We start from the raw sequence: 279,101 nt of genomic DNA, 5'->3' as shown, positions 1-279,101 counted from the left end.
TGTGAGACCTTGGGGAACTCAGTTCACTTTTCCGAGCATCTTTAATTTTTTTTAATGCGTTTTTTAATTTTATGAGTGTGTGTACCACCCATGTGCAGTGCCCTCAGAGGCCAGAAGGGGGCGCTGGATCCCCTGGAGAGTCTGATGTGGGTTTTGGGAACCCAACTCTGGTCATCTGAAGAACAGGAAGCCCTCTTAACCACCGAGCCATCTCTGCAGCCCTGGTCCCCAGTGTATATACAGGTCAGGGTGTCCTGGAAACCAATGTCACTGGCATTCTCAAGAACTCTGTGAAATGGGCTCTTTCACTATACATGTTTTCGGTGGGTTTTTGCTTTGTTTTTCCAGGTGAGGAAAGCTGAACAATGCACAGTGACCTGTCTCAGGACTGAGGCTGGGGTCTCTCTCACCCCTTCACAGCTCCTGATTGTAAGTCTTTATCCCTTGTATAGGCAGACATGATTACTACTCCAATTACATGTGGGAAGGCTGAGGTTTGCAAAGAGAATGAGAAGATTGCCCAAGGTAGCAATGATCGTCCTCCAAATCTCATCCGCAGTGGGTAGGGGTGTGGCTCAGTGAACCAGCACTTGCCTAGACTCCACCAGTCTAAGAGGGCCTGGCTCCATGGGAGAGCCCCTGCCTTACAATCCCCCAGTGAGGGGCTAGGGTGTGACTCAGTGGCAGAGCCCCTGCCTAGAATCCCCAGTGAGGGGCTGGGGTGTGGCTCAGTGGTAGAGCCCCTGCCTAGAATCCCCCAGTGAGGGGCTGGGGTGTGGCTCAGTGGTAGAGCCCCTGCCTAGAATCCCCCAGTGAGGGGCTGGGGTGTGGCTCAGTGGTAGAGCCCCTGCCTAGAATCCCCAGTGAGGGGCTGGGGGTGTGGCTCAGTGGTAGAGCCCCTGCCTAGAATCCCCCAGTGAGGGGCTGGGGGTGTGGCTCAGTGGTAGAGCCCCTGCCTAGAATCCCCCAGTCAGGGGCTGGGGGTATGGCTCAGTGGTAGAGCCCCTGCCTAGAATCCCCCAGAGAGGGGCTGGGGGTGTGGCTCAGTGGTAGAGCACCTGCCTAGCATGCATGCATCAAGCCCTGGGTTCCATCCCCAGAACAACAATATATATTCCGCATTATTCTTTTCGTATTCCCAAGCCCAGCTCTGCCATGTACAGGAGTCTGGCTTTCCTGGTACTCTGACCTCATCTTCTTCAGTCAAGTCCTACCCAGGGCAAGAATAAATTTCTGCCCCCTAGGATGGTCTGGCCCCTATCTATAATGAGGTCCTTTCTTGGAGGTTCCTAATCACCCTCTGGTCAAGCTTGCTTTTACCCTTCCCTCTGCTCCCCTTTCTCACCGACACAGGACATGCGGGTGATGTCCAGGCGGTAGCCATCGAAACAGTCACAGGTAAAGCCTTCGGGAACGCGCACACAGCGGCCATGGGCACAGCCGTCCAGGATCCCGCACTCCTCAGCCTCCAGGCCTTCATAGGGCTCAGCCAAGGCTCCTGCAGGGAACACAGGGAGCTGTGACTGGGGATCTCAGCCTTTGGTCCCTTTGGTCCCTTCCTTCTTTGCCCCTGGCTTCCCGGTCTCCTCCTAACCTGTCCTTCCCGCTCCCAGACTGCAGGGGGCGCTGCACTAAGACCGTTTACCATGCTCAGTTCCCTTAGGTGTTGCTATCCATCCTAGGATGGCCTCAAGCTTGCAGCAATCCTCCTGCCTCAGCCTCTCTCGTGCTGGTATTACAGGCATGAGTCTTTCCATGCCTTTGTATATTTCTGACCCTGACTCTCCTGCCTTCTCTAGGCATTGCCCCCACCTTGTGTTTTTTGTCTGTCTGCTTGGTATCTCTGGCTGCGCTGCTCACCTGTATAGCCTCCGCGCTCAGAGGACTCCTCAGGCTCTGGGAAGGAACCACGGGTGTCTCTGGACCGATATGGCCAGCCAGTGCCTCGGCTGGGTGGAGCAGGAGCCTCCGACTCACCATAGGGGCCACCATCATCCTCGAAGTCCGGCATGTCGAAGGGTGGGGCGCCATAAGGGGCCTCCCGGCGGGCAAAGGGTCCAGGAGGGGGTGGGTAGGGGTCATAGGGTAGTACAGGTGGCGGATACAGGTCTGGCCCGTAAGGGAGACTCTGGTAAGGTGGGCCTATATCTGGGCCATATTCGTAGGGGAGTCCAAAGCCGCCTGGGCGCGGTGGGCCATACGCAGGGGGGCGCAGCACATTGCAAAGTGCCTCGAAATCATCTGTGAACAGGAGCCAAGACATACCACGCTCAGTACCCACTGCTCATGACGAGAAGCACAGGAAGGCTTGGGGAGAGCCTGGGGAGGGGGCTTCACTGGAAAGGCAGGATCAGGGCTTTGGATGGCTCCAGGATGAGTCGGGATTCTGAATCCTGGCATCTAGTGTCCTCAGACTGCAGCTAAGAATCGGAGTCTAAGGTGTTGGGATTTGGGGGACCCATGGGAGCTAGGGCTAGGAGCCTGAAGAAATGAGAGGAAGGTGTTTTATGGCTGGAGAATCAATGGGCTGGCTGAACACCGGGACTTATGGGGATAAAGGGGCCTGGAGGGAGCTTGAATCTCTGGGATCAGGAGGAATCAAGCCTGGGGTTTGGGGCTCATGTTTTTAAGGAGCTAGTAAGAGGAGACCAGAGATCTTTGGGGCTATGTTGGAATCTTGATAACCTGGTGTGTGTGGGGTGGGGGGTGGGGGCGGGGAGCAATGAGTGTTAGCAGCTGTTAGTGCTATGGGCAGAGCAGAGTCTAAAGGGCAGGGTGGTGTCAGTGGGCAACTGCTACGGGATCGAAGGGTCCAGGGGTATCTGGAGGGGTGTGTCACAGGTTGTGTCGGGGGAGAGGGGTGTCTAGAAACTGGAACTTTAAGATGAGAGAGCTCAGAGCTGGTGGGGCTGGACCTATGGGAAGAGCTGCTGATTCAGGCCTTGAGATTTCTGCTGGTGACACTTAGCCATTTTTAGGATTGTGACCAAGATTTCAGGATAGGATGCGACGCATGTAAAGACACCAAGAGGTCCTTTGGGGGCAGTCTAGAGAGATTCAGTACCTGAGTCCTGGGCAGGGCAGAGTGCGCAGTCCATACCCCAGGCTTCGCCATAGAGGCAGCAGCACTCTGTGTAGGTGGCCTGGCGGTCTAGTCGTGGGCGACTGCAAACAAGATCAGGCCCCACTTCCTGCCAGCATACTCCCAGATTGTCATCTATGGGTGATGACGGGATGCATCAGGGCAGACTGGGACTCGGACCCTCCCTCAGAGCCCCAAGTCCAGCCTCCAGAGGGTTCTGTGAAATGGGGGTGGTTGTGTTAATTCCCTGGGGTGTGTGTGTTTGAGATGGTCTCTCTATGTAGCTCAGGCTGGCCCACAACTCTTGTGGTCCTCCTTCATCCATCTCTTGTGTGGCTAGGATCACAGGTGTGCACCATCACACCATGCACCCTGAGCATTGTTTAAAGGAAGCTTCAAAGTTTAGGGATTTTTGTAGGAGCAGAACATTGGAAAAGAGGATTTGGGGCCAAGGACCAAGATAAAGCAGGGGAGACACATGGAGTGTGCAAGAGAAAGAAACTTAAGATAGGTGGACAGAGGCTGAGAGAGAGAGAGAGAGCGATGAGCCAGTGAGAGTGAGAGAGAGAGAGAGAAACCAAAAAGAGCAGGTGTAGTAGAGCAGGCCTGTAACCCCAGTAACTGAGACTGAGGCAAGAGTTCAAGTGAGTTTAGGCTAGCCTGGGCTACATAGTGGGAGTCTGCATGTAAAAAAGGAGAGGAACCTGGGGCCCAAGAAGTGTGTGCGGGTGTGCACAGCAAGAAAATGAAGACCGACACTAAAACCTTCACCTTCAACCCCCAGGCCAGGCTACCTCGAAAGAGAGGTAAGCCCTGTCCTCTCACACCTGTAATTCCAGCAATCAGAAGGCCGAGGCAGGAGGATTTCTGTGTGTTCCAGGTCAGCCCGTACTACAAAATAATAATGATTTGGGGAAAAAAAAACAAAAAGCAAAACAGTGTGGGCCAGAGGCATTGTGGCTCTCGGCTTTAAAAACCCCAGAGCTTTGGAGGCAGAAGTAGGCGGGTATGTATGAGATCCAGGCCAGGGCGAGCCACATAGTGAAATTCAGTCTTGAAAAAACAAGCGACTCTGTGCCCATCCGGGCGCTAGGGGCGTGGCCCTGAGGAAGGCGTGGCCTTTAGCGCACGCTGGAGGCTGGGCCTAGGGATCTGGCGGCCGGGAGCCAGCGGGGGCCTGGGCGGGTCTGTGGGCGGGGTTACCGAGGCTCTGGCTCTCGTTGGAGACGCAGCGGCGCCGGGAGCCGTCCAGCACCAGGGGGGCCTCGCAGGTGCAGTGGTAGGAGCCCACCGTGTTGACGCAGCGGCCGCCTTCACAAGCGGGCTCCTCGTCTGCGCATTCGTCATTATCTGGGAAGGCATGGGGTGGGGGATGGGGCGATTACCAGGATGAACTCACTTTCACATTTCCCCAGCTCACTGACAGAGTGATGGATGCAGTCTAGACTTCGGAAGGACTTCCTGCCGGGATAGCCACATTCCTATTTGGGACTGGCACGGCCAGAGTTGGGGTGGGGGAAGGTGGGGTTTATACCAACGCATTCCAGCCGCTGCGCATGATAGTAGAAGCCGTTGCTGCAGTAGCAAGAGTAGCCTGGGGCCGTGTTCACACACACTCCGCTCTTGCACACCTGGTCCTGGAAGAGCTGGCATTCATCCACATCTGTAGGAAAAGGTGAGGTGAGGGCGGGTTGGGTGTGAGCTGGGGTAAACAGGGGAGCATGGGACACCAGTCACGACAGAGGAGGGCGGCAATGGCACCCAGAAGCGGAGACAAGGACAACTGGAACCAGAGGGGAACCTGGAAGAAGAGGAGACCCTAAAGCGAATCAAAGCAGGAATGGAGCTAGGTGTGTTGAAGCATGCATGTAATCCCAGCAGTCAAGAGGTGGAGTTCAGAAGAACAGAATTCAGGTTAGCCTCTGCTGCATAGCAAATTCTTAGCTAGCCTGGGCTACCTGACACTGTAACCAAAAACACAAATTTAAAAGGAGGAAAGAAAAGAAAGGAGAACTGGGCGGTGGTGGCGCACGCCTTTAATCCCAGAACTCAGGAGGCAGAGGCACGGATCTCTGTGAGTTCGAGGCCAGCCTGATCTACAGAGAGAGTTCCAGAACAGCCAGGGCTACACAGAGAATCCCTGTCTTGAAAAACCCAAAAGAAAAGATGAAGAGGAGGACTAAGAAGAAGAAGGAGGAGAGAGAGAAAGAAAGAGAGAGAGAGAGAGAGAGAGAGAAGCAAGAAATGGAGTGGCTCACAAGTTTGAGGCCAGTGTGGTCTACTAGTGAGACCCACTCCTCAAAAATAAAAAAATAAATACACAAACAGATACATACATAAGAAAGAAAACAGGAAGAAACTGAGGCAGGGTGAGACAGAGCTGGGTCTAGGGGTTGAGAGTGGGTAGGGGTTCAAGTCTGGCCTTACCTCTCCGGGCACTCAGGTCTCCACTGGGCACCAGGTAGCCCCGGCCGTGAGGACATAATGACTGGTACTCAGCTGCACACAAAAGCAAGAATGAACCCAGAAACCCAAGCCCCAGTTCTTGCCCAAGCCCACTGGCTCTTGCCCCCTAGAGTGCTAAAGTCCAGGTCAGTGAGTGCCCACTTCTCAGCTGCACCCCCTGAGGGTGCCACCTGGTGGCTGAGTGCTCACACTTGTCCTGGCAACATCAGCAACTCAACCCTAGACCTAAACATATCCCTTTCCAGGCCCGGTGCCCCAGGATCTCCACCCAGCGCTCAGGCCCTATGCCTCCCCACAGCCCATGCCTACCCGTCTCAGTGCCCGGGCACTGCTGGATACGGCAGCCACTGCCCCAGCCTTCACCCACAGTACAGCAACATTCCTGCCACGTCACATTTCGGGCCAAGATATTGTCACACGCATCTGGAGCCGCTGTGTCGAAGTAGCACTCTCGGCGCCCGCTGCTCACGGGACCCTGCCTGGGGGGGCTGGGTCTCCGAGGTGGGGGTGGGGGTGGAGGCCTGGCTGGAAGATTGGGGCTGGCAGGTGCTTGGGGCTGTGAGCCTGGGAACGTGCCTGAAGGAAGAAATGGCTTTAGTCAGGCATATGTTGTGTCTCCTACATTCCTGTGTCGGCGACGGGGGCGGGGGGGGGGGGGGGGGGACACACACGGACACGTACACAGGCCCTGAGGGTACCAGCCATCAGCAGCAGAACAAGACAGCACATTTAGAGGTTTAGGAGGACAGATGAGGCCTCATATAACTCGGGATGACTTCGAACTCCGGATTCTCCTGCGTCCACCTACCAAGGGCTAGGATTGTAAGTGTGCCCCATTACCATCCAAACCTGGAGCCCTAGAGTCCTATGTATGCTAGGCAAGGACTTTAAAACCTAAATGATAACATATAATTATTATGTGTATTATATTATGCATATGGATTTATTTGTTTGGTTTTCCTCCTTTTGTTTTGTTTTCCAAGACAGGGTTTCTCTGTGTAGCCCTGGCTGTCCTGGATCTCACTCTGTAGACCAGGCTGGCCTCGAACTCACAGAGATCCACCTGCCTCTGCCTCCTGAGTGTCATCACCTGGCCAAATTGTAATTTTGATCAACATCATTTAGTAGGCTAGTCTGGCCAGCAGCTCACGGAGACCCTCCTGCCTCGCCGTCTAAGTGCTGGAATTGCAGGTGTGAGCCACCACACTCAGCTTCGGTTTGGCTACTCGCTGTCCCCCGTCCTTCTGTGTTCTTTGCTTCACAACCTCACCCTTTCCAGGTGACCCCTCAGCTGTAGCACAGGTGGGGGGCGGACCTGTGCTTTCCAGGTGCTTCTCTGGGTCTCCATACCCAGCTGGTCCCGGACTGGATCCAACGCGTTCCCCCACTGGCAGCCTCACAGCCCATCCACATGGCTCTCGGATGTCTCTCCCATCACTGTGTCTCCCATCACTGTGTCTCCCCACTCGGGGCCCCTGTTCCAGTCCAGCCCTGACCTCTCCTGCTCCGACCTTTCCACTCTTCAGCACTTAAATACAGCACCCCAGGGAGATTTCAATCTCTTTCTTGGTTGAAACTGGTCCATGGTGCTATATGCCCTGAGGAAAAGCAACTGCCCAGAACATCGGTGAGTACACCTTCTGGGTATGTCTATGAGGGCATTTCTAGAAAGGACTTCCAGGGGTTGGGGATTTAGCTCAGCGGTAGAGCGCTTGCCTAGCAAGTGCAAGGTCTGGGTTTGGTCCTCAGCTCCAGAAAAAAAAAGAAAGAAAGAAAGAAAGAAAGAAAGAAAGAAAGAAAGAAAGAAAGGAGGGAGGGAGGGAGGGAGGGAGGGAGGGAGGAAGGAAGGAAATAAAGAAAGAAAGAGAGAGAGAGAGAAAGAGAGAAAGAGAGAAAGAGAGAGAAAGAAAGGACTTCCAGAAGACCCATGGCAGTCTCCCGTGGGCTAGGGCCCAGGACTGAATAAAAGGGGGGGGGGAGCCAGCTGAACCCTGAGTTGCCCCTTCTCCGCTTCCTGATCCTCACACAGTGAGCAAGAAGATTCACACTCCTGCCTCCATGTGTCCCCCACAGATGGACTACACTATCAAATCATGAGACAGGACAAACCCCTCCTCCCTTCCATAGTTTGTCAGGTCACAGCTACACAGTACCCCCCACCCACTTCAGCTCCTTGTTTCTGTTCACCCCACTTAACTCAGACACTGACTCCTTCAGAAGCCTCTTCTCAGGCTGGCCTGGGTCTCTCCTTTTCCCTATAGCTTCCTTTGCTCTTCCATCCCAGCCAGCTAGGGATATCCCTATCTCTTCACTGGACTGAACACGGGGCTGTATGCATACCAGGCAAGATCTTTACCGCTGAGCCATGTCTCCAGCCCCTCACTGGGGGATTCTAGGCAGGGGCTCCACCACTGAGCCACGCCCCCAGCCCCTCACTGGGGGATGCTAGGCAGGGGCTCTACTACTGAGCCACACCCCAGCCCCTCATTGGGGGATCCTAGGCAGGGGCTCTACTACTGAGCCATATCCCCAGCCCTTCAGTGGGGGATTCTAGGTAATTTTTCCACTGCTGAGCCGAACCTCAGCCTTTCACTAGTGGGATATAGGCAAGACTCTGCCACTGAACTATATATATATAGGTATATATATATATACCTATCCAACTTTTACTTTTTATCTGAGACAAGGAAGGCCTCACTAAGTTGCCCAGGTTGTCATAAACTCACTTTATAGCCTCGAACTTGCAGTCCCACCTCATCTTGTGGAATAGCCACAGGCCTTACGGCACCCGGCTCAGCTCTCCGTTGGAGACCATCAGGACAGAGATAAAGCCTCTCCACTTACTACTGTGTTCCCAATGAGCACCAAGCATGCTGAGTGGCCTGTGTATACACGCTGGAAGGAGGGATCGAACAGAGTTGAGCCACGATCTCATTCTCTTGACTAAGTCTAATATCACGCCGAAGGCTGGAGCCTGCAGTCAGCGCGCAGCTGTCGCTCACTTGCCTTTGGCCACGTCACCCTGCTCGTTCTAAGGGGGTTGCAGACTTGTTTATTTAAAGCGATAGCACTTAGGATTGAAGCTGAGGTCAGCAGTGGAGTGCTTGCCCAGCATGCACAAAGGCCAGGGTTTGAGTCTCAGCACCACATAAGCCAGGCGTGGGGGCACATTCCCAGCACTTAGATAGTAAAGGCAGGAGGATCAGATGTTCGAAGTCATCTCAGCTACACAGAATTGGTGGCCAGCCTGAGCTACATAAGACCCTACCTGGAAAAAAAAAAATTGAGCTTTCCAAATGACTCACTGGGTAAAGGTGCTTGTCGTGGACGCCTACCAATCTGAGTTCAATCCCAGGGACCCACGTAAAGGTGGAAGGAGAGAACCATCCTCACAAAGTCGTCCTCTGACCTCCACACGCACGTCATGGAACATAACCACGTCAATGTGCACGTACCCATCACATCATACACAAGAATCAAACTTTAACAAATCAACTAAAGGCTGAAGACATGGCTCTTGTGGAGGAATCAGTTATGTTCCCAGCACCCACATGGCCTTCTAGGGCACTCACACACACATGCATGTATATTCCCACTCTCCACACTCACATAAATAAAAAATAAACCTTAAAAAAACTTTAAAAAACTGAAATAAATAATTAAAACCTTCAAAGGAACAGACAAAAAAATTAAAAAAATAAAGTGATAGCATTTGACTGATGAAAGATATCAACACACACACACGGCTGAGCCACATAATTTTCCCACAGGACCAGCAGGCATTTGTTACATAAACACAAGCGTCTTACCGGCAGAAGTCCGTGGAGGAACACAGCGTCCAGTCATGGGGTCAAACTCCTCAGGGCTGGTGGGGCAGACACACAGGAAGGAACCTTCGACATTTTCACACAGTGCAGAGCCACACACACCCTGTAGTGTCTCACACTCGTTCACATCTGTGAGCAGGAAATAGAGCAAGAGGGAGTCCACATTATGAACCTCTGTGGTTTGAGAAGTCCAAGATTTCAACTATAATAGATGGGGCGGAAGAGATGGCCCAGCAATGAAGAGCACTGGCTGCTCTTGCAGAGGACCTGGGCTCAGTTCCCAGCACCCACAAGGTGGCTCACAACCGTCTGTAAATCTAGTTCCAGGGATCTGATGCCCTCTTCTGGCTTCTACAGGCATGGCATGCATGTGGTACAGATAAATACTATAAACATAAAATAAAAAGAATATTCAAATATAACTGATAACCATCAGTCTCTATATAGCTATATGGCTTTTGAGGTAGGATCTCACTGTGTAGCTCTGTATCATTATGTAGACCAGGCTGGCCTTAAACTTGTGGCAATCCTCCTGCCTCTGCCTGAGTATCAGGATTATATATGTATGAGCCAACACTGACAGCATTTTGTTGTCCTTGTTTCATAAAAAACAAAACAAAACCAAAAAAACCAGTCAGGTGGTGGTGGCACACGCCTTTAATTCTAGCATTCAGGAGGCAGAGGCAGGTGGATCTCTGTGAGTCCGAGGCCAGCCTGCTTTATAGAGTTCCAGGGCAACACAGAGAAACATTGTCTTGAAAACAAACAAACAAACAAAACAACAAACAAACAAACAAAAACAAAACAAAAAAACGCGAAAACCAACAACAAAAACCAATTTTACACTTTAACCCAGGATAATTTGGAACTCCCTGTATAGGCCAGGCTGTCCCTAGCCTTGTGGTAATCCTACTTGTCTCTTAGAAGCCTGGCATTAGAAACATGCATCACTACACCTGGTTCACGGTGTAAATTAAAAAAAAAAATGTGTGTGTGTGTGTATGTGTGTGTGTGTGTGTGTGTATGTGAGTGTGTTTGCATATGTCTGTATGTGTGCCATGTGCATGATTCCAGTGGAGACCAGGAGAAGGTGTTGGATCCCTGGGAACTGGATTCTAGATGATTGTGAGCTACCATTGGAGTCCTGAGAATTGAACCCCAGTCCTCTGAAAGACCAGAAAGTGCTCTTAACTGCTGAACCAACTCTCCATCCGCCGGAGTGGACATTTTTTTTAACAGCCTATTGTCTACTTTCCCTCTGGTTAGAAGCCCTAACTTTCCCTTGGGAATTCTCTCAGCTTCCAAGTCCATCCCATGCACCCCGAGTACAGCCAAGTCTCCACTGGGGCAGAACCAATCAGGTTACTGCGATTCTCCGGGTCAGAGGCAGGCAGTGACCTCTTCATGCCAATCAAAGCCAATCTCAGACTTTCTGGGTCACCTCCTTAGCTCTGCAGCTGCCAGGCTGAGGCTGTCAGCCCAGACAGAGCTAGGGCCACCTGCCACTGCCTGCAAACAAACCCAGCAGACGGAGACAGGCCGCTTTCCTGCAGTTCTTGGCTCTGGTTTCATCTCACTCACAGACTTTGCCATTTCAATCCCTCCCTCTCCTCTCAGCTGTTTTTTATTTTATTTTATGTTTTGCATGTCTGCCATGCACATACACACATGCAGTATGTATGTGCATCAGCTGAGTGCCTGGTGCCCTCAGACATCAGAAAGGGGCAGCAGATCTTCTGGAACTGGAGTTACAGTTGTGAGTCACTACGTGGGTACTGGGAACTGAACCCGATTCTTTGCAAGAGCAGCAAGTGGATAATCCCAGTACTCAGGAGGCAGAGGCAGGTGAAGCTCTGAGTTCAAGCCCAGCCTGGTCTACAGAATGAGTTCCAGGACAGCCAGGGCTACACAGAGAAACCCTGTCTCGAAAATAAGTTAATTAATTAAATAAAAAGTATGTATTTGGCTGGGCATAGTGGCACATTGTTTGTTAGACACGGTTTCTCTGTGTAAGAGCCCTCAGTGTCTTGGAATTCACTCTGTAGATCAGGCTGGCCTTGAACTCAGAGAGATCCGCCTGCCTCTGCCTCTCAAGTGCTGGGATTAAAGGTGTGTGCCACCACCACCTGGTTATATATTGCTTTTTTTTTTTTTAAAGATTTATTTATTTATTATGTATATAGCATGTATGACTGCAGGCCAGAAGAGGGCACCAGATCTAATTACAGGTGGCTGTGAGCCACCATGTGGTTGCTGGGAATTGAACTCAGGACCTCTGGAAGAGCAGTCGGTGCTCTTAACCTCTGAGCCATCTCTCCAGCCCTATATATTGCTTTTTAATCAAGCATATATGTGTGTATCTATATGTAGGTAGATATATGTGAGTGCAGGTGTCCTCAGAGGCCAGAGGTGACAGATCTGGAGCTGGAGTTACAAGTGGCTGTGAGTCTCCTGACATGGGTGCTAGGAATCAAGTGTAGGTCCTCTAAGACAGCAATCCGTGCTCCTAACTGCTGGGCCATTTCTCCAGCCCTTCCCATGCCTTCTTAAATCTCTTTCAAGAAGTAAAGGCAGTTGGTGAAGTAGTGCAGTGGTTAGTGCTTAACTAGCATATGGAGGGCCCCAGATTCCACCCCCACCACTGTAAGAAAAGAGAGATAAAGAAAACAAGTAAAGCCACTGAGAACTGTTAGTTCAAGGCCAGTCTGGGCTGCATAGTAAGGCCCTGTCTCATCCCTCATCCCCCCCAGCCAAAAAGAAAAAATAATAAAGTCTGTGTTTGCATTTGTGAAAACATAAAGAATACACAACTCAATCGCATGCACTGCGCTGTATATATATATTGGATCCCTAGGGCCCGTGAGATGGCTCAGAAGGAAATGCTCTCACTTGCTGCCAAGCCTATGACCCAAGTATATCCCCAGGGCCTACATGGTGGAAGGAAATAACAAACTCCTACAGCTTGTCCCCTGCCCTCCACACGCATTGGGCCTCATATGAAATGTCTGTAAAGACACAATGAACTCCAACTAATGATGTGCAGAGTGAAGACTGGCTCATGACTGTAATTCCAGCACCCAGGAGACACATGCAGAAGGATCGGCAAGCTGAAGGCCAACCTGTTCTACATAGTGAGTTCAGGGCCAGCCAAGGCTAGAGTGATATTCTTTTCTCAAAAACAAGCTCTCAAAAAACCCACCAATCTGTCCAAACACCTACAGATGGATATATGAAGGAGCCAGTATACTAAGATAATAGTGATGGTAGTAATAATGACAGAATCCACATGGTGGACATGCCGGGAGCAGCCTATAATTTTCTCTCTTTGCTGTGTGTAGAAATTTCCTGTCCGATCTGGTGGCTCAGAGCTGTAATCCTAGCTACTAGGGAGGTTGAGGCAGGCAGGAGTTTCACAAATTCAAGGCTTGCCTTAGCTGCAGGGTGATTTCGAGGCCAGCCTTGGCAATTTAGTGGTCCTTTTTCTAAATAAAGTGTAAAAATTGGGCTGGAGCCTGATGTGATAGCACACCACTGTTATCTCAGCCCTTCAGAGAGGAGGCAGGAGGATGCCAAATTGGAGGCCATTCTGGTCTATACAGTGAGTTCACAGCATGAAACCTTTTCCCCTGAGAAATACAAAAACAAACAAAATGCCACAAGTATTTGGGATGTAATTTCATTGAGAGAAAAAAAAATTAACGTACACACAAAACTTGAGGGGTTGCAGAGAGAGAGATGGCTGAGACCACGGGCTGCTCCTGCAGATGACCCAGCATTCAATTCCCAGCACCCCCATGTGGCTCACAACCACCTATAATTCCAGTTCCAGGGCATCCAGTGCCCTCTTCTTACCTTTGTGGGCACCAGTCACAAATGTGGTGCACATAAATACATGTAGGAAATCCATAAAATATAAAATGAATAAATGAATATATATGCAAACAAAGGCTTCTGTCACTTGAATCTTTTTGTTTGGAGACAGGGTCATACCCTATTGCCCAGGCTAGCCTGGAACTTGCAATTTAGCTCAGGCTGGCCTCGAACTCACAGCAATCCTCTTGTTTCTACCTCCCAAATGTTAACTTTACAGAAGTTAGGCCCCAAGCTTGGCACGCAGGAGAGTTTTAACTGGTACGTCTCAGACCTTAGATTCCCGGAACTAATTCTGCAACTCTAGAGTTCATATTTCTCCCTCTCTGGTCTCACCCACCCCTGCAGTCCCTTACCCACGCAGTGACGTCCGTCCCGTGCGCCTTCATAGCCTTGGTCACAGACGCACTGGAAGGAGCCAGGTAGGTTCTGGCACACGGCGTGGGCACCGCAAAAGGACCGGTTCCGGCACTCATCCACATCTGTAAGCACCAGCCGGCCATTTCAATAAGGCCATATCTACACCTTGAATCCCCTCCACATCCCAGCTACTACCCCATGGACACCCACCCTGGCACCCGCCCCCTGGTGTGGGCTGATAGCCAGGGTCGCAGGCTGGCGTGCAGCGATAGGAACCAGGGGTGTTCTCACAGCGCTGCGCTCCACAAATTGCAGAGCCGTATTCTTGGCACTCATCCACATCTGCAAGAGAGTGAAGGAGGGGCAGAGGAAGGGAGCCAAACGCCTGAAAGGGGGGGGGGAGGGGGCAGTTGTTCCTAACGCCGCTTCCAGGCACTGAGATTGAGAGGTCCGTGAGCCTGGTGTTTGATGAGTCTGGTAGCTCTTACTGCAGTTTCTGAAACAGCTCGAACAGGGCCCCACCTCAGGGCCTTTGCTCCACGCTGCTTTCTCTGCCAGGTATGTCCCCACAGCTATGTGCACGCCCCCTGCCCCTCATTTCAGTGACATCTCAAAGTCAAGCCTCCCTTCCCCCACTGTCCGGTCACACCTGCCATTTTCCCCCCCCCCCCCTCCCGTGCTCCTTTTTGTTGAGAATTTCACATGAGTACTGTATTTACATCATTTCCATCAATTCTTCTCACTGATCCAATCAATTCCCTGTCCTCCCCACTCCTGACTCCCTTTCAAATCCATGACCTCTACTTCCTTCCTTCCTTGCTTTTTTTTTTTTTTTTTTTTTTAATGGGACAGGGTCTCACTAAGGATCTCTGACTGTCCAGGAACTCACTATGAGGACTGAGATGGCCTTGAACTTACAAAGATCTGCCTGCCTCTGCCTCCCAAGTGTTGGGACTAAAGCCATACACCATCATGCCTGGCTTGTTTTTATTCAGTTTAGAATTTTGTTTTGTTTTAGAGACAAGGTCATGTGTAAAGCAAGTTGGCCTTGAATTCCATGCAGCCAAGGAACAGAGTAAACTCCTCAGGCCTCCACCTTCCAATCACTGGGATTGTAGGATCGGATGCAGTCATACCTATTTATCTCCCTTTTAAAGCTAGCATTGTTTTTTACTTAGGGTCTCGTGTAGCTTAGGCTGGCCTCAGACTTGCTACGTAGCCAAGGATAACCCTGAACTTCTAATCCTCCAACCTCCACCTTCCAAATGCTGGGATCACAGCACTGGGTTTCTGCATTTATCCAGTGTCTGTCTGTCTTGCATTTGAGGCAAGCACCCTATCAGCTGAGGAGCATTCTCAGTCTCAGAGTCTCTTTCTGGGATTTTTTTTTTCAAGACAGGGTTTCTCTGTGCAGTGCTGGCTGTCTTGGAACTCTCTTTATAGATGAGGTTGGTCTTGAACTCCCAAAGATCTGCCTGTCTCTGCCTCCCGAGTACTGGGATTAAACGCATGCGCCACCATGCCAGGTTCATAGCCTCTTTTATTCTTTCTTCTTCTTCTTTTTTAATTTATTTTTATTTCATATGACTGGTGTTTTGCCTGTGCGTATGTCTGTGTGAAGGTGTCAGATCCTCTAGAACTGGGGTTACAGGCAGTTGTGACCTGCTACGTAGGTGCTGGGAATTGAACCAGGGTCCTCTGGAAGAGAAGCCAGTGCTCTTAACTGCTGAGCCACACACTTAACTCCAGCCCCCATAGCCTCTTCCTTAAACCTGACTTGAAGCTGGGCATGGTAGCACATGCTTGCAATTCCAGCCCTTGGGAGACAGAGCCAGGTGTTCTGGTACATGGCTAAAACTCAAGTCCTAGGAAGGCTGAGGCAGGAGGATTGCTGCAAGTTGCAGGCAGATTGGATCCTACAATAGTGACTTTCAAGCTATCCAGAGCTTCACATACCCACACCCATACACATGGGAGGTGGGGGATGGAGGGTGCAGGTTGTCTCAAACCAAAAAACAAGTTGAAGGTCAGCATGGACCACACAGCAAGACACTGTCTGAACAAAACAATCTTGTCACTGTATCTATAAAATTATCAGTGTGCAGACAGGGACCATCCTGCAATGCAATGAAGATTTGTGCCTGTCAAGGCATCAACAGCGCCTGTCATACAGAAAGGACTTCAGAGTTGCCTGTGGGATGGTTCTTGACTTTATTTACATAGTTCCCCCCACATTAGCTCAGAGAGCAGGAGTTTTGTTTGGCTTGTCTCCTGCTGTGACCCCAATGTCTGGCATCCAGCAAGTACTTACTGAAATCTTTGGAATTAATAATTGAGATCTTAGGAAATTCGATTTGCATGAGTCAGAGGATTAGCCACTGGGGAGGGAAATGCAGCCCATAATAGTTTTGTTTCATGGGTCACGGAAAATAGTGATCCACACAGCACCCCTTCCCTCAAAAATATATTAGAGCAGCTCAGTAAGGGGAGAGGGGTCTCGCTTGTCCTGATTCCTGATAAGAGAGCCCCCACCCCATAATTAAACACATGCACACAGCAGTGGCTAATGTCTACCAGAGAACAGCGAGGGAACAAAGGAAGTGTTGTCAGCCTCGGACCTCTCCTGGGTTTTTGAGGCAGGCTAGCTCTCCTCTAGTTCCCAGGGGAGCAGACGCCAATAACCTGTCACAGATTTGGGGGGCTCTGTCTTACCATCGCAGGTGCCCTCAGGGCCAGGGTGGTAACCAGGATCGCAGTCCCGCACACAGCGGTAGGAGCCCGGGGAATTTTCACAGCGCTGAGACCCGCACAGGGCAGGTCCCCGTTCACGACATTCGTCAATGTCTGAGGACAGAAGCCGGGGAGAGAGTCAAGAGGGAGAAGCAGAGAGGTGAGGACAAAAGAGGAAGGGGTGGGAGAAGGGGCAGGAAGTCGGGAGAAGCAGGAGGCAGCGGAGGGGGCCCTCTCACCAAGGCAGGAGGCGAGATCCGGGCCAGCCCGGTGTCCAGGAGGACAGACGCACTCGAAGGAGCCGTCGGTGTTGGTGCAGATGCCGCTCTGACAAAGGTCCTCCTCACTGCACTCGTCCACGTCTGCAGGACAGGGCATCCGAAACCCAGGGCCACACCCCTCCAATTCCCCCATCCCGAGCCTCCAAGCTCCAAAGCCTTAGGGGAAGGCCTCACCCAATCTGCTTTTCTCACAAGCCCCGCCTCCGGTCTGAAGACCTTTCTAATCATCACTACCCAGCTGTCAGACTTCAACCTTTCCTGACACGTCCTACTTCTCCATGGTTGCCACCTCCAGGCCTCTGGAAGGTCCACCCCAGTGAGCCAGGTAGATTCCCCCAAACTGGCAAAAAATTCAGTCCCCTTTCCGCCCTCTTCCTCTTGTCCCTCGTTTTCCTGCTGTAAGTCAACCCTTTCCGTGCTCAGATACAGCCTAGGGACTGACCCAGACAAGAAGCTCCGCGAGGTCCAGGCCGGTAGCCAGGGGCACAGGTACAGGCAAAGGAGCCATCGGTGTTGAGGCACTCTCCGTGGGGGAAGCAGTAGTCGCCTTCCAGACACTCATTTATGTCTAGCGCACACAAGTGTCAGTGTTGGACTGACCGTAATGTAACCCTACCACCCAAGTCGAAACCTTGAAGAGTAAATTATTTTGAAAACCCCTTTCCTAATCGGTTTTACATCTCTAGTGGGCTTCGCCCAAGAACCCAGGCTTTACTCAGGAGAGCTATCTCACCCGCACAAGGCCCAGGTCGACCAGATGGCGCCCGGTAACCTGGAGCGCAGCTGCAGCGGAAGGAACCCTCGGTGTTGGTGCACTGGCCGTGGAGACCACACGGGGTGCCCGAACTGCATTCGTCCACATCTGTGGGAGCGGTTGGGGGGCTCAGAAGGGGTACACTAGAGCAAGGGTTGCTGGAAGTCAGGGGGAAGGGTCTTGAATGGAGGACGGAGGAGTGCCTCAGGGTTAGACATTCTTGGATCTGGGTATCTGAGACTCCCTCCACCGGGATCCTGGGGTCAGGGAAAGGGACTCTAGATTAGCACTGGGGGTCAGAATTTAACTAAGGGAAGGAATGAATTGGGGCATTATGAACTAGGATTATTGGAGAAGATTCTGCTAAATAAATGGGTCAAAGTAAGCTGGAGTCAGGGGTTGCAGCCAGGGTCCAGAATCCTGCCTGATGTCAGGGGTGAGTGCCAGGGTCAAGGATCATGTACCCAAATAAGTTCCCGGGAAGCAATTCTGAGAAGGGGGTATGGATGGAGAGTGAACCAGAATAAAATGGTCAGGATTGTAGGGGTTTGTTTTGTTTTCCATTAGGATCGAATGGCACAGTCAAATTTAGGGTCATGGGCCACATTTAGGGCCAGGAGACAGTGAGGGTTCAGAAAATTATTACTGCTGAGAGTCAAGGTCAGGGGTTGTCAGCAAGGGTCGTGGTTAGCACCAAAATGACCCAGCCGAGTCACATCTTCCTAGGTTACAGTCACAGGGTCAAGAGTGTGGTCAAGTCAGGCACTGCAGGTGAGGGCACATGGAGTCAGAGTCAAACTTGGTTGTCATGATCCATGTAAGGGGACTGAGGTCCAGGGTCAAAAATCTGAGGTTCGGGGCTAAAATCCAGGTCTCAGGTCCCAGCTGGGCCTGATCTCACCAGTACATCTGCCACGGTGCAGGTGGTGGCCAACAGGGCAAGCCCGGCATTGGAAGGAGCCCGGTGAGTTCACACACTCCTGCCCAGGACACGCCAGGTGGTTCTCACACTCGTCCACATCTGAGAAGTGGGGGAGAGAGGTCTTGAGGAAGTGGCTCCATGCCTCCTCACCCTTCCACACCCCTCCCTCCCTCCCCGGCCTCACCCTCGCACTCAGAGCCGGCAGCATTGGCTTGGAAGCCTGTAGGGCAGAGACACTGGAAGCTTCCTTCTGTGTTCTCACAACGGCCATAGGCGCAGGGCGAGGGGCTCCGGGCACACTCATCCACATCTGGGCAGGTGTAGAAGTCAGAGGCCAGTCAAGCTGAGGAAGAGGCCTGGGCTCCTCCCTACTGCCATCAACACCTACCCCAACACTCCGGTTTTTGTTTACCTGAGACAAGATCTCACACTGTAGCCCAGACCTGCCTTAACCTCACACAGGTCCTCCTGCCTCAGCCTCCTGAGCACTGGGCTTGCAGACAGGAAGCACCGTGACGGCCAGCATTCTACCCTTGAACCAGCCTTTCACAGGGTGCACGCAAGCCTGTCTGCTCCTTCCAGGAGCACAGAGTCAAACCCTGTCTTTCTAGTCTTTCTAGCCACTAGGAAGACGAAGGCATTGACTCTCCATGTCCCTGCCACAGCTGTCTCAGCTTTAAGGTTCCCACAATACAAAAATATCGTTCAAACTAGGGTGGCGAGATGGCTCAGCACAAAAGACACTTGCATCAGGTCTGCCAGCAGAGTTGGATCCCTGGGACCCACATGGTGGAGGGAGGTAACTGACTCCAGTAAGTTGCCCCCTCATCTCCACACTCCCACAGTGTCACAGGCCCACCCACCCTCTCACGCCCTCCCCCTGCATAAAATAAATAAATAAATAAATAAATAAATAAATAAATAAATGTGGTTTTTAGACATTTAAATGGGAAGAAGGTCAGGCATTAATTATAGGTGGACAACCTTAATATCAGCACTCAGGAGGCAGAGGCAGGGGGGTCATGAGTTCAAGGTCACTACATGAGGAAGAACAGGAGCTCTCTCAGCGGGAAGAAGGGAAAGAAGAATTCAGGCCAGATCTGCGCAGCTTTCTCAGTACCACCCTCACCTGACCTCTATCTCAGAGCCCATCCTAAGGCCTCTCTACTCCCCAGTAATGTCTCTCTCCACCCCCACAGCAAGCCATGCCGGGGTGCTGCGGGCCTGGGCTCAGCATCCTTACCTTGGCAGGGGGCCCCTGGTCCTCGGGAGCGGAAGCCAGCTGGGCAGGCACAGTGGAATGAGCCCGCAGTGTTGTCGCAGCGGCCTGGCCCACAGGGTGGAGGCTGCTGGGCACACTCGTCCACATCTTCTTCACACGTCGAGCCCCGGAAGCCAGCCGGGCAAACACAGCGGAAAGAGCCGGGCAGATTTTCGCAGGCCCCGCGGCCGCAGAGGCCTGGGCTCTGGGTGCATTCGTCCACATCTGCATGGAGCAAGCAAGCCCCCGGGTCTCCAGCGTGATTCATGTCCCCCCCTCCACACACACACCATGCTACACTCTGTCTGAGCTCTCTCATCTTGTCTTTCCACCCTCCCCTATTCCTCCTTCCTGTCTTCCAACATTCTGACTCTCCATCCTCCACCAATCCTAGCAGAATTGTGTGGTGGGTTCCTGGAACTCTGACTCGCTGGTCCCCACTAATTGAGCTACATTTGTCTTCCATAACTCAGCCACCTTTCCCATTTACTTACATCTCTATCCCTTCTCCATCCTCCATAATCCAGCCCTTCTGTTTTCCATCACTCGGCCTTTCTCTCTGATCCAGGTCACTACATTTGGTTCTCCAACCCTGGTCTGCATCCCCAATCAGTAAGTCACTCTTTACCCCCTTGCTCAATTTCTCCAGCCTCATCGCTACATATGCACCCCTCACCTTACACCCTCTTTCCCTCGGTCCCCTCCCAGACCCTCACCCTGGCAGCTGGCTCCGTGCGGTGCTGCCTGGTACCCGGCGGGACACACACATAGGAAACTGCCTGGCTTGTTCTCGCAGCGCCCGCGGTCACACGGCGGCGGCACGCGCTGGCACTCGTCCACATCTGTGGGCAGAACCCAGAGACTAGTATGGGACAGACACACACAGTCCCTGAGTCCTGAGAGCTGTGAGGCCGAGGGGGCAGGACGGACAAGGAGGGGCGAAGCTAGTCTGGGGCGGAGCTAAGAAGGTAGGCGGAGCTAGAGTGGGTAGGCTTTAAAGCGAAGGCGGAGCTCGATCCTGGAGGTTAGTACAAGCCCTGGTTAGGACCACTGCTGAAAGCAAGATAGTGGGAGGGGACAGATTTGGAGAGGACAGGAACTGGGAAAGGACAAGAACGGGAAAGAAATCTTTGTGGCCCAAAGGAAGAAAAGGAAGGCAGGGACAGGGACAGAGAACGAACGGGCATTTTGGGGTGAGAGCTGGGGGTGGAATCGGGATCCGTAGTCAGGTTAACTGCAGAAATTGTAGAACTGGGACGGGGCCTGGAGGCGGGAGCTAGTCCAGGATACGGAGGGCGGAGCTAGTGAGAACAGAGCTTGGACAGGATTTGGACAAAAGCTGGGCCACAGGCACAGCAAGGGCCAGGTTAGATGCAGAGCAGGGATGGGGCCGAGCTGATCTTGGACCGGTGGCCAGGGCAGGACAGGGTGCTGTAATAGAGCTGGACCGGCGTGGGGAGGCGAAGGAGCAGCCGTGAGCTCTTCTGCAGTGAGAGCCGAGCAAAGACCTAAGAAGGGGTGGAGCCTGGGGCCCCGCCGGGCGGGATTCTCACCCAGGCACTCTGTAGCCCGCGGGCTCGCACGGAAGCCGGTGCCGCAAACGCAGCGAAAGCTGCCTGGTGTGTTCTCGCAGCGCCCAGGAGCACAGGGCATAGGCACGCGGCGACATTCATCTACGTCTGAGGGCACGAAGCAGCTAGTTACGTGGTGGCCAGGCAGAGGACTCTCCACCCCAGGCCCGGCTTCACTGAACGCCCTCTGCCTAGCTTACCTACGCAGCGAGTGCCCTGGGGGCTGAGCCGGAAACCTGGGTCGCACGCACAGGTGTAGCCACTGGGCCGGGGAACGCAGCGTCCAGGACCACAAACCTGGGGATTGCGCTGGCACACTCTGGAGGAAGGACCTGGGGGCGCCAGTCAGCCAGGTTCCCATAACTGAACTTCTTGTCCTTTCCATCCCAGAACAGTGCCCTTAGTTCCTTTAAAGTACCCGATGAGTGTCCCCTCAAGTGTAATCTTGGAGGATCATGTTGCCATTTACTCTGCTAGGGTCTCATCAGATCTGCCTGAACCCACCCACAATGACATTCACGTATCCCGTACTTCAGAGGTGTTTTCTTGAAACCTCTCACGATGCCCATTTTGTGGGATAAGAAATGGTCTCAGAATTTAACAGGCTCTGGTACCTGAGGGAGCCACTACCCAAACCTTCAGATTCTTCCCTCTCCTCATCCTTCCTCACATCTTTCGTCTTTCCCAACACCTTCACCCTGAAGCCTTGCCACACAGAAGTCACAGTATTTTGGCTACCACCCTCAGATTCCTACAGCACCTGATTCAGGACTCTCTGGACCGGTCCACTCAGGGGTGCTGGGCAGGGGAAATTCAGGGCCAGGTCGGGGTTCAGGCCGAGGCTGGGGTTCAGGCCGAGGCTGGGGTTCAGGCCGAGGCTGGGGTTCAGGCTGAGGCTGGGGTTCAGGCCGAGGCTGGGGTTCAGGCCTTGGCCGAGATTCAGGCCGCGGCCGGGGTTCAGGCCTGGGCCGAGTGGGCAGAAAGCCTGGTAAAGAAAGTATGAAGATCTAAATTTAGGAGTTCTTGCTTGCTCCTCCGCTCCGGGTCCTATGGACCTCGGGCAGCACCTGGAAAATGACATCTAGGATTCAGCTCACCTGCGGGTGGCCGAGCAGTGGCTGGTGGAGCACGTGGTTGAGTGAAGTCCACTCGAAGTGGATCCTGGCTCAGGGGTCTGGTGTTGTAGCGGAGGTCAGAGGCTGAATAGTGGTAACCAGGGCCAGCTGGGCAGATCTCCCGAAAACCCTCTGAGAACAAGACAAGGGAAGGTCGGGAGAGGAGACAGATGAGATCTTGTGAGTCGTGAACAGGCCTTCTTGGCTGGGAACAAAGCTTGACCTGAGATAGTGTCAAGAGTCTGGCTTATATGCTGGATGGAGCAGTGTTCGGCTAAAAAACAAAATGTTCTGGAAGCCAATGGTAGAGCCATGAGTGTTTTCCTTATTTGGGATGGTGGCAGAGAGTTCTGGTCAGCCTAACTTTAAGGTTATGTGACCCAGGAGTGGGTGTGACTAAGGAGAGAGGTGAAGCCCGGGGCTGAGTCCAGGACTATGAAGTGGTCAGCGGTTGCGAGTGTGACCAGGGCACTGCCAGGTTTGAAGGCGCTGAGCCTTAGAGACTGAGGCGGGGCCTATACAGAGTCTGTGTGTGTCTGTTCGGGAGGGATGGGTCGAAAGACTAGCTCACCTGAACCATAGGGGGGGCAGAGCTGGCAGCCGCGGCCCCAAGCCTTGCCCACACGGCTACAGCAGCAGATTTGTTTGGTGATATTTCGGAGAATGGGCAGCGAGCATCCGCCATCATGGAGCACTCGGTAGCAGGGCCCCTTCGCCTCCGAGATCACGTGTTGGGCTGGGGGATGGGAGGAAATTCTTCAGGGCGGGTGAGGAGTTCAGGGTTCTGGGAGGGGGATAGGGAAATGGTCCCAGGGAAGATTCAGTGGGTGGGTGCAAGGGACGTCGAGGGAAGCCTGGGGGAGGGATCTGAAAGACAGCTAAGAGTGCCCAGAGCTTGAAGAAGGGCATGAATGAGAACCTAAAATCAGAATCTGAAAGCTGTCTGGAGGCCAAGGGGTTGAGAGAATTTGGAGATATTAAAGGAACTCAAGATTCAGGGAGTCTGAGGGGCTTGGATGTCAAAGGTTTGAGGGCTGGAGGGGGGCGGTGTTCTGAAATCATCTCAGGGATCTGTCTGAAGGTCCAGGATAAATCTGAGGGGGACCTGAAAGTCTAGAAGGGTTTGGGTATCTGATGGGATTAAGGGGCCATGAATACTCTGGGATACGGTTTGGGATCCAGCTGCAGAACGCCCCTCCCGGTGGCTCACAGATACAGCTGCTTCGGGAAGAGTCCAGCAGGAAGCCGTCCGGACACACACACGTGTACCCGCCACGAGTGTTGGCACACTCCCCGTGTTGGCAACGCCCACCCGTGGCGCACTCATCCACATCTGCAAGAATCGAGGAAGTTTTTGGCAAGGAAGGGACTACATCCCTAGCGGCCCCGCCTCCCTCCCCTGCCGGGCCTTACCTACGCAGGACCCATTAACCCTCTCGAAGCCAGTTGGACATGGTCCATTTGGGCCATTCACTGGGTTGGGGTTCCCTGTGGAGAAAGGAGGGGTCGGGGCAGGGAGAGGTTGGCAGGAGACAACCAAGCAGCTTTGAAGAAAGATTAAGTGGGAAGGGCTAAAAGGAGTGAGCTGTGGTTTTAGTACCAAATCAGCCTCCCTTTGGCAGCTTAGGAAGTAACTTCGGAGGATCTAGAAATGCGTGGATGAGACCAAGGCACAGAAGCCGACTGAAAAGTGTGACCAAAATCAGAAAAATGGGGTAAATGGACTCAACGGTATTGAAAAAAAAAATCTAGACTAGACACGACCCCCATAACAAGGTAGGTATAGCTAGAATTTGTGACTGAGGTTTATCTGTGCCCGGAGGAGAGGAGGCGAGGTTTGGGGACGACCTGGGGCTTACCCAGGTGTTCCGAGCACGGCTGACAATCATGAACACCCCAGGCCAAGCCCTCCCCTCGGCAGCATACTTCCTGAGTCCGGAGCCCGGGCAGCGGCGACGCACACTGTTGGAGAAGTGATGCGTGAGCGCGCCCCCGCGCGGTGGTACGCTTTAGGGGGGTCCCCCAGCCCGCGGGCCTGGTCTCACTTCGCTTCCGCGCAATTCCCTGAAACAGTAACCGAAGCCAGAGGCGTCTGAGTAGCCGTCCTCGCGTGGCGCGCTCTGTGCCAGCACTGTGTAGGGCGCCGCCGCCTCGGCCCGGGCTGCCGCTTCAGCCCTGGCTAGGGCTTCAGGGTTCGCCTCTTCCCAGGGGCCCGACACACGTTCCACCTGGTGCACCACTACCGAGGCCTCCTGAGGGTGCTCCACGTGCACGCTCACCATCGATGCCACACCTGAGCAAGATGGACAAAGGGGTATGTCGACACGAGTTCTGCCTTGCTGGGGCTAGATTGGTGAGGTGAGCTGAGGACGGGTACTTGATATTTGGGTAGGTTTCTTGCCGGGGAGGGTGCTGTAATGTAATCAGGCCTGCAATTATCAGTGATTCTCCTGCCTCTGCACCCCGAGAGGTGGGATTACAGGTGGAAGCTTCCAAACCGGGCTTGGGAGGGTAGCAGAGAAGGCAACAGACTTGGCCAGAGAATGGTCAAGTTCCTGAAGTGAGAGTGGGATCAGAGGCTCTTTGGCTAAATTCTCCTCACCATGTTCGTCGTCGCGGTGATTGGCTAGTGGCATGGTGTACACGGAGCGGGTCAGGCCCGGCATGGCTGGGGCCGGGGGCCGGGCCCCCGAGGAATGCAATTGGCAGAATTTGCCAGCGAAATCCGGAGGACAGAGGCAACGGTCAGGCTTCACACACACACCACCGTTGTGACAGATCAAGGGGCATAGGTCTAAGGAGAAAGCAAGGACACACACACACACACACACAAAATCAGTGTTATGCCTGACGGACAGCCCTGCGTCGGGAACCCAAGCTAACACAGTCCCCAGAGCTGTAACTCGAGGCCCTCAAGGTACATTCATCCTACATCTCTCTACCTTAGGTGTCTTTTTTGTTTATTTGCTTTCATGTTTTGAGGTAGGGGCTAATGTAGCCCAGGCTAGCCCCGAAAACCCACTATATAGCCTTGCTTGAACTCCTGATCCTCCGAACTTTTGGGATAACAGCAGGATGCCACCAACACACCAGGCTTTTCTTTTAGCAGTCTTGTGGCCGACTATACAACTACACCGGCTGGGTCAAGTTGCGAAGCTATTACATAGTCTCGCCTACTAAGTGGGCTCACTCCGCCCCCGCCCGCTCTCTTCATTCTCTTTCCCATTTTCTTGGCGGAGTTCGGGCGTTCTAGCCCCGCCCAGACCGTGCTACTCCCGCCCACTGGATTAACTCCGCCCACCATAGCTCTCTTCGCCCAACCCAACACATCCACTCTCTGCCTCCTTCGCCGGAACCCAAGAAGTCCCCGCTTTTCCCTTTGGCCAGGCACTCCTTTCCAGTCCCGCCCACATGGCCTTCTACCTGAGATTGTGAACTCCGCCTGACCAAGGCACCTGGTAGCTTTAGTCCCGCCCACTCACTTTCCTACCTCTGATTTGCCCTAACTCACGCCCCTCCTACTCCTGGACCAGCTAGGAGACTTAGTCCAGCCTACTCCCTCAGACAGTTTGCAGTTTCAGCCTTTCCTCCTTGCCTTCGGTAGCACCGGGCGGGGCAACTAGCGGGGACGCGCCTCTGCTCCCCTCTGCGCGCCCTCTCTGGGCCCCAGGCCACCTCTGGGCGGGGCACTGCCAGCTGTGCGGCGGGTAAACAAAGAAAGGGGTGCAGCGGGGGCAGGGCGTCGTCTCCACATTCCGAACCCTTGGGGAGCCCCGGACTGCTGAGCCAAAGGAGGCCGGACGTGTCTTTCGAGGGCACCCCCCCTCCCTTCCTCCCCTGGGGCTGCCGAAAACAGCTGGAGACAGCTGCGCTCAGGGGAAGGAGGGAGCAGACAGTCCGGGCTGTCCGGGGAGGTGTGTGTGGGATTTTCTGAGCCCCAATTGTACAAAAGGAAGCACGGGATGGGGGTGGGGACGGGAAACCTCAATTTAGACCAGTCAGGGGACAGGCGTCCTCGGAAGCTATGAGCGTGGAGGCAGTACTCTGGGGTTAAAAAACGACCCAAGTTTTCTAGGAGGCAGGGAGAGGCTAGCTCAGAGTAAATCTAGGCTCTCAACTAAGAGTCTTTCAAGTCCTTTCGGAGAGTTGCCTAGAAAACAGGACTTTCTGGAGGCGGGGGTGTGGCCCATGTGAGGGTGCTGAGGATAAGGAGAAACGGAGCCTGGAAGTTTCCAACATATTCAGAGTCCCAAGATGCTGGGACCTTAGGATTCTGTGGAAAGTGCTACCCCTTCCTAGCTAAGGGGCTGGTTGCCCAGAGTTTTGATTAGTGGCTGTCTGTGATAACAGACAGATAACCGTCTCTGGAGTATTCTTGGGAGGATCCGTTGAGACCAATTCTGGGATTCTCTGACGATGGGAGTCCCAAGTTCCTAGGAAGAGGGTGGGACAGAACTTGAAGAGAGGAATCGGGAATCTACATTAGAAATAGAAGAAATTAAGAGACTATGTGGGGAGAGACTTGAGGGGAGGGCTGGAGGGGGAGAGTTATCTCCACTTAAGGCTTGTGCTTGAGGGTTTCTGGGGAAGTGGGAAGCCGTTGGGTGACAATACTAGAGTTCTCCAGGGAGGGGCGCAGCTTGGAGAAGTACCTCCAAAGACGGCCAGGCGCCCCTGGAGTGTGTGACCCGGGGTGAAGAGGGACCTCGGGATCCGGTGATCAGAAACCCGGATCTCCTGGTAGGAGCGTTAACCCTGGACTCCAGGTACCTTAACGAGGTTCTTTAAATGACAGTTCAAGAAGGGCTCAACTGAGAAGCAAGACTGCAAAAATGGCAGTGTCTCTGATAGGTAGAAGCCACCAAGGTTAGGGGCATTTCTTAGTGTCTTAAGTCATTCCGCTGCCTACTCTTGGCTTTGGATGCAGACCCCCCAGCTCAGGGTGCCCATACCAGGGGCTTACTACCAGATGGGCAAAGTTAACCTCATGTCCTAACACTGTTGGAAGAACAGGGAGCTGAGGACATCAGGGTCTTGACGAGGTCAGCCCGCCTTCACATGTCCCTCCTTGTGCCTCCAGGGGCTTGGCACCCGCCTGGGCACGGCGCCTGGCACGGGCGAGTTGGGGCTGGGCCGGGAGGAGTGAAGGAAGGAGGGAGGAAGGGGCGGAGAGAGGGAGTGGTAGCAGGCGGGGGCTCAGGCGGGAGATGAGCTCACGCCGGCCGGGTTGGGCTGGCTGGGGGCCAGCCTGGGCGAGTTCTCGGCGCCAGGGGCCCCACTCCCCATTCCAGAGGGCGTGAGGAGTGGGAGGCAAGTAAAACCCGACCCCCAGAGAACCATTCCACCCCCACACTCTGGGATAGCAGGTGGCGCGCCCTCCCGACCTCACCTGAACCCCAGAGTGCTCCCCTTGTCTAGAGGTGGCTGAAGCGCAAGCTCGTCCCTCCTCCCCCAGGGGGCGCCCTCTCCCCAGGCCTCCTATCTGAATATCTGTCGCACGTGGAACCGCAGTAACTCAGGTCTTGCCCGAAAGACACTGTCTTTTCTGGGCCTCCTGTCTCTTAGCTGTTCATCACAGACAATCCCATGCTGGACTATTCTCCCTCTCCCAAAGACAGACACAGAAACTTGAGACAAGCAGGGTCCCCCATGCGACCCTGAAACAGTCCCTGCTAACTTACTACGCATAATATCTGAATTTGGACCCCTTCCCAAAAGTTCCCAGGTCTCTCAATTCTGAGATCCCCGCCTTGACTGAAAGGGATGAAAGCCGTTCCCAGTCCGTTCATGGGGGACACCACGGGTCCTCGAAAACACTCATTGCTCCTGAAATCGGCGCCCCAGGGACCCACTCCCCAAACCAGGAATTCAGAGCCCCCCTTCCTCAAATACCCTCACACTCCCCAGCACGTCTGTACAAGGAATCTGATCTCCTGATCCCAAGGGCATTGTCTCCGGGGGTCCTCCCTCTGGGCACTCCTCCCTCGGGAGCACCACCCGGCACTCACAGGCGCGGAAGCCGGGTCCCCCCGGGGCCGCCCCGCCGGGCGCGCCGCTGTCCACGCTGGTGGTGTTGCGGGGCGCGCAGGTCGGGGTACAGCGGGAGCCGGTGGGCCCATGGATGCAACGCAGGCCGCACACGGCGGGGGTGAAGCGCACGCGGAGACGCTCTCGGGGTCGGCCCAGCGCGGGCTGCGGCCCCAGGGGCGCCAGCAGCACCAATAGCGACACCCAGAGCAGCCGCGCGCCGCCCGCCATGGCTGCAGCGCCGCGCTCCACCGCGCCGCCGCCCCAGCCCGCCCGAGGGGCCCGGCCGCACCCGCCCGCTCGCCCGCCCGCCCGCCCGCGGGGGAGGGCGGCCGCGCCCCGCTCAGCACCCCCCCCCGCTCCCTCCCGGGCGGCCGCGCGGGGGCGCGTGGGGCTGGGCGCTTAGCCAGAGGCGCGAAGGCTGGGCGCTAGATTCGCAGGGGGAAGGGGAGGGCGCCCCCTCTGCTCCCACCCGCGCTCCAACAAGTGGATGGGGCCCGCAGGGGAGTAGCAAGGAAGGGAACAGGTGGGGGCGGGCGGGTTTGCCCTCAGACAGAGTTGAATCCATACAGAGGAAATCCATCAGAGCAATGGGGGCCGCGTTTGGGGAGCCAACTAAAGGCTGGTCCTTTGACTAGGTACAGGGAAAAGGGATTTCATCCTAGATAGAAGACAAGGATGGCCATGTGGGCAGCGACATGGCACATCTGTGGGTGATGAGAAGGGTTGGTGCACAGGGCACATAAAGGAATTAGAAAAGCTGGATTCTGCAGAGGAGGCTATGAGGGTTACGCCTGAAGATGTTACATCAGGCCAAGACTCTACACCTGGTGGAAGAGGTCGGAATGGATGAAGGCAAGGGATGGGTTCAGGCTGTGGGTGGGGGTCCTCACATCTGGTCTGGGGCTCACATCTGGAAAACTTTAGGAAGGAGGGGATGCATCTGGGCTGAAGGCCACACAGGAGGAGGGGGCTTCTGAGGGTGGATGAGTCTATGGAGTGTTCTAGTCTGGGCTGTAGTAAGAAAAGGGCCAAGGGAGGGTCTGGCTTGTAAGAGGGGAAGGCCTCTGGCCCCCAGCCGTCCCGCAATCTTGGGCATTCTGTGCCCGGGCAGGCGCCAACCCGCACAATCGCTTTTGTTGTCTGGGCTGGTTCAGCCTCGCTTTCTGCTGGGCGACTTGCCCCCCTCTTCAGCCGCAGGAGCCCGGACGCCTGGCTTCCCGGCCCCACCCCGATGGGTCAGCGCCTTTGGCCTGCGTCTACTTCTGTCCCTGGCTCACCTCGTACTGCCGGACGCAGGGGTCCCTAGAGGTGGCCGCGTCCTGGGGAGTGGGGTGGGCTGAGCTACAAAGGGGGACTGGTTGGCGGCGGCAGCACCGTGGGAACCAGACGGCTTTATCTGGCCCGGAACCACCCCCCTCCACCCGCTTCGCGGAGGAAGGGCGGATGTTCTTACCCCGGGCCTGGCCGGCAGGGGCGCGATGTGGGGGCCTCCTTTTCAGCAATGCCCGGGCCCACGGCCCTCGGGGCCGCCTTTGCCTCAGCAGAGCTCGGGCCTCCTGCAAACTGGGTGGAAGGGGACGGAAGAGGCTGTCACCACTATTAAACTGGTCCCCTCACCTCAAGGAAAGGGGCCTCCTAAGCCAGAAGCATTTCTAGGGGTGGCTCTGCCCAACACTGCCCCCAGCCCTTTTATGGGGAGCAAGGCTTGGATGTTCTTTAGAGAAATACTTTCAGAGAAAGAACTGTGGGAGAGGAAAAAATAAAAAAGAGGAATGGAGAGAGAGGAGGAGAATTGAGACTTAGAAACGGAAGGGACATCACAGGGACAGAGAGATGAGGTGGATGGAAAGAAGAAGGGGGTGTGTGCACAGAGACGGAGCAGATGCAGAGGCAAAGACCCAGTGGTGAAGCTAGGCAAGGGAAAGAACACATAGAAACACAGTTACTGAAAGTGAAAGATCAGTGTGTGTGTGTTGTGGGGGGCAACTGTAGATGTCCCTGAGGGGAGATCCGGGAGTGGAAGAATCGTATGCTTACGTCAGCGGCTGCCAGTTGAGGGACACCTGTCTGTTCTCCGCGGGGCTGGGGCTGGGCACTGGAGGTGTTGGGGTCAGGCACCCCTGGAGACCTGTGCACCTGTCAGGTGGGCAGTTCCGGACCCTGCAAGAAGCTTCAGAGACAATCAGGGACTCAGTGGAGAACCAGGGAGGCTGAGCCTCTGTTGAATGCATCATTTCTTCATTTTGGATGAGGCTGGGGACGGAGGCCTCTCATCCCCCACCTATCATATCCCACGTGGAAGAACCCACCTCTGGTGCAGCGGCCCCTCCTAGGTGTCTGGCCTAGGCAGCAGCGACAGGCAGTAACGCTGTAAAGAGGAGAGTGGAAGCTGTTCAGACCCCTAGCGCCCCCAAACAAGAAGGCAGGGGTGGGTCACAGAAAAGAAACCCAGATAAGGCTTGAGGGAACTCCAAGCAGATAAGTTACTTAACTTGAGGCTCTTCTCCGCATGCCGTGAAACCAGAGGAGGCAAACTGGCCTAGACTTTCAGGAAAGGCCACAAAAATTTACATCTCTGTATCTTATGAAATTCACCACCACCATCATCATCATCATTATCATCAATCATCATTATTCGAGAAAGATTCTCATTATGTAGCTCTGGTTGGCCTCGAACTCATTATTATCATTATTTTGAGACAGCTCATGCATGGTAGCCCTGGCTGGTCTAGAATGTACTGTGTAGCCCAGGAAGTCCTCAAATTCACGACAATCCTCTGCTTAATCCCCTCTAATGCTAAGGTTATACACGTAAGCCACTACGCCAGAGTTAACATGATTTTAAGAAACATTCAAAGGAGATTTTTAAGTGCATCATCTCCAAGTCCTGATTGTCTGGGACCTAGAACTCCGCCCACTAATTCGTCGCGAGTCGGGACTCAGCGGTCATCCTGAGCCTGGCCGATAGGTGGCGCCACATACACAGACCTCGGCAGCTTTGCACCGCGGTGTCTCCTTAGACTGCGGGTCCAGCTCAGTGCTGAGGTGGAAGGGGACACCGAAGTCTAGGATTGGGAATCCTGAGGCCCCACTCCTCTCCGGTTCCCGCCTTTTCAGGCTGAACGTCCCGGGACCAGCGTCTCCCGGCCCTTGGGCTTCAGCGTCTGAGGGGAAAGGGTCTTTCCTGGACATGTCTCCGCTCCACAGGGTCTCAGCGGTCGACCCTTCAGCTATACTGCCAAAACGTCCCAACCCAGCCCCCCCCCGACAAGTCCATTATTCCCAAGTTAAAGGGGGGCGAGGAATGAAGGTGCACGTTCAGGCCTAGAGAGAACAACCCTGGAAGATGCTGAGAAAGGGAATCCAATGCCCAAACCCATTCCAGATGAGTGGGGTTCAGTGGGGTAGGAAGCCGCCCCGGGGGAGCCTCCGAGACCCCCCAATCCGGTCGCCATCCCTCCCGCTTTTTCTCCAGGTTAACCCCTTCCCAGTCCCGCCCTCTGCGCGGCTCGGGTTACTAAACGCATTCCCAGAGACCAAGGGAGCGGAGCCCGCGGCCTTTGTAACGGAGCGCGGGGCTGCCAGGCGCAGGGGCTGCCAGGCGCAGGGCCGGGGTTCTAGGCAGACCGTCTCCTCCGATCCTGTCACCCGCAGACGAGATAGGTGCCTGTTACCCCCAAGTTAATAAACTATCCTGGATCTCGCCACCAGATCATTCGTAATTCATTCAATCCGGATGAGCTCTGATCTCAGCAAACCAGAGCATCCGAAAACCTGAGGATCCCCTACATAGGTTCCCCCAGGCCCCCTGCCAGCGGCCCATTCACGTCTTCCTAATCCATTAGAAGAATCCAGAAGTCCTTTCCAATTAATCCAGCGCCCCTAAAACCCAGAACACGGCTATTTTTCTTTAAGATCTCACCACAACCTTCCAGCATCCTATTTTCTTGAGGACTCAAGAAACGTGGGGAGCTCCAGGCTAGTTCAAGGGCCCCACCCATCTCATTCTAAGACAACTCGAAGCCTTACCGTGGTAACAACTGGGTTTCTCTCCCCCAATAAACTTGAGAATTGGCTGGAGCCTTATCCATCCCACCACCCTGGAGGGATCCCCTTCACATTCTCAGCACTTCTCGAATTTTAACGCCAGCAAAATAGGGACTCCTAATAGATCGAAGAGCTTTTTGGCCGTAGCATCCTACCAAAAACATTTGCTTTGTAGTCTCCTAAATCTGAAGGTCTTGCTCCTCTGGGACCACCAGACTTACTGGGTGCAGCATGCACGAGGAAGAAGAGTCTGCAGTGGGCTTACCCAGCCTGGTGGCCCGGGACCACCGTGTCCTCGACGGCCTGGCTAGAGCTGGGGGTGGGGCTGGGGCTGGGGCCGCTAGCAGAGGTGGCGGCTGAGAGCAGCAGCAGCAGGAGGAGGGGGCGGTGGCCACCGAGGCCAGACCGGCGCATCCTGTCGGGTGCAGAGTCCGGCTCCGGGAGGGCAGCGTGTCCAGTGGGTCCGGATCGGCCTGGCCCCAGCCCCGCCCCCTCCCCCGCCCCAGCCGGAGGCCGACTCACTTTCTCCACCGTGCAAGCCTGGGGCTGTGAAACTTCCCGCCAATCAGATCCCTGCGCTGCCAGAGCTCTGAGAGAGGCCAATCGGTTCGCGACAGGGGAGGGGCTACACGGACAGGTGCCGGGCGGGGAGTTCTCCTGGAGGTGGGAGGATTTCAGAAATCAGGTACTGACTGCGGAAGATTCTTGAGCCGGAGGGACAAAAGTGGTTGCCACCGAGATGGATGCGCAGGGCGGTCCAGGTCTTCTAAACTGGGCTTAGACTAGTAGGCCTCACCCCTCACTCAGCGCTGGGGGATTCTGTTAGAATGTAGCTGTCTGGCTAACGGAACTGATAGTTCCCCAGGTACCCACCTACCTAGCAAGAGACCAGACTCTGCTGATGCTCCAAACGTGGTGGCACTCCCCAGGGTGAGGCAGGGAGATCCTGAGTTCCAGGCCAGCCTGAGCTACATACTGAGCCCGCCCTTCCTCCTCGGCCACCCCAAATCTCGAAGAAACAAGAATTTAGTATTGGAGTACCAATCTCACATTCAACCCAGGTGTCCCCTCCGTCACCCACATCAAGCCTTCCAGACAGAGGGCCCTTTCCCAAGGCCCTGTCCCTTGTTCCAGCCTCACCATCTGCAAAGACTTGTCCCTCCCAAGTTCTGCCCTTTTGTGAATCCAGGCTACGCCCTTGACCACACAGCTCCCTGAGGACTCCCAGCTCTACCCCTCCCACACCCCTCTCTGCCTTAGTCCCTAGGAGACACCAGAACCCCTTCTCTGCCTCACTCCTTAGAGTCTCCCCCAAACACCCTCACAAGCCCAGAACAATAGCCTTTGTTTTTGGAGACCTCCAATCCCCTCCTTTCGGGTGAGAAGGAGACAGTAAGCCCACCCACTCACTTTAGTGGGTTCCAGGCCCCCCTTTACAACCTCCAAACTCAGTGGATCTCAAGCCCAGCTTCTCTTCCCTAGGAACGCCACTTCCAGCCTGGCATGGTAGTGTAAGCTCTGAATGCCGGCACTTGGAGAAGCCCCAGGCCAGCCTGGTGTAATAGCGAATTCGAGCCATCTAGAGCCATATAGCAAGAGCCTGTTTCCAAACGAACCAACCTCAAGTTCCCACTCTTAGCCCCATGAACCCCTAGAGCTTCAGTCTGCCCCCCCAAGTTGCCTCTTTTGCTTGAGCTTCAGGGAGAGAGAAAGGGGGTACGGTTTCCCTTGGAATCCCAAACCCCACTCTTCCTGAGTTGCTCCACTTCTGGGTTTGAAGCCTCATCTCTCAACGGTTCCACTGTTTTTCCTCCAATTTGCCTGGAACCGGCCTTGGGTGTCTGCTCCCCCTTAATTGACCTCCCATGTTTGAGGATTGCAGGTGTGGGACTGCCATACACCAGCCAGCTTGTGGAATAAATAAAGCATTAGCCCTGCCCCCCCCAGGGAAATTGGGGTTCCAGCCACAGAAGGTAATCAGGCCTCAGGCCTGGCTGCACCAGCCTCCTCAGACTGAGAACAGGGAATGTTCCAGATTCATGCCATCCTCTATTCCCATTCTTTCAATGGAAGGTACACAGGACACACACCTCACCCCTCCCTGCAATGAGCCACACGGGCTGACTCACACGGCCACCTTCTTATCATTACTGCCACCTACAGCAACGCATGCCTCCATCCCATGCTAACACCTAGACATCAGAGCCCACCCACTGCCCAGGGGCATCCAGGCCCAGGAGCAGTAATGTTGGCAGTCAGGACTCATTCACGGCTATTCGTGGGCTGACCCAGTGCAATGATGGAGTGCCAGCTTTGCCCATTAACTGTGCTCCATGCTTCTGTCATTGTATGCCACCCCCAGGTCCCTGCTCACGTGGCCCTCTGGATCACCATGTCCCTCACCTGTTTTTCCCCTCCCCATATCCTACCCTGTGGCTGGAGCATTTGCTGGGGGCGCTGCCGAAATTTCTCCCTTCTGCCCAGGATCCAGGGCATCGTCAATGCTCGTTGCTAGGCAACAGCCTCTGGCTCACCACTGCAACTTCCGGGGATGGCAGGGATGGTACTGGCTTCCCTTCCCCTCCCCCCCGAATTTGGAGTCTCCAGTTCCCATTTCTTATATTTATATCCTATTTATGTTATTTTTGGGATCCTAGTAGGATCTCAACACTTCAGAAACCCTCTAGAGCTCTGGACCATAGCATTCTAGAAGATTCTCCTCATTGTTCTCTCCTTTGTATACTATTTCATTCCTAGTATTGAAAATACACCTCAATATGACAATATGCTCTGTTTCTTCTAGAATGTGAGCATTCCAGCGATACAAGAGTTTTCCAGCATGGAAAAAAAATGGCCTCAGTGTTCTAGACCTCTGTTCATTACGAAGCACCCTTATATTTTAGATTTTCTGCCATTCTAGTTTCTACATACTCTTTAGAATTCCTACCATTCGCATGTTCCCCAGAACATAGTGTCCTGGCATGTAAAAAAAAAATCCTGAGTTTGGGGGTCTGTGGGTATTCCAGAACATCCTGGTTGTAGAGGCATCCACCTTTTAATACTCCCATTTGTGTCCTGGACGCTCTGGCAATCCAGAGGACTCTATGCCACTTTGGGTTGTTTTTGGAGGGGTAGAGTAAGACAGTGTCTCATGTAATCCAGTCTGGCTTCAAACTCATGTAGTAAAGGATGACCTTGAACTCCTGATCTTCCTGCCTTAGCCTCAGGAGTGCTAGATTCTAGGCATGAGCACTGGGTTGAGCCCTTGACTTCTGCCTAGGTTTTTTGTTTTTTCTTTTTCTTTTCTCTCTTTCTTTTCTTTTCTTTTCTTTTCTTTTTTTTTTTTTAAAGAGTTCTCATACTATGTAACTTTGGCTAGCCTGAAACTTGCCATGTAAACTGGGCTGGCCTTGTACTCAGAGAGATCCACCTGCCTCTGCCTCCTGAGTGCTGAGCCTAAAGGCATACTCCACCTTGTCAGACAGTAATACTCATTTGTGACCCCCTTTCACTTTGCCCACGTGGGACTGACCTTGCTCCCTAGCTTCTGAGGACCCATGGCCCAGGTTAGGACTGGACTGACTACAGGGACTGGTTCAGGAATGGTGCCTGACTCAATTCAAACCCGGGAAAATCAATCCTGTGATTTCTTTTTGTTTGTAACAAAGTTTCTCTGTGGCACCAAGGCTGACCTTTCTCCCTTCCCCCCTTCCCCCTCTCTCTGTGAGTCTTCTCTCTCTCTCTCTCTCTCTCTCTCTATATATATATATATATATATATATATATATATATATATATATATATATAACCCTGGCTGTCCTGAAACTTGCTCTGTAGACCAGGCTGGCCTTGAACTCACAGAGATCCACCTGCCTCTGCCTCCTGAGTGCTGGAATTAAAAGCGTGCACCACCACCGTCCTGCCAGAGTGGACTCATTTTTGTGTTAGTTTCTTGTCTCATGGTATGAAAAAATACCTGGCAAAAACTGCGTACAGGAGGATTTTTTGGCTTGCATCAAGAGTACAGTCCATTGTGGCGGGGAAGTCTCGGTCACATTGTATCTACAATCAAGAGGCAGAGAGCAATGGACGTTGTGCTCAGCTCACCCTCCTTTTCATGCAGTGGGGGACAGCAGCCCATGGAATTCGGGGTGGATCTTCCCATTTTAGTAAACCCAACCTAGACCATCCTTTGGAATGCACAGAGGCTGACCTAAGCTAGAGAATTCCTCTCAAGTGTGAGGTTTGTCTCCTAGGGGATCCCAGATCCTGTCAAGTTGGCAGTATTAACCATCACAATTGAGAACCTCCTGTCTTAGCCTCTAGAGTGCTGGTGTTACAGGCGTGGGTCACCAGTTAGCTCAGTCCTGTGATTTTTTTGGGGAGCGGGCTACCAGAAGGGACACAAGGACAGTAAGGAGTCTTCTGGAATCACCTTGACTGCAGACGAAGTATCACAGAAGGAAAGAGGCAAGAGATAGAAAGCCATTCTAACCCTTTGAACCCCTGGATCCAGCCTGAAGCCAGAGGGTAATGCAATACATTCTTGGTTGTTTTTGTTGTTGTTTGTTTGTTTTTGTTTTTGTTTTTCTAGGCAGGGTCTCTCTACATATCCCTAGCTCTCCTGGAATTCACTATGTAGACCACAATGGCCTCAAACTCAGAGATCTGCTGTGGAAGTATCCTTCTGCACACTGTGAAGATGTGTTGCTCTCATTGTTAATAAAGAACTGACGGGCCAATAGTTAGGCGGGATGTTGGGGGCACAGAGAATGCTGGGAAGAAGGAGGTGGAGTCAGAGGAGTCAAGAGCCGGAGGCAGAAGAAGCAATATGGGAAATTCATAGATGAGGTAAAGGAGCCTCGGGGCAGCACATAAATTGACAGAAATGGGTTAATTTAAATTATAAGAGGTGGCTGGAGGGACTGGGGATTTAGCTCAGTGGTAGAGTGCTTGCCTAGCAAGTGCAAGGCACTGGGTTCGGTCCTCAGTTCTGAAAAAAAAAAAAAAAAAAAAGGTGGCTAGAGACAAGCCTAAGCTATTAGCTGAGCTCTTACAATTAATAAGTCTCTGTGTGGTTATTTAGGGAGTGGCTTCTGGGACGGAGCTGCTTGGTGGTCTAGATGGAAAACTCCACCTACAGAGATCCACCTGCCTCTGCCTCTTCAGTGCTGTGATTAGGGGTGCTCCATCTCACCTGTAGCAATATCTCTGAGTTTAAAAGCTTAGAATGTAATTGGTCCCTACATCTCCATCTCTTCCTGGGGGGGCCCCTTCCCCCCTAAAAAAACCCCCAAGAATACAAACAATGTTGGCAGTAAGGGTTTTATTAGGGAGGTGACTTTGGCTTTTAGGAAAGGAAGGCTAAGGGACCTCAGTGACTCCAAGGAGGCCCTGGCCCTAAGTCCCCCGGGGCCAGTCCACAGGAAGGCACTGTGGCAGTTAGGTTCAAAAGGAAGTTTCGTTAAGAGTGTTCTTAGGAGGTGTCAGGGGAGTCCCAAGACCTGTGGAGGGTCGAGGGGCCGGGGTCGGTGGTCGCCGAGGCTCTGGTGCGCCCCTCACCAGCTCCTGACACCGGTCCACAAAGCTTCCTGCCCCGCGGCGCCGGACCTCTGCCTGCGGTGGGCTGGGGCTCCCTCTATGGCCGGACAGGGAGGTGTTGCTGGAGGCTGAGTGGAGACTGAGAAGGAAGGAAACTCAGTGTCCTCCTGTGTCTCCATGCTGTTTCCATCGCACAGAGAGGGCAGTGGAGTTACAGCTACCTGGTAAGAGAGGCCCTGGGGGAGGGGCTGGGGAAAGCGCCTCGCGAGGAAGCCAAGGGGGCCAGTTCGCACTGCTCCAGCTGGCCCATTAACTCTTCTTCCGTCAAGCCACCTGCTGGGGTGGCAAAGAAGCAGGGCCAGGGGTCAGAGGGGGGCCACAGGCCAAGAGCAACTGGAGGTAGGGGAGAAGAAAGCGGTGTAGAGATGGATGGGCTAGGGTCAGAGGCTGAGAGAGAGAGCGAGAGAGCGGGAAAGCAACGCTAAGAAAGGACCCAAATGGGCTGGCAGTGGGACCAGAGGGCAGGGGCCTGGGAAGGGAACCATGGCGAGGGTGGGGTCTGGGACAGGACTGAAGTGGGGCAGGGAGTACCAGGGGCTTGGCCCAGGCCATCCATGGCAGTAGTCAGGTCCCACATGGCCAGGCTGCCGTTGGCCTGGCCGGTGAGCAGGTAGCGTCGGGGCCTGGAGCCCAGCCGCCTCGAACCCTCACACTCCAGCACGGTGAAGGCAGTTGTGGGTGAGCCATCCACGGAGCGCACGGAACACACCCTGTAGGATGGAAGGGGTCAGGAGTCATCAGCCTGGTCCCTCTCCTTACTGTCTCCACCTCTGAGCATTCAGGTCCTGCCCTGACCCTCCACTGCCTACCCCAATCCTTATCCATTGCCATCATTGTTTGTTTTGAGACAGGGTCTCATGTAGCCCAGGCTGGCCTGCAACTTGCTAGGTAGTTGAGGATGACTTAGAACTTCTGATCCTTCTGCCTCCACTTCCTGAGTGCCCTGTTTATTCAGTGCTGGAGGTCAAACCCAAGACTTCACGCATGCTAGGCACGCACTTCTACTGACCCACTCTACCCACCAGGCTGCATCCCCAGCCCCTTTGATCTGGTTTCGCTCCAGCGTCTCTGATATTCTGCCCCTACCCACAGTCCTGTATCCCTGGGGCCTCAGGACCCTTCCTACATCCCATGCTTACCCCATCAGTTGTATCTGCCCCCTCCCACGGGTCACCACCCAGCATCTCTCAGATCACTGACTCATCCTGTCTCCCACCAGGCACTTGGCCCAATGTCATCCCTGGCTTTTGACCTCTTGTCCATCCCCTTGCACAGGCATAGCTTCCCATGCACTCAGAAAAAGGCCTCGGCTGCCCTACACAGGGACCAGGCCCGTTACCCTGTGTGGCTCTCCCCAGCCTTGGCACATGTTCCGTTCTCAGCAGGCATTTCTCTCCCTTCCTGCTTTCTTCTGTGCATTCCTACTCAGCTTCAGGTTTCTCTGAAGAGGCCACACCCTGAGCAACACTCCCAGGCCTCCTTTTCAGGTCACCTGATATGGACTCCTATAGCCTCCTGTGTACGCAACCCAACCCACAACCCTTTGCCAGCACCCATCCCGTCCCGATCCTCTTTCAGCACCCATCCCGTCCCGATCCTCTGCCGGCACCCATCCCATCTGGATCCTCTGCCCGCACCCAGCCCGTCCCAATCCTCTGCCGGCACCCAGCCCATCTGGATCCTCTGCCCGCACCCAGCCCGTCCCGATCCTCTGCCGGCACCCAGCCCGTCCCGATCCTCTGCCGGCACCCATCCCGTCCCGATCCTCTGCCCGCACCCATCCCGTCCCGATCCTCTGCCCGCACCCATCCCGTCCCGATCCTCTGCCCGCACCCATCCCGTCCCGATCCTCTGCCCGCACCCATCCCGTCCCGATCCTCTGCCGGCACCCATCCCGTCCCGATCCTCTGCCGGCACCCATCCCGTCCCGATCCTCTGCCGGCACCCATCCCGTCCCGATCCTCTGCCGGCACCCATCCCGTCCCGATCCTCTGCCGGCACCCATCCCGTCCGATCCTCTGCCCGCACCCATCCCGTCCCGATCCTCTGCCGGCACCCATCCCGTCCCGATCCTCTGCCGGCACCCATCCCGTCCCGATCCTCTGCCGGCACCCATCCCGTCCCGATCCTCTGCCGGCACCCATCCCACCTTGACACTTTGCCTGCAGCCCCTTCCCACCAGACTGCCTGGGCTGTCTAAGGTCCAACACGGTGACCTGGGGTTTCTCCAGTGTCACTCACACACATAACCCAGAGGCCCACTCACCCTGTGGCCTCTGCCCTTTCAGAACCCTTTGGGACCTTCTCCCTGGTCCTGCCTCATTTGGTGGGGCAGTACTCACCGCTGCCCAGTGGAGGAGAGCCGCACAAAGAGCTGGCTGGCATTTGGCACCACCTTCTGGATGAACACCTGCTGGTCATCCCGCTCACCATAGGGACCTGGGTGGGCAGGGGCGGGGTAAGGGCCACAGGGTCCTCAGGGCCTTCACACCCCACAGCACTAGCCTTTCTTTCTCCATTGCTGAGCCAACTCCCAGACCTAGATCCTGCTCCCAGGCTACTGCAGTAGGCCAGAGGCAGGCAGAACTACGGGCTTGCAAGGATCAACAGCATTCGGGCCGGTCGGGAGATGGTGAGCGGGAATCAATGGCCGGACAGGGTGGGATTGGCTGGGAGTACAGAGGTCAACGGCAGGTCAGGGGGAGACAAAATGAAAGTGAACAAGGGTTAGTTATTAGTGCAGCTGGAGGGCTACAGAGCAGCTAAATGGGCAGGCAGAGGTCTAAGGAGCCACCGGGATCCCGCGCGGCTCAGGCAGGTCTGTGGGAAGGAGTCAAGGGCCGGGGATCAGCAGGCACCAATGTCATTGCCAGCACTGCAGCCTCCGTGACCGTCGGCCGACTCCAGCGCCAGGATCTTGAAGGACGCTAGCGGAGTGGACCCGGGCTGGGTGGAGATCATGCCTCGAAAGCGGGTCACAGACCACGTCCGTACATGGTTGTTGTCGGCACAGACTAAAGAGAGACAGCCGAAGGTCAGGCCTGGCCATGGTACCAGCACAGATCGACCCTCCTGACCCCTCAGCCTGAGCCCTTTTGGAAGTATCAGGGCCCAGCTGCTGAGTACTCCCCCTCCAGGGATTCTCTATGCTGGAGTTCCAGATGCCCAGAGATCCTATCAGCTCTGCCTCGGCAGTGGTTTGAGTCTGACCATGTTACCCTGTCCACAGACCTACCCGGGTCCTTTTACCTGGGTCCCTACAGCCACATCCCACGCTCAGCCAAAGCAAGGATGTCAACACCGGCCACCCCCTCCTCCCACTCTCCCCGCTGGTCCACTGGAACGCTTGTCCCTGGTGATCTGCACCTGTAGCCCTTCATTTCCTCTCTAAGGCCCTTGGCCTCAGACAGGCTTGTCCTGCATCAGCCCTCAATGACCCTCACACACTTGAAAACGAAATGTGAAGGAGAGGTGTGGTGGTACACACCTGTAACCCCAGTGTTTGGAAGGCTGGATCCAAAGGATCCTAAATTCAAGGCTAGCCTGGGCTATGTAGCAAGATCTTATCTCAGCCAAAACTCTAAGGGCTGGGGTGATGGTTCAGTTGGCAAAGTGTTTGCCATGTGAGTATAAGGGTCTGAGTATGGAGAGGTGTGCTTGAGAGGTGCTGGAAAGGTGGTGATGAGCAGTCCCTGGGGCTCTCCAGCCAGCCACCCTGGCATATGTGCAATCCCCAGATCCCGTAAGAGTCTTCAAAAACAAGATGGAGGGGCTGGAGAGATGGCTCAGTGGTTAAGAGCACTGGCTGCTCTTCCAGAGGGCCCGGGGTTCAATACCAGCACCCACACGGAGGCTCACAGCTATCTATAATCCCAGGATCGGACACACTCACACAGGCATACGTGCAGGCAAAACACCAATGCACATAAAATTAAAAACAAAACAAACAAACAAACAACCCAAGATGAAGGGAGTAGAGAGACCAATCAGTGGTTTAGAGCACTTGCTACTCTTGCAGAGGACCTGTCAGCTCCCGGCTCCCATGTTGGGTGACTCACAACCACCTGGAACCCCATCTCCAGAACACTGACACCCTCTTCTACCCTCTGCTGGCACCTGCACACACAGACCCATAATTTTCTAAAATCTCTTTTTTTGGATGTGTTTGTTTTTGTTTTGAGACCAGGGTTTCTCTGTGTAGCCCTGGCTATCCTGGAACTCACTCTGTAGACCAGGCTGGCCTCAAACTCAGAGATCCGCCTGCCTCTGCCTCCCAAGTGCTGGGATTAAAGGTGTGCGACACTACTGCCCGGCATCCACTTCATGACCTTGAATACTACTTGGTGACGGTCTGTTTACTTATTTATTTATCGTGGGATAAGGATTAAACCAGGGGCCTTTCACAGCTCTGCATATGCTCTACCACTGAGCTTTCTGTGAGCTTGTAGACAGATGAGGGTGCATAGGAGGCCAGAAGACAGTGTCAGATCCTCGGGGACTGGAGTTACAGGCTGTGCATCACCGTGTGTGTGCTGGGAGTTGAACCTGGGTCCTCTAGAAGGGTGGTTGGGGATTTGAACTCAGGTTCTCATGCTTGCCCAATGGACTGTTTATTGACTGAGCTCCCAGGTTTTTGGTTTTTTGTTTTGTTTTGTTTTGTGTTTTTGAAAGTCTTGCTAGGTAGCCCAGGCTGGCCTTGATCTCAAGAGCCTGGTGCTTTAGCCTCCCTAGGAGTAGATCACTATATATTTACTTCTCCCAAGACCGGTCCTCTTACTATAAACTTGCTTATTTTCAGTTTTTAAAGATAATCTCATTTATCCCCACGTTGGCCTCAAACTCACTATGTAGCTGAGGATGATCTTGAACTTCTGACCCTCTTGTCTCCACCTCCAGTGTGCTGGGATTCAAACTCAGTGCTTCTTAGTGCATTGCTAAGAGAGCACTTTACCGGTTAAGCTATATTTCCACACAAGGGCTTACTCTGTAGCCCAGGCTGGCCTTGAACTGTAAGTGATTCTTCTGCCTCAGCCTGCTGAGTGCTGGGATTACAGACCTGAGTCACAGTCGCCCTCCATTTCTGGGATTCCCACCCGGGGTCTCCTGTTACCTTCAGCCTCAGGGAGCTGTCTCTCCACACAGCCGACCGCACTGCAAGACCCTCCTCCTGGCTCCCCGCCCCCAAAGCTGTCCCTCCTGCAGGGGACCCACCTGAGATGAGGTGCTTCTCTGACAACATGATCTTGGTGACAGGACTGCGGTGCACACTGAAGGTCTGGAAGAGCTGGGGTCCGGAGCCCACAGTCTCAGGGTGCTGCACGATGACCCGCACGACCCCTGAGCTGGTGCCATAGGCAATCTCAATCCAGTTCCCACTGTCACCTAGGGAGAGGCCAACAACAAAGAAAGTCTGTCGTGGAAACAGAACCAGGGCCGAGAGGGTGAGAGACAGGAAGGGAAGGAAGCAGGTCGGGGAGACACGAGGGGGGAAGAGACAGAAAGAGACAGAGACAGAGAGACACACAGAGAAATATGAGACCAAGAAGGAACACAGGTGGGTCTGGAGAGATGGCTCCATGATTGAGAGTCTTTGCTGCTCTTCCAGAAGACCTGGGTTCAATTCCCAGGACCCACATGGCGGCTCACAGCCACCTGGAACTCCTGTTCCAGATCTAGTCCCTAATGTTGGACTCTTTGGGCACCAAGCATCTATCTACACAGCATACTTACATACATGCAGCAAAACACTCACACCCCCCAAAAAAACTAAATCTTTTTAAAAATTCCAGAATGACATGTAAATAGAGAAGAAGAAGAGCGCCCACCTCCCAGTGTCTAAGGGGCTTCACTGACAACTTTTCATTTTGAGATTCTCAAAACACTTTTCTTTTTTGGTTTTTCGAGACAGGGTTTCTCTGTGTAGTTTTGGAGCCTGTCCTGGAACTAGCTCTGTAGACCAGGCTGGCTTTGAACTCACAGAGATCCACCTGCCTCTGCCTCCCAAATGCTGAGATTAAAGGTGTGTGCCACCACCGCCCGGCGAAACTTTTTCTTTTTTTGAGACAGAGTCTCACTATGTAGCCTTGGAATTCAACATATGTAAATCAGGCTGGCTTAGAACTCACGGAGAATCCCCCTGCCTCTGCCTCCATGAGTGCTGGAGAGATTCTCAGAAACGAAACAGCACCAGAAAGAACCCGGGTAGGTAAAACACAGCGCCAGCATTTTGTCACAGGCAATGTACTTGTAACCCACATAGTAACATGGATAGATATTAAATCTAGGAGACACAGAGAAGAACCGAGGTCTAGCCCATGATTCCAGCACTCAGGAGGCTCAAGCAGAAGGACGGGGTGGTCTAGAGTTAGAGGCTAGCCTGTGCTACAGAGAAAGCTCCTGTCCTCCCCACAAAGGGGGAGGGGGGATGAGGGGAATCAAGGATCCTTGAACATGGATTTATCTACTATCTGGCATGTATCCATTCTCTTGGTTTTATGAATTACGCAAATGTCATGTCCCGATGGGAGATGGGAAAGACACAAAAATTAACTACAGCGGCTTGTCATGGAGAGGCCAGCAGCACCTGAAAGAGGGCTAAACAGAAGCAGAGCAAAAGTACAAGCTGAAGAAATGAAAACCAATGTGCCCCCTTCCTGAGGAAAGCAGGAGGCATGTCGCACAATCAAGGACAGAGGTCCAGGCCAGGTCTGGGGCTGGCCGGTGGCAGCAGCGATGGAGGCTTCCCCATAGCTTACTGGTCTTGGGGGTGAGGTAGACGCTGAGTGCAGTGACCCCATCCTCTGCCGGGTCTCGGTAGAGCTCACTGACGAGGAGGTCGTTGTCCTTCATCCGCAGGGGGAATTTCTGCACATCTAGGTGGTCAGGCAGAGGAGGGGCAGATTTGCTGGAGGCTCCCGCTCCAGCCCACCCCTCAGACTGCAGGAGGACACTGCTCACCTACGTAATAGATGGAGCCAGTGCTGCAGCCCAGAAGGAGGAAGGAGCCGGCTGCATCGTAACTGGTGATAGGCTGGACCTCCTGGACCTGGGGCGGGAAAGAGGCAGTAGTGTGGGACCCTCCTGGCATCCCTGCCTTTCTCCCACAGTGCCCATTTCTGTGTGCCCAGCCTGACCAGGGCCTGAGCCTCTCCCTTCCAGCCTTGCCCGTTGCCCACTGTGTCTACCTGTAACATCATGGCTGTCCCTGTAAGATCACGGCTGTACCTGTAACATCATGGCTGTCCCTGTAAGATCATGGCTGTCCCTGTAACATCATGGCTGTCCCTGTAAGATCACAGCTGTACCTGTAACATCATGGCTGTCTCTGTAAGATCACGGTTCTCCCTGTAACATCACAGCTCTCCCTGTAACATCATGGCTGTCCCTGTAAGATCACGGCTGTCCCTGTAACATCATGGCTGTCCCTGTAAGATCACGGCTGTACCTGTAAGATCATGGCTGTCTCTGTAAGATCACGGTTCTCCCTGTAACATCACAGCTCTCCCTGTAACATCATGGCTGTCCCTGTAAGATCACGGCTGTCCCTGTAACATCATGGCTGTCCCTGTAAGATCACGGCTGTACCTGTAACATCATGGCTGTCCCTGTAAGATCACGGCTGTACCTGTAACATCATGGCTGTCCCTGTAAGATCATGGCTGTACCTGTAAGATCACGGCTGTCCCTGTAAGATCATGGCTGTACCTGTAACATCATGGCTGTCCCTGTAAGATCACGGCTGTACCTGTAAGATCATGGCTGTCCCTGTAAGATCACGGCTGTACCTGTAACATCATGGCTGTCCCTGTAAGATCATGGCTGTCCCTGTAAGATCACGGCTGTACCTGTAACATCATGGCTGTCCCTGTAACATCATGGCTGTACCTGTAACATCATGGCTGTCCCTGTAAGATCACGGTTCTCCCTGTAAGATCACAGCTCTCCCTGTAACATCACAGCTCTCCCTGTAACATCACAGCTCTCCCTGTAACATCATGGCTGTCCCTGTAAGATCATGGCTGTCTCTGTAAGATCACGGTTCTCCCTGTAACATCACGGCTGTCCCTGTAAGATCATGGCTGTCTCTGTAAGATCACGGTTCTCCCTGTAACATCACAGCTCTCCCTGTAACATCATGGCTGTCCCTGTAACATCATGGCTGTACCTGTAACATCATGGCTGTCCCTGTAACATCATGGCTGTCCCTGTAAGATCACGGCTGTCTCTGTAAGATCACGGTTCTCCCTGTAACATCACAGCTGTCCCTGTAAGATCACGGCTCTCCCTGTAACATCACAGCTCTCCCTGTAACTGGCCTTAGCACTTTCTTCTCTATCTTAGACTGTCATTAATTCCTTGACCCTCTTCTCTAGTCTGTTTTTGTTGAGTTTTTAAAAATTATTTTCTAAGATCATGTGTGTGTAACCGTGCATGGGCGTGTACACATGAAGGTGGGGGCCCACAGAGGCCGGAGGATCTAGGTAGGTGCTTTACCACTGAACTGCACGCGCACACCCCCAGCCCCTCACTGGGGATTCTAGGCAAGTACTCAACCACTGAGTCACAACCCAGCCCCTCACTGGGGGGATTCTAGGCAGGGTTTCTCTGTGTAGCCCTGGCTGTCCTGGAACTCGCTTTGTAGACCAGGCTGCCCTCAAACTCACAGAGATCTGTCAGCCTCTACCTCCAAGCGATGGGACTAAAAGCATGTGCCAGCACACCTGGCACTCCATGGCCTTCTATCCCACACCCACTGTAGGGTTCTCTGGCTCTCTCTCTCTCTAGGTAGGGTGAAATAGGAAGGAACCCCCAGGCCTGCACAGTCCAGACACTTGAGAGGAGGGAGGCTGCCCCAAACTTACCTGCCAGTGTTTGGTCACAGCGTTCCACACCCCGATGCGCCCTGTGTGGCTTGTGGCAATGAGCTGGTTCCCAACAAAGAACAAGGCCTCCACTGGTACGCCCAGGTGGAAGACACCTGCAGGGGTGAGGCAGCAAGGAGAGGCTGTAAGACACTTGCAGGGGTGAGGCAGCAAGGAGAGGCTGTAAGACACTTGCAGGGGTGAGGCAGCAAGGAGGGGCTGTAAGACACTTGCAGGGGTGAGGCAGCAAGGAGGGGCTGTAAGACACCTGCAGGGGTGAGGCAGCAAGGAGAGGCTGGAGGGCTCAATGGGAGTCTGGAAGCCCACTGCAGGGGTGGGTGAGGCAGCAAGGAGGGCTCAATGGGAGGCTGGAAGCCCACTGCAGGGGTAGGCCGAGACAGCAAGAACCACAAGAGCCATGGGTTGTGTTGGGAAATGGAATCTCCATGGCAAAGAGGATTCCAGGAACTACACAGGATTTTTGATGGGCGTGGAACTCTAAGGGCAGGTAGAATTCTAACAGGCTGAGGTTTCCAAAAAGGCTAAACTCTCCTATTGGGTAAAGGGCTATGATAACTGAGGGCTGAATTTTGTTATTATTGTTTTGAGTCAGGGTCCCAGGTAGCCCAGGCTAGCCTCCACCTTCTATGTCCTGGATTACGGCTGTGTATCACCATATGCAGTTTATATGGTGCTTGGATTAGATCCAGGATTTCATGCATGCTCCCCTCTATCCAGACACATGGATTAAATATATATAAAGATAAAATATAATCAGCATGATGGCACTTGGTATTGCTGTGGTCCAGAAAACAGGAGTTGAGGACAGGAAGACCTGGAATTCAAGGCTTGGACTATATGGTAAAACCTTGTCTAAGGCAAAACAAAACATTCAGGATTCTGAAGGTCTGGAACATTCTCTCACAGGGTAAAGAGATTGACTAGGGCATAGAATTCTTATTCTTCTCATGTGGGCATCCAGTTTCATGGGTTGGGTTATTTCAAGATTACACAGTTCTACCAGGTTCTAGAAAAGTCTGGAGGGCATACCTATCTCAGAGCCACCACCTTGTGCCTGCAGAGCCCACAGAAGAATCTCGCTGCCGGTGGCTGCAGCCACCATCCTGTCATGTTCCCCCAGAGCACCGCTGAGCACCCGAGCTGAGAGAGCCAGGCGCTCAATGGGCCAGTCCAGACGAGGGCTGGAAAAGGCTAGCTGCCAGCCAGAGGCTTCCTTCAGCCTGTGAGATTGGGGGAGATCAGCAACCCTTACCTCAGAGCCTCCCACAACCCCATCCCCATCCTCAGCACCTGTAACAGACGAGAAAGTGGCTGTAAGCCACGGCAATCCAGTTGTGGTGACCGCAAACCAATCGCACCATCCCTGGCTCTTCCGGTTGGCCTTAGGGGTAAGAGAGGAGACCAGAGCAGAGGGTCACAGGGGCCCACTGGCCCTGACCTCCTAAAGGACAGAAATTTAAGCTACAACTGGTGATGCAGGCCTGTAACCTCAGTTAGTCTGGCTATTGAGACAGAAGGAACACAAGTTCAAGGCCAGTCTGGGCAACTTAGTGAGACCCTGACTCAGAACAGCAAGTTCAGCACATAGCAGCAGTTCTGGCACAAGCCCCACAACCTGGGTTCAATCTCCAAAACACACATGGTTCCCTCTGGACTCCACAAGTGCACTGTGTTATGAGTTCACTCATGTACACAATGATGATAATGAAATATAATCAAATAAAAACGAGGGCTCACAGAGTCCACGCCATGGTTCATATTCTAGCACTCAGGAGGCTAAGGCAGGAGGACTGGGTTGCTTTGAGCTCCAGGCCAGCCTGGGCCAGAGTGAGATCCTGTCTCAAAACAAAACCAAAAAAGAGGCTACACAGTGCCAGAATGTATGCTCTAGGCTCAGTCCGAGCACAACCCACACGCAAAAGTCAGAAACCTACCTGATGGGGATGGAGGTGCTCTCTCATCCAGCATTCGGCCCAGCAGCCCTGCATTGCCCAAGTTGGGGGGCATGGTGTTGCTCCGTCGAACAGGGGCTGGACGTCCCCCTGCTTGCTGGGGCCCCACTAGGCTGTGCCGGTTTCTCCGCTTCACTGGGAATACTATCGTGAGGAGAAACGGCAGTCACCATAATTATAACCATGGTGAGCTGTCAGTCTACGAACACTCAAACTACAACAGGCATGAATTCCTTGTGTGGGGCATACATAGTGTCCTGGGGAAGGTGTTCTGTGGTACCAGGATATGGCATTCAATGACCCAGAAGCCTATTACAGAGAAAGACCAAGTTTGGTGCTGCTATGATAGTGATGCCTTTTCATTATTTGCTAATTTTAGCCAGGCCTGGTAGGCAGGTCTGTAATTGCAACTACTTGGAAATCTGGAGCTGGAAGATTGTAAGTTCAAGGCCAGGCTGGGCAACTTAGTGAGACCCTATCTCAAAAAAAAAAAAAAAAAAAAAAAGTAGAAGCCTAGTGAGGTGTCTCAGTAGGTGGAGGTGCTTGCCACCAAGCCTAACAATCTTGACTTTGATCCTGAGACTCATGTGGTGGAAGGAGAGAAACGATTCTGCAAATTGTCCTCTGATATCCATACATGCCCTCCCCATGTGCCCCAATAAATAAATACATGTAATAACTATTTTTTAAAGTAAAAATAGAGATAGGCTATAGCTCAGCAGTAGAATATATTCCCAGACTTTACGTGGGAAGGGCTGGGGGCTTGATCAGAAGTAGAACACATGTCTAGACTTCCCCAGTCAAGGTTTGGGGGTGTGGCTCCGTGCATAGCACCTGCCGAGCACGCACAAAGCCCTGGGTGCGAACTCTATACTATAACAAATATATAATAAAATAAAGAATATAATTACAGGGGCTACAGAGATGGCTCATGGGTAAAGTACTTGCTATATAAGCATGACTCAGGGTTTGGACCCCCAGAGCTAGGAAAGTGGACAAAGATGGATCCTGACACTTTGCTTGCAAGCCAGCCTAGCCAATCGGTGAATTCCAGGTTCATTGAGACAGGGTCTCAATAATAATAATAATAAGCTATTATTATTTATTATAGCTATTATTATTACTTATTATTATAGACTAAATTAAAATTTTGGTTATCTTCCCTCCTAAAAGAGGGACTCCCCCTTGGGAGACAGAACATTGTTCTGGCTTTTTGCTGTGGTGTGTGTTTTGAAACAGGGTCTCCGAGGACAGCCCTGACTGTCCTGCCATTGGATATGTAAACCAAGCTGCTCTCCAACTCAGAGAGATCCGCCTGCTTCAGTCCCGTGAGTGCTGGTATTAAAGGCATGCACCACCATGCCCAGCTGTTCTGTTCAGGCTTTATTCTCATGATTTCACTGTATTTGTGGTATAAAGTTAGATGATAAAGCTTATATTTTAAATGTTTGTTTTTTGTTTCTTTTTTCTGAAAAACAGGGTGAAACTTAAGAAAACTCAGGCAACACCCCCCATTAGGCTCTAGTACTTGATTCTGAGCTCTTAAGAGAACTGCACCGCTTCATGGAAAATGCTGTTTCCTATTTCCTTTCCAAGCATCTGATAAAGAACTACAAGTCCCAGTGCAGCTCAGGACTGCAAATACAGGCGGTATCTCAGGGTTTGCAGCCCTATGGGAAATGTAGTCTTTAACCCACTCACCTGCATCTATTGGGAGTACCCACCTGGAGGAGGTAGATAACCATTGAAGAGGACATTTCCACAGGAAGATCGATCCAATTCTTCCCTTACCTGCAGGCGGCGAACTGCAAGGGAAGGACCCAACACCTGGTCTTGAGGGATGGATACTAAACTAAGGCAGATCCATGTCCCTCTCCCCATTTGGTTTTCCACAGAACTGCCAACTCCTTCAGAGTCAGACCCAAATCCAGGGCTCTTAGCTCTTTCTGACTGAGGGAGTCAAAGAGGTAAAGAATGCTCAGGAAGGAACCGAGGGTGCTGATGGGGGTGGGGAGGAGCAGATGGGGGTGGGTACTTCCACTTACCCAGTGGAGTGAGCCCATAGAATTGGGCTTCATGGAGGAGGCTGGAACCGTGGATACCCCTAGGTAATAGAAGAGACTCGGGGTCAAAGTCTGGGGTGCAGGGGTGGGCAGCAGTTCCGAGAAGGCTTTTGAAACTGTGCTAGTTTTGACGGGCTTAAGATTCTAGGGAGTTTGAGAGGGTGCACACCTGCCACCCCAGAACAGGGGAGTAGAAGCAAGAGGATCAAAGTTTGAGGCCAGCCTGGTTTGGATTGAGATTTCTAGGCAACCAGGGCTACAGAGCAAGGCCTTGTTTCAAACAAAAAAGCAAACAAACAAATACATAAAATACTTTTTAAAAATCTAGGGAACAAAGATATGAGTGGTACAAATATGTGCATATATTTGGAGGGGGGATGAATAACATGATCAAGCCTGAAAAATGGAACAAATGAACATTCAGAGAAGGCGGGGAGACTTATATGGTGGGGGAACTCACCCCCTTACCCATACCAACCTGGGGTCTAACTCTTTGGTCCGCAGGAAGTTGAGGATGGGGGCAAAGACGGTGGGGTCCCTGTCGATGAAGATCTGCATGGAGGGGGGGGGAGGGGAGGGTATGGCAAAGACCTGGAGTAAGTAGGAGGTCCTGTCCCCCTTCCCACTGGCCGTTCCACTTTTGATCTTGCCCTACTCACAGCTCCGGTCTCATCTTTCAGAGTTGAAATGCGTCCGCTCAAAAGACTAGAGGAAGGGGAAACGGGGAGGTATCACGAGCCGAGTTGCGGAGGTGAGCAAGGGTGGAAATGAGTCTCCCCACACCCTCTCCTTTCATCCCCTCCTACCCTCACCCCTAACCGACTCTCCTAATCACCTGGAGAAGAAGGAGTCTGGGATCCAGGTGAGCGTCTGGCGAGAGGTACTGAACCTGGGCCGTGAGGTAAGGAGAGGAAACGGATGACGGGGAGCTGAGTACCACTGCCTCCTCCCGTGAGATCCACGCACAAAATCTTCCCTCCTTTGGCATTTTTTTTATCCAAGTGCCAAGCCTCCAGCACAGGGCGGAGCAATCCTTGATGGACAGGGTTTACCACCCCCACTCCCAGAAGAGGCGGGCATCCCGCCTGGGTCCCGTAGGATGGGGCCTCAGGGATCTCCCACACTCACCGCTTGCCCCCCACGTTCAGATGAATTACTTCCCCGGGGGCTCCACGACTTGGGACCCCCTCCGTTGCAGTCATCACAACAGCCATGACCCCCCGGCGAGCCTGCCGGCCTGCACCCACTTCCGGGTGTGCACAGACCCCGCCCCTGACGCTTGCTCATTGGTCTAGAGGCTACAGGGTTCTCTGACGATTGGACAGAGCACTCGCTCATCGCAATTACGTTCTCTGACTCTTCAAAGCCGGGCGGTCTTTCCTGGTCTCGACGGGACGCACCTCTGGGCTGCTTTGGGGTAGTTTAATAGCTTCCCCCTATTTCTGGATTCCCTTATTTAGGTATAACATCTAGGCGATTCGTTGAGGAGTACGTGTGCAGATCTTGAAATGAACCTACACCAATGCGTAGGTACATCTAGAGTCTAAGGTCTTCACAGCCTCGGCCCGCACCAGCCCACCCTCCAATCCTCTCGTATACGCGAAGAAACCAACGTAGACCGTCAAAGCCAAAGGGTTTATTATAGGTACATACAGTGTGCGCCTGCCACACCGCCCCGCACCTCTAGCCCTGGCGGCGTCTCCAGGCAGCCACTGGGGCTGCCTGTAACCCTGATACCCCCACTCCCAGGGAGGTGCTCCAGCCAGAAGCATGCAGGGGGGAGGGCTTCCCCACCCCCCTCCCCTCGGGAAGTGGCATTTACAGCTGGATGGGGGAGGAGAGAGGAAGACAGTTTTGAACTTTGACTCCCCTCCTATTAAAAGCCTTCGCGGATGCGGGGCAGGGGACGGAGGGGGAGGTCTACATTTTTGCAAAAATAAACTAAGTCAGGAATTAACCGCATGGCGCTGAGATGGCGGGTGCAGGGGCTAAGGACCCCTTCGCTCCCTCTTCCCAGACAGATCAAGGCAGCATTGGAAGTGAGGTAAAGGCAGGGAGGGAGCGTGTCCCCTCCCCACCCCCTAGCACCCTGGATGGTCCAGGGGACCTCACCAGCGCCCCCGTGTCCATCCTTAGGGCGGAGAGGAGGCCAACGAATACCACCCCCTCCCAGATCCCTCGCCACTCCAGCTTCCCCGGGCAGGATCTGACGATGGGGCAGGGGCTTGGCTCAACTGGCTCCCTGCCGGTCCCCACCAAGCTCAGTTATTGCATAAAAAGAATGGAGCCCCAGCACCTGGGGTGGGGTTGGCGAGCGGGAAGGGACCGAGATATGGCTATAGGGACAGCAATCCCCCACCACCATTTCTTGGAGTGCAGGAGAAGTCCCTTCCATTCCAGGGCCCACCATGACACATCCGCAGTCATTCCTGCCCTTGCGGATAAGAAGGTGTCTTTGTGTCCACAGTGCGGAGAGGAGGGGCGAGGAGACTGGTCAGACTCCAAGGGGGGTGGGTACCTGGAGTCACTTCCGGCGCCCGCTGGCCCTACGCTCCCCGCCCTCACGCTTGGGGTTGCCCTCATCTGTGGATGATGTGGTAGGTAGTGTCTGGCCCCAGCGGGCGATCTCGGCATGTTCTGCCACTGAGCTGGCCACAGCCTCCAGCCAGCCATTCATCTCCTCCTGGCGGAACAAGCGGGACAGGTCCGTATTTGGAGGAGGATCTCAACCACACTTCCCTCCCTGGCTTCTGCTGCTGCTTCTGTTATCTGGGTAACACTGACCGTGAGGATAAGGGGACTTCTCTCTAGGCACTTCTGTGTGTTTATTCACTCAAACAGAAGCAATAGCACCATCTACAAAACACCCTCCCCACACACGGAGACAAACAACCCCAACGAAGGAAGCATTGAGCAGAAGCTTGCAGAGCCCTGACGGTTACCAGGCCCTGTGCTGATTGATTGGCCTCCATGTATCAACTTACTTCACTCTTTATAAAAGCTCTGAGATAAATTATTGGGGGGGGGGGGGCAGAAAGAGAGCTCAGTGGGTAAGGGTACACTGAAGCGGAAGGAGAGGGCTGACTCGGGCGGTCCTCTACCTCCACACGAAAGGCACAGTACATGGGCACCCACACAGATACTCATGAATACACACACACAAATAAAATGTGACCCAGCAGGGTGGTGGGGCACCCCCTTTAATCCCAGCCCTTGGGAGGCAGAGGTAGGAGGATCTCTGTGAGTTTGAGGACAGCCTGGTCTATAGAGAGAGAGTTCCAGGACTACCTGGAGGAACCCTGTCTCAAAAAAGAAAAACAAAAACCAGAACTGGAGAGATGCCCCATGACTAAGAACACTGGCTGCCCTTTTGTAGGACCAGGATTCCATTCCCAGCACCCACCCGGAGGCTCACAAGCGTCTTCGACTCCTATTTCAGGGGATACACCACCCTCTTCTAGCCTTGGTGGAGCACCAGGCAGCCACACAGTACACATATATACATGCAGGCAAACATACAGAAAAAATTAAAAAAAATCTTTTTTTAAAAAATTAAAAAGGATCTTTAAAAAAACAACCTCACCGGGCGGTGGTGGCGCACGCCTTTAATCCCAGCACTCGGGAGGCAGAGCCAGGTGGATCTCTGTGAGTTCGAGGCCAGTCTGGGCTACAGAGTGAGTTCCAGGAAAGGTGCAAAGCTACACAGAGAAACCCTGTCTTGAAAAACCAAAAAAAAAAAAAAAAAAAAAAACAATAACCCTCACTCTTTCATTTGTGTGACCTTTGAGACTGTGTTGGGGGTGGGGGGTTGTGCTGTGTACATGTGTGGAAGCCAGAAGAGGATCCAAGTGCCCTGCTGTATCACTCCCAGCCTAATTCCCTCCAGGCGGGGTCTCCCAGCGAACCTGGAGCTGGGTTCACCAGCTAGTGCCTGTGAATCTCCTGTCTTTCTTTGTCTGCTACAATTATGGGGTTATCTATCAGTCCATGGGCAGCCATGCCTGGCTTTTTTTTTTGGATGCTGGGATCCAAATCATGTCCCCAGGCTTGAACGGAAACCTTGCTCACTGAATCATTTCTCTAGCTCCTATAAGGGGACACTGGCTACACTCACACCAACTCTCTTTAGCTCAAAAAGCTGTCGTACTCCCCACCCCCACCCCAGTGCACTCGGGATAAAATCCTCCCCGATGTCCCCCAGTACCCATCGATCTAGCCCCTGGGAACCTTCCTGGGACCATTTGCCTCACCACCACTGTGCTCCTGCAGCTGGCTGTCATAAGCCTTTGCAAGGCTGCCTTTTGGGTTGTCTCTATGGGGGTCACACATCTTCCCTTCTTTTAGACAAGGTACCCCAGGCTGGCCTCAAGCTCACTCTGTAGCCCAGGATTGCTCCTCCTGCCATTTGCTGAGATAACTGTGATCACTCCCCTTTTTTGGTGGGGAAGGGGGTTCAAGACAAGGTTTTTCTGTGTAGCTTAGCTGCCCTGGAACTCACTCTGTAGACCAGGCTGGTCTCAAACTCAAGAGATCTGCCTGCCTCTGTCTCCTGAGTGCTAGGATTACAGGTACCTGCCACCACACCTGACCTCAGTGTGTGTGTGTGTGTATGTGTGTGTATGGGTGCCCTCGGAGGCCAGAAGAGGGTGTTAGACCCCCTGGAGCTATAGTCACAGGGAGTTGTGAGCTGCCCCACATGTGTTGAGAACCAAACTTGAGTCCTCTGGAAAAGCAGGTCGTGCTCTTCTTAACCACTGAGCCATCTCTCTAGAGCCTTGATGACTCACTTCTAAACTTACTCCTACATCCTTCCAGCCTCCTCAGTGGCCATGGCAAAGAAGGTGGACTTAGCTATTAGTGGCACTGGGCACCTTCCCCGATCCCCATCACCCCGTCTCATGAAGCTCCTCTGGACTCTCACTGCTTTCCCATTACCGCTCTGATAGGTCTGGACTATGTGGTTCCTTCTACAGCCCCAACATTTGGGTTCAGGAACCAGCCAAGAAGCTATACCCCTTAGAGATCAACATATAGGGTGGAAGGACCAGATCTTACCTCATCTTTAGCCTGGAGCAAGAACTCACTGCCATCCTGGGTCCTGCAGGAGACACAGGATTCAGGGATCCTGAGGGGCCCAACCCTCCCTTCCCATCATCCATTGTCCGTCAGGGGAACGAAGAGCCCACTGGGGAAATAAAGCAAAGCAGAGAACCCCTCCCTTCTGCCCCTGGGAAGGACTCACTGGAGCTTGAAGACATGCTTCTTTTTCTTGTAGTCACTAGCCACCTCGCTGGTGGCTTTGTGCAGACTGAGCAGCGGCTCCCCACCATGTGTGCCCCCCGATGCTGGCCCTTTGGCGTCCTTGTAGAAGCCTAGCTCTCCCTTGCTGAGCACACAGTACAGGCTCACCCACGACCTGGGGTGATGAGACGGTGAGTAAGGCAGAGCTACAGAACTCTGCTCGGGAACTGTTCATCATTACCATCACAGAATTGTCTTGCTACCTCTGGACCGTCCTAAGTCTGGCCCTTCGTCCTAGCTACATAGGCCAGGTTGTCCCTGTTCTGGGAGGTGTGGCTAGGGCCCCCAGAACCAAGAGTTTGCCTAGGTTGGCCCATGCTGGACTAAGCCTTGCTTGTCTCATTTCACACTGACTTTCATAAATGCAAGATACAAGCTGTTAGGATAGGGATAAAACCAGCAGTAGGTAGAATCCTTGCCTAGAATCCACTAGTGAGGAGCTGGGGTTATGTCTCAGTGGTAGAACATCCTGAAAAAAATTAAACTGATTCCTTTACAAGTCCTTGTTTTCATTCATTGGTCTCATTTTCCCCACACATCACCTTCAAAACCCCCTGCTTCATTCAATAGTTCTCATTTCCCCACCCTTCGCCAAGTTCCTTCAAGGAAGATGTACTGCTCTATAGTTTGAAACAAGATCTGATCTCCTCAAAGAGCCAAAGTCCCACTCTAGGAAGACATCCCCAGACAGGAAAATAACATTCAACAGGGTGTCCCTGTTCATTTCCACCTTGGTCTAGGGACAAGAGAGAAACAATTAACTACGGTCAGCACCAGCCAAGTCTGATCCTGCCCTGTTCCTGTCTTGGGTCTAGATCTCACTATACCCTTTTTGACTCTACCTGTCCCACATTCTGCATCTCAGTTGGACAACAAAAATATATTTAACAAGCACAAGATGAACTCACTCCAAAAGTAAACACGCACGCACCCGAACATGTATACCCAAACGGGTTAGGGCCTGAAGAGATGGCTTGGAGAATAAGGCACTTGCAGCCAAGCCTTACAGCCTGAGTTTGATCCCAGGGACGCACATGGTGGAAGGAGAGAACCGATTCCCACCAGTTGTCCCCTGACCCTCACACACAACTTCCGCCTCAACACAAATAAATGTAATTTAGACAACTTTTTTAAAAAAAATCCGCTCATCTGGAAAACTGAGATAACTTCCAACACTCCAGCAGGTCCTCAGTTGGGACTCTCTTCCTTTTCAGACCTCCATCGGAAATTTTATGAGTGGAAGTTGTGAGGTATGGGGTGGGGGGGATCCATCCCGCTCACTGATTGGATGCTATCTTGAAGCTCCAATTCACACCCCATGACTGGAATCATCTAGATTAGACTCTGCCTCCAGTTGCTCCTTAGCCATAGTCCACACCTGCGGTGGTCGCTGAGATTGAGTCCCAATTTATTCACGTTAGGGGCACTTCTGTCACGCTCCCATCTCGCTCGATCCACTTAGCTACTGGACACTCTAAAATCCGACCACGCCCCTCCCTTTCACGGGTTGGAGTCTTTGAATTTGAGCCCCGCCCCTCCTCCCGCCCAGCTACTCATTCATGAAACCCCCCGAGCGGGCTCCCAGCCATCCAAAGCCCCGCCCACGCGCTCACCGGTTGGACGACTTGCGGTTAGCGTCGAGCTCGCGCTTGCGCAGAAGGAAGCCCTCGTGCTGCACTGTGTGAGTGGGCGGAGGCGGAGGAGCGGGGGCGGAGCCTCCCTGGGCAGGGGCGGAGCGCGAGCGCCGGCTTCCCCCGCCCTCACCACCCTCTCGTGGCCTTGGCCGCCGGCGCGGCTTGGGCCGGTCCCGTGCCCGCGGCCGATCGGGCCGAGGTGTCCGCTCGGGCGGCTCAAGCCCGTTGGGCAGGCGACCGGGGGGAAGTTCACGAGGCTGAGGCAGCGACGGCTGTGTGAATGAAGGGAGGGGGGAGAGGGGTACTGTCCATGATGACTAGGGGAGCATCCTGCTCCGGGAGCCTTAGGGCCAGGGGTCCCATCGGTCTGCAGGGCCACTTATCTTGGAGGGCAACATGAGAAGACTCTCAGGGCTGAGGGGGGACCCCTTAGGTTTGGGGACTGGGTCATTCGAATTCAGACTGGAATTCTGGAAGCTGGGAGGTAGGGACCGGGTCTAAGGAGGTAGACGGTGCATAGAATTTCTGTGTGAGGAACCTTGGCGTAGTCTTTTGTGTAGCTAATGAGGAATTGGAAAGCCCACAAGGCTGGAGAAATAGGGAATCTAAAGTAGATGGGGGAGAGTTTAGAATCTAATATGTATGTGTGGAGGGAGAAATAAGGTTCCTGGGTCTGTGGCTCCATCTCTCTAAGGGAGACTATGGGGCCTCAGCTGACTGCAAGGTCCAGGGAGGAGGATGGGCCTAGGTCAGGGTTGCCTCTGAGATCCTGGCCACTAAGAGGGCTTCTACCCCCACCGTCCCTGTAGCTCAACTTACCACCCCAGCAGGGAGCCCAGGGCCGGCCTCTTTCTCTTGCAGCTGCTCCACAATGTCAGCTAGGGTGGCCTTCCTGGAGAACAAGGACAGCAGACCCAAATGAGATATAGTACCTTTTTTTTTTTTTAAGATTTATTTTATTTATTATATAAACAGCGTTCTTTCTGCAAGTTTGCCTGTATGCCTGAAGAGGGAATCAGATCTCATTATGGATGGTTGTGAGCCACCACGTGGTTGCTGGAAATTGAACTCAGGACCTCTGGAAGAGCAGTCAGTGCTCTTAACCTCTGAGCCATCTCTCCAGCCCCGAGATATAGTACCTTTTGCTAGGTCCTACTTGGCTGGACAGAGAAGCCTCCATACCATGCTCCTGCCCACAACTCAGCGGTCTCACACTTGTATGTGCCTTGCACACCGTGGGTACAACCAAATCCCTCTCTTCAATTTTTTTTGTTTGACTTTTTTCGTATTTTTATTTTTAATTTTTGTAAGTTTATATATGTGTGTGAATGTTTTGCCTGCATCTATATATGTGTATCACGTGGGTGCCTGCTGCCCTCAGAGGCCAGAGGAAGGCATTGGATCCCCTGGAGCTGGAGTTCCAGGCAGTTGTGAGCTACCCTATGTGGGTATTGGGAACCAAACCCAGGTCCTCTAGAGAGCAGCAAGTGCTCTTAACCACTGAGCCATCTCTTCAGTACTTTATGGATTTTTTTTTTTTTTTTAAATCAGGATCTGACCTCTGGCCTCCCTGAGGATAACCTTGAACTCCTGCTCCTCCTGCCCCAAGGATGGGAGTACAGGCAAGGGCCACCACACTCCAATGACTTGTTGGTTTTAGAGACAGAGTCTCAAATGTAACCCTGGTGCTCAGTATTGCAGAGTTGTTGGTCTGGGACTTGGTTCTCACACCTAAGGGCTGGGATCACACACCTGAGTCACCACACTCGGACATCTTTTGAGGTTTGTTTTCCTGAGACAGGGTCTCTCTGTGTAGCCCTGGCTGTCCTGGAACTCTCTGTAGACCAGGCTGGCCTGGAACTCACGGAGATCCGCCTGTCAATGCTTCCTGGGATGAGAGGCATGCGCCACCACCGCCTGGCTGCCCTTTGAGTTTTAAGCAGAGCCAAAGACAAGCTGGTGTCTTCGAGCTTTTAAACATAATGTTGTCTTCTCTACACATCCCCCTGAGCTTCCAAGCCCCCCTGGACTTTTCCTCCCAGCTCTAAATGTTTTGGGTCTTCACTGTCTGGTGATAAGTCTGTTTCTGTCTCTGATCCTGGGCCTCCTGCCTCGGCCTCGGAAATGCAAGCGCTGCAGGCTGCAACCACCAGGCCTGCTTGAGCAATTCCAAGGCCAGAAGCCCGGCCCTTGGGCCCTCGAGACCACCGCTCTCCCTTCCCCGAATTCCTTGGTTACAGAGGTCCTCACCCTTTGACCAGCTCTCCCCTGGTTGGAGTCTCCTGTTCGCTGGACTCCTGTCGCTCCAACCTCCGCTCCCGCCGCTCCCGCCGCCTCTCCATCTGCTCATAGCGACCCAGAGTAAGGCTGTGTGGTGCCTCGTGGTCCGCGGACTCCTGGCGCTCGGGCCGCCGCCTCCGCGCAGCCTCCTCTGGTTGTTCGGCGGACTCCTGGCGTTCTGACCGTCGTCTCCGGGGCAGCTCCTCCGCACGATCCGCTGACTCCTGGCGCTCCGGCCGGGGCCGGAGCTGCTCTGTCACCACCGGGGTCCCAGGGGTGTCCGTCGTGTCCAACGCTGCGGCTGTTGGGGCCGCGGGTTCTACCCTCCCCGAGGCCTCGGGTAGCCGGTCAATGCGCGGCTGGAGACGCTCGGGCTTGAGCTCCTGGCGCACATACCCAACCCGGGTCCGCACCTCCGCTGACAGCGTGTCCGAGGCCCGGCGAGCCAAGGGCTCCAGGCCCCTCTCATAGCCCCCTGGACGCAGCAAGGGCGCCGCCTTGGCTGCCAGCTCGGTGGGGTCCCCAAAGAACTTGCGCCCCAGCAAGGGGGTGGGTGGCTGCTTGCTCTGTTCTGCCTTGAGTTTCTCGATCTAGGGGTAGAAAGGTCAGGTCAGGTTGGGGTTGGTGTTCGGCGCTCTCCCTCACTGCTTAACTTAGCTCCTCGGTTTTCAGCCACTGCCTGTTCTTGGCCAAGACCAAATTCCTGTTCTTTCCACAAACACCCAACACCCATTAATCTTGTAGGTGTAAAGGTCTCACCTTTCTCCTCTCTCTGTCTCTGTCTCTCTCTCTGTCTCCCCCCCCCCTGCGCTCCCCTCCCCTCCCCTCCCTTCTGCTTGTTTGGTCTTTGTTTTGCGGAGTGTTTTGTGGCAGGGAACTACACGTAAGACAGGGTTTCATGTAGCCCAAGCTGGCTCCAGACTCTGTATTACTGAGGATGACCTTGAGCTAACTTCTAATCCTCCCGCCCCCACCTCCCAAATGGTGGGAATACAGGTGTGAGCCACCACCACATCTGACAGCGAAACAATCACTTTCTCTGGGTGCTTTTCTGACAACCCTCCCCACCCAGGACCTCAAGGTTTTTAATCACAACAGGTCTTTTCATTCACAGTATTCTTCAGGTCTCATAGTGGACTCCTCAAGACCAGACCAAGGGCTTCTGGGCTTCCACAGCCCCCTCAAATTCCCCCACCTCATCTCCCCAGACTCAGCCTATTTTCATCAATCTTGACCCCCCCCCTTTCGCTTGGTTCTTTTTTGTTTGTTTGTTTGTTTGTTTGTTTGAGACAGGGTTTCTCTGCTCTGTGTAGTTTTGCACCTTTCCTGGAACTCTCTCTGTAGACCAGGCTGGCCTCCAACTCACAGAGATCCACCTGCCTCTGCTTCCCAAGTGCTGGGATTAAAGGCGAATGCCACCACCACCCGGCTTCTGGGTTGGTTCTTAGCTGTCAATTACAGGTCTGTCCCTCACTTAAAGCCCAGTAAGGATCTATGTCCAGTTGTGCCCAGTGTGGGGCTGGGCACCCAGAGCAGGTGCATCAGCCTAATTTAGAGGGATGGTGGGTGGGAAACGGGATCTGGGGTCTGACCGTGGTCAAGCGCCGTAGAGAGCTGAACCTCTCCTCCCAGGCTGCCGCTGCTTTTCGGAAGGCCTCGTGTCGCCGGATAAGCTGCTCCACCTCGTCCACACTGCTGCCCAGCTCCCGGCTCTGCAGGAGTGGCTCCTGGGCTGTCAGCCAGGCATCAGCCACCACGGCCTCCTGAGCAAACTGGTGTACCTCCAGCACTGGGGACAGGCACAGGGGCTGAGGCACCAGGAGAGCCTCAGACCTTTCCCTGGGGTGGGAGCTATGATTTTCTGGCCTCCCATACCTTCAGGCTACCCCCAGTCCAGTCTTGAGAGTAATGGAATTGTTATGTATTAAAAAGAATACACTGTATTTATTGTGTGTGTGTATGAGGGTGCACTCTGTGGAGGTCTGAGGACAATTACGTGGGGTCCGGGTCTCTCCTTTTACCAAGGAGGTCCTGGGGATCAAACTCAGGTCACTAGGCTTGCCAGCAAGTGACTTGATTCGCTGAGTCACCTCCCTATTCTGCGGCCTGGGATGTTTGGTTGCTTTGAGACAGGGTGTCATGGGACTACAGGGACGTGCCACCACACTCAGTTTTATGAGGTTCTCGATATTGCACCCAGGGCTTCATGCGTCTAAGCAAACGCTCTACCAGCAGAGCTACACCCCAGTCTCTGGGGCTCCTTCTAAAGGTACCTCTACCTCCCCCACTGATCAGCCATCAGGAGCTCCAAAGTAAGGCAGCCCCCTCCCTCATTTGCCTTCCCAGGCCCACAGGTCTGGTTCTGGAGACCCGAGGGTGGTGTGCAAAGCATGCTCCTGTCACTTGTCACCCTCTGCTCTAGGGCAGCCATGCTGAGGGACGCCCCCGGTGGCCCTGAGGCACCCGTGTCCAGGCCCCCACTCACTCTGCTGCAGCCACTCCCAATGGCGGTCCCACTTCTCAGACACCTCCTCCTTCCGGGTTCCCAGCTTGTCCAGCTGTGCCTGGATCTGGGAGTGGGTGGGTGGGGTGAGAGAGGCATGGGGTATGCAAAAGGGAGGAGCAGAGAGGGGATGCCCCCCATGTCCCCCCCCACCTCATCAGCCATGGCACTCTTGTTGTGTAGTAGGGAGCGCCCCAACTCCTGGCAGGCCGTCAGCTCAGGCACGCGAGCCTCCAGCTCGGTCTTCAGGCCCTGGTGGTAGTTCATAAGCACCTCCACCGATGACACATCCCTGCGGTGGGGAGGGGACAGGATCTAAGCCGCATGCAGCCACCCTTAGATGCAGCTCCCCATGAGCACATTCACACTGCTGTCCACAGAATCCCAGGACATCCTGCTCTGGCCAAGTTCTGAGGGGCCCAGGGTCTTCGCGAATTCAGTGATTTGAAGGTGCCAAGTTTTTGCTTTAGTGCACCTGGAATTCCAAGTTCAATTTTCCTTCCTTCTCCTTCCCTTCTACAGGGTCTCGAGTAGCACATGCTGACCTGGAACTGGCTACATAGCTAAAGAGGACACTGAACCCCTGATGTTCCTGCCTTCACCTCCCAAGTGCTGAGATTATAAGTGTGCACTGCCACTGAGCTTTACTTTGAACTTGTAAAAGAAATATTAATGCCGGGCGGTGGTGGCGCACGCCTTTAATCCCAGCACTCGGGAGGCAGAGCCAGGTGGATCTCTGTGAGTTCGAGGCCAGCCTGGGCTACCAAGTGAGTTCCAGGAAAGGCGCAAAGCTACACAGAGAAACCCTGTCTCGAAAAACAAAAACAAACAAACAAAAAAAAAAGAAATATTAACTTTTTTTCAAATTACTTTTTTTCCATTGGTGTTTTGCCATGAGTGTTGTCCCCTGAAATGGGAGTTACAGTTTTGAGTTGCCATGTGGGTGCTGGGAATTGAACTCAGGACCTCTGGAAGAACAGTCAGTGCTCTTAGCCTCTGAGCCATCTCTCCAGCCCCAGTATTTTATCCTTTTGAAATGGAGTCTCATGTAGCCCAACTGGCCTCAAACAGTATGTAGTTAAGGATACCCTTGATCCCCCGCCTCTACCTTCTCAGTGTTGGGATAACAAGCAAAAGCCCCCAGACATGGCCTATTCTGTGCAACCCAGGGCCTCAGGCATGCCAGGCAAGCGCTCTACCAAGTGAGCTACATCCTCGACTCTTGTGTTTGCTTTTTGTTTTGAGGCAGGGTCTTGCTAAGTTACCCAGGGTAGCCCTGAACTCATTCTCCTGCCTCAGCTTCCTGAGTATCTGGGTTGATAGGCCTGTGCCATTAGGATTAGCTCAGGTTTGACTTCTGATGGACACTGACCCAAAATACCGTGTAAGGATCTAAGCAGTAGGTTACAGCTGCTGCATTTGCTTTAGCTACTGTCTCAAATGGTCTCCCAGCTTTCCATTGCTCCTGGCCAGGCCTTGGCCCATCCCATACTGTGACATGCCCACAGGGAGGCCAGTGTGAGCACCTGGATAGGATCGAGGGCAGAAAGCACACTATGCCAAGCCTAAAAGGGATCCTTACACATCTGAAGCACCGAGAACAGTGCCTGGCACACAGAGGCGCTGTCAGGCTGCTCGCATTTCCTATGTGAAGGGGCTGTTGGAGGTCTGGGCAGCTATTGAAGACCACCAGAGGTAGGCAAAAAGCCCAAGACGAGGTAAGGGGCACCTGGGTTTGTCAGCTGCCCCGATCTGGCCCGCGATGCCGTCCATCCAGGAAAGCAGGTCACGGGCCTGGCTGTGGAAGCGCAGGGCGTCGGCCGTGGAGCTGACGTGCAGACGAGCATCCTCACAGGCTGCCAGCAGCTCCTTCCAGCCCTGCAACACCTCCTGCTCGCGGCTGGCGATGGCCTCGGCGTGCTCGCCCGCATACACCGTCCGCAGCTGGGCAGCCCCCTCCTGCAGCTGCCGTACCTGAGGGGCATGCCAGGTTGCGCACCCGCCCTGCGCTGGCACAGGCCCCGCCCTCCCATTCATCTTACTTGACCCAGCCTCCACCCTTCCCTCCTCCATCACCAGTGGCCCAAGTCCCTTCCTCTGTCCCCTCCCCAGTGGTCCAGGCTCCTCCCTTCCCCTTTTCCCCGCCCCTGTGCTCAGGCTCCTCCCTTTACTCCGCCCCTGTAGCCCCGATCTTCCCTTCTCTCCTTTGAGACCCAGGTCCTTTCGACGGAAGCTCATCCCTCTTCCCCACCCACGTGGCTAAGGCTCCACCCTCTTTCTTCCCTAAGGCTCCCGGACTTCCCCGACTCATTACCACAGCTCCCTCAGGCCGCTGCCTGGTCTTTCACTGACTTACCTGTGTTCTGGCTTTTATCTTTACTGCCAGGCTTCCTTCATTATGCTGCCTCAACTTTTGATCTGATAACTCTATTTCTGCCGTGTCCATTGCCTGCTTTTTCCCACAAGTCCACCTTTCTCTTCTCTCAGAGCCATCTGATTTTCCCAGGCACCTGCTTTCCACCCTGATGCCTATTTGGTATAACCCCCCCCCCCTTTTTTTTTCTGTTCCATTTACATCAGACCTACTAGTTACCTACTAGCAACCCAGTTTCCAAATACTTATTCAATTTTTGTTTTGAGTCAAGGCTAGCCTCAAGTTCAGGATCTTCCTGGGGATTACTCGGGTGCGATGTTATGTCTGGTAGATTACATAAATTGTTTTTTTCTTTTTCTTTTTTTCTAAGACAAGGTCACACACACAGGCTGGCCTTAAACTCTTGACAATCCTCCTGTCCCAGCCTCCCAAGTGCTAAGATTTCAGACATGAGCTACCATTCCCAGCTTAGATCATTCCGTTTCTGATAGAGGCAGGAGGCTCACTGCAAGTTCAAGGCCAGCCTGATCTACATAAGTCTGAAGCCAGTCAGGACTATCTGTCTTTAAAAAAAAAAAAAAATTAAAGTAAGTAATACCTTTCATTCAGCATTTCCACCCCCACCCCCGCATCTCGACTGGATTCCTTGGCACCATGAAAGATATCTGCTTTCTATCTGCCCAGTTTCCTCTTATCCCCAGGCTGCCTTCTCTGTCCACTGCCAGCCTGTGGGCTCCACAGCAGTTGTTCACTGATGCCTACACGCCCAGCCACACTACTCAGGCCCTCCCACTTGGCTCTACGGCTGCCGTCACCCCACCTGGGACACGAGGAGCTGCAGGTCATGCTCAAAGGCTCGCAGGGTCCGCTGCATGGAGCTGGCACTGGGTCTGGGCTCAGGTGGTGCCGTCAAGCGGGGCAGCCGCCTCCGCTTCTCCTCGATCTGCCCTTGGAGCTCTCGGGCATCGCTGAAGAACTTATGGAGCTCCCGAGAGGCAGCGAGCAGCTGGGCCCGAGTGCCCATGAGCTCCAGCAGTTCGGCCCAGGCCTCGTTCAGCCCGTCCTTCCATTCGGCCATGGTGGCCGCCGCTGTGTGGCCGCACTCAATCAGCTCGTCCACCATCTGGTTGACCGCCGCCAGCCGCTCCCGCCCTGCAGTTCCGGTCTCACTGGCGAACTCTGAGAATTTCTCCTGTAGCACCTGGGACGAAGAGTGGGGTGAGAAAAGACGGTTAAATGGGTGACAATGCTCCATACCCCAGCCCCCTCCAACCTGTTACCATGTGACAGATATGAATCATGATACTAAGCATCATTGTAATAAAATCGTATCTGGGCTGGAGAGACGGCTCAGCGGTTAAGAGCACTGGCTGCTCTTCCAGAGGTCCTGAGTTCAATTCCCAGCAACCACATGGTGGCTCACAACCATCTGTAATGAGATCTGGCACACAGACAGAACACTGTATACATAATAAATAAATAAATCTTTAAAAAAAATAAAATAAAATAGTATCTAATAGTTCTTGAACATTTTGTAGCAATAATAGAAATAGTAAATTATAAAAAATATGATATATAATATTAGTAACTAGCACCATGCTGTGCATTGAGTGTACCAGGTGTGGTGTTTTGTGTGTATGTGTGTGGATCTTAGGTAGTCAAGGATCTTAGGTAGTCAAGGCTGGCCTGAAACTTACTATGTAGCAAAATGACCAGAACTCCTGATTCACCTGCTCCCACCCTCTCGGGTGCCACAAGTGCTTCTACACGCGTTACAGTGTATAAATGCCTGTATTTCAGAGGTAATTCGAAAGGAAGCCCAGAGGCCTTCATAGGATACATAGTGGCTGCTAGTATCATTGGTATGTGGTGGTTTGAATAAGAAGGGTCCGCATAGACTCATATGTTCAAATACTTGGTCCCTAGTTGGTGGAACTATTTGGGAAGGATTAGGAAGCATTGCCTTGTTGGAGAAAGTGTGTCACTGGGGGAGGAGGGCTTTGAGGTTTTAAAGGACTTGGACCATTGCCAGTGTGTTCTCTCTGCCTCCTACTTTTGGATGAAGATGTGAACTCCCAGCTGTTCCTGCCACCATACCTTGGCTCTGCCATCACGGACTCTAACCCTCTGAAACGGTAAGCCCAACTGAACGCTTTCTTTTATTAGCTGCCGTGGTATTTTGTCACCACAATAGAAACGTAACTAAGACATGGAATTCATAGGAATCCTCACCGACACATGCTCGAAGTCCTGGCCCAGCTCCGGTGAGCCAGCCACCACCTCCTTCTCAGCGATCCAGTGTTCCAGCTCGTCCACCTGGCGGCTGAGCTGGTACAGCCAGTACTGTTGTTCCAGACTCACCCTGCGTTCTTCCCCCAGCTCCTTGAGCGCCACATACAGGCGATCCACCTGTGACTGTCGCCGGCTGATCTGCTCACTGGTGGTGGAGATAGGGGACAAGAGAGAACCCCCTAAGATTTTTGGGGGCACCTGTAACCTCCCCTCCCAAGGCAGGACTGTTTCCTCCTGAATCTTTGCCACGGTCCTGTCTCTTAAGATCCCCTCTAGGTGGGGCTGTTTTCTGTACGCCTGGCACCGAGCCAGCCTGGTAGTCAGTACTGTAGCGGTAATAGTAAGTGATACTAAAAATATAATAACATAGTATCAATAACTAACATTTTGCTATTGCTAGGCACTTGAGTGCACCATGAATGGTGTTTTTTTGTTTTGTTTTGTTTGTTTTATGGCAGGGGCGCCCATGCTGGCCTCAAATTCTCTATGTAGCCAAGGATGACTGGAATTCCTGGTCTCTCACTGCTGTTTTCATAAGTGAATACACTCACGTCCCCCCCCCCCCAGCCCTACCCAGCATCTTTTATTGGTTTTGTTCATTCATCTAGTTTCTATCTTTGGTCCCTTGTTGCTCCACAATGATGTGTTCAGGGTTCCTAACTCCCTCTCTCAACACCCAGCCAAGAGGTCCACCTTCAGTCTCAATCTCCAGGCTTCTGGACATGGGTCTTGATCTGTGGTCCAAGATCCCAACCCTGAGGCAAGCCTCCTAGAGGCTCAGTGAGGTCACATCACGCAGCTATACCAGGAAGGCTCAGGCCCAGCCCCATTCTGATTTCAGCTCTCTAGGTTTTCCAGTCCTCCTAAAGGCTGTCTAAGATGACTGTCCTGGCTATAAGCCATCTATTTATCTCTCTCTGTCTTTTTCTCTCCAGATAGGATCTATGTGACCCTTTCTGGTCTGGAACTCTATTGACCAGGCTAGTCTCAAATTTGCAGCAATCCTCCTGTTTCAGTGTCCTGAGTACTGGGAATATGTGAGTGCCCCCATCAACCCTGGCTCTGCTACTGTAACTCAGAGCTAGCCCTTTTGGACCCTCCCCTCCGAACTGGCCCCCGGCCCTGCCTGCCCACCTGTCTGGGTGTCCCATCTCCAGGAGCGCCCGGCACTGGCGCGACAGCTGTGCAATGCTTTCCTCGTAGTTCTCCACGCCCTGCTCCAGTTGCAAGTGCTTCTTGAGCAGCTGCAGGGTGCTCTGTTCATCCTAGGGGCACATGGCGCCGGCGATGAGGCGGCAAAGGCCGGGCCCCTGGCTCCAGCGTCCCCGGACCCCCTCACCCCTGCTCTGGGCGCACCTTGCCCTTGTCCTCACTCATCATGAGCAGCTCCTGCTCTCCCAGCCACGCCTCCACCTCCGCCACATCAAAGTAGTACTGTTCCACCTGGAAGGCGGCGTCCAGCGTCTGCTGCCGTCGTTCTGCGGCCTCCCGCAGTCCCGCCCAAGCGCTCTGCAACTGCTCCTGGCCTCGGCGCACAGCCTCGGCCTCGGGGCTGCGCAGCGAGGCCAGCACGCCCGCCCGCTCCAGCACCTCTTCCAAGCGCGGCCCGTGAGCCTGGATCTCCCGCCGCAGGCCCTGTGAATGAGACGTCGAGTGGAGAGGGGGAGATCAAAGACTCCACGACACACCGAGCCCCTCCGTAACTGGCAGGGCCACTGAGCTAGAATGGACACCCTCAAATCTCCTGCCACTTGCCAGGTTCTCACTCACTCATACCCCCATGCTGTAGGTGGGAAAACAAGCCCAGAGGATGGCTCCAAAGACCATACTGTCAAGTTTGGAGATGTAAGACAGGGCCCTTTGGAAGGGCTGCTGTGAGATGCTGTCTTTCTGGACTCACAGCAGCTGTCATTGCCTACCTAAGTCCTGCACATGATTGACCTACTGAGAAGCCCAGCATGATGGGGGAGTGACTCTCGAGGCACCACCCCTAGCTAAGGATGTATTGGCAGTTTACGGCTGGAGGAAGAGAACTCATTTGCAGTGAGATTGAACCTAGGACCTTTGGAAGGCTAAGAAAGCACTCTACCCACCGAGCCACACCCCAGCCCCTCACTGGGGGATTCTAGGCAGGGGCTCCACCACTGAGCCACACCCCAGCCCCTCACTGGGGGTTCTAGGCAGGGGCTCCACCACTGAGCCACACCCCAGCCCCTCACTGGGGGATTCTAGGCAGGGGCTCTACCACTGAGCCATACCCCCAGCCCCTCACTGGGGGATTCTAGGCAGGGGCTCTACCACTGAGCCACACCCCAGCCCCTCACCGGGGGATTCTAGGCAGAGGCTCTACCACTGAGCCACACCCCAGCCCCTCACTGGGGGATTCTAGGCAGGGGTTCTACCACTGAGCCACACCCCAGCCCCTCACTGGGGGATTCTAGGCAGGGGCTCTACCACTGAGCCACACCCCCAGCCCCTCACTGGGGGATTCCAGGCAGGGGCTCTACCACTGAGCCACACCCCAGCCCCTCACTGGGGGATTCTAGGCAGGGGCTCTACCCATCCAGTCACACCCCAGCCCCTTACTGGGCAGATGCTCTACCCACCGAGTCACACCCCAGCCCCTCACTGGGGGATTCTAGGCAGGAGCTCTACCACTGAGCCACACCCCAGCCCCTCACTGGGGGATTCTAGGCAGGGGCTCTACCACTGAGCCACACCCCAGCCCCTCATTGGGGGATTCTAGGCAGGGGCTCTACCACTGAGCCACACCCCAGCCCCTCACCGGGGGATTCTAGGCAGGGGCCCTACCACTGAGCCACACCCCCAGCCCCTCACTGGGGGATTCTAGGCAGGGGCCCTACCACTGAGCCACACCCCCAGCCCTTCCCCTGGGGGATTCTAGGCAGGGGCTCTACCACTGAGTCACACCCCAGCCCCTCACTGGGGGATTCTAGGCAGGGGCTCTACCACTGAGCCACACCCCAGCCCCTCACCGGGGGATTCTAGGCAAGGCTCTACCACTGAGTCACACCCTAGCCCCTCACTGGGGGATTCTAGGCAGGGGCTCTACCACTGAGCCACACCCCGGCCCTCACTGGAGGATTCTAGGCAGGGGCTCTACCACTGAGCCACACCCCCCAGCCCCTCACTGGGAGATTCTAGGCAGGAGCTCTACCACTGAGCCACACCCCAGCCCTTCACTGGGGGATTCTAGGCAAGGGCTCTACCACTGAGTCACACCCTAGCCCCTCACTGGGGGATTCTAGGCAGGGGCTCTACCACTGAGCCACACCCCAGCCTTCACTGGGGGATTCTAGGCCTTTACCCACTGAACCATCCCACTGGTCTCCTTGTGTGAAATTTTTGAGAAGTTCTCTTTGGTCTTGATGGTAATATGTAAACCTGCATCTGTTGGAGGCCATTCCCCACCAATTAAAGAGAAGACTGTGGCCTTACAACAAAGTTAACTCAGAAACAACAACAAAAATGAAGCAGAGACTCATGACAGACTCAGATTCTACCTGCTATCCAGTCTTGTCAAGGACAAGAGACAAGTCATTCTCTTGCTCTCATCTACTTACCTAGTTACTTTTTCATTTTTATTTTTATTTCATGTGCATTTGTGTTTTTGCCTGCGTGTATGTCTATTTGAGGGTGTTGGACTCCCTGGAACTAGAGTTACAGACAGTTGTGAGCTGCCATGTGGGTGCTGAGAATTGAACCCGGGTCCTCTGGAAGGGCAGCCAGTGCTCTTAACCACTGAGCCATCTCCCCAGCCTCCTTATCTAGCTATTTAACTGACCTCTTTCCTAGCACTCACACCCTCCCCTGGCTCAGCTCACCTGGTTCTTTTTGATGTGCTGCTGGACAGCCTGCAAGCCGTTGCCTCGCTCTGTCTGCAGGGCCAGCGGTAGCCGCTCTTGAACCCATGCCTGGGGAGGACACAGGGGAGGATCAGGGAGAGAGTGCGCCCAAGAATCGCTGCCTCCCAACTAGCCTTCAGGCCCCTGGACACGCATCAACACCCTTCCTTGCCTCAGCCCCAGTCTGGACGGCAGCCTCCTGAGTGACACACTCCGTCCTGCTCTCTGAACTTGAGGCAGACACCTGCTTAGCTTTGGCCTCCAACATGCAGGCACTGCGTCCTGGAGTTCCCTTCCCATCCCCCTCACCCCATCTTTCCTCAGTCCAGATATCCTTTGCTGCAAGCCACAGGAAAACGTAATGGAATTCAGCTACTATCACAAAAGCTGCTACTTGGAAAAGTCCTTTTCCAAAGGTTAAGCATCCAAGGCCAAATGATCTCCTGAACTAAGGTAACACCCTTAGGGAAACAACACCTGTCTCCTAGGTCAGGTGGAAAGCTTCATTTCCTGTGTAATTTAAGCAGAGACCCTCTTTTCTTATACAACCTTACTAACACTATAGACTCCTAACTTCTTACCTAACCACTTCTAGGAATGTAGATTGAGCACATTAATCCCCTTTTCTTGATATAGTAATCAATCATTAGCTCTCAGTTAACCTCCTCCTTTTTGGGTTGTAAAAGAAAGCCTGATGGTCACTGCCTGAGGGAAACTCTTGTCTGACTTTATGACCCTGTAAGAATTCAAGCCTGGAGACCTTGCTTTAGCTAGAGCACTGCTATTGCATGGGTATATAACTGTAAACCTCAGAGACTGAGAGAGGATTTGAAGATTTGGACTGGAGAACTAGAGGATGAGATGGAAGATGAGGAAGAACCAGATGGGGAAGGATGAGATGAGAAAGACCAAGATGGGGCAGAATTAAGATGAGAGAATTAAGGTAGAACTTAGAGGGGACAGCAGGTAAATGCAGAGAGAAATCGGGCAAGAAAGGAGCTAGGCAGAAGAACAGAACTGTAGCTGTGTAGATAGGATTTTATCCCAGAGGAATAAAGTAGATGGACAAAGAGCTTGGTGTACTTAGATTCATTTCCCAAAGATTCATTTCCCAAAAATAATTCTTGCTGTTCATAGCTTCTCTTCTGGGTCCCTGGGTAGAATATTATTAAGGCTGGTCTTTAATAATATTTGAGAATCCTTTGCACCAGGAAGTCCCTCACCCTCTGACTTTACCCTCAGAGTCACCATCATGGCCCTCGCCACCCTAGGGGGTCACTGCCTAGGGGCAGGGCTGAGCCTTCTATGTAAAGCAACAGATGACAGTCATGTTAGATACCTGCTGGCCCTTGCATCATACAGTCACAGGGCCTGGCCAAGAATGAGAGAGAGAGAGAGAGAGAGAGAGAGAGAGAGAGAGAGAGAGAGAGAGAGAGAGAGAGAGAACAGAACAGATGAGTGAGTGAGTGGATGAATGATTGCGCGGATGAGTATTCAGATGAGATGATTGCAAATGAATGGAGTCAGGAACAAAGACCAATGAGCGGGGGTGGGGTGGGGGGGGCACAAGTCGGGAGTGCCGCCGGGCGCACTTGTAACCCCAGCCCTTGGGAGGCGGCGGCAGGAGAAGGATTTAGAGTTCAGTCATCCTCAGCTGCATAAGCAGTTCCAAGCCAGCGTGGACCACACGAGACTGTCTCAAACAGCCAAAAGAAAGAAAGAAAAAGAGAGAAGACAAATCGCTTCATGGGCAAATGAAATGAGTAACTAGGGTAAATGAAGTGAAGGAGTGAAGAGCCCATCTAACTCTCACCCGGGACAACCCAGGCTTCATTCACTCCCTGCGCTCCTAGCGTCAATCCTCCGCCTTACATCCCGCCCCATCTTCGAGTCCGCGCCCCCAGTCCCCACGCACCCACGGCCCGCCTCACCAGTTCGTCGTCCAGGTCATGCGCCACCTGATGCAGCTCCTTGGAGGCCAGCAGCAAGCGGCGGCGCTCCTGCAATGGCTCCAGCAGGCGCACCAAGCGCTCGCCCACCGCGCTCTGCCGCTCGCCCACCAGCTCCTTGCTCGCCTGTTCCAGCGGCAGCGCCGCTGTCTGCGCCTGCAGCTCGCCCACCTCACGGCACCACTCCTCCACCTGAGACTCCATGGACTGTGGGTACAGGGGTACGGTCAGCAGTCCTACCCTCCCCCAGGCCCCTTAGTGTGACAAGGCACTCACCTGGACAGGTCATTTCACTCTCCCGCTGTTGAATGCCCCCCAGGAGAACCACCTCCCTCCGCTCGAACCTATGTGGCTCTATACCAGTTCCTACCTCGGGAGGCTTTGCCTAGGTGTGGTGGGTTTGAGGCCTTCTACCAGGTATGTTCTTCCTTGTCAATCAGTTTTCAGCTCAAAGGTTATTTTCTCTAAGAATTTCAAAGGACCACCTCTCCCCACAGCTACAATTGTCCATCCATTCATGCATGGACTTTCTTCAAAGTTGAATGGATCTTGGTTTTACTGTAGGAAACTGAGGCCCAGTGAAGTAATTGGACTAATAATGACTCCATCTTGTCGGCTATGAAACCAAACACAAAGCTACAGTGATTTGGAGGCTGGGGTTGGCATGGTGCTGCTCGGTGTGCAGGACATCCTGTCTTCCATGCCCCAGTACCACAGAAGACCAAGTGTGGTCATCCAAGCCTGTAATCCTAGCACTCGAGAGGTAGAGGGGAAGAATCAGGAGTTAAAGGTCAGCCTGGGATACACAAAGCCTGCCTTCAAAAAAAAAAAAAAAAAAAAAAAAAAAAGCCTAAATACACAGGAAAATTAATATATCTTATAGCATTTGAAATCCCCGAAGATTAATGAATGGGCCCAGGGCCAAACAGCTAGCTGATTTACCTGGACCCTTTCTTTGCTTTTAAACAGCTACAGATGGGCTAAAGCCTTCAAGGGAATGAGTAAACCTGTAAATTAGGAGAAGAAAAGCCACCAAATGTTCTGAGAGTGTTGGGGGCGGGGCTTTCCAAGAATAAAAACCAATAGGGCGGATAATGCTAAATCTGACCACATTAAGGCATGTCTTCTGCACCGGCCCCATGTCACGAACAGCGCACTCGAAGGCAGACGACTAACGGAAGAGACATTTCAAAGGCATTTGAGCAGAAACCTTTTTTCTCCTCTTAATTTTTTTTGCATGTATTTGTTATTTGTGTGTGTGAGTGTGAAGTCATGTGTACATGTGCCATGATGCCCATGGGAAGTCAGAGGACAACTTGAGGGAGTTGATTCATTCCTTCTACTGTGTGGCGTGGGGGGTCAAATCAGGTCATCAGGCTTGGTGGCAAGCGCCCTTACCCGCTGAGACATCACTCTCTTTTCTTAAGATTTATTTATATTTTTATTTATGTGTGTGCATGTTTCTCTGTGTGTATGCCAAATGTGTGCAGGTGCCTGTGGAGGCCAGAAGAGGGTGCTAGATGCCCTGGAGCTGTAGTTACAGGTGGCCGTGAGCTGCCTGATGTGGGTGCTTGGGAACCAAATTTGTATCCTCTAGAAGAGCAGTATGTGATCTTTAATATTTTGCTTTTATGTGTAAATATCTTGCCTGCATGCATGTCTGTACACTATCTATGTGTGTGCCTGGTGCCCTTGTGGGCACAGAACAGGGTACTGAATCCTGTGGAACTGGAGTTACAGACAGTGTGGTGGTTTGAATGAGAATGGCCCCATAGGCTAACCTATTTGAATACTTGGTTCCCAGTTGGTGGTACTGTTTGGGAAGGATTAGGAGGTGTGGCCTTGCAGAGGAGGTGTGTCACTAGGCTTTGAGGTTTCAAAAGCACACCATTCCCAGTTAGCTCTCTCTCCTCTGCCCCATGCTTATGGACCAGTTGTAAGCTCTCAGCGACCGCTCCAGTGCCTTGCCTGCCTGCCAGCTGCTATGCCCCGCCCCCCATGATAGTCATGGACCCTACTACCCTTTGGAACCAGGAGCCCCACATTAAATGCTTTCCTTTATAAGTGGCCTTGGTCATGGTGTCTTATGACAGCAATAATAATAATTTTTAAAAAAAGCAGTAACTAAGAGACAGTGTGAGCCTCCACATGAGTCCTGGGAACTGAGGGATCCTCTGCAAGTGCAGCATCTCCATCCCCTTCCTCTCTCTCTCTTTTTAGACAGAGTCTCAAGTAGCTGAGGCTAGCCTCAAACTCAAACTCACTATATAGGCAAGATGACCTTTAACCCCTGGTCTTTACCTTCACCTCTCAAACTCTGGGGCATCGCCATGACAGGTTAAGACTAGTTTCTTTAAAACACTCAGAGATGTCCCCCCTCAGGCTCCAACCTGCTCCTGCTCCCTTGTCTGTGTAACAGGAACCACCCTTAACAGATAACCACCCTTTAAAGCCGGGATTCTTTTTGGAGATGGTCTTTCTCTGTAGCCCTGACTGGCCAGAAGCTCACGGGGACCCCCTCCCTTACCATCCTGAGTGTGGGCATCATAGTATCACAGCTGCACACTCTGCTATGAATGACTCCCTTCACTCACGTGTTTTCAAATCCCTCCCCTGCTTCTAGAATGCAAGCCTCCTGAGCACAGGGCCAGGCTAGGCCACTGCTCTGTACAAGTGGCTGGAACAGTGTCTGGCACACAGTAGGCCTCCCCTGTGATGTGTGCAATGCACGAAAGAATAGTGTCAGCAAGAGAGGGGAGCTGGCTCAGCAGTTAAGAGCACTAACACTGGCTGCTCCTCCAGAAGACCTGGATTCAATTCCCAGGCCCCACATGGTGGCTCACAACCAGCTGTAACTTCAGGTCATGGAGATCTGACATCCCTTTCCGGCCTCCTCAGGTCCAGTGCAGGACTGTGACAATGCACACATGCACATGCATTTTTTAAAACTAAAAAAAAAAAAAAAAAAATCTAAAGACAAATGATATCAGCAAGGAAAAACTGTCCCAAATAGAAATGGGCAGCAGATGAAAATGGGCAGCAGACAGAAGAAGAAATAAACAAAAAGATGCCCAATCCCACCAATGGTCAGGGAAAACATAAATCAACACATGGCATCCTTTTCTAGCTATCCCATTAGCAAAGTTGTAAAAACTGAATAATGTGCTATGTTGGCAAAGATGCAGGATGGGCACACTCAGCCACCACCAGGGCTGGTGTAAATGGGCAGATCCTTTTAGAAGCCAATTCGGCAGCTTCTACGCAAAGCAAACGGTGCACATGTCCGACCCTGTGCTCGCTCTGCCACGGCCAGGAACAGATCTCAAGAGATACTGGCACCTATACTCAAAGAAGTTTGCCCACAGCTTCCATTGTAGCAGAGTTTACAATGAGAGAAAATTGGAAACAATCTCACAGTCCATTACAAAAGAAATGGTGGAATGACGTGGTGGCACACGTCTTTAATCCCAGCACTCAGAGGCAGAGGCAGGCGGGTCTCTGAGTTCAGGGCCAACCTGGTCTACAAAGCGAGTTCCAGGACAGTCAGGGCTACAAAGAGAAGCCCTGTCTTTTAAAAAGGGGGTGGTGGGGGAGGCTGGAGAGATGACTCAGCAGTTAAGAGCACTGGCTGCTCTTCCAGAGGCCCCGGGTTCAAGTCCCAGCACCCACATGGCAGCTCACAACTGCCTGTAACTCCAGTTCCAGGGGATCCAACACCCTTACACAGACATACAATGTAGGCAAACAGCAATGCCAATAAATAAACCATTAAAAAGAAAAGAAAGAACGAAGTGGTGGGGGCTGGAGAGATGGTTCCGTGGTTAGTTAAGTGCAGGTTCTGATTTTCCAGAGGCCCCGAGTTTGGTTCCCAGCTCCCGTGACATGCAGCTCACAACCCCCTGTCACCCCAGCTCTAGGGGATGTGATACCTCTGTCTGCATGGGCACCCACACTCACTGCACACACCCATCACCGTAATAAAAACAATAACAAATATTCCTCTTTTTAAAAAGAATTTCCATCCTTTAAATGGTACCCCCATGGAAATGGCTAGGTTGGTAAAATGCTTGGCACAAAAAATGGACCTGAGTTTGAACCCTTAGAACCCATGGGCTGGGCACAATAGTGCATATCTGTAAACCCAACACTCTTAAGGAGAGGTGGGAGGTGGAGGCTGGAAGATCTTGGGGAGCTCTCGGACCATCGAGCCTGGTGTACGCAGCAGTAAAGGATAAAGAGCTGTTTGAAACAAGGTGGACAGTAAGAACCAACGCGTCCAGCGGTCCTCTGACCTCCACAGGTGTGCATGCACACACCTGCACCGCCGCACAGGAACACACACACACACACACACACACACACACACACACACACACACAAAATGAAACGGTGGACTGGGTGAGGCGGCACACACCTATCACTCCAGCCTAGAAGAGGTGGAGGCAGGGGGATCAGGCGTTCATTCTCATCTACACAGCAAGTTCGAAGTCACCCTTGGTGACACGAGACTCAGTCTCAAAACTAATAAGAATTCAAGAAAGAAATGGTTAAAGAAATCTGCAAAGGGGTGGAATAAATAGCAAGGATTGACTGAGCAGAGCAAAAAGCAATTTGAGAGCCTCCATATGATACGTATTTGTAGTGAATTGCACATGGATAAAAATTCCCTGGAGTAAACAAGAAATTGACAACAGATGTCACCTACCAGGGATGAGAACTCACAGAATGGAGAGCAGGGCTGGAGGAGATTTTCACATAGGATTTTTTCATATGGTTTTTGATGTCTGAACCATGAAATTTTATTTATTCAAAAATTTAAATTAAGCATGAAAACTAAATAAAATGAAGACACTAGCAAAAACATGTACCCATATGAACACACTTGGAGATGCATAGAGAAGAGTCTAGAAGCATTCATACTAACCAATAATTGAGGTTCCTTTGGGGTATGGGGCTGGGGGTAGGCGGAGGCAAGACTTTACATTTTCCTGACGATTTCTAGGTTAATAAGATATTTCACTAAAGAATGTGCTTGCAGAGTGCTTGTCTGATTCCAACCAGATGAAAGAGGAGAAAACACAGCAATAATAAAATTAAGAGGTAACAGATTAAGGCAAATAACTGGGCAGAAGAACTAACACTTTCCTTTCTCCTTCCTTCTCGTCCTAGCTATCTTTTTCTCTTAAAATATAGTTCGTAAGATGTATGTATTTGTCACACATGTTGGTACATGCCTGCATTCCCAGCACTTGGGAGGCAGAAGCAGGTGTGAGTTCAAGGCCAGCCAGATCTACATAGTAAGACCCTGTCTCAAAATTTTAATTGAATTAACCAATCAATGAATCAATTTCCTGCTACTAGAGCCTTTACTTGGTAAGTTCTTGGCAAACACTTACGGAGCTACACCCCCAGCCCTCTTTTTACTTTTTATTTTCGAGTATGGTCTCAGTAAGCAATTCAAGCTGGCCTTGAACTCACTATGCAGGACTCAAGTTAGACTTGAACTTTTGATTCTCCTGCCTCAGCTTCCTGAGTAACTGGGATTTGATCTATTGACTCCAGGTTTGGCAAGTTCGGGAACGTATTCTGCCTCCCTCCCTCCCGGAACCCTGCTACCCTCCCTCACTCAGGGTACCACGATAACTCAGACTGAAACTCCCAATTCGAATTCTGAGGGCTAGGATTCTAGCAACCTGTCACCAAGGCTGGAGACTGTGACAGACAGTCTGAGGCTGGGGAGAGGGCTCAGTGGGGCAAATGCTTGCTATGTAAGTGAGCAGACCCAGGTTTGAATCCCCTGCGCCCATGAGAAGCCAGGCATGATGTCTACAGCCCCAAGGCTCCTCCAGCAACGTGGAAATGGGATGGAAGAGTCAGGGGAAGCCCAAAGGCCAGCTAGCCTGCTGTTCACAGCAGCAACACACACACACACACACACACACACACACACACACACACACACTCACACACACACTCACACACACACACTCACACACACACACACACACTCACACACTCACACAGTCACACACACACTCACACACACACACACTCACACACTCACACACACACTCACACACACACACACTCACACACACACACTCACACAGTCACACACTCACACACACACACACACACTCACACAGTCACACACTCACACACACACACACACTCACACACACACACACACACACACACACACACACACACACACACACACACACACACACACACACTCACACACACACTCACACACACACACACACACACTCACACACACACACACACACACACACACACACACACACTCACACACACTCACACACACTCACACACACACACACACTCACACACTCACACACACACACTCACACTCACACACACACACTCACACACACTCACACACACACACTCACACAGACACACGCAGACACTCACACACACACACACTCACACACTCACACACTCACACACACACACTCACACTCACACACACACACACTCACACACACTCACACACACACACACTCACACACTCACACGCTCAAGCAAGACAGGCTGGGAGGACTGACACCCAAGGTCGTCCTCTGACCTCCACATGTTCACCATGGGCACAGGTGAATCCACATCACATTCACACAAACAGACGTGTTACACAAAACCACATATATCACACACGCATGCACACAAATATAATATGATAGGAAGTGACTAAGGAAGACACTCAGCTTCAGCCTCAGATCCCTTCCCCCTCACACACACACACACACACACACACACACACACACACACACAGAGGAATTCATGCCGCCACACATGCACACACATACACCAAACACAAGGCAGCCTGAGACGACATGAGTAAACTCCAGCTTCCTGCTACAAGACCCCTGCAGCCAGTGACCCCCAGAGATGAGACAACTCTTCTCTCCTTTTGATGAAAAGGCCACACACACATCCTGAATCCCTAGCCAGGAGGCCCCTTTTGTCCGTGAAGGCCGGTAAATGGTTCCAAGTGCACAATCACTGCCTTGTCTGCTCATTGTTGAGCTGGTGCCTCATGTAGCCCAGGCTGGCCTCAAACTCATTACGTAGCTGAGGATGACTTGAACTCTGACTCTCTCACCTCCATCTCCAGGCATGTACCACCACACCCAGTCATTTTATGCATGCTAGGCAGGAACTCTACCCTGTCCTGAAATTACAAGGATCATTAGACACAAAGTATGATCAGATTCCTTACTCATTAAAAAAAAATTACAAATTAAGCTGGATGTGGGTGGTACACACCTACAATCCCAGCACATGGTGCGGGCAGCCTGGGCTATAGTCTCAAGAATTCAGAGGAAGAGTGGGCCGAGATAGCTCAGCGGGTAAACGGTCTGGGTCTGATTCCCAGGTCCCATGGTGGAAGGAGAACTGGCTTTTGAAGTTGTTCTCTGACCTCCACATGGGTGGCGTACACACATCATAAGGATACATAGATAATAGTAAAGAAAATGAAAAATAAAAAAGAAAGGGTGGAGGGATAGAAGTCTGCATATTATGGTATATAAGTTATATCAGTTTCCAAAAAGTTAAAAATGGGAGGGCTGCAGGCAAGGCTCAGGGTTAAGAGCCCTTGTTGGTTTGCGGAGGACCTGGGTTCAGTTCCCAGCACCCACATCAGGTGGCTCACACCCGGCTGGAAAAGTTCAGCAGTGCTGGCGCACACCGATAATTCCAGCACTCTGGAGGCGGGAGGCCAGTAGATCTCGGTGCGTTCAAGGCCAGCTTGATCTACACACAGATTCAGGCCATCTGAAGCTACATAGTAAGACGCTGTATCAAAAAAAGAAAAGAAAATGGAAGGGATGGAAGGAAGGAGGCAGGGAGGGGGTTTCTTCTAAAAGATCCCCAGTCACATAGCCTGGGGCCACAAGCCCTGGCCCCCAACATCCTCAATCTTACTTGGATCCACCATGCTCCCTTCCCAGCTCCCAGTTTCAGAAACCAAAGCCCAGAGTAAAACCTGCAAGAGGCAGAATTTGAACTCAGCACCACAGGCCCAGAGGCTTCACTACATTTTCCAAATTCTGGCAATGTGACCTTGGTCACATGGTAGCCACATGGTAGCAGAATGGAGATTTGAACCCTGGAGAACATAATGCAGAAACTCGGACTCCTGCCCTCAACCATGCCGTGTTAGTGGAATGGGGTGGAAAGGAAGCAGGGAGTGGAGAAGGAAGGGACGGACAAAGAGCCCTGCACAGGAAGTGGGCTTGGTGAGGGGTCCCTAGGGACCTGGCTGGGCAGCCACAATGCCTACAGTCAACGTCCCGTTTGCCCCCCTGGGGTGGCAGGCAAGCAGGAGCCTACATGGTTGAACTAGACCAGCTGGCCAGGCCCCTGAGGCCGGGCACCCAGGGCTTGTCGCCCTACCATCTGGTCCCTCAACCAGAAAGGACAGCTGGTCAGGAGGCTCAGAGAGAGGACTCTGGGTCATGTGGCCTGGGCCTGGGAGGGGACATCCCTGCTGCAGTGGCTGAAGAGGAGACAAAAAGGCTAAGGTGAGGCCAAAAGAGGGTAACAGATGGAGTTGGTTGTTTGTTTTGTTTTGAGTCTCATTATGTAGCCCAGGCTGGTCTGAAACTCACTAAGTAGCCCAGGCTGGCCTCCAACTCCTGGAAATCCTCCTTCTTCAGTCTCCCACGTGCTAAGACTACAGGTGTGAGCCACCATGCCTGGCAAAGATGGAAAATCCAGAGACAGAGCAGAGCAAAAGTGGAGGGGTGGGGGGACTGGGAAAGAGAAGCGTCCCGGCATGCATGCCAATCTGGATGGCGGCCCTGGCCCTCCCTCCTCCAGACACCCTGTGCTCAGCTCCCGGGCAGCCCCCAGGGAACAGCAGGACCTTGGGAGCAGCCCCCTCCACAACCTCCTGAGGGCCAGCTGGGCTCCATCTGGAGGCCAGAGCCCACCGGGTCACTCCTGTCTCCAGCTCCCCCTGCTGGTGAAAGAGCCCAGGAGTCCTGTTCCAGCCCTTTCCTAGTCTTTACTTTATCCTGGCTTCAAACTTTCCTTGGGAAAGTGGAACTCATGTTTCCATCACAGAGTCTGCTGGGCTGGGAGGAAGTAATTCCCAGGTAGGGAGGGAGAGATGATCCTGCTGAAGCCGGAGGCTGCTGGTCCTTTCTATGATCCTCCCTTTCTTCCTCCCCCACTCCCTTTCCTTTCTCCTAGATAGGGTCTTACTGCGTATCCCCAGCTGGAACTCACTTTCTAGACCAGGCTAGCCTTGAAATCACCGACCTCACCTCCTGAGAGAGAGGGATTAAATGTGTGCCCTAACACACCTGGCCTGCCTCTGATTTTGTTTTGTTTTGTTGTTGTGTGAGACAGGGTCTCATGCAGCCCAGGCTGGGCTCCAACTTCCTGTGTAGCCGAGGATGACCTTGAGCTCCTGATCCACCTGCCTCCGCTTCCTGCGTGCTGGGAATGCAAGCCTGTGCGGCCACCCCACCCCCCACCCCCACAGATCACACTGCAACACCCATGTCCAACAAGAGGGCCATGAGACGTTTGCTAGTTCAGGCAGAGATCCACAAATACAGGTTCCGGCCCACCATCACTTTCCAGCCATCTGGCTGGGAGAATGTGAGTGTGGTGATGCTGGTATTGGCTGGGATTCAGGAAACGGTTCTGCTGCTGGGAGGGAGCATCGTCAGCAGAAGCACTTGGGCATAAAATTGGCAAGCTCCACCGAGCTGGGAGAGCCTAGGTTTAGTGCCATATGCCACCCCCAAACACATTTATAAAAAACCACATGAGGAAGGGGAGATACCCCCCAGTGGAATCTGAGCAGAAACATGTGACACAATTGTAACCAAATAATCTAACCAAAGTAAAGCTGGGGAGACAGCTAAGCCAGGGCATTTTTTTATTTCCTTGTTTTTGTTTTTGAAACTGGGTGTCATGTAGCCTAGGCTAGTCCTAAACTTGTAGGGCTTCTCCTGCTTCAGCCTCCCGAATGCTAGGCTGAGTGTCATGATGCCTGGCTTTTGTTGTTCTGTTGTTTTGAGGCAGGGTCTCAGTGGGCAGCCGCCGGCCTCCACCTCACTCCGCAGCTGAGGATGACCTTGCATTCCTCCTTCCCACCTCCCAAGCGCTGGGATTACAAGTGTGCACCGCCACACCTGGTTCCTTTTCTTTGTGAATTTCATGTAGCCCAGGCTGGCTTGAAACTCACTATGTGGCTGAGATGGCCTTGATCTCCTGATCTTCCTGTCCCCACCTCCCAAATCCTGGGATTACTGGTGTGGGCACCAAGGGAGCTCTTAACAAATTTGAATCTCAGCTCTGCAGGAGCAGCCAGTCTGAGGATACCTTGTGAGTTACATGTTTTCATCTTCACTGTGAAGAGGAGGCAGTACCATCAGGATGTCCATTTTAGTAAAGGAGAAACTGAGGCAAAAAGAGACGAGTGACATCCCTAGATCACCCTGCCAGGAAGTCTCAGAGTTAGAAGGCTCCAGGCAGCCAGGTTCCAGACTCCACCTGCTTGAGAGTGATGTTCCAGGTCCTCTGTCAACAACTGAGCTAGCACAGGGTCCTTCCATTGCACAGAGGCAACTGAGCACAGCTGCTTTACCAATATCACTCAGCAAGAGAGTAGCAGGGTCATGATTCAAACCCAGGCATGGTGGTGCACTCTGTCATTTCCATATTTGGGAGGATGAGACAGGAGGATTGCCTGGAGTTCAATTCTGCCTGGCTATATAGTGAGACCCTGCTTAGAAACAAACAAACAAAATCCAAACCAACAACTAGTCATGGTCCTGAATGGCTGTGTGGCCATGGGCTGGCCAGGGATTCCATCTGGGCCATGGGATTTCCACGGGTACGTGCTTCCCTCAGGACTGCTGAAGGATCGGGGTTACAGTGTGTGGTACAGAGCACTTGTTAGCAGTTTGAAGTGTGGCCTGGCTTGGTGCAAGCTATTTTTATGAAAACACTAAGGTGCTGGCTGAGGAAATGGCTCATCTGGTAGAATCCTGGGTTTGATTTCCAGCACCACATAAATGAAGTGTGGCAGCTCATGCCTATAATCCCAGGACTTGGGAGGTAGAGAATGGAGGATCAGAAATCAAGGTTATCCTTAGATACAGTGCAAGTTCTAAACCAGCCTAGGCTACATGACAGTATCTGTCTGTCTGTCTGTCTGTCTAGCTAGCTAGCTAGCTAGCTATAGCCATCTACCTACCCATAGGAGTAAGTCTATCTATTCATCCACCCATCCATCTATCCATCCACCAATTCAAAGACTAGTTTATTTGTCTGTCTGTCCATCCACCCATCCACCTACCCACCCACCTACCTATAGGATGAGTCTGTCTATCTATCTAGCTAGCTAGCTAGCTAGCTATCATCTATCTACCTACCTATTTATCCTCTACCTATCATCATTATCTATCTATCTATCTATCTATCTATCTATCTATCTATCTATCTATCTACCTACCTACCTACCTTCCTACCTATCTATCTACCCACTAAGGTGCTATTTGCCTATATTATTCTCATTCTTGAGAACACACGATTTTTCAGAGATGGTTGGGTGATTCACATGACAGCAACAAGCCCAGGCAGAGGCGGATGTGAGAAGACACTTCTCTTTCATCTCTCACCAGGAAGAGCTGCAAAAAATAAAAACAGCTTCTTCTCACATTTAACATTTGCTCTATTTATTATCTGTGTGTGTACATGGTTGTGTGTGCACACAGAGGGGTGTCTGTCCGTGTGTGTGTTCATGTGGAGGGCGGGGGTCAATGTCAGGGATCTCTTCCTCAATTGCTCCACTTTATTTGTTTGAGACAGGGTCTCTCCGTGAAGCTGGAACTTACAGAGTCAGTGAGATGACCGGCCAGCACGCCACAGGGAGCCGCCTACTTTCACCTTCCCGGCACAGGGACTGCAGGCGTGCACAGCGGTGCCTGGCTGATTTACATGGTTCAGATGATAAACATGGATTCCCATGCTTGAGCAGCAAGATTTCACTGAGCCATTTTGTCAGCCTTCCCTGTTTTTTGTGTGTAAAGAAAATCTATTTTTCTGTGCATGCATCCTTTCTTTTTTTTCATTTAGTGTGTGTGAGCACATGCATGTGTGTGAGGTACACACATACCACAGTGTGTGTGTGTGCGCAACTTTATGGGAGTCCGTTCTACCGTGTGGGTCCCAGGGATCAAACTCCAAGTTGTTAGGCTTGGCAGTAAGTGCCTTTATCTGCTGAGCCATCTCACCAACCCCACAATGTTCTTCATAGAAGAGGGCTATTAAGGACAATTTGTGATAGATTTAATATTCATTTCAAAAGAATCAATACATATTGGAATTTTCATTTTTCATATGGTAAATGGTGACAAGCCTAATTGACATAAACGAAGCTTTTAAAAGATGGTATACTTATATAATTATGCTTTTATTATTAGGGTTTTTTTTTTCTGTGCTGAGAATGGACCTCAGGGCTTTGAATGTTTCAAGCAAGCACTCCACATGAGCCACGCCCCCAGCCCCTCACTGGGGGATTCTAGGCAGGTGCTCTACCACTGAGCCACACCCCAGCCCCTCATTGAAGGATTCTAGGCAGGAGCTCTACCACTGAGCCACACCCCAGCCCCTCATTGAAGGATTCTAGGCAGGAGCTCTACCACTGAGCCACACTCCCAGGCCCTCACTGGGAGATTCTAGGCAGGAGCTCTACCACTGAGCCACACCCAGGCAGTCCTCATTTTTATTTTTTTAGCTCTAACCTTGTTGTTGGTTTGAGACAGGGTCTTCTGTAGCCCAGTTTAGTCAGGAACTGGATGAAGGCAAGCATGACCTCAAACTCCTGGTCCCCATCCTTCTATCTCTGGAGTGCTGGGATTACAGGCCTGTGTGCTAACACTCTAGTTTATTCAGGGCTGGAGATCGAATCCAGACTCGCACTCTACCAACTAAGCTACACTGTCAGTTTTTAAATCTTTTTTTTTTTTTTAAAGATTTATTTATTTATTATGTATACAGCATATATGACTGCAAGCCAGAAGAGGGCATCAGATCTCATTACAGATGGTTGTGAGCCACCATGTGGTTGCTGGGAATTGAACTCAGGACCTCTGGAAGAGCAGTCAGTGCTCTTAACCTCTGAGCCATCTCTCCAGCCCCCTAAATCTTTAAAATTAATTAATTAATTCAATTTGCCACCTACCATGTTGATTACTTTACAAGAAAAACCTTGAAAGAATTCTATGCAAGGGGCACCGGAGACACAAAGGATTTGGTTTTGAATCCAGCCCTACCTTGCTCGCCAAGTGAGGAAATTCACCTTCCAAAGCCTCAGTTTATTTATCAATCAATCAAGCTTCACCCCTGGCATTTAAAGACAGGAACCACTCCACTTCAGGAGAGGAGCATCAGGGCCTGCTTCCACATCAACCAGCCACATAGACTTTTTTTTTTTTTTGGGGGGGGTGGGTTTTTTTTTTTGAAACAGGGTTTCTCTGTGTAGTTTTGGTGCCTGTCCTGGATCTTGCTTTGTAGACCAGGCTGGCCTCAAACTCACAGAGATCCACCTGGCTCTGCCTCCTGAGCACTGGGATTAAAGGCATGAACCACCACTGCCCAGCTTTTAAGTCCTGAACACCAACCAGCTGCCAGGCTAGAAGTAGGGCTTATTCAGGCTCAGGAATGTTCTCTAAGGGCTCTTTGTTCAGAAGGGCAGAAACTGGCCACTGTGCAGTTTTCTTGTACCTCAGTCTTCTCATTGGTAAAATGGGGGTAATAGAGCATCTATTTCCTAAGATTGCTGCAGGGGTCCGTGAATGCTGAGCCCGGGGACCGAAAGAGAAAGTACTCCATGGACACACTGATACTCGGGGCAAAGCTGTTCTCTTCTTTCTGGGCCTTTTTTTCTCCACACAGAAAATAATATCAAAATCCTGAGAAAAATGTCTGTACCGTTTGTTTTATTATAGACTCCTCTGTCCCTGTGAGTCCTCCGCCCTAAGGTGATGACTCCTCCCAGCAGTCACTCCTAGCTGCACAGCCTCAGGTGGAAACACCTCAGAGGTGGGATCCCAACTTTCTGCTCTGCCACAGGGGACCCCCCTTGCCAGGCCAGCCAGCCCATCATACCTGTAACTTCTTGAGCTGGCTGTTGACGGTGGCCAGGTCCCCACCAGGATCCACATCTTGTAGCTGGCTTTCCATGTGAAGCAACCTCTTGTCCAGCTCTGCAAAGCTCTGCACTAACTGGTCCGCCTTGCTGGCCTCAAAGAGCTGGCGCGCCTTGGCCTGCGTGGTACTCTCCAGCTCCGCCCAGCACTGCCGGATCTCGCCCAACTTCTTGCGCACAGAGGCTGCCAGCTCGGGTTTCTCCTGCATCAGTTGCTGGCCCTCCTGGCAGGAGGGGTGGAAGGTCGGAGACAGGAGGAAGAGGAGATGGGTAATGGAAACAGACAAAGAGATACAGGACCAACAGGAGAGATGCGGGGAGAGAGAGGCAGAGGCAGGAAAGGACAGATGCAAACAGATGGAACCAAGGAAGACAGGCAAGAGACAGATAGGGTTGATGGGGGCAGACAAGAGAGCCCAACAATATGGGAAGGAAATAGGGAAAGACAGTTGGTCACAAAGTAATGAACAAGGAGATATGTACACACGGTAGGACCATGAGAGAGGGACAAAAGGAAGATGAGGTAGAGAAGGAGAAAGGAAAGAGGGGGAGGGGATGGGAGAAGAAGACGAAAAGGGGAAGGGAGCATGGAAGATAAGGGAGAGAAGGGGAGGGGAGGGGAGAAGAGGGGGGAGAGGCAGGGAGAGAATGAACTTCCATTAAGCTCAAGGTCCAGAAGACTGGCTTTGCCACACACTGTCCTTTAAGGGGTCGCTATGATCACTTAAGAGCATAAAGTGAACCTGAGTATTTCTGTTTGATTAGAAAAGTGGGGTTGCCCTGGCCTGCAGCTCTAAGGGTTCAACCAGAACAAGGGGGAGTTTAGGGAATTGATACTGAAAGCAAGTACCTGTCTAGGCCCTTCCAAAACTGAAGTCAACTGTCTTGGTGGCCCAGAGCTACATTTATGACATGTTACCAATAACAGATGCATGCTTTTAATCTCTGCATTTGGAAGGCAAAGGCAAGAGGATCTCTGTGGGTTTGAGGCTAGCCTGGTCTACAAAGAGAGTTCCAGGGGGGGGTCTCGTAAATCTGGGCAGTGGTAGTGCACACCTTTAATCCCAGCACTCGGGAGGCTGAGGCAGGCGGATCTCTATGAGTTTGAGGTCAGCCTGGTCTACAGATCATGTGTCGGGCTATACAAAGCAACCTGTCTTGAAAAACCAAATCCAAAACAAACAAAAGAATAAAAGACAAAACAAAAATCAAAACAAAATAAATAATACTGAAATAGGTATGGTGGCTCACACCTATTATCCTACCACTTGAGAAGCAGAGGCAGGGGAATCATTGGATGTTTAAGGCCAGCCTCGTCTACACAGTGAGACTCTGTCTCAACAAATGAAATAATAACAATAGATAAATAAAATAACTAAAAAGAAAGCCAAGTGTGGTGGTGAATGCCTGTCTTCCCAGCACTTAGGAGGTGGAGGCAGGAGGATCAGCCGTTCAAGGTCATCTTCAGCTACCCAGTGAGTTTGAGGCCAACCTGGGCTACATGAGACCCTGCCTCAAAAAAACAAAAAGTTAAACAAAAAATTTAAAGGGCTGGGATTGTGGGTCAGTGGTAGAGTAATAGCCTAGCTGGTACAAGGTCCTGAGTTCCAGTTTCAGCAATGAAACAATAATAACTAAAATAACAAAAAGAAAAGAGAAAAGCTGGCCCTGACGTAGCCAGGTGGTGGAGCACTTGTCTAGCATGCATGAGGTCCTGAATTCGAGCACCAAGGGAAAGAAAACCCACAAATCAACAAAACCATAATAACGGGTGCCTGGTCTTACACCTCCCATGCCTGGTGCCTGGTGTTCTAACACACTTTATGTACTCAGAAACCCAGAGAGCTGGCTACACCTATTTGCTTATTTTTACTCAAAAGGGTAAATGGAAGTTGGATGTGGTGATGAAAGACTGTAATCCAGTACTAGAGAGGCTGAGGCTGGACGGTCTTGGATTGGAGGCCAGCCTAGGCTACATACCAAGACCATTTCTCAAAGAGCAAGCAAAAAAGGAAGCCAGGGAGAAAAAAGAAGGAGAAGGAGGAGGGGAAGGGGAAGAGGAAGAAGAAGTGGAGGAGGAGGAGGAGGAGGAGGAGGAGGAGGAGGAGGAGAAGGAGGAGGAGGGGAAAGAGGAGAAACCTAGGGTCTAGGAGACCAACATAGTTCTCGTAAGATATCACAGCTGGTTACAGACCCTGAAACTAGGGCTGAAAAAAAATCTAAATTTTAGTTGAATACAGGGCTTCCCTAGCCTGTGTCTAAGGCTTCCTTCCATATTAAATGACTGAAGTAATGTGAGGGGAAGTGCGGTAGGGTTTATAAGATGGGGGAAATGTTAAACAGGAGGCTCTGAGCAACAGCTGGAAGAGGTGAAGACCACTGTCCAGATGAGCGAACTGAAGCTCAAGGCTACAATAATGACTCCAAGTGCCACGGCTAGGAGCAAGCAGGCATGCCACGGGTTTGAACCAGCAGAGGGATGCCGGCCTGGAAGGAGGACAGTGAAGGCGTCAGCGTGAGGGTATGTCTCCGGGAGGGCGGCAGGGCCTTCCTCACCCTCTCGATCTTCTCCAGCCACTCCTTATTCTGAGCCAGCTCAGCCATGAACGCCTGGTGCCGGAGCCATCTCTTGTGCAGCTTGTGGCTGTCCTCCCGGGTGCCATCTCGGGCCATCAGCATTTTCTCGTGGATCCAGCCATCCAGCTGTGCGGGGCAGACAGGAGGGCTCAGGGGGTCCCTCTCCACAGCCTCACAACACCCCTCAGAAGAACTCCCGGGTCAGGTTCTTGGCTGATAAGAGTGAAGCTGAGGAGGAAATCTATGCAAATAAGGCTGACTGGAGAGGACTCTCCAGCCTTTCTTGGATAAAAGATGCCTATGTGGTCCCCCAATACCAAACCCTTGGGCTCTGCCAGCCTCGAGAAACCAAAGTGGGATGTCTGGCCCCATCACCCTCCTTCCACGGCAGGTCAAATCAACCCCTCAAATCACCTTGTCAATCAGATGAACCTCCTGCCCTGGTCCCACCCATAGGAAAACTGAGACCCCAGGCTGGTAAGAGGGCTCAGCAGGTAAAGGTACTTGCTGCTGCCTGAAGACCTGTGTTCAGCCTCTGGGACCCACGTGGTGGAAGCAGAGAACTGACCCTCTCACATGCTCTGTGGTGAGGGCACCCAAAGACATGTCCACATGGGAGATGAGTAGATAAATGTAATAAAAAATTAATATTTTAAAAGGAGAAAATAGTATGGCCCCCTAATAAGGACCAAACCTTCAACTCTCAATATTTGAGGGGGAGCGAGAATGCATGCTTGCCACCCCAGCACTGGGCAGGCTGGGAGAGGAGGAGATGGACTTTGTGGCCAACCTGAGCTACATAGTAAGCCCCTGTTGATTCAATTTTTAAAAAATCCTTAACCTGCGCCACAGGTTGAACAAGCCCAAATCTAGCCCCAGCACTCCCACGGTCAGACCAACACCCCCAAACAACCTCCGGACTATTTCCATGTTTAGCATCCTGATAATTAAGGCCTCCAAGCTAGAGGAGACCCAACCCTTCGGCCCAGAAATTCTAATAAAACCTAAGTCCAGCGCCTGTGACTAAGACACAGTTACCCCAAATCATGGCCAGCCAACGCCCAAAATATGAGCAACAGGCTGCCTCCTGATTCCTAGAACCCATCTACCCCAAAAATGTAGGATTCCCAATGTAGATCAGATCAAACCCCCTGATCCAGCACCGCCCCCCCTCTCCAAGCTAACGTGATCCAAGATGCAAACAGCAAGAATATTCTCATTTCTCCCGATAGCAACAAACACAGGGCTGTTTTCTGAGCCCCTCCCTCCGCAAGAGTGACGGCTGAGCCGAGGGGGCTTGCTTGCTCAGCACGAAAAAGTAAGTTCTGGAATCCGGTTCTATCTCCAGCACTTGGGGAGGGGGAAGCGCTTATTAAACAAGATTGGTTTCCAAAGCCACAATCTCCTCCCGACCAAAGCCTGAACCTGGGACAGTTTGCTCCTCCCCCTCCAGTCACAAGATCCTCCTCCTCCCTCCTGGTTAAAAAAAAAAAAAAAAAAAAAAAAAAGGCCGGACTCCGCGGTCCTGGGAGGCAAATGCAGTCATATTCAAGGACAAATCCCGAGCCGGCCAAACCGCACCCCACCCCACGTCCCCAGAGCGTGTGCTCCTCAGGGGGCCAGGACAGCTTCTCACAACACACACGCGCAAAGTCAAACGCCGAATTCCCCAATTCCCTACACAGGGATGAACACGCAACCGGAGTCCCACAGAGAAGGCAAAACCCCTAACGGAGAAGACAGACGTTCTCTAGGTAAAGCTCCCTAAACGGGATTGCCCGCTCTGGGCCACTCGGTGCAAGGCTAGACTCTCTCCACAACCAAGGGTAACCTCTCCGAAAGTCAGAGACCCTCGTACTCAGGTCCCAGCTAATACCTCATCTCCCTCCGCAGAGCCCCCCCCCAAAGTGATGCACCCCATCATCCGAGACTGCTACGGACCCCGCAAGAACCGAAAACTCAAAACCCGGGAAATCCCTCAAGACCGGGGCAAATCTGATCCCCTCGTAGGGAGGTTGGGACCCCCTGCTTCGCCCAAACATCAAATGCAGACTAGCCTAGGCTAGCCCCCCTCCCTGCCCCCTCTCGCTGCGGCTCCAGCACCGCGGACAGCTCCCGGGCTCGTCCCTCCACCCCCCTCCCCAGGGCCGGGGTCCAGGCCCGCCCCCGTGCCGCCCCCGCCCCTCCCTCCCGCGGGCCTGGCTGGCGAGCACGCGCACGAGCCCCCTCCCCCGCGCGTGCCCGCGGGGGCGCGCGCCGGCCCCCTCCCCCTCTCTCCTCCCCTTCCCTCTGGCGCCCCCGAGACCTGCGGCGGCGGCGGCGTTGGAGGAGCGTCCCTGCGGCGGGCGGACAGGCACTCGCCCCTCCACTGCGACGGCGGCGGCGGCGGCGGCAGCGGCAACGGCTGAGGCTCCGGCGGGCGCGCGCCCCCTCCCTCGCCCCCGCGCCGCGGCCACGCGCCCGCCCGCGCGCGCCCCCTGCCTGCCTCCAGGCCCGCCTTCTTTGCGGGGGGCCCTAGTCCGGGTGGGGGAGGAATCACCACCTTCTCTGAGCTTCCAGGCCGGGGACCTTCCGGTCCATCTCAGATCATTGCTACCGAGTCCAGAACAGTCCAACGACAGGGGACAGGACCATGCCTAATGGCAGGAGGGGGTCCGGGTCCCCAGCTCCTTCAACTAGGTGAGGGTGTGGACTATGGTAAGGGGGGGTTGGAGGGCCTCCTGAGCCATCATTAACCCGCAGAGGCCCCGCTTTCAGACTACCACTTGAGGGTAGAGGTTAGGGCAGGAGCGGCCCGGTACATCTGTGATGCTGTCCAGAACCATCTCCAGTGGGAAGGAGGGCCAACAGGGACCCGTTGCTAACAGGCTCTCTCAGTTAGGGAAGGTTTGGAGACCTGTGTCTATTTCGTACGTGTGGAGACTAGTCTGCCACGGGTGTTCAATATGCAGAGTCAAACCTTATCTTTAGTCGGGGTGGGAGGAGGGCAAGGACTTGGTTCCTGAACCTTCTTCTCTCTCCCTCAATTCCAGGTACACAGAAAGAAAGGAGGGGGACCCAGAGAGATGGGGACAAAAATAAAGGTGCCAGTTCATCATGGGGGTAGAGTCTAGTCCTGGATCACACAGATCAGGGAGCTTGGGGCCAGGGCATCTCTGGGAATTAGGAGAACGTTTATGAACCATCCATCTCTGGTGTGGTCCAGGTCCATAAGAGTTCCTTTGGGATCCAAGGCAAAGGGGAGTCTCAGGAGTATTTCAGTGCAGAAGAGAGTCTGGGCCATCTTATCAGTTGTGAACTCCAAGGCATGCAGGAGAAGGGATTTGATTCTTAGTTATTAAGGAACTGGGGATATAGCTCAGAGCCTGAGCCCTAGCCTACAGCTCAAGTCCTGGAGTCCGGTCCCCCGCACCATAACTAACTAAACCAAATAAATGTGAAGGCCGAGTTCGGGCCATCTGTGACTGAAGGAGTGCTCCCGGCCACTGGTCCATCCACTCCCCCCACCCCCAGCCCTCAGTCTCCCTCTCCCGCTTCACAAATCTCTAGAGAAAGGTGAGATCAGCGTTCCTTCCCTGGGAACGTAGGTGCGAACTCAGCGGTTGCTAGGGGAGCCCAGGGCTCCTTCTGTCTCCCAGGAGCTCACGTGGGCTGACGAGGAGCTGCGGGGCATGCGCTCTGGCACAGGACTCCGCATGCCTCCTGGTGGCACACAGGGAGCATGGTTCCGCGACCCACTTAGACGGGGCGTCCCAGCCCCGCCCCGCCCGGGGATCAAGCCTTTCCGTGGGTCCCGGCACACCGAAGGGCCTACCTCGTGACAGTCTCTCAGGAAGTGCTGCAGCACAAGCTGATCCAGGAGCTTTTGCATCCACTGCTGAGCCCTCAGCTGGTTCTCTTGGCTCCTGGGGAGAAGAGAAGGGCTGAGGAGAGGCCCGGGAACAACGGGAAGAGGGGCGGCTAGCAGGAGCCATGTGAGGGCACCAGCTGAGTAGAAGCAGGGGAAAGAGAAGGACCCAGAAACACTGGTCGGACAGAGAAGGGAGAGAGAAGAGAGAGAACTGGAGGAGGAAGGAGGGAGGGGTCAGGGATAGACAGAGATACACAGAGACATAACAATAACACACATACCACACACAACACACATACACACACAACACACACATATAATACACACAACACACACGTACACACACACAACACACACACAACACACAACACACACAACACACACACATACACACACAACACACACAACACACACATACACACAACACAACACACACATACACACACAACACACGCACAACACATATACACCACACACACACCACACACACATACACAACACAACACACACATACAACACTCACAACACACACATACACTATCACACACACACAACACACACACATACACATACAACACACACACACAACACAACACAAACATACAATACACACATACACACACAACACATACACATACCACACCCACCACACGCACAACACATACACACCACACACACACACCACACACACATACACAATATACACACATACACTACACACACAACACACACATACAATACACACATACACACACACCACACACACACAACACAACACACACATACAATACACACACAACACATACACACCACACACACCACCATCACCACATACCATACACACACCACACAAACACACACATCACACACACACACAAGAACAGAGTAAGAGACACTTAGAAACAAAATCAAGCTGGATGTGGTGACACACGCCTTTAATCCCAGCACTCGGGAGGCAGAGGCAGAGGATCTCTGTGAGTTCAAGGCCAGCCTGGGCTACTGAGCGATTTCCAGGACAGCCAGGACTACACAGAGAAACATATCTTGGGGGAAAAAATCAGAGATGGTTACCATAGACTCTAAGAGAGACACACAGAAACAGACTAAGACCCACGGAGAGAGATAAGCATAGTTCCAGTAGCCGAAATGAAAAGAAAACAGAAGTTGGAGATATACCTCAGAGGTAGACAGCTTGCCTAGCATGTGTGATGTCCTGGGTTCAATCCCAGGTACACAGAAAGAAAGGAGGGGGACCCAGAGAGATGGGGACAACAATAAAGACAACAGGGAGTCAGGAAAGAAATGAGAGAAGGCAACAGAAACAGATGGGCTCTCCTCAGTGGTGAGCCCCTGCCTAGAATCCCCCAGTGAGGGGCTGGGGGGTGGCTCAGTGGTAGTGGCACACCATCAACTTATATGCATGCTCATCCTGTCATTCTCCATCCCCAGAATCTAGGCAGAGAAGACAGCAAGAATGAGGCCGGTGGGCCTATGTGATGGCTCAGTGTGTAAAGGTGCTTGTGGCTAAGCCTGGTGATATGAGTTCAATCTTTGGGACCCCCACGGTGAAAGGAGAGGACAGACTTCCACAAATTGTCTTCTGCTTTTCACACATGAACTGTGGCACTTACACACACAAACACAAAATAAATAAACACAATTAATCTCTTTTTTAATGATATTATCTTCCACAGACCTCCAAGACTTTTCCTGAACTTCCGGGCCCTTCCTTCACACAGGAACAGGCACGCACACACACTCCCACCTCACTGTCTTCCCCCATTTTGCGTTTCTCCCTCTTTTAATGAAGACCCTGCTGTCCTCCTGGCCGTGATGTGAGCAGCATCTCTCACCTCAGGGCCTCGGCAACGACTCTTCCCAAGGTCTAGTTCAATGGTTCTCAACCTTCCTAACGCTGCTACCCTTTAATACAGTTCCTCAGGTTGTGGTGACCCCCAGCCATACAATTATTTTCTTTGCTACTTCATAACTGTAATTTTCCTACTGTTATGAAACATAGTGCAAATATCTGATATGCAACCCTTGTGAAAAGGTCATGACCCACCTCTGGTTGAATGCCAGCTTGGTGAGGTCCCTTTTGATCATTCCCTGACCCTTTCTGGTTTTCTTTCCTTCTTTAATTTTGTCCTTGGCATGTGGCACTGTATCCCCCATCGTGTATTTTCCTTATCATGTCTATCCCCTCCATTGGGGTGCCACTTTCACATAGGGGAGTGGTGGGTGTGTGTGTGTGCATGTGCACATGTGTGCAGGCCACGGTCTCCCTCTACCACTCTCCACATCATTTTTTACACTGTGTCTCTGTGTCTCTCATTTAACCTGAAGCTCATCATTTTGGTTAAGCTGGCTGGTCACAGAGCCTCCAGGCAGGCGCCTCCCATCCCTGCCCCTCAGTGCTGGGATTACAAACACATGCCACTGTACCTAGCTTATTTTTTTTTTTAAAGACAGGGTTGCTCTGTGTAGTCCTGGCTGTCCTGGAACTTGCTTTGTAGACCAGGCTGGCCTCGAACTCAGAGATCTACCTGCCTCTGGGCATGTACCACCACTGCCTGGCTTATACCTAGTTTTCTACATGGGTGCTAGGTGTAAAACTTAGGTCCTCACACTTGTGCCTTGAGCATTTTATCCACCAAACATTTCCCCAGACTAAGGGCAGGTTGTTTGTTTTTTAGTGTTTATTTGTTTGTTTTTGTCTTTTTGATTTTGTTGTTCACAGCCATGAGCTCCTTGGCATACAGTGACTGCTCAATATGTCCTTTTTGAATGGATGCATAAACAAATGAATGTAGGAGAGCCCTAGAGAGACAGCATACCACGCTATGAAACAAACATAAGGTCCGAGAAAAGAAAAACCAAACAAAAACAAAAACAGAATGTGGTGGCCCATGCCTATAAGCCCAGGTAGGCATCAGATATATAAAGAGTTGAGGCCAGCCTGTGCTACTGTCAAGAGAAGGGGGCATTATAGATGCAGGTAACATCTTTCTCCAAAGAGAAAAGTTGAAGAGAGAAAGAACAGGAAACAGTCATAGAAATAGATGTGCATGTGGGAGCAAAGAGAGAGTATGTGGGAGCTACTTCCAGAGAGACCCAGAGGTGCTGTGGGATGTTCTGCATGTCAAATGTGTTGCTCTGATTGGTTAATAAATAAAACACTGATTGGCCAGTAGCCAGGCAGGAAGTATAGGCGGGACAAGGAGAGAAGAGATTTCTGGGAAGTGGAAGGCTGAGGCAGAGAGACGCTGCCAGCTGCCATGATGACAAGGGAGATGTACCGGTAAGCCACAAGCCACGTGGCAACTTACAGACTAATAGATACGAGTTAATTTAAGATATAAGAACTAGATAACAAGAAGCCTGCTGCGGCCATACAGTTTGTAAGCAATATAAGTCTCTGTGTGTTTACTCGGTTGGGTCTAAGCGGCTGTGGGACTGGCGGGTGAGAGAAATTTGTCCTGACCATGGACAGGAGAAAACTCCACTTGGACTTTGCAAGCCAGACTGTGGGGAGAACGAGTGATGTGGGAAAGCCTTCCTCTTTGCCGGGCAGAGAAACTAACAGGGTTCCAGTCCCAGCTGTGCCACTCCCTGGCTAAGACACTGAACAAATCAACTCAGAACCTCATATGCAAAATGCAGCTGAGGAACGGTATTTGGTGATGGAGATGGCACCGGGTGGATGAGGGGCTTGCCTGGAATGCATAAAGCACTGGGCTCACCCTCCAGCACACTCCAAATGACTGTGGTTGAGAGGATACATAGAAGAAAGGCGACGTGGGTACCTTTTGGTGGGCCCTGCCAAGGTATGCCACTAAGCAAAGACGCCACACACGACAGAGTTAGCTTAGGTTTATTGGGAGAGGGAAAGAGCCACAGTGGCGGACAGACAAGAGGAAGAGAAGAAGCAAGAGAGAAAGGAAGAGGCAAGAGAGGAAAGAAGAGACCAGGAGGGGAGTAGGAGGCAAGAGAGACGAGAGGGAAAGAGATGTAAAGAGAGCAAGCTGTGCCTGGCGGGCACTTTTAAAGGGTGCACAGCTCATGTGGAATGGCTGATGGTGGAAAGGCACCTGGCAGCAGAGGCAGGCTGCGGCGGCATCAGAAACTAACATTCCTCCCTTTTGTTTATTATAAAAAGATTAGGAAATAGGAAGGGGGATGGTGAGGCAAGTGGGGCATATCAGCAACCCCAACATTCAAGAGCCTGAGGCAAGGGGATTGCTTTGAGTTTGACCTCAGTCTGGGCTACACAGGTAGACCCTGTCTCTTCATCCCCCCACCCCACCCCCCCAGGACAGGGTTTCTCTGTGTAGCCCTGACTGTCCTGGAACTCACTCTGTAGACCAGGCTGGCCTCAAACTCAGAGATCTGCCTGCCTCTGTCTCCCAAGTTAGGGTTAAAGACCACCACTGCCTGGCAGACCCTATCTAAAAAAAAAAAAAAAAGGCATAATGACGCATGTCTGTAATCCCAGGATGAGACAGGTGGAGGCAGGAGGATGAGGAGTTCGAGATCATCTTCAGCTACACCTGAAGTTCTGGTCTGGATGGGTGAGATGACTTAGGAAGGGAAGCAGCTGTGGCCGAGCCTGAGATGCCCAGTCTGATCCTCATACTCACGTGGTAGGAGGAGTATTAACGCCCTCGAGTTGTTCACACACACGCACACACGCACGCACGCCCGCTCGCACGCACGCTCGCACGATAGGTAGGTAGGTAGGTAGGTAGATTTAAAAAAAAAAAATTCCAGGCCAACCTGGGCTACAAGAGACCCTCTCTCAAAAACATAGATAAATAAACAAGGAATTAAATTGAGACAAGGGAAAAACAGAGAAACAGAAAATAAGGATCTGGGTATCCCTCCCCGCTCCACTGTGCCCAGACCGCGCCTTCTGTGGTTCTGAACTGGGGACCTACTTCTCCAGCAGCCGGGCCACCGCCTCCTGCGCCTGCTCGCCGTAGGCGTTGCCTTGCCGCAGCAGGCTCTCTGCAGCTTGTACGGCCACCTGCATCTTTTGCTGGTTCAGCTCCATCGTGGTGAGAAAATCCCGGTGCCTCTTCATCGCCTCTTCCACTGACTCCACCGTGCAGGGGAGCTCGGCGCCAGACAGCGCCACCTCCTGGGAACGGAAGGGACACGGGTCAGCTCGGCTCCCACCCCAGGACGCCAGGGAGGCTGCCAGCCAGCTAGCTTCAAGCACAGTTTCGCCTCAGGGCTTTTGCTCTTGCTGGACCCTTTCCTTAGCAGTATGTCCTTCCAGATTCCTCAGGTCTCAGCCCCCTCTGCTGAATCTATCAACTGTCCCCTCTTGCCATTTGCTCCCAGATAACCCACAATCCCAGTAAGCCACTCTCTACAAATTCGTCTCTAACAAAACACAAAACCCAAGCAGAGCGTGGTGACGCACACCTTTAATCCCAGCACTTTATGAGGTGGAGGCGGGCAGATCTGTGAGAGTTTAAGGCTAGCCTGGTCTATATAGAGAGCTCCAGGCCATCTTGGGCCACATAGTGAGACCCTGCCTCCATAAAACCAAAGGGCTGAAGACAGGGCTCATGGGTTAAGAGCATTTATTGCTCTTCCAGAGGACCCAGGTTAGGTTCCTAGCAGCCCCATCTGGTAGTCTACTACCATCTGTAACTCCAGCTCCAGACAACAGCATCTTGGCCTTCTCGGGAACCTGCACTCACACGCTTATATACACACACACACACACACAACTAAAAATAATACAAATAAATTCTTTTAAAAAAATTAAGTCAGGCAGTGGTGGTGCACACTTCAAACCCCAGCACTCAGGAGGCAGAGGCAGGTAGATCTCTGAGTTTGAGGTCAGCCCGGTCCACAGAATGAGTTCCAGGACAGCCAGGGCTACACGGAGAAACTCTGTCTTGGGGTTGGGGGGCTGGGGAGATAGGGAGATAAAGAGATGGCCCAGCTGTTAAGAGCACAGGGTGCTCTTTCCAGAGGACCTGGATTCAATTCCCAGCACCTGTATGGTGGCTCATAACTGTCTGTAACTCCAATCTCAAGGGATCTGATGCGCTCTTCAGACTCTAAATGCACTTTATGCGCAGACACAGGAGGGTAAAACAAATAAAAATAAATCTTTTTTAAAAATTAAAAAGTGGCTGCGCCTGGTGGTGCATGTCTTTAATCCTAGCACTCAGGAAGCAGAGACAGGAGGATCTCTGTGAGTTCGAGGCCAGCCTGGGCTACATCCAGGACAGCCAAGACTGCATAGAGACCCTGTCCCAAAAATACTTAAATAAATAAATAAATAAATAACAAAACAACCAATTCCATAAACCTCACACCACTCAACATAACCTTTAAATTCTGTCACACACTTGCTCTCCCCCTCACAGTCCAAAACTCAATTTTCCCGTTAAACAACTGCTTCTCCCTTAATTTCCTACCCCCATCTTGAATAAAACAGAAATCTAGGGGTCCCAGGGAACACCCCACCCCCACCTGAACCCGCCCCCCAGCGCACCGCCAGCGGGCACCTGGTTGCGCAGCACCGCGAGCGCCTGGCACAGGTCTCTTAGGAAGAGCTGATAGACGTGCGCCTGGACCAGCGCCTCCCTGCGCTCCTCCCACAAGCCGAGCAGTTTGTGCCAGCCAACCTCGAGGTGCGGCAGCCACTCGTCTAGCGCCAGGCCGGGGCCCAGCTCCGCGCCGTCGGACGCCAGCAGCGCCTCGCTGGCAGCCACGATGCGCGTGTAGTCCTCCTCGCGCTGATCCACCTCCTCCTTGAGTGCGGCGTGGCGCGCCAGCAGGGTGTCCGCTTCCTCCAGGCTGCGCGGCAAAGGCCCCTCGACGGCGCCCGCCGCCTCCTGCGCCCGCACCAGCCAGTCCAGGAAAGTATCCAGATCGCGCAGGAAACGCTGCAGGCGACCTGCCGCCGCCACCGCCTCGCCGCAAGCCTGAGCCGCTCCGGCCAGCGCGCCCCACTCGGCTCCCAGCTCCTCTGCGCCCTGGTGCAAGCGCGTCGCCTGGGCGGGGAAGCGCTCGGCCAGCAGCGCCGCCTCCTCCAGCAGCGCCGCCTGTCGCGGCTCTAGTGCCTGCAGGGCCGCCTCCAGGCCACTCAGACGCCACTGCAGGGCTCCGCCCGCCCGGGGCGCGCTCTCCACCGCACGCCGCTTCTCGCGCACCTGGGCGCGCACCTCGGCCACCTCCAGTACGTGGTTCTCCACCAGCAGCACGGCGCTCATCTCTTCTTTGCGCTGTTCCACCAGCTCCACGATGCGGTTCCACCTGTCCAGGGGCGGGAAAGAGGGTGATCAAATGTGGAGGTCCATGCGCCCAGGGTAAAATCCATTCCTTGGCCACTCGAACGCCACGGGACCTGGGAGAGTGCAGGTTTGTGCCTGGATAAATAGGATTCCACCTTGGACAGTGCTTAGAGCGGCCGCTCTCAATGTAACGCTCCAGCGCCATCAAAATATCTTCATAATAATATTAGAACCCGATTTGTCATCTCATTCTCTTCCGGAGTTTAATCGCCATTTCCAGAGTCCACATATTAGCGACTAAAGGCAGAAAGCAGACCAGAGATCCCCGCTGCCTGCCTTACATCACAGGCCAGGGAATCACAGCTTTATGGAGTGGTGCACACCTATAATCTTAGCACTCCAGAGCCTGAGGCAGAAGGACTGCCTTGGATAGATACAAGAGGACAAGAAAGAGAGTGCGCGCTTCGCAATGCTACTCTTTCCACTTTTTTCTATTATGAAAAATACTTGTATTTTACTGTCTGGGATGTAGCTCAATGGCTCAACACTTGCCTCGCACGCGCAAGGCCCTGGATTCCATCCCCAGCACCATGAAAAAAGAATTAATTGTGCCAACATATCTCCGGCTCTTTATTTGTTCAGATTTGGTTTTTACAGCTGTGGTGTGTGTGTGTGTGTGTGTGTGTGTGTGTGTGTACATTTGCATGTGTGTCCTGGTGCACATACACGTGAATTAGCCTGCAGAGGCTAGAGGTTGACATCACTGTCTTCCTGAATCGCTCTCCATTTTATTTCTTGAGGCAGGGTCTCTCACGGCACCTGTAGCTCTCCAGTTCTGGCTATCTGGCTAGGCAAGCTAGTCAGCCTGACCCAGGGAACCCTTAGCTCCGCCTCTCAAATGCTGAGACGACAGGAGGCTGTCAATCCTGCTCTGGCCCTCACACTTGTAAGATAAAGTAAGTGAGGGTTTTGTTTGTTTGTTTGTTTGTTTGTTTTTGGGGGGGTCTGTACTCATTTCATATATGTGTGCATCAACTGCCAGTCACATGCCCACAGAGGTAAGAAGAGGGTGTTGTATCCCCTGGAACTGGAGTTGCAGAGGGTTGTGAGCCACCATGTGAGTGCTGGGAACAGAACCTGAGTTCTTTACAAGAGCAGTGCTCTTAACTGCTGAGCCATCTCTCCACCATACCCTGTCCCTTTCTAGAAGGGTTCTAGTTCGTATCTCAGGCTGGCCTGAAACTGGCACTCCTCCCGCTTCAGTCTCCTGATTGGGGAGATTGGATACAGGAATGTCTCTGGTTGTTGAGGCAAGATTGTAATGATATTTTATTTGTGCACCCCAATAAAGCCTATCTGAAGATCAGAGGGAAAAGCCAGCCACTGTATTAAACATAGAAGTCAGGCAATGGTAGCATACACCTTTAATCCTAGCATTCAGGAGGCAGAGATCCATCCAGATCTCTGTGAGTTCAAGGCTGCACTGGAAACAGAGCTAGGTATGGTGGCACACATCTTAACCCCAGCACTTGGGAGGCAGAGTCAGGCAGATCTCTGTGAGTTTGAGGTGAGGCCAGCCTGATCTATGTAGCAAGTTTCAGTACAGCCAATGCTACATAGTGAGACCCTGACTCAAATAAATAAATAAATAAATAAATAAATAAATAAATAAATAAATAAATAAATAGCAAAACATAGAGCCAGGTATGGTGGCACATGCCTGTAATCCTGATACCTGGGAGGTAGAAGAAAGAACCAAGAGTTCAAGGTCATCCTCAGCTACACAATGAGTTCAAGGCCAGCCTGAGCAACAGGAGCCCTTGCCTCAAGGAACCAAAGTAATAGACAAGTAAATAAGAACCCCCAAATAAGATGAAGTGCATGGAAAAACTCCTGGCCAATAATAGCACCTCATAAACTCTTTCTGAGCAAACCAGTGAACAGCCAATGTAATGGGCTGCAGCCCCATATTAACCCATCACCACCAGCACTGGCTGTGTATTACCTTTTTGCCAGGTTGTCCTTGAGCCTGAAGAGATGGCTCAGTGGTTAAGAATTCATACGGCTCTTGCAGAGAACCCCAGTTCCATTCCCAGCGCCAACATTATGAGGTTCACAACCACCTGTGTCTCCAGCTCCAGGGGATCCAATGCCCTCTTGTGGCCTCTACAGGCACTGCACACAAGTGTGCACCTTTCAAAAAGATTTTCCTGATTTACAAGGTTCACAGAGAAGGCATTGACAGGAAGAAGGACTTTCCTGCCCAGGCTCCACCTACCTGCTGTTGAGGTGGTCCTGACAGGAGCGCACCTCATCTGAGCTGGGGTGACCTCCTTCCACCAACTCCTGAACCGTGTGGTTCACATCCAGGACTCGGCCCATCAGACTGTTCATCTCCTGGTCCAGACTTTCAAATCTGCAGAAGAGGATGGAGAAATCAGAGGTGTGGACCTGCAGGAAGCAGCTCACTTTTGGTCATGGGTTCCTACTCCATTTCTGTTCCCCTCACAGGAATTTTTCTTTCTTTCTTACTCACTTTCTTCTCTCTCTCTCTCTCTCTCTCTCTCTCTCTCTCTCTCTCTCTCTTCTGTAGCCCAAGGCTGGCCTCAAACTCTCCATGTAGCTGACGACCTTGAGCCCAGGCGTGCATGCCACCCTGACCAGCACGGGCTCTATTTTGTGTGCGGCTGCTGGAATGTTAGATCGCTCAGCACTCCATCCTGGTCCTCTAGACTTGTCATCACACCGTCCCTGAATCATCGCACCCATCCTCACCTCCGAATGCTGGCCCTCCACATCTCCATGTCCAACCTCAATCATTCCCATTTGAATCTGTCTTCAGCCTTATGGCTGGCTACATACATCCTTGGTGTTCTCACACCTACTGTGACTCAAACTGTCCTTGGCATCTCCCTTCAACTTAGTCTTCCTCTGAATCCCTCGCTCAGGGACAGCCCCAAATAACTCCCAAGCCCCTGACCCCTAGACCTTATTTTGGATCACTGCCCCAGATCATAATCCCCCCACGGTCTCTATCATCTACTTGCCTCCTGATCTGCTCCCCAACTCAGCTGCCACAGTCGCCTCCTTCAATCTGCCCTACTATATGTCAGGCCAGGATTATTGATTTATTTTTATTTTTAATTTTTGAGGCAAGATCTCACGGTATCTTTGGCTGTCCTGGAACTCACTATGTAGACCAGGCTGGCCCTGAATTCACAGAGATCTGCCTGCGTATGCTGGGATTAAAGGTGTGCTCCAGGGTGGAAGCCACCTTAGTAGCTAGGAGATGACATCTGTCTTAATGGGAGTCTCAGGCATGGGCCAGGTTGGAGGGGTCTGTCAATATGTATTCTGTGAATATCAACCTCATAACAACAGCAAAGGGCTTTGGGAGGCTCTGTATCCCGAAAGCATTTGCTAGGTGTTTCACACCGGTGAACTCATTTCCTGTTCACCACAAGCTGGAGACATAGGCACGGGCAAACCGAGGTCCAGAGTGTAAGGCAGTCACAAATCTGATGAAGGATAAAGCTGGTGCCCCCATGTGAACTGTTGAGCCAAAGGATGTGAGGTTGTGTGCGTGAGCAAGGGGTCATGGGGGTCTTCCGCATGCGTGCTCACCGGTGCTGCACCACCTCAACGTCGTCGAGGGAATCGGGTACACGCATGGCCAGCAGCCACTGCTCTTTCTCTCCAATCCACAGCTCGCACGCGTGCACCTCGCCGAACATGCGGTACACGGCGAGCGCGTCCCGAAGCCACTGGCGTCGCAGCGCGGCCACCTCGGTCACCTCGGCGAACAACTGCTCGGCTTCCACCACGCGCACCTGCAGCGCCACCACCAGCGGCCCGGCCCCACTGGCTCCTCCCAGTGTCGCCAGCTGGCGCCTAAGGCCACTCACAGGGCCGCGATGCGCTTCCACCTCCCCGGTGAGAGCGCGGTGCTGGCGCGCCAGGCGACGGCTGGAGGCCTCATCGTGACCGAAATCGCCGGCGGCTGCCAGGCGGTACGCGTCGCGAAGCCAGTCCAGGAGCCCGTCCAGGTCAGCGCCGAACTGATGCAGAGCCCGCGCCTCCTGCAACCTTCGTTCCCTGCGTGCAGCCGCCTCTTCCAGCCGCTGCCACCGACGCCGAGCGCTCGCTGCGCGCTCCGCTAGGCTGGCCAAGTGCAAGGGCTCAGCGCCCGGACCCACGGAGCCACCCGCCGCAGCCAGCTCCTCTCCGCGTCGCAGCGCTTGCTGCAGCAGCGTCCGCCGGCCGCCCAGTTCGCCCTGCAGGATCTTGTGCTGAGCCAGCAGGCGAGCGGTGCTGGACAGGTCGTGCGCGCCCCCCGCCGTGCCCGCCGCGCCGCCACTGCCGCTCGTGGCCTCTAGGAGGCGCTCTTTGTCCCGCGCCCAGCTCTCCGCCTCCTCCAGCTCTTGGAGCAGCGCCCACAGACTCCGCGATGCCTCCAGCTCTGCTCGTCGCCGTGCCGCCTGATCCTGCAGCTCCGCCAGACAGCCGTGCACGTGGTTCACGCGGTTGCAAATGACCTGAGGATCGCAGGGCTGATAGCCTGGGACAGGGGAAGGAGAGGATAGGAAGAAGTGTAAGCCCATGTCACCCCCTCCTAAGGCTTCCCGGACACTCCAAGCTTAGAGCAAGCACTGGATTCTCAGACTTCTCGCCGACTACCTCATTCTTCCTACCGTAGAATGTCACCACCTGTTTAATCTTTCTTTGGGGTAATGGTTCCCTGGGGGCCGATAAAAGCTATCTCCTTCATTAACTATCGCATTCCACACCATTCCATACACGGCAGAGCCCAGGGAATGGGGGTGACTTGCAGCTGACTGATGGATTCCAAGCATCTCAGATGTGCATACAAGAATGTAAACTCTGTTTCCTGGAGAACTGGGCCAAATGCAACTTCCTTGTCCTTCAGGAAGTGTTCAGGATTCCTCCTCTCCTCTTGCCTAATCTATTAATTAACATGGTTTTTTGTTTGTTTTGTTTTGTTTTGTTTTGTTGAGACAGGGTCTCACTAGGTAGCTCTGGCTGTCCTTTAGTTCACTATACAGACCAGGCTGGCCTCAAACTCTCAAGGTCCACCTGGCACTAGCCTCCCTAGTACTGGGATTAAAGGTGTGTGGGTGGCACCATTGCTGTCCCATGAACGTTTTTCCTCAAATATTTCGACTTCCTCCTGAGTCCCTAATTCATAAGAAGAGAAACTGTGAAATTCATTTAACAGATCACAGTCAACCTTTCCCTGATGGAGCGAATACAACCAGCAGTGCATGCCTGTAATCCCAAAACTCGGGAGATGGGAGCAGGAAGATAGCAAGTTCAAAGCCAGCCTGGACTCCATAGCAAGGCTCTGCCTAAAAATTAAAAAGGGGCTGGAAAGATGGCTCAGTGGTTAAGAGCACTTGTTGCTCTTCCAAAGGGACCTGAGTTGGGTTCCCAGCACCCATGTTGGTGGCTCACAACTGACTGTAACTCCAGCCACATGGGATTCGGTGCCCTATTCTGTCCTCCACAGGCAACCACACTCACACAGACACACACGCACACATAAAAGTAAAATCAGTCTTTAAAAATATCTTTAGGCCGGGCGGTGGTGGCGCACGCCTTTAATCCCAGCACTTGGGAGGCAGAGCCAGGCGGATCTCTGTGAGTTCGAGGCCAGCCTGGGCTACCAAGTGAGCTCCAGGAAAGGCGCAAAGCTACGCAGAGAAACCCTGTCTCGAAAAACCAAAAAAATAAATAAATAAAATTAAAAAAAATAAAAAATAAAAAAAATAAAAATATCTTTAAAGCCAGGCCAGTCGGCCCAGCTATTGAGGAAACCTCCTGGGTTACCACGTGAGTTCAAGGCTAGCCTGAGCAACTTAGTGGGCCCTGTGTCAAAATGGAACATTAAAGGGAGGCATGGGTATAGCTCAGGGCCAGCTGGGAGCAGCTGGGAGCCAGCTACTCAGCAGACCATGCACTCAGTGTGTCCAAAGCCCTAGGTGCAGTGCCCAGCACTGAAAAAGGGCTTGGGGATGGGGTCGATCAAGAGCCTGTTCTGGATCCATAGTGCATCATCACCATGACAACACAGTGACGGGAGTCTGGGTCAAGATCAGGACATCCAACAGGATTAGGAAAAAAACCTCAATGTTTGTTCTTCCTTCCTTCCTTCCTTCCTTCCTTCCTTTTTTTTTTTTTTTTTTTTTTTTTTTTTTTTTTTTTTTTTTTTTTTTTTTAAATAGGAAGTTGTCAAATCACTCCAAATGCCTTGAACTTTCTATGTAGGGAAGGGTGTCCTTAAACTTCCAAATCCTTCTCCATCTTCCAAGTGCAAGGATTACGGTCATTCACCACCATACTGTTTGTGGGTGCAAAGGATTGAACCCAGGGCCTCCAGCATGCTTAGCCACATCCCCAGCCCAAATTTACTCTTAGGAGGTAGCACATGCCCAATAAGATGAGCAACTCCCCCATCATCTTGCAAGCTCTGTGGTCTAGGTTTGTGTTTCCTCACCAAAGAAATGCTGCCAGCACTCGGGGCCGGCTGACAAACATCAGACAAGTATCGGAACACCATCAACCAGGTCATTCCCTGACCACAGTGCAGTAGAACAAAATCGAACCAACTCACAATCAACCCAGGGCACAGACAAAATCAAGGTGGTTGTGCAAACCACAATGACCCCCACACCCCCTCAGCCAGCCAAGGTAAATAATTGTTATTGTTAACTGCAAAAGCCCCTACTCCTATATAAATAAGAATGAATGGGATGCTCAGTCATGAGGGGCTGGACAAACACCCAGTGGTCAAGAGCGCTTCGGACCCTGGTTCAATGCCTAGCACCCACATGGCAGCTCACAACCATCCATAACTCCAGTTTAAGGGGATCCAATGCCTCCTTCTGACTTACAAGGGCATCCAGGCAGGTATGAGGTACATACATACATACATGCAGGCGAGACACTCATATACATAAGAAATAAATTGAAAAACAAAAAAAAATTGAGATAGGGTTTCTCTGTGTAGCAGCTCTGACTATCCTGGAACTCTGTAGACCAGGCTGGCTTCGAACTGAGAGATCCGCCTGCCTCTGCCTCCTGAGTGCCGGGATTAAAGGTGTGTGCCACCACACCTGGCACATCCTTAGCTCTTTTCACATTTGATGTTGTTTTATGGTGTTAACTGAGATTGAGTTGTGAAAGGCTTAGCACATTAATGTTCAAAACAAGTGATGTATTTCTGTATAACTGAAAAGCAGGACAAGATTTGGTGGTCCAACACTCCACTTGGCATTGGTACCTCCATGATCTTCCTAACCAAGCGAAATCCTAGACTCTGCTCAGATGCCTCCAAGAACAGGAAGACCCACCCTTCCTTCCTCCCTTCCTTCTTTCCTTCCTTCCTCCCTCCCTCCTTCCCCCTTCCCTCCTTCCTTCCCTGCCTCCCTTCCTTCCATCTCTCAGGAGTCTTCTTTGCCTTTATTAGCATCCACCATGAACGACTCCTTCCCCTCCCTTCCCCAGACTCACCCTGCAGCTGAGAGAATCTCAGGGCCGCAGCATTGAGGGCCTCCACCCGCTCCCTCTGGGCTGCGATGTCCCCCTCCAGTAATCCATGCTTCTGTAGCAGGTCGTCGGCCTCCACCAGATGCTGCCCACATTCCCGAGACAGCAGCTGAGTCTGCCGGGAGACAGCACTGAGCTCACACCAGCATCGCCCGGAGCCACTCACCTCTCCCCACAGCACACCAGCCTTTGCAACACTAGGCAAAGGACAACTAGGGCAACTCTCATCCCTGTCATGGTCTCCCTGGTCTGTCATCCTGCATCCCAGAATGTTCCCATCTCTCAGTGTCTCCACGGACTGCCATAGAGTCTCTCTCTCTCTCTCTCTCTCTCTCTCTCTCTCTCTCTCTCTCTCTCCACCTTCCCTCTTTTTCTCTTTCTCTCTTTCTCCTCCTTCCCTTTACTCCCCACCCTTTCCTATTTTTCTCTCTGTCTCTACCTTCCTCTCTCTCTCTCTCTCTCTCCATCTATCTCCGGTAGATATCTCTTTTCCAAACTGACTCTACCCTGGTGTTTTCCCTGTAGCCAGACATTTGTCTGCTTTTCTGTGTGTGGTGTGTTTGTGTATATGTGTGTGTGTGCTGTGTGTATGTGTGGTGTGTGTATATGGTATGTGTGTGTGGTGTGTGTATATTGTGGTGTGTGTGTGTATGGTGTATGTGTGTGTGGTGTATGTATATTGTGGAGTGTGTGTATGTGTGTGTGTGCTGTGTATATGAATGGTGTATGTGTGTGTGGTGTGTGTATGGTATGTGTGTGTATGGTGTGTGTATATTGTGGTGTGTGTGTATGGTGTGTGTGTGGTGTGTGTGTTGTGGTGTGTGTGTGTATGTGTGAGTGTGTGTGGTGTGTGTGTATGGTGTGTGTGTGAGTGATGTGTGAATGTGGTGTGTGTGTATGTGTGAGTGTGTGTGGTGTGTGTGTATGGTGTGTGTATATTGTGGTGTGTGTGTATGTTGTGTGTGTGTGGTGTGTGAATATGTGTGTGTGTGTGTGTGTGGTGTGTATGTGAATGTGGTGTGTGTGTATTGTGGTGTGTGTGTATGTGTGAGTGTGTGTGTGTGGTACATGTATGTGTGTACATGTGTTTAAGATGTTGGGGGCACTCATGCCAAAATATGCCTGTGAAGGTGAAAGGGCAACTCCGTGACGTCAGTTCTCCCTGCCACGTGGGTTCCAGGACCTTCAGGGCGAGTGACTTCACCTGCTGCACCTCTCACCTGTCTGCTTTGTTTTGTTATGTGTTTACTTATTTACTGTGTGAGCACAGGCTCACACACACTCCTTTGTTTACTTATTTATTGTGTGTGCACAGGTTCACACACTCCTTTGTTTACTTATTGTGTGTACATAGGCTCACACAAGCTCGTTTGTTTACTTATTTATTGTGTGTATATAGGCTCACACACGCTCCTTTGTTTACTTATTTACTGTGTGTGCATAGGCTCACACATGCTCGTTTGCATAGATGTTAGAGGATAATTCTGGGGAGTTGGCTCTCTCCTGCTACATATGAGTTCTGGAGATTGAATCAGGTCACCGGCTTGATACCAGACACCTTTTTACCCGCTGAGACACCTTGCTGTACCTTTTGTTTTGTTTTGTTTTTCAAGACAAGGTTTCTCTGTGTAGCCCTGGCTTTCGTGGAACTCACTTTGTAGACCAGGCTGGACTCGAACTAACAGAGATTCACTTGCCTTTGCCTCCTGAGTACTGGGATTAAAGGTGTGTACCACCACTTCAGGCTTTTTTTGTTTTGGTTTTTAACTTGAACTCTCTATGTAGCTGAGGATGACCTTGAACTCCAGATCTCTCCACTCTCCTGAGTGCCAGGAGTACAGGTGTGCACTGCCATACCCAGTTTTATGTGGTGCTGGGGGTGGAACCCAGGGCAGGCAAGCACTGTACCAACTGAGATACATCACCCCTGACCTGAGGCTTCCTCTTTATCTGTCTTCTCCCTCCTACACCTCTTCCTCTGTGTCAACCCTCAGAATCTGCATCCTTCCCTGTCCTCCAAACACCTGCCCCCCCACTCTGAGACCCCTCATCTGGTCCTCACCTGCATCTCCTCCATCCAGTCCACCATGTAGACCATCTCCTGGAAGACCTTTTGCAGGGCCAGATTCTGTTCCAGCCGGGTCCGCCGGGCACCTACCAGCCCAGTCAGCAGGGCCCACTGGCGAAGGACACTGTCGCGTTGGGCTGCTACCCGCCGGGCATCGTAGTAGCCTTCAGCTGCCAATGCCTGGGCTAGCTCTGCTACACCTTGAACCCGCTCCTCATAGGCTGCGATATCTGCTTCGATGGCCTCGTGCTTCTTCATGGCTGCCTCCACTGCTGGCAGTTCATATCCGAAGTTGTCCTGGGAAGTTGCAGGCCAAAGACACCTACCATGCTGCTTCAGGCGGCCACCTGCTGCTTTGACCCCGAATGACCCTAGAAACTCCCCTCACCATCTCAAGAGACCACACCTACAGCTTCTTTACCCCAGAGACCAGCCCATCTTCCCAGTTATCTTGAACATCAGTCCGCCTTTCCCTGTTAGCCTGGAGACCAACCCCATCATGCCTGGTTATCCTGGAAATCAGTCCCACTGTTACCCTGGAGACTAGCCTCACCCTATTCAGTTTCCTTAGAAACCAGTCTCATCTTCCTTTGTTACCTTGGAGACCAGTCCCACCCACCTCCAATTACCCTAGAAATCAATCCTACTTTCTGCTGCCTTGGAAACCAGACCCATCATAGTTCCTCTAGACAACAGAACACCAATTCTAGTTGCCCCGGAGATCAGTCCACTCCCTACTCCTGTTACCCTGGAGACTAGCCCCATCCTCCCTGGTTACTCTAGAAACCACCCCACCTTCCCCAGTTACTCTGCAGACCAGTCCTGTCCTCCTCTGTGGTATGTCTACCTGTGAACTTGTTACCCAGAAAACAGGTCCACCTTTGCATCGTTCTGGAGACTGGGGACCCGATTTGCCCCATCCTGATACTTGGGGGACCAGTTATAGCCTCCTGAGTTACCCTGGACACCAGATGCAATCTCCACCTTCACTCACTCTAGCTAAACATCTCCCTTCTGTGTTAAGGGGGCTCTATTTCCCCCCTTCTCTCAAGATGAACTTCACTCTCCTGTCTCCTCTGAACTCAGACCCATGCCCCTTACCGATCTCTTAGGACTCCCTTCCAACCCTCTTTTGTTGCATAGAAGGCTAAACCAACCTTCCCTGTTGCTTAGTCTCCATTTTGAGTCCCAGGGCAATGAGGTCTTCTCACCCTCAACCCCCTACGCCCCTCCACCCCCCACCCCTAGCCAAGGCCAAGCTCATACCTGGGAGACCAGGCGCTGGTTCTCATTCAGCCAGCTCTCCCTCATGGCCACCTTGTGGTCAAATCTTTGAGCCAAGAGTTCCAACTTCTCCTGTCGGATGAGCTCGGCTCTGAGGGCCGCCTCCCGCTCATGTTCAGCCTTCTCCAGGTCACCCCATGCCTGGAGGAAGACAAGAGGAGGTGCTTAGCGTCCAATAACTGTCCCCTGTTTCAAGATCCTGGCTTTCCTGTCTGAGGCCACTCACGGCATATACGGCACCTTCAAGCAAATTAGAAGGAAAAAAAAAAGAACCTGCTGCCTTCTCGTGATTGGCAGAATAAACATTCAGGCCGTGATTCTATAATGGGAACCTTTACAATTCCATAGTGCCATCTTGTCTCTCCCTTAAGTCCGCAACCTCACTGTGGTGATTTGAATGAAAATGGCCACCATAAGCTCATGGGGGTGGCACTATTAGGAGGTGTGGCCTTGTTGGAGTGGGTGTGGTCTTGTAGGAGGAAGTGTTACCAGGGGCAGGCTTTGAGATTTCAGATGCTCAAGCCAGGCCCAGTGGCTGGCTCTCTTACTGCTGTGTGCTGATCCTGATGGAGAACTCTCAGCTCCTTCTCCAGCACTACGTCTGCCTACATGCCACCATGCTTCCCGCCATGATGATAACAGACCGAACCTCTGAACCCAATTAAACGTTTTCTTTTATAAGAGTTGCCGAGGTCATGGTGTCTCTTCACAGCAATAAAAACCCAAACTAGGGCACTCACCTTGTCGATATCCCAGATGCCACAGCCTTCCCGAGGCACGAAGAGGCGCCGGTTGTGGGCGCGCAGTTTGCTCTGGATACTGAAGAGCAGCACCTCCAGGTTGCCCTTCTCCTGAAACCTGAGGAGGCATGAGTTCAGGGTCCCCATCTCACACGCCCATCACCACCCCTCCGCTCCTCAGCCGAGTCTCACTTGACGGGCTTCTCCAGCGTACAATAGGCAGTGAAAGCCTGCAGCTGCTGCTGCACCCCACTCAGGGAGTTGGCAAACTTCTGGTTGCTGATGAGGCCCACGGTGCGCTGAATCCAGGCCAGCAGCTCCGCCGCCAGCTCCTCGTAGCGCTCTATGATCTTGTCCACCTCCAACACCTGGTCCAGGACCTGACCCAGCGAAAAAGGGAGCGTCAGCTTTGTTTCCAAGGTCGAGGTACAGGGTCTGGTTCTGGTGGAAAGCGAGGGTGGGTTGTCCTGATGGCTCTGGGTACCAGTATAGAGACTTAATCTCCAAGACCCAGCAGGGGTTCCTGACGTCTCCGCCCTCCCCCATTCCTCGGCTCCCTCCTACCTTCCCAATGCGCTTTCCCTCCACAGCCAGAGCCTTCATCTTGGAGAAGTAGTGGTAGAAGGAGACCACATAGGTGATGATGGACTTCTCATCTGGAGCCTCCATGTTCACATCTGGCGGGAGAGGGGATTCAAAGAACACGGTGGAGTTTCTGACTATCTGTGTGGCCTTAGGCAAAACAACCTCTCTGGTCCTCAAATGTTGGTGTTTTCTTTTTCTCTTTAAAATTTTTTTTTTTAATTAAAAAGATTATTTTACCATTTTTTGTAATGGGTGTTCTGCCTGCGTGTGACTGTACCATGTGTGGACAGTGTTGTTGCAGGCCAGAAGAGGGCGCCAAATCCTCTGGAGCTACAGTTACAGATGGTCGTGAGTTGCCACATGGGTGCTGGGAACTGAATCCCCAGATCCTTCCCAAGATCAGTCAGGCTCTTAGCCACTGGACCATCTCTTTATTTCTGGTTTTCTTTTTCTTTTCCTTTCTTTCTTTGTTTCTTTTTTTCTTATAGTAATTTGAGGAGGCAGGTTTTTTCTTTTTCTTTTCTTTTTTTCTTTTTGGTTTTTCAAGACAGGGTTTCTCTTTGTAGTCCTGGCTTTCCTGGAACTCACTCCGTAGACCAGGCTGGTCTGGAACTCAGAGATCCACCTGCCTCTGCCTCCCAAGTGCTGAGTTAAGGGTTTACAGCACCACAGACTGGCTATTTTTTCTTAACATTTTTAAACTTTATTTTTATTTATATGTCTGAGTGTACTGCCTACATGTATGTCTGTGTATCACATGTGCTATACAGTGCCCACAGATGCCAGGAGAAAGCATTGGATGCCCTATGACTAAACTTACAGCTGTGAACCATTTGGGAGCAGGGCATAAAACCTGGGTCCTCTTTTGGGGGGGGGTAATTTTTAAATTTTATTTTATGTACATTGGTGTTTTGCCTGCATGTATGTCTATGTGAGGGTGTCTGATCCCAGGGAACTGGAGTTACAGACAGTGGTGAGCTGCCATGTGGGAATTGAACCCAGGTCCTCTGGAAGAGAAGTCAGTAAGTCAGTGCTCTTAACCACCATCTCTACAACCTCTTCCTTCCTTCCTTCCTTCCTTCCTTCCTTCCTTCCTTCCTCGCTCGCTCGCTCGCTCGCTCGCTTTTTTGACAAGTCTTACTGTGTGGTCCAGCATGCTTGGAACTTGCTTTGTAGACCAGGGTAGTTCTGTACTCACGGAGATCCACCTGCTTCTGCCTCCCAAACTCCACCTCCTCCGGACTTTTGTTTTGGTTTTGGTTTTTAATCTGCCCAGTGGGGATCTTCTATTCATGGGATTAAACAGTGTCTGACACATAACCATAGATAAATTATCTATAATTGTTTCTTTTTAACCACATTAAATTGATTAGTTAATTATGCACCATGCGGGACTGGTTATCTCCTTCTACCGTGTGGCGCTCACGCTGTCAGGCTCAGTGGCAGCACCTTGCCAGGTGAACTGTCTCACTGACCCCTGTAATTCTTCTGAACACCATCCTACCAATGCCTACCACCTCAGCCCTCATGCATATCCTTTCTTTCCTCCCCGATACCATTCTCCCTTCTGTATGTGTAACTTTTACTCACAGCTCAATTCAAATTTGCTCACACAAGCTTTCATCCTACCTGGATCCGAATTCTTTACCTCATTTTTTCTCATCATTCTCTCTCATAACATCCTCTGTGTGTGTGTGTGTGTGTGTGTGTGTGTGTGTGTCTGTCTGTCTGTCTGTCTGTCTGTCTGTCTGTGTATGTGTGTCTGTGTATTTGTATGTGTCTCTACATGTGTGTCTGTGTTTGTATGTGTCTCTTTGTGTGTGTCTGTATGTGTGTCTGTGTATATTTCTGTGTATGTGTGCCTGTGTGTGTGTCTCTGTGTGTGTCTGTGGGTGTCTATGTCTCTGTGTGTGTCTGTGTGTGTGTGTCTATGGGTATCTATGTCTAGGTGTGTGTGTATGTGTGTCTCTGTGTCTCTGTGTGTGTGTCTGTGTGTGTCTCTGTCTGTGTGTGTTCCAACTCACGGACCTGCACCTGCTAGGCAAGTGATCAACAACCGAGCTACATCCCCAGCCTCATACAGTTTCTCATTTCCTCCTTGGAAGGCATCAGGACTTGGGATTAAGCTGCGACCACACTCTGTGGAGATATCTAGACCTGTCTTTTTCTCCACAGTCCCTGCCATGCCTAGCACTCAGATGCCACTCCAGAAACACTAACCAAGTGTATGGTGTTCGAGGTTTGACACTAAGGACTCGGGCTTCAACAGTAGCATATGTTTGAATCTCAGCTTAACATCTTACTTGCTGTGTGTTCTCAGGAAATGGCCCTAACTTCTCTGAGCCTCAGTTTCTCCCACTGTTACAGTGAGGACAATCTGGATCCCTGCCTCCCAGAAACATGAGAAAACTTACAAAGAATATGCCAGGTGTGGCAGTACACACCTATACTCCTAGCACTCAGGTCATGGAGGCAGGAAGAGCAGGGACCCAAGGCCAGCCTTGGTTACATAATTAGAGGTCAGCTATCCTGTCTCAAACATCAATACAAAGAAAGAAGGGCTGGGGGCGGGGGCAGAGAGGTGGCTTAGCAGCTAAAAGAGGCCATACTGCTCTTGCAGAGGATTGGAGTTCAGTTCCCAGCATCCACACAGGACAGACAGCTCAAACTGCCTTTCCTCCAGCTCCAGGGGACCTGGAAACATATCCACATACCCAAACACAGACACAGACACACACACACACACACACACACACACACACACACACACACCTAAAAAGGAAACAAAATTTTTATTTTTAAAAAATAATAGCCACAAATGAGACACTCAACAAATTCTGATGTTACTTAAACATAAGTATCAAATGCACAGAGACAAGGTCTCACTGTGAAGCGTGGATTGGCTTTCAACTCTTCATCCTCCTGACCCAGTCTCCCAAGTCCTGGCATTACAGCCATGTGCACTACACAAATGCCACTACACAAACCCAGCCCACAGGAATCTTGGCTGCGTCATGAAACTGACACGCACTGACATCTATTATGTTCGGGCACCGAGAGCAGAATACTGCTATCAGACACAGCGTCGACTTGCTGAGACCATGTTTCTGCTTTTCAACATATGGTGGGGATGATGGTTAGTTTCAGTTGGTGGCGCGCATGTCTGTGAAGGATGGTCTTAATTAAGTTAATTGACAGAGGAAGGCCCAGCCCACTGCTGGAGGCATCATTCCCTAGGCAAGGGGGCCTGAACTATGCAAGAGTAGAGAAATCACAGACAAGCAAGTGAATACAGGTGCATTTCTCTCCTCTTTTGACTATGGGCGTCACATGGCTGGCTATTGAATGTGCCTCGCGCTTTATCTTCTCCACAATGATGGACTGTATCTGGAATCATAAGCTAAAAATAAACCCATTCTCCTCTAAGTTGCTTCTTGTCAGGGTATGTAATTAGAGCAAGAGACACAGTAAGTGACTTCAATGAGCTTTCATTTACAGCTCTTCAAAACACAGTTAAAGCTGGACTTAATGCTAGGCATGGTGGTGGCGCACGCCTTTAATCCCAGCATATGGGAGGCAGAAGCAGACAGATCTCTGTGAGTTCGAGGCCAGCCTGGTCCACAGAGTGAGTTCCAGAACAGCCAGAGCTACACAGAGAAACCCTGTCTCAAAAACCATAAATAAATAAACAAACAAACAAACGAATGAATGAATGAATAAAGCAGAGTTGACAGTCTGGGATGTGACTTCACGGCAGAACACTTGCCTAGCTTGTACAAGTCCTGAGGTTTAGTCCCCAGTACTGCAAAAATAAACAAATAAACAACTCCTCAGTAATCCTAGCACGTGGGTGAAAGAAAAGAACGTGAGCATGAAGGGAAAATTGTGATAACCACCCAGCCGCGCTGTCTGTGTGCAGAAAAGGAAGCGCTGTCATCTCAGTGGCTGGGGGATGATGGTGCCAGGGAACACTGAGGATTGCCACCAAGGATGCGGGAGGAATGGGGCTGGGACAGACAGAAGATGAGTGAATCAGGACAGAAATGAGATCGGATATGAGGATCGGGATGGGGAGAGGAGGAAAGGTAAAAGCAAGGACTGGTAGGGCAGGCCCTATCACCCCAGACACTTGGGAGGCTGAGGCAAGAGGATGGCAAGCTCAAGGACTCTGTGCATAAAAAACAGTAAATAGAAAACCGGGATATGGCTCAGTGGTAGAGCCCCTGCCTAGAATCCCCCAGTGAGGGGCTGGGGTGTGGCTCAGTGGTAGAGCCCCTGTCTAGAATCCCCCAGTGAGAGGCTGGGGTGTGGCTCAGTGGTAGAGTCCCTGCCTAGAATCCCCCAGTGAGGGGCTGGGGTGTGGCTCAGTGGTAGAGCCTCTGCCTAGAATCCCCCAGTGAGGGGCTGGGGTGTGGCTCAGTGGTAGAGCCCCTGCCTAGAATCCCCCAGTGAGGGGCTGGGGTGTGGCTTAGTGGTAGAGGCCCTGCCCTAGGATTCAGGTGTGAGGGATTTAGGCATTGATTCAGCAGTAAGAGCTCTTGTCTAACAAGTACCAGGTACTATGTTCAATGTCTAGTACCAAAACAACAAAAAAAGGAATGAAGTTAGAGGTGACGCTGTGGTTGGGAGCGGAGACATTGCTGAGGACTGGAGAGGTTTTGGATTTAAAGCTGGGGCTGGAGAGAAGATGGGGGTTGGGGATGGAATCAGGGGTGAGGAGAGGAGCGGTTCCATTGGGATGAGAGAGGGTGAGGATGGAGAGAGAAGGATATGGGCTGGGAAGGGAGGTAAGGAAGGCTTGGGGAGTGAGGTGGGATTTGGAATGACCGTGGGCTCTGCTGTGGTGCTGGGTGAGATGCAATGATTCTCACAGTGGAGTTGGGATGGATGCAGAGACGGGACCAGACGGGGCTCACCTTCGGGGTCCAGCAGACGTGCTAGCCCCAGGTGCTGTTCGGCTGTGCGGAAAGCTCTCTGCAGGTTGTAGTTGGCGTTGGACTTGGTGAGTTTGCTGAAGTCCACAAGATCAGGCCTGGGCAGGGGCACAGAGCAGGCGGGCAGCAGGCAGGCTCCAGGGCCAGTGGGCAAGCAGGTAAAAGGACGTCTTTACCTGAGCCCCACCCAGGTGAGGGGCACAACCCGGCCAAAGAGGAAAAGTGTGTGTGCTACGGGACCAGGCAAGCATGTGCCTGGGGCATGCATTGTTTGTTAGGGCATGTGTGGACATGTATGTATTCATGTGTATTTATCACTGGGCCAGGCTGTGTGCACAGACTAGTGGCTCTGTCCATGGAAGCTTGGAGTGATGAGCCCACAGGATGCTTTCCTGTGTAAGTCTGTGGGATCATCTGGCAAGACGAATCTGTACAGCCCTGTGTGTGTCGCATGGGAGCATGGGTACACATGGTGCCCCCATGCCTGCTTGGATATATTTGTACACAGCATTACATAGTAGTCAGGGCACATGTACTCAGGCCTTCAGCCTTGGTGTCAAGGGACCTTCTGGTGTATTTATTTATTTATTTATTTATTTATTTATTTATTTATTTATTTATCTGTTTATTTATTTATTTATCTGTTTATTTATTTGTTTGGATTTTTGAAATAGGGTTTCTCTTTGTAGCCCTGGTTGTCCTAGAATTTACTATGTAGACCAGGCTGGCTCGGGTATGTATATTTATGCATATGATATATATTCACGTATCATCATATAGCTGTCAGGGCATGCATACAGGCAGACTATATATATATGGTATATATACTATATATAGCATGCTGCCATGGCCAGAAGAGTGAGGTCAGGAACCAGCCCTGGGTTCAGGCCCAGCTCGGTCACACCTTGGCTGGCACTGTCTGAGTGCCCGTTTCTCTGTAGGTTTCCTCAATTGTGAACGGGGCTAATAATAGCAAAGTCCTGCTGAGGGTGTCGAATATTAAAAGAACTCGGAGCAAGCGATGTTGCTTGGGACACAGAAGACATTTTGTAAATATCCCCTGCTGGTAAACATGATCCAGTCACAGTTTTCGAGTTTCCTTGTGGAGAAGGTGTCCAGATCTCCCCATGTGTGTGTGAGGATGGCAGCTGAGTGAACACACACGTGCCAGGAAGAACTGGGCACTGGCTTTGGCCACACCTGAACAAATTCCCTCCAGACGCTAGGCTGGAAGTTCCCCCAATCTGTCATTTGGAAAGTTAGGGTGTTGAGTGTCATTTTTCTGCACACTCAAACCTCAGCCTGTTTAGCACTAGGCACCGGGGTACAAGTGCCTGAGTGTGCAGAGATCCAGGAAGCAGGGCTCTGGGGGATGTAGAGCGCTGAGTGGACACACTCCAGAGTGGACAGTCCACCAGGAATGAGGCCCCCATCCTGGCTGTGCATGTTTACGGGCCTCTGTAGGCAAAGGCTCTACTGCTAAGCCACACTTCCAGCCCCTCACTCGTAAATACTAGGCAGGCTAGGTATCTGCTCATGAGCTGACTGGTTTTTTGTCAACTTGGCACGAGCTAGAGTCGTCAACCTCAGCCCCCCCCCCAAAAAAAAATACAACCATCAGACTGACCTTATTTTCTTGATTAATGATTGATGTGGGCGGGCCCAGCCCACTGTGGGCAGTGCCATCCCTGAGCAGGTGGTCCTCAATCTAATCAGAGAAACTGAGCAGGCCATGAGGAACAAGCCAGTAACCAGCATCCTGCCTCAGTTCCCGGTGCCAGGCTCCGGCCCTTGGGTTCCTGCCCTGACTTCTCACAGAGATGGAGTGTGACCTGGGAGTTGTAAGATGAAATAAACCTTTTCCTTTTAAACTGGTTTTAGCCAGTGTCTCATCACAGCAATAGAAAGCAAACTAAGACAGCGGGCATTGAGTTCCCCGCTTTGGGTGTCTATTTGCACAGGCTATTTGTATGGATGCTCCTCTGTGCAAAGTGCACATGTGTCTAGGTTTGTGGCCTGAACAAAAGTCTGTGTGGGTATGTGTACCTCTGTGAAAAGCTGAAAGGCACATTGACAATGGGAAATAAGTATATATGAAGGGGTAAAGGTGAAGGGATGGGTTTTCTGTGTCATCTATATGTGGTATGTATGTGTATGTACAGGTATATGGCCTCAAGGATGTGGGGGTAGGGAGCAGGGCAGGGTGGTACCTGTGGCGGTGAATGAGGGCATTGAAGGCCAGGCCATCTCTCCAGCTGGTGGTGAAATTCTGGATGTTTACCTCAGGGTAACTGGGAGTAGGGAAGGGGGAGACAAAGGGAGAAATGAATCAAGAGAGAAGGATAGGAGCAAGGAAAAGGTGGATATTCAATGGGCATAGAAAGAACAAGGGGTAGGTGGGTGGGTGGGTGGATGGACAGGTGGATAGGTGTTTAGATGGGTTGGTGGATGAATGGATGGATGGATGGATGAGTGGGTGGATGGATGGGTGGATGGGTGGATAGGTGGATGGATGGATGGGTGAGTGGGATGGATGGATGAATGAATGGATGGGTGGGTGGGTGGATGGATGGATGGATGAATGGATGGATGGGTGGGTGGATGGATGAGTGAGTGGATAGGTGGATGGATGGATGGACAGATAGGATAAATAGTATATATGGAAGAGGTAAGTCAGAGACATGAAAGAAAGCAAATGAGAAAAAATGAGAGGTGATGGGGAAAGAGAGAGGGAGAATGAGACAGAGACAGCGGCAGGGAGAAAATGGAGGGGAGAGAGACAGGAAGGCAGGAGAATGGAAGGAAAGAGGGAGGAAGCAGAGGTTGGGTGACAGAGATACAAGGAAAGGCAGACGGAGGTAAAGACAGACGGGAGAAACAGATGGCTTCACACGACACAGTCCAGGAAGGATAAGGTGCACAAAGCCCACCTCCCTCCCATCTGTTCCTCCCTCTCCCCCACCCCTGCTCCCCATGGGGGCTCTGGAGTGTGTGCCATGGCCCTCACAGACCACAACGCTGAGGGGTCTAAGGAGATCACAGCCTGCATCCACCCCACCGTCTCAGTCATGCGGAAGGATCTTGAATCTCACTGCCCAGGCTGCAGTGCCCTACATGGAAGGGGTGACGGCTGACAGGGCAAGGTGGCCAGAGCTTGGACATAGGTTGGGGTGCACACAGGTGCCTGTTAAATATCCTGAGTGGCAAGATTGGGGGGAGGTGGGAGCAGACAGACAGGAGCAGTCAGGGACAACTACCTCTGTCAGCATTGCTGTTTGGGGGGGGGGTTCTTTTTTGGAAGTCCTGGGGTCAAACAGGGTCTTGAGCTCTAACCCAAGCCATTTCTGAACTAAGCTAGACCCCAAGCTCCTCGGCCACTTCCTAAGGACTCTGCCAGCTTTGCCTTTGAACTTGGTTTCTGAAATTCTTTGGAACTTTTGTTCCCCAAGGTCAGAGATGTGTCTAATTTACCAGTTTGGAACAAAACTTTTGACAAAGGATGTGCACTCGCCCTTAAGCTGTTGTCCTGGAAGGAACCCCAAAGGTTGCAGGCACCCATGGCTGTGAGGAGGGGGCGCTCACCCAGCTGTCTTCATCTGGCACCACAAAAGCAGAGCGTCCTTGGCTGAGCGGGTCTCTCGGTTGTCTTCTGTCTCGATTTTGATGACTTGGATCTGTGAACAGGCAAACAGGATTTCAGGCCCTACCCCTCTGGCTTTTGAAGGTTGGTGGTGCCAGGGGAAGCTGGCAGGGTTCAGGTGAGGATGGCTCTGTAGTGGACCGGTGCATCCATAAGCTGGGGAGGAAGAGGTCAGTTAGGGCTTATTTTCCTGAAGCCTCCAAACAGCTTAGGGGTAACTTCTTTGATTCAAGCCACTGTCCTCTCGTGACTAGGCCAGTGTGGTGGACTTCATGTCAGCTCCCCGTGTGGTACAAGGAGGGGCATTGGGAACTCCCAGGTCATATCACATGCCTCCCATATGCTAAGCAAGCACTCTACCACTGAGTCACGGCCCTAAACTCTCATTGGTGGACTCTAGGCAAGATCTCTCCCACTAAGCAATGCCCCCAGCCCCTCCCTGGGTAATTCTAGGCAGATGCTCTACCACTGAGCCACACCACCAGCCCCTCATTGGGAGATTCTAAGCAGGAGTTCTACCACTGAGCCACACCCCAGCCTGGGGGATTCTAGGCAGGGGCTCTACCACTGAGCCACACCCCCACCCCTCCCTGGGGGACTCTAGGCAGGGACTCTACCACTGAGCCACACCTCAGCTCCTCACTGGAAGTTTCTAGACAGGGGCTCTACCACTGAGCCATGTTCCCAGCCCGTTATTAGCGGATTCTAGGCAAGCTCTTTTCCATTCTCAGTTTTGAGACAGTGTCCATCCGAGTTGCCTAGGTTAACCCTGAACTCATTTTGTAGCATATGTAGATATTGAATTTATGATCCTCCTGCCTCAGCCTCCTGAGTAGCTGAGATTAAAGGCTTGTGCCACAGGGTTGCAGTTTCACTTAAGGTAAAAGCCAAATTCCTCCAACCTTCCTTTCATGAAGTCTCTGACTCTGCTCTCATCAGCTCACTCTGACACAGACATCGATGACTTTTTTGCCAAATTAGCTATAAATTTTTGCCTCAGAGCCTTTGCACTGTCTGTTCCCTATGCTTGGATAATCCTCCTCCCAAATCCTGAATAGACTCCATTCTTCCTCAGGTGTTGATACAAACATCTCCTTCTGTAATCTTAGCACTTGGAAGGCTGAGGCCAACCTGGGTTACAGAATGAGACCTTGTCTCAAAAAACAAAAATCAAGTAAAAACTATTCCCTTTAAATGTATATGTGTGTGCATCTGTGTTTGTGTATATACACGCATGTGAGTGCAATGTCTGGAGAGACCAGAAGAGGGCAGAAGATCCCCTAGAGCTGAAGTTACAGGTGGCTGTGAGCTGGGAACTATATGTGGTATGTGCTGGGATTAAAAGTGTGCACTGCCTCACCCAACTATATTTTTTTAGCAGAGCAAACAGAGTTATCATGGAAAAATGAGGGGGGAGGTAAAAAAAAAAAAAAGCAAAAACAAAAAACAAATAAACAAAAACCCCTGAGAATGGAAGGGACTCCAAGGGAGAAATAACTAAACAAAATTTCGTGTATGTCTGTGTGTGTTCAAGTGTGACGGTGTGGTAGGTCTTTGTCATGAGCTTTCCTCTGTCAAATTCCAATTTCTTTTTCCAGACATGGTCTGTCACTGAACCTGGAATCCATCGATTTGGATAAACTATGTGATTAGCAAGCCCCAGGGATCCTTCTGTCTTCGCACCCCTGGAATAGTTTTTAATGGCTTAAAATCTATAATAGATGTTAGAGTCTCGGGGGAATATTTGAGGACTGGGTCCTGTGCTCAAGAACTGGCTGAGGGAGGCAGGAAGAATGCCTTAGCAGTTAAGAGTGCAGACTGCTCTTACTGTGGACCCAAGTTCATGTCACATCACACCTTCCAGGCATCTCACAGCTGCCTGTAACTCCAGCTCCGTGGGGACCCAGCACCTCTAGTCTCTGAGGGCACCTGCATTTACATGGACATACCCACACAGAGACACATAATTTTAAGAATAAATATAACAGGGGTGGAGAGATGGCTCAGCGGTTAAGAGCACTTGTTGTTCTCTCAGAGGTCCTGGATTCGATTCCCAGCACCCAAGTCACAACCACCTGTCATTTGAGTTCTAGGAGATTCAATGCCCTCCTCTTGCCTCCGAGGTCACCAGGCATGAATGTGGTGCAAATGTAGATGCATACAGGCAAAGTATTCATATACATAAAATAAAATGAGTGAATCTAAAATGAATGTTAGTAAATACAATAAATACGTTTTAAAGAAGAGCTGGCTTTGGCATGTGGATTCCAAGGCAGAGAAGCAAGACTCTTCCAAGGAAGCATCCGCACTGCCTCAGGGCCAGCTGTGATGCCCGTGCACAGCCTCATTTACCTGTTTGGTGATGACATGCACACTTGTCTCTGGTCCCAGCCTGTTCTCAGAGTTCCCAGATCCAGTGACCTCCTAGGTGTGTCCCCCAATTCACCTCCTAGACCTGTAACTATACTATACCAAACTGCCTTCAGAGCTAAGACTTCCTCTTGGCCCTACCCAGGGCAGCCCACCATCCCACCCTCCCCCACCCTCATTTCTTCATCTCCAGCCCCTCCCCCCGTCGCTTCAACACCCACCTCCCCAGGGTCTTTCTTATCTGCCTTCTTTTCCCATATCCCACCCTAGTCCTGATCTGGCTGTCACCCTCTTGTAGGACAAGATGGAATCGGTGCATTCTGGGTAAGTGCCCTATCAATGAGCCGTACTTCCAGCCCTCCTGCTTCCACTCCAAAAGGATCTTTCTAGATTTGATTGCATATTTTCCCTTGATTAAAAAACAAAATCTCAGGGGCTGGAGAGGTGGCTCAGTGGTTGAGATCATTGACTGCTCTTCCAGAGGACTCAGGTTCAATTCCCAGCACCCACATAGCATCTCACAACTGTCTGTGATTCCAGTTCCAGGGGATCTGACACTCATGACAAAACACCAATAAACTTTAAAAAAAAAATCTCTAAACTGGGCATAGTAGTACACACCTGTAATCTCAGTACTGGGAGGTGGGGGCAATCAGGAGTTCAAGATCACCTTCTGCTACCTAAAGGGTTGAAGGTCAACTTACACTACAAGTGACCCTGCCTTAAAAAAAAAAGAAATCTGTAGTCTGTCACCATCTGAGACAAAATAAAACCTAAACGCTAACGTCAGGTCTCTCGGCCCTGCTAACTCCTCTGAGATCATCTCCTCCTCCCTCCTCTTGCCTCCTGGTCACTAACTCCAGTGTTCTTTGATACTTCCAGCAGGCAAAGCTAGTCCCACCTCATTGTCTTTGCATCTTCTGCCTCCCTCTCTCCTGGGGTTGAGGTCAAGGCCTCAGGCCTGCTAGGCGGGCGCTTTACCACTGAGTGTGCCTATGCCCAGCACACCCTCCATTTTTGTATGTAATTCAGCCATCAGCATTTCATCCATTTTCTGATCACCATGTCTAAGATGTCAGCAACACTAACGTGATATTTTATATCCCTTAACTGCTTTAAAATCATCTTCTTTCCTACATAGCTTTGTTTCAATAAAGCCTTAAAAAAAATTCTCCTCTTCAGCCCTGCCCCTCCCCCATCTAGGACCTGTAAGCGGGTCATCTTGGGCGGAACCGGAGTAATTTCCTCTACCTAGAGAAATTTCTTTCTCCCTACATGCCTGGTGTATCTATACATTTGTGTATTGTCTGTCTTCCTTATCACAGTGTGAGCTCCATAAAAGCCGAGTTTGTCTGTTCATTTCCATAGCAAGATTACCTGATTGGAGCTGCAGCTCCATGTAACTCAGAATATTAAAAACATCGTGCTGGGTGTAGAGATGAATGCCTGGAACCCCAGCTCTCAGGAGGCAGCAGTCACAAGGATCACCAAGAGTGAGGCCAGCCTCAGCTACAAAGTGGGAACCTGTCTCAAAACTCCTAATAATAATAATAATAATAATAATAATAATAATAATAATAATCTGGCTGCTGAGATAGCCATCAGGTAAAGGCACAGCCGCTAAGCCTGACGGCCTAAGAGTTCGATCCTCAAGACTCATATGGTGTGAGGACAGAACTGAGTCCTGAAAGTTGTCCCTTGACCTCCACATTAATGCTCTGGAGGATATACTTGCACATAAAATGTAATTTTAAAAACTCACCAGGGCTGGAGAAACGGCTCAGAGGTTAAGAGGACTGGCTGCCCTTCCAGAGGACCCGGGTTCAATTCCCAGCACCCACATGGCAGCTCACAACTGTCTGTAACTCCATTTCTAGAGAATCTGACACTCTCACACCAATGCACATAAATAAAGTTAAATAAATTATTTTTTTAAAAAAACCCACCAGTTTCCTCATTGGTAAAGTGAGCTAATTAATGCTACCTAATTTAAGGGTTCTGTGTGTATTCAATGTCAACGTTTAGGATAGAGTGTGACAGTGTAAACAGTGTAGATACAGTTACAGCAATAAGGGAGATCACAATTATTGTTTATCTTTTTCACTTCCACCACCTGGTTACAGAGTTCCTGGAAGATGAGAGAAAAATTTGGGGGAGGAAGTTGTGAGTAGATGGGGGTGCCCTCCTAAGGCTCTCTGGTGGACAGCGGGCTGTGCGGGGGAGCGGGGAGTCATGGGAGGTCACCTGGAAGCGTAGGATGATGGTCCAGACCAGCCCCAGCGTCAGCCGGTGGTTCCCGTCCACGATGTCATGCGACCCCACGTTTTCCAGGTGCACACGCTGCTCCTTCAGGAACTGCAGGGCCTTGTCCACGTTCTCCAGCGAGTGGATCCGCATGCGGCCGCGAGTGGGCCTCGGCTAGGGCAGCGGGGGCATTGAGTGATGGGGACCTGGCCAAGTGCGAGGAGCCCTGGGCTCTGCCTCACTCATAGCCAAGGCCACACCCCTTCAATCTCATCCGGGACTCAAGAGTCATTCGATCAGGGCGGGTGCAAGGCTAGCCTGAGCTACACAGTTCCAGGCTAGCCCGGGATATAGGATAAGATGCAGTCTCACATTCCCCCTACCTCCACAAGCCCTTGGTTGGTTTGTTGTTTGTTTTGTTGTTTTCACTGCTTGTTCTTTCAAATGAACATCCCTTCGCGATTTACCTGGCTACACCCCTCATCCAGAAGCGCTGCTCCTTCCTTTGGTGCCCTCCGATAGGACCCTTCCTCTTTCTTGTCGGTAGCTCAGTTCCTGCCACTGGGCTTTGTTCCTACATAGCTGCGCCCCTCACAGCTCCCTGAGAGTTCTGGGCTCTAGACCTTCGCTGTACTCGCTGCCCCATCATAGCCACACTGTTTGAGATGGGCTCCATCAGACCCCAAAACACAGGCCCAGGCCATTCATACAATACTGCCTTTGTCCCCAGACACCCTTGACCTCACCCCACCAACCCAGACTGCCCCATAACTGCAATCTCCTGCCTCACTCCATCAACTGACACCGCCTTCCAAGTTTTTCCTTCTTTACAGGCGCGCCCCTTGGTACCTCCTAACCCAGCTGTCCCTTCTAAGCTCTTCGCTTCTCAGCCTACTTCACCCCTCCCTGGAGACCTACCTCTCCAACCAGGCTCTATCTCTCCAACAGAACCCGCTCCCCCTACCCCGGGCCCCCCCCCCCGCATGAGTCCCACCGCCTCCAAAAAGCCCCGCCTCTCAATGGGGCTCTACCCACTCTAAAACAGCCCGCCTCTTCAACTGCGCCCGCCCTTACCAATCTGAATAAGGGGACCCCTTGCCCACCCGGCCCTTTAGCGCTCTCTAACTGTACCTTAGCCAGGGCCCTATTAGAACTCAGCCCTTATTCTCCCCGCCCTCAAGGCCCCCCCTCACCAGCTGCTCCCCGGACAGCACTTCCAGGAGCCGGGTGAGCACAAAGCCATCCCGAAGGTCTGCATAGAGGTCCCCGATGTGGCAACCCACGCGGGCGAGGTGCGAATTCACCCACTTGGTGAAGGTTTTCTTCTGCACAGCCTCTCGCTCATCTGAAAGAAACAAATACTGAGCCCAGCCTCCTTCCCCGGAGTCCCTCATCTACTTCTAGCGTCCCTCCACCGCCCTCCAATCTTCTGCTGGCCCAAGACTGGGTCCAGGCACCTCCTCCAGCCTGGATGCCCCCGCTACCTGCTGCTGCGTGGCTGGTGACGACATACCCGCTCTTTACATCTTTCCTAAGATACCATCCTCACGGGATACCTTCCTGGCTCGCTGTCCTACCTGACTCCATCCATCCATCCATCCATCCATCCATCCATCCATCCATCCATCCTATATTTGATTGGCACAGAACTCCGAGTAGGAAATGAAGCCGGGACACACATGGACACTGGAGAGCCGGGCTGGGGTTAAGGAAGAGGGTCAAGAAGAGAGCTGTGCCTGGCGGGAGGCAGAGGCAGGCGGATCTCTGTGAGTTCGAGGCCAGCCTGGTCTACAAAGCAAGTTCCAGGACAGCCAAAGCTACACTGAGAAACGCTGTCTCAACCCCCCTCCCAAAAGAAGAGAGCTGCACTCGAGGGCTTTCACTGGCCGCTATATGGAGGGTTCATCAGAGAGGGCAAGAGGACAGTCAGAGGTTCTACAAGATTGGGGAAGAGACCCTGGAGAGCAAGGATGAGGCCAGACCAAGGCAGAAACTGTAAGAGCCAGGAAAGGGAGATGCACTGGGAAGATAATTGGGGTTAAAACAAGATGGCAGCGGTTGAAGACTTAGCTCAGGGGTAGAGTGCTTGCCTGGCCAACACGAAGAAGGAATACAGTGGCATCTGACAGCTGTGAGAGGTGGAGAAGAGGAGGCACAGGGGAGACTGTGCAGCCCCTGAAGACAGGGATGTCCATCAGAGTGAAAATTCACTCCATCAGAGTGAAAATATCGGCGAGCGGTTAGCAGGGGTGTCCATTCTCTGCTTTACTTCCGAAAAGGGAAACCTTTAAGGATCTTGCCACGTGTGACGTGTGTGTGTGTGTGTGTGTGTGTGTGTGTGTGTGTGTGTGTGTGTGTTTATGTGTGTTCACACAACTTGTAGGAGTCAGTTCTCTCCTTTCATCATGCAGGTCTGGGGATCAAAATCAGATCATCTGGCTTGGTAGCAAGCACCATTAACCGATAAGCATTTCTCAACCTCTTTCCTTGTCCCGCCATCTCTCTTTCCCTTCTTTCTTCTTTTTTGGGGAGGAGTGAGGGAACATGAGTGCCAGAACATGCATGTGCCACAGTCTGCATTTGGAGAGGTCAGAAGACAATCTGTGAGGGTTAATTCTTTCCCTCTACCAAATGGGATTTGAATCCCAGGGATTGAATCCAGCTTATACCAGATACCCTGGCCACTCCACTGAGCCATCTCTCCAGCTCCCTTCCTTCCTTTCTTCCTTTTTTTCTTTCTTTCCTTCCTTCCTTCCTACTTTTTTTTCCTCATGCACTCCAGGCTAGCTTTGAACATGCTTTAAGGCTGGCCTTAAACTCTCAATCATCCTGCCTCCCAAATTCAGGGATGACAAGCATGAACACTACACTTGGATGATTTTTGTTTCCCTTTATATACCATCTTGTAATGTGAGCTATACTTCAGATACTCTATTTTTACTTATTTATTCATTTATTGACATAGGATTTTATTTTATAGCACGGGTTGGCCTTGAACTCACTATCCTCCTGCCTCAGTCTCTCTAGACCAGGATCTCCAGCATGGACCACTGTTGGGATAATATTTTTGTATACTGCGTAAAGATGTGTCTCTGTCTTACTTCACCTGCCTAAGGCACCTTCTAATTTGTTTACTAGAGAGCTGAATGGGCAGGATACTAGAGAGGATAGGCGGGACTTCTGGGTAGAGATAGGAACTCTGGGAAAGAATCTGAGGGGAGTGATTCACCAGCCAGATGCAAAGGAAGTTGGACATATGGTACTGAGGAGAGGTAATGAATGAGCCACATGGCAGAATGTAGATTAAATGGGTTAATTTAAGCTATACACCCTAGTTGGGAACAAGCCTAAGCTAAGGCCAAGCTTTCATAAATAATAAAAAGTCTCCCTGTCATAATTCAGGAGCTGGTGTTACAAAGAAAAAGACCTGCAGCCGGGCAGTGGTGCACCCCTTTAATCCCAGCACTCAGGAGACAGAGCCAGGCGGATGTCTGTGAGTTTGAGGCCAGCCTGGTCTACAGAGAGAGATCCAGGACAGGCACCAAAATTACAGAGAGAAGCCCTGTCACGAGGGGGGGGGGGAGAAAACCTGCTACAAACCACCATGCCTAGGTTAAAACTAAAAAGTTTTAAAGTTTGAATTTACAGGCTGGCTTAATGACTTGTACCTGTAATCCCAGAATGTGGGGCACAGAAAAAGAAGGATCAGAAGCTCAAGGCCAGACATGACTGTGTAAGACTATGTCTCAACTTCACCCCACCACTCAAAAAAAAAAAAATGGTGACCAGGCATTTTGGAGCACACCTTTAATCCCAGCACTCAGGAGACAAAAGCACACAGATCTCTGTGAGTTAGAGACCAACCTGGTCTGGATCATGGTCACAGAGATAGTGAAGCCTCAAATCAGGTGAGACCATGATATGATTAGGTGTAGAGTTCCTGGTTAATACAGTAACTATACTGGGTATTTGCATATTTAATTTTTAAATTATTTTTTAAATTTTATGCATATGGTTGCTTTGCCTATGTATGTGTAGCATGAGCATGCCTGGTGCTTGCAGAGACCAAAAACAGGAGTGGGATCCCATGGATCTGGAGTTACAGACAGTTGTGAGATGTCATGTGGCTGCTGGGAATCGAACCCAGGTCCTCTGCAAGAGCAGCCCGTGCTTAAGCACTGAAGCACTTCTCCAGCCCCCTATTTGGTTTTCTGAGACAGGGTCTCACTGAGGCCCAGGCTGCCCTTCAATTCATGCAGTCTTCTTGCCTCACCTCCCAAGTGCCCTCCACTCATTATAAATGCACTCTCTGTGTGTTCCAGCTTTTTAACTTCCAGTGAGTCTGTGTTTCATAACTAAAAATAAAGAAAAACTGCATCCTCGCTCTCATATTGCTTCCCCAACTCTTACAAGCTAGCCACAGGCCACAGAGCACACAATAGGGAATCCTTTGTTGGAGGCTCCCTGGCACAGGCTGCTTACTTCAGGACTATTCAGAAGGGAACCAGCTTTGGAACCCTTTTTTTTTTTTTTTGGTTTTTTGAGACAGGGTTTCTCTGTGTAGCTTTTCGCCTTTCCTGGAACTCACTCTGTAGCCCAAGCTGGCCTCGGACTCACAAAGATCCGCCTGCCTCTGCCTTCCGAATGTTGGGATTAAAGGCTTGAGCCACCACCGCCCGGCCGGAACCCTTTCTATCATGTGCAGTTGGCTCTATTTGTTACAGCAGCTTAGAATATACAGTTACATCCCCAAATAATATTAGTCACAATTAAAGTTTTCTGCTAGTTCAAAAATAATGAAATGTATTTCTAGCCTATTTTTTTCCCAGCACATGAAACCGGCCAATAATTTTATCCTAAAATACATTTTCTTTTTCTTTTAGTACCACTGGAGATTGAATTTAAGGCCTCTAGCCTGCTAAGAAAGTGCTCTAACACTGAGCCATGCCCCCAGTCCCTCACTGGGGATTCTAGGCAGGGGCTCTAACACTGAGCCATGCCCCCAGTCCCTCACTGGGGGATTCTAGGCAGGGGCTCTACCACTGAGCCACACCCCAGCCCCTCACTGGGGGATTCTAGGCAGGGGCTCTACCACTGAGCCACACCCCAGCCCCTCACTGGGGGATTCTAGGCAGGGGCTCTACCACTGAGCCACACCCCAGCCCCTCACTGGGGGATTCTAGGCAGGTGCTCTACCACTGAGCCACACCCCCAGCCCCTCACTGGGGGATTCTAGGCAGGGGCTCTACCATTGAGCCACACCCCCAGTCCCTCACTGGGGGATTCTAGGCAGGGGCTCTACCACTGAGCCACACCCCAGCCCCTCACTGGGGGATTCTAGGCAGGGGCTCTACCACTGAGCCACACCCTCAGCCCCTCACTGGGGGATTCTAGGCAGGTGCTCTACCACTGAGCCACACCCCAGCCCCTCACTGGGGGACTCTAGGCAGGTGCTCTACCATTGAGCTACATCCCTAGTCAAAAGTGCAATTTTTGTCCCACTCACTATTAAAGCTAGCATTTTACACTTTGGTAGCAGTAATACACACTTTGGTTAGTATTTCAAATTGCATCTTGAATGCTGAACTCTCATTTAAAATCAAGTGTGTGTATGTTAATGGTAATCCCAAATGCAACATCATGTTTATTTAAATGTGGGTTCATTGTGTTGGGACAGCATGGGGGCCTGTGTGAACCCCTGATCATCAATCCCACCTGTGGATGTGATGACAATAAAATTACATATTTGCTGTTGAGCTTCCAACAGCTAATATGCATGCCAAAGAGTGGATGTGGCATATAGTGAAGCAAGTGAAACTCAGTACAACCCCAAGTGGTGCCCACACTGACAAACAGATTCAGGCTTGAGACTAACAGGAAGCTTGTGACTCTCAAGGTTATCTCCCCTCTCTGGGCCTCTGCCCTTTTTGAGAAAGGGTCTTGATGTAGCTCCACCTGGCCTGATATCTGTAGACTAGGTTGTCCTAGAGTCTGTGACAATCTTCCTCCCTGTGGCCCTCAAGTTCTGGGATTATAGGTGTGAGCCTCCCATATGTAAAGAGGAATTTGTAATAGACTTAAGGGTTTGTTTGTTTTTTTTTAATAGATTCTAGAGAATCCTGGAATTGTAGGAATTTAAGGTTGAAGGAATAAGATCCTGATAAATTCTTTTTTGTGTTTTTTTGTAATTTTATTTTGATACTATTCAAAGAGGATTCATTGAAGTCTATCCTAGATCACATGGATGGTGACTTCATAAGGGACAATGTTGTGGATTTGGGAATTTCTGGTCACAATCTGTTAATATAAAGCAGGGATCAAAACTGGAGATGCCCAGGCTGGGAGAGATGTATATATGTAAATAGTAGAGCACTGGCCTAGAATCCCCCAGTGAAGGGATGGGGACATGGCTGAGTGATAGAGCACCTGCCTAGAATCCCCCAGTGAGGGGCTGGGGGTGTGGCTCAGTGGTAGAGCACCTGCCTAGAATCCCCCAGTGAGGGGCTGGGGTGTGGCTTAGTGGTAGAGCTCCTACCTAGAATATTCCTGTGAGAGGCTGGACCCAGTGGTAAGGCACATTCTTAGAAGAGGCAAGGTCCTAGGTTCAGTACCTAGAATTATCAACTCAAAATCTTTGATTACTCCAATGTCAGGGAGACATTTTCTTTTTCACATTCGGATTGTAAAACAAATGATGCTAATTATTTATTATTGTGGGGTATGTGGGTTAAAGTCATTGTTCTCCCATATGGATATTCAATTCATTCAGATCCATTTATTAAAAAGGCTCTCCCTTCTATGCTTATCCTCAGTGGCATTTAAACTCAGCAACCATACATTTATGGGTTCATGAATAGATTCAATAAGACTACCACTGAGCCACACTCCCAGCCCCTCACTGGGGGATTCTAGGCAGGGGCTCTACCACTGAGCCACACTCCCAGCCCCTCACTGGGGGATTCTAGGCAGAACTCTAACCCTGAGAGACACTCCCAGCCTTCTTTTTACATTTTATTTTCAAACAGTCATAATAAGTTGTGTTAGTTGTTTTTTAACTAATTTTGCTGCCCAGGCAAGCTTTGAACTTTCTATCCTCCTTGCTTAACTTCAGGAGTGCTAGGATTCCAGGCCTTTATTACCACACCCTAGTCAAAATATTTATTTCTGTTTTGGTTTTTGTTGTTGTTGTTTAGGTTTGAGTTTGTTTGTTTGTTTGTTTGTTTGTTTGAGAGTTTTACCATGTAGACCTGGCTGGTCCTGAACTCACAGAGATGTACCTGCTTCTGCCTCCATATTGCTGTGATGAAAAGTGTGTGCCACCACATCCAGCCTGTTTTGTTTTGTTTTGTTTTCCTCTTCCTTTTTATATTTATTTCTTTTTATTTTACATGTATGAATGTTTTACCTTCACGATTGTAAGTGCACTGCACGCATGTCTGATGCCTGAAGAGGCCAAAAGAGGGTACCAGCTTCCCTGGACCTGAAACTGCGGAAGATTGTAAACCACTGGGGTGATTGGGGATTGAACACTGGTCCTCTACAAAAGCATAAAGTGCTCTTAACCACTGAGACATTTGTCAGTCCTATATTTAACACGGGGTCTCCTGTAGCCCAGGACTGCCCTGAACTTGCTATGTAGCTAAGGATGACCTTGAATTTCTGATCCTCCTGCCTCTGCCTCCCAACAGATGGGATTCTAGGCCTAGACTACCAGACCCCACCCAAAGTTTTCTTTAATAAGACATTAACAGGTGGACGACTCTCTGCTCCTGGGTATATCTTATTCCTTCCCTAGCATCTCTCTTGGTCTTACACCTCCATGCTTGAAATCTATGTTAAAGTGTTGAGGGGGGCGGGGAGGGGGGGGTCGGGCCGGCGGCGCAGGGTAGCTCAGTCAGAAAGTATCTGCCACACACAAATGAGGACCTGAATTTGATGCATCAGAACATATGTTAAAAAGCTAGGCCTGCCAGGCGGTGGTGGTGCACGCCTTTAATCCCAGCACTCGGGAGGCAGAGCCAGGTGGATCTCTATGAGTTCGAGGTCAGCCTGGGCTACCAAGTGAGTTCCAGGAAAGGCGCAAAGCTACACAGAGAAACCCTGTCTCGAAAAAAAAAAAAAAAAAAAAAAAAAAAAAACTAGGCCCTTCAGTGTGCACTTGTAATCCCAGCACTGAGGATGTAGCATGAGTCAGATCCGCAGGGCTTGCTGGCCAGTCAGTCTACCCAAATTGACGAGCTCCAGATTTAATGACAGACCCTGTCTCAAAAACACTGAGGCAAAGAATGACTAAAGGAGACACCTGTTGTCAACCTCTGGCCCCCACATGTGTATGCACACACATTTGGTGCGACAGGGACTCATGTGGTCCAGCCTGTCCTCAAATTGACTACGTAGCCAAAGATGATCTTGAACTCCTGACGCACCATCCAAAGTTCTTTTCTTTTTCAAGTTCTTTTCTCTTTTTCTTTTTCTTTTCTTTTCTTCTCTTTTTCTTTTTCTTTTTTTTTCCAAGACAGGTTTCTCTCTGTAGCCCTGACTGTCCTGGAACTTGCTCTGTAGACCAGGCTGGCCTCAAACTCAGGGATCCACTTGCCTCTGCCTCCTGAGTGCTGGGATTAAAGGTGTGTACCACCACTGCCCTCCAAGTTTTGAGAGTGCAGGGGTGTAGATCTATGCCTGGTTATTATCTTCCACACAGTCCTGATGGGAATGGAAAATGATTTTAAAAAGGAAAAAAAAATGAAATGGGCCATTTCCACTAAAATCAGATAGGCCCTGGTATAGCTTGACTCTAAAATGTCTCCCAATTTTTTGAACTGTTGGTCTCCAGTTAGTGGTCCTCTTTTTTTTTTTCTTTCCTGTCCTTCCTCCCTTCCTTCCTTCCTTCCTTTCTTTTTTTGTTTGTTTCTGTGGGTTTTTTTTTTATTGTTTTTGCTTTTAGTGGTCCCTTTTGAAGGCCATGGGATCAGGCTGGTAGAAATAGGTCACTATGGGTAGAATAGAAGGTTAACTAGTCCCTATTTACCACTTCCTTCCTCTGTTTCTGATCTACCAAGATGTAAAAAGGCCCTGCCTCATGCTTCCCTGCCACCAAGTCCACCACACCTTCCTTGACACTATGAACTAAAACTTTGAAAACAGTTGAGTGCCTTTAAATTGTCTGGGTGCTTTGGTCACAGCAACACAAAAGTAATATGCATAGTGTATACCTACACTCTATATTGCAACACGTTCACTCCCAGCTTCGTGTGCTGGCCACTCGGAAATGTGCGTGCCCCACCCAAACACATGCTAGAAGCTGACAGAATCGCCATTTGTTGTCCCACCTGCAGCCACTCAAGTGCACAGCAGCAGGTCAGCAGATAGACGGCAGCATGTCTACATGGCGGGTGGAGCCTTATACAGAAAGGCCAAGAATTAACCCTAAGTATGAGGCATCACGGATGAAACTCACAAGCACGATAGTGAATGAATAAACCAAAGACATAAAAGAGTGCAGCATGCCAGAGCACAGTAATAAATGTCAGTGATCCTAGCAGTTAGGAAGCTGAGCAGAACCACTGGGAGTCTGAGACCAATCAGTGCCACAGAGCAAGACACTGTCAAAAGTCATGTGGTGGTACATATCTGTAATCCCAGCACTTAGGAAGCTGAGGTGGGATATATAGTGAGATATTGTCAAAAAAGAAAAGAAAAGAAAGAGGAGGAGGAGAGAGAGAGAGAGAGAGAGAGAGAGAGAGAGAGAGAGAGAGAGAGAGAGGCTGGAGAGATAACTCAGGTTAAGAGCACTGACAACTCTTCCAGAGGTCCCGAATTCAATTCCCAGTCACCACATGGTGGCTCACAACCATCTGTAATGAGATCTGGTGCCCTCTTCTGTCAGGGAGGCAGAACACTGTATATGTGATAAATAAATCTAGAAAAAGAGAAAGAAAGAGAGAGAGAGAGAGAGAGGGAGGGAGGGAGGGAGGGAGGGAGGGAGGAAGGAAGGAAGGAAGGAAGGAAGGAAGGAAGGAAGGAAGGAAGGAAGGAAGGAAGGAAGGAAGGAAAACAGGGCCAGTGAGATAGCTCATTGGGTAAGGGCAGTTGCTTGTACAAGTCTGGTGACCCGCGTTCAACCCCTGGAATCCAAGAAAAGGTAGAGGGAGAGAACTGACTCTAAAGAGTTGTCCTCTGCCCTCCACATGCCATACATATCACAGCAAGCACACCTACACATGTACTTCATGCACACACACAATGAAAAGCAAGCAGAAAACAGAGGCTGGAGGGATGGCTCAGTGGCTAAGAGCATTTGCTGGACGATCATGAGGATCTGAGTTCAGATCCCAGCATGCACATGAGGAGCCAAGCATCTCATCCAGGCCTGTAACCCCAGCTGTGAGACTACCCGAAGGCAGGATTACCAGGACTTTTGTCTTCAAGTCTAATTGAGAAAACTCAAAAAGTCAAGGTCAAAGAGACAGTTTCCCTCAAAAGACAGGGGGAAGATGATAAATGAGGACACCGAATGCCCTCTTCTGGTCTCTGAGGGTATTGCATGAACACACACACACACACACACACACACACACACACACACACACAGCACACACGTATATCTGCAAGCAAATCATCCACACGCCATTAACTTGTTTTATTTTGTTTTGATTTGGATTTTTTGTTTTTGTTTCGTTTTTTAGATAAGATATCTCTATATACCATGCACCTTCACTGGCCAGCACACATAAACTTTTTTATATTAAAAATTAAAATATATGCCAGGCATGGCAGCACATGTCTTTAATCCCAGGACTTGGGAGGTAGATGAAGATGATCTCTGTGAGTTCCAGGCCAGCCTTGTCTTCATACTGAGTTCCAGGCCAGCCAGGGCTACACAGAGAAACCCTGTCTCAATAAATAAAAACAAATATAAAACACACACACCGATAGAAGACTATCCTGTAAGCCAAACAAGCACAATCTGTGGGTGTTCAGCCGTGTCAGGCTGCAAAAGGTCATCCCAGATGAACACGTGACTGCTGACTTCCTGCACAGGAGAGGCAGAGAGCATCCCAAGACACCCCACCTCATTACCCAGCGACTCCATACCACATGATGAATTCAAGACTGCCCTCACTGTGCATGGCCTCAAGTGAGTATGGAGGCCGGGGAAGACGAGGCAGGGCACTGAATCTATGGGAAAGCCATCACCCCGGAGGGTAAAGACTTTCCTGTAGGGCTCTTTGGAAGGCAGCATCCACACCGCTATGCCTCCCTCCTCATCTATGCTCTGTACATGAACACATTCACTGGTGTCCAAGGGTGAACTTTGGTGGCATCATACCATGGCTTACCATGGAGACCCTAGGGAGGGGACAGACATTGTTTCCACTTTCCCCAGGGAAAGAATTTTAGCAACACACACACACACACACAAAAACCACAAAGTCTTGGGCAGCAAGATGGTTCAGTAGATAAGGGTACCTGTCACCAACTCTGGTAAACTGAGTTCAGTCTCTGGGACCCACATGGTAGAAGGAGAGAGCAGACTTCCACAAATTATCCTCTGCCCTCTATACACATGCCATCTCACATGCAGACATGCAGGCAGACAGACAGACAGACAGACAGATATAAATAAATAAATAAATAAACAAACAAATAAGCAAATAATAAATGTAATAAAAATGTAAACAAGGAGTCTGGAGAGATGGCTCAGCAGTTAAGAGCTGCTCTCCAAAGGACCGGAGTTCAGTTCCCAGCTCCCTCACCAGCCTGCTCACAACCATCTGTAACTCCAGCTCCAGAAGATCCAATGCCTCTGGCCTCTGAGGGCACCTGCACTCACAGGCACATACCAGCATGCAGCACACACACACACACACACACACACACACACACACACACACACACATATATACACACATGCACATGCGCACAAGTGGGGGATGTCTTTCTGTATGCTGTGAATATATGTTGTTCTCATTGGTTAATAAATAAGCTGCTTTGGTCCATGGCAAGGCAACTTAGAGGCAGGTGGGAAATCCAAGGAGAGAGACAGGAAAGAAGAAAAGCAGAGGCAGAGAGACTCAAGCCCACTGCTGAAGGAGCAACTAGATGTTAGCAGATGGGTAATGCCACAGACACATGGCAAAACATAAATTAATAGAAGTGGGTTAATTTAAGATATAAGAGCTAGCTAGCAAGGGGCCTGCAATTGGTAATTAATATTAAGCCTCTGAGTGCTTATTTTGTAAGTGGCTGCTGGACCAGAGGAACTCAGGACCAGAGAAAATTTTCGACTACACACACACACACACACACACACACACACACACCTGCACATACTTAGAGATAATAAATTATTTTATTAATAAATATGTAAACAATACAAACAAAGCCCTAAACTAGAACCGGTTGCCATGTCAGGACCAGCTCCGCTGCTCAGGAAGCTGAGGCAGGAGGAAGGCTGTGACTTCTGGGGTCATACTTTAAGACCTTGCCTCAGGAAGAGAAATTGAGAGCCTGAGAGCTGGCTCAACGTGTTGCTCTTGCCAAGGACCCAGGTTCGATTCCCAGCCTCCATGTGGAGGCTCACCACCTCCGTAGGTACCAGGAATGCATGTGGTACACAGACATACAGACAGACAAGAACACTCATACACATCAAATAATTTTTTAAAAATCTAAAAAGAGAAATTTTAAAGAAAGAAAATGAGAGCGGGGGTGTGATGGCACAGGTCTTCACAGGCCTTTAATCAGGAGGCAGAGGCAGGTGAGTCTCTGTGAGTTCGAGGCCAGCCTGTTCTACAGAGTGAGTTCCAGGACAGCCAGGACTGTTACACAAAGAAACCCTGTCTTGAGAAACAAACAAATCCTGCTGAGCGGTGATGGTACACAGCTTTAATCCTAGCACAGGCAGAGGTAGGAGCATCTCTGAGTTCGAGGCCAGCCTGGACACAACGGAGCAAGTTCCAAGACAGCCAAGGATACATAGACAAACCCTGTCTCTGAGGAAAGAAAAACAGGAAAAACAACAACAACAACAAAAAAAAAATCCCACAGTTCTCAGACTGTGCATTCGGAAAGCTGTGTGGCTGCTTGCCTCATCCAGCGGTCCCGAGTCCCAGCTCATTATTTCAATTCAAGTAAATTAGAACTAAGTCGAATTTAAAGCAGTCCATAGAGGAGCTCTTGCCATACTTGGAGCGTTCACAAACCGTGGCTGCATTCCACACCACAGATGGGAAGTTCACTGGCAGAGCTGATCAGCGGGAACCGACTCTTCAGCCTCCCAGCCTTCAAGATTCTCAGGCGCTAAGAGACACCAGTGCTACTGAGGACCCCTCCCACGGTCCTACGCCCCTCCACGCACCCAGCCCTCTTTTCCAGGTACCTGCTAAGGCCTTGATCCGAGAGCACTCGAAGAGTGAAGCCGGGGTGGCGTTGGCAGCTGCCGGAGGCTCCCGATCCCAGCCCCGATCCGGGCTCTCCCAGCGGGCTGCGGGGTTGTTGTTGTTGTTGGAGGCTGGTGGGCCCTCCATGTTGTCCACTTCTCCTTGAACTTGGGCCATTGGGGACGGCAAGGCCTGGGAATGGGGAGAGAAAGGTCAGTGCAGGAAATCGGCCTGCGCCCAGAGGTGCCCATGCACTCAGCTCCCAGGTCTCAGGCTGGGTTTCTCTGTCTTTCACAAGAAAACAACAATAACACCAAAAATAAACAAATAAATAATGGAAATGAAAAAGCCAGTTGTGATGGGCAGTACCTGTGATCCCACAATTGGGAGGTTGAGGCAGGAAGGTCAAGAATTTCAGGCTAGCCTGGGCTACGTAGCTAAATTTTGTCTCAAAGAAGCAAGTCATAGCAGCTAGAGAGACAGCTCAGTGAGTAATGTGCTTTGCCTGGGAGTGTACTGCGCTGACTGAATTCAGTCCCCAGAACCCACATAACAAACCAGACAGAGAGTAGTACATGCTTGTAAACCCAGCACTAGGGAAGACAAACAGATCCCTGAGCTCGCTGGCCCAACACTCTAATCTGTGAGCTTCCGGCCAAGAAAGGGATCTGTCTCAAAAACAAGATGTATATCACCTGAAGGATGACACCCAAGTTGATCTCTAGCCTTCCCAGGCATCTGTACCCATAAGTACCTAAACACACACACACACACAATATCTAATAATAATAATAATAATAATAATAATAATAATAATAATAATAAACCAAGCCAGGCATGATTTATGGGATCTTTAATCCCATCCACTCAGAAAGCAGAGGCAGGTGGATCTCTATGGCTTTAAGGCCAGCCTGGCCTACATAGTAAGTTTCAGGCCAACAAGTGCTACATAGTGAGACCTAGTCTCAATTTTCATCATCATCATCGTCTGGGACTGTCAGTAAAATGCCTGCAGCACAAACATGAGGCCCTGAGTTTTGATGCCTGGCATCCATGTAAAAAGTGGGGCACAGTAGTGTACATTTGTAACCCTAGCTAATAATGAATGGGGCAGAGACACATGGGTCCTTGGAGCTCACTGGCCAGCCTATCTAGCCAGGCAGCGAGGTCCGGTTCAGTGAGAGACTCTATCTTAAAAATAATAATAATAAAATAAGAGATGAGCAGTAGTGGTGCACACTTTTAATGCCAGCACTCGGGAGGCAGAGGCAGGCGGATCTTTGTGAGTTCAAGGCCAGCCTTGTCTACAGAGCAAGTTCTAGGACAGCCAGGGCTGCACAGAGAAACCCTGTCTCTAAAAAACAAAAACAAAAAAAAAAATGTTGATGCATGCAGACAAACACGCAAACACGCAAACACACACACACACACACACACACACACACACACACGATGGGCCTGAATGGATGATAATGGATGATGTCTGTAGTCCCAATACAGTACTTGGGAAACAGAGGCAGGAGGATGAGGAGGAGTTCAAGCCTCAGGTACACAGCAAGTTTAAGACCCATCTGGGCCACAAGTGAGAAGGTCTGGGGAGATGGCTCAGTGGTTAGAGCACTCACGGCTTTTGCAGAGGACCCAGGTTCAGTTCCCAGCACCCACATGATGGCTCACAGCTGCCAGTACCTTCAGTTCCAGGGGAACCTGCTCTCCATCGGCTCCTGCCCACACATAGTTCACATAAACTCAAGCAAGCAAACACACGTAACATAAAGAAAAAATAATAAATCATTAAATGCTACTACTAAATGATGAATAATTTTTTGTTTGTTTCTCATGACAGGGTTTCTCTGTGCAGTCCTGGCTGTCCTGGAACTGGCTTTGTGGACCAGGCTGGCCTCGAACTCACAGAAATCCACCTGTCTCTGTCTCCTGAGTGCTGGGACCAAAGGCATACACCACTATGCTCAGCCTTGAATAAATCTTAAAAAAATAAATATTGGCCGGGTGGTGCACACCTTTAATCCCAGCACTCAACAGGCAGAGGCAGAGGCAGGCGGATCTCTGTGAGTTCGAGGCCAGCCTGGTCTACAGAGCGAGATCTAGGACAGGCACCAAGACTACACAGAGAAAACCTGTCTTGGAAAAAAAAAAAATGAAGTCGCCGTAATAACAACCCTCAGCCTGGCCACTTCAGAGAGCAGCAGTGATGAACCCCAGCCAGTGCTTACTACAGCTCAGCAAACGGTCCTTGTAGTCTTTGGAGAATACCAACGCTTTTCTTTGCAGAATTCCACGGTGCAGCAGTGACGGCAAGAGGAAACATATCTGAGCCCTTGCCTTGCTTGGGACTTTACATGCTTTCATGTATTTAATCCCTTAGTGATCAGTTATCATTAGGCCCATTTTACAGAGAAGAACACTGAGGCACAGAGGAATTCACTTGATAAGTCAGCAGCTGTGACTCATACTGAGTGTATTAATGTTCCGAATATTCACCCCTGTAGTCACCACCCTTTACTATGCAACTCACTCTTTATTTTGTTCTTCAACTTCCGGGGGAAGAAAGGTCTGTGGGTTCTGGGGATACATCCTTCCCTTTGACCCTGGCTCCTAGCACGTGACTTGCTCTGACCAGCAGTTGACTGGGAGGTACTAGCTGGCCAGTCCTGAGCCTTAGACACAGGAGACTGCTTGGGCTAACTGTGATCTTAGACGAGCGTAGGTCCAGGACCAGAGGCTCTCCAGCCGAAGCCAGCAACAGCCAATGATGCCCCCCATCACAGTGACACCCCTAAAACTTGCGTATGTCCAGCTGAGGCCTGAGGAACTGGACAGTCAGGTCTAACCTAAACTACTCAACTCTTGGCAGCTAAATAAATGCTTGGTGTTTCAAGACAGTGAGCTGGGGCGGGGGGGTAAGTTGTGATTTGTTGTGATTTGTTACACAGCATTACAGTAGCAATAGCTGGCTGGTTCACGTCTGCCTCTAGAATCCTGGCACATTATGAAGATCTATTTTACGGGGTAAGTGACAGTAAGTATGTGGCCAGCACAGCCCCCACAGACAAACCCCAGGCTAGTTCTAAGACTGTAAGAATAGAATAACACTTCTTTCCGAAAGACCCAGACAGCTACAAACTTGGAAGTTAAGATCCTAAGCAGGTTGTAAGTTGGGGCCAAGGGTAGATCATTCCTTTTGGTGGGCCCTCTCCAGCCCCTGCTCTTCCTCCCGTCTCCCACAGAAGCCTGTAAGTGACCACATGGCTACCTACGACTACCAGTGTGACCTCAGCCAAGTCGGTTGCCCTCTCTGGTCTTCGTTGAATCATCTGTGGAAATCCTAAGGGTGTCTGAAGATGAATGAGTCGCTCACGAGGCAAACACGGTATCTGGTGCACAGCAAGCCCTCAACACATATCTCTCAGAGTGCCCGGAATTGCACCCAGAGTCTCACACTTCCATGTGCTCCGCACTGGGCAACATGGCCAACCAGCTCTGAGTTTTCACCCTTTGGTCTTAGCGAGTCCGGGCTTCTGTTCAAGAGTCAAGAAGAGGTAGGTTCAATGCTTTATTCTGGCTGTGTGGAAACCTAGGATCATGAACTCAGTTTCTCTGTGCTTTCATTTTCTTCCCTGTTAATGGGTGGTCACAACTGTTTCCCCAATGGAGGATACTTGGGCCAAAGGAGGCACTTAGCGCTTGGCGAGCTCTCAGCCGGGCCCAGGGAGCAGCTCCGGCCTTTGGAGGGAGGAGCGCGGAGCTGTATGGGAAGAGGGGTCCTGCGGGCCCTAGCAAAGGCCATCTGGGCGCTGAGATGAGATCCAACGCTTTAACCCTTCCAAAGCCGCGCCTCTCTGTCCTCTTAGTCCGGTTACCATGCGGAGGAAGGGGGCCTAGGAAGGACAAGGCCTTGGGGTGACCCACGCCTGGCTCAGAGGCTGGGCTAGGTGGGGGTGAGGGGTTCGCTGCACGCTGGATCCCAAGCCTCCACCCGGCTAAACAGACACAGACCCGTGGGCTCGGGCCCGCCAGGGTGCGGGGGATGAAGCTGGGCCAGGTGGGGAGATGCTGGGGAAGGGCCGCCGTCCGCACCGCCGCTCACCTGGGCGCCGGCCGCCGATGCGGTCCCCGATGCTCGCCGCGCAGCACCGCCCTCCCTGCCGGCGTTCGCCGCCGGGCCCGGCCCGGCTCTGTTCGGCCCCGCCGGCCCGCCGCTCGGCCAGATCCGCATGCGCCGCCGTCGCCGCGCCTCCCCCACGCGCCGCAGCCGCTCCGCGCGCCCCCGGGACCCCTCCCGCACGCCGCCCCGCCGCCCGCGCTGTCACACACCGGGCCACGCGTGTGATGCACAGCCGCGCTCGCGAGCTCGCGAGGCAGCGTCACACACTCCCACACTGCCACTCACACACACCGGGCCTCTGGCAACGTCACACTCACCGTCTCCACATGCACACTCTCACGGTGTCACTCATGGGGTCACGCAGGGTCAAACCTTCGAACTGTCACAAAGTCATTGGCAATGTTTTCCTCTCTGGAATGTGCCCTGCAGGGTCACACTCAGATATGGCCACCAATAGTGTCATATGTAGTCACCCATACAGCGTATAGTGCCCTGCAGGGCGACACATTGTGACAAACTCAGATACAGCTGCCACCACAATAGAAGGGTCCCATGAAGTCACCTAAACCGTGTTCCAGGATGAAATAGTGCCCTGTGGGGCCACGTTATGGCACACTCAATTAAGGTCACCACCACCAATGCTGTCACACTCAGCCATCCAAAGTGCCCTGCAGGGTCACACACTGTGACACACTCATATACGGCCACCACCACCAGAGTGGTTGGCACATACAGTCACACATCTCAACACACTCCCAAGGTGTCACAGAGTGTCTACACTCATACATCACAAAGCTCACAATCACAGTCTTACACACTTGAAATGTCACAAGGCGCAGGATGACACACCCTGTGTTGCTACATTCCCATAGATCATAGCCTCAACAAGACACAAAGAGAATCAGGGTAAGTGTCATACACAGCCATACGTAAATGGGGCCATATTAGCACACACCCATACAGGACACACGTGGTGTCACAAACCATCCCAATCCGAAAGTGCCACACTATTACCGCTTACCTCACACATAGCTCACACGCACACCATATCATATAGGCTGCCTGAGCGCTCCCTCACAGTGTCACCCCACGGTTGCCAAATAACAGCACCACTGACTTCAATACACAATTCACGTTATAACATAAGGAATGGGACAGGGTGCAGCCCACCACCATGCTGTCCCTGTGGTCACTGCGGGTCACACAGGTACAGAATCACACCCCACACACACGCACACACACACCTCTTCCATGTTGGGAGGAGGCGCTGGTGGAGGCGGGCACCTAACCTCTGAGCCTAGGTGTGGAGAAAGGGGGAGTGAGCGCGGAGAGCGCGGTGGGCGTGAGTCCCCGCCAGGCCCCGCCCCGCCCCGCCCCGCCCCCTTAGGGTAACTGGCCCAGGGAGGCTGAGCGCTGAGTGACAAACTGCTCTAGCCCCGCCCACTTCCTTCTCTGTGTGGGGGCGTGGTCTCCACTTCTGAACGCCTATCAAAAAAGACCGTCTGGAAAATGCAATCTGACTCCTGTTCCGCCCACCTTCCCCCCCCCCCACCCCACCCCACCCCCGCTCTTCCCAGCGGGGGGCGTAGTCCACTCAATCCCACCCTTTGAACCCAAAATAGAGGGGCGGGGCCGAGGCGGGACCCTCAGCCGGCCCCGCCCCCTCCCTCCGCCTGGAGAAGGGCAGACGGCGCGTTACCTTGCAGCCATTGGATTCCCGCGCGTCCTCGCAGTTCTCAGCCCTTCGGACCCAGGACCCCGCAGCATGACTGTCAAGAAGATCGCGATCTTCGGTGCCACCGGCAGGACCGGGCTCACCACACTGGCGCAGGCGGTGCAAGCAGGCAGGAACCGGGGCGGGTGGGAAAGTCATGAGCACCCGGGCGGAGCGCTGGGAAAGGTCGTCCTGGGGCCGGGCGGAGACGATCTGTGGCCGTGTGTGCCCCAGCCCGTGGGGCCAGCAGGTGGCCACGGGGGCAGAAAGAGAGGACTCTGAGATTCAGTTTTATGTAAGTCAAAGGCATAGAAATCAGCCGTGGAAGCCTGGAGGATTTCTCTGACAGTTATATGTAAACCAGGGGCTCTTATGTTTGTAACTGTGGTAGTGGTCCTAGTTTGCACACCCCGAAAGGGTTTTCTGAGCCAGCACCCGCTTGGCGCCAGCCGGACCATCTGCCTACACGTGTTAAATCCTAGTGGCCCTCATTTGGAATGGGAACTAGTATTACCCCACTTGACAAATAAGAAAACTGAGGCGGAGAGAATGACTTGCTGGTACGTGGCTGTGCTGGGATTTGAACCTGGTTCGTGCTCTTAAGCAACAAAACAAAACAACAACAGAAAAAGTCTGCAGGCTCACAGCCTTTAGTCACTGGAACAGAAAATCGAAAAGGTGAGGCGGTCAGTTACCGCAAACACGGAATGGAAGAGATCACAGGATGAGAGTAACAACTTAGGAGAACAGCAGTCCTGGAAGGGTTAGTGAGCTAAAACTTTGTTGCTGCCCCGGGAGAGGGCACAGGATCCCCCAGCATTCCCCTGGCCCCTCAGTCTAGAAGTTAACTCAAGACCAGGCCTGAAACTTCCAGATAAAGGGCCACGCCCTTGCTAGACTTGGCTATTCTTTAGATATTGACTATCTGAGTGCCCCAAAAGGGTGGAGCCCACCAAGAACCCTGTCTCCGCTGATTCCCTGCCCAGCTCCTGCTCTTGGCAACGGCTCTTTCTAAAAGCTCCCTTTTCCAGGGGAATATCCTGGGACTCGGTAAGGATCTTAATTCATGGTAAAGGAGAGACCCCTGGGCCTCCCGGTGAAAACCAGTTTGCATCTGGCTATAGTGATGTGCACCTGTGGTCCTGGCACTGGGGAGGCAAAGGTGGGTGGTTGGAAACCATCCTTGGCTACAAAGCGAGTTCAAGGCCATTGTTGGCTGCCGGAGACCCTGTCTCAAAACAACGAAACTAAATCAAGCTGCTGATAAATGATTTCTAAGGAGGAACAGGGAAAGGAATGGAGAAGTTGAGAAGTGCTGAGTCACTATGAATTTGTGGGCTATCGTGTTAATCCCGTCCCCTTAGTCCCCTATAACGCTGTTTGCCGCTGGCTCACCCTGCTGGTCACAGATGGAACTGCACACAAGAATTCGGGGAGGCCCAGCCTTTTCACCCAGGGGCTCAGAAAGGCCTCTGTCAGAAAACAGGAAGGGAAAAGGTTAAAACAAAAGCTAGGGAGGGATCTGAGTTGTAGCTCAGTAGTGGAGCACCTTCCTGGATGTACCTGTGGTGGGGGCGTGGCGCAGTAGGGCCCCCAAGAAAACCTGTGGCTAGGAAGGGCTTGAGCGACTTGGAGTTTATTCCCTCGGTGCCATTTCGGAGGGTCAAGGGTCTGACAAACATGGGCTCTGGTTCATTCTGCACGTTCAAGCAGCCAGGCCTACCACATACTACATCGGTGTGGTCAGATGCCTTGTCAACTGCAGTGAGAGACCTAAATATAGGCAAATAAAAGGCAGAAGAAGGAAGGATAACCAACACTGAAATGGTGGTTGTGGGCCAGAAAGATGGGTTGCTGGGTAAAGGTACCCAGACCTGAGTTGAATTCCCAGAACCCAGATGGTGAGAGGAGAGAACAGCTCAGAAAAGCTGACCTCACAAATAAATAAAAGTAATAAATAAACGGGTGAAAACAGAGGTTGCTTTGGGGCCCTGATTAAAGGACATACTCCGCAGAACGTGCTAGGACCAAGGCCTGTGTGTAGCTGGTGGGAACTGAATACTCCTTGGCCAACCCTACTCACATTAGATATTAGAACCCAGTCTTGAGTTCAGCCCTGGCTTTCTCCACCCACTCACTGTGTGGTCATGGCTAGGTACCCCAACTTGTCCCAGTTTCCCCATCTTCCAAATAGGCGTGAGAATAATTGTTACAGTCTAATACTTCTCAAACTAGGGGTCCTGGAGCGTTCTGGAATGTTGGTCACAAAGGATTAAAATGTATCCAGTTACCAGTGCGAGTCTGAGCCTGACAGCCAGGTCTAACCACCTGCCCGCAGCAGGACAATTAATGAGAAGAATTCATACTGAATGCAGAATAAGGAGAGGTATTCAGTGTAGGCATGTTGGGAAGGTCCTGTAGCACCCTACCCTACTCAGGTCCATCTTTCAAAATCTTGACAAAACGTTTAAGTTTCAATAGAAGCGAAGAGATTCTTTGTTTATTGTTATTATAATAAAATTATTATTATAATAAAAAGCAAGCAGGCCCACTCAAGATGTGGTCGTCACCAACATCATCATGTTGGCCCCTGTGTCCTCCAAGGTGGTCTGAATAGTTCTCAGAACTGTGAAATCTCTTCCTCTTCTGGTTGGCACAGGGCCTATGGCTCCTCCTCCTGTCAGCATGAGACTTTTGGGGAAGTTGCAATTTCTTGGGGTCCATTCATTGTTTCGAGCTTTCTGATTACGACTGGGATAGTTACAGCATGCCAGATGTTGGTTTGATATGTGGATTTATGTGAACTGGGTTAGGCAGTGAAAAAGCTTAAAAGTGAATGAATTTAGCAACTTACTCTCAGGAAGAGAAACAGACAGGCAGATAGAGTTGTACAAGTATGAGTATATTTTTATGCAAATTTATAAATTCTGCATATTATATACTATGCATGCATATAAGTAAAAAGGGGAAGCAAATTGGGGGAACCTTGCAACTTCTCAATAGCTGAGTTTATTTAAAAATAAAAACTTGCCGGGTGGTGGTGGTACACACCTTTAATCCCAGCACTCGGGAGGCAGAGCCAGGCAGATCTCTGTGAGTTCGAGGCCAGCCTGGTCTAAAAAGTGAGATCCAGGACAGGTACCAAAACACCACAGAGAAGCCCTGTCTTGAAAAAACCAAAAATAAATAAATAAAATAAAATAAAAATAAAAACTTGACAGAAAGCCTGACCAGATGTTTCACACCTGTATTCCCAGCACTCAGGAGGGACACACCAGGTTTGAGGCCAGCCTGAGCTACACAGTGAGTTCTATGCTAGTCTGGGCTATAGAGTAACACCCTGCCAGATAAATAAATACAAAAACAAACAAACAAATAAAACCCCACTGAATGTGTACTGTTGATGGCTACTGGTTGCATCTGATTCTTGGCTTTTTTTTTTCTTTCTTATGTGTATGTTTTTTCGCCTGCATGAATGCCTGTCTCCACTTTCATGCCTGCCTGGTGATGCCCATGGAGGCCAGAAGAGGGGGTCAGATCTCTTGAAATTGGAGTTATAGACAGTTTTGTTTTGGTTTTCTGAGACAGGGTTTCTCTGTGTAGCCCTGGCTGTCCTGGAACTCACTCTGTTGACCTGGCTGCGATCCATCTTTCTCTGCCTCCCAAGTGCTGGGATTAAAGGCAAATGCACAATTGCCCAGCAAGGAGTAATAGACAGTTGTGACCTACCATGTGAGTCCTAGGAGTCAAACCCAAGTGCTCTTAACCACTGAGCCATCTTTTTAGTCCCTCCATGTGGCTCTTTTAATTTCAACATGAATTGTGTGGTTCTTGTTTTTTTTTTTTTTTGTTTGTTTTGGGTTTTTGTTTGTTTGTTTGGGACAGTGTCTCACCCTGTATCCCTGGCTGGTCTGGAAATCCCTATGTAGACCAGGTTAGCCTTGAACTCACAGAGATCCACCTGCCTCTGCCTCCTGAGTGCTGGGATTACTGTTGAGCAGCAGAAGCTGCTGTCTAGACAACAAATGAGCTGCATGAATCTCCTTATCCAGGGGACCACAGGGCCATCTTGAGAGCCTGGTCCATGGGGGGGGGGGGATGGAAGCAAGTGTGAGTCCCTGGACTCCCAGGGCTGTCAGCGTCCCCTTGGTCACTAGAGTCATGATGGAGCAAAGAACAGTGATTTAGGGATCCAGAAGAAGAGGGCGAAGGCCTCAGGCAGGGAGCACAGGATGTGCAAAGGACAGAGGGCAGGAAACAGTGAGGTAAACTAAGGAATGGGAAGAAGTATAGCAGGTGAAGGGGATGGTGCCTCTGAGAGGAGAGGCCAGAGCCAGCTGGTCCCAGGAAGGCTGTCCTGAGCCACATCAGTTTTATTGCACAGCACTAGAAAGAACTAGAAAGATTTATTCATTATGTATACAGAAGAGGGCACCAGATCTCATTACAGATGGCTGTGAGCCACCTTGTGGTTGCTGGGAATTGAACTTAGGACCTCTGGAAGAGCAGTCAGTGCTCTTAACCTCTGAGCCATCTCTGCAGCCTGAGAGGCTGCTCTTTAGACTGGATTTGGAAGGGACAGGACAGGGCTCTGGAGTCCAGAGAGGACCCAGGCAGGGGGAGTCCAAACAGATAAAATCCTGAGGTCATTAAAAAGCATAGCAAGTCATTCCTGGTGGCTCACACCTATCGTCCCAACGGCTGAGAGGCAGAGGCAGGAGGATTGCTATAAGTTCAAGGGCAGCCTGGGCTACACGGTGAATTCCAGTCCAGAATAAGCTAAGATGTGAGACCCAGTCTTAAAATAATAACAACAACAACAACAATAATAATAATAAACAATAATAATAATAAATTTTAAAAATTAAAACTGGGGTCTGAAGAGATGGCTCGGTGGCTAAGAGCCCTTGATGCTCTGGTAGAAGGCCCAAGTTCAATTCCCAGCACCCACTTACAGGCAGCCTGTAACTCCAGCACCTCTGACCCCCATGGGCCCCTGCCCTCAAATGTGGGAACACATACACAGAATAAAAAAGACTCACACACAAACGAGTAAATAAAACCTTTAAAAGAATGAGTTAAAACTGGGCATAGTGATTAAAACCCGTAATCCCAGCACTCTGGATGTGGAAGCTGGAGGCCAGGACGAGCCGTACTTACCTCTACAATGAGTTCAAGGCTTGGATCATGAAGCCCTGACTCAAAAAAATACATAAATATAAATATAAAAGGCATAGTAATAATAACACACAATCATTGCTTTTTTTTCAGGGCTGGAACTTAGAATTAGTTTGTTTTAGTATGTCTCGGTTTTTATGAAATATTTGTCCTTGTTTTGGTTTTTCTACGTAGGATTCAAATTTTTTTACTCAAAATTTTTTTTATTTTTATATTTAAGGTGTTTATTTATTTATTTATTTGCTTGTTTGGTTGGTTGGTTGGTTTTTTTCGAGACAGGGTTTCTCTGTGTAGTTTTGGTGCCTGTCCTGGATCTCACTCTGTAGCCGAGGCTGGCCTCAAACTCACAAAGATCCTGGCTTTGCCTCCCGAGTGCTGGGATTAAAGGCCTGCGCCATCACCGCCTGGCTTTTTTTATTTTTTTTATTTTATTTTTTTTTCAGTCTGTGTCTTTATAAGATTTCTGTTGGGTTTTGTTGTTGTTGTTATTGTTTTGTTTTGAGATAAGATCTCCCTAGGTAGCTCTGGCTAACCTGGAACTCACTCTGTAGACCAGGCTGGCCTCGAACTCTCAGAGATCTGCCTACCTCGACCTCCCCAGTGCTGGAATTAAAGACATGTGCCACCTCTGCTGTGCTCTTTTTAGCATTTTTAATTATATGTAGGGGTGTGTGTGTGTGTGTGTGTGTGTGTGTGTGTGTGTGTGTGTATGTGAGGGGCCCAAGGTGCCGGATCCCTGGTGCTGGAGTTACAGCTGTGAGCCACCTGACTTAGATGCAAGAAACTGAACTCTGCTCCACTTATATCTCTCCAAAACTTAGTTTGTTTTTCAGACAGGGTCTCACTCTGTAGCCCAGACTGGCTTTGAACTCCTGATCACTCTGCCTCAGCTTCCAATGCTGGTTCCCACCCCCCGTGTGACCTGGCTTCTTTCACTTAGCCATGTATACATTTTTTTTTTCCTTCCTCAAACTGTTGGAACATGCTTCAATACCCCCTTTGTTTCTGCTGTCAAGTGGTCCCGCTGCATTGCATGTGTTTATCCATTAAACAGTTGGTTGATGATATGAAAACTGCTAGTATGACTAGGCACGTGAAAACTTTGGGATGAAAACATGTTTTTTATTTCCTTCCGTCTGTTATCTGATAGTAGAATTGCTGGGTCACATGGCTAGACTGTGTGTGTGTAATCTTTTAAAGACCCGCCGGGGTGTTCTCCAAAGCAGACACATCGTTTTAAGTGTCACCCTCAGGACCGAGTGAGTGGGGCTGCTCCCCACCAGCATGCCAACCCTTACATCAGACTTTTCATTATGTCTCCATAGGTGTGAAAGGGCGCCTTACTGTGTAGGTTGTTTGGTCAGTGAATCGGCTTTGGTTTTTTTGAGACAGAGTCTCACTAGCTCAGGCCAGCCTTGAACTCTTGATCCTCCTGCCTCTTCCTCCTACTTGCTGGGATTATAGACGCGTACTACAGGTAACAGGGTCTTGCTATGTAGCCCTGCAATCTTGGCTCCCTGACATACTGTGTGAACCAGGTTGGCCTCTAATTTGAGACAGTCCACTTGCCTCGGCCTCCCATGCGGTGGTATACCACCATATTCACTTGGTTTTGCTTTTCTTTTTTCTTTTTTTAATTACATTTCCTTTGCCTGTTGTGTGTGCCGACTTAGGGAGGTCAAAGGACAACTTTCAGGAGTTAGTTTGTGCTTCTGCCATGTTGGTCCTGGGCATCCCTGGGAGAGTCTCAATGCCTTACCCACTGAGCCATCTGGTCAGCCCTTCTCTTGATTGACTTTACTTGAGACTGATCTCATGTAGCTGACTTTAGTTTACTATGAGGCAAAGGCCATCCTTGAACTCCTGATTCTCCTGCCTTTGCCTCCAGAGTGTTGGGATTACAGGTGTGTGCTACCATGCCTGTCTGCTTTTCTTTTTTCCTTTTTATCCCCCCCTCCCCACCTCCCAAAACAGAGCTTCTCTGTGTAGCCCTGGCTGTCCTGGAACTCACTCTGTAGACCAGGCTGGCCTCAAACTCACAAAGATCTTGCCTTCCCTGGAATCAGAGGCATGCACCACCACTCCCTGGCTTCTTTTCATTTTTACCTTTGTGTGTGGGGTGGGTGCATATTTGTGTGGAGGCCTATCATTCTTCAGGAGCCATCCACCATGTTTTTGTCTTTGTTTCTGTTCTTGAGACAGGGTCTCTCACTGGGACAGGAGCCTGGCTGAGCAGGCTGGGCCGGTTGGCCATCAAGGCGCTGGCATCCACCTGACTCTGCCTCCCAGCACGGAGGTTACAAGTGTGTGCCACCATGTGCCTTTCGTGTTCAAGTATCACGGTGTGTAGTGATCAAGTCCAACTCCAGTTCCCTCCCCTTACTCCTGACTCTTCACACGGGTTCTGTGTAGAATTCTACCTCACCCCCCAGCCATCTCTGCAGCTCTGTCCTTCGAAGCACCAAAGATTTGGGGATTTTGGCTTTTTTGAAACGAGGTGTCAGTACGTAGACCGGGCCGGCCACAGACTCCCTGAATTCCAGGTGCTGACGGTAAAGGCACCACCACGGCCGCCCGGGCCAAGCTGTCCCTTTGGATGAAGTCCAGTGTGTTTGTTCTGGCTCTTGTTCATGCTTTTGATGTCATAGCTGAGAGACCACCTTCTGACCTGCTGTCATCAGGATGTGGTCTTGTGTTTTCTTCCAATAATTTTATAATCTTCTCTTATATTTATTTATGTCTTTGACCATTTGGGTTAACACACACACACAAAAAGAAAAAAAAAACTTTTTACATTGTGTTTGTGTGTGTGTGTGTGTCCGTAACATGAGTGTGAGGTCAAAAGAACAACTTGAGGGAATTGGTTCTCTCCTACCACGTGGTTCCCAGGAATAGAAGTCACATGATCAAGCTGGGCAGCAATCACCTCTACTGCCTGAGCCACCTCACTGGCCCTGGGTTAATTTTTTTATTATTATTATTATTTTTAATCTTTCTTTCTTTCTTCCTTCCTTCCTTCCTTTCTTTCTTTCCTTCTTTCTTTCTTTCTTTCTTTTTTTCAGAGCTGAGGACCAAACCCAGACCTTGCACTTGCTAGGCAAGTGCTCTACCGCTGAGCTAAATCAACAACCCCATTGGGTTAATTTTTGTATATGCTGTGAAGTAGGGATCCTCAGGCTTAAACAGTCAATGTCCTAGTAACATTTTTAAATAGTGAGTTTTTTGTTTTTTTGGGGGGGGGGTTTGAGACAAAGATGCATGTAACATGAGACTTCATGAGTTCAAAGTTATCCTTGACTATATAGTGAGTTTGAGGCCAACCTGGACTATATTAGACCTGGGGCAAGGACTGAGGGAAGAGCTGAGAGAGGGAGAGGGGGGGAGAGACAAAAGGGGGAGAGGGAGAGAAAAGAAACACAACAACAAAAACATGTAGCAACTAGTATTAGTGTCATCTTATGAATGTTACGAGCCCAGGTCGCAAAGCCAGCTCCTGGGGTAGGGCTGAGGTCCCAGGAAACCAGCGTAGCTTTAAGGATGCAAGGAGGGATGTGTGCAAAGTGTTTGGTGTCCGGGCCATAGCGCATGTGAACTCTACAAATGTCTAGTCCAAGTGTGTCTCTGTGCATGCCTGTCATCCCAGCTACCCAGGAGGCTGAGGCAGGAGCTCTTAAGTTTCAAGCCAGCCTGGACAACATAATGAGATCCTGACTCAAAATGAAAAAGTGAGCTGCGGAGGTAGCTTCCTTGGAGGCAGCTTCCTTGGAGGCAGCTTCCTTGGAGGTAGCTTCCTTGCTCGAGCACCTACCTAGCCGACCTGAGGCCCTGGGCTTCATCTCCAGCACTCCTACAGCCAGGCTTGGGAGCCCACACCTGCAATCCTAGCACGTGGGAGGTGGAGACAGGATGACCGAGAGTCCAAGGCCAGTCTGGGACACATGAGACCCCGTCTCAAAGAAGAAATAAATAAATATAAAGATGAAAGTTTAAAGGGAGTGAAGACACAGCTCAGTGCGAAGGACCTGTTTCACCTCAGCAAGGCCCTAGATTCTCTCCCCACTCCCCACAGGTTACTCAGCAGCAGCATCTTCATCATTGTTCCAGAATGTAAACAGTTCCCATCGCTTGTTCGTGTAATTGATGTCGGCAGCTATCTAGAGGAATGGAAACTCTACTTTTCATGTATCGTCCTCAGAGTAAGGGACACATCCCCGTGACAGCTGTCAACAGTGACTGATGAGCTTCCGTTGTCAGGGTCATTATCAATGCAAAGCTTTTATTTATTCGATGACTTTTTTTTTTGTTTTGGTTTTTCGAGACAGGGTTTCTCTGTGTAGCTTTGCGCCTTTCCTGGATCTTATTCTGTAGACCATCGATGACTTTTAATTATTTGTCATCAATATTTTTTTTCTCAAAGCAAGGGATGGAACCTAAGGCTCATTTGTGCTAGACAAGCACTCAGGCATTCGAGGCAGGGACTCTACCACTGAGCCACACCCCCAGCCCCTCACTGGGGGATTCTAGGCAGGGGCTCTACCACTGAGTCACACCCCCAGCCCCTCACTGGGGGATTCTAGGCAGGGGCTCTACCACTGAGCCACACCCCCAGCCCCTCACTGGGGGATTCTAGGCAGGGGCTCTACCACTGAGTCACACCCCCAGCCCCTCACTGGGGGATTCTAGGCAGGGGCTCTACCACTGAGCCACACCCCCAGCGCCTGACTGGAGGATTCTAGGCAGGGGCTCTACTACTGAGTCACACCCCCAGCCCCTCACTGGGGGATTCTAGGCAGGGGCTCTACCACTGAGCCACACCTCCAGCCTCCCCTTAATCTTTTTTTTTTCAAAATTTTATTTTGAGACAGAGTCTCACTACTTGCCAGCCATAACCTTCCATCCTGGTGCCTCAGCCTCGTAAGTAGCCGAGTCACTTCCCTTTAAAACCACAGAGGCTCCTCGGACCCTCTAGTGAGTTCTAGAGATACCCTTCACCAAGGGAGGTAGCTAATCCCAGCTTCATTTCTTCCTGGGGAATTTGATTCCTCACTTTTCCTGCATGGGAAATATATGGGGGAATATAGAGCGGGTGGTATGCCAGGGGCTAACATTTCCCTGCTGGGGGTGGGGAAGTGTAACATGAATCTTAAAAGGTTTTATAATAATAATAATAAGCCGGGCAGTGGTGACACACACCTTTAATCCCAGCACTCGGGAGCAGAGCCAAACGTATCTCTGAGTTCGAGGCCAGCCTGGGCTGCCAACTGAGTTCCAGGAAAGGCACAAAGCTACACAGAGAAACCCTGTCTCAAAAAACCAAATAATAATAATAATAATAATAATAACAGAGGCAGATATCAGGGTGAAAGCTGAAAGATCAGAGAAGCAGAACAGCCAGCCACTAATTCTTACCGCCCTGCCGTCACTTCCAGGGATTAAAGGCGCGCGCGCGCGCGTGTGTGTGTGTGTGTGTGTGTGTGTGTGTGTGTGTGTGTATGTGTGTGTGTGCGCGCGCGCGCGCGCGCGCGCTTCCCAGTACTGGGATTAAAGGTGTGTGCCACCACTGCCTGTTTCCAGTGTGGCCTTGAACTCACAGAGATCCACACTGGATCCCTGCCTCCAGAGTGATAGGATTAAGGGTGTGTGCCACCATTGCCTGGCCTCTATGTCTAATCTAGTGGCTGGCTCTGTCCTCTGATCCCCAGGCAAGTTTATTGGGGGTACATAATATATCACCAAAGGGAAGACTAGTCAAGGATAGTCTCCTGGAGACCTACATTCTGTTGTTTGTGAGCCGGCATAAAAGCATTTCCCTGTGCGCACGCTTTTATCCCAGCACTCGGGAGGCAGAGCCAGGCAGGTCTCTGTGAGTTTGAGGCCAGCCTGATGATCTACAGAGTGAGTTCCAGGACAGGTTCCAAAGCTACAGAGAACTCTGTCTTGAAACGGACCGCACCTCCCCCCCCCGTTAGTTTGCCAACTTGATGATCATTACCCCAGAACAGGGCTGAGAATGGAAAAGACTGGGAGAAAATGGATTTGAGGGTTCGAGGGTTCACAACACCCTAAAGAGACCTATACAGTCAGACACCCACCGGCCTGCTGACCTGCTTTCTGTTCCTCCTGGCCCACAGGTTATGAGGTGACGGTGCTGGTTCGAGACTCCAGCAGGCTGCCGTCGGAGGGGCCCCAGCCAGCCCACGTGGTGGTGGGAGATGTTCGGCAGGCAGCCGATGTGGACAAGGCCGTGGCTGGACAGGATGCTGTCATCGTGCTTCTGGGCACTGGCAACGACCTCAGTACTGAGCCCCCTCTCTGCCCTCGGCCCCTCCCTGCACCTCGGCCTCCAGCACCACCCCCACCCCCGGCCCCACCCTTACCACCCCTGCCACGCCACCACCGCCTCCTGCCAGTGACAGCCACTCTCTGTCCCTTCTAAGGTCCCACGACAGTAATGTCCGAGGGCGCCCGGAACATTGTGGCGGCCATGAAGGCGCATGGAGTGGACAAGGTCGTGGCCTGCACCTCGGGTGGGTGGTGGGGACATGGAAGTGGGGCTGAACTGGGAAGGGGGTGAGTACTGAACAAGGAACCCCCAGTCCTCTGAAATTTGGTACTAAAGGTATCCCAAGGTAAACCATACATTTATTGAGCACCAGCTGTGAGCATAGCAGTGTGCCCCGGATTCTGTACCCACGTGGCTCACAGATAAAAGTGAGGTGACAAACAGATCTGTGATTGAACTGACATCCCAGATGAGCAGAGCCAGGATAGAAAAGGCACTGCAGAGGCATGGGGGTTGGGAATGGACAAACCAGGGAAGAAAAGGGGAGCAGAGTGGTGGGAGACAGCTCACACAGTGTGATACACGGACTGGCTGCCCTCCCAGTTATGGGGAGACAGACATTAAACAAAAGTTACTAAGGGTCTGGGGGTGTGGCTCAGTGGTGGAGCCCCTGCCTAGAATCCCCCAGTGAGGGGCTGGAGGTGTGGCTCAGTGGTAAAGCCCCTGCCTAGAATCCCCCAGTGAGGGGCTGGGGGTGTGGCTCAGTGGTAGAGCCCCTGCCTAGAATCCCCCAGTGAGGGCTGGGGTGAGGTTCAGTGGTAGAGCACACTATCTGGCATGTCCAAGGTCCTAGGTTTTCTCCTCAGGACTGAAGTAATCCTCAGTAATCCAGAAGGTGTTCATAGCAATTAATGCTAGCAGCACCTGGAAAAAAAAATGCCAAATATAGCATTATTCCTGTAATCCTAGCTCTAGGGAGGAAGACACAGAAGGATCCCTTGGGCTTGCTGGTCTGTAGTCTAGTCAAATGTCGAGCTCCAGATTCAGTGTGAGAATACTGTGTCAAACAATAAGATGGAGAACACTTGAGGAAGGAACCTAGCCTCAGCTTCCGTCCTTCACACACAGTGCAGGCACACATACCACATACACAGATTTTGTCTGTTGAGTGCGGGGTGGGATATGGAGGTCAGAGGACATCTTGGTGGGAGTTAATCCTCCTTCCACCACGTGGATTCTGACAACAAACTCAGGTTGTCAGGCTGGGGAGGAGATGAGGTTACACGGGATAGGTGGCTGGGTGAAAAGAGATCGGATTTAAAGTGACTGGTGCGCTGCCTTCTGGGACTGGAATATCAGAGAGGTGCCTGGAGGGCCCTGCCTCTGGGACTGGAGTATCAGAGAGGTGCCTGGAGGGCCCTGCCTCTGGGACTGGAGTATCAGAGAGGTTCCTGGAGGGCCCTGCCTTCTGGCAGTTGAGAGGCAATAGTAAGGCCCCTAATGATTCTGCTCAGCCCGGGCTAACCCTGCCCTGTGTCTGCCCCCACTAGCCTTCCTACTATGGGACCCGACCAAGGTACCCCCACGCCTGCAGGACGTGACCAATGACCACATCCGGATGCATAAGGTGCTGCAGGAGTCAGGCCTGAAGTACGTGGCTGTGATGCCCCCGCACATAGGTGAGTAGGGTGGGGACCCTGTGACAATATCACCACCAGCCTATTTTCCACCTGAGAGCTTGGCTGGGCCTTTCCTGGCTCCTCCAAAGCTGCCAGCACTGCACATTGGGCTCACATTCAGGCGAATGCCCATATAAAAGAAAAGTACGTGCCGGCAAGGTGGCCAAGGACCTGAGTTCAATCCCCGAGGCCCACATGGTGAAGACAAGAAGTACCTCCTGAAAGTTGTCTTTTGATCTCCACATCTGAGCTGTAGCATGTGGCCTCCTCAAAATGCTCAAAATGAGTAAATAAAAATGTAATTGAAAGAAATTTTTTTTTCAGAGCTGGATAGATGATGGCTAAGTGGTTAAGATCCTCCCTTCCAGAGGATCCAGGTCCAATTCCCAGCACCCACATGGCAGCTCACAACCCTCTGAAACTCTGCTTCCAGAGGATCTGACATCCTCACACCAATACACATAAAATTAAATAAATTATTTTAAAAAAATTGTTTTTTCAAAAGTGGAAGCCAAGTATGTGATGCTCACTTGTAATTCCAGAATTTGGGAGCTGAGGCAGGAGGATTACTAGTTCTAGACTAGCCTGGATTTTGAGACTATGTTTTGGATATCCAAATTGGAAAGAAAGAAAAGTAATAAATACATTTTCTGTCCTTTTTTGCCTTATTTCATCTTCTGCCTCATGTAGCCCAGGCTGGCCTTGAACTTCTCGTCCTGCAGTCTCTACCTCCCAAGCACTAGAATTACAAATGTTCAGCACTAGCCTGGGTTGGTTTTTTTGTTATTGTTGCTTTCGTTTGATTTTATGAGTGTGGTGTTTTGCATTCCTTATCTGTGTTATCTAGTACATGTGGTACCTAAGGAGGCTGGAAGAGGGTTTGGATCCCCTGGAACTAGAGTTACAGGTTATGAATCACTAGGGGGATGCTGGGAATAGAACCCAGATCCTCTGGAAGAACAACCAGTGCTCTTAACTGCTGAGCCATCCCTCCAGCAACCCCTCTGCTACTTTGTTTGATCTCCTTTCTCCTTTTTTTTTTTTTTTTTTTTTTTTTTTTGGTTTTTGGTTTTTGGTTTTTGGAAACAGGGTTTCTCTGTGTAGCTTTGGAGCCTCCCCTGGAACTCACTCTGTAGACTAGGCTGGTCTCAAACTCACAGAGATCCGCCTGCCTCTGCCTCCTGTGTGCTGGGATTAAAGGCGTGCGCCACCACCGCCCGGCTATTGATCTCCTTTCTTTTCTACTGTTCTGCAGTCTCTCTGTAACAAACAAATCACTTGGAATGCAGCTATTAAGATATCACTATCGTTTTCCTTTTCCTTTTTAAGATTTATTTTTATTATTTTTAAATATATGTGTGTGTGTGTGTAGAAGCCCACAGAGACCAGAACTTTTGGACTCCTTTGGCCCTAGAGTTAGAGGCTGTGGTAAGATGCCTGACATGGGTATTGGGCAACAAACCCAATTCTCCCGAAAGAGCAGCAAGTGCTTTTAAGTCCCGAGCCCTCCCTCTCTCCAGAAGGAAAATCACCGTTGTTTATTATCATTGCTTCCTGATACTGAAAGTCAAGGCTCAGAATGTGGCTCTAGCATGGGGATTTCTGGACTTGTGCATTCGGAAGGTGGCAGGGTCTGTAGTGATATGGAAGCCTTCCCCAAAGACACATCTGGAGGGAGATGCAGATGATTGGCTAGAACACCTACATCTGGCCTCCTGGTGTGTCTGGTGCTTTCAAGAGTAGTGCAGCTGGGCTCCCAGGAAAAGAGGCTCAGGAGATGCCTGGTGGTACGGACCTGCCATCCCAGATCATGTGTTTGAGGCCAGCCTGGGCTACACAGCAAGTCTCGGTCTCAAAAAAAATAAGTTATTTGATGAATATTAATATGATTAGTTTGATTAATATGGGGAAGCCCCTCCCCCCCCCACACACACACACATCATACACAAAGCTTAATAAATTAAAAAGTTTAAAAGAAGGAAACTGAGCTGGGCGGTGGTGGCGCACGCCTTTAATCCCAGCACTTGGGAGGCAGAGCCAGGAGGATCTCTGTGAGTTCAAGGGCAGCCTGGTCTACAAAGTGAGTTCCAGGACAGGCACCAAAATTACACAAAGAAACCCTGTCTGGAAAACTTTCCCCCCCATACACACACACACACACACACACACACACCAAAAAAAAGAAAAAGAAAAAGAGAAGAAGAAGGAAACTGAAAACAGAAAGGATGGCCTGTTTATTCATTCTCTGTCTTTCTCTCACAGGGGACCAGCCGTTAACTGGAGCCTACACAGTGACACTGGATGGACGGGGGCCCTCGAGGGTCATATCCAAGCATGACCTGGGCCACTTCATGCTACGCTGCCTTACCACCAATGAGTATGATGGACACAACACCTACCCCTCCCACCAGTATGAGTAGGACCCTGGCCTGGTTGGGAGGATGGCATCCTGAGAAGGGACACACAGAGGGATCAATAAATTTTTAGCCAAGAGCTTCAAATTTTTAAAACCCAACCCAGATTTTCTTCTCTGTCTGTGAATTTTTTTCAGGGTCTTACACATCCTGGGTAAAGTCTCTGCCACTGAGCTACATTTTCAGTCCCCTTACTGATAGATTTTAGACAAGTGCCCTACTGCTGAGCCATGCCCCAGACTTTAGTTTTTGGGGGGTTTGTTTGTTTGTGTCTTTTTTGTTTGTTTTTTGGGTTTTTTTTTGTTGTTGTTGTTTTGTTTTGGTTTTTTGAGACAGGGTTTCTCTGTGTAGCTTTGCGCCTTTCCTGGGACTCACTTGGTAGCCCAGGCTGGCCTTGAACTCACAGAGATCCGCCTGGCTCTGCCTCCCGAGTGCTGGGATGAGGGTTTTGTATTTTGTTTTTGTTTTTTATAGTTCGTCTATGCCAAGCCCTGTGTTGGGGTCCCACTGGTGACCAAGTTAGTCCTTGCCCCAGCTTTTCTCGCTCTCACAAAGCAGCAGGTGTGGCAGGCAGCTCTGTCCCTGCTGTGACAACCCACACAGGCCAGAGTTTTAGAAGCTCGGAGGCCTGGGTGGTCCCTGCGAGGTGATCTGACACAGGCCGAGCAAGAAGGGCTGAGTGCAGGGGTTCTCAACCTTTGTGTCACAACCGCTGGAAACTGAGCCGCCCTGGGCTCAGCAGTGAAATAGCAGCCAGGAAGCAACACTGAAAACAGGGGGGTCCCCACACATGGAAGAACTTGTATACAGGGGGGTCCCCACACATGGAGGAACTTGTATTAAAGTTCACCGCATTGGCATAGTTGGAACCATTGTCTTAGTGCAAGACAGATCTATATCCAACCGGAAGCCTCCGTTAGTAATAATGTGCCCAGAGAAGGTTCTAGAGTAGGGCAGTATTCCCGGCCAAGGCAATGCAAGACATCAAAGCATGTCATAGTTCCTTTGACAAACTAAACTGGGTCCCTTACACTTAGTGATAATGTTACATGCCCGGCATGTGATGCCAGCACTTGGAAGGGGGAGGCAGGAGGATTATCAGTTCTAGATCAGGCTTATAATAACAGTAAAAATAACAACATCAGTAACACTAATACTAATAATTCTCTTCCTCCTCCCATCTCTGTGCTCCCGAGTCCCACACAGTCAATGCCAGGAAGATGGCCCATAGATTCCAACCCAGGAGGTCTGGTCTGAGCAGCCACAAACCTAGACAGAGCTGATGAAGCTACATCTATTCTCAGTGAAAACGTCTATTGTGGGCCTAGAGTTTGACCCCTGCATGCTTTGAGAACAGGGACGTGGGGTTCTGCTGTCCGGTTGTTTTAAAGTGTGTGCCTGCACTCAACTGCGTATGCACACAGCAGTCAAAGGTCACCTTGTAGGAGTCGCTTCTCTACTTCTGTCACGTGGGTCCCAGGGATTGAACTCGGGTTGTCAGGTTTAGTGGCAAGTACCCTTACCCCCTGAGCCATCTTGCTGGCCCACAACAGTGGTTTGGTTTCTGCCATCTCAATCTCTCCCGCTGTACATTGCCTGAGCATCTAACAGGTTTTCACTGCATACTTGCTCTGTGCTCAGCACTCGGGATGCTACAGACCAAGTAGCAATAACCTTGGAACTTGTCCTCAGGGCCCCAGTGGTGGGGGGGGGGGGGGAGACTGAGGGTCAAGGTTAGGTCGGGAGGTACAGGAGACAACTGACTGTAATTCCAATTAGAAGGGCATCTAACATCTGGCCTCTTCGAGCACTTCATGCGTGTGACACACAGACATATATGCAAGCAAAACACTCCACACACAATTAAAATAAATAAATGTAAGAAAATTAAATAACGATTACAACAAAAAAGATCCAGGCTGGGCTGGACGGTGGTGGCACACACCTTTGATCCCAGCACATGGGGAGACAGAGGCAGAGGCAGGCAGATCCCTGTGAGTTCGAGGCCAGCCTGGTCTACAGATTGAGTTCCAGGACAGGCTCCAAAGTTACATAGAGAAACCCTGTCTCAAAAAAAAAAAAAAAAAAAAAAAAAAAAAAAAAAGATCCAGGCTGAGTATGGGTATGGCATGGAACAACTGTAAACCCAGCAGTGGAGAGGTGGATGAAGGAGGACCAAGCGTTCGAGGGCGTGGAGGTAGTGCAGTGTGTAAAGCTGCTTACTACCAAGCCTGATGACCTGAGTCGAATCCTTGGCTCCCACATGATAGGACATCCTCAGATTGTTCTCTGACTTCAACATGCATGTCATGGTACACATAAACTCAAAATAAATAAAGTAATATTTTAAACATAACTAGGAAGTTCCTGGGCTACATGAGAGACACCGACTCAAAAGCAAAATGGTTCCATGGTTAAGAGACACTGTTCTGCATGCAGAGGAGCCAGGTTTGGTTCCCAGAACCCACATGTAGCTCACAACTGTCAGTAACTCTAACCTCAGGGGGTCTGATGCCTCCTGACTTCTGCAGGTACCAGGCATATACATAGTGTACATATATACATGCAGATAAAACACTCACATGCATTAACCTTAAAAAAAAAAAAAAGCCAGGCGGTGATAGCGCATGCCTTTGATCCCAGCACTCAGAAAGGCTGAGGCAGGCGGATCTCTGTGAGTTCAAAGCCAGCCTGGGCTACAGAGCAAGTCCAGGAAAGGCGCAAAGCTACACAGAGAAACCCTGTCTCAAACCCCCCCCCAAAAAAAGGGCAAAACTGGGGGCTGGAGAGATGGAGAGATGGATCAGCAGTTAAGAGCACTGGCTGCTCTTCTAGAGGACCTGGGTTCAATTCTCAGCATCCACATGGCAACTCAACCGTGTGTGTAACTCCAGTTCCAGGGCTTTTGACACCTTCACACAGACATACCTGCAGGCAAAACACCAAAGCACATAAAATATAAATAAATAAAGCAAGACAAGCTGGACAGCCGGGGTGGCGTACGTCTTTAATCCCAGTATTTGGGAGGCAGAGGCAGGCGGATCTCTGGGTTTGAGGCTGAGGCCAGCCGGCTCTACAGAGCAAGTTCCAGAACAGCCAGGACTGTTACAGAGAAACCCTGTCTAGAAAATTAAAAAAAAAAAAAAGCAAAACCAAGATTTAGAGTCTTGCAGTCTCGCTGCTGGGAGTTTCTACGGACTTGCCTTGCATCGGACTCTTGAGATAAGGTAAGGAAAAAAAAAAAACCTCCCATGTTTATTTCTCAGAAGGTATTGGAACCATTTTAGAAACACTGATAGCAAGCCAGACAAGATGGTGAATGCCTAAATCCTAGAAGACTGAAGCAGGAGGGTACAGAATCCAGGGCAGTCTAGGCTACATAGCAAAAGCCTGACTCAGAAAACAAACAAAAAAATGGCTGGGGATGACGTTCAGCAGTAGAGTGCTTTGACTAGCAGTAGCTGGGCTCTGTGTTCCCTCCCCAACACCACGAAAACGAAACAAAAGGGGGAATTTTCTGGGCCCGGTGGGGCACACCTGTAACTCCAGAACCGAGGAGATGGAAGCTGGAGAATTACTGTGTAGCCAGCATTGTCTACACACGAGTCCAGCCGGGACTACACAAGACTGTCTCAAAACAACAAAACGAAATCTGAAAGTGAATCCCAGAGAACAGGAAGAAGGGCAACAGAGGCCAGACAGTGAAGGACAAGCCAACCCCTCACTCTTAGACCATGTCACAAAATAAATACAAATTTTAAAATCTTATGGGTAAATGGCTCAATCCTATGGTGCTTGTCCAGAGTATTCCAGTATTCAATCCCCAAACCAAAAAAAACAAGTTTGAGTTTGTTCCCAGAGCTGCGAGGAGCGAGGAAGAGTGAGCAGCAAGAGGCAGACAAATCTGAGAAAGGACGGAGCAGCCTGGGATCCTGGAGGTTTCACCAAACAAGCAGCAGACCCCTCAAGATTAAGCACGGGCTCCGCCTACAAAACGGGTTGGGGGTGGGGAGGCAGAGCGACTTCAGCTAAGGGGCGGGGCTGCGGTCGTCCAGGTAACGCAAGCCGCATCACGCTATTGGCTGATACTTAGTGCGTCATTCCCTCTCCCCCGCCCTGCGCTTAGCCCAAGCTTTCAGAACTCCGGGGGCGTGGCCTCCGCCAGCTGCCCAGCCTGCGAAACCGCAAGGGAGGGGAGGGTGGTGTCACCCGGCCTCGCTCCGCAGTGGGGTCTGGGCCTGGTATAGGGGCCTGCAGAGAGACAGAGGAGCAAGGGACACAGCTGGGTCCAAAGGAGCCGTTCTGACGGCATTGCCACCCTCCGCCCTGGAGATCCCTCCCCATCCCCTAACCAGTCGCCAACCTAAACCGGACCGGCCCAGTAGGGGACGGAGCCTAGCGTCCGTGGCTCCTCCTAGCCAATGGCGCCCCACGGCGGGCAGGATTCCAACCAATCGTGGCTGGCGACTGGCCTCCGGGGAGGAGCCGAGTGGCCCCCGGCTAGACCCAGAGGCCCGGGGAAAGTGAACCGGACTCCTGCCCAGCACTGGTGGCACGCAGCGCTGCAGGCTTGCCGGAGGTAGTCGTGGCGACCGTGGCAGCCGAGGTGAGGGGTGGCCGCCTGTGCGGGGTTTTTCCTGAAGTTGGAGGAGGAGGGGGCGCGCTCCCGAGATAGGCGGAAGCGGGGTCTGGACCCGAGTGGAGGGCGCAGATTGGTGTGACTGATGGGCTTCGGAGTGTGGGAGGCTAGAAACTGAATTCCAGCATCAGCACCGGAGGGGAGGCAGTTCGAGTTTGGAGAACCGAGGGAAACGGAGAAGGAACTTTTGGGGCACGAATCTGGAAGAGTAAGACAGTTTGGGTCTCCCGGAATGGGCTGAGTTCGGAGTTCCACGGGGTTCTGGGCAAAGTGTGAGAGTTTTGAGGCTAGGATGGGAAGCATATAGAGGAACCCGGGAACTACAGGCGCCCAGTCTTGGATTCCGAGACGCCGTCCTGAGAAGGGAATGCCGGGGGGAGTTCAGTGTCGGGGTCCCAGAGCCGGGTGGGCAGTTCGGAAAGTAAAGCTAGAGTCATTTGAAAGTCGAGCCGAATAGGGCGGACTTGGGACGAGGTCTCAGAATTGAGATATGTAGTCTTCCTCAGCCGAACTGTGTACCCGAGAGTTATTTATCGTTTTTGAACGATGTGATGAGATGTGGTTCTCTGCAGTTTAGGGAAGAATCCAGAACTTCCTGGGTTGATTGGGACCCGGAGAAAGCAGTTTTCGGGCTGAAGTCGGGTGGGGGAGGGGCGCTCGGGGCGTGGAGCTCAGATTCGCCGCCCCGAAGGCAGCAGAAGGCGGGGCTCGGCCGGAGCTGGGCTGCTGGGCGTCCGGGTTCCCTTCCCCCACCAGCCAGGGCTCCAGTGAGCATGCTCTCAGGCGGGCCCAGTGTGTCCAGTCCCTCGGGCGTGCAGGGCCTTCTGGGGATTGTAGTTCGAAAGCGACAGCAGCGGCTCTGGGTCCACAGTTCCCAGAAGGCCCTGAGGACATCTTGGGGTGTTGTTGGATCTGATCTAGAGACCCAGGGAAGGGCGGTTCCTATGAGAAACGGTGGTATGGCTGGACTGGTCGCTAGAGGGCACAGCTTGGTGTTGGTTCAGTTCTATCCAGCTTTAAGTTGGAGTTGTGGAAATGTTTCCTCTTGTGAGCGCTCCTGGTCATGGTGTAGGAAGCAGGTATGGACAGAAATACCCTTGTAAAAAGAATAACGCCGGGCGGTGGTGGCGCACTCCGGAGGCAGAGCCAGGCAGATTTCTGTGAGTTCGAAGCCAGCCTGGTCTACAGAGCAGGCTCCAGGACAGGCACCAAAACTACAAAGGGAAACCCTGTCTCGAAAAACAAAAACAAAAAAAGAAGAAAAATTTCACACACACACACACACACACACACACACACACTTCTTAGCTGGACGTGGTGTCGCACACCTTTAGGCCCAGCCTTCGGGAGAGAGTCAGTAGGATATGAGTTCGAAGCCACCCTGATCTACAGAGGGAGTTCCAGGGCTACACAGAGAAACGCTGTCTGAAAAGAGCCTAAAACCCCTAAGGGTCAAAGATATGATATCATGACTTGCCAAGATCACAGTTCATATTCAGAGTTCAAATGGGTTTTTGGTCTCTTGCTCTGTACTCCACATCTGTCTGGCCTATGACTTGTTCAAAAATAATAATAGTAATAATAAAAGTATTGTGAGAAAGCCGGGCGGTGGTGGCACACACCTTTAATCCCAGCACTCAGGAGGCCAAGGCTGGCAGATCTCTGAGTTCAAGGCCAGCCTGGGCTACCAAGTGAGTTCCAGGACAGGCTCCAAAGCTACACAGAGAAACCCTGTCTTGAAAAACCAAAAAAAAAAGTATTGTGAGAGTACAATTGCAAGATCCATTGAGACTAAAGAGCCTCACTTTCCAAATGCTGAAATTGTCCGACAGAGTGTAAATGCAGCATTGTGACTACCTAGCACAGGCAAGTAAGTGAAATGCAAGCCAAATCCGGGTATTTTGTGATATTTTTTTTTGGGGGGGGGGGGACTCTTTGTTTTGACTCGTCTGACCATGTGACTCTGCCTGGCCTGAGATTGGCTATGTGGACTAGGGTAGTCTTGAACTCACAAAAATCTAACTGCCTCTGCCTCCTGGTGCTGAGATTAATGGCATGGGACACCAGTCACAATTTTTTTCTGTTTATTTTTCTGTTTTTAACTTTATGTGTATGGGAGTTTTACCTGCATGTGGCACTACGTGTGCCAGATCCCCTAAAACTGGAGTTATAGATCCCCTAAAACTGGAGTTATGAACCATCATGTTGGTGCTGGAAATTAAACTCTCGTCCTCTGGAAGAGCCAGTGTTCTTAACTACTCAGCAATACCACCTCCCTTTTTATTTTTGAGACACTATCTAACTAAGGATGACCTTGATCTTCTGAGCTTTTTGCCTCTGCTTCCTAAATGCTGAAGTTAGTTACAGGCATCCCCTGTTCTCTCTCTGTCTCTCTTTCACACACACACACACACACACACACACACACACACACACACACAGTCTCACTCACCACTCCCAGCCACCCTACCTGCATCTTATCCTCTCCCTCTCTTCTCTTTCATTTTTTTCTTTTCTTTTTTTTTTTTATCAAAAAATACGGAATGCTTCACGAATGTGCGTGTCAACCTTGCACAGGGGCCATGCTAATCTTCTCTGTATTGTTCCAATTTTAGTATATGTGCTGCCGAAGCGAGCACTCTCTTTTATTTTTAAGGTGCATTGGTGTTTTGCCTGCATGCATGTCTGTGTGAGGGTGTCAGATCTTGGAGTTACAGGCAGTTGTGAGCTGCCATGTGGGTGCTGGGAATTGAATCCCAGTCCTCTGGAAGAGCAGTCAGTGCTCTTAACCACTGAGCCATCTCTCCAGCCCTGGATCTTATTCTCTTAATCATATCGCATGCATTTATTCACCCATTCTTAGCCTTGAAGGAGTCTGACTACTTGCACTTTAAGTAGAGGTTTTGATAAAACAAACAAGCCAAAAATCCTTCCCATAACTACACAGGCTTGCTTGAAAAAGTGGAATCCAAAGGTATCTGACTTACCGAGCAGTTGTGTTCTTTAATCCCAGCACTGGGCGGACTGGGTGGATCTCTGAATTTAAGGCTAGCCTGGTCTACAAAGCTACACAGAGAAACCCTGTTACAAACAAGCAAACCAAAAAAGCCAAGGTATCTGATGTGACTCTTTCCTACAGGACATGGGAGGCTTAAAGAGGAAACATTCTGATGTGGAAGAGGAGGAGGAAGATGAGAAGTGGGACTGGAGTCCAGCTGGTCTTCGGAGCTACCAGCAAGCCCTGCTCCGAATATCTCTGGACAAAGTCCAGCGCAGCCTGGGCCCCAGAGCACCCAGCCTCCGCCGGCATGTCCTTATCCACAACACACTCCAGCAGCTCCAGGCTGCCATTCGCCTAGCTCCAGCACCAGCCCTGCCCCCGGAGCCTCTCTTCCTGGGTGAAGAAGATTTCTCCCTGTCTACCACGATTGGCTCTATCCTCAGGGAGCTAGATACATCCATGAGTGAGATAGAATCGCCTCAGAATCCAGTGGCTTCCCCGAGTCTCCAGAATGAAATGATGCCCCAGGCTGATCCTGTGTTTTTAGAAGCTCTGAGCTCCCGGTACCTGGGCGACTCTGGCCTGGATGACTTCTTTCTGGACATTGACACATCTGCAGTGGAAAAGGACTCTGCACTTCCGCCCCCGGAGCCTCCCCGAAGCCTCTTCTGTGCCCCAGGATCCTGGGAGTGGAATGAATTGGATCACATCATGGAAATCATCTTGGGATCCTAAGACTGATGGAGGTCCTTCCTGGCATCAGCCTCTGTGGGCTGGGTCCTTGGATGTGACTCTTGTATGTGTGTTTAACAGAGGCTCTAAACAGTGACTGTGGCCTCCTTTCCTCCTATGTCAGGACTCCACAAACTGCCCTGCATGTGTGCGTGTCTGGTTACCCCAGCCTTCCGTGAAGGTGCGTCTGTCTTCCTGAATTAATTTATCTCTTCCAAATGCCTTAACGAGACTCGGTTTCAGGGAGTCTGACTTCTCACTTCCACACTTCTTCTGCCTCCAGTTCCCACTTGGGACCTCTAGGGCCTCAGGGAACATAAAGCTGGACCTGTCAAACGGGGTTGGGTGGGCTGCCTCTCCAGGGAGTGGGAAGGAGGGGCTGGTCTCCTCCTGGCAGGCTGAACCCCGTTTCCTTGGCAGGACCCCAGTCCCAGAAGCCTCCTGATTCATAACCAGGCCGGACCATGTGCAATAGGGGTGGAAAGCTACCAGCTCCATGCTATGCTATTTAAAAGAAAAAGAAGGCAGCGTTTGTAGTGGCTGTTTTTTATTATTATTATTATTTTTGAGTGTTTCTTTTTTGTAATAAAAGTATTTTGGAAAGATTTGAATTGTCTTAAATTTGTAAACTTACCTGGGGTGATGGGAAGAGCCTGTTAAGTTCCCTGGACACTTAACATCCTTTCCTTAACCAAGGTAGGTCAAGTGTAACATTGTATAAAACAGTTACCGGCTTGCTTAAGGGTATTGTCAGAACTACTTTAGCAAACTGAATCCTTTAATCCTCAGGATTAGAAAGAAACAGATACTGTGTCACATTTTACATTTGCATAGGAAAAACTTCAAGTTTAGGGCTTGGAGTATAGCTGAATGATTGAACTCCTGCTTTGTATGTATGTGTGAGGCCCTGGGCTTGACCCCTGTTTGCAAAAGAGACAATTTGTTTTGTTTGAAGCCACCTCACTGTGTAGTCCAGGCTTTCCTTCCCCGCAATCCAGCTGCCTCTGCCTCCCAAGGGCTCAGCTTAAAGATGTGCACAGACACCTTGCTAAAATAGCATTGTGAAGCCTGAAGTTTAGAGATGGAGAGAAAAGGGACTACAGGGGTAAGACTCGAATTTTGCTAGCCCCTGGAGCCATGGTTTCTGTTCATGTGCTGGCTAGGGGGCCAGCCCAGGACATGGCGGGCAAGCACTTTAAGCACATGACCGTTGAGCCATCCAGCTGAATTGTAGGCAGGTACCCTTCAAGTGAGCCGTCCTCTCTGTAGAGCCTGAGCAGGTTTGCGGCTGCTGCGCTGCAGCCTCCCTAAGAGCCCTGTCTACCTCGGTGTTCATGATCCTTCCAGGGGACTGAAACTCATCAGACGGGTGTGGGTGTGCATGTGGAGCGTGTGTCACAGGCTAGGGCCGCAGAACTGAAAAATCAACCTTTTGTTATGGAATGTGCTGCTGAGGCCCTACAGGGGAACAGGATGCCCAAAGAGTGCCCCCACCCCACCCCCCACCCCCCACCACCGATCTCTAGGATGCCATTCTTGAAAGCCACGAGTTTGGGTTCAGGAATTCACTTCCGGTTTGAGAGATGAAAAGCCAGGAGAGTGAGGGTAGAGAAAAGGCAGGCCAGGAAGGAATGTCCATGTCACTGCCCTACCCATGCCCGAGTGAGCATACCCTGCATTAGGGACTTTTCTGGAAGGGTTGCATGGCAAAGATGGGGATTTTTCTTTGTGGTTTCTTGGCTTTCCAACAGATACCTCATTTGGGTGAGGTGGGGGCGGGGCCTTGTAGCTAAGAAAGTGAACATGTTATCTGAAAATAGGGCCAATCCAAAAAGGGATGAGGAGACTGTGGGGAAGTGTCTCAAAAAAGTTCATATCCCAAGATGGCTGCCATGCTAGGTGTGATGGTGTCCACCTTTAACTCCAACACTTGAGTGTCAGAAGTGGGAAGATCAGCAACATATGGAATTTAATGAAAGCCTGAGCTACATTTGAACCTATCTTTTTTTTGGTTTTTCGAGACAGGGTTTCTCTGTGTAGCTTAGCGCCTTTCCTGGAACTCACTTGGTAGACCAGGCTGGCCTTGAACTCACAGAGATTCGCTTGGCTCTGCCTCCAGAATGCTGGGATTAAAGGCCTGTGCTGCCGCCACCGCCACCACCAGCTGAACCTATCTTTAAAAATAAGAGCCAGCCAGGCATGGTGACCCATGCCTTTAATCCTAAGGCTTGGAAGACAGAGCAGGTGGGTCTCTCAGTTCGAATCCAGCCAGTGCTGAGACAAGACTCTAGAGACCTGTCATAAAAATAATAATATAAGTAGAAGAGGGTGCTGGGAAATGGTTTTGTGGGTAAAGTGCTTGCCAACCAGGAGTGAGGACCTAAGCTGGGACTCCCAGAACCCACATAAAGGTCTTATGGGATTGCTAGGTGTTAATAGGGTATGTCTTTAATCCTAGCACTCAGGAGGCAGATGCAGATGAATTTCTGAGTTCGAGGCCAGCCTGGTCTACAGAGCGAGTTCCAGGACAGCCAGGGCTACCAAGAAAAACCCTGTCTCGAAAAACAAACAAAACAGAACAAAAAGGTTGTATGCAGTACCACAAATGTGGGGTTCAGGCCAATCCCCCAAGTCTGTGGGCCAGCTAGCCTGCCATAGGTGGTGGTGAACAAGAGACTCTATCTCTGAGTGGAAGGTGGGAACTACCTCAGGTTGTCCTCAGACAGAAACAATAAGAATGCTAATTAAATAACATCTTTCTCTTTCTTGAAACTTCCACCAGCTTCCACTCCCACTGGGAATAAAAGTGAGGGTCTTGGGGCTGGAGAGATCGCTCAGTGGTTCAGAGCACTGGCTGCTCTTCCAGAGGTCCTGAGTTCAATTCCTAGCACCGACGTGGTGGCTCACAACCATCTGTAATGAGATCTGGCTCCCTCTTTTGTATATATAATAAATAAATAAATCTTTTTTTAAAAAGATTAAAGGCAGTGGTGGCGCACGCCTTTAATCCCAGCACTTGGGAGGCAGAGGCAGGCGGATCGCTGTAAGTTCAAGGCCAGCCTGGGCTACAGAGTGAGTTCCAGGAAAAGGCGCAAAGCTACACAGAGAAACCCTGTCTTGAAAAAAAAGAAAAAAAAAAAAGGTGAGGGTCTGATCTGATCTCACACACCACGACTTCCTCAGTTTTATCCCCTCCTCTCCTTCACTCAATCTAGTCACCTGGTCTCCTACCTTAAGCCCATTTCTACCCCAGGACCTTTGTTCTGTCTGACTTCCTCCCAGAGGGCACTTCTGCCGTAGCTTCATCAAATGCCCCCTGCTTTTTCTGCCTCAGTATCCCATGGGTGCCACTACTCTGCTCCATCCTGTTTGGCATCGCTGTTGTTATCAGTAGTGAGCAGTGGCAGTAAGACGGCTGGACCCCAGAGCCTCGCGCATGCCCAGCCAGTGTGCACCGCTAAGCTGCAGCATAGCTCTGTTTGACTTTCCTTTTTCAAATTTTTTTTTCTGTGTATGGGTGTTTTTCCTGCATGTACGCCGTGTGTACCTAGTACCCTGGTACTGTGGTACCCTCAGAGGCTAGAAGTGTCAGATCCCTGGAACTGGAGTTGCAGACTGTGAGCCACTATGTGGGTGGTAGGAATTGAACCCTGATCCTCTAGAAGAGCAGTCCTGTTCTTAACCACAGCCCCTGTATGATGTGTGACTTTCTTTCCTTTTTTCCCCTGCCCCTCTTTTTTTTTTTTTTTTTTTTTTGGCGAGATGGGGTCTTTCTATGTAGCCTTGGCTGTTCTGGAACTTACTATGTTGGCTAGGCTGGCCTCGAACTCACAGAGATCAGTCTGCGTCTGCCTCCCGAGTGCTGGGATTAAAGCATAGCTCCACCATGCTAAGTTGTTTGACTGTCTTAATAGCACCTGTGCTAACCCAGGTTATTTATTACCTGTTCATGGTTAGCCTCCAACTCGATCAGAAACTCTCAGGGGTGAGACTTTGCCCAGTAGTGCCCCCCCCCATTGTTGGGCTGGGAAGATGGCTCAGTAGATAGAGCACTTGTCACAAAAGCAGAAGGCCCTGAGCTTGGATCCCCAGAACCCCAGCATTCAGAAGACAGAGGTAGGGGATCCTCAGAGCAAGCTGACTAGCCAGATTAGAGTCAGTGAGCTCCGGGTTTAGTGAAAGGCCCTGAAGTGGAGAGTGATGGAGGAAGAAGACATCCAGTGTTGGCTTCCGGCTGCCACATGCATGTGGACACACATGTTTATGATCCCCACACACATGAATATGAATGCAACAAGCACACACAAAAGAAAGATTATTAATGTGAAAAATGAACTCCAGGCCTGGCAATGGCCACAACTCCCTGCCGACTCTCTAGACATACACCCTTACTCCTGCGATCACAGCACCTCCTCGGGACCTCCAGATCTGAATGGTCGGAGCTGGGGTGAAGGTGCATGCCTTGAGTCAAGCATCCTGGGGCTGAGGCAGGAAGACCATGAGTTCTAGAAGGGAAGTCATGTGACTGGGGGGGGGTGAGGGGCAGCAATACTATTTAGATGAAATGACCAAAGATGGGCTCATGGACAGGGTGACATTCGGATGAAGTCCTACAGGAGGTGAGGGATAAAGCCATGCTGGAGAAACCACCATTGCAAAAGGCCCTGAGGTCAGAGCATGCGCAGAACGTTTGTCCAACAGTGAAGCCCCTCAGTATGACTGCCGCAGCATGGAGCAAGGGGTGGATCACCAGAAGAGTTGAGAGGGTGAGGGCCAGCATGCAGGGTCTAATGACTGCCCCACCAGGAGGAGGTTAGCTTCTCTCCTGCAGAGAGGGAAGCCACTGGGAGAGTGTTCGGCTGAGGGGATGAGGTCTGACTCACCTTTTTCTTCGAAGTCTTTTACTTCCCTAAAGCAAGTGAGAGGAGCTGGGCGTGGTGGCACAAAACTTGTCATCCCCGCACTTGGGAGGCAGGGTAGGAGAATGACCACTTCTAGGTAAGTCTACGTTACTGAGCGAGAACGTGTTCAGAAAGAAACAGATGAGGAGGAGGAAGAGGGAAAGAAGGATGAAGAGGAGGTGGAGGAATAATAACCCAGGAGCTTGACAGCAGCGACCAGCCAATCTAAGAAGCACCCCCTCATTTCCAGGTGAACATATGGAGGCTCAGGGCGGCCAAGCTCCTTCCCTAATTAAGAACTGGCCCCAGAAGTGGAAAGGCTGGCCCTACAGAGGGACCAGCCCGGGAGGCCAGAGTCCACCTTCCCCAACCCGGCCGCCTCAACTGGACTTTGGTGGGGGATGGGCCCCGGAGGGCCTGGGCGTGGCGCGGTGCCTGAGTCCCACCCACCTGCCCACCCTCCGAACCGGGCTGGCCAGCGGGCAGGAGACCTGGGAGGCAGCAGCAGAGGCCGGCAGCCGGCCTGGCGCCTCCTCCCTCCCCAGGGGCCGGGTGGGGCGGCTGGCTAGGGGCGGGACGCTCCCCCGGACCATCCTTCTTCCCTCCCTCCTTTCCTCTTTCCTTCCCTCCCTCCCTCCCTCCCCAGCTGGCGAGGTCCCCCCCCCTTTCCCTTGCCTGCCAGGCCTGGTGGCTTAGCCTCTGGTTTCATTTCTCAAGGCCCAGTCTCTCTCTCCCTTCCCCCAGTCGTTGAATTCCTAACTCCTTCTCCACTTTCTGGTCCCTGCTTCAATGTCACCTCCTAGGGAAGGCTCCCTCGGACCGCCCTGGCTGCAGGCACCTCTCCCCGGGTCTGTCATCCCGAAACTGCGTTCAGTTCAAGAGGCACAAATTCTTTTTCCTTTCTTTCTTTCTCCTTTCGTCATCTTCAAGGGTCTCGTCTCACTTTGTTGAATGTGGACAAAGGTCTAAACTTCTAGCGACTTCTCTTACTTCCTCTCTGGGCGTTTCCAAGCCAGTTCAACTGGCTTACCTGCCTGACAAACAGCACCTCGGGGTCTTTGCACTGGCTCTAGCCTGCGCTGGAAACTCTGGCTTCGGCATTCTTCCTCTCTCACTCTGCTGTCGAGTTTCTGCCAAGTGGCACCTCTTAGTCTCACACTGGAGAGGTACAGGCTGGAGGGTCAGGGCTTCAGGAATATTCACAACAGTTTAGGCCAGCCTGGGTTATGTGAGACCCTGACTCAAGCCAAGTATCAAATATCATCACTGAGACATCCCCATAACCCCACTCCAAGTTTCACACCTTTTGTTTTATTTTTCTTGTACATTTATTTATCTGGGCCCTGGAGAGCTTGAAATCGCTGTGTAGCTGAAGCTAGCTTTGAACTCCTGAATCTCCAGCTCCACGGTGCTAGAATTGCTGGAATGTGTCACCACACCTGTCTTTGTTTTAGTTTTCTTTTTTTTTCTTTTTCTTTTTGTGTGTGTGTGTGTGTGTGTGTGTGTGTGTGTGTGTGTGTGTGTACACCACAGCACTTGTGTGGAGGTGAGAGGAGAAATTGAGGAAGTCAGTTCTTTCTTTCCCTCATGAGAGTTCTGAAGACCAAACTTAGGAAGCAGTGTTTGGCAGCAAGCTCCTTTACCCACTGGGCCCGATGGCCAGCCCTATCTTGTTTTTGCTTTTTTTTTTTTTTTTTTTTTTTGAGACAGGGTTTCTCTGTGTTGCCTTGGCTGTCCTGGAACTCAATCTGTAGATCAGGCTGACCTTGAACTCACAGAGACCCACCTGCCTCTGCCTCCCAAGTGCTGGGATTAAAGGTGTGTGCTACCACCAGCCGGCTTGTTCTGTTTTTGTTTGTTTATTTGTTTTGTTTTTTGAGACAGGAGTCTAGCCCCAGGCTCATTTTAAACTGTGCATCCTTCTGCCTCTGCTTCCTGGGCAGTAGGATTCCAATAGTCAACCTGGCTAAGTTTCTTTTATGTCTTTGCCCTCTCCCCTGACCCAGGAAATAAAAAGCCGGGTCACTTTTGCAGGATTGTTATGCTTGTATGTAGCCCATTCTTAATAGATACCCAATCGATGTAGGTTAAAAAACAAACAAACAAACAAAAAAAACGAAACCGGCTCCTGTGAGCTGTTTGGTGTGTGGCCTATAGTGAGCCACTTGAGCCGTTAGCAGGCTCTAGGCTACTTTTTTTTTTTTTTTTGACACATTTGTGTTATAAAGCACAAGTTGATCTTGAACTCTTGATTCCCTTGCCTTTGCGTTCTGCATGCGGGAAGGACAGTGGTGTGCCACCACACCCAGCTTTCTGAACCTCCTTTTGGCCAGGCCATAACAATAGATTGTGTAGAGAATTTTGTGTGTTCATCGAACACAGGTGGACTGCTGAGCAAGCCCTCTTCACGGAACCGCACCTCCCCAGGCATCTTTCAGAGTAGCTAGAGGCCAGCCATGGAGCTCACGCCTCTAATCCCAGCACTCCAAGGCAGAGACAGGCGGATCTCTGAGTTTGCGGCCAGCCTAGTCTACAAAGAGAGTCCCAGGATAGCCAGGGCTACCCAGAGAAACCTTGTCTCAAAAGACCAAAAACAAAAAACAAACAAAAAGCCCCTACAACAAACAAACAAACAGACAAACAATTAGATGGATCTGGGATCTGGCCGCAGGAGCCCATAACTCCTGTTACTTGAGAGGATGATTGCTGTTTTCCAGGCTAACTTGGGCAACTTAGTGAAACTGTCTCAAAAAACAAAACAATAAAAAAAATTTGCCTTTTCTTTTTTGAGACAGGATCTCACTCTGAAATCCAGGCTGGCCTGGAAATCACTATGTAGACCCATCTAGCCTCAAACTCAAAGCAATCCCCCGGCTTCAGTCTTCCCAGGCGGGGGAATGTGGGTGTGAACAACCACGCCCCTCAGGAAACTGAGATTTGGAGGGATTTAAACTGTTGCCCAAAGTCACACAGCTACTCCGGAACTGATGTCCAGGATGTGACCCTAATGTCATTCCATCCCCACCTTACTCCGGTCTTTAATTATAGCGGAGCCCAGCTATAGTTGATTCTGGTATAATGCTCCTACCGAGACAACGCTCTTAATCTGTAACTCTCTAGGGGAAGGTCGATGTAACAAACGGTTCCCCTCTCCCAGAAGTCATACATTTTCCCACGGTCACACACGAGGTGACCGGCCTGTACCTTAAAACGTCCAAAGCCCCTACCTGTCACCGCCCCATAGGGGAAGTCGCCACTAGTCCACCCTTTGCTCCGGTAGCGCGCCCGGGCATGCGCCTTCAAGACCGCCTCCCCTCCTCTTTGGAACGCCCCGCTCAGGCCCCGCCCAGCACCACCACCGAGAGCCGATCCCTGAGCTGGAGGGCGGGGCCGCCACGCGAGTGGGCGGGAACTAGGGCTTGTGGAGTGGCTGGAGTCGTGCGCCGGAGTCAGAACTGCGTCTACCGTCCCAGGTGTCGGTCGCCGGAGCCGAGCGAGCGAGCGATGCTACGGCTGCCGCTCCCTGATTGGCTGAGTGTGGCTCTCTCTTGGTTCTGATTGGTCGCGAGTGTTCGGGTATGTAAATGAAGGGGCCTGGTGGGGCGAGAAGAGGGTACCGGCGGCCGGGTTCTTTAGCGCGTTCGAGCCCCCGGTTAGGTAGATGTTCACCCGGGCTGTCCGGGATCGAGGCGCTCGGGGCCTGTACGTGACGCCCGTCCGAGCCGGGCTGAGTGAATCACGCCGGAGCCCGAGAAGGGGGCGGAGGCGCCGGCTCCCTGGCTCCGGCTGCGTGACTCACCCGCCCCCGCCGCCGCCGCCGCCGCCGCCGCTCCGGGAGGAGCCGCCTCCGCTGCCTTCCGGAAGCGAGGGAAGGCCCTGAGAGCTGAGCGGCCCGCGGGGGTCGCAGCTTGCAAGGGCCGGGGAGGCACAGGCGAGACGCTGAGGAGCGGAGAGGATCCCCGGGTCTGAGGGGCCGGAGTCCCCGGGGAACCCAGCCCGGGGTACCGCTAGGGGGCGCCTGGACTCGGGGGGCGGAGTCAGGGTGGGGGCAGAATTCCTGCGGTTGCCTGCTCCCGGGTCTTGAGCGAAAAGTGTAAAGACTCGGTTTTTAGTATTATGCCAGGTCTAGGCAGCGTCCCCAGGACTGAGCCCCTACAGCCTTTGTGCCCCCGGCAGATTAGACTAGGGATCCCAAACTCTAGGCTTCTCACTATGAAGAAAGTATCGATTTTCAAACTTCTGTCAATGACAGGCTCCCGCTGCCCTTCGGCTCTCTCTCCCCAATAAGTTCAGGATCCACCACTTCCTTGCATGACTATTAACAGCTTAGGCTCTAAGCCGAAGCGGTCAGCATCCCAGCGAGTGCAGCAGCCTCCGAAGGCAGTTCAAGCCCACTATCCTCAAATCTTCACCCCAACACCAGTCCTCCCCGAGGCAGCAGCTCACAACACCACTCATCCCCCTGCCTGGGTCCTCCCTCCATGACTCTGCCCTGTCACTCTGAAAATCCAAACCTCCTACTTCTGCCCGCGCCTCCTGCCTGCTCCCCACCCCCACTGGGACTCCTACCGTGACACTCTGTGCGCTTGCTCCTTGTGTGGTGTTTTGTTTTTTTTTTTTTTTTCCTTTCTTTCTTTTTTTTTTTTTTTTTTTCTTCTTCCCCAGTTAAGGTTTGCCTCTCTCGGTCTCGGTTGGCTCTTCCGGGAATGCCTGGCCCTGGTTTCCATAGCCTACGCTGCATAAATCAGAGCTCAGCTCCAATGTATCTTTACAAAAACTGCCCTGACTACCTCCAGAATGGCACCTTCCTACCATTATCAGTACATTTCCTGTATTTGATTATTTAGTGTTCGGTGCAAAGCAGATACTCTGTATTGAACTGTATAAGAAGGCTACATTTACAATCAAGAGGCAGTACATACCTGTAATCCTAACCCTTGGGAGACTGTGGCCGGAGGATTGCCTGGAATAGCCAACCAGCCTGGGCTACAGTGTGAGGTCCTGTCTCAAAAGAGCAAAAATCAGCTTGAGAAATAAGAAGAAAAAAATGAAACCAAATGTAAAGGGCAAAACCAAAAAGTACTTGCAAATAAATACTAACTATGGCGGTTAGGAGCTTGCTGTTCCTACAGAGGACCTAAGTTAGGTCCCAGCACGAAAATCAGATGGCTCACACTGTAACTCCAGCTCCAGGGACCCCAGTAGTTGGCTTCGTTGGGCATGTGTGTTTGCTCGTGCGTGCGTGCGTGCGTGCGTGCACACATGAACAGAAAATTTAAAATAAAATTTGAAAGTATTAATGCCTATGTCGCAGGGGCTGTTTGTTCTTTTAATCTACTCTGTATAGCAACTTACAGTGTATCTTAGAAGTTCACTGAGGGGGGCTCAGTTGGTGGAATGTTTGCTTTACATGCAGGAAGCCCTAGGTTCCATCCCAGCATTCTGTATACCAAGTCTGGTGGCACACACCTGTAATCCCAGCACTGGGGAGGTGGGGAAGGGAAGATCGTAAGTTGGCTCTATAGCAAGGCCGAGGCCGTGTTTGCTTAGAAACCCTAGACTGGGAGGCTAGTTGACCTGTCAGGCTCACGCTGACAGCAGTTGTCAGAGCTGGGTGTGTTCTGAATATCAGCTTTCCATAACCGAGTGGTTCCTTCCTCTCTGCAGACGATGCTGAGCAAGGGTTTGAAGCGTAAACGGGAGGAGGAGGAGGAGGAAGCTCTCTCAGTGGACTCCTTGTGGTTGGATCAAAGCCACCCAGCCGTGGCACAGACCCCTCCGGCCGTAGCTTCCAGTTCTCTGTTTGACCTCTCCGTGCTCAAGCTTCATCATAGCCTGCGGCAGAGTGAGCCAGACCTCCGGCACCTGGTGCTGGTGGTGAACACGCTGCGGCGCATCCAGGCATCCATGGAACCTACAACCGCCCTGCCTCCTGTGCCCATGCCACCCTCGGCCCCCTCTGTGACAGACAGCCTTCTGGCTAGCTCCGACGCTGGCCTCTCAGCCTCCATGGCCAGCCTCCTGGAAGATCTCAACCACATTGAGGACCTGAACCAGGTCCCCCAACCCCAAGCAGATGAGGGGCCACCAGGCCGCTCCGTTGGGGGTGTCCCGCCTAACCTGGGTGCCTTGGACTTGCTAGGCCCAGCCACTGGCTGTCTGCTGGACGATGGACTGGAGGGCTTATTTGAGGACATTGATACCTCCATGTATGACAGTGAACTTTGGGTACCAGCCTCTGAGGGGCTCAAACCTGGCCCTGAGAATGGTCCAGCCAAGGAGGAAACTCCAGAGTTGGACGAGGCTGAACTGGACTACCTCATGGACGTATTAGTAGGCACACAGGCACTAGAACGGCCACCGGGGCCTGGGCGCTGACCCCTAGACCTAGGGATGGTTGGCTGGCATCTGAGTTGAGCCTGATGGTTAGACCATTCCACCTTGGCATGACACAGGAGGGCCAGGGTCACCTTGGAGAGACAGTACCGAGTCCTGGGCAACTTCACATCCCTCCACGGGAAATGACACCTGGTGACTGCAGTGTGTTTGGGCCAGGCTAGGGCTTGGACTGATCCCCTGGGATAATAGTCTGGGCTATCCCATCCCATTATCCCCAGTGTGGGAAGCGACCTCGTAATTTTTGAAATTAAAAACAGCTTTGGGAAATATTAAGTGCGTGTGCTTTTTTGCATCTGTCCCAGTCAAGGAAGAAATAACATCAAACTCATAATCCCGTGACACCTCCACAGTTATAGGGGACTAAAATTCACGTCCGGCATGAAGTATCTTTGAGCACAGGGCAGGAACTTTCAGGAGGTCTCCCAAAATAAAGTCACTAAGCTTAGTGGAGAGAAGGCAGGAGGTTCAGGGGCAGGCAGCTGGCTTTCCTTCTAGAAGCAATCCTGGTCCGGGCAAGCCAGGGCCACCTGCCTGCCTGAGCGCCGTGCTGGGCCTGGCCGGAGCCGTGTGTCTGCGGCCGCCCCCGCGGTCCAGCTGCATTCCTGGCCGGGCTGGGAGGGGCCGCACACTCACAGCGCTGGCACGGGACCCGGGCTGCGTCCTTCCTGGCGGCCGTGGGGGCAGGGCAGGGCAGGGCCCGGGGAGCGGAAGGATGGTGGGGAGGGCAGGGAGGGAGGAGCCGGGGGCTGGACTGCCACCGAAAGGGCAGGATGGGTCCTGGATCCGGGGACAGTGACACGGGAGGGAGGGCCACTCCTGCCTCCCCAGGGGCCGGAAGCTCCAAGACTGAGGCTTGGGTGGAGCCGGAGAGGCGGGAGCTGCACGCAGCCCCAGGGGCCGGGAAGGGGCGGGCGGAGCTTGGCTTCCTGGAGCAGCGGAGGAAGCTGTGCCCATTTCTGGAAGTGGCTGAGGCGGGCCACCGAGAGAAGCGGACGGGACATGGCTGCAGGCAACTGCTGCCAGGCTAAGGATCGTCTAAGCTCCGGAACCCAAACCCTGGAGTCTCCCATGCCTAGACCACAGGACATCGACGGCCAGGGGCCGAGACCTTGGGCGCTTAGGCTGAGCTCTGCTGCTCCCCCTTGTGTCTGGTTTGGAGATCTACAATGGAACAGTCTGGTGTGGGTCTCCCGGGTTTTTGTTTTTTGTTTTTTGTTTGTTTGTTCTAGACGAGGCTCAAGTAGCCTAGATGGCCTCTAGCTCACTTTGTAACGGAGGCTAGCCTTGAACTCTTGATCCTTCTGCCTTTACTTCCTTGTATGCTGGGATTACAGGAATGTGCAACTGTAGTGTTTGAGATAGATTTTCACTATGTATACCAGCAGGGTGGCCTTAAACTTACCATGTAGTCCGGGCTGGCCTATTCATTCATTCGTTTATTTGTTTATTATGTTTTTGAGACAGGGTCTATGTATTCTTGAAACCCTCTACGTATACCAGGATGGCCTTGAACTCACAGGGATCCACCTGCCCATGTCTCCTGAACGTTGAGTTTAAAGGCATGTGCCACCACTGCCTGGCTGTTTTTTGAGACGGTGTCCTTAATATAGTCTACACAGACCTTGAACTCATCAATCCCCTTCCTCAGCCTCCAGGCTTAAACGTACCTTTTACGCAGGGTTGGGTACACAATAGGTGTTAACAACTACTGAAATAAAGAGGGAGGAGACGGTGGCTGAGGACAGTTTGTAGTGGTGGCGAATGCCTTTGGAGGGGAGCTGTCCTGGGGGTGTCATGGCCTGAATACACAATGGCTGTGTGAAAAGGAGTCAGAGTGCCAGCCAGGGCCAGCACTTTGCTTGGAATGCAGTGGGCCCTGGAATCTGCTGGCTGAGGAGGCGTGTCCTTCTGGAGTAGAACCTGAGCATCAGCTGGACTGTAGAGTCTAGAGAGATATCCCGAGGTCAGTTGTGAGGAGAAAGGGACAGGACCCCAAATACAAACTCATCATAAGGGCTCCAGTGAGATGGTACAGAGGATTTGCCTTTTGTACGGAACTCTTTGAGCTCTTTCCTGAAGGCACTTGACCTTCATCTCCAGAGATGTAAGTGCATGGTACCTGGGACATGCCCCTTAAAAATGGAACAGATGCGCCGGGCATTGGTGGCGCACGCCTTTAATCCCAGCACTAAGGAGGCAGAGCCAGGCGGATCTCTGTGAGTTCGAGGCCAGCCTGAGCTACCAAGTGAGCTCCAGGAAAGGCGCAAAGCAACCCTGTCTCGGAAAACCAAAAAAAAAAAAAAAAAAAAAATGGAACAGATGCACAGCATGCAACCTGTACAGCTAAGAGGCACTGGGGACAAGGAGCATCAGCCCAGGGACAATGTAATGATGTTCACAGATGCTGTTGAAGTGTCAAGCTTCAAGCAAAGCATGGGAAAGAAAAGGGGTGCTCAAAAGCTGGACCGCTTGGTCTGTGCGTCCATTTGTTTGTGGTGGTGGTGGTGGAGACTAGCTTAGGGCTCCATGCATGCTCGATAAGCACTTTACCACCGAGTCATCCTCCCAGCCTCCCATGCCCACCTCCCCCCTTCTGGAGACAGGGTCTCTCTGTAGCCCTGGCTGTTCTGGAACTATGTAGACCACAGTGACTTCAGACTCAGGGATCTGCCAGTCTCTGCCTCCTGAGTGCTGAGATTATAGGTGCATGCCGCCACGCCCGGCTTTGCCTTTTAGTTTGCAGTCTAGGCTGCCCTCAAACTCTTGATCTTCCTGCCTCAGCCTCTCAACTCGTTGGAGTTACAGACCTGCACCACAAAGATCTGGCTCCCACCTGGGTTTAAGTCCTAACTTCTCCACTGTGGGGCTGAGTGACCTAACTTTTTTGAGCCATCCAGTTCTCTATAAATTGGAATAGTTAGAGGGTTGTTCCTCTCGAGAGAGAGGAAGGGAACAGCATTTATAGGGGCTGAGAAATGATGGATCTTATGTTTTCAGGGGTCTCTAAGCAGCTGAGTTTGGCTAGAATGACGAAGAAAAACTGTAAATTCAATGATGAGACTCAGACAAGCGGGAGGCAGGGGCCAGAGCACACGGGCACGAGCAGGAACTTTTCTGTGAAAATACCAGGGAGCCAATAATTGCTGTATCAAATGTTGCCGGCTGCAGGTGGACACGGGGTGTGAGGTCACACTGGAACTCAGGAGCCCACAGTCAGGTCCTTAGGGAGGAGTGGAGCAGCCATAGGGACAAAGGGACACCATGGGGCCCGCTGTAGGATGGAGCTGCTAGGGGAGAGGAGGGTCACCTAGAAGAGTAAGTACCAGGCTTCAGGTTGGTGCCGAACCCATGGAGGGACACTATGTTAAGAGGCTGTGAACACCAAGGAAAAGGCATTGGGTCCCTGGGACTGGACTCCAGAGAGAGCAGGTAGGAAAGGCCTGATGTGTGGGATGAGGAGATGTTAGTGTCCCTGGATTGAACTGGTCACTAGGATCCTGCATGGCTCAGGCTGGGTCCAGAAAGGGTGGTCCCAGGAGGGCCACTTCTACCTCTCTACATCCCCTTCCGTCCCACAGGATGTCCTGTGTTTACAGAGGTGGCCTGGGCTGATGCCACCTCCATAAACTCAGCTTCCCATGACCACACCTCTTGGGTTAGAGAAAACGAAACACAGAGAGAGGAAGACATACAGACAGAGATGGAGAGGAAACAAAAGAGGAAATAGGCATAAGTACAGACATGAAGGACCAAGACCGAGACAGACACAGAGACATGAGTCACAGCAAGGCAGGAAAGATCATGTAGGAAAGATGGACAGACACTACCAGCACAATAATCCCAGGACTCCCAGGAGGCTGAGACAGAAGGGTCACAAAGTCAAAGCCAGCCTGAGCTCCATAGCAAACCCCTCACTCAGAAGCAGGTAAACACCTGGATGTGGTGGCTCGTGATTGTAGTCCCAGAATTTCCTCGTTGGAGGCTGAAACAGGAAGATTGCTATGGTCTGGAGGCTAGCCTGGGCTACATAGTGAAATCAAGGAAAGCCTTAGCTGACAGAGACCCTATCTCAAAAAACAAGCCAACAACAAAAATGTCGACTGACATGAAGTCTCTTTATTTTTTTACACTTACACTTTCTTTGTTGGGGAGGGTACATAAGTGTCATGGTGTGCATGTGGAGGTCGCAGGACAGCTTGCAATGGTTAGTTCTTGCCTTCAACTACATGGGTCCTGGGGATCAAAACAAGTCTTTCTATTGTTGCCTGCTTTGTTGTTGTTGTTTATTTTATTTTTGGTTGATATAGGATCTTACTATGTTCCCCAGATTGGTCTCTAACCCCTAGACTTGGCCAAGTGATGTACCTGCCCAGTCTCTAGAGTACTGGAACTTTCATGCGAATGATTGAGCTCACCGTTAGCACCATGTCTATTGGCTAAAAGACAGAACGCTAAGAGCTACGGGCAGGACTCAACAGCAGAGCACCTGCCTAAAATCCCCCAGTGAGGGAGGGGCAGAGGCTCAGTGATAGGGGGCCAACCTAGCTTTTTAAGGGCCTGGGTCCCATCATTATTACCACAGGGGAGCTGGGGGAGGGGTGTGCAGAAAATATTTGAAGCCTGGCATGACCTGTACAGCTGTCATCCCAGGACTCCAGAGGCAAAGGCAAGAGTCTCTCCATTGATTTCAAGGCCAGCCTGGGTTACAGTCTCTAAGAAAGACTAAATGCTCTTGTCTGAGATGGAGAAAGGTGATCTAAGGCTCCTGAGATCATTCAGCAAGTAAAGGCACTTATTGGCAAGCCTAATGGCCTGAGTTTGGTCCCTGGAATATGCAGGAGAAGAGAATCCGTTTCTGAATGTTGTTCTGTGATTTCCACATGAACACTGTGGTGTACACACACACACACACACATGCACGCACGCACGCACGCACGCACGCACGCACGCACGCACGAACCACCACCACCACTACTGTCACCACCAACAACAACAGTAGCTACATACAACAATAATAAATACACATTTTTTTTTAGAGTTTGAGGGAAGCCAGGCAGTAGTAGTGCACACCTTTAATCCCAGCGCTCAGGAGGCAGAGGCAGGCGGATCTCTGTGAATTCGAGGCCAGCCTGGGCTACAGAGCGAGATCCAGGACAGCTAGGACTACACACAGAGAACCCCTGTCTTGAAAAACAAAACCAAACAGCAACAACAACAAAGAAAAACTTGAGGGAAGTTGTCAAGCTGGAGATGTGGCATACACCTTTAATGGCAGCACTGGTCGCAAAGGCAGCTAGGTCTCTGAGTCTGAGCCAGCCTGGTCTGAATACTGAGTTCCAGGCCAGCCAGGGCTACATAGTAATGCCCTGAGGGAGCTCCGTTTTCTGAGAGAAATGGAGAGGACAGCATGTCCTAACTTCTTTCATTTTTGTTGGTTGTTTTGGGCTTTGAGACAGGGTTTCATGTAGCCCAGGCTGGCCTTAAACTCAGACTGTAGCTCAGGATGGTCTTGAACTCCGTATCTTCCTGTCCTCACCTCCTAAGTTCTGGTGTTGCAGATATCTGCTGCCACATCTGCCACAGTGAATGCTTCTGGTATGAATACAAGAAAAAAAACCGTATGTTTGGGTGTTTCCATGACTACATGAGAGAAGGGGTACAGTTAGGTGAGGGTCTTCTGCTCATCAGCAGCCACCCCCTTGTTTCCAGGATGGTGCTGGCTAGATTCTGGCCACACCCTGTTGCTTGGTGCCTGCCAGAGCTGGAAGGCATTTCCCAGAGCTCAGCACATTCCAGCCTCCCCTGGTGGCTCAGAGTGGGCAGGGGGCATTTCACAGAGGAAGGGGGTGGCCCCAGCATGCTAGGATCCTGCCACCCTGTTCTTGACCCCATACCCTCAGCATGGGCCCAGTTCCTCCATATGGGTTGACAGGAGGGTCCACAGAGAGGCCACCCGAACCAGTGTGAGGGACCAGGGTGCAGCCCTGGGACCTGGATGGACAATGGCCCAGAAGCTGCTGACTATAGCTTTGGGGGTAATCCCCCAGCCTCAGCCTGGCCCCAGCTCTAGTCCTTAGCTCAGAGAGTTGAGAGCATCCGAGGCAGCAACCTTGTGGGTGACAGAGGCATGTGGGGGTATCTGTGTTTCCTTTGCCACGCCCGGGGGTCTGGTGAGTCAGGGCAGCTGGGGGCGGGGCCCGGGGTCAATGGAGTTGGGGATAAGGCCTTGAGGCATTGGTTTGAGAGCTGGGCTGGCCTGGCTTTAAGTGTGTGTGTGATACAGTTATTGCTGTGTGTGATCTTTGAAAGTTACTGTTCTTCTTCAATCTCCTTATCTGTGAGTTGGAAAGCCAGAGGACTGAGGTTGGAGTCAGCTCCATCATCTCCTCCTTGGGTAGTTACAAACTGAACATAATGAGCCCGCCCTGAGGCAGAGGCAAAACACTGGACCCCAGCATGTAACTTGGGATATAGAAAGGATCACCCTAAGCAGTGATTTTATTAAACAATAAACTGGAGTTCTACTGTGCCCAGTCTATGATAAAGGTTAAAAGCTCCAGCCCCCCCCCCCCCCCAGGCTTATCTAGTCTTCTTATTTTTGTTGCTGTTGTTTGTGTTTTTTTGAGATCTTATCTCTTGAGCCTGGCCTCAAATGCAGTATGTAGCCAAGGACTACACAAAGAGACCTCGAAAAACAACAACAACAAAAGCCATTTATTTATTTTTTATGTATTCTTTTATAGTTTATGTTTTATTTATATAAAACACTTTTGTGAGTGTTTTAGAGACAGGGTCTCACTATGTAGCTCTGGCTGACCTAGAACTCACTCTGTAGACCAGGCTGGCCTCGAACTCCTGAGCGCTAGGATTAAAGGTGTGCGTCTTTTTTTTTTAAGTATGTGTCTTTATTAGTCTTAATTATGTGTGCATGTGGATCCGAGAGCACAGATAGAAGGCTGACAAGGCCAGAGGTATTGGATACACCAGATCTGAAGTTATTAGTGGTTGTAAGGCCACACTTGGGTCCTCTGGAAAAACTGCAAACGATCTTACCTGCTGAGCTCTCTCTCTCCAGTCCTTGCCTTAGTTCTTAATTTTTCTTTTTTCAACTAAATGTATTTGTGTGTGCATATGTGTCACAGGGTATGTGCTTGTGTGTGTGGAAGTCAGAGGACAATTTGCATGCGTTGGTTCTTCCCATCATGTGGGCCCAGGGACAGAATTCAGGTCCTCCTCAAGGTTAATGGCCAGGGCCTTCATCTGCTGGGCAGTCTCACTGGCCCCCAACTTAGGCTTTAAAACCCATTTGACTCCATGACAACATTCAGAGGTAAGCATTCTTACCACCCGCATTTCAAAGACAAAGACATTGAGGCCCAGAGATGCCCTGTGATTGCTGAAGTTCCCACAGCCAGGAGTACGTGAGCTGGGATTTGAACCCACAGTATCAGGGAGAGGGTGTAGGAGGTTGTCTTGAGAGTTTCAGGGACTATGTGGGACAGGCCAGGGTCCGGGAGCCAGAGATGGTTTGGGTGGGGTACTGAGTCTCCTGGTGGGGCTGGTATGCAAATTCTTGAACCAGGGCTGGGGTGGAGGTCTGGGCTCCGGCAAGGGAGGGGTTGGTGTTTCCATATCCCCACCCCCTTGCAGAAGGATGTAGCCCAGAGAAGGGGATGTTTGTTCCCCACCACCCACCCTCTGGTGACATCACAGCAAGGGAGCCAATGGCCAAGCTCCCCCATCTTCCTCCCCCTTCCCAGTCCTTTTCCCTCCCAGCCCAAGGCTGGGGCTGGACAGACGGACCAGGAGCTCTGCAGGTGTCTGGAGGCTCAAGGGTAAGAAACAATCAGAAATAATCAGCGGGCCAGGCCGAGTAGCCCTGGGACCACAGCCTAGGGTTCTGGGAGGCCTGGGAGGGGAGAGTGACAGAGGAGTTAAAACCATGGGCTTTGGAACCAGGCTTTGGGTTCAAATCCTATTTTCTCCTCAGGATCGGGGGTGGTCTTTGATCTCAGGTAGTCCAGGCTGGCCTCCACGTTATATAGCTGAGGCTATGTTTGAACTTCTGGGCCTCCTGTTTGCAGCTCCCAAGTGCTGGGACCACAGGCATGCACCACCATGCTGAATGTCTGTGGTGCTGGAGATGGATGCAGGGCAGCATGCATGCTAGGCACGGCTCTACGAGCTGGCCTCCTTCCTCTGTAGCCCTTCCTTCACTGTTTTAGTTGAGATAAGGTCTCAGGGTCTTTCGATACGGCTCGGGCTGGACTCCTGACCACCCTCTTGTTTTAGTCCCGTGAGTCCCGGTGTGCACAGCTGGCTGGGCAGCTTTAGGGAGGAGACTCCAACCTTTGTCTCCACTTTGCCATCTGCAAGATGGGCAGCTGGAGGCCCCCTGCCTGGCTGGGGGAGTGTGTGAATTGCTGGGGAGAAGCTCTTGGTCTTTGAAAATGGGTGCCGGAGAGGTAGCACTACCCCATGGGTAGCAGGCTGGACTCAAGCTAAAGTTGGTGCCTCGACTTTAAGTTCCCCGTTGGTTCAGAGGAACTTGGGGTGCAAAGTCTGGGTAGGGAAGACAGGTGTAGTGGTTGATGCTTGTAAGCCCAGCACTTAGAGGTGGAGAAAGACAGGAGTTCAAGGGCATTCTCAGCTACATAGGGAGTGTGCAGCCAGCCTGGACTACCAGGAAACACTGTCCCAAACATACAAACATGAGTGAATCTGAGAAACGAATGGATAGCCCCTCCCTCTGCACTCTCTGTTGTTGCCAGAAACTGGTTTATATTAGCTGAGCACTTACCATAGATAAGGAATATTCAAAGTATCTGTTGGCTCAAACTTTCGAACCTACTGTGTGTGTCTGTGGAGTGTGTATGTGTGTGTGTGTTTGTGTATGTGTGTGTGTGTTTGTGGAGTGTGTGTGTGTATGTGTGTGTGTGTGTTTGTGGAGTGTGTGTGTGTGTGTGTGTGTGTATGTGTATGTGTGTGTTTGTGGAGTGTGTGTGTGTGTGTATTGAAGACAGACTGGCTGGCTTTGAACTCACCGAATAGCCCAGGCTGGCCTCCAACTCACAATCTTCCAATCTTAGCTTCCCAAGTGCTGGGATTGCAGGCTGGCACCATGCCCACGAAGCTACATTTATTGGGTACATACATCTTACAGTTAAGAAACTGAGGCCCCCAAAGAGAAGGATTTTTCCATGTACTCAGACTTAAGTACTGGAGCTGGGACAACCTAAGGCACCACAGGCTGCACTACCTGGGCATCTCCTCCCAGCCACATTAAATGGCCTTCGATAGTGCCCAGGGGCCAGGATGAGATGGAGCCAGGATGAGCTGGGGCCAGGATGAGCTGGACCCGGCCTAGCTTCCATTGCTGAGGGCAGCAGATCACAGGTGGCTTAGGGAAGTCAAGGCTCTGAGTGGGCAGAGTCACATGGGGTAGACAGCAGCTCCTGGGGCCAGGGAGCCAAGAAGGACAGAATCCTTAGCTGGGCTGTAGTCCATATGATGGTATCTGCCTCCTAGCCACACTAAGGGCTTGAACAGCGTCTAAAATGGACAAATAGATGTAGGCCTGGTGGTATGGGTCTGTCATACCCAGAAGGGGAAAAGGATCTATGTTGGAGAACATAGATCCGTTGGTAGAATGCTCGGCCTAGTGTGCAAAAGGCCAAGGCCTTGAGCTCTAGCATCCTATGAAACCTGGTGTGGTTGAGCCTGTCATCCCAGCACCAGGGAGGTAGAAGAAGGAGGATCAGGCTAGCCTGAGGTAAGTGAGATCCTGTCCCCACCCCCCACAAAAAAAAAGAAAAGTAGAGGGCTCAGAGGTAGCTCATAACTCAGTAGTAGAATGCTTGGCCAGCAACCGTGAGGCTCTGGGTTCAATGTCCAGCGTTTAAAAAAAAGACATATATATGTATGTATGTATATATGTGTGTGTGTGTGTGTATATATATATATATGTATATATATATATAATCTTTTTGTTTTATTTTTGAGACAGGGTTTCTTTGTGTATCCCTGACTGTCTTGGAACTCACTCTGTAGACAAGGCTAGCCTTGAACTCAGAGATCTGCCTGCTTTTGCCTCCCGAATACTGAGATTAAAAGGTGTGTGCCACCACTGTCTGGCTGAGACATTATTTCTATACCTTAACACATAGTAAATGCTCAAGAAACAGGGTCCTTGAAATGTTTGGAAGGATTTCAGGCATATGCTAGGGTGGTGCCTCAAGAAATGAGCTGTTGACATCCAGAAAGTTCTGCCTGGCCACAATTCACCAGGAGGACCCCATTCCCTCTTCCTGTGACATATACCAGGGACTCCCAGGAAGCCTGTCCCCAACTTCCTTACCTAGTGGGATGGGCAGGTCTGAGAACAAAGAGTGCCCGTGGAGGGTGCATTTCCCTCGGAAGCTGCCCTCACCCCTGCCCAGGAGCTGGGCATGTGGCTCAGGAAGGGCTCAGTGGCCTAAATATAACCTGGGCTGGGCAGCTGTTCCGGGCCAAGATGAAGAGGGAGGGAGGGCAGTGTCTTGTCCCTGCTCTGCCTGGGCTTCCTGTGTCACGTTCATGTGTAGCCTCACTGCCTGGGCCAGAGCAAGGAGAATGTGGCCTATACCATGTTCCTGATGTCTGCCACTATGCCAGGCCCGGGTTCCCCACAAATCTTATTGACTCTCGTTTGGATTTGGATCTTTTTTTTACCCCCCAGACAGGATCACATGCTGTAGCCCAGGCTGACCCAGAACGCATTATGTATTCCAGACTGGCCATAAACTATAAATCTTTCTGCCTACCATTCCTGATGTTTCAAGTATTGCTGAGACACAGTCTGATGTAGCCCAGGCTGCCTTCTAACTCATCATAGTCCTGTTTGATTACAGGATTCTTCAACCACACCCAATTTATGACATTCTGTCTTCAACTTTCCTTCACTTGCCAGTAAGATGGGGCCCATGAGGCTGCCTAGGCCAGGCCTGGCACTAACAAGGTCCCTCTGGAGTTTTATTAATTTGACTCCTCTGGCCCACTTCAGCTCTTGCTGGTGGCTCTGCAGCTTGGGCCTTGGCATTGCAAGTTAGGAAGAGAGCAGAGGTCAAAGGCATCGGTCTTTACTCCGCCTCGTCCTGGCTATTCGACCCTCAACAGGTAACTTCTGTCCGAGCCTTGATCTCTGACTTTGCAACTAGCATATTCAGGGTGGATTCCAGGTCTGTGGTTGCCCACACAGGGCCTGTTTCACAGGGAAGCCAGAGTAGGGGAGGTCTTCAACTTCTGTGCGGGAGTTGAGGGCTTACAGGAGAGGCTGGGCTTGGACTCAGAATCTAAGATCCTTGGAGTCGCTGACAGAAGTCCTCAGACTCTGTGGGGGGGCAGTCAGTAGAGTGGTTACAGCTCGTGTGTGTGTGTGTGTGTGTGTGTGTGTGTGTGTGTGTGTGTGTGTTTCAGGTTTGTCAAATGTGGGCTAAGTTTGCTGTTTTTGATACCCAGTTTCATGTGGCTGGCCCGTGAAGCTAAGGATGACCTTGAATGTCTGATCCTCCTGCCTCCACCTGCCAAGTGCTGGGATTATACTCGTGTACCACCAAGCCTGGTTTATGTAGTGCTGGGAGGTTGAACCCAGGGCCTTTGTGCATGCCAGGCCAGCACTCTACCAACTGAGCTCTGTGCCCCAGCGGTGAGATATGAAGGGCCATTGTGCAGCGGTTGGTGGGTGGGTGGGTGAGTGGGCAGGGGCAGAATGTGACTGGCACAGCAGACGGCCATTGTGTAAGGGAATGTGCCGCATGTGCCTGACCTTTTCCTGTGTGGCTGGGGTTGGCGGGCTGGCATGCCAGGTGGGGGCCAAGCTCAGAGACAGGCCCCTCCTCCATGCCCCCAGGAGGCCTGGCTGGAGGCTGACGGCTCTGTGCCTTCTTCTTGGGTTGTGTGCCCCACACAGGCACACGTTCCCTTGGCCTCTCTGAGAGGACGTATTTTTCAGAAGCAAAGCAGGTGTCTGGTAAAGTAAAACCAGTGTCATATACTTGGTGTTTGTTTGTTTGTTTGGTTTTTGGTTTTTCGAGACATGGTTTCTCTATAGCTTTGGATCCTGTCCTGGACTAGCTCTGTAGACCAGGCTGGCCTCGAACTCACAGAGATCCGCCTGCCTCTGCCTCCTGAGTGCTGGGATTACAGGCGTGCACCACCGCCGCCGCTGGGTTTGTCATATATTTGTAACCCCAGTATTCGGGAGGCAAAAATGGGAAGATCAAGAGTTCAAGGTCATCTTCAACTACATAGAGAATTTGAGGCTAACGTGTACTGAAAGCATGTCTCAAAACACAAAGCAAGCAGGGAGGTGGCGGCGTATGCATTTAACCGCAGCACTCGGGAGGAAGAGACAGCCGCATCTCTGTGAGTTTGAGGCCAGCCTGGTCTACAGAGCTAGTTTCAGGATAGCCAGGGCTACCAGGAGAAACCCTGTCTCAAGAGACAAAAAAGACAAAACAAAACAAAAACCTCAAAGCAAGGGCTGGGAATGTAGAATGGGTGCCTTGCATGCTAAAGGTCTGGGTTTGACTCCATAAGCAGGGAATAAATCAGACACCGTGGGATTACAAGTACGTGCTCCCAGGCCTGGCTCTGCATCCACGCTTTTGAGACAGGGTCTCTGTGTATCCCAGGCTGGTCTGGAACTAACTATATGGCACTTATGGACAAAGAATTGCCAGAGTGGGTACAGGGCCAGGCTCTCAGAAGCCACCGGGGCACAGGAAGTGATACCACTATGTATGTTGTTCTTCCTAGAGCCCCGGACCCAGGAGGCCCAGGGAGCTGGAGGTGACCCTCAGGTGAGTGCTGGCTGATACCATAGACCCTTCTCTGTCTTCCCTGGGCCTGTCTGGTGTCCCACGGTCCTTTGTCTCTCTTTGGCAGGCAGCAAGACCTCAAAGGAAGCGTGAAATCCCTGCTTACAGCTGTGCACCACCTCGAGTGGGGCTCCTCTCAGGAGAAAAGACCAGCACCCAGGAAGCGGTGAGGGGCCCTACTCTGTCCGCCTGACGCCAAGCTTGCTCTGACTTCACCGGCAAGCCCCACCTCTATCCCACGACCTCTCCATGCCTCAAACCTCCGTCTTGTACCCCCAGGCTCAGCGGCAGCTGCTCCATGAGGAGCTGAAGCTGGTCCTACAGCAGAAGGAGGTGAGGAAACAGGAGCCTGAGGCTCAGGCGACTCTCTGCAGAGCTATGGAGGCCAGGAGCCGCAGCGCTGAGGTGGGTGTCCACAGGCCAGGTGGCAATACTAGTAAATGTGTGGGTCATCCAGATAGGTGTGGTGGCTTTTATGCCTGTCCTCTTAACTTCCAAGTTCAAGGTCATCCTGGGCTACAGAACTGGGATCCTGTCTCCAAAAAACAAAAACAACAACAAACAAACAAACCTCACAGAGGCTGATTCTTTGGATCATGAAGGGTTGAATGAATAGAGTGCGTGGCTTGGAGGTACAGGCCTGTCATTCTAGCACTTGGAAGGATGAAACCGGAGGATCCCAAGTTCAAGTTCAGCCTGGGCAACTTAGTCAGACTCTGTCTCAAAAAGGTTTAAAAAAAGGGTGTGTGTGTGTCACTTGGTGGTAGCACGAAGCCCTGGGTTCAATCCTTGGCACTGATGATGATGATGAAGTCCAGCAGAGGGGCCAGCCAGTCAGATGGCTCTGTGGGACAGGTGCCTGCTGCCAAGCCTGATGACCTGAGTTCAATCTCTGGAAGCTACACAGTAGAAGGAAAGACCCAGTTCCTAAAATCGATTCCTTTGACCTCTACACACATACACATACATAAATAAATGAATGTAAACAAAACTTTTAAAAGGAGCCCAGGGGGCTGGAGAGCTGGCTCAGTGGTTAAGAGCACTGGCTGTTTTTCCAGAGGATCGGTTTCAATTTCCAGCACCCACACGGGCCCCACAACCATCTGCAACTCCTGTCCCAGGAGATCTGACCCACTCCTCTGACCTCCATGGACACCAGTCGGTGTAGCACACAGACATACATGCAGGCAAAATATCAACAAACAGAAAATCTTTGTTTTTGCTCTTCCTCCCCATATCTTTTAAAATTAAATTAGAAAATAGCTGGGTGTGGTGGCACAGGCCTCTAATCCCAGCACTTGAGAGGCAGAGGCTGGTGGATCTCCGTGAGTTCAAGGCCAGCATGGTTTCCATACTGAATTTCAGGACAACCAGAGCCATGAGACCCTGTCTTGAAAAACAAAAAACAAAAAAAAAATTCAACAGAAATTTTTCATCAGAAGAAACTAGCATAACCAGACATGAATACATGCTTATGATCCCAGCATTTGTACTCAAGAGGCTGAAGCAGGAGGACTACTGTGAGTTAGAGGCCAACCTGGACTACAGAGTAGGACCCTGAGTCAAAATACCCCCTACAAGGAAGAGGTGAGGAGGTATAGGGTCAACGTAGAGGACTGGGGACCACAGGGCAAGTCCAGTCCTACACTGCTTTTGCTGTGTAGCCCTAGGCAGGTGACCTAACCACTTTGAGCCCCAGCGTCCTCATTTGAGATGGGCTAACGGTCCCCAGCTCTGGGGACTTTGAGGATTCACATTTTGGCCATCTGCACAGTCTGGCACCAAGGGAATGAATGCCTCAGTGACTGTAATTGCTTTTCTTTTTTTTTTTTTTTAATTTTTTTTAAGATTTATTTATTATGTGTACAGTATTCTGCCTGCATGTGTCCCTGCAGGCCAGAAGAGGGCACCAGATCTCATTACAAGTGGTTGTGAGCCACCATATGGTTGCTGGGAATTGAACTCAGGACCTCTGAAAGAACAGTCAGTGCTCTTAACCTCTGAGCCATCTCTCCAGCCCTGTAATTGCTTTTCGATTAACTGTTAGCAGTTTTAACCTCTTCTATTGGGTACTAGACTGGGTGGCTCTACTTATAAAGGAGCCTCATTCAGGCTGAGGGGGAAAGGCAAGGGGGTTGTTGCCTGTAGAGCCCTGGGATGGAATATTTGTTTAATGTGCTGTGTGGCATTAGGTAAGGTACTTTAACTGTCTAGGATTTACTGCCTTCCTGTGACTTCCTAAAAAACATGGAAAAAACACAATTCCTGTCCAGAGGGGAGTGGAAGGACCACGCTGTTCCCGGAACCCACTCCGACTCTGATGTTCCATATTGCCCTGCCCTAGTCCCTTGAGACCCCTGCAGTAGGGCATCTAGTCCGGTTTTCCCTCTCCGTGCTCTGGGGTGGGCGCCCGTCCTGGTCTCAATGCCTTGCACTTATCCCTTCCATCTGTGCTCGTTCACCGCCAGGGGCTCCTTCCATATTACCCACCTTCACGGCACAGTGATAGTCCCAGAAAGTAATCGTGCACCCCCAGATGCACACAGCAGAGTGGTTTCCTAGACAGAATCAGCTCTCTCGCTTCCCCTTCTGGGAAGCAGATGTGAACCCTCCAGTGTGTTTTGGAACAAGGGCCAGTAAATACCACGAATGCCACTTCTGCTGTGGTCACCATTCATTACCCACGCATCCCCCGTGGTGACTGGATTCCCTCTCCCGGGGGAGTTACGCATGTCTCGGGTTAGAACGTCCACAACAGCATTCTCACATACATTCAAGCCCACAGGGGGCAAGACCCCATTCTTCCATCTTGCATGGCTTAAGGGTGCCTCCCTTTCTTAGAAGCATGCCCTTGTTTTATAGGAATAACTACGATCAAGTGGAATATTTTATATAGGTGTTTTGGTTTGTTTGTTTAGTTTGGGTTTTTTTTGTTTGTTTGTTTGTTTTTTTGGTTTTTCAAGACAAGGTTTCTCTGTGTAGCTTTAGTGCCTTTCCTGGATCTCGCTCTGTAGTCCAGGCTGGCCTCCAACTCACAGAGATCTGCCTGCCTCTGCCTCCCGAGTGCTGGGATTAAAGGCGTGCGCCACCACTGCCCGGCTTTTTGTTTGTTTAGTTTTTATTGGAAATGGATCCCAGAACCTTGGGCATGCTAGGCCTTGCCTCTACCATTGGGTTAATTCTCTAGGCTAGTTATGCAGTTAATAAAGGCCCACCAGGTCTTTAGAATATGAATATGGATACTGGCGTTGGCATTTTGTCTTATACCTTTAATTCCAGGGTTTGGTTGAGGCTGGACTGCCTTGAGCGCCTCCTCAGCCTAGGCCAAAGGAATCCCTTTCACAAAAGGGCAGGGGTGAGCATGGTGGGGCACACCTGCAATCAGCATGAGACAGAGGCAGGCAGATCACTGTGACTTTAAGACCGATTTGGTGAATGCAGCGTTTCAGGCCAGCCAGAACCTCATGAGACCCTGCCACAAACAAACAACAAACAAGGAGGGGGACAGGTCAATGGACCTGTTTCCGGTTTCCAGCATCCACATTGGACTGCTCACAGCTAACTGCCTGTGACTGCAGCTATCGAGGACCCCAAGCCTTCCTCTGACTGCCATAGGCACCCATGTGCATATGCACATTGATTGCACACACACACACACACACACACACACACACACACATTTTTTTTTTAAAAAAAGGTCGGGCATGGTGGTACACATCTTTAATTCCAGCACTTGAGGGTGGATCTCTGTGAGTTCCAGGCCAGCCTGGTCTACATGAGTTCAAGGCAGCTCTGGGTTACATGAGTCCTGTCTTAAAATGAAGAAGGAAGGAGGGAGGAAGGGAGAAGGATGAATAAGCCTCTCAAAGATGCCTCTTAGGCACTTCCAAGCGGCTCCACCCCCATGATCTGGCCCCGCCACCCACCCCCTCCTCTTCCAGCCCCGCTCCTTGTCCCTCTGGACCCCATCCTCCCGGAGAGCGAGAGGGAGGGTAGGGCAGTTTAACCACACCGCGGGTCCTAGAGAAGGAACGCCATGGCGAGCCCTGGGCGAGTTGCGGTCCTGGAGCGTCATGGCGACCCCTCGCCGCCCTTCGCAGGAGCTGAGACGAGCGGAGTTGGTGGAGATTATCGTGGAGACCGAGGCGCAGACGGGAGTCAGCGGCATCAACGTAGCAGGCGGCGGCAAAGAAGGAATCTTCGTCCGCGAGCTGCGGGAGGATTCACCTGCGGCCAGGAGCCTCAGCTTGCAGGAAGGTGGGCGTGGCCTGGAGAGGGAGGGGCGGAGCTGATCTGCGGAGGCGGAGTTTGGAATCTGCTTTGGGTCGGGGGCCTGGCGAAGGCGTGACGGGGGTGGGGTGGAACCTGGTGGCATGGTGGGGACTGGACTGACCTGCGTGGGTGTGGTTCGGTATATGCCCAGAGTTCTGGCGGGGATGCAATTGAAACTGGACCCATTTGCCAGGAGGCGGGGTTAAGGGACTGGGGTGAGGCTTTCCGTGTTCTTTTCCTGAATCCAGCTCTTCAAGCATGCCAGGCAAGGACTCTACCACTGAATTACATCTCTTCACTGTTTGGGGGCTCGGGAAATTGAGTCAGGGCCTCATAGAGCCCAGGCCCGCACTGAACTCGCCGTACAGCAATGGATGACTTGACTCCATCTCCCAAAGTCAGGATTACAGGCATGAACCACCAATGCCCTGCTTTCCAACTCCTTTTTAACTTTTTGAGAGTCTTTCTAAGTTGCCTGGTTGTACTTGAACTTCCTGTGTAACCCTGGCTGGGCTTGAACTTGAAAAATAATTATATTATTTTATTTGTGTGGATGGTTTGCCTCCAAGTATGACGGTGTGCCTTGTACCTGCTGTACCTCCGGAGGCCAGAAGAGGGCAGGGGATCCCATGCGAGCCGCCAAGTGGGTGCCAGGACAAAAATGGATCCTCTGGAAGAGCGCACGCTCACATTTTTCTTTTCTTTTTTCTTTCTTCTTTTCTTTCTTTTTTTCTTTCTTTTTGAGACATGATTTTTCTGGCTATCCTGGAACTCGCTTTGTTAGACCAGGCTGGCCTGGAACTCACAGAGATTCACCTGCCTCCGCCTCCTGAGTGTTGGTATTAAAGGCGTGAGCCACCACTTCTGGAGAGCACTTTTCTTAACCGCTGAGCCTTCTTGCTAGTCTTGAACTTTTGATCCTTCTTTCTCAGCCTCCCGGGTAGCTGGGATGACAGGCCTGAGTGACCATGCCCAGCTGGCACTGTGATTATTTAAGGCCAGTTCATTGCCTGTGTTGGGCTCCCAGAACCCTCGTGATATTTTTGTGTCTCCATATTTTCATCTTTAAATGGGAATAATTAGCACTGACCTCATGAGGTTATTATGTAGCTTAAATGAGTCAGGTCTTGAAGACAGCACACAGCTAAGTGTCACACAGTAAGCACTATGTAAGTGCTAATTAATGTGTTATTGGGACAGGGGAAGGGGTGGAGTTAACTTGAGGTGGAGAGAAGAGCTTAATTAAATAATTAAATCAAAGATGTTTTAAGAAATATGGATAAAGCTGATTTGACTTATATATTGCACATAATAATTATTCTTTTTAAATTAATTATTTTTAAAATGTATGTGTTTATTTTTGTCATACTGGGGATAGAGCCCAGGGCTTTGGGCTTCCTAGACTAATGCTCTATGACTGAACTGTGCTCCCAACCTCTCAGTGGTGGATTCTAGCAAGTTTTCTACCAATGAAGTACATCCCTGCTCCATAAGAATTATTTACAAAGCATCTTGTTGCTTTGGCTACAACAGTGAACAAGACCTGAGGAGCTTACAATATAGTGGGGAGACACTAGTGAGAAGATCAGGGAGGGCACTTTTGAGGGCGCATAAGGACTGTGACTTTTATTCTGTGGCATAAGCAGAGGAAAAGCAGAGATGCATTTTTTTTTTTTCCGGAGCTGAGGACTGAACCCAGCGCCTTGTGCTTGCAAATCCTCAACCCCAAAGAGATGCGTCTTGTCAAGCTGCTTCATTCACAGCAGTCTGTATGAGGCAGTGTCGGGAGCAAGATCAATTACAAGATGGCTCTTCAATGAGCTGCTTAGAGATGGTGGATGATCAGGCCACAGGGGGAGTTGTTGGAAGTGAAGAGAACTATTTGGATCCCGAATATTCAGGATCTAAGTGTGGGGTAGGATAGAGAGAGAGGCCTCAAAGATATTCCTAGGGATCACTTTTAGGTGAGGCTGTAGCTCAGTGGTAGAGCACTTGGCTAGCATGGATGAGGCCCTAGGTTTCATCTCTAGTATGGAGGTCCTAGGTTTCATCTCTAGTACTCCCCAGTTTTTTTTACCTGAGGATAGTGTAGCCTGCTGATACCTGCTTGGAGAAAGACAAGGTGTGGGTAGTTTTTGTTGTTGTTGTTTGTTTTAAAACTCAAGGACAATTTTATTTCAGACTGGGAGAAAAACACCAAGGCAAGCAAGTTGTACATCTTAGCATTTGCTGAGAGGAGGAAGTGGAAGGGAGAATGCCAGGCCTTTTAAGTTAGGGTCCGAGAAAGCAGTGGAGGTTGGTAAGTACTCCTGTGGATAAAGGGGTCGGGGAGCCTCAGAGAAAGCGTGAGAAAACACTGTCAGGGAAAGCATGCCCAGGCCCCGAGAAGTACCCAAAAGAAATAGAAACGGAAAAGAAAGGTCACCAGGCTCTCAAGGGCTGCACAAAAGAAGCTCTGCAAAGGTGGCCTTTGCTGTTTGGTTTTTGGTTTTATTTTTTGAGACAGAGTCTCCCCATGTGATCCAGGCTAGCCTTAGATTCACGATTCTCCTGCCCCAGCCTCCCAAGGGTTGCTGGGATGACAGGCATGCACGACCACCAGACCCATCAATTTTGGACCTCTTAAATCAGAGCTGTCTCTTGCACACCTGGCTGGAGGTGTGGAGGGGCAGCTGGATAGACAATCCACCCTACACACCTGCGAATTCTGCATCTGAAAGTTCAGCCAGAGACTGAAAATATTTGTGTGTGGTGGGGTCATACTGAACACAGCTGCACTTTTTTTCCTTGTCTTTATTCTCTAGACAACACAGCTGAGGGGCTAGAGGAGGGACTCTGAAGTTAAGAGCATTTGCTGGTCACGCAGAGAACCTTGGTTCAGTTCCCAGCACCAACATGGTGGCTCCTAACTGTCCCTTACAACTATTTCCAGGGGGTCTCATGCCCTCCTCTGGCCTCTGCACTGTCATACATGGAGGCAAAATACTTATACACATAAAGTAAGAATGAACAAATCTTTAAAAAACAAAGGAACAACCATTTATATAGCATTTACACTGTATCAGACATAATCTGGAGCCTGGTGCTGGCCTGCCATCCCAGCAGCCCTTGGGAGTCTGGGGGAGGAGAATCTTGAGTTTATGGTTAGTCTGGACCACATAGAGAAACTTTGTCTCAAAAAATAAACAACTGTTTAAGAGTCTAAGGTAGGAGGATGGAAATTCGAAGGTCTGCCTAGGCAACTTAGTAACATCCTGTCTCCAAAATAGTGAGAAGAGGATTAGGGCTGTGGTTGAGGGGCAGTAAGGGCTTCCCTAGAGTCAGCAAGAGCCTGGCGGTGTGGCTCAGTGGTAGAACATTAGTCCAGCATGCATAAGGCCCTGGGTTCAATCTCTAGCACCATTAGTCCTGGGTTCAATATCCCGCACCATTAAAAACCAAAAAGTTGGGGCCAGAGAGCTGGCTCAGCATCTAAGAGCACTGGTTACTCTTCCAGAGGGCCCTGCTTCTTTTCTTTTTTCCCCTTTTTCTTTGGAGACAGGGTTTCTCCGTGTAGCTTCTGCTGCCCTGGAACTCACTCTGCAGACCAGGTTAGCCTCAGACTCAGAGATCCACCTGCCTCTGCCTCCAGAGTGCTGGGATTAAAGGTGTGCACCACCACACCTGGCACCTAGAGACAGTTTAAAGTGCAGGGAGAATTGTATAGGTTTTATGCCTGTTTATATGAGACTTGCATAATCACAGTTTTAATATCTGGGGTGGTTAGTGCTCAAAAAAATTCCCTGAAGATATTAGGGGGGCCTTTTATAAGTGTGGAAGAGACCATTCAAGGATGAAAATATAAGCTTGGATGTTAGGAGCAGACATTTTTTTTTCAAGACTACAATGTTTCTCTGTGTAGTCCTGGATGTAGACCTCTCTCTGTAGACCAAGTTGGCATCCAACTCACAGAGATCCTCCAGCTTCTGCCTGCCAGTGCTGGGATTAAAGCCGTCACCACCCAGCTGGAAGCAGACATCTAACAAGCTTTACAAAATTTCCCAACTGGGACACCGTAGTCCTAGTAGTCAGGAAACTGAGGCAAAAGGATTGATAGTTTGAGGCCAGTCTTGGATTCATAGTGAAAGAGAGATCAAGACCAGCCTGAGCTACACTGGGAAAGCCCAGCTTCAGAAAACAAAAAACGAAAAAACAAGAGCTGGAGAGATAGCTCAGTGGTTAAGACACTGTAGCCAGCCTTCACTGGGCAGTTTACAACCACCTGTAAATCCATTTCTAGGAGATCTGAAGCTCTCTTCGGGCCTCTGTGGGTACCAGCATACACCCCCACCACCACACAAATGAAATAAATATCAAAACACACATAGTAAAAAGTGTTACAGGGGCTGCAGAGATGGTTCCGTGGTTAAGAGTGCTCACTGCACTTCCTGGAGACTGAGTTCAGTTCCCAGCATTCATGTCGGTATGTGATGCCCTCTTTTGGCCTCGGAGAACACCCACATAAACACGGCATACATACACACAGACGATCATTAAATGCAGGGAGATAGCAAGGGTGGCAACACACTTCTGTAATCCCAGCGCCTGGGAAGCAGAGACAGGTGGATCACTGCTCGTTTGAGGCCAGTGTGGGAAGACAAAGAAAACTCGAGGTCTGAATCCTCTGCCAGTGTGCCTTTTGAACGTATGTGTGGTATTGGAGATTGAACCCAGGACATCCTTCATGCCAGGCAAGCATGCTCTATAGGAGAGCTACAGTTCTAGTTCCAACAGTGTGTTTTCGTGAGTTCAAGAGCATGGGGAAGGAACCATCCACAGAGGGCAAGGAACTGCCATATAGGCTATCAACTTTAGTAATGGTGGCAAATGCCTGTAATCTAAGCACTTGAGGTGGAGGCAGAAAGATCCGGGGTTTAAGATCATCCTCCGCTATATATTGTAAACTAAACTACACAAAACCCCTGTGGGCGCTCATGGATGTTACTTTTCGATTCTGATCTCTCAAGGAACCCTCTGTCTGAATGATGAGGACGGAATAAGATGGTGGAGAGGCCTGAGTGGATTGGTTCAATCTGGAAAGGGGCGGGGCCAAAACCAATGGGACCAGCTTCGTTCCTAGAGCCCTTACCTCTGAGATGTCCTCTCTCAAGCCAGAGGCCAAGAGGAGCAGGGTCAAAATCTGGGCCTGGGCCTCACTGGGCTGACTCCTACCAAGTGGGTGTGCCTCTCTGTGGGAGGGGTCAGGAGACACTCACTCTCTGCCACCTCCGCCTTGCTTGCAGGGGACCAGCTGCTGAGTGCGCGCGTCTTCTTTGAGAACTTCAAGTATGAGGATGCGCTTCGCCTGTTGCAATGCGCCGAGCCCTACAAGGTCTCCTTCTGCCTGAAGCGCACTGTGCCCACGGGGGACCTGGCGCTGCGGCCCGGGACGGTGTCTGGCTTCGAGATGAAGGGCCCGCGGGCCAAAGTGGCCAAGCTGGTACGCGTGCTTAGCCCGGTCCCGGCCCAGGACTGCCCCAGCGACCCGGTCTCGGCGCCGTAAACCCTACTCCCTGACATCGTGGCCCAGTTTGTCCCTTTGTCTTGTCACTAACCCAACACTAATCCGCCCTCTGCCCCTTGTTCTCTGCTCCTAAACTCCACCCCCTGGGAGGAGGATGCGCCTATCAGAAGGTGGCTCACACCCGTCCCCACCTCGGGAACCAGGCTCATTAGGATCCATGGATACTCCTGGAAGGCCAGATTCTAGCCTAAGGGCTGTTGGTTTACTGAGTGACTCAAGTTTCTTTAACTTTCTGGGTCGCAGTTTCCCCATCTCTGCAATGGGTATGTTGGGGGGAAATTCCTAAATAAAGGCCTGGAATTTTTGGGTCCCTATTGCTGCCATCCCTGTCCATTCACAGTGAGATTCTAAATACTGTCACTGCCTCCCTGGGGGGAAGTGATAGGCAGGCAGGTGGATAGTGTTTTGGGGATACATCCCCAGCCTGGTATAATACTAGGTGGGGTGTTCTTTCCTGTCCACTCCCAGCCTCCCACTGTCCCACAGCCTCCTCTCTCCTGCCTTTCTCCTCTCTCCTCAGAACATCCAGAGTCTGTCCCCTGTGAAGAAGAAGAAGATGGTGCCGGGGGCCCTGGGGACCCCTGCAGATTTGGCCCCTGTCGACGTCGAGTTCTCCCTACCCAAGTTCTCCCGACTGCGTCGGGGTCTCAAAATCGAGGCTGCCAAGGGACCTGTCCCAGCGGCCCCTGCCCGTCGTCGTCTCCAGCTGCCCCGGCTACGCGTCCGAGAAGTGGCTGAAGAGGCCCAGGTCGCCCGAATGGCGGCTGCTGCTCCTCCCCCGAGGAAGGCCAAGGCAGAGGCTGAGGTAGCCACAGGAGCTGGGTTCACGGCCCCTAAGATAGAGCTAGTTGGGCCCCGGCTGCCAAGTGCTGAGGTGGGCGTTCCTCAGGTGTCAACAGAGTCAGCCGGCGGCTTTGCCCTTCACCTGCCAACCCTTGGGTTAGGAGCCCCAGCTGCACCAGCTGTGGAGCCCCCAGCCACAGGAATCCAGGTTCCACAAGTGGAGCTCCCCACCCTGCCCTCTTTACCCCCTCTCCCCACACTTCCATGCCTGGACACCCAGGAAGGGGCTGCAGTGGTGAAGGTCCCCACCCTGGATGTGGCAGCACCTTCCGTGGGAGTGGACCTGGCTTTGCCGGGTACAGAAGTGGAGGCCCAGGGAGAGGTACCTGAGGTGGCCCTGAAGATGCCCCGCCTCAGTTTCCCCCGCTTTGGGGTTCGAGGGAAGGAAGCTACTGAAGCCAAGGAGGTCAAGGGAAGCCCTGAGGCCAAAGCAAAGGGTCCCAGACTTCGAATGCCCACCTTTGGGCTTTCTCTCCTGGAGCCCCGGCCCTCTGGCCCCGAAGCTGTCGCCGAGAGCAAGCTGAAGCTCCCCACCCTCAAGATGCCCTCTTTTGGCATTGGGGTGGCTGGGCCTGAGGTCAAGGCACCCAAAGGGCCCGAAGTGAAGCTCCCCAAGGTTCCTGATGTCAAACTCCCAAAAGTGCCTGAGGCAGCCATTCCAGATGTGCGACTCCCCGAGGTTCAGCTGCCCAAAATGTCAGAGGTGAAACTTCCAAAGATCCCTGAGATGGCCGTACCTGAGGTTCACCTTCCAGAAGTGCAGCTGCCCAAAGTCCCGGAGATGAAAGTCCCGGAGATGAAGCTCCCGAAGGTGCCTGAGATGGCTGTGCCTGATGTTCACCTTCCAGATGTACAGCTTCCAAAAGTTCCCGAAATGAAGCTCCCAGAGATGAAGCTCCCGAAGGTGCCTGAGATGGCTGTGCCTGATGTTCACCTTCCAGATGTACAGCTTCCAAAAGTTCCTGAAATGAAGCTCCCAGAGATGAAGCTCCCAAAGATGCCCGAGATGGCAGTGCCTGATGTTCGACTTCCAGAAGTGCAGCTGCCCAAAGTGTCAGAGATGAAGCTCCCAAAGATGCCGGAGATGGCAGTGCCAGATGTTCGACTTCCAGAAGTGCAGCTGCCCAAAGTGTCAGAGATGAAGCTCCCAAAGATGCCCGAGATGGCAGTGCCTGATGTTCGACTTCCAGAAGTTCAGCTGCCCAAAGTGTCAGAGATGAAGCTCCCAAAGATGCCAGAGATGGCAGTGCCTGATGTTCGACTTCCAGAAGTGCAGCTGCCCAAAGTGTCAGAGATCAAAGTGCCTGATGTGAAACTTCCTGAAATGAAGCTTCCAGAAATAAAGCTCCCCAAAGTGCCTGAGATGGCGGTACCTGATGTCCACCTCCCCGAGCTGCAGCTGCCCAAAGTGTCAGACATTCGGCTGCCCGAACTTCAAGTGTCACAGGTCCCAGAGGTGCAGCTTCCCAAGGTACCAGAGATGAAGTTGTCCATGGTCCCTGAGGTTCAGAGAAAAGCGGCAGGGGCGGAACAGGCAGAAGGGACTGAATTTAGTTTCAAGTTGCCCAAGATGACCATGCCCAAGTTGGGGAAGGTGGGCAAGCCCAGTGAGGCAGGTCTTGAGGTTCCAGGTAAACTCATGACACTTCCCTGTTTGCAGCCAGAGGTGGGCAGTGAGGTGGCCCGTGTTGGTGTCCCTTCCCTCTCTCTGCCCTCTGTGGAGCTTGACTTGCCTGGGGCCCTGGGCCTGGAAGGACAAGTCCAAGAAGGCAAAGTGGAGAAGCCAGAGGGCCCCAGGGTGGCAGCAGGTGTTGGAGAGCTGGGTTTCCGGGTGCCCTCTGTGGAGATTGTAACTCCACAGCTGCCCACGGTTGAAGTGGAGAAAGAGCAGCTAGAGATGGTAGAAATGAAAGTCAAACCCACTTCCAAGTTCTCTCTGCCCAAATTTGGACTTTCGGGGCCCAAAGTGGCAAAGGCAGAGGTGGAGAGGCCTGGGCGAGCCACCAAGCTGAAGGTGTCCAAGTTTGCCATCTCACTCCCCAAGACTCGAGCGGGGGCCGAAGCGGAAGCAAAGGGGGCTGGGGAAGCAGGGCTGCTGCCTGCCCTGGACCTGTCCATCCCACAGCTCAGCCTGGATGCCCATCTGCCCTCAGGCAAAGTGGAGGTAGCAGGGGCTGAGAGCAAGGCCAAAGGGCCCAGGTTTGCTCTGCCCAAGTTTGGGGTGAAAGGCCGGGACTCTGAGGCTGAAGTACTAATGGCGGGGGAGGCTGAGCTTGAGGGAAAGGGCCGGGGCTGGGACGGGAAGGTGAGGATGCCGAGGCTGAAGATGCCATCTTTTGGGCTGTCCCGAGGGAAGGAAGCAGAAGTGGAGGATGGGCGTGTTAGCCCTGGGGGAAAACTGGAGGCCACAGCTGTACAGCTTAAGATCCCAGAGGTGGAACTGGTCACACCAGGAGCTCAGGAGGCAGGGGGCGTGGCCAGTGCAGCGAGACCGTCAGGCCTGCAGGTGTCCACCACTAAGGTGGTCGCAGAGGGCCAGGAGGGAGTGCTGAGGGTGCCCACCCTGGGCATCTCACTGCCCCAGGTAGAACTGGCCAGCTTCCGGGAGGCAGGCACTGAGATCACAGCCCCTTCTGCAGAGGGCACAGCAGGCTCGGTGAGGCCGGAGCTGCCTGGCACCCAGGTGGCAGGTGGTGATCTGTTAGTGGGGGAGGGCATCTTCAAGATGCCCACAGTGACAGTGCCCCAGCTAGAGCTGGATGTGGGGCTGAGCCACGAGGCCCAGGCTGGTGAGGCAGCAAAGGGTGAGGGTGCGTTGAAGCTGACGTTGCCCACGCTAGGAGCAGGAGGCAGAGGAGAGGGTCCTGAGCACCAGGACCCCGCGGCCCAGCGCACCTTCCAGCTCTCGTTGCCTGACGTGGAACTCACTTCACCAGTGAGTAGCCACGCCGAGTACAGAGTGGCAGAGGGTGATGGAGATGCTGGACCCAAACTCAAGGTTCGGCTGCCCCTGTTTGGCCTGGTGAGGGCTAAGGAAGGAATAGAAGTTGGAGAAAAGGCTAAGAGTCCGAAGCTCAGGCTGCCCAGAGTGGGTTTCAGCCAAAGTGAGTCGGTCTCTGGAGAAGGCTCTCCAAGCCCTGAGGAGGAGGAAGAGGGTGGCGGGGAAGGGGCTTCAGGTCACCGGGGTCGGGTCAGGGTCCGATTACCTCGTGTAGGCTTGGCTTCCCCTTCTAAGGTCTCTAAGGGACAAGAGGGTGAAACAACCTCCAAGTCCCCGGTTGGGGAGAAGTCACCCAAATTCCGCTTTCCCAGGGTGTCGTTAAGCCCCAAGGCCCGGAGTGGGAGTAGGGACCGCGAAGAAGGTGGGTTCAGGGTCCGATTGCCCAGTGTGGGGTTTTCAGAAACAGCGGCTCCAGGCTCCACAAGGATTGAGGGAACCCAGGCTGTTGCCATGTGAAGCCCTGGACCGATGGGGATTTCTCTCTTGCCTTCCCCTCCACCAGCCCAACTCCCCATTTTGTGTGTAACATTACTAGCACTAATCCTCAGAGGGCTCCAAGGTGGGCAACTGTCTCATGCCGGAGCCAGTGGCCCGCGACACCTCATTAGCAGAAGTGCCTGTATATCACGCCAAGCTTTGTGAATAAAATAATTCAAAGGTTGCCATGTGTCCTGGTTCTTGTGTGTGTGTGTGTGTGTGTGTGTGTGAAGGTCTCCTTATTTGTGCTCCCCCACAGGCTTATGCAACGTTAGCTGAGCTCTCCTGGGGGACCCACCGCCCCCCTGCAAGTGAACTTTTGTCCATCTTTCCCTTTCCAAAAACAAGATGTTATTTTACTTTTGATGGCCTGGGAATTGAGCTTCAGGGTCTTCATGTATGCTAGGCAAGTGTTCTACCCCAGAACTGCAGCTCCAGCTTTTTAAAAAACATTTTTAATTTTTTATTTTATGTGTATTGTGTTTTGCCTGTATATCGTATGTATGCCCAGTGCCTGTGGAGGACAGAAACTCCAGACACTTGTGAGCCACCGTGTGGGTGCTGGGAATCGAACCCAGGTCCTCTGGAAGAGCGGTCAGTGCTCCTTACTGCCGAGCCATCTCCCCAGCCCCTTTGGCTTTCATTTTTCTCTTTTTGAAACAGAGTCTCATATATGACTAGTCTCAAACTATGTAGCCAAGGATGGCCTTTATATTTGATTCTGCTGTCTGCCTCTACTATCTCCCAAGAGCTGGGTTGGAGGTATATGCCACTGTGCCTGGTTTTATGTGGTGCTGGGATTCAGCTCAGGGCCTCATCCATGCTAGACAAATACTCCACCAACAGAGCTACATCCAATCCCTTAACTTTTAATTTCAGCTTTCACTATTTCCCAAGCTGGCTTTGATCTTGCTCTGTAAAGCAAGTTGCCCTTCATCTGTTTCCAATCGTCCTGCCTCAGCCTTCCTAGACTAGTTAGGATTACAGACTTGCACCACCAAGGCCACCTGGCCAGTTCCACACTCCCTTTCCTGTCTGTCTGGTTTGACGGCCTGTACACTCAGGGCCTCACCCAAAGAGGCGCCTCCTGGTTCCTTCTTTGGAATCAAGGCTTCAGAGCCTCGGCTTCCAACACTTGGCTTCCTCTTAGGAACAGGTTCCAGGGTCCAGAACGCCCGACACAGACGGGCCTCAGCTCCTGCGGGCTGGGGCCACCCTTTCCCTTGCCCTTTTCCCACGGGAGGATCTAGGCCTCCACTGTCTTCAGTGGTCTCTCTGACATACACTCCTAGTCCAGCTCCAAGTCTTTTCCGCAGGACTCACTTCTGCCCTGCCTGCCTGCCTGCCGCACGCACTTCCAGTATGAAAAGCGAGAGCAAAGGACTCTCACCTTCTCCAGCATTCTTTCCCAACTGGCTCTCCACACAAACCACCAGTCTTTGTCTCCACCACACTTGACAGGAAGTATCTTGTCGTGTGGTAGACTCTCCCACTGTGTTTTGTCTTAGGCAGGCTCGCACTATGTTTCTCTGGCTGTCCTGGAACCCACCCTGTAGACCAGGCTGGCTTCATACTCACAGAGATCCACCTGCCTCCACCTCCATGCTCAGCACCAGTAATCCTTCCTTGGCTTCCCCTGAGTACTTTTCCCCCTCTCTCCCTTCTCCTGACTTCTTACCAAAATGTCAAGCTTTTTAGAGATGAATCACCCCCCCACACACACCTGTCTCCCTTCTCTCCTGCTCCCTGAACCCTGAGGAAGGTTCCTCCTCAGGTCCACTCCACAAGTTCCCTGAGCTACTTCCTCCCCCTTCTCTTCTTGTGATTTTTCAAGACAGGGCTTCTCTGGGTAGCCCTGGCTGTCCTTGAACTCTATAGACCAGGCTGGCCTCAAACTCGGAGATCCACCCAGAGTTGACGACTCCCAGACGTATCGTTCTGGGGAGCCAATTATCGCTGAAGCTTCCGGCGATGACTCCATCCACCATATACTGGAGATGTGTGGCAGTTCCAATATTGTCTCTGAGAGTCTCTAGCCCCCAAACGACTGACCTAAGTATCAGTGTTTTAAAAACATTTTTTTTCTGACATAGGGTCAGAAACCCTAGGCTGGCATCAAACTTTCTATGTAGCCCAGGCTGGTCACAAATTTTTGAGTGTCCCGTCTCAGCTTCCTGAGTTCAGGATTACTGCTGTATGCTACCAAGCCCAGAAATTTTAGGTATTTTTTAAACCTTTTTAAGCCCAGTGGTGATGGTGCACGCCTTTAATCCCAGTACTTGGGAGGCAGAGGCAGGTGGATCTCTGAGTTTGAGGCCAGCCTGGTCTACAGAGTGAGTTCCAGGACAGTCAGGGCTACACAGAGAAACCCTGTCCCAGAAAAACAAAAACAAACAAAAATAAAAACACTTGTGGCCCTTGCAGAGGACTTAGGTTTGATTCCCAGCATCCAAATGGTGACTTACAAGCATCTGGAACTCTAATCACAGGGGATATGAAGTCCTCTTCTGACTTTTGAGGGCATCAGGCATGCATGTGTACACATACATACATGCAGGCCAACACCCCCCCTCCCCACAAAATAATAAATAAATCTAAAAGAAAATAAAGTAGTTTTAAAAAATAGCCAGGTGTGGTTGCTTTTTTGTTTTTGTTTTGCCCTTTTTTAAAATTTTATTTACTCTTTGGGGGCCCAGTACCCAGTCCCAAATAAATACATGGAGACTTATTCTTACTTATGAATGCCTGGCCTTAGCTTACCTTATTTCTAGCTGGCTTTTTGTAACTTAAATTATCCTGACTATCTTTTGCCTCTGGGTTTTTAACCTTTCTCTATTCTCTATTCCTTTTTTTCCCTTCTTACTCCAAGGCTGGTTATGTAGCTGGGTGGCTGGCCCCTGGTGTCCTCTCTCCTTCTCCTTTCCTCACTCTTACCTTTCCTCTATTCTTCTATTTATTCTCTCTGCCTGCCAGCCCCATGTAGACAAATTGCTAAAGGGTTTTATTAATAATTAAAAAAAAAACGGAGCCAGATATCAGGGTTAAAACCTGAGAGATCAGAGGAATAGGAAAAGCCACAGTTAACCTCACCTCACCAACTCCTCAGCTTCCAAAGAGACCTACTTCCTGTCTACCCACGCCTATATGCCTTTCTGTTGTGCTATATCATTTGCTCTCTCCGTCCAGCTACATCACTTCCTCTTCCTGCCCAGTTCCATCACTTCCTGTCTGTCTGTACAGACCTCCAGACCTTTATGGTTACCTAGTGTTGGAATTTAAGGCATGTGCCACCACTGCTGGCTCTGTTCCCAGTGTGGCCTTGAACTCACAGAAATCCAGACAGATTCCCTGCCTCCCGAGTGATAGGATTAAAGGCGTGTGCCACCATTGCCTGACTTCCATGTTTAATATAGTGGCTGGCTTTTTCCTCTGATCCTCAGATACATTTTATTGGGGGACACAGATAAAATATCACCACAGCCCCACCTATCCTTTCTCCTGCCTCACTCTCAGCCGCTCATCTCTTTATTAGAACATCAGGTGTTTTAGGCAGGCACAGTAATGCGGCTGTCACAGAGTTAAACAAATGCAACATGAAAGAATACAATACATCTTTGTGTCATTATGTTGTGCCCAGATTGTGACCCCTAGAGAGACCACCAAAGACGAGCATGCCGGAATGCAAAAGCAAGGTTTAATTCTGGATATCCAAAAGCAATACAAGCCTAGGCAGGGACTTCGTCCAGTACATCCAACGCAGTGGAGGCTGGAGGAAGCGCCCACCTGTCTGCAAGCTCAGTTTTTAAAGGGAAAAGTCACAAGGTTACATCATTTAGGGGTGCTAGTACAGGTACAATTCTGATTGGCTCGCTTCTAGGGACTTCTAGAAATTACTTCTAAGGGAGTGGTTGCCCACTACCATTTCTCATTGGCTGCCCTCAGGTGGGGGCATTTCTGTGGTCAGTTACCCTGGAAACCAGGGAGAGGACATTCCATAGTCTGGCAGGCATTACCTCGTGACTATCTTGTGACTCTGTACTTTTACACTTCCTGGTTTCTGGAATCTGAACTGATTGGTTTCAGTAACTAATGGCCTATTCCCAAAAGGAGAAATCTTAGGCCTTAGTTTTTGGGTGAAAGCATTTGTCTTATTTCTAAGATGGCTCATTTTGGTCTCATAATTAAACAATTATTCCATAGCATGAAGGAATGTAACACATCTCTAACTAATATTTTACAACAGCAGGTGTGGTGGTGTGTCCAGTGTTTGGGAGGCAGAGGCAGGTGGATCTCTGTGTGTTCCAGGCCAGCCAGGGCTACGTAGTAAGGCCCTGTCTCAAAACAAGAACATATATGGAGTAGGAAATATATGGAAGAGAAAAACCAAGACAGGGAGAAATGGAGTTATCTTGTTTGCCATTTGTTTAACGTCAACTTTAACGTCGACTTCCCTAATCTGATCCCTGCCTCTGCCCCCACCAGCTGTCCCTTGTCCATGTCACCGTCTCAGGAACTACCCTCAACCTTGTCCTAGACCGTTTCTCCCAGCGACCTTTCCAGTTCCACAGCCTGCCCTCCTGCCCTACCAAGGTCTCACCAGTCAGCTCCTGAGCTGGGCACCAGCCTCATCCACCCGGCCTCCCATAGCCTCCCTGCTGGGGTCTGAGGACTCCCTTCTGGAAGTTCACCTTTTGTTGTGGAATGTTACTTTAACTGTGTAAAGGGCTCGTTACATTTGTTTCCCCTGCTTCTGCTAAGGATGCAAAGACATGTTACATTTGTTTGATTAAATAAAATTAACCTGGGGCCAGGAGGCTGGGTCAGCCACTAGCTGACAGGGAGTGGAAGGAAGGAATTAAGTGTAGTGAGGGTTCTTTAGTGGGGGCTGAACAGAAGGATGGCTCCTTTTTCTGGAGACAGGAGCAAGGAGAGAAGCTTAGCTATTTACTCCTCAGCCTGTCTGAGCGAGCAGGGTTTCACTGCAACCTCTGAATCCCGAGTTCTAGAGAAGGACAGAGATGTAGATACAGTTTCCTTTAGTGCCTGAGGGAGCAGAATTCCCGCCTGGCTGTGGCTGGTGTGGCCGAACTGCTGCCCTAGCTGTGCCGTTACCATTGCCGGGTGGCACAGCAGTTGCTTAAGGTGCCAGGCACTGTATTGAATGAAAAACAACACTTGGCACTCCCATGTGTGTGCGGCCACATGGACGAAGGGGTCACGCCAGCCAGATCTGCTGCCCTTACCATCTGGGGCTCTCCGTGGAGCAGTCAGCCGCCGCTTACCCAGAGAAGGGAACAGAATTGGTGAGAGACCTGGGAAATCCTTTAGGAGAGTAGGAGAGAATTAAATAATATTGAGAAGAATTTTTTCCTCCATGTTAAGAATGGGAAACATAACAATTCAGGGTGCCAGAACCTCGTCTACTGCTGCCTTAGAAGGCTTGGAATAAGAAGCAGAATATGGGAAGATAAGTGATTTAACTGACACTGGTGTAATAACTATTATCAGGACTGATACTGATAATAAGTACTATCAGTATGGTAATTAGTATCTTATCAATAACAGTCATAGTGGTTTTTTTGTGCTAAATAATGACAAATTAATTAGTAGGATGTGCAGGCCTTGGAAAGACATACTAATAAAAAAAAGAAAAATGGTCAGGAATTTAGAGCAGAACACACTGTACCATTGTATTATGAACCTGGAGAGGAACGGCCTAAGGTTATTAGAACACCAACTTTAATATATCTAGTTACTGTTCAACAATAACCACCAGATGATATGTATCTCCAAGGCTATGCAGAAGTTAATTAGAATCCTGTAGATATGTGAGACTTAAAGAGATTTAATGAAGCAGATAGATTGCACAGTGCTTTATTGACTTTAAAAATTTTTAAATGCTAATGAAAAAGGAACAACATCTGCGGAGAGACATTGGATAGTAGAAAAAAATTGATGAATTAAATCAACCTATATATTTTAAAGATGTGTTAAACTCAGAATGGAAACCAGGATATGTGTATGTTGAGGAAGAGGTTTTGCTTTTATTTTTTTATTATTTATTTATTTATTTATTTATTTTTGGTTTTTCGAGACAGGGTTTCTCTGTGTAGCTTTGCGCCTTTCCTGGAACTCACTTGGTAGCCCAGGCTGGCCTCGAACTCACAGAGATATGCCTGCCTCTGCCTCCCGAGTGCTGGGATTAAAGGCGTGCGCCGCCACCACCGCCCGGCTAAGGTTTTGCTTTTATTTCCACAGGAGAAGAAAAGTTATGGATACCATCAAGAGTGATAAAGATTTTAACAGGAGAGCCTTCTTGATCATGAGAAGAGATAGTTGAAGAATAAAATTGGCCAACAGGATAAAATTTCATAAGTCTTCCCAAATATTTGTTTCTGTTGTTCTTTACAAATATAAAAGGCAAAATGGTCTTTCTTAGTTTCAATTCAATTAAAATTTAAAGCTGATTTTGGAGTTGGATCATGGCTCTCATCTTCTCTAAACCCAAGCATGCTTGTTAAAAGAAAATACAAAATCTCTGTTTCATGTCAGAAGAGCCACCTGGTATGGGACAGAGGAAAACCAAAATTAAGGGACTTTTCTATTGCCACTAATCTCATAATCCTTTGTTTTTTTTGTTTTTTTTTTTTACTATTTAAAACTTTTTATAAGGTATAAATATTAGCTCTAAATTTATAAGACTATTCTGCTTATGACATTTAAAATGTTTTAAGTTTTCAGCAGTGAACTGTAACCATTCATAACAGTGACCTTTGAAGTCTCTTATAGATGATGGGCCCCACAACGACGATTCCATAGGGATTGTGGTAACACCCTTATAAGGGGACAAACACCACCCCAAGCTCAGGATCAGACTACAAACTGCTCAGGACAACTCCAAAGCTGCTAGCTGAGGGGGTCCAGCCTCACAGACTACTCCAGCCAGGACTTCAGACAAGCCCTGCACTTTCCCATTACACAGAGACTGAACAACAAATGCTACAGCTAGCTCTCCCAGAACTTCACCAATATCTCAGTTTTCTCAGAGTTCCCTAAAGATATCATTGCCCAAGACAGCAGGAATTAATTTTCAGAACATGATGCCCATAGTTCCAAGAGGAGGGGTGAATGGTATTTGGTCATTTGGTGGGTTATGGATGTTTGTCATCATTTAGGGGGGCTCTTTAGTAATTGTTACTGGTATTGGTAAGGAAGGAAACTATACAAGGGAGATTATATTTGAGGATCTTGTTTAGAAAAAAGGGGGTAATATAGGAATGATGAGATGGAATGGTAGATTATTGAATCTGTTTTAAACTCAAAAACAACTATTAATCTCAAATATTTTGTGTTGGTATGACTTTTTGTATATTGACACAAATTTAAGGTTTTTGTTTTAACATAATTTATATATGTTTCTACTCTTTTTAAAGGATTTTTGAATATTGATATAAATTTAAGGTTATTTTCATTATAACATATTGTATATATGTTTCTATCTTGTTTACGGTATTGTATCTATGCAGTTCATTTAAAAATATAAGGCAAAGTTTTGTTTTTAAAAGCTATTATTATAAACTATTTAGAATAATCAAGAAACACAGGTTAGTAGTTAGTCATCTATAACAATCAAATTTGTAAATATGTTAGGCATGCATTCAAGATTATACATGGATATATTTTAGGTAGATAAATGGTCTTCAAACACTTCAAAGACCTATTGAATATGCATTTTAAATGTTTAGGGTTTTTCATGACAATGAGACATGTCTGCTCCTGGCAGCACCAATTTACTTCATAAAAGGAAGATGGGCATCAACGAAACTCTGTATTGAGTTTTCTTTCAAAATGGCAAGGCTAGCCATTTGGACAAGAAACTGCTCTTGCTTGGACTGCTGACAATAAGCTGTGCAGACTGGACCAGTGAGACACAGGAAAAAGACTGTTGAACTTTGCCAAGACAAAGCAGGACAGTCCTTCGAGATTCCTGCTTCACAGAAGAGTCTGCCAGACATTCTGCAGGACACAGAGGAAAGTGACTGACAACCTTTGCCAATTCAAGGCTGAACAATCCTTCAAATTTCCTGCTTCACTGAAAAATCTGCCAGATATTTTAGGCTTGTAGGCTGAAGATGTTGAAGATGCCCCAATGTTGCAGAGGAACTTTGGGTGACTGTCCAGGTAGTCAGACATCTCTGTCACTTCTAGAGTTTTGGAAGTTGCTTGCAATGCAGTTCCTGTTTACTTTGATGGAGTTGAAGACTAGTTATAATTGCAGTTTTTCTTAGTTATGATAGAAAGTAAATTAGGCATAACACTTTGGATTCACTAAGAGAGGATAGCTAATGGAGTATTTTCTTTAAATCTGCCAGACACAAGTGGACTGAACCTTGTGAATGTAATCCTTACTTGATAATTGTTCTTATTGTATACAGTCTTACTATGTCTAAGTTAAAACCCTTTCTTTTTATTTAGACAAAAAGGGGGAAATGTTGTGGGATATTATTTTAACCATGTAAAGATGTGTTACATTTGTTTCTGCTGCTTTCGTTAATGGTGCAAAGACATGTTACATTTGTTTGATTAAATAAAATTAACCTGAGGTCAGGAGGCTGGGTCAGCAACTAGCTGACAGGAAGTGATAGGAAGGAATTAAGTGTAGTGGGGGTCCTTTAGTGAGGGCTGAGTGAAAGGACGCTCCTTTCTCGGGAGAAGTTTAGCTATTTACTCTTCAGCCTCTCTGAGCGAGCAGAGTTTCACGGCAACCTTTGAATCCTGAGTTCTAAAGACGGTTTCTATGGAACTGCTACCTTTAGCTGCAGGGCTGCAATGCTAGTTGGGACAGCAGTTGCTGAAGGTGCAGCCACTGTGTTGAAAGCAAAACAACAACCATTCTCACACAGAAGCTTTCTATGTGAAGACTCAGGTCTGACACCACTCATTCCCCTGCTCAAAGCCTTCCACGGCTCTCCAGTGTCTAGTTCAAATTTTCTAGCCTGCATTCAGTGCCTTTACAATCTGGATCTTACCCTATCCATACATCTCCTCTATGCCTTATAACACACACACACACACACACACACACACACACACACACACACACACACCTTGGGAAATCTTTCCACATTCTCACACGCCTATCAGCATGTTCCTATTTCCGAACACCCAAGGTCAACGATTAAAATCCCTGAGTCTACCCTGTCAGCTTCTCTAGGGTTCCATCAGTGGGTGGGGGAGGGGCCCAGCCTGGCACCCCACCCCCCATTCTAGCCTAGGACTCAGGTCTCTAACAACAGAATCAAAGCCACTCAGCAACGCTGGAATCCATTCAGGGGGGCCTGAGCCCCCTCATCCCAAGCCAGGAGGGCTTTGGGGGGAGGGGTGTAGCCCCTGGTAGACTCATTGTGTGGCCAAGAGGGTCAAGGGGTGCCAGGGAGGCAGGGGCTAGCCTCATCGGGAGAGACACGAGTGTGGTTATCTTTCCCCCGCTAGGAGGACTGAAAGACCATCATCAGGGTGGGACGTCTAGGCAGCCAAGCAAGTGGTTCAGGGGGAAGGGCAGAGTAGTGACTGGCAGCCAGGGCACCATGGCCACCATCCAGTCAGAGACTGACTGTTACGACATCATTGAGGTCCTGGGCAAGGGCACCTTCGGAGAGGTGGCTAAGGGCTGGCGTCGGAGTACAGGTGAGATGGTGGCCATCAAGATCCTGAAGAATGACGCGTACCGAAGCCGCATCATCAAGAATGAGCTGAAGCTGCTAAGATGTGTACGAGGCCTGGATCCCGATGAGGCCCACGTCATCCGCTTTCTTGAGTTCTTCCACGATGCCCTCAAGTTCTACTTGGTCTTTGAGCTCCTGGAGCAAAACCTTTTTGAGTTCCAGAAAGAGAACAACTTCGCACCTCTTCCTGCCCGGCACATCCGCACTGTCACGCTGCAGGTGCTAAGAGCACTGGCCCGGCTCAAGGAGCTGGCCATCATCCACGCTGACCTCAAGCCTGAAAACATCATGTTAGTGGACCAGACCCGCTGCCCCTTCCGGGTAAAGGTGAGTGAGGCTGCCTGGGAAACAGCTTTGCTCAACCCTGCCTGGGATGCTCTGCCAACATGTGGGGCTCCCTGGTCAGTCCCACGATGTGGCTCTGAGGTGTCCCTGATTCCCCAGCTGCCTGTCCTTGCTGCTGTCTGGCAGTCTTCCATATCCCATCCCAATTCTTTTGTTTTGTTGTTGTTTGTTTTTGTTTTTAAGACAGGGTCTCATGGCACAGGCTGGCCTTGAACTCGCTGTGTAGCTGAGGATGACTTGAATTCATGACCTACCTGCCTCTACTACCCAAGTGCTAGGATTATTGATTGGTATGTGTCACTACAGCCAGCTCATTTTGTTGGGTTTTGTTTTTTGGAGACAGGGTCTCATGTAGTCCAGGCTGGTCTGAATTTCAAGTGGGTCCCTCCTCCCAAGTATCTGAATTACAGGTATCCACCACCATGCCTGGCTTCTCCATTTCATTTCTGAGGTCCTCTCTGTCAAAGACTGGAGGTCTTCTGTGTTTCTCCTCCAGGCCCTGAAGTCTCCCCAACCCTGTTCCATCCGGCTTCCCTCCTCTGGCTCAGGTCAGGGCTGACACTCTAGTGGGGGAGACAGTACTCGGGGCAAGGAGTAAAATGTGTCATGGGAGTGAGAAGACAGAGCAGGAGGGGAAGGATGTGGGGTATTGCTCAGGTGTGGGATGGGGTGGAGGTTGAAATTTGTAAGAGGTGGTCAGGGAGGTGGCACCTGAATGAGTCTTGAGGGTTGGAGAGGGCCATGAAGAAGGGAGAGGTTCCAGGTAGAAGGAACAGCCAGCAGAAAGGCCCTGAGTGGAAGCGTGTGGTGTTGAAGTATTCTAGCAACACAGGGGAGTTCTGTGGAGCTGAAGGAGAAGGAATGGGGTGAAGAGGGAGGAAATGAGGTAAAAGAGGCAGGGGCGGGGTTTTGCAGGGCCTCATAGGCCCAGTCAAACTGGTTTTACTTTTATTTATGTTTATTTATTTGCTTGTTTATTTATTAATTTTTGATACAAGGTCTCACAAGGTATCCCTGGCTGGCCTTGAACTTGCTATGTAGACCAGGCAGACTTCAAACTCATGGAAGAGTCTCCTGCCTCTGCCCCCCAAACAATGGGGTCAAAGGCACACACCGGCATGCTGGGCTCGTAGATGAATTCAGAGCAGGAGGGCCTGCTCTGACTTAGGCGTTCATTTTTTGGGGGGAAGTAAGATCAAGAAGCCAGGTAGCGTGACCCAAGTAGGAGACGCAGGTAACAAGAGGTAGATGGGATATGTGTGGATTCTGAGCAGATTTGGAGCTAGAGACAACAGAATTCATTGGTGGGTTTCACAGTGTGAGGGAGGCAGGTTTCAGAGATACTTGGATGGCAAAGTGCCCGTTGAATGAGGACCTCAGTTCAGGTACCACTTCTACCACTCTCTACCTTATATCTTGTCTCGAAATATAAGGTAGAGAGTGGTAGAAGAAGGCTAACTTCTGACACGTGTGTGCATATGCACGCAAACATGTACACACACACTCACAGCTAAGAAAAAGAAGGGCCAGTAAGCCGGCTCACCCAGTAAAGGTGCTTGCTTGCCGCTAAGCCTAAGGACTTGAGTTCAATGCCCAGGACCCATATGGTCAAAGCAGAGAACTGACTCCCAAAAGGTGTCTGCTGACCTCTACACATTGCATTTGCACCCCCTGCCCAAATTAATTAAGTTTCAAAGAGAAAATGTGTGAGGGAGAGCTGGGCATGGGGGCAGATATCTATAGTTCTAGCACTGCTGAGGAAGAGGTAGAGGGATTAGAAGTCCAGGGTTGTCTTTGGCTGTGTGGCAAGTTCAAGGCCAGTCTACACTATTTGAGATTCTGTCTTTAAAAAAAAAAAAAGCGTGAGAGAGGAAGATGCGATTCAACTTGGACCAGAGCCTGTGGGCTTAGGCAACTGCAAGCTAGGTGGCTCTAGCCTCTGCTCTTGACCCTGGGTGGGCCCGAGCTGTGGTCTCCTCTTCTCCTGCAGAGCCTCTGTGGCTCACCCACCTACTCAGATATCCCTCTCTGCCTCCTCCGTAAGAGCTCAGGCTCCTCTGCCTGCTCATTTGTCATCAAGAGCCTGGTGATGACTGAGCAGTCAGCACCCAAGGGCGGGGCTGGACCAAAGCTGCCTCCACTGGATCCTTGGCCTCGCCCAGCACCCCACTGAATGTCAGAGACACAGAGACGGGAAGAGATGGGTATTTCTGCCCTGAGGGATGGAAGGACAGAAGAAGAGATCTTTGTCGATCTAGCAGGGCTCACACAGCATCTGGGGGTCACTGGCACCCCTACAGTGTTTTCAGAATGAAGGGACCCCACAAACTCAATGCCCAGTGTCTCTCAAGCTCTCGGGGATTCTGAGTCCTGACTAGTAATTATTCATGATCAGCCTTGTGTGCAGGGAGGATGAGGGGTGAAACCAGCAGAGCGCCATCTGGTGGCGAGGGGGAGAGATGAAGGCTCCTGCCCACAGCCCATGGCATGCTGAGGGCCTTCTGGGTGCTGACAGTGCCTGAAGATGATAGAGGGACTTGGCTTTCAGGGTGGTTCCCTCCCAGTCTATAACACAGAAATGAAGACAGAGACACTGGGAGACAAGCGGTTAGCTGTGAAGAGGCAGCTGGGGGGAGAGAGAGAGAGAGAGAGAGAGAGAGAGAGAGAGAGAGAGAGAGAGAGAGAGAGACCGAGACCGAGACCGAGACCCAGAGAGGAGCTAGACCTGGTAATGCAGGCCTGTAATCCTAGTTCCTTAAGGCTGCTGAAGCAGGGTTATCATGAATTCAAGACCTGCCTCAGGAACTCAGAGCAGCCTCTGTATAAATGCCAAAGGCCCAATGTGCTGGTACATGTGGAAGCTGGAGGGTCAGGAGTTCAAAGCCACCCTAGACTACATAGTGGGTATGGGAGACACAAAACCCTATCTCAAAGATCAAACACTATGCCTGGCAGGGTAGTGCATGCCTTTAATTCCAGCACTCAGGGGCCAGAGGCAGGTGGATCTCTGTGAGTTAAGGCCAGCCCGGTCTACAGAGCGAGATCCAGGACAGCCAAGGATATGTCGAGAGACCCTGTCTCAAACCAACAAAACAAAACCTGAACACTGATCTAGGTTTTTAAATTAGTTAATTAATTAGGTTAATTAACTAACTAAATACATTTTTAAAAGGTCCAGAAGCTGGCTAAAGAGAGGCTCAGTGGTTAAATGGCCAGACTGCTCTTGCAGAGGACCCATGTTAGGTTCCCAGTACCATATTGGACAGCCCACAACTACCTGTAACTCCAGCTCCAGAGGCATCTGATTCATCTGGCCCCAGTAGATTCCAAGGGCGCGCGCACACACACACACACACACACACACACACACACACACACACACACAAGACTAGGATAAGAAATAAAACTAAAATCTCTTACGGGGGCTGGAGAGACGACTCAGCGGTTAAGAGCACTTGACTGTTCTTCCAGAGGTCCTGAGTTCAAGTCTTAGCAACCACATGGTGGCTCACAACCACTTGTAATGGGATCAGATTCCTTCTTTCAGTGTGCACGAAGACAGAACACTCATATACATAAAATACATGAATAGATAAATCTTAAAAAGAAAAACAATTATAAAAAAAGGTTGGGAGCCTAGCTCAGTAGTAGAATATTTACCTAATATACATGATACCTTAAGTTCAATCTCCGGTACCATGGAACACAGATACTCAAAAATACTGATTGGTCTAAAACACCCACTTGTTTATCGTTCACTCTTTCCTGGGCCCTACAATGTGCCAGGCACTGTTCCAGACCTCTAGAGACACAGCCTTGAATGAAATACAAAGCTCTTGTTCTTGTGGGACTGGAATTTTATTTTTTAATTTAATTCATTTATTTTGTTTTTTTGAGACGGTCTCTCTGTATAGCCCTGGCTGGCCTGGAACTCACTCTGTAGACCAGATTGGCCTCGAACTCACAGCTCCTCCTTCCTCTGTCCCCCAAGTGCTGGGACTAAAGGTGTGCACCACCACCACCACCACAAGGCTAATTGAGTTTACAGGTGAGTGCCTGTGCATGTATTATGGCATTCCAGGAGAGGGCTTTGATTCCCTTGGAAATAGGGTTACAGACAGGTGTGAGCTGCCATGTGGGTGTTGGGAACCGAACCTGCGTCCTCTGCAGAGCAGCCAGTGCTCTTAACCACTGAGCCATCTCTCCAGTGGGTTAAATGCTTGCTGTACAGAAGCAGAAGATCCTAAATTCAGATCCCCAGCACCATTAGCTCTGGGCTTGGGTTTATAATAGCAGGACTGAGGGGTTGTAAGGGAAGACAAGAGGGTCCTAAGAGCTCAGTGGCCTGGCAGTCCTGCCAAAATAGTGAGTTTCCGGTTCAGTGAGAGACCCTGTCTTAAAAAATAAGGGAGAGTGGTAGAAAACGCCTGACATCAACCTTTCTCCCCTACATGTGCACACACGGGTGATGACACCCACCCACGTACGCATGTGCCCCACCCCACATACAAGTGAAATATGGGGTATGTGAAGTATTAAAATATGGTAGCTGGGAGCTAGGCTTGGCTATGCACGCTTATAATCTCAGACCTTGGGAAGTAGGGAGTGGAGAACAGGAGTTCAAGGTCATCTTGGGCTACATAACCAGTTTGAAGCCAGCCTGGGATACCTGAGACCCTGTCTCAAAACTAACCAATGAAGGGCAGGGGATATGGGAGAATATGTGCCTACTATATACATGGCTCTGCACTGCAGGTTGGGGGTCCCCAACTATTATAGGCCCCAGTTCAAGCACAGAGAATCAGAGACACAGAATCAGACCTAACATCTAACCCAGAAGCAACAGCTAGAGGACAGAGACAGGGACATTCATAAGAAAGGAATCTCGAAGGCACAGAACTAGACAGATCCAGGAGAAATGCAGGGATGAGTCCCAGGAGGGGCCAGGGTCTGGTCACCCCCACCACTCCACCAGCCCACCCACCCTGTGTTCCATGCCCTCCACAGGTGATTGACTTCGGCTCGGCCAGCATATTCAGCGAGGTGCGCTATGTGAAGGAGCCATACATCCAGTCCCGCTTCTACAGGGCCCCAGAGATCCTGCTGGGGCTGCCCTTCTGTGAGAAGGTGGACGTGTGGTCTCTGGGCTGCGTCATGGCCGAGCTCCACCTGGGCTGGCCTCTCTACCCGGGCAATAACGAGTATGACCAGGTGCGCTACATCTGTGAGACGCAGGGCTTGCCCAAGCCCCACCTGCTGCACGCCGCCCGCAAGGCTCACCACTTCTTCAAGCGGAACCCCCACCCTGATGCCACCAACCCCTGGCAGCTGAAGTCCTCCGCCGACTACCTGGCTGAGACCAAGGTATGAAGAAGGGGACAGGCAGGGTGAAGACAATCTGGGCTGGCAGTGGGGGAGCTGCTGCTCTATTAAGAACAGTCTAGGTTAGACCCTGGGGGAGGACCAGAAATTTGGGAGTTAGCTGTCAGACCTGGCTGGTAAAACAAATCTGGTGGGCCAGCAAATCTGAAGGTCACAGCCATGTCTCTGGGTCGGACTGGAGGTCTAGGTGAAGTGTGGAGCCTGAGTTAATGGACAGGAGGACCAAAGAGCAGAAGTGCATATCCTCCTTATGGCAGGAGAGCTATGGATGAGAAACCCAGGATCTGGTATGAGGGGCCAGACTGGGCAGCCCACGCAGCAGGAGACGTGGGCAGACGTCAGGGGGCTCCTGCTTGGCTCCCACAGCAGGTGATTTTTGGAACCCTGAGTCTAGACACATCTCCACCTGGCATCCCCCTGCCCCACCAGGTTCGCCCACTGGAACGCCGCAAGTACATGCTCAAGTCCTTGGACCAGATTGAGACAGTGAATGGTGGCGGGGCTGTGAATCGGCTGAGCTTCCCAGACCGGGAGGCGCTGGCCGAGCATGCCGACCTCAAGAGCATGGTGGAGCTGATCAAACGCATGCTAACGTGGGAGTCTCACGAGCGCATCAGCCCCAGCGCGGCCCTGCGCCACCCCTTCGTGTCCATGCAGCAGCTGCGTAGCGCCCACGAGGCCACCCGCTACTACCAGCTGTCTCTCCGCGGCTGCCGTCTGTCCCTGCAGGTCGATGGCAAACCGCCCCCGCCTGTCTTAGAGGATGGGCCTCCCTACTACCGCCTGGCCGAGGAGGAGGACACCGCAGGCCTGGGGGGCATGGCGGGCATGGCGGGCATGGCAGGCAGCGGGTCCTTCTTCAGGGAGGAGAAGGCTCCAGGAATGCAGAGGGCCATCGACCAGCTTGATGACCTGAGTCTTCAGGAGGCCCGACGGGGGCTGTGGAGCGACACACGGTCCGACGCGGTCTCTGACATGCTGGCCCCACTCAAAGTAGCGAATACCGGCCATCGAGTCCCCGATTCAGGCCCGGAGCCTATCCTGGCTTTCTATGGCAGCCGCTTGACCGGCCGCCACAAGGCCCGCAAGGCTCCCGCGGGCTCCAAATCTGACTCCAATTTCAGTAACCTTATCCGGCTAAGTCAGGCCTCCCCAGAGGATGCTGTGTCCTGTCGGGGCAGTGGCTGGGAGGAAGGAGAAGGCCGTGGGGCCTCCACAGAGCCATCTATCATCTCACAACGGGAAGGAGATGGGCCCAGCATCAAAGACAGGACCATGGACACTGAGGTAAGCAGGGCGCACAGACTGGCACCCAGCCTGGGTCTTGGCCTCCCCTAGAGCTTAATCTATGGTGGTACACAGGCAATAGGGCCATGGTTCCTACAGCGGTAGCTTTCTGTCACCTCACATCCAGGCCCTAAGGTTCAGTAAACACTGACTTCCTACAGAAGGAAACAAGGTTCACATTAGCATCCTCAGGACAGATCAAGGCTTATATACTAACTCTAAGGCTGGGACGGAAAACAGCCACCTAGTGACGGGCCTGTTAAGAAATGGGCAAGGTGCTGGGTGGTGTGGCACATTAGCTGTAATCCCAGGAAGTAGAAACAGGAGGGTCACCTCAAGGTCGAGTTTAGTTTGGGCTCCATAATAACACCCTACCTCACAAAACAAACACGAAACCCTCCTCCTTGCCAATGGGGCTGGAGATTTAGTTTTGCAGTAGAATCCCTGCCTAGTATCCACCAGTGAGGACTGGGGACTCTCTCTCCTTCAGTGGCAGGTAGAGTGCTTACCTACAATCCAATGTGAGGGACTGGGGCTAGAATTTAGCACTAGAGCATTTGCCTAGAATTCCCCGGTGAGGGGCTGGAGGTGTGGCCCAGAGGTGGAGCCCCTGCCTAGCATGAGCCTGGTCTGCCCTGGCTCCTATCCCTAATACTGCACTGTGAGAAAGCCTGCACAGGAAGTGAGGGCCTTCATGCCTGCTTACTCCTTCCAGTAGACAGGTACACACCGCAGCAGACACCCACACTTCTTGCTGATGTTCCTCTTTCTCCCCTCTACAGAGGTCAGGCCCTGAGCTCTTCGATCCAAGCAGCTGTCCTGGAGAGTGGCTGAATGAGCCAGAATGGACCCTAGAGGGCATCCGGGGGTCTCGAGCTCAAGGGCTCCCCGCCCGCCATCCCCACCCACATGGGCCACCCAGGACCACCAGTTTTCTGCAGCATGTTGGAGGGCACCACTGATGGGGACCCCATCCCGATTGTTTTCTGGGGTCTGAGCTAGCTGGGCTGGCATTCCCTCTTGCTTTGAAATGGCTCCTTAGAGCCATCCTTTGAACCCACAGATTATTCTTACAGAAAAATAGCTATCCAGAATATTCCTATTCCCTGCCCCTGGCAACATGCCTATATCCCACCTTAAATGTTGGAGGCCTTTAGTGTCTGGCCTGAGGCTCTGAGGCCAGTGAGTCAGGAAGAGGACTACACCTCACTGGCCAGGACCGTGCCTGGGCCCACTTGCCTCTGTGTATTTCAATAAATAACTGTTCCAAACCCTGCTCCTGCCTGGTACCACTGCGTGAACCTGTACTACCCACGCGGAGCCCCGCTGGCACCCACGGTCTGCCTCTGCCAGGCTGTGACTGACTGGCTGAGGCCAAAGGCCCAGCTACTATGGCACTGGAAGAGAAAAGCTGTGCTGGGCACAGTAACCTGTTATTCCCTAAATAAACTAAATTAAACTTGGCATGGTGGAGAGGGTTTGTAATTCTAAGTACCCAGGAGACTGAGGCAGGAGGAGAATTACAATTACAAGTTCAAGACCAGTCTGGGCTTACAGTGAGACCTTGTCTTAAAAATAAAAAGGTTGGTGGGGGGGAGAGAGCCAAGGGCTTGGCCTCTTGGGAATCTACCCTCAGAATGTTCTCTGTTGGACACAAGTCCATCTGAGTTTGCAAGCACCACTGACTAGTCCTCTGTATCTGTGATAGGCTTGGCATGCTCGCTCGCTCGCTCGCTCGCTCACGCTCAGGACATGCTAAGTGGAAACGCACTGGTGGGAATAAATTCTGACCTGGCACATGCTCTGTTGTTCAGATCTTCCGGTCTCTCTGTGCCCCCCACCCCCCTACACAATGGCATTTAGCAGTAGTTCTTCCTACATTGCCCTGGAACATGCTCAGTACAACACATGCTGGTTATATGCATGCCCAGCCCATGCCTGCCAGTGTGGTCACACGCCGCATGCCCAGCCCACGCCGGCCTTGTGTGCATTGCATGCTGAGATGCCTCCATTAGAAGGTCCGGGCCACCTGTCCCCTAACCAACGAGCCATCTCACACCACTCAGTTAGGTACAGGCTGTACAGACAATTATTTACTTATTATAATCTTGGCCCCTTTGTGGGGGTGGGCCAAAGGTCTGGGCCCAGCATGCACCCCCACTACTTTGGGGCCTGATCCTCCCCCAGCTCTGCTAGGTCCACAGGGGCCAGAGTGTCAGGCCAGCAGAGGTGGAGGTAGCCACAGGAGCACAGTAGGGAGATTGTGGAGCCACAAGGAGGCAGACAGAAGCGAGGGCATGGGGACAAAAACCAGGACCCGGAGTTGAGTCCAAGGGGGCCTGGAAGGCTTTGGCCTATCCACTGGGCTGGGCCTCAAAGCAGGCGACAGGCATTGCCCACGCTGTCAGCGGAGGTGTCGAGATCATGGCTGTACGGGGATTCCCAGTCTCTCAGGAAAACAGCCTCCAGCTGGCTGCGCAAGCCACCATGCCCATTCTGCGTCACCAGCAGGGAGGTGCCCGCTGTCTCTGTGAAGTAGCTCCCAGACCAGTTGGAGGTTCCTGAGGACAAGGGGTAGAGTAAGGGTCTGATGGGGTGGCTGGGAGCTAGTGCCCAGGACCGCCTTTTCCTTGATATGCCCATGGTACTGCGTCGGGGCACTCACCAATGTATGTAGCACGTTCAGTCACCATGTACTTGTTGTGGTTGACTCGGGCGTAGGGTATTCGAGCCTGGGCTTCATCCGCCGGGACCACAAACAGTTTCTGCAGGGGAGGGGAGGGGAGGGTATGGAGAAGCTCGGGGGCAAGCTGGGGAGCTGTGAGCAGCTTTGGGACGGCAGGGTGGACATGTCAGCGGTGTCTCCAAAAGGCACCGGGCTGCTTCCCTGGGGTGGGGTGGATCCTTGGACCCAAGCAGCGCCCAGTGCAGCTGGTCCTCAGTAAACACCGGCTGAGGTGGGGTAGGGGTGGGGAGAGACCTACAGTGGCTTGTATTCCCCCCTGAAGCCCCATATCCGATGTCCCTTTTTCTAGGGAAAGTCTGTCTTGCCTCTGTCTCTCCTCTTTCTGTCTTAAAGACTTTTAAGTTTATGTGTGTGAGTGTGTGTGCTGGTGCCCATGGGCCAGAGGAGGACATGAGATTCCCTGGAGCTAGAGTTAGAGGCTATTGTGAGCTGCCAGACATGGGGTGCTGGGAGCCAAAATCTGGTCCTTTGGAAGAGCAGCAAGTGCTGTTAGCCAGAGAGCCATCTCTCCAGTTCCACAGACTGCCATCCCTCCTCGTCCTCTGCACCTGGTTTTTAGACCAGGCCTCACTACATTTCCCAGGCTGGCCTGAATTTATTGTATAGCCAAGGATGACCTTGAACTTCTGATTCTCTTTCCTCTACCTGCTAGGTGCGGGGATTGTAAGTGTGGGCTCACCTCTGGCTTATGAGGTCCTAGAGACTGACCCAAGCCACAGCCCCTCACAAAGTCTTTCTGTGTGTCAGCTTCACGCACCCCTGCCCCTCTCCCTGAGATTCCCCACCTCAGTGACGGACCTCCCTCCGCACTCCCCAAATCTTAGCCAGCCATGGTTCACAGTTTCCCCCGCATGGCTGTACACTCTGGGTCATCCTTGTCACGACCCTTGCGTCCCCAGGACCGTGCAGTGGAAAAGGGCTGGGTTCTTACCACCTGGATGTCAGAGTGGGTGTGGTTGTCACGAAGAGCAGCCAGGGAGAGGAGGAAAGACCGCATGGACGGCTCCGAGTGCCCCCAGCAGCTGATGAGCAAGCGCACTTTGACGCCTCGTTCGTAGGCGGCCCGTCGAAGGCCGTCATCGATGGCTGGCCAGAACCTGAGGTGCAGCAGATGAGAGGAAGAAGCAGATCTTTCTTTTTAAGTTTTTTTTTTTGTTTGTTTGTTTTTGGTCTTGTAGACAGGGTTTCTCTGTGTAGCCCTGGCTGTCCTGGAACTCACTCTGCAGACCAGGCTGGCCTCGAACTCAGATTTACCTGCTTCTGCCTCCTGAGTGCTGAGATTAAAGGCATGTGCCACCACCACCACCACCCTGGCTTTTTTCTTTTTAATTTTTAAAAATATGTTCTTATTGGTTTTTTAAAAATGATTTAATATTGCTTTAACTATGTGTAGCTGTGTCTGCGTGTAGATGTGAGCCTGTGAGTATCAAAGTCCATAGAAGACAAAGGCATCAGATGACCTGGGGCTGGAGTTACAAACAGTTGTGAGCCACTTGAGATGGGTGCTGGGAACCAAACTCAGGTCCTCTGAAAGAGCAAGTGCTCTTCCTGCTGAGCCATCTCTCCAGCCTCAAAAGATGTATTCATTTTTATTTTATGTGTACTACCCTAGAAGAGGCAGTTTTAGCTATAGACTTTACCTACAGCTTTGGGGCTTTGGGGCTCCCAAGCTCTCTTCCTACATTCTCATATTCCTCACCTCCTGTTCCTGGTTACCGTTTGGGCACCCCAAACTCATCTTCCCATCTTTTATTTTGAGACAGTTGCACTCTGTAGCCAAGGCTGGTCTCCATCCTCCCACCTCAGTCTTTCTTCCAAAGAATGGGCTTACAGATGTGTGCCACCATGCCCAATCTCCTCTCATCTCCTGAGTGAGTGTGTGTGTGTGTGTGTGTGTGTGTGTTCCCACTCGATTATAGGCGATTGTGAGCCACTTAACACAGATGTTCGGAACAAGGTAGGTGCTGGGAACTGATTGAGCAAGTGTTCTTAACTGGTGAGTGATCTCTCCAGCCTCAGTCCACCTTACTTTTTTAGACAGTGTCTCTTGCTGAATGTGGATCACCACAATTCAGCTAGGGTGACTGGCCAGTGAGTCTTTGGGATCCACCTGTCTCTGTCCCCATGCTGGGGTAAAAGATGCATGCTGTCATGCATGCCTCTTATTTGAGCTGCTGGGGATCCAAATGGGTCCTCGCGCTCGCTTGGCAAGCGCTTTACTCACTGAGTCTTCTTCCCAGCTCTATCTTATCTTCCGACCCCACATTCAATCACCCCCTGCCCCACCCCTTCTTGGTGACAGCAGGGGTGAGCCTGGGGCCTCTAGCATGTGAAATGAGAGCTCTGTCATTGAGATACGGCCCTTGCCTCCACATTCTCTCTTGTATCTGCTCTCCTGCCTGGGCCTCCTGCTTGCTATTGGAGTCCCCTTAGCCCTCCTCCCACAGAAGTTCCCCATCCTGAGCCCTCCCCAACTCAGAGTACCTGCGGGGATGGGAGAACTCCATGGTGGGCAGGTAGTTCATCACTGCAATGTAGATGAAGCTCCGGGCACTGTCCACCACGTTGAGCAGAGCCTTCAGGTCTGGGGTGCGGCCACTCGGACACAGTGGTGGGGGTGCACTCTGGGGGGTGAGGGAACAGTCAATACACGTGTCCTGCTGGAGGCAGCACCACAGTGGACCCCAAGTTCGGAACACTCACAATGAACCGGGTGCTATGGAGCTCACTAAAAAACAGTCTCCACGAGAGGAAGGAGAATTACCATTTGTTTTGCGGGTGAGGAAACAGGCTCTGGAAGGGTAAGCGACTTGTTTAAGGTCACATGGCCAATCAGTGCGGCTGAGAGCGAAGTGCTGGGCTCCAGAATTCACACTCTCGGATGGTCCTGATCCAGCAGCAATAACGCCACTTTGTTACTTGGAGACTTGCTTCTTTTTTCAGTGTATGTACACATATATGTGTGTATTTCATATGTGAATGCATGTGCCGCACTGTGTGAGTGGAAGTCAGAGGACACCCTCGCGCGTTGGTCCTTGCCCCCCATTTTGTTTGAGGCAGTCTCTTTGCCACCATACCCACAGAGGTGTTGGGATTACAGATGTGCATTACTATGCCAGGTTTTTTTGGTTTTTTTTTTGAGTTCTGGGGATCTGAACTCAGTCCTCATGCTTCTTCTACAGCAAGTGGTACACTGATCTATTTCCCTAGCTCCTTATGATTTTGTTGCTATTTTATTTTATTTTTTAAAGATTTATTTATTTATTACGTATACAGTGTTCTGCCTGCATGTATCCCTGCAGGCCAGAAGAGGGCACCAGATCTCATTACAGATGGTTGTGAGCCACCATGTGGTTGCTGGGAATTGAACTCAGGACCTCTGGAAGAGCAGCCAGTGTTCTCAACCTCTGAGCCATCTCTCCAGCCCCTGTTATTTTATTTTTTTGTTGGTTGGTTAGTTAGTTGGTTTATTGGGGATAGGATCTCATGCAGTCCAATTGATCTATAATTTACTATGTAGCCAGAATAACTTTTTATTTTAAGATTTATTTATTACGTATACAGTGTTCTGTCTGCATGTATGCCTGCAGGCCAGAAGAGGGCACCAGATCTCATTACAGATGGTTGTGAGCCGCCATGTGGTTGTTGGGAATTGAACTCAGGACCTTTGGAAGAGCAGCCAGTGCTCTTCACTGCTGAGCCATCTCTCCAGCCCACCAGAATAACTTTGAACTCCTGATCCTCCTGCCTCCACTCTTCCTGGTGCTAGAATTACAGGCAGGTGCAAGTTCAACTGGCTAGGGACAGGGTTTTAGTGCCACCTCCAGGCAACTGATTTGGAGATCTATTCTGTCACATCCAACCCTGACCAGGCAAGTCTGCATGTGTCAGGGGTCACAACAGGCCCTTTGCTCAGTCCCGAGGAAATTGCAACTCTAAAAATAGAAGTGGCCATGGAAGAAGGAAGTGTCATCTCTATGGAAGACTATCGTTACAAAGGGCACCAAAGATCATGTCTCCCTGCATCCATGATTCATGACCCTTCACCATGACTTTGGGCTTGATGACTTGCTCAAGGGGAAACACAGAAAGCCCCGCATGGCCTTCCTCAACTGAAAAATGTGGCAATAGCTAAAATCGGCAGTGTTTTGTCTACCATACTCAACAGCTGTCCCACGAAAGAGTCAACACATGGTGGTAAATCTGCCTGCAATCCGTCACTCGGGAGGCTGAGGCAGGAGGATCAAGAGATGGGTGTAAGTCTGGGCTACACAGATCTGTTCCAAAAGAAAAAGATGTGGGCACTCTTGTAATGCTGATGTTTGGGAAGTAGAAGCAGGCGTGTCAGAAGTTCAGGGCTAGCCTCAGCTAAGTAGGGAGTTCCAGGGTAGCCTGAGTTATAGAATTATTTGATCTTGCCTCCAGAAACCAAAAAAAAAAAAAAAAGGGGGGGGAGGGAGGGGAGGCTGTGGCTCAGTGGTTAAGAGTGTGTGCCTTGTTCTTGCAGAGGATTGGAGTTCAGCTCCCAGCACCCACACAGGACAGCTTACAAACCTCTGTAACTTCAGCTTCAGGGAAAGCCAATGTCTCTGGCCTCCATGGGCACCCTCACTCACGTGTACATATATACACATGCACACATATTAAATAAAGTATTTTTGAAAAATAATAGTTGGGAGGTGGTGGTGCATGCCTTTAATCCCAGTACCCAGGAGGCAAAGGCAGGAGGATCTCTGTGAGTTCAAGGCTAGCCTGGTCTACAGACAGGAAGGACAGTCAGGGCTATACAGAGAAACCCTGTCTCAGTGGTTATCTTCCTTAATCATTCTCTACTTTTTTTTTTTCTTTTTTAAAATAATGAGACAGGGTCTCACTATGTAGCCCTGACTGGCCTGGCCACTAGGTAGGTCAGACTGGTCTAGAATTCACAGAGATCCTCCTGCTTCTGCCTCCTGAGTGCTGGGATTAAAAGTGGACACTACCTTATTTCTGACACAGGATCTTTCATTGAACCAGAACTTAAAGATCTGGATAGGTGGCTGGCCAGAGAACTCCCAAACTCTGCCTCCCCAGGGCTGGGAATGCAGATGCATGCTGCTGTGCCTGGTAGGGATTTGAACTCAGGTCCTTAGGCTTGTATGGCAAACACTTAGCCACTGAGCCACCTCCTCAGCTTGTGTCTAGTTTTAATTTATTTAAATGGAAAGAGCTGGGATGTAGCCCAGTGGTAGACCTTCTGCTAGCATGTGTAGGGTCCTGGCTTCCATTTCCAGTACTGGAAAAAAAAAAAAAAAAAAGCCGGGCGGTGGTGGCGCACGCCTTTAATCCCAGCACTCGGGAGGCAGAGCCAGGCGGATCTCTGTGAGTTCGAGGCCAGCCTGGGCTACAGAGCTTGTCCAGGACAGGCTCCAAAGCTACAGAGAGACCCTGTCTCGAAAAACCAAAAAGAAAGGAAGAAAAGAAGAAGACTGGCTATGATGGCCCATGTTTCAAGTTCAGCACTCAGAAGGCAAAGGCAGGTAGATCTCTGTGAGTTCCAGGCTAGCCAGTGAGTGCTATACAGTGAGACCCTGTCTCAAAAAACAACCCCCCCAAAGTCGTTCAAGGCCATCCTCAGGTACATAGTTCAAGGCCAGCGTGGGCTGCATGAGACTCTATCTCAAGCTAAGTAAATGAACAAATGGAAAGAGCTACCTGTGGCTGGTTTAGACATCACCAAGGGCTTGGGGTTTCCGAGCCCACGTGTACCTCACACAGACGGTGGAAATGCCAGGACACCCATTTTCCAGATGAATCCCGTGCTAAGGGAGCTTGGGACACAGCCAAAGCTTTTGACAAAGCACAGTGACCCAGGGTGAAATCCAGACCTCCCTCCCCAACAATCACCAGGCAGGTCTGGATGGAGGCTACAAGTGATGACGTGAAGACCCGTTTCCCCCAACTCACCGCCAGGTAGGCCAGAGCTGGGGTGCCATTGAGGCAGATCTCCATTGGTGTCTCTTGATTGTAGCGGGTGTCAAAGGGCCGTGGCCAGGTTGAAGGGATGGAGCTACCCGCCTGGCCCAGGAACCAGTAGGCCTCAAAAATCTTGGTCAGGTCTCGAGCGAGGCAGCTGCAGTTGTACATGACCACTCCCAGTTCCTTGACCTGTGGGAGAGCAATGCGGAGCCTGGGAATGCTGGCCTGGAGCTCACAGATGACATGTCCTGTCTGCTGCCTTAGCTAAAGCCTCTCGATCTTTTCCTGTACCTAAAACCTCCGCTCTGAAAACCAACATTCTAGACCTTAAATATATAGCGCTAAACTTGACTTATGTTTTGAAGAAACATTCAGTTATTGCAAAGTTCCAGGGTTTTTATTTTCTTGTGGCTCTGGGTATTGGAACTAGGGCCCTACACTACCACTGAGCCACACCCCAGCCCCTCACTGGGGGATTCTAGGCAGGGGTTCTACCACTGAGTCACACCCCCAGCCCCTCACTGGGGGATTCTAGGCAGGGGCTCTACCACTGAGCCACACCCCAGCCCCTCACTGGGGGATTCTAGGCAGGGGCTCACCACTGAGCCACACTCCCAGCCCCTCACTGGGGGATTCTAGGCAGGTGCTCTACCACTGAGCCACACCCCCAGCCCCTCACTGGGGGACTCTAGGCAGGGGCTCTATCACTGAGCCACACTCCCAGCCCCTCACTGGGGAATTCTAGGCCGGGGCTCTACCACTGAGCCACACCTCCAATCCCTCAATGGGGAATTCTAGGCAGGGGCTCTACCACTGAGCCACATCCCAGCCCCTCACTCAGGGATTCTAGACAGGTTCTTTACCTCTGCAGTCCATCCCCTGCCCATTAAAAAAAACAAAAACAAAAACTTTTTGAGACAAGGTCTCACTAAGTTATCCTGGCTGGTCCTGAACTTTCAATCATCCTGCCTCAGACTCCCAAGGATCTTGGATGACAGGCCTGAAGCACTAGGTCCTATGAGCTGTGTGTTTCCCGAAACTTTGCAAGCCTGTGGCTTCTGCCCTATGCCAGCCAGGTCCAGTGGACTCAGGTGTTGTCTCCCCAGACTGTGCCAGCATTCCCCTGGGCTCCAGATAGGCTCTGGGGGGGAAGATAGGCACATAGGAATACTGTGTCTTCAGCGTGTCCCTGCATAGTTGTTGAGACTAGGAGCCTGGGGCAGCATCTGCTGGGGTGAATTAGAGTCATGTCTGTTCTGCCTCCTACACACTCCTGCCTGAGTCAGCCCCTCTTGTGCTGGTCCCTGCTGATGCTTCAGGCAGACTAGTCGTGTTTCTTTGGGGACCCTTCCCTAAGACCCCAGGTTGGGTCTGATGTCTCCTTTAGACTGCTACAGTCAGTCCACTGTGTTCCCCCTATTCCAACCTTGAGCTCTGCCTGTGCCGCCTCATTCCACCCTAGATCCTCTGCCTCAGTTTCCCCATTCTATGCTTGGCCACTCTGCCCTTGCCACCTTCCAGCCTCACCTCCATGCTCCTGCCCGTGCCTCCTCCCATCTGCTTTCATCTCCACGCCATCTCAGTTGACCCTCTATCTGCAACACCCCCATCTTGCCCTGACCCTCTGTATCTCCTCCATCCCATGCTGTGCCGCCCACCATCTCAACTCACCCCAGCCTCTGTTTCTTCCCCATCCTGGCCCTGAGCTCTTGAAGCTGTGCTACCTGGTGACAGGCAGGCTCCACATTGAATTGCACATCCAGGAAACCTACCTGTTACCCCCAGGTTCCCAGAGTCCCCCAGTTCAGAGATGGGCTTCAAACACACACAAGGAACGTACAATGAAGGCCAGGTAAGTGGACAGGACCTCCGGTGCTCTGTGTCCTGGGGGCTGCCAACAGGACTCAGGGCAAACCCTAAACTACTGCAGGAACAAGGCAGTGCAGGGCTGGACCACAGGATGGATAGGGAGGATCAGGAGGAGACAATGAAGGCGGGCAGAGTACACACAGACCTGGGTCAGCGAGCGCCAGTCCATGTTGGCACTGCCCAGGTAAAAGTGGGTCTGATCCACCACCCAGAACTTGGTGTGCAGGACGCCATGGGTCAGCTTCTGCATGTCCACCATGCGAACCTGGGCACCTGTGACCACAGGGGCAGCAGTCAGGGGCCAGCTTGGGCAGCCCCAAGCCCGCCACCCTTGCTGTTGCTAGCTCACCACTCTGTAGCAGGGACTGCAGATCAGCCAGAGGTCCATTGGGTTTGCTCACAGCAATGCGAACCTTTACACCTCGGGGTGCCAGAGCCTGGAGCTGTTGGAGAACCTCTTCACCCTGTGGGAGACAGCTGCTGAGGGGCTGGGCCAGCCAGTGCTCCAATATCGCCCTCACAGTTTCCCCCATAAGAACGAATAGGCTTTACTTAAGCCTTACATTGGAGGATTCACAGATTACAATACTGAAACCCTTCGTCTTTCTTTCTTTGTGTGTGTGTGGTGCTGGGGATGGAACTCAGAGCCCTGCACGTGACCGGCAAGTGCTCCACTCCAGCGTTACATACACACTCCCCTTTGTGTATATGTGTGTGTATGCATGTACACATACATGCGGATGTCAGAGAACAACTTTCAGGAGTCAGTTCTCTCCTTCGACCGTGGGTTCCTGGGATTGAACTCAGGTTGTCAGGTCTGTGTGGCTATCTGAGCTACCTGCTGAGCTATCCTACCAGCCCTCACTTTTCTATTTCACTGAAATTATTGAACACAGAGTCTCTTTAAGTTCCTCGGGCTGAGCACAAACTTGATTCAAAGCTGCAGCAGGACTTACACTTGAGATTCTCCTGCGTCAGCCTCCGAGTAGCTGGGACTATCAGCCCACACCACAAGGCCCAGCTTCCAAAGTGTTGGGATTCCAGACCAGAACTCTCATGCCAGGCTTAACAACCATGTCTTTTTTTTTGAGGGGGGTGGGTTGCGAGACAGGGTTTCTCTCTGTAGCCCTGGCTGTCCTGGATCACACTCTGAAGACCAAGCTGGCCTCGAACTCACAGAAATCCACCCGCCCCTGCCTCCCGAGTGCTGGGATTAAAGGTGTGCACCACCACTGCCCAGACTATAACAATCATATCTTAACAGTAAACACTCAGAAAGGGCTGAGTCTGTACCAGGCACTGGACTAAGTTTGCACAGGTTAGCCCACTGCATCCTTACAGGAGCTCAGCAGGGGAGCAGTATGCTGTTTGCAATTTTCAGATACGATGTGGGAGGAGAGAGGACCTGCCTAAGGTCACACACTGCAAGGGAGGTGGCAGCCTGGCTTGGGCTGGGCTAGAACTTGTTCCTTCTTTGTGTGATGGATTCAGGGTGACATCTGCAAGCCTAATCCATCATAACCAAAGTCACTCCTTGACATTCAGAGGCCTCCAGATAATCAAGACACAAAACACCACTCTTAGTTCAGAAGGTTGTCTGAAGACAGCTGTTACTAAACACCTCTCCCACCTGTCTCCAGGGTGGCAGGAAGTCCCTCCCACTCCCACAGCCATTCCCACAGCCAGCTGGTAGTTGGGAGGTTGGGGAGGGTTGGGTGGGAAGGGAGGCTTTGGGTACCTGCTGGGCAGAGGGCTCTTGCGTGTGGGTGTCATTGTTGGTGAGGGTCCAGTAGAAGGATGCGATGTCCAGGCTGCTGTGAGCACCGGCGAGGAGGCCCAACCAGGCCTGGCTAGTGGAGGGGTTGCTCGTGGTGGCATTGGGGAACTCCAGACCCTCAGGAATGCTCTCCACCAGCACTGCTCTGAAGGTATGGAGGACAGCTGTCAGCCATAGAGGGCCAGAGGTGATAGGTTGGGATAGAAAGGCTCTGCTGGTCCCCAGATATGGATGGAAGTCTGGTGTGTGTGTGTGTGTGTGTGTGTGTGTGTGTGTGTGTGTGTGACTGGTCTATCTAGAGGTGTGGGAGGGATATGTGTGTATCCACAGATGTAGATGAGAGATGCTGCCCATGTGTTCACAGACCTGTATAAAGGATGATGACGCTGTGGCTGCCATGGAAACAGCAAGGGAGGGGTGAGTGGGCATGGACGTGGGCACACACGCATGGTGCACCAAAGCGCACGGTGCTCTTGCAGGCTTAAGTGTCCCTGGGCTGGCAGGACCCCTCCCTCCCATCCACCATCCAGCTCCCCTTCCACTTACTCGCAGGGGTCATAGCAGGGGGCTGGGCGCTGGTTGGGTCCAAATAGATGCAAGTCCCCGTATTCCCATAGAAACAGCTGAGTCATCAGGGCACCGAAGCCCACCACTGCCAGGATAAGGACCAGCAGGACCCAGCGGGCTTTCTGTGGGGGAGGGGAAGGGAGCTGTCAGCCTACACAAGGCTGGTCACCCCAACAGTCTCTGAGAAAGTTCAAGGGGAGCAGCTTACTCCTACCTTCTCCGCTGCCTTCCATGCCTCGATTTCATTCACGGGCAGTTCTCCGGCAGGCTCCTCAACAGGGACCTTCAGCTGTGGGATCAAGAAGGGGTGATGGGGAAGTGGGAGTCATAGGATGGTTTGGTCCAGGGTCTCCTACCCTTCAAAACACCCAGCCCCTCCCCGCTAGGCATCCCATCCTCCTACCTCCTGGTACATCAGTTTAGGCTTCATATTGCCCGGCAGCTGGGAGAGGGCAGAGCCGAGGCGGCAAGGTGGGTGTGTCAGGGGCTGGAAACTGGGGAAAACAAAAATCAGGCACTGTGTGGGGCGGTCTGAGCTTCCAGGGACATCGCAGAAAGTGGATGCTCTTGGGCTTATGAGATCCACTAAAACCCTCTATCCGAAGATCACGGGGGCCCTTGGCCCTGTGCCCATCACCCCAAAAGGAGGAAGCTGGTCACTGGTCAGCAGGGATGTTGAAATCCCTGAAGGTCCAACGCCTCTGTCTGTCTTTTTTTTTCCCCTCTCCGGTGCCATCATCCTGCCGCCTTTCAAAGCCTCCAGCTTGTCGGTCTTTAGCACCCACGTTGTTCCCCATCAGCACCCCTTTTTGTTCCCTGCTGAGCTCGAATCTAGGTAATTCCAAAAAGACATTTCTAGTTGCGGGCCCATGGAGCCCCGAATCTTTGTGCCTGGTTCTTCTCAGCCTCGGGGTGACTCACGGAATGTTCCAGGTCTGCCTATTCCCAGGTACACCTACCTGACCAGACACCTGAGGCTCACAGCCCAGGGCCATCGCGGCCTCCCGTTCCCCACACCCCAGCCTCCCTCCCTAATACGACCCCAGCCTTACTCTGGCGGCGGCGGCAGCGACCTCGGTGGGGCCCCAGCTTCTGCTGAAGCAGCTGAGTAGGGGCGGGCGGGAGGAGGCGGGGCCTCCGCGGATCACGCCCACTGCAGCGGGGAGTCTGCGCAGTGCGCGCAACAGCCCGCTTTCCCCGCTGCGGGGAAGGGGGAAGGGGGCGGTCCCCAGCAACCTGGTCTAGCTTGCGGGGGTGGGGTGGGGTGAGAGCACAGGGTTGCGGGGTGAGTTTCGCCTCGCGCCACCCCTGTCCCACCATTCCCCGAGAGAGACCGAAAAGTCAGAGAAAAAGGAATTCTCACCCTTTTTCTGATCTACAAATGTGAGTTTTTGTACCATGGGCACCTAGTGAAAAACAAGATTAATCTTGAAGACGCTCATAGGATAAAATGGGGAGTTCAAGGTTGAATAATGTTAAACTCAAAAGAGAAGGGTAAGCTCGGCAGAAGACAGTCCACGCGATGGGATGGGAGAACGGACGCTGATGGCCACAGAGGTTTTCTGGTCGTCTGTTGGGACGATGGTATTTCTTTTAAGTCAATTGATATTTTTAGAGATTTAAAAAAAAAAAAAAAAAAGCTTTCTGGATCCCACATTCTATCCAAGCATGATTAAAAAAAAAATTTTTTTTAATGTTACTTTTTATTTAGGTCTTTTGAGACAGGACCTGGTAGAGCCCAGGCTGATGTTAATTGGATTTAAAGCTAGGGAAATAAACAGGTGGTCCCTTCTCTCCACCTAGCCAACCCCAAACACACAGGAAGTGACAGGGACAGAGCTTGCATTGCTATTGAGATGCACAGCCCATGGTTACCTCCAAGGGATGACCCTCTTTCTTGTTTTTTTTTTTTTTTTTGGTTTGTGTATGTGTGTTATTGACCTTCAAATCCAAGACGTTGCAAAAGCCCTACCAAGGGGCTACATCCCCAGCCGGCTTTCTTATTAATTAACTTTTTGGGTGGATGGTGAGTGGTTTTACACAAGGTCTCATACTGTGGATCAAGCTGGTCTGTGACTCACTGTATAACCTAGACTGGCCTTTTAGCAAGCCGATCTGAGTTTCCCAAGTCCTGGTATAGCTGAGGCAGGAGGATATCAACCAAGTCCAGGCCAGCCTGGGCTGCAGAGTGAGACACAGTCTCAGAAAAGAAAAACAAGCTGGGCGTTTTTTTTTCTGCCCCTGTCACTTCCTGGGTGTTTGGGGCTGGCTAGGTGGAGAGAAGGGACCACCTGTTTATTTCCCTAGCTTTAAATCCAATTAGCATCAGCCTGGGCTCTACCAGATCCCATCTCAAAAGACCTAAATAAAAAGTAACATTAAAAAAAGTTGTTTTTTTTTTTTTTTTTTTTTTTTTTTAAATCCTGCTTAGATAGAATGTGAGACACACACAAGCAGATTTCTTGTGCAGATCTGTTGTGAATTCGAGGCCACCCTGGTCTACAGTGTGAGTTCCAGGACAGCCAGGGATACACAGAGAAACCCTGTCTAATAAAATAAAATAAAATAATAAAAATAAAATAAATAAATAAATAAATAAAAAGGAAAGAAAGAAAAACCAGACTCCAAAAACCAGCGAGCAAAGGCAAGTGCCAGGGTTCTCTGAGGCTGTGGGGAAGAACCCACAGAAGCAGAAGATAGCAGCCTTGGAGTGGGTGAACTACAGGGTGGGGGATGGGAGGAGAAGTCAAGGTTTGACTTTTACGATTTCTGAAGGCTTTGATGAGAAAGCCAGCCGATTGATTTTATTGAAGAACACAAAGTCGGAAATGGGGTGTGAAGGCACAAGTCTGTCATCCTAGCACCTGGGAGGTGCAAGCAGGATTCACCAGGAGTTGAAGGTCATGAACTTAGCTACAATGAGAGTTTGAGACAGACCTGATCTCTAGCTGGAGAGATGGGCCAGCAGTTAAGAACAAACTCTGCTTTACAGAGGACCTGAGTTGGGTTCTCAGCCCCAACAGGAGCAGCTCACACAGGTAACTCCATCTCCAGGGAAGCCGATGCTCTTTTATGGTCATGACATATATACATACATATAAATAATTTTTTTTTTTTTTTTTTTTTTTTTTTGAGACAGGGTTTCTCCATGTAGCCCTCCCTGGCTGTCCTGGAACTCATTCTGTAGACTAGACTGTCCTGGAACGCACAGAGATTCCCCTTGCCCCTGCCTCCTGAATTCTGGCATTAAAGGCATGCGCCACCACCACCTGGCATAAATACATCTTTTTAAAAATTAATTTAGCAGTACACGGTGGCACACACCTGCCACTCTAGCACACTCTAGTGTGAGGCAAGAGGACCGTTGAGATTTGAGGCCAGCATGGGCTACAGATCCTATATCAAACAACTAATTGTTAAATCAGTTTAAATGCTTTTTTTAATTTCTTTAAAAATTTTTTTAGGGCTGGAGAGATGGCTCAGAGGTTAAGAGCACTGACTGCTCTTCCAGAGGTCCTGAGTTCAATTCCCAGCAACCACATGGTGGCTCACAACCATCTGTGATGAGATCTGGTGCCCTCTTCTGGCCTGCAGGGATACATGCTGTATACTTATAAATAAATAAATCTTTAAAAAAATTTTTTTTTATTACATTTATTCTGTGTATGCCATGACACTCACGTGGAGGTCAGAGGGCATCCTGCAAGAGTCAGTTCCCTATCTGCCAGTAGGACCAGCCGACTGAATTCAGGCAATCAGGCTCACCGACAAAAGCCTTTATTCACTGAGCCATCCCGCCAGCCCAAATGCTCATAATTTCTGTAGAAACTGAAGTGTAATTTGGCTCACGATCCTGGTTGGGGTGTTCCTTCTCCCCATCCCTAGCCTCCAGACATCGGTGGACTCAGATGGAGGAAGAGTCAGATGGGGCAGGCAGGCCATAACAAGAGTATGGCAGTCAGAAGCTGGTATTCCTCCATGGCCTATGCCACCTGTACGCAGGCATTCCCAAGGCTCCAGCACAATCAACCCAGCTGATCCTCCTGCTCAGTTTCCTCTTACACATGGGGTGCACCTCAGCCAGGAAACGTACCTTCTTCCTGTCCACAGCTCCTTGGCCTGTGGTCCCGTCTGTTCAGGTGTGACACCACCATCTGCAGACAAAGAAGAAGCAAAACTAGCTGGGCTTTTAAAAAAAAAAAAAAAAAATTATTTATTTTATGTATATAGGTGTTGGCCTACATGCGTGTCTGTGTACCATATATATGCCTGGTGCCTGCCCAAGGAGGCCTGAAGAAGGCATCAGATCCCTTGGAAATGGAGTTACAGATGGTTATGAGCTGCCATGTGGGTGCTGGGAACTGAACCCGAGTGTCCAGCCCTGGCTGGGCTCTTGAGATAGATGCCGGGTTTCGGCCATGTGCCACCACTGCCCGGCCAGTCTTGGCTTTTCTGAACATAGCTGGCCTCATTTCCAAAGCAGGTATTGTAGTGAATAGTGTTCTGTCTGTGACCTTGAAACACCACCCCCCAGAGATGTAGCAGGTAACTGTCCCACCTACCTGTGACATTGGAGTACCTGCCCCTGGGGCGTGACCCTTAAGACCTGAGACAAGGCGTGCTGTAGGTTGCTCTCCTCACTCCCTCGTGGGACTTGGATGCCGAGACAGTCTCAGGAGGAACAGTGTGGGACCGTGCCTTACCTTTCCAGGACCCTGTGACAATTCCTCTGTTCTATCTTGTGAGTTTTCCTTTCTTAATAAATCCCTTTGCCCTTTAAGCAGACTCTGTGGATTTCTCGCTTTGAGGGATCATCTTATGTCTGGGATTAAGGGATGTATGAATGTTAAATGGGCAAGCCCTAGGCTCTGGGCTCAAGACTTGAAACCTGGGAAAAGTGGCTGCTTTCTGTGAGACTCACATCCATTCTTCTCTTTTCTTTTCCATTTGAAATAGGGTCTCTCTACCTAGCACTGGCTCTCCTGGAACTCACAGAGATCTCTGCTTTCTGAGTGTTGGGATTAAAGGTGTTACCATGCCAGGTGCCAGGTACACTGATTTTTTTTTTTTTGAGACAGGGTTTCTCTGTGTGGTTTCGGAGCCTGTCCTGGATCTCAGTCTGTGCCCAGGCTGGCCTCGAACTCACAGAGATCCGCCTGGCTCTGCCTCTCAAGTGCCGGGATTAAAGGCATGCGCCACCACCGCCCGGTTACATTGATTCTCTTTGAGACAGTGTCTCTACTATGTAGTCCTTGAACTTTTCTTTCCTCCCTTCCTTCCTTTTCTTGCGCTAGGGATGAAGCCAGGGCCTTGTGCTTTCAGAAGGGCCATTAAGCCCATCTCTACATTCTAGGTTGTTGGGATTACCCCTGGCTCTGGCTCCTTCTCACTCATTCTCTCGGTCTCTCTCCAGTCTTGCTAGGTAGCCCTGGCTAGCCTGGAACTCACTGTGCAGACCAGGCTGGCCTTGATCCTCTTGCCTCTGCCTCCAGACAGCCGGGACCACAGGAGTGCCACCCACCGCATTTCTTTTTGGTTTTTTCTTTTGAGACCAAGTCTGACTAGGTAGCCCTGCCTGACCTGGAGTTCACTATGTAGATCAGATTGTTCGGGGACTCAAAAGAGATCTGTCTGCCTCCATCTCCTGAGCATTGGAATTAAAGGTATGTTTGTATGTTTTCTAATTTAAAAGTTACATTTATTTATTTATTTACTTACTTATTTTGTGTGTTTGATCTGAGGAACCAATTACATAGGTCCAGAACAGCATCGTGAGTGATAAGTACTTCTGAACTAGAACTCAGAACTCTAAACTATCCCACTCCTGCTCAGCACCTTCTAAGGCACCCTGCATGGTACAAACCTTCTCACCATGTCCTGGAGGGACCTGTCTGTACCCTGTGGACCACTAGCCAGTACTACCGCTTCAGTTCCCCTCTCTGAGTCTGCATCCTTGTCTCCAAGTTCTCTAGGTCCCCTCAACTCCAGCTCCGCACGCTGCATGGCCTAGGTGTCCCCATAGACCTTCCACCCACCATGACTCCAGGTCGTCTATCATTCCTAAATCTGTTCCTTTTTGTCTTGTCTTTTCTATTTAATTTGGAACAGGATCTCACCATATAACCCAGGCTGGTCTTGAACTCGAGGTGTTCCTTGCTGGCATTAAAGGTGTCTAGGTTCCTGTTTCAAGGGCACTGGTGATTGAGGTGGCATATGCTTGTAATCCCAGCTCTTAGAAGGCAGAGGCAGGAGAATCAGGAGTTGAAGGAGTCTGAGGTTCACCTGGGCCTTATGAGATCCTGTCTCAAAAAACAGAGGGGAAATGTGCTGTAGTTAGGTGTTACGGCTTATGCCTGTCATCCTAGCGCTTGGGAAGTGGGAGAAGGAAGATCAGGAGTTCAGGGTCTTTTCTTCCTTTTTCTTTTGGCTACACAGTGCGTTCAAGGATACCTTGGGATACTCAAGAGAGACCCTGCCTCAATAAAACCAAAAGAGAGAGAGACAGAGACAGAGACAGAGAGAGAGAGAGAAGTTGATCTGACCATTCTACCTAGCTTTCTTTTTTGTTTTTGTACAAGGTTTCTCTGTTTAGCCTTGGCTGTCCTGCAACTCTATAGACCAGGGTGGCCTATTCTCAGAGATCCACTTACCTCTACCTCCCAAGTGCTGGAATTAAAGGCGTGTGATGCCACCACCGCCACCACTGCCACCACCACCACCACCACCACCACCACCTTCTATCTAGTTTTCAATGTCTTCAATTCTTAGCCTGTCACCTCTTCCTTCAGTCCTGGGACTTGTACCAGACCCCATGTATAGCTACTTGGGCCCCTGAGAATCTGGTCCTAGCTTTGACCTGGCCTTATCCATCAGGCTTCCCACTCCAGCCACCTCCCCAGGATCCCGCTCTTCATCAACCTTCCAATCCCCTACCTGCCTGAATTTGTTCTTCTGTTCAAAAGCTCTGTGGCCCCCTCAGGTCCTCAGAACAAAGTCCCAGCTATTTCCTGTAGCCCCAGGGCCTTGAATGATCTTTGAATGATTATTTGCTCACCATCCTTCATACCTCAGCCACACAGTTCCTTGAAAGAGATTACACATTTAGCTTTTGGGTTCCCCACCCCATGCCTCCCCATCCTATCCCCAATTCTCTACCAGGCCTTCCTGTATCTTAGCTCCATCCTCTAGGGGCTGCCCCTGCCTGCAGATGGCTCCCTTACTCCTGCAGAGCTGTGAGCCCTATGGGCCAAGACTAGGCTGCTGTGGTCACCCCTGTGCCCCAGCACTTAGGCACGGAAGCAGCAGTATATGCCACGTATGCAGGTCATCCATCTAGTTATGAAACTAAATCTACCCATTGATGAGCTTTATTCTAGAAACAGTACAAAAATGCTGTAATCCCAGCACCTGGGAGGCTAAGGCAGGAGGATCACGAGTTCCAGGCCAGTCTGGATTACAGAGTGAGACCTTTTCTGAAAAAAACAAAATGAAAACCAGAGACTGGAGAGATGGTTCCGTGGGCAAGGGTGTAAGCTGCACACACTTAAGCCTAAGGATCTGTGTCTGAATCCCCAGCAGCCACATAAAAAGCTAGGTGTGGTACCTGTAACCCTAGCACTGGAGAGGCAAAGAGAGAGAGCAGGGCTGCTGGGCGAGAGACCCTGTCTCAAGAGAACAAGGCAGACAGTGATGAAGGAGGCCACAGATGATGTCCTTCTTTGGCCTCTGAGCATGTGCACACATTTGCAAATACCACCCACTGAGCATGTACACACACACACACACACACACACACTTTTTTTTGACAAGGTCTCTCTATATAGCCCTGGCTGTCCTGGAACTCACTATATAGCCCAGGCTGGTCTGGGACTTACTATGTAGCTGAGGATGGAGGATGACCTTGAACTCCAGATCCTCCTGTCTCCATTTCCTAAGGGATGGCAGGGGTTAGAGGTGCTTGACATCATACCAGGCTCTGAAACTACAAGACGACCATGCAGTCTGTGTTCCCTTCTAACCTATCGAATACTTTCCTTACTCATTTACTTATTGTCCTTATGCCAACCAGACTACAGACCCCCATAAAATCAAGGAGTCTTTGTGTTTTGTTCTGGTCACTTATCCATCTGTTCCCAATGCCTGGCACAATGTTGGGCACACAGCAAATCCTAAGGAAATACGTTGAACAGATAACTTGTACTTTCTTTTCTTTTTCTTTAGCATTTTAAGGGTTTCACATAGCCCAGGCTGACCTCAAATTCACAATGTAGCAAAAGATGACAGTGAACTCCTGATCTTGCCTCAAGCTCCTAAATGCTGAGATTAGAGGTGTGAGTCACCACGCCCCACTTATCCTATGTTTTCATCCCCATACTGCAGGTGTGTTAACCTAGGCACAGCAGGGAATACACAGTGTTAGGTCATAGAGCTATTTAGTTACTAACAGCACAACCAAGGAAGGCTGTCTGTGGTGGCGCACACCTTTAAGCCTAGCATTTGGGAGGCAGAAGCAGACAGATCTCTGAGAGTTCCAGGCCAGCCTGGTCTACATAGAGAGTTCCAGGCTAGCCAGGACTCCACAGTGAGATGATGTTTCAAAGTACAATGAAAAAACCCAAACCAAAGAGTAATGGAGCCCCAGACTCACATGGCTAATTAGTATAATTAGTATAAAATAATGCCTGAGCCAGACCCTATGTGTTTGGTATGTATCTGTAATCTCAGCACTAGGAAACTGGAGCCAGGAGGACCAGAAGTTCAAGGTCATTCTCTTCAATTACACAGTAAGTTCAAGGCCAGCCTATACTACATGAGACATCTCAACACTGCTCCCCTCCCCCCCAAAAATCATTGCATAAGACAAGTCTAAGCTACCTCTCATAACTCATAACTACAGACTCATAACTACAGAAGTTTGAATTTTGTTTGTTTGGAGATAAGGTCTCACTCTATAGTTTTGGCTAGCCTGGAACTCCCTACATAGACCAAACTGGTGTTGAACTCTAGACATCTCACTCTCCTTAGTGTTGGAACTAAAAACATGTATCACCATGCCCAGTTCACTGCTGAGGTCCTGCTTCATGTCTCTGCTTGCAGTCCTGCCCCCCCCCATTCAAAAGTCCAGGGAGAACTAGGTCTAAACAGCCTACCCAACCCCCCTCAGTTTCCACAGCGCTAGGACCTGCTCTCACTGTGGGGCATGAGGGTCACACAATCCAACAGAATAGAGAGGCTAAGTACAGAAGCAAGCTGGCTGATAGTTCACAGGCCACCGTTTTGGGTCCATGACTATGAAGCTGCAGAGGTCACTGCAACATGGCGATCCTAGGGTGGTGTGGCTGTGGTGGCAGAGTGGAGTCAATGGACACGCTGACATTATAGGACAATGAGCGCAGGCCAGGCTAGGGGAGAGCGCAGTGTGTGTGTGTGTGTGTGTGTGTGTGTGTGTGTGTGTAAGCCAGAGGTCAATGTCAAGTGTTTTCCTCTATTCTTCAATTATTATTTGAATTATTATTATTAATAATATATAATACACACAACTATATTATATATAATTATAATTGTGTAATATACAATTAATACACAATATACTATGTTAGTAATTATTAATTATTATTGAATTATTTTGGATGGGGTCTTACTTGGTAGCTCTGGCTGGCCCACAACTTGCTATAGCTATATAGCTCAGGGTGGCTTGGAACTCAGAGCTCTCCCTGCCTCTGAGTGCTGGGATTAAAAGCATGTGCCACCATGCCTGACTCACCTTTCATTTTCTGAGACAGTATCTCTGAACCTGGTGCTCACTGATTCAACAAGTCTAGCTGGCCAGTAAGACTGAAGAATCTGGTGCTGGAAACATGGCTTAGCATAGTACTGGCCACTCTCCCAGAGGACCTGGATTCATTTCCCACACTCACTTGGCAGCTCACAACCATCCAGGATTGCAGATATGTGCCACCACATCTGATTTTATACCTGAGAGCAAGGGATTCAAACTCAGATCCTCATGCTTACACCCAAGCGCTACCCACAGATCCATCTCCCCAGGCCCAGGCCATGCAATACAGTGATGAGAATCATAGATGAGGGCCACATGGTCAGTAACAAAGTGGCAACGTTAGCCCAAATGCCACAGTAAATGAACAGTGTTACAGGAACAAGTTGTTAGGGCTGGGCATGTTGGCCAGTGCCTATAGGCAGAGGCAAGAGGATCTTTGGCCTCACATGGAAATCAAAGCCGGCCTAAAGCCAGACAAGACTCAACAAACAACTGAACAAAAGAACAGATGCTCAGACTCTTCACACGTCTCCCTGGTAAGAGTGTTTCTACATGGTTTTGTTGTTTGATGGAGTCTCATGTAGCCCAGGTTGGCCTCAAACTTGTTATGTACCCGAGGATGACCATGAAATCCTGATTCTTTTCTTTACCTCCTAAGCACTGGGTTTATAGACACACAAACCTGTTGGCCATTTTACAGAATGTGGTCCATTTTACAGAAGGGAAAGCAGGGGTTGGAGAAGCATGATTTGGTGACCAGGGTTACCTACAAGTTTAGGGGTGAAATCAAGACCCTGGCGTACCCTAGGCTTTAATACCACACTGTGGAAATATGTAGAGCATGTGCCTGTGGGAGGAGAAAGCTGTAAGGCTGGGTGGCTACTTGTGGGGAACGCTGGAGTCATGAGATACAGAGGGCAACTGTCAGGACCACTGGTGTTAGGGGAGAGATGGAGACAGTTAATATGGTAATGATTGGTATGACGAGATTTAGGTCAAATGAGGATTTTGTGAAGGAGAAATGACAAAAGAGATGTGTGGGTGACTAGACGATGATGGAGATTACAGCATGCCTGCAACCCCTGCCCTCAGGAGCCTGAGCAAATGGATCAAAATTTCAAGGCCAGAGCTGGGTGGTGGTGGCGCATGCCTTTAATCCCAGCACTAGGGAGGCAGAGCCTGGTGGATCTCTGTGAGTTCGAGGCCGGCCTGGTCTACAGAGCAAGATCCAGGACAGGCACCAGAACTACACAGAGAAACCCTGTCTCGAAAAAACAAAACAAAACAAAAAATTCAAGGCCAGTCTGGTGAATTCCAGGCCAGTTTGGGTTACAATGGGACACTGTCACATAAATAGAGAAAACTGCAATCTAGGGCCAATCAGGCCTTAAGGGGAATGAAAACGAGTAAAAAGGGTGATGGGCTGGAGGTGGCTCAGCACTTAAAAGCACTTGTTGCTCTTCCAGAGGACCAGAGTTAGAAAGTCAGTACCCAGGTCTGGCGGCTCACAACCATTTGTAATTACAAATTCGGGGAATCTGACATCTTCTAATCTCCTCGGGCAACTGCAGTCACAGATACACAAATAATTTTAAACAACAAAAAAATGTTTTCTAAAGGGGGGCGATGTAAGGAAGGTCATGGCGACAGAAAGGGGTGGTGGTGACGATTTAGGTGGGATCTGACTTAAGAGAAGGAATGGGGGCACATACGTGGGCAAAGGACGACATAGGAAAGATGCATTACAGCCGAGAGGGTGACCCAGGGAAGGCAGCAGAGGCGTCGCGCCCCGCATCGCACGGTACCTGCACTCCACGGCTTCTACTCCAGAGCCCAGCCCCGCCTTCCTGCCCACCTGTGCGCAGGCGCACTCGGGCGAGACCGCGGTCGGGGCGGGGGCCCAGAGCTGAGCGTGTTTGATTGGCGGCGCTCTTTGGAAGTTCAGGGACCGGAGGGGAGGAGCCCGGGCGGTGCGTGCCGTCACGTGACGGCGATACACGCACGCTCGCTGGTTGGCGGCTAGGGAGGCTAGAGCGGCCAGGTGGGCGGGTCAGTCAGATCCGGTTTCCAGGGCAGGACTTCCGGGGCGGGCGGCCGGGGCGGAGGGAGGAGTGGCTGACAGTTGGCGCGACCAGGAGGGCGGGCAGGCTGCTCGTGGGGGTGCGTGCCGGCAGGGCCAGGTGAGGTGCGGGCCTGGCTGGCGGGGCTGGGTCTGAGGAGGTTGGGGATGAAGATGCGGAGTGACCAAGGGTCTGGATTCCCAGTGCGGGCCACCCCGCGCTACCGGACAAGCGATTTCTTTTTCCGAGCCTCAGTTTCCCCCTCTGTACAATGGGGGCCCGAAGCCGACTCTAGTACCCTCTTAATGGGACGTCAGCCAGCTCGTGCACGCCGCGGCTGCTCCCAGCGCTCCTCCTCTCGTTACTCTTCCATCCTTGTTAGCGCCGATGATGATAGCGCGGGAGATGGCCGGGCTATGCAGGCCAGCGGGTGTGGGTTCGAATCTCAGCTCCGCGGTGCAGCACTGGGCCTGTGTCTTTACCTCTCTGAACCCCAGTTTCCTCTGCACAGTGATAGTCTCAGGCTCATAGGTTCATCGTGCTGATTCTGATGTATATCTTTGGCTTGCCAAGAGCTCGGTGGATTGGGATTGTAGTAGCTGAGAGTTCTAACAAAATAGAGGAGGGGAAGCCCAGAGAAAGCAGGAAAACAGTTGGGAAGATCGATACCCTGCTGTTTGCCGAGTCTTGAAGTTGATTTAAAATAATGACTGATGCATGTTCCTCAATTTAAAAGGCTGAAATTTACGTTGTTATCCTATTTGGGAAATTAGCACTGCTTGCCAGGAGAAGGAAAATGTAACTTGAAATACAATGGAAATAGAACAGCCTCTTCAGTTGTGGGCGGTGAATGAAAGATACTTGAAAATTGAATAATTTGTTTGTTTGTTTGTTTATTTATTTATTTATTTATTTATTTATTTATTTATATTTGAGATCTCTATGTAGCTCTGGCTGTCCTGGAACTCACTATGTAGACCAGGTTGGCCTCGAATTCACACAGTTCCACCTGCCTCTGCCAAGTGCTGGGATTAAAGGTGTTCGTCACCATGCCTGGCTGGCTAAGTAGGCTTATATTTGGATCCCCATTCACACAGCGTGCAGCTGACATTCGGTCCACAACTGCCCCACTCTGTCACTGGTTTAGTTAAGATTTAACTTAATGCATACTTATTACGTGCCATCCATAGCAGGAGCTTGGAGTTTGCTTATTTTATCCCTCTGACACCATTTTAAAATTTAAAAAAAAAAAAGATAGGTTTTATTGTGTGTGCTAGGTCAGAGGACGACTTGGCCTGTGGCCTTTACCTACGAAGCCATCTCACGGCCCCACACCACTGATGGGCAGTGAGCCTGTGTGTGCATTTGTGTGGAGATGAGGACAACATTTGGGAGTTGTCTCTACCACATGGGATGTAGGTTCAGGGGATTGAACTAATGTTGTCTGAGTTGGAGGCAGGCCTCTTTGGTAGGTTACCTTTTTCTTTCTTCTTCTTCTGTTTTTTTTTTTTTTTTTTTTTTTTTTTAATCTTTTTCTTTATAGTGCTTGCTAGCTAATCACGTCTCGGCCTTTTGGCTAAGATCAGGTGTAAAGTGCTTGCTGGGCAAGTGCTCCACCATTGAGCCATTTCCCAACTCTTGGCTTTGTGAGGTAGGGTCTCCATGCAGCACACCCGGCCTGGAACTCAAAATTTCATCTTCCATTTCCTGAGCTGGCATGATGGGTAGTAATAGGATCGTTTAAGTGGCTCTGAGAGGTGAGTCCCAGAAAAACAGAGCAAAGCCAGGCTCCTCCTATTCCGCCCTTCTTGGTTTCTTGGAGACCTTGGTATTTAGCCTTGCTCTCCGAAACTCATGCTCTCCTACATCAGCCTCCAACACCACGCTTTGGATCAAGTCTCCTAAGGACATAAAAGCATGTGGATTTAATAAATAGTAATTCCTTGAGTTATGAGAGCTGTCATTTTAAAAATGTTAATTTTGTCAATTTTCACTATTCAGAAAGAGATGGACTTTTAAAATATTAACCTGTGTGTATGTGTGTTATGTGTACTTGTTTGTATGTTCACTCATGTGCAGTTGTGCATGTATGTACGCGCCTGCGGATGCCAAAGTTGGGTATCTTACTCGGTCCTCCTTTATCGTGTATTTTGAGTCAGGGTCTCTCACTGAACCTGGAGCTCACCCATTTGGGCAGACAGACTGGCCGCTGAGCTCCAGGGATCCGCCTGTCTTCACTTCCCCAGAGCTTGGCTTTATTAGAAGTGGGTGGTGGGGATTTGAATTCAAATCTTCATACACAATACTGACTGAGCCATCTACCCAGCTGGGGAGATGGACTTTTTAAAAAGAAGATTCATTTATTTTTATGTGTATGTATATTTCCCTGCTTGTGCATGTTTGATACACGTGGAGCCCAGGCTGTTGGATCCTCTTGGACTAAAGTTACAGGTGGTTGTGATCTGTGTGTGAGTGCCGGGAACCAAACCAAAGCAAGAAGTGCTCTTAACCTCTGAGCATTTCTGGACCCTGGAAATGGTTTTTAAGATAGTAGAGAGTGCCTCAGAGATGAAGGCAGGAAGATTTCGAATTCAGGAGACCTAGTTTCAACAAATGGGAACAAACCAAACCAAACAGACAAAATGGTATTAAGGAGATGAAATTGAGTTCAAACAGTGACTTCATTGCCCTAGTATTTTTTCTTTCTTTCTTTCTTTTTTGTTTTTTTTTTTTGTTGTTTTTGTTTTTGTTTGAGACAGGGTTTCTCTGTGTAGTTTTGGTGCCTGTCCTGGGATCTCGCACTGTAGACCAGGCTGGCCTGGAACTCACAGAAATCCACCTGCCTCTGCCTCCCGAGTGCTGGGATTAAAGGCGTGAGCCACCGCCGCCTGTATTTTTTTTTAATTTAATAATTTATTTAAATTTACTTTATGTGCATTGGAGTAAAGGTGTGCATTGTTGTGAAGGTGTCAGGTCCCCTGAAACTGGAGTTACAGACAGTTGTGAGCTGCCATGTGGGTGCTGGGAACTGAACCCGGGTCCTCCGGAAGAGCAGCCAATGCTCTGAACCACTGAGCCATCTCTCCAGCCCTCTTGTTTAGTATTAACTGAGGCCTTCCAAGGATAGGCTGGTTATGCGTGCTGTGTAGCAGTCCCTCAGCCTCCATCCATTGGACTGACCTGAGTTCAAGTCCTGGCCCTGCTGTTAACCTGCTGTGCTTTCTTGGGCTTACTGTTCACTCTGTCTTTAACTTTATTTCCTCTTTTTGCTCATCTTTCTTCCTCCCAGGCTCAAAATGTAAAGCCGCTGAGAGGTACATATTCTCAGTTCCTGGCACAGAGTAAACACTCCCAAGGACCTGCTCCATGGGCTTCGGAATCAGAGAGAACTTGCTTTGGAATCTCAGAAAGGTCAGTTGCTACATGTGACACTTGGCAAGTGACTGTCCCTTGCTGAGTCAGGTGTGTTTTTTTTAATCGATGAGAACGGGACTAATAATAGTCTTCCCCGGTGAGGCTGTTGCAAGGCATCTTTGTGATGCTCCGACCTGGTGGCTAGTTGGTGCTTGGCATGTGACGTGACCTGACTTTCTCAGAGCTGTCTCTTGTACTGTTTATTGGTGTCACATCCAGAACTTGCTGTGTAGCTAAGGATAGCCTTGAGCTTCTGAACCTCCTGCCTCTGCCTCCCAAGTGCTGGGACTGCTGGTGTGTGTACCTGGTATGTATGGTGCTGGGGATGGAGCCCAGAGCTTCATGTATGCTGGGCAAGCACTCTCCGAACTGAATTACACCTCTAGCCCCACCCACCTGCTTGATCCTGGGTCTGCTCTATAGCCCAGGCTAGCCTTGAACGTGATGTGTAACTTGGGCTGGCCTCTAAAGCTCTTTAACCCTTTAGCAGTGGCTCATCTGAGTGACAATTGGTTTTCCATTTCTTTGGAGCCTCTTAGGGTCTGGTACCCCCACCCCATCCCCTGCCAGTCTGGCTCTTAAACACACTGAGGAGCTTTTAGCTTAGGGCACTAGACTCAGTGTCCCCTTTCCTGGAATAGTCTTCCGCTAAAGAGCCACACACTCACTTCTCCTCCCCCAGGGCTCTACACGATACCTCAGGCTTTGCAGATCAGCCTGTTGGAAACGGCTCCCACCCTTCCCCGGCCGTCCGTGCTTTTTCCACAGCACCGCCTTTGTAGCTGTTTGGTTTGCTGTCTGTCCCCTGCTTCTCTGCTCCCAGCTGGGCTCCATGGTTCTGTCCCCTCCGGACCCTTAAGTACCTCCCACATGGAAGGTTCTTGGGAAACCTGTCTGGTTGTTTATTTGGCTGTGGACCACACCCAAGCCTTGCGTATCCTAGGCAAAAATTCTGTCACTGAGCTACATACCAACTAAATCTTTTATGTTTGATGCAGAGTCTTATGTAGCCTAGACTGGTCTTGAACTTGTGAACCTCTTGTCTCAGTCTTCTGAATACTGGAATTTCAGACACTCTACCATGCTTGATTTTTGTCTTAAGGCTTGAGAAAGAGCCTCACACTGTATGTGGTGGCATACTTCTTTAATTTCAGCATTGATGGAGGGGCAGAGACAGGGGAATCTCAAGTTCTGCTTGGTCTACAGAGTGCGTTCTAGGACAGGTACGACTATAAACATTCAAACAAACAAACAAATAGAGAAAGCCTCACTTTGTAGCCTGGGCTGTCCCCCTGCCTCAGTTTCCTGAGTAGTGGGGTAGCAGGCGCATCCACTGTGCCTGACTCTGTTAGGAAGTTTCCTTTGAGCAGTGGGTGGGTCCATATGCTGGGATTTGGGGGACACTATTCCAGCTAGACCTCTCATGGTGTGAGGAATGGAAGCTTGGACATTTGCCATCAGTCTGGTCCTTTCATGTCAACCTGCCACAAGCCAGGGTCATCTGGGAAGAGGACTCTCAATTGAGAAAATGCCTCAATAAGATTAGTTGTAGGAGCCAGGTGGCACTTGGGAGGCAGAGCCAGGTGGATCTCTGAGTTCGAGGCCAGCCTGGACTACAGAGCGAGTTCCAGGACAGTAACCAAAACTACACAGAGAAACCCTGTCTTAAAAAAATGATTAAAAAAAAAAACAAAAAAAAAAACCAAAACTAAAAAACAACAACAAAAAGATTAGCTTGCCGGGCGGTGGTGGCACATGCCTTTAATCCCAGCACTCGGGAGGCAGAGGCAGGTGGATCTCTGTGAGTTCGAGGCCAGCCTGGGCTACAGAGCGAGATCCAGGAAAGGCACAAAGTAGAGAAACCCTGTCTCAGGAAAAAAAAAAAAAAAAAAGGTTAGTTTGTAGGCAAGTCTGGGGGGCATTTTCTTCATTGGTGATTGATATGAGATGGCCCAGCCCACTGTGGGTGGTGTCGTTCCTGGGTAGGTGGTCAAGGTGTTATAAGACAACTTGACTGAGCAAGCCAGTGAGCAGCACCCCTCCACGGCCTCTGCATCAGTTCCTGCCTCCAGGTTCCTTCCTTGAGTTCCGGTCCTGACTTCCTCCAAGATGGACTACAAGCTGTAAGAGGAAATCAACCCTCTCCTCTCCAAGTCGCTTTTGCCATGGTGTTTATCACAGCAGCGGACACCCTAACTAAGACGCCATCTTTGAGCTCCTTCCCAGGCAGAAGTGGTAGCTGTGATAGCAGCCCTGTCTGTCCGAGGCTGCTGACGTCCTGCCAGCTGCTCCAGGCTATTCTTGGTTTGTGAGCCCCTAGTCCAGGAATGCTCCTCTGGCAGGCAGTCGGGCAGGCAGCACCGGGAGCCTGAGGCTCTCTGTGGGCCGACGAATGGGACCTCTCCCTTCTCTCTTCCAGGCTCCAGGAAGCAGGGTCACGGCCAGGGAGACGATGGTCTCGGTGACTATGGGTGAGTCTGATTTCCCTGCAGGGCCCCTCTGCCCACCTCCCTTTCTGGGGTGTGGTCTGGGTCTAGAGAGGTGGAGCGGGGAGGCTTGGTAACAGGCAGGAACAGCTGGGCTCTACTGAGGTGGGGGCGGGGCTGGAGCCTGTGCAAGGCTGGCTGTTCTCTTCCTGTGTTGGGCCTCCTGCATTAGGAGTTTGGCCTGGGGAACTTGGTAAGGCCCTCTGGTGCGTGCTCCACCTGGCCTGCTACCTGTGAGATGGAGGTGGTAATCCTGCAGTCTGGATTGAGGAGATTACCACATGTGGAATCCTGGGCATAGTTCTCAACAGATGTTAAATGTGCTTGCTGGGAGACAGCCCTGATTATCCCCCACTCTCTTTCCTGAGATGCAGTCCCATGCTAACAGGCTCACCTGCGAGTCCTTGGAGCCAAGGACGACCTTGAGCTCTTCATCTTCCTGACTCCACTTCCAGTGCTGGGATCACAGGTGTGCTACCACCAGCCTGGCTAGCTTGCGTGATCCTTCTCTTGCTCTCTGTTTTTGGGGTGGAGGGAGATGTAGTCTCCCTATGTGATCAGGCCAGGTTCAGATCCCTGCCCTAAGCTCCTGAGTGCTGGGGTTAGAGCTGTATGCCACCATGCCCAGATCCCCAGCTCTTTCGGAGCCATCTATTGGGGTTGTCAAGGCACAGAGATCACATGGTGGCTTAGGAAAATGTTGAGATCTATTGCACATGTAGGAAAATCGAAAGGTGGGCTGTGGCACATGCCTGTAATCCCAGCACTCAGGAGGCAGAGGCAAACTCGGAGTTTGAACCCAGCCTGGTCTACAGAGAGAGTTCCAGGACAGCCAGGGCTACACAGAGAAACCCTGTGGGAATGGGGGCAGTGGAATTAAAAGCAACTAAAAGACAAATATTTAGCAAGGCCCAGGCTTTGCGTTTGCGTAACAAAACATGCAGTGTATCATCATGATGTGTGCCTTTATGTAGCGTGATATTGGAGCTGAACTGTTGACTTTCCTTTTGAATGCTGTGTAGTACTTTACATGTTTATTTATGGATGCCACTGTCAAGGGATATTGCTTAGGGCTTGAGGTGTAGCTAAGTGGTAGAGCACTTGCCCAGGACTCACCTGTAGGGACTTGGAGTATGGCTCATTATTGTGGTTTACTAAGGGCAGAGGAGGTAGCTCAGAGCTAGAGTAGAGCCCTTAACGGACCTTCATAAGCCATGTTGCATCTGCAGCACTGCAGACAGACCAACAGTTTTGTTCCGGGATAGATAGCTGTGGTGTATACGGTTTCTCCTGGTGTTTGTGTAGTAACCTCACCCCGCTGATTCTAAGATACACTGTTAGGGAATGTAACATTTCTGGGTAGGGGCTACATCTCTTTTGTTTGTTTTTGGAGATAACTTCTCACTCTGTAGTTCTCTGGATCATTCACTGTGTATCCCAGACTGGTCTCAGACCCACCGCAGCAGCCTCCTGAGTGCTGGGATTAAAGGCTGGCACCACCACCTGTGGCCTAGCTATTTCTTAATGGCCACTGGTTTATGACAGCTCAGTTGGTCACGTGCTTGCCTTTTCTCTTAAATACATGAAGTGGTGGTGTGAGCCTGATGTGGAGATTCTGCAACTCCTTGGTCACCAGGCTCTGTAGGGCCTTTGTAAGTGGTGCACACTTGTGATCCAGCACAGTAAGGCAGGAGGATCAGGAGTTCAAAGTCACTCTTAGCTACTTGGTGAGGTCAAAGCAAGCCTGAGATTCATGAGAGCCTGCCCTTTTTTTTTTTTTTTTTTTTTTTTTTGAAGCAGGGTCTCACTATGTAGCCTTGGCTATCTTGGAACTTGATATGTAGACCAGGCTGGCCTTGAACTCACACAGAGAGATCCACCTGCCTCAGCCTCCCAAGGTGTGTGTCACCATGCTAGCTGAGACCCTGTCTTTAAAAAAAAAAAAAGGGGGGACTCAAGGGAAGCAGGTGGGGATTAGCTTGGTGAGCAGAGCGCCGGCCTAGCACGCACAAGGCCCTGGGTTCAATCCCCAGCACCACATACACTGAGCATGGTGGCAGCACACTTCTGCAAGTCCAGCCCTGGGTAGGTGGAGGCAGAAGGATCGAGAGTTCAAGGTCATCCTCAGCTACAGAGTAAATTTGAGGCCAGGCCTGGGCTCCACTAGACCTTGTCTTAAAAAACTAACAAACAAACAAACAAACAAACCATTTAAGGCTGTCTTGGACTCAGTCCACCCGTCCACCCAGTGACCTGAGCACATGGGTACTGTTAGTACTGCAGTGTTAGCCAGGTGAGGATGGATTTCTTGACTTTTGCCCTGAGGGTCTAAGGAACAGGATTGGACCTGTGCTGTGTGCCCAGGAAGTACTTGGTAGATGTATAGTATCATTACAAATTACAGATGGGGAAACTGAGGCACTGAGCTTTGACTTGCTTACAGTCCTACAGGAAGGAAATGGCAGAGCCAGGATTGAACCAGTCAAGCTTCCTGATAACAGATATGAATGAGAGCCTCTCCTTGAGGCTTGGTTGCTCCCTGCTAAAGCCCATGGACTGGCTCCAGGCCTGGGCTCCCCGCCGGGCCATGTGCTGAGCGCTATCAGGCCAGGCACATGGGATAAGGCACCAGGACGAGGTGAAGCTATAAGAACAAGGTCAAAGGACCAGGAACTTGGGAGCATCATGCCTGGCATGTTAAACCTCCCAGGTCCCAGTTCGGGGACTCAGTGCCTGCTGACTCATAGGTGCTCAGGGGTTCTCAGTCCCTTGAGAGCTCACAGTGCAGGGCTGGCATGCACTGGTTCGACTTGTGGAAGCCACTGCTGCTGCAGTTTGCCATGAATGACTGTCCTGTCTAACCCCCAGCCACTTCCGAGTGGATCCAGTTCTTCAAGGAAGCCGGCATTCCCCCAGGACCTGCTGTGAATTATGCTGTGATGTTTGTGGACAATCGGTAAGGAGGCTGATGGGACAGGGTAACCTGGGCAGGACGAGGTGGGAACTTGCTGGGTGGGGCCTCATCACCATCCTCTCCACAGGATCCAGAAGAGCATGTTGCTAGATCTCAATAAGGAAATCATGAACGAGCTGGGCGTGACTGTAGTGGGTGACATCATTGCCATCCTCAAGCATGCCAAGGTGGTACACCGCCAGGTAGGTGCCCTTCTGTGCCTCTGACTGCCTGGGGAAAGTGTGAGTGAGGCTGGAGGGGATTGTTGAGGGGCCAGTAGGAGGCCTGGCAGCAAAGGAAGGTGCAGTGGTGGAGGCAGGTTTAGCTCTTTACTGTGGGACGGTGGGCATGTTGCCTGACTTTCTGAGCCTTGTTTTCTGTCTCCCCTCTGCAGTGAGGCAAACCATAATTTTGTGTTTCTTTTTCCATTTTTCACATGTGTGTGGTATACACACATGAATTGTGCATGTTCATGTGTATATGTGCATGTGGAGGCCCAAGGTTGATAAAGGGAATTATCCTCAATCACTCTTGCACCTTATTCAGTGAGGCAAGATCTCTCAACCAAACCCAGAGCTTGCTGATACAGCCACCAGATGCCCTGAACCTTTATAGTAACATGTGCAATAGATCTCAACATTTTCCTAAGCCACCACGTGATCTCTGTGCCTTGACAACCCCAATAGACGGCTCGGAAAGAGCTGGGGATCTGGGCGTGGTGGCATACAGCTCTAACCCCAGCACTCAGGAGCTTAGGGCAGGGATCTGAACCTGGCGTGGTCACATAGGGAGACTACATCTCCCTCCACCCCAAAAACAGAGAGCAAGAGAAGGATCACGCAAGCTAGCCAGGCTGGTGGTAGCACACCTGTGATCCCAGCACTGGAAGTGGAGTCAGGAAGATGAAGAGCTCAAGGTCGTCCTGCAGAACACCCAAGTTCAGTTCCTAGCACTAATATCATGAAGCTCACAACTGCTTATAAGTGCAGCTTCAAGGGATCTCATACCTGTGGCCTCTACAAGCACCTGCACTCTCATACACCACACACACACACACACACACACACACACACACACACACACACACACACAGACAACTAAAAATGGATTAAAAAACAACCCCAGAGCAGAACAGATTTTGTTTTTTGTTTGTTTATTTGTTTTGTTTTGTTTGTTTTTTTTCAAGACAGAATTTCTCTTGTGTAACCCTGACTGTCCTGGAACTCGCTCTGTAAACCAGGCTGGCCTGGAACTTACAGAGATCCCCCTGCTTCTGCCTCCCGAGTGCTGGGATTAAAGGCGTGCGCCACCACCGCCCAGCTGGCAGAACAGCTTTTTTTTAAAATTTATTATTTATTTATTATGTATACAGAAGAGAGCGCCAGATCTCATTACAGATGGTTGTGAGCCACCATGTGGTTGCTGGGAATTGAACTCAGGACCTCTGGAAGAGCAGTTGGTGCTCTTAACCTCTGAGCCATCTCTCCAGCCCGGCAGAACAGCTTTTAAGGCCTCTGGGTGCTGCTCAGTGCTCTAGGACCCTCTTCTGGGCTAACCTGCGACCTTTCATTTCCAGGACATGTGCAAAGCTGCCACTGAGTCAGTGCCCTGCAGCCCCAGTCCCCTCCAGGGTGAGCTTCGCCGTGGCGCCTCTAGTGGTGAGTTGCATCTGTTCAGTCTCTTCCTTCATTGTATCCCTCACTGAAGGGAACACATCTGCATTCCGCCCCCCTTGTAGTTTGCAGAGGTAGAAGCAAAGCCGTTGAGGCCCTCTCTCTATAAAGGACCAAATGAGCGAGGCAGGGAGTGGCTGATTGTGTAGCCCTTTCTCACAGTAGTCATGATTTTTATGTGTGTGTGTGTGTGTGTGTGTGTGTGTGTGTGTGTGTGGTCTCACAAGACAAAGTGTCTGAGAAAGTTAGAGGACATGTTGTGGGGGGTGGTTTTCTCTTTCCACCATATGCTCAAACTTGGGTTGTCGAGCTTGGTTGTAAGTACCTGTACCCGCTAAGTCATCCTTCTGGCCTCCCCTCCCCCCTCCTCTTTAAACAAAAGTTTATATAGCCCAGGCTGGCCTTGAAGTCACTATCCCCCTGCCGTAGCATCTTGCTTCTGGGGTCACGACATCTGATTTATTCTTTGGTGGTGCTCGGGATGGAGGCCAGAGCCTGTGCAGGCTGGCCGCAGCAGGCTGGCCGCAGCAGGCTGATGGTGCCGTTCACTCAGCCGCACCTCAGCCCGTATACCTTACCTTGTATACTCCTCTTTGTCCTATTTTGGGGGGGGTTCAAGACAATTTCTCTGTGTAATACCCCTGGCTGCTCTGGAACTCACTGTAGACCAGGTTGGCCTCAAACTCACAGAGATCTGCCTGGCTCTGCCTCCCGAGTGCTGGGATTCAAGGAGTGTGCCACCGCTGCCTGGCTTCTTGATAAAGCATGGCTAAAAGCAACTTGGGAAGGAAAGAGTTTATTCAGCTTACATGGCCTGATCAGGACCTCAAGGCGGAGGCCCTGGAGGAATGCTGCTCTTTTCTTTTGTTCCTTCTTGAAATAGGGTCTCACTATGTAGCCCTGGTTGGTCTTGAACTACTGTCTCGGCCTTCTGAGTACTGGGATTAATATAGATATTGTTCCAGCACACCTATCCATCTCTCCTTCTTACACCTTCCCGACCAGTCACCTGCCGGGAGTGGCACTGCCCACAGTGGGGCAGCCTCCCACCAGTTGTCAGTCAAGAAAATACCCCACAGTCATGTCTGTAGGCCAGTCTGATGGAGGCGTTCTTTGACCTCTTCTCTGATGTCTCTAGTTTGTGTAAAGATGATTTAAAAAAACAAAAAAACTAACTAGCCATACTTCTAAAAAATGTATTTATTGTTTACATTTATTTATTCTGTGTGTATGTTTGGGGAGTACTCGAGTGCCATGGCACATGTGGTGGTTATGTGACCCCCACTTCCACCATATGGGTCCCGGGGATCAGGACCTTCACCCACATTCCTGCCTTTCTTCACTGAGTCGTCTCAGTGTCCCCCATGTGTTCATTTTTAAGGACCCCTTGTTTACTATATGCTGTTGAGTCATTCCCTGAGCTCACAGCCAGCACCACCGTGACTCATCCCAGAACAAAGCCTGTAAGCCACACATGTTTTCCATGAAGCACACCGTGGCCTTCCCATGCAGTGCAGTGTCACACGGCACCTTAGCAGTGTGCTGCACAGTCGCCAAGCTTCTCGCAGGAAGCAGACCATGGAAGGACACTTAGAGGAGCTGACACCAGAGGCCACAGGATCCCTTTGCCATAGGCTGGGAACATGTGCTGGGTGACGGTGCAAATCTGCAAACAGCTGCAGAAGCACCCATGTGTTGATGTATGGGGCTGTAGTGAATCCCAGTGAGCAGATGAGTGTGCACACACAGACTGAAGACCTGGGCAGCAGCAGAGTGAGACCCTATTTAAAAACATACGGAGCTGGGCTAGAACTTGGCTGACGGAGTGCTCGCCCAGCATACACGAGGCCTTGGACACGACCCCAGCTCCAGACAGTCAGGCACTGTGGTGCACCCTCTAACCTAGCCCTTGAGAAGTGGTAGCAGGAGGGTTAGATGTTTAAAGTCGGGGCTGGAGAGAGGCGCAGTGGTTAGGAGCACTGGCTGCTCTTCCAGAGGACCTGGGTTCAATTCTCAGCAACCACATCAAGTAGTTCACAAATGCCTGTAACTCCAGCACCAGGGGCCTGACGCCCTCTTCAGGCCTCCAGAGGAACCATCTCAAACAAGGTAGAAGAAAAGGACACACACACATCTGAGTGTCACAGTTCTGTGTGACACAATTCACACACATGAATGGACAGACGCACACACACACACACAAACATAAGTAAGCAGTTACAGACATTTACTTCTCACAGATAAATAAACACGAAGTCATAGACATGTACTTCTCACAGTTTTATGGGTTGGCTGGCCATGGTACTCTGACCCAGTTCAGCGGGTCTCTGTGGTTCATGACGTCTAGATTGAAGTATGGCTTCATTTACACATCTGATTACTGGCTTGATGTCAGCTGGAGTAATAGAGGTGACTTGGTGTCTTTCATTATGCAGCAGGCTACCTAGGCATGCTCACCTGACGGTGAGAGTCACAGGGTTCCTAAAAACAGCAGTAGCAGGCAGGCTCCAGCACCGGGGCCTCTTGTGCCATTGGACAAAGTCACAAGGCTGAACTTGGAGTCCGTGCTGGCAGGGCACACCTGCAGGGATGCAGGGAGGCTGTAGAAATCAGGCTTCATTTCTCTAACAAGCCCACAACACACATACAGAAAAGGGTTCGATCCTAACGGCTTTGTGGCCGGCTGTGTAACTCGGCTCTAGAGTGTAGGCTTAGCCTATGAGGCCCTGTGTTCTAGCCCCAGCCCGAAAGCCTCAGCATTCAATTGTTAAAGGCTCTGTTTAGCATTCAGTATAAGGCAGCAGATAACCATTGTCCAAAGACAGAGACAAGCATGGCTGTCCTTCCAGAGTCAGGGATCCCACGACTCTGACTGCCAGTCTTTCAAAAGTGCCTGTCCATAACATTTTCATACCTTTCTGGATGCCCTTTTCTCTTTCCTCCCTCCCTCCCTCCCGCCTCTGCCTCCGAGTGCTGGGGTTAAAGGCGTGTGCCACCATGCCCGTGTTCACCATGCCCGTGTCCACCATGCCCGTGTTCACCATGCCCGTGTTCACCATGCCCGTGTTCACCATGCCCGTGTCCACCATGCCTGGCCTACATGCCTTTATAATTTCAAGTAACTGAAAAATGAAACCAAACCTGTGCATGGTGGCTCGTGTGTATAATCCCAACACTCAGGAGGCTGAGGCAGGAGGATTGTTATGAATTAGCCAGCCTGGGTTACATTGTGAGTTCCAGGCCAGCCCAGAGTGAGACAAAGTCTTTAAGAAAAAATCCTGTTAAGTGATGAGGACTGTGGAAGAAAGTGTGTCATGGGTCAGGGGAGCAAAAGTAAAAGGGGGTCCTGGTGGGACGGGACGTTAGAGGAGTTTTCTCTGAGGGGTCAGACATGGTAAGCCATTCCTGGGAGTAGGAAGCTGCCTTCCAGGTTCCTTAAGCAAGCACCCTTACACTACGAGGACGCAGCAGTCCCAGGGTGACAGCAGCCGCTTCCGCCTTAGTCCAGTGCTCTCCTTTGACGTCCTGGCCCTACACTCCTGGACCGTTCTTCCAGAATCCTCCTCCTGCCATTTCCCAGTCCCTTCCCAGGGCACCCATAGCATGACTGGACTCACTTCCGTCCTCCCACAGCGGCTTCTCGAATGATCACCAACAGCTTGAACCATGACTCTCCACCTCACACTCCCCCAAGGCGGTCGGACACCAGCACTTCCAAGATCTCCGTCACTGTCTCCAACAAGATGGCAGCGAAGGGTGCCAAGGCTGCCGGTGAGGACTCTCGGGCAGGAGTTGGGCAGAGCTGCAGGGGAATGTGGGTGAGCAGAAAATGGGTGGGCGTGCGTGGTGTATGTGGGGAGTGCTGCTGAGTGTGACAAGGTGCTTCAGACCACCCGCAGGTCATTGACCTCTGTGAACTTGATCAAGTCTGAGAACTTAATTTTTGTTTCTTTTTTTCTTTTTTAAATTAAATTTATTTTACATCCTGACCAAAGTTTCCCCTCCACCCTCTCCTCCCATCCCACCCCCACCCCTGCCTCCCCTATTCACTCCTCCTCTGTTTCTGTTCAGCAAGACACCTCCCATGGATATCACAAAGTATGGCATATCAAGTTTCTGTACGACTAGTCTCCTCACCTTGTATTAAGGCTGGGCAAGGCAACCCAGTATGAGGAATAGGGTCCCAAAAGCCAAGCAAGGCCTTAGGGACAGGCCCTGCTCCCACTGCTATGAGTCCCACAAGTAGACCTCTGTTTGTTTTTAACTTAAAGATTTGTTTTTATTTTTTTAATTATGTGTATGTATGTGGGTGTGTGCTTGTGTGCACAGGTGTCCATGGAGGCCAGAAGAGTGGTTTCCCCGGACCTGAAGTTACAGGCCATTGTGAGCTTTCTGATGTGGGTTCCGGGAACTGAACTTGGGTCCTCTGCAAAAGCAGTACTTGATCCTAAGCACTGAGCTGTCTCTCTGGCTCCTTGTTACTGTTTCTAGAAGGGCAGTGATGATGTCTTGGTTTCGAGGACAGTGAGAAACCCTCCAAGATAGACTGGAGACCTGGCTTTTCCACTTCTCCTTGGTAACTGAGGCTGGCCTTGAGATTGTTATGTAGTTTCGATGACGTTCACAAAAGCCCTGGATTCAATCCTCAGCACCACAAAAAATTTATAAGCATAAAAGTAAAAGTAAGAGCCGGGCAATGATGGTGCACACCTTTAATCCCAGCACTCTGGAGACAGAGGCAGGTGACTCTGAGTTGGAGGCCAGCCTGGGCTACAGAGGGAGTTCTAGCACAGCCAGGGCTACACAGAGAAACTCATTAAAAAAAAAAAAAAACAAAAGTAAGTAAATGTGAGAAGCTAGGCATGGTAGTACATACCTGTAAATCCAGCATTCAGAAAGCAGAGGCAGGGGGATCATTCCAAATTCAAGTTTGGTTTGGTCTATCTAGAGAGTTCCATGCTAGCTAGAGTTAGAGCAAACCAAAAAGAAAAACCAGAAAGCTAAAAGTAGTTAATAAAGTGCTGAAACCTCCTGACACTGTGAAGGGAATTCTTTTTTGTGGTTGAAGTATAAAAGTAGGTGTCATAAAGCATGCTGGAGTGGAGAGGCTGAAGCAGGAGGATTACAAGTTCCAGACCGGCCTGGGCTACATAGTGAGACCCTGGCTTAGCAACAGAAGAGAAGTTTAATTTAGGGTTGGTGACACTGCTCAGTGAGCCAATGCTTTTGCTGCCGTGATTGATGACCTTAGTCAGTCCCTGGGACCCACGTGGTGAAGGGAGAGAGCCACGATGTACACACACATATCATAAGAAGAGATAGTTTTATTTTTTACTTATTTTATTGTTTAAGATTTATTTATTATGTATACAGTGTTCTGCCTGCATGTATGACTGCAGGTCAGAAGAGGGCACCAGATCTCATTACAGATGGCTGTGAGCTACCATGTGGGTACTGGGAATTGAACTCAGGACCTCTGGAAGAGCAGTGCTCTTAACCTCTGAGCCAGCTCTCCAGCCCTATTTTTTACTTATTTTATGTGTATGGATGTTTTGTCTACATGTATGTCTGTGCATCGTGTGAATGCCTAGTGCCAGCAGAGGGTATCTGATCCCCTGGAACTGAAGTTACAGATAGTTGTGAGTTGCCATGTGGGTGCTAGGAATTGAACCCAGGTCCTCTGGAAGAGCAGCCAGTGCTCTTTACCACTGAGCCATCTCTCCAGCCCCCAGTACATATATTTTAAAGTATAATTAGTTCTGCAAAATACCTAAACGGTAAGTATGGACCTTGGTTACTTGTTAAAAAGTGAAAGCACAAAAAGAATAGGCAAAAGGCACAAGCACATCCAGTTCTGAAGGCAGCACTGTGGGACTGGAGGATCTACCCACCCAGCGGGTCCCACAGTCCAGATGTCTGGGAAGTTACCGCTGCTTGCGAATCCCAAGCACATCTTGTGGTTTAGTGACTAATGTCCTCAGTGGCTCAGTCTGGTGATGGGGGCAGCTGTGCACACGAAAGATCAGTCACACAAGTAAGGAGATGAACCACTGGTGTGCAGCTGGCATTGTGCATGTCCATAAGCCCAGCCCTCCAGGGCTAAAGCAGCATGATCGTGAGGTGAGGCCAGCATGACAATATAGGGAGACCTTGTCTCCAAAGAGGGAGGGCAGAGACTGGCAGATTGTCATGTCCATAGCTAGTTCCCCCACCACCCCCAGCCTCAGAACATCCATGCCTGAGGGAGCTGACTCCATGTCTCCTTACCAGCTCTGGCCCGCAGGGACGAGGAGAGCCTGGTGGTTCCTACCAAGCGGCGGCGGGTGACTGCTGAGATGGAGGGGAAGTACATCATCCACATGCCGAAGGGGACCACCCCCCGCACCCGCAAGATCCTGGAGCAGCAGCAGGCAGCAAAAGGTTGGGGCTGTGTGGGCTGCAGGTGGGGCTCTCTTAGCTTGTCACCCAGTGACGGTCCTGCCCAGTGGGTGGGGGCTTAGAGGGGAGCAGCTGCCATAGAGGAAGAGACTCCCTCACCTCTACGCTGCCATCCTGCAGTTCATGAAGCTGGGTTCTCATGCCTTATCCCTGGAGGGCAGGGACAAAAAGACGGTTATGGCTGGCCTGGCAAGCAGGTGACCATACCTGGCTAAGAGTGGGCCGCAGTGGACACCAGTACTGTGAGGCAAAGCAAGGGCTCATCCTCAGTGCTGTGGAGACGGTGGCCCCATGGTGGTGACATTTTAGAAAGTTCTGCCGGTGCTCCTGGAGGAACTTTCAGATGGTGTACATCTTCTTCCTGGGCCCATGCCTGTGGGTGTTGTCCCTCTCTGGAGCAGGGCAGCGTGTGGACTTGCAAATGTACTGAATCTAGAGGCTCTACTCTTTCTCCTTGATTTCGTTTATTTTTATATATTAAAGGCATGCGCCACCGCCGCCCAGCCTTATTTTTATTTATTTATTTATTTATTGGTTTTTCCAGACAGAGATTCTTTATATAGCCCTGGCTCTCCTGGAACTAGCTCTGTAGAGCAGGCTGGCCTCAGACTCACGGAGATCCTCCTGCCTCTGCCTCCCGAGTGCTGGGATTAAGGCATGCACTGCCAATTCCTGGCCAGTTGGTTTTTTTTTTTACATTCTGTTTTTGAGGTGCTGGGGATCTTACCTTGTGCATGCTAGGGTAGTGTTCTACCTCCTACTTAAAGCCTTAGTCTTTTTTATGTGTGTGGCACAAATAACATTATTTTCTAGATATCTATAAAATTTCCTCCAGTTATGTCTTTCTTTCATTTTTAATCTTTTATTCTTTCATACTTTACTTAAAAAACTATTTTGTGGGTCTGCTTATGTGAATTCATGTGCATAATGTGTGGCAGTCCTCGAAAGCCAAAAGGGGGAGTTAGGGTCCCTGGAACTGGGATACTAGGAATTGGACCCGGGTCCTCTGGAAGAGCAGCCAGTGCTCTTACCTGCTGAGCCATCTCTCCAGTCTCTGTTCTTTGATAACTTCATCCATGTGTACATTCTACCTTGATTGGATCTACCCTTGCCAGATACCCCAGCATGCCCCACTCTTACATTCATGTCCTGTCCTTTTATTTTTCTGCGGGGGGCTTACTGCTCCCTATTAGAGCTGCCTGCCAGAATGACTTTGTTGGCGTGCTGTTCTGCAGGCCTTGTGTGAGTGACCACAGTGCAGTTAGTTCCCGTGGCATGTCACACCCAGAAGACAGCCTTTCCCAGCTTCTCCAGCTCCCATGCTCTCCTGCCCACCCTCGTGCTGTGTCCTGTGAGCCTTGGGGAGGTCGATGTAGGTGGTCTCTGCAGGCTGAGCACTCAGTGCATACATTCTCAGCGCTTTGACCAGTTGAGTCTTTGCAGTAACTGCTGCCCACTGTCGAAGAAGCTTCTCTGACCAAGATGAGGGCAGCACTGATATGGGTATAAACAAATGTGTAGATATGTTTAAATTATTCTTTATTTATGTGAATATGTGTGAGTCTATGTGTATGTGAGTTTATATGTACCACATGCATGTAAGAGCCTACAGAGGCCAGAAGAGGGTGTCAGATCCTCTGGAACTAGAGTCACATAGATGATGTAAGCTGCCATGGGGGTACTGGGAAATTCTGCAAGAGCAGTAATTGCTCTTAACTGCTGAGCCATCTTTTCAGAGCCCCCATTCCCCTAAACATGAATATTTAGAAGGCAATTTGATAACATGTCCATTTACCAAAACAACAGTATTAAATTTTCTATTAGGGCCTATGATCTCCTAAGCCATGGGCATTGGACCAGGTTTACCATAACAGGCCTGTATTTCCTCCTGTGGAGCAGGCCTCAAATCTAATCAGGAGCTGTTGGTTAACTCCATAACCTCATGCCACTGTTAGACCAGTGGGCACATCTTGCCTGGCAGGTTGATGTTTTAGCATCAGAATTCACTGCTAGGTAATGCCCCTGTTGACTTTTCCCCCCAGTGGCCTGCATAGTACCTTTCAACACTGTGAAGCTAGCCATCAAGGAGGAAGCTTGTTTTCCTATCAGTTTAGTTTGGTTTTTCTCTGTCCTACAACCGAAGTGTGCTGTGCCTGCCTTAGTAGGGTCACCTGTCATGCTGGCTGTCCTGGAGCTCACTAACTCACAGAGATCCCCCTGCCTCTGCCTTCAAAGTGCTGGGATCAAAGGCGTGCGCCACCATGTCTGAGCTGGTGGCTTATTCTTTTTCAATGGTCATTTGTTTCCATAATATTTTGGGCTATGACTCAGTGAACACTGTGAACACTGTTATTGGTGGAGATGTAGAGTTTGCTTGTTTGTTTGTTTGAGGGAGGATTTCTCTGTGTAGCCGTGGCTGTAGCCCAGGAACTCGATCTGTAGATCAGGCTGGTGGCCTTGAACTCAGAGATCCACCTGCCTCTGCCTCCAGAGTAGTGGGATTAATGGTGTGTGCCTCCACTGTCTGACTGAGATGTAGGTTTTATTTAGTAGAGGACTCATAACCATTCATCACATTCTGCCAGATGCCCACAATTGCAAACTTAAAAGGAACAAAGCTGGATGAGGTAGCATTTGGGAAGTGTAGGCAGGAGAATCGGGAGTTCAGGGCCAGCCTCAGTTACATAGTGAGTTCAAAGTTAGCCTAGGCTACATGAGACCCGATCTCAAAGAAGAAACATTTTCCCTTCCACATCAACTTATACAGAGACACAATGAATTTCAGGTATCAGTTTTCATTGATTGTTTTAGTTAGGGTTACTCTAGCTATGATGAAGCATCATGATCAAAGCAGGTTGGAGAGGACAGGGTTTATTTGGCTTACACTTCCACATCACTGGAGGAAGTCAGGACAGAGACTCGAACCTGGAAGCAGGAGCTGATGCAGAAGCCATGGAGGGGTTCTGCTCACCTGGTTCTTTCATGGCTTGTTCAGTCTGCTTTCTTATAGAATCCAGGACCGCCTGCCCAGGGATAGCACTACCCACAGTGGGCTGGGCCCTTCAGCATCAACCACCAATTAAGAAAATGCCCTCCAGGCTTGTCTACCGACATCTTCTGGAGGCACTCCCTCCTCTTAGGGGATTTCAGCTTGTGTCAAGTTGACATAAAGCTGGCCAGCTCATTGGTCTTTCCCCATCTGACCTTGGGAGTTCGTGTGAAGGGCAGCAGGAGCCACCAGTGCAGCTAGTGCAAGGCCTGAGCCGAGCACGCATGGTCTGCCCCTAGGTCATCTCACCTTGGCGTCTGCGCTGTGCCCAGCCTAGACATGGTCCCATGGGGCCACAGGCAGGTGCTGCCTCATGGTGCCACTTCTCTCCCAGGTCTCCATAGAACATCTGTATTTGATCGCCTTGGGGCTGAGACCAAAGCAGACACGACGACAGGGACTAAGGTGAGTATGGCGTGCTGGAGCGGCTCGCGTGGGCAGTGCTGGTCCTCTCGGTGTGCTTCCTGCACCACGGTCTGTGTCCTTCCCACCCTTTGAGCCTGTGGTGGATTTCTTGTTTGCCCTTTGTCCTTTCGTAACAGTCTGCTTGGCTGCTGGATTTTTCTTCCACCCCCAGGTCCTAACTAGTCTCAGAATCTTCTACCGTAGCAATCCTGTCCTAAGCCTCCAGCTCAGGTGCCTGCCGTCTGCATTCAGTCAGCTGAATGCATTCCAAGTTGGATGCCTCCATCTGTCCTCAGCTCCGCCACCTCTGCCTGATGCATGGATAGGGTCCCACAGTGCTGCCATTAACCCTTATAGCCCTGTCCCCACCGTTACAGCCATGCTGCCGCACGCACGAAGAGGAGGTTTTTCTCTTGCTTTTACTTTTTTGTGACAGAGTCTCATATAGCTCTGGGCGGTCTGACACTGTAGCCAAGTGATTGAACTCCTGATCCTCCTGCCTCCACTTCTCAAGTGCTCAGATGACAGGCATGCACTGCCGCACCTGCCTTCTTTAGGACTGGATGTTTGAGGGGGTGTTGTTTGTTTTGAGTCAGTCTTTCCTGGAGCCTAGGCTGGCCTAGAACTCAAGATCATTCTCCTTCAGCCTCATGAGTACTGAGATCACAGACTCGCACCGGTGCTTCCAAGGTGGTTCTTTTTTTTTTTTAAACTATGCCCACAGCAAAACCTAGTCTTACTGCTGTAACCAGCGATTCCCTAGGCCCCGGGCATGGAGTGTGGTTAGAATACCCTAGAGCTCACTCTGACAGGCTGGATGGCCTTGGCTTTGTCATTTTAGCCATTTGTACCTCGGTTCCTGAATCTATATAATGCCAGTTAATAGGGCGGCTATGGGTGTCGGCAAGAGGCTGGGATGTAGGACACAGCAAGCGCTCCTTAGGTATCTATCACCCACAGTGGACACTTCCACTGAGTCTCGTGCTCACCAGCGTGGAACCGCCTGCCCTCTGTCTCTCACCTCCCAGAATCTTACCATGATGGCGATGGTAATGTGGGCTCCTAGGACTTGAGGTTCAGCCATGGGAGGCTTTAGTGAGTGCTCAGGAAGTGTGGCTGTCACTTCTGCCTCCGAAACCGAAGGCGTGCTTCTCTGCTCACTCATCTCGGAGGGCCTGCAATCCCTGGCCTCTCTGAGGAGACATGGATTGTCCCTGACTCCTGCCCTCCAGCCTGCCACTCCCCTTCAATGCTGGCCGTGATGGCCCACATCTATCATCCCAACACTCAGGAGACTGAGGCAGGAGGATCTCCAGCTTGAGACTGTGGACTGCGTAGTAACAACCCTTGTCTCAAAGTAAAGGAAAAGAAAATCCATGAAGACATATTGTCCGTCATAGTACACGACTGACCATTGATATTGTTGAATTAGTCAAGTTATTTCTGATGCTACCTCCTCCATCGAGCTATGACTCCAGGAGGGTATGGCCAGGGTTGTCCTAACCATCATGGTATCCTTAACACTGTTCGTCCTAGGCTGGGGTTCGTAATGACCGAGTAAGGGGGGACTGGGGTATAGTTCAGTGGTAGAGTATCCCCAGCTATGTATAGGGCCCTGAATTCTGTCGAAAGCATGACACCGTAAACAGCTAAAATGACCTGGGCAATCCTCCCAGTGCTCAGCCCGCCCTTGGCCAGCACTCCTGTTTCTCCCTGTCGTTATTAGAGCTACTGCCATTCAGCTTTCGGAGCTCCTGTGGCCTGAGCCCTTTCCTAAGGAACCTTCCTGGGCCCCTGGCACAGTCAGGTCTTCCTCTGGGCCCCCTGGCCTCTGGTCCCTGTCACCATTACATAGGATGACACTGAACTGCCAGCTGACTTTCTTAGAGGCCAGCACAGAGCAGGCAGCAGGTTGAGTGACTAAAATGACCCACTGTCCTTTCTCTGACATCTGCAGCCCACAGGAGTTTTCAGCCGCTTAGGGGCCACCCCAGAGATGGATGAGGATTTGGCCTGGGACAGTGACAATGACAGCAGCAGCTCTGTCCTGCAGTATGCTGGGGTCCTAAAGAAGCTAGGACGGGGCCCCACCAAGACCAGTCCCCAGCCAGCACTGACTGTCAAAGCCAAGGCCACAAGCTCTGCAACCACGACAGCTCCAAGGCTGCGGCGCCCGGCACTTCCCTCTCGCCCTGGGCCAGAGAAGAAGCCAGAGTCCCTGCCCAAAGTCAGTGTCCTCCAGAGACTGGGCAAGGCTGCCGTTGTGTCTGAGGCCCAGGACAGCCAGGTCACAAGCACCAAGAGTAAGTCCTCAGCTGAGGTCAAGTTCGCCGTTAAGAGGACTCTGGTAGGGCCCCGGGGGAGCAGCTCCATTGAGAGCCTTGGTGCCCAGATGGACCATGCAGGCACTGTGAGCGTGTTCAAAAGACTGGGCCGGAGGACTCTCTAGTCGGCACATGGGGTGGGGTGCAGCATGGAATGGCAGGCAGGTTCCTGCTTCCATCCCTCCCTCCCAGCTCTCGGTGACACAAGGCTTGGCTCTCCAGCATTCATGCGGGTTCCAAGCACTTGGTACACAGGCCTTTTCCTGGCCTTGGATGTTCCTGTGGCCTGCCCTTGCCTGCTCCGGGACTCTCCCGGCCTGCCCTCTGTCCTCTGTGCGCTAACTGTGGCCTTGGTAGATCCCTTTCTACCTCTTCCCAAAGCCAAGTGCCCTGCCCCTGCCGCGCAGCCCACCCCTCACTGGGGCGCCCCCCCTGTCCTGGCTGCCCCATCACAGGCTGCCCCACCCCCTGACTTCCCTTGCTCTTCTCCCCTCCCCCTGCTGTGGTGTCTCTCTTCTCTTCACTCTTTTCATTTCTCTTCTGTTTTCTGTCCCTGTGGCAAGGCCCGACCGTCCGCTGCATCCTGCCTGACCCTCCTGCACCTCTGACCTCCCAGCGGCCCCCTCGTCGACGGTGGCGTCGAACCTGTAAAGACTGTTAGCCGCCTTCCATTCCCAGGCTGGAGGGACCCCCCCAGATCCTGGCCTGAAGCTGGGGCACCTCCGTTTCCCTGCCCTGATTGATGGTCTTTTTCCTTGGTGGGTGGTGGGCAGCAGACCCTGGGGAGGGGAAAGGCACTGGGGGAAGGTGACGGCTGTTTTAATATATTTTTGTGACTTCCAAACTGTCCTTCCCCTCCTTCCGTGGGGGGCGCTGGTGAAGGGCTGGGCCCAAAGCGTCAGTACCTGAGTTGAAGGGTAAATGGTGACAGTCCCCTCGATGAGGTCCTCTCCTCCCTCCGAGTTACAGTGATCTATCACCAGGGCTCCTCCTGTGGATTTCACCGGTTCCTGCCACACAGTCGGTTGGTGGCTTGGTTTTATTTTGAGATGGGATCTCATTATATAGCCCTGGCTTACCTGGAACTTGCTATGTAGATCAGGTTAGCCTCAAACTCTCAAGAGACCCACCCATCTCTGCCTCCCAAATGCTGGGATTAAAGGCTTTTGCCATCATACCCAGCTGGCTTTCTTTCTTTTCTTTTTCTTTCTTTTTTCTTTGAAACCCAAGATGGCCCAAATTTGATATATAGTTGGAGAAGACTTGAAATATCTCTCTCTAAAAAAAAACAGTTATTTTGTGTGTATAAATATTTTGCCTCTGTGTATGTATCAGGCACCTGAGTACCTAATGCCCATGGAGACTGGAAGATTTTGGATCCCTGAGACTGGAGTTAAGGACAGTTGTGAGCAGCCCCTATGTGGGCTCTGGGAACCAAGCTTAAGGTCTCTGGAAGAGCAACAAATGCTCTTAACCACTGAGCCATGTCTTCTGCCCGACTTTGTGTTCCAAATTCTCTAATCTCTACCTCGAGAACTCTGACAGCGTGGGCCTCGGCCACCATTTCAGGGTTTTGTGTGGTGCAGGAGACTGGGCCCAGGGCTTTACATGAACAGTCTATCCGCCTTCTTCTCACTGCTTCTTTCCTTTTGAGACACTGTGTTACTTTGTAGCGCAGATTGGCCTTAAATTCAGGATTCTCTTGCCTCTGCCTCTGGACTGCTGCTATACAGGCATAAGCCAACTACTGACCGCCTCTCCGCTGTCCTAAGATGGCATTGCCCAAAGAAAAGGGGAGGGGTGGGTGTTGGCCGGGACCGCTGCAGTTGTGTGGTCAGAAGATTTTGATGTGGCACCATTGGGAGAACTGAGAATAAGAAGAGGTAAATTTTCAAACTTCAGAAGAACATTCTGACGGAAGGACAGACATAGTCAAAGGCCTTGAGGTGGGGCAATGACCAGGAAGATGGCTGGCCATGAGGAAGGCATGGCTGCTGAAGAGGAGGAAGAGCTCTTGGCAGAGCTGAGGAACGAACGGGAGAACAGACTCTAAACTCTGTTCAAGGCACCTGGTATAGTGAGGTATGTGTATAACTCCAGCACTCGGGAGACCTGGAATACACAGTAAGATCCTGTCCTAAAACTGGAAAGATTAAAAAAAAAAAAAAAGGCCAGGCATAGTGACACACGCCTTTAATCCGAGCATTTGGGAGACGGGCAGGAGGATCTCTGTGAGTTTGAGGCCATTTTGATCTACAGAGCGAGTTCCAGGATAGCCAGAGCTATATATAGTGAGATCACATCTCTAAAAAATAAAAACAAACAAAAGGGAAGACAAGAGATTAGAGAGATTGCTCAGTGGTTAAGAGCACTGGCTGCTCTTCAGAGGACCCGGGTTCCCACCTAGTAGCTCACAATCATCTTCTGTAACAATTTCCAGTGGACCTGGTGCCCTTTTCTGGCTTCTGAGGACATCGGGCATGCAAATGGTACATAGACATTCATGCAGACAAAACACATATAAACAAGCAAACCAATAAATTTTTTTATGTAAAAAGGAGGGAGGACTCAGGGAACTTTTTTTTTTTTTTTTTTTTTTTTTTTTTAAGCATATTCTCTTACCAGATGATGGTGGCACACACCTTTAATCCCAGCACTCCAGAGGCAGAGGCAGGCGGATCTCTGTGAGTTCAAGGCCAGCCTAGTCTACAGATCGAGTTCCAGGACAGCCAGGGCCACAGAGTGAAATCCTGGCTTGAAAAAACAAAAAGAAAAAAATGTGTGTGTGTGTGTGTGTGTGTGTGTGTGTGTGTGTGTGTGTGTCTTCTCTTATACATTACATGCAGACCAACATTTCCCATTTCCCCCAACCTACCTCCCCTCTTCCCCCAGATCCATTCCTCTTCCATTTTTCTTCAGACCTCCCAGGGATATTAACCAAACATGGTATAACAAATTGCAATAAGACAGACAAACCCTCTTATCAGGACTGGACAAGGCAACCCAGTAGGAGGAAAAGGGTCCCAATCATAGGCAAAAGAGTCAGAGGCAGCCCCCCATTCTCTCTGTTGGGAGTCCCACAAGAACACCAAGCTACACAACCATAAAATGCAGAGGACCTAGCTCAGATACATCCAGGGTCCGTGATTGTTGCTTCTGTCTCTGTGACCCACTATGAGCTCTGCTTAGTTGATTCTGTGGACCACGTTCTCATGGTGTCCTCAAACCCTCTGGCTCCCACAGTCCTCCTCCTCTTTTTTTTGGGGTTCCCTTGCCTAGTGTTTGGCTGTGGGTCTCTGCATCTGTTGCCATCAGCTGCCGGAGGAATCCTCTCTGATGACTATTGGGCTAGGCACCAATCTATTAGTATAGCAGAATATCATTTGGAATCATTTAATTGACTTTTTTTTTTTTTTTTTTTTTTAAACCAAGTCATGTTTGGTTCTGTCCTGGATCTCTGGGCTGTCCAGCCTCTGGGTCCTGCATCTAGCCTGGACCAAGTATGGGCTCCAGAGAGAACTTTCCTGTTTGTTTTTCTTCTAATGCGGGGGAATCAAATCTAGTGTCTCACACATGCCAACAATGCTAGCAAGTGTACTAGCTGTCTTAAAGCATTTATTTCCTTTTTAAACCTCTTTTTATTTAAATTTTCTCCTACCGCATACTTTGTTTTATTTTTAAACATAATTTTTTATTGAATCTTTGGGAGTTTCACATCATGCAGCCCCATCCCACTCATTTCCTAGTCCTTCCATTCCCGCCCTTTCACCCTTGTAACCTCCCAAAAGAAAAGAAAAAAGAAAAATTGGAAAAGAAAAACCAACAACAAACCATGTCCCGGGGCCTCGAGGCAATGGCCTGCTTCTCTGCCACCCTCAGTCTTCTGTGCATGTCTCATTCCACTCTCCATCCTAACCGCTTCTCCGTCTCCTCCTTGTTCGCCCAAGTGGCATTGAGGTTGAGGTGTGTCACACACGCAGACTCAGGTTTGTTTTGCTCAGGCTGTCCCCGGTAGCTGGAGCTGGCCTTGAGACCGAAGCCGCCCTCTTCCCTCCACCTCCGAAGGCAGGCCAAGAGCCACCACTTCTCATGAAATGCTTTCGATTTTGGGGTTGTGGGGTTTTTTATTTGTGTTATCCTACCACCACCTCTCTGATGAGGGGTGTCAAGTAAAGGACAACTTGTGTGATGTGCTAGAGTCCGTTTCCCCAGTGTGTGGGTTCTCGGCCTCAAACTCAGCTGGTCAGCCTCGGTGGCAAGTGCCTTTACCCACCGAGTCACCTCCACCAGTCCTTCTTTTGAAGGTTTTAGTCTTTAATTAGGTATATATGTGGATTACACATGAATGCACATGAATGTACTGTATGTAGAGGCCAGAAGAGGGTCTCAGGTCCCTTGGAGCTACAGTTACAGGCAGTTGTGAGCCACCAGATGTGGGTGCTGGGTCCTCTGCAAAATACACTCTTACCCACTGAGCCCTCCCTCTCTCTAGTCACTCTGTCTGGGTTTCTTTTCTTTCTGTTTTTTTTTTTTTTTTTTTTTTTTTTTTTGTGTGTGTGTGTGTGTGTGTATGTGTTGTGTGTGAGACAGGGTTTCTCTGTGTAGCCCTGGCTGGCCTGGAGCTCACTCTGTAGACCAGATTGGCCTCAAACTCACAGAGATCCGCCTGGCTCTGTCTCCTGAGTGCTGGGATTGAAGGTGTGTGCCACCAGAGCCTGGCCCCTCTCTCTGTTTTTAAGACAGGGTTTCCTGAAGCCAGTTGGTCTCAAAGTCACTGTGTCAGGATTCAGAACTGATAGAATGTGTGTGTGTGTGTGTGTATGGGATTTATTAGACAGGCTTATAGGCTGTGATTCAGGCAATTCAGGATTCAACAGTGGCTGCCTGTGAACAGAAGGTCCAAGAATCCAGTAGTTGTTCAGTTCACAAGGCTGGATGTCTCAGCTGGTCCTCAGTATACACCAGAATCTCAAAAGAAGTCAGCTCTAATGCCTGTGAAGGAATGGGCTTGCCAAGAGAGGGAGAGGAAGCAGGCAAAGAGCAAGCTTCCTTCTCCATGGCCTTAAATAGGCTGCCAGCAGAAGACATGGCCCAGATTAAAGGTGGATCTTTCCACCTCAAAAGATCTGGATTAAAAATTGGTCTTCCCACTTCAAATAATTCTCCCAAAGACAGGGTTTCTTTGTGTGGCCTTGGCTGCCCTGGATTAAAGGCATGCTACCACAAATTATTTAGTTAAGAAAAATAACTAAAAAACAAAACAAACCCTAACCGGGTAGTGGTGGCACACACCTTTAATCCCAGCACTCTGGAGGCAGAAGCAGGGGCATTTCTGTGAGTTCGAGGCCAGCCTGGTCTACACAGCGAGTTCTAGGAAAGAGCTACTCAGAGAAACTAAGGCTAGCTTTGAACTCCTGTTCCTCCCCAGTCCACCTCCCAGATTCTGGCATTATAGTATATGTGCCACTGTGCCTGGCTTAATTCATAAAGAATTTTTTTTTTCTGTAGTGCTGGGGTTTGAGCCCAGGGCTTTTTACATGCTAGGCACGTATACACTCTTCAGTCAAGGAGTACCGTGATGTCATGGTAACCTGGCCTCCGCAGGAGCAGCTCGGAGACTTGCTACTAAAGCCACTGGCACAGAGAGGAGGAACCATTGTGGTTTGTGGTCCCAGCTCATAGGAAATGCTGGTCTATTGGTTTGGCTGGGGATCACTTTGATCTGCCTTCTTCTAAACAGGAACTCAGCTCAAGCCAGGAAAGTCCTCAAAAACTATACGTGCAAATCCTTTGGCACGGTATACAATTTGGCAGAGTATGGTACCTCTGTTGACCGAAGCACGGCCATGGCTGTGAGAGTCCAGCTCCTGCTACTGAACCAGTCACGTGGCTGACGTAGACGCACCTGGTCACTGAGCCAACAGTGTCGGAAGGATACATAGTCACCTGTTTGTTTGTCCCCCTCCCTTTGAAGCTTTGATTGCTTTCAGAGCTCAGTTCCATCCCCAGGCTAACCCTGGCTAGTCTGGGTTCTTCCTTCTTCTCCTGGCAGTTGGGGCCTCCCAAGCCAGGCCCAGCCCTGGAGCTGGGGTGCTCTTTAGGCTCAAACTCCCATAGCAGTTTCCCAGGTGCTGGTCTCAGACTCCAGCCCTTCCTGTAAATCCCGAGCTTCCCAGGCCCTGTCTCTGGCCTTTCTAATGCCCAGCCCAGAGCCCTGACCCTGACTGCCTGCAGCCCCTGCTGCTACTGCTCCCCAGCCCTCTTACTTCTGTGCAGTCTGTCTGTTCTCCCTCCCTCCCTCCCTCCCTCCTTCCCTCCCTCCCAACAGTCTTGACCAGCCTACCCTGGCCTTAACTCACTATGTAGCTGAAGCAGGCCTCTACCTCCTGAATGCTGCAATTACAGACCATTATGCCTGGTATTGAATTTTTTTTTTGGTAAGCAATGTTGGATTTTCGTCTCCCGGAAGAGCTTTACATCTTATCAGACCACATTACAGCACCAGCTCAGACAAGTGTGGGTTAGAGGTGTGCAGGAGCCCATCTTGGCCAAATGGTTAGACATTCTCTTTAAACTTTACCCTCATTTCAGGATCTGGAAGATGGACTTGGGGTGTAGGTGAGTGTCACTTCATCGCTTTGTTCCTGTTTTCTTTCTTTTTATTGGGGGGGGGGTTGAGACAGGGTTTCTCTGTGTAACAGTCCTGGCTGTCTTGGAACTCACTTTGTAGCCCAGGCTGGCCTGGAACTCACAGAGATCCGCCTGCCTCTGCCTCCTAAGTGCTGGGACTAAAGGCATGGACCACTACCACCTGACCACTGCTTTATTCCTTTTTCAATGTAACCATCTTGAATAAATCTCCTTTTTCTGCTTTTCACTCTAAGAAAAAAAGAAAGAAGAAAGGCTTTTGCTGCTGGAGAGATAGCTCATTTGGAGACATACTTGCAGCTAAGCAGGAGGACCTGAGTTCAAGCCCCAGCAGCCACATAAGAAGCAAGCAAGTACACACATACACACATAACGCTCATACACAAATAAACCAACTTGGATGGCTCCTGAGAAAGCCGTGACATTGAC

At 51.0% G+C, this 279,101-nt stretch overlaps 10 protein-coding genes and 1 non-coding gene across 24 annotated transcripts in view; 6 read left to right on the top strand and 5 right to left on the bottom strand.

The window, feature by feature from the left end:
• The window catches only part of Ltbp4 (latent transforming growth factor beta binding protein 4), a 33,778-nt gene extending 1,008 nt beyond the window's left edge, over positions 1-32,770 (bottom strand). The window contains exons 1-32 of one of the 4 annotated variants that reach the window (XM_028855044.1): positions 32,582-32,770; positions 30,579-30,637; positions 30,307-30,439; positions 29,723-29,832; positions 24,842-25,033; positions 24,285-24,532; positions 24,099-24,201; positions 23,653-23,727; positions 23,450-23,572; positions 22,811-22,975; positions 22,222-22,371; positions 21,885-22,109; positions 21,325-21,456; positions 21,107-21,232; positions 20,270-20,395; positions 19,536-19,778; positions 18,477-18,602; positions 18,272-18,391; positions 17,350-17,478; positions 17,059-17,184; positions 16,575-16,697; positions 16,318-16,449; positions 13,816-13,947; positions 13,602-13,727; positions 9,358-9,504; positions 5,858-6,124; positions 5,510-5,581; positions 4,617-4,745; positions 4,286-4,432; positions 3,065-3,217; positions 1,861-2,241; positions 1,346-1,498 (exon numbers count right to left, since the gene is read on the bottom strand). In XM_028855044.1, coding sequence (XP_028710877.1) covers positions 1,346-1,498; positions 1,861-2,241; positions 3,065-3,217; positions 4,286-4,432; positions 4,617-4,745; positions 5,510-5,581; positions 5,858-6,124; positions 9,358-9,504; positions 13,602-13,727; positions 13,816-13,947; positions 16,318-16,449; positions 16,575-16,697; positions 17,059-17,184; positions 17,350-17,478; positions 18,272-18,391; positions 18,477-18,602; positions 19,536-19,778; positions 20,270-20,395; positions 21,107-21,232; positions 21,325-21,456; positions 21,885-22,109; positions 22,222-22,371; positions 22,811-22,975; positions 23,450-23,572; positions 23,653-23,727; positions 24,099-24,201; positions 24,285-24,532; positions 24,842-25,033; positions 29,723-29,832; positions 30,307-30,439; positions 30,579-30,637; positions 32,582-32,730 — 4,822 coding nt within the window. In that variant the 5' untranslated portion in view covers positions 32,731-32,770. Of the gene's footprint in view, positions 1-1,345; positions 1,499-1,860; positions 2,242-3,064; positions 3,218-4,285; positions 4,433-4,616; positions 4,746-5,509; positions 5,582-5,857; positions 6,125-9,357; positions 9,505-13,601; positions 13,728-13,815; positions 13,948-16,317; positions 16,450-16,574; positions 16,698-17,058; positions 17,185-17,349; positions 17,479-18,271; positions 18,392-18,476; positions 18,603-19,535; positions 19,779-20,269; positions 20,396-21,106; positions 21,233-21,324; positions 21,457-21,884; positions 22,110-22,221; positions 22,372-22,810; positions 22,976-23,449; positions 23,573-23,652; positions 23,728-24,098; positions 24,202-24,284; positions 24,533-24,841; positions 25,034-28,247; positions 28,537-29,722; positions 29,833-30,306; positions 30,440-30,578; positions 30,638-32,581 lie in introns of those variants that run through there. The other 3 variants (XM_037201100.1, XM_037201103.1, XM_028855045.2) reach the window with 3 other exon arrangements.
• A 4,855-nt stretch (positions 32,771-37,625) lies between these two features.
• On the bottom strand, positions 37,626-52,095 carry Shkbp1 (SH3KBP1 binding protein 1). 2 transcript variants are annotated; one of them, XM_028855115.2, is made up of 18 exons: positions 51,943-52,095; positions 51,650-51,703; positions 51,474-51,519; positions 51,293-51,366; positions 50,797-50,855; positions 50,476-50,556; positions 48,734-48,895; positions 48,090-48,180; positions 47,829-48,019; positions 46,779-46,894; positions 44,875-44,962; positions 44,673-44,789; positions 43,129-43,299; positions 40,776-40,931; positions 40,260-40,356; positions 38,449-38,627; positions 38,079-38,193; positions 37,626-37,996 (listed from the first exon to the last, which is right to left on the bottom strand). In XM_028855115.2, exons 1-18 carry the CDS (start codon positions 52,026-52,028, stop codon positions 37,765-37,767), a joined length of 2,115 nt encoding a protein of 704 aa, XP_028710948.1. In that variant the 5' UTR covers positions 52,029-52,095; the 3' UTR covers positions 37,626-37,764. The 2 variants fall into 2 exon arrangements, with proteins under 2 accessions (XP_028710948.1, XP_028710949.1); XM_028855116.2 differs by having other exon boundaries at positions 38,079-38,190.
• Positions 52,096-52,430: 335 nt separating this feature from the next.
• Sptbn4 (spectrin beta, non-erythrocytic 4) lies at positions 52,431-143,938 on the bottom strand. 2 transcript variants are annotated; one of them, XM_028855113.1, is made up of 36 exons: positions 143,818-143,938; positions 139,709-139,901; positions 127,521-127,672; positions 126,328-126,501; positions 121,656-121,747; positions 120,284-120,364; positions 118,056-118,171; positions 113,119-113,231; positions 112,747-112,934; positions 112,555-112,672; positions 111,797-111,955; positions 110,525-110,827; positions 108,427-108,577; positions 104,521-105,454; positions 103,175-103,312; positions 100,168-100,918; positions 98,575-98,777; positions 93,602-93,692; positions 89,767-89,913; positions 87,171-87,434; positions 72,996-73,220; positions 71,044-71,133; positions 68,555-68,833; positions 68,333-68,463; positions 67,139-67,343; positions 65,727-66,107; positions 64,262-64,506; positions 62,686-62,824; positions 62,515-62,599; positions 61,622-61,818; positions 60,000-60,619; positions 58,569-58,641; positions 57,729-58,021; positions 56,057-56,230; positions 55,870-55,912; positions 52,436-53,497 (listed from the first exon to the last, which is right to left on the bottom strand). In XM_028855113.1, exons 2-36 carry the CDS (start codon positions 139,884-139,886, stop codon positions 53,339-53,341), a joined length of 7,692 nt encoding a protein of 2,563 aa, XP_028710946.1. In that variant the 5' UTR covers positions 139,887-139,901; positions 143,818-143,938; the 3' UTR covers positions 52,436-53,338. The 2 variants fall into 2 exon arrangements, with proteins under 2 accessions (XP_028710947.1, XP_028710946.1); XM_028855114.2 differs by lacking the exons at positions 93,602-93,692; positions 98,575-98,777; positions 100,168-100,918; ... (13 more) ...; positions 139,709-139,901; positions 143,818-143,938 and adding an exon at positions 92,093-92,190 and having other exon boundaries at positions 52,431-53,497.
• Positions 143,939-145,465: 1,527 nt separating this feature from the next.
• Positions 145,466-161,190, top strand: Blvrb (biliverdin reductase B). 2 transcript variants are annotated; one of them, XM_028855103.2, is made up of 5 exons: positions 145,466-145,679; positions 156,859-157,023; positions 157,165-157,254; positions 158,561-158,689; positions 160,952-161,190. In XM_028855103.2, exons 1-5 carry the CDS (start codon positions 145,601-145,603, stop codon positions 161,107-161,109), a joined length of 621 nt encoding a protein of 206 aa, XP_028710936.1. In that variant the 5' UTR covers positions 145,466-145,600; the 3' UTR covers positions 161,110-161,190. The 2 variants fall into 2 exon arrangements, with proteins under 2 accessions (XP_028710936.1, XP_037056974.1); XM_037201079.1 differs by lacking the exon at positions 145,466-145,679 and adding an exon at positions 146,535-146,599.
• Positions 161,191-165,269: 4,079 nt separating this feature from the next.
• On the top strand, positions 165,270-170,086 carry Sertad3 (SERTA domain containing 3). The gene is made up of 2 exons (XM_028855105.2): positions 165,270-165,709; positions 168,882-170,086. Exon 2 carries the CDS (start codon positions 168,885-168,887, stop codon positions 169,476-169,478), a length of 594 nt encoding a protein of 197 aa, XP_028710938.1. The 5' UTR covers positions 165,270-165,709; positions 168,882-168,884; the 3' UTR covers positions 169,479-170,086.
• LOC114681568 lies at positions 168,275-168,381 on the bottom strand. The gene has a single exon (XR_003732911.1). It is a non-coding gene; the product is annotated as a U6 spliceosomal RNA (small nuclear RNA).
• Positions 170,087-177,800: 7,714 nt separating the features above from the next.
• Positions 177,801-181,048, top strand: Sertad1 (SERTA domain containing 1). The gene is made up of 2 exons (XM_028855106.2): positions 177,801-177,952; positions 180,044-181,048. Exon 2 carries the CDS (start codon positions 180,047-180,049, stop codon positions 180,752-180,754), a length of 708 nt encoding a protein of 235 aa, XP_028710939.1. The 5' UTR covers positions 177,801-177,952; positions 180,044-180,046; the 3' UTR covers positions 180,755-181,048.
• Positions 181,049-187,941: 6,893 nt separating this feature from the next.
• On the top strand, positions 187,942-207,972 carry Prx (periaxin). 2 transcript variants are annotated; one of them, XM_037201069.1, is made up of 8 exons: positions 187,942-188,610; positions 193,571-193,614; positions 193,700-193,798; positions 193,912-194,037; positions 197,733-197,889; positions 203,187-203,383; positions 203,988-205,329; positions 205,408-207,972. In XM_037201069.1, exons 4-8 carry the CDS (start codon positions 194,011-194,013, stop codon positions 207,765-207,767), a joined length of 4,083 nt encoding a protein of 1,360 aa, XP_037056964.1. In that variant the 5' UTR covers positions 187,942-188,610; positions 193,571-193,614; positions 193,700-193,798; positions 193,912-194,010; the 3' UTR covers positions 207,768-207,972. The 2 variants fall into 2 exon arrangements, with proteins under 2 accessions (XP_037056964.1, XP_028710933.1); XM_028855100.2 differs by having other exon boundaries at positions 187,943-188,610; positions 203,988-207,972.
• A 9,110-nt stretch (positions 207,973-217,082) lies between these two features.
• Positions 217,083-225,804, top strand: Hipk4 (homeodomain interacting protein kinase 4). The gene is made up of 4 exons (XM_028855064.2): positions 217,083-217,840; positions 222,866-223,222; positions 223,670-224,527; positions 225,310-225,804. The coding sequence occupies exons 1-4, from the start codon at positions 217,376-217,378 to the stop codon at positions 225,487-225,489; spliced, it is 1,860 nt and encodes a 619-aa protein (XP_028710897.1). The 5' UTR covers positions 217,083-217,375; the 3' UTR covers positions 225,490-225,804.
• A 789-nt stretch (positions 225,805-226,593) lies between these two features.
• Pld3 (phospholipase D family member 3) lies at positions 226,594-249,170 on the bottom strand. Of its 5 annotated transcripts, XM_028855063.2 has the most exons (14): positions 249,028-249,170; positions 243,561-243,743; positions 241,538-241,598; positions 237,848-237,938; positions 237,659-237,733; positions 237,424-237,566; positions 236,839-237,022; positions 235,450-235,564; positions 235,246-235,373; positions 233,220-233,420; positions 229,758-229,897; positions 228,205-228,370; positions 227,193-227,292; positions 226,594-227,088 (listed from the first exon to the last, which is right to left on the bottom strand). In XM_028855063.2, exons 4-14 carry the CDS (start codon positions 237,872-237,874, stop codon positions 226,901-226,903), a joined length of 1,467 nt encoding a protein of 488 aa, XP_028710896.1. In that variant the 5' UTR covers positions 237,875-237,938; positions 241,538-241,598; positions 243,561-243,743; positions 249,028-249,170; the 3' UTR covers positions 226,594-226,900. The 5 variants fall into 5 exon arrangements, with proteins under 5 accessions (XP_028710896.1, XP_028710895.1, XP_037056952.1 ...); XM_028855062.2 differs by lacking the exon at positions 243,561-243,743; XM_037201057.1 differs by lacking the exons at positions 243,561-243,743; positions 249,028-249,170 and adding an exon at positions 248,935-248,952.
• A 146-nt stretch (positions 249,171-249,316) lies between these two features.
• On the top strand, positions 249,317-272,868 carry C1H19orf47 (chromosome 1 C19orf47 homolog). Of its 3 annotated transcripts, XM_028855099.1 has the most exons (11): positions 249,317-249,402; positions 252,572-252,693; positions 255,116-255,167; positions 258,051-258,138; positions 258,224-258,338; positions 259,712-259,793; positions 263,442-263,579; positions 266,079-266,228; positions 269,630-269,700; positions 271,658-272,003; positions 272,588-272,868. In XM_028855099.1, the coding sequence occupies exons 2-11, from the start codon at positions 252,649-252,651 to the stop codon at positions 272,683-272,685; spliced, it is 1,185 nt and encodes a 394-aa protein (XP_028710932.1). In that variant the 5' UTR covers positions 249,317-249,402; positions 252,572-252,648; the 3' UTR covers positions 272,686-272,868. The 3 variants fall into 3 exon arrangements, with proteins under 3 accessions (XP_028710932.1, XP_028710930.1, XP_037056939.1); XM_028855097.2 differs by having other exon boundaries at positions 271,658-272,680; XM_037201044.1 differs by lacking the exons at positions 249,317-249,402; positions 252,572-252,693; positions 255,116-255,167 and adding an exon at positions 255,557-255,651 and having other exon boundaries at positions 271,658-272,680.
• The last annotated feature ends 6,233 nt before the right edge of the window (positions 272,869-279,101 follow it).

Source organism: Peromyscus leucopus, chromosome 1 (assembly GCF_004664715.2).
Source record: "Peromyscus leucopus breed LL Stock chromosome 1, UCI_PerLeu_2.1, whole genome shotgun sequence".
NCBI classification, from domain to species: Eukaryota; Metazoa; Chordata; class Mammalia; order Rodentia; family Cricetidae; genus Peromyscus; species Peromyscus leucopus.
The sequence above is the reverse complement of the archived record's forward strand: the minus strand, read 5'-3'. Positions and strand labels throughout refer to the sequence as shown.

What these genes read in the sequence shown, in the direction of transcription:
- Hipk4 (XM_028855064.2), top strand. Translation starts at nt 217,376, where the DNA reads ATGGCCACCATCCAGTCAGAGACTGACTGTTACGACATCATTGAGGTC. An exon ending in ACTACCTGGCTGAGACCAAG is followed by an intron (nt 223,223 to 223,669) that starts GTATGAAGAAGG and finishes CTGCCCCACCAG; the next exon opens with GTTCGCCCACTGGAACGCCG. An exon ending in ACAGGACCATGGACACTGAG is followed by an intron (nt 224,528 to 225,309) that starts GTAAGCAGGGCG and finishes TCCCCTCTACAG; the next exon opens with AGGTCAGGCCCTGAGCTCTT.
- Sptbn4 (XM_028855113.1), bottom strand. Translation starts at nt 139,886, where the DNA reads ATGGCCCAAGTTCAAGGAGAAGTGGACAACATGGAGGGCCCACCAGCC. An exon ending in GCATCTGGGATATCGACAAG is followed by an intron (nt 111,956 to 112,554) that starts GTGAGTGCCCTA and finishes GTCTTCCTCCAG; the next exon opens with GCATGGGGTGACCTGGAGAA. An exon ending in ACCAGCGCCTGGTCTCCCAG is followed by an intron (nt 110,828 to 111,796) that starts GTATGAGCTTGG and finishes GCAACTTCCCAG; the next exon opens with GACAACTTCGGATATGAACT.
- Sertad1 (XM_028855106.2), top strand. Translation starts at nt 180,047, where the DNA reads ATGCTGAGCAAGGGTTTGAAGCGTAAACGGGAGGAGGAGGAGGAGGAA.
- Prx (XM_028855100.2), top strand. Translation starts at nt 194,011, where the DNA reads ATGGAGGCCAGGAGCCGCAGCGCTGAG. An exon ending in GAGCCTCAGCTTGCAGGAAG is followed by an intron (nt 197,890 to 203,186) that starts GTGGGCGTGGCC and finishes CCTTGCTTGCAG; the next exon opens with GGGACCAGCTGCTGAGTGCG. An exon ending in GGGCCAAAGTGGCCAAGCTG is followed by an intron (nt 203,384 to 203,987) that starts GTACGCGTGCTT and finishes CTCTCTCCTCAG; the next exon opens with AACATCCAGAGTCTGTCCCC.
- Sertad3 (XM_028855105.2), top strand. Translation starts at nt 168,885, where the DNA reads ATGGGAGGCTTAAAGAGGAAACATTCTGATGTGGAAGAGGAGGAGGAA.
- Pld3 (XM_028855063.2), bottom strand. Translation starts at nt 237,874, where the DNA reads ATGAAGCCTAAACTGATGTACCAGGAG. An exon ending in CATGGAAGGCAGCGGAGAAG is followed by an intron (nt 237,567 to 237,658) that starts GTAGGAGTAAGC and finishes CCTCCCCCACAG; the next exon opens with AAAGCCCGCTGGGTCCTGCT. An exon ending in CAGCTCTGGCCTACCTGGCG is followed by an intron (nt 229,898 to 233,219) that starts GTGAGTTGGGGG and finishes CTCACCCCCCAG; the next exon opens with AGTGCACCCCCACCACTGTG.
- C1H19orf47 (XM_028855097.2), top strand. Translation starts at nt 252,649, where the DNA reads ATGGGCTTCGGAATCAGAGAGAACTTGCTTTGGAATCTCAGAAAG. An exon ending in CCAAGGTGGTACACCGCCAG is followed by an intron (nt 258,339 to 259,711) that starts GTAGGTGCCCTT and finishes TTTCATTTCCAG; the next exon opens with GACATGTGCAAAGCTGCCAC. An exon ending in TCGCCGTGGCGCCTCTAGTG is followed by an intron (nt 259,794 to 263,441) that starts GTGAGTTGCATC and finishes GTCCTCCCACAG; the next exon opens with CGGCTTCTCGAATGATCACC.
- Shkbp1 (XM_028855115.2), bottom strand. Translation starts at nt 52,028, where the DNA reads ATGGCTGTTGTGATGACTGCAACGGAGGGGGTCCCAAGTCGTGGAGCC. An exon ending in CCAGACTCCTTCTTCTCCAG is followed by an intron (nt 51,520 to 51,649) that starts GTGATTAGGAGA and finishes CCCTTCCTCTAG; the next exon opens with TCTTTTGAGCGGACGCATTT. An exon ending in CTACCTCACCCCCAAGACCA is followed by an intron (nt 43,300 to 44,672) that starts GTAAGCTATGGG and finishes GCCTCTCCCTAG; the next exon opens with GTGACAGTGGGAACTGGATT.
- Blvrb (XM_028855103.2), top strand. Translation starts at nt 145,601, where the DNA reads ATGACTGTCAAGAAGATCGCGATCTTCGGTGCCACCGGCAGGACCGGG. An exon ending in GGCGCAGGCGGTGCAAGCAG is followed by an intron (nt 145,680 to 156,858) that starts GCAGGAACCGGG and finishes CCTGGCCCACAG; the next exon opens with GTTATGAGGTGACGGTGCTG. An exon ending in GGGCACTGGCAACGACCTCA is followed by an intron (nt 157,024 to 157,164) that starts GTACTGAGCCCC and finishes GTCCCTTCTAAG; the next exon opens with GTCCCACGACAGTAATGTCC.